This window comes from Scyliorhinus torazame, chromosome 25, assembly GCF_047496885.1.
Source record: "Scyliorhinus torazame isolate Kashiwa2021f chromosome 25, sScyTor2.1, whole genome shotgun sequence".
NCBI lineage: Eukaryota > Metazoa > Chordata > Chondrichthyes > Carcharhiniformes > Scyliorhinidae > Scyliorhinus > Scyliorhinus torazame.
This window is the reverse complement of record NC_092731.1, coordinates 9,794,286-10,082,643: the sequence shown is the minus strand read 5'-3', so window position 1 is coordinate 10,082,643 and position 288,358 is coordinate 9,794,286. Positions and strand designations below refer to the sequence as shown.

The following is a 288,358-nucleotide window of genomic DNA, read 5'->3' as shown; positions in this document are numbered from 1 at the left end:
CCATCCCCATTAGGGCCCTCATCCATGCAACAAGATCCATGGGCCTCGTAGATGATGAAATCTCAGGGAAGATGGTTTATTCTGAGGATGATTCAACACAGGTCTCATGCTTACAGTTCATCAACTTAGATACATCTGGAGGAACCAGTTAGTCAGATAGTCGGTTTTTCATTTGGAGAACGTCACTTTGCAAGTAAGCAAGGGCAGACACTGGTGGCAGGAACAGCAGTGGAGAGTCCGCTCCAAGTTTTGCTGACCAGGACAGAGAAACTGTACCCTGAGAGTTGTCTATGAAAAGAATAATCATTGAGGACCAGAAAAGGTGTGATTTACTGACCGACCTTCTGAGCACACTGACCATGATTGCAGACACATGGGAGAAATCTTGGGAGGGATTTACCAGCAGTTCACCCTGGTGGGATATTCTGGTCCCACGCCGGCGCACGGGTTTCCCGGCGATGAGGGGTACAGTCAACGGAAAATCACATTGACAACGGCGGAACCAGTAAATCCCGCTGGTGGACTTCCTCCACCTTCGAAAAACACACTCCTCTTTTTTAATTCTTTCATAGGACATAGGTGTCGCTGGGCTAGGCCAGCATTTTTTTGTTGTCCATCCCTAATTGCCCTTGAGAAGGCGGCGGTGAGCTACCTTCTTGAACTGTTGAAATTCATTGGTGGAGACGCACCTCGTTGCTGTTAGGGAAGGAATCTGCCTCAAGCACAAGTGGGATGATATTGTAGGACATTGTGACTATCTCAGATTCCAGCATCCGCAGTAATTTTCTTTTATCTGCAAGATGAGTGCAGCTTCAGGAACTTCGGCTCCAAGTTGACGAGTTGTAGTCCGAGCTTCCTGGAGGGGAACAGTAATCAGGATCACGAGAGAAAGTACTCGGAAAAGAAATGGGACTAAGGGCTGACAAGTCCCCTCAACCGGATAGCTTACATCCGAGCATCTTAAAAGGAGTGGTCACAGAGGTAGTGGTTGTAATCTACCAAAATGCCCTAGATTCTAAAAGGTCCCTGCAGATTGGAAAACTGCAAAGGTAACACCACGATTCAAGAAAGGAGCAAAATGGAAAGCAGGAAACTAGAGGCTAGTTAGACTAACATCTATTATTGAGAAAATGGTAGAATCTATTATTAGGGAGGTAGTAGTCGGACATTTAGAAAATCATGACACATTCAGGCAAAGTCACCATGGTTTTGTGAAAGGGCAATCGTGTTTGATAGATTTATTAGAGTTCTTTGAGTATACAACAAATGGCAGATAAAGGGGTTGTAGTTAACTGGATTTCCAAAAGGCATTTGATAAGATGCCACATAAATCGTTACTTCCCAAAATAAGAGCTCATGGTGTTTGTAGTGACATATTAGTGTGGATTAACTAATGGGAAACAGAATGCTGTAATAAATTCCATTCAGGTTGGTAAACCGTAACTAGTGAAGTACCACAGGGATCAGTGCTTGGGCCTCACCTAGTCACAATCTATATTAATAACTTGGATGAAGACACTGAACTTATTGTAGCCAAATTTGCTGATGATAAAAGGATAGGTAGGAAGACAATTTGTAGGAAGGTAACAAAAGGCTTGCAAAGGTGTATAAACAGGTTATTACGATCCCAGACCAGACCCTAACAGTGGCTAGGATACTAGACCAAAAACCCAATATTTTAGTTTATTTTGTAAGACTCTGCGGAGGCATTGGAGAAGACTCAAACGGCAGACCAGTGAACAGAATGAAGCAGCGTGCAAGACCCAACTTCGCAGACAAAGGCCAAGAAGACGGAGACTCAGAGGATTGGACCCGCAGCTCGATCCAGTTCATCGGCACGGGTAGTATAAAAGATCTCAGCGCATACTGTAGTTGGGGTAATTTAAGGGATAACTGTTTTATTGTGTTTGAAAATAAACTTCAAAAAAAACGTTGGTTGAATTGTGAACTTGTGTGTGTCCTTTGTTCATCTCACAAATAAGGGGACCTGGGTAAAACATTTGAATAATAAACTGGTCGAAGTGTCTGACAATTTACAGACAACAGTAACAAACGTGAACATGACGAGATAAAATTAAGGGGACACAAAAAGTTTGAACAAAGCAAATCAGGTTCCCATTTCACAACTATACAGATTTGTTATCAAATAATCTACTGTTCCAGTTATAATTCTAAACAATCACTGGATAAAATGTAAACAACCCATTGCCAAATGGCACCAAGAAACAGTTCAAAAATGTAATTATTATTGGTAAAACATAATCATTATTTTTTTGTTACTCTCGAGGGGCGTCATTCTCCGGCCCCCCAGAGGGTCGGAGAATGGCCGTTGGCCGCCGTGAATCCCGCCCCCGCCGGTTGCCGAAGTCTCCGAAGGGAGAAAAGTCGGCGGGGCGTTAATGTCGCCGCTGCCGCGGAGAATGTCACGGGTCTGCGCAAGGCAGCCGATTTTCGGCCTGCCGATATTCTCCCTTCTGGATGGGCCGAAGTCCCGTCGACGTGATGACCGTTCACGTCGACGTAAATTAAACCTCCTTTTCATCGGCGTGACCCTGTGCTCCAGGTTCACGCTGACCAGCGTGGAGGTGAGTGACGGCCTGGGGGGTTGGCTCTGGGCAGGCGATAGCGTGGCCGCAGTCTGAATGCGGTGAGGAGAGGTGTGTCTCGGGTTGTGTGTGCGTGTGTGCGGCGGGGGGGGTGGTGGTTAGAGTAGGCTGGGCTCCGGGGGACTGCCGGGAGGGGGGGGTCCGTGCCGGAGAGGGGGATGGGGGGGGTCCGTGCCGGCGTGGGGGATGGGGGGTCCGTGCCAGGGTGGAGGTTGGGGGGGGGTCCGTGCCGGGGTGGAGTCCGTGCCGGGGAGGGGGATGGGGGGGGTCCGTGCTGGGGAGGGGGATGGGGGGGTCCGTGCCGGGGTGGAGGTTGGGGGGGGGTCCGTGCCGGGGTGGAGGTTGGGGGGGGGTCCGTGCCGGGGTGGAGGTTGGGGGGGGGGGGTCCGTGCTGGGGAGGGGGATGGGGGGGTCCGTGCCGAGGTGGAGGTTGGGGTGGGGGTCCGTGCCGGGGAGGGGGATGGGGGGGGGTCCGTGCTGGGGAGGGGGGTCCGTGCTGGGGAGGGGGATGGGGGGGTCCGTGCCGGGGTGGAGGTTGGGGGTCCGTGCCGGGGTGGAGGTTGGGGGGGGGGGTCTGTGCCGGGGAGGGGGATGGGGGGGTCCGTGCTGGGGAGGGGGATGGGGGGTCCGTGCCGGGGTGGAGGTTGGTGGGGGGTCCGTGCCGGGGTGGAGGTTGGGGGGGTGGGGGTCCGTGCTGGGGTGGAGGTTGGGGGGGGGGTCCGTGCCGGGGAGGGGGATGGGGGGGGTCCGTGCCGGGGAGGGGGATCCGTGCCGGGGTGGAGGTTGGAGGGGGGGTTCCGTGCTGGGGAGGGGGATAGGGGTGTCCGTGCCGGGGTGGAGGTTGGGGGGGGCCGTGCCGGGGAGGGGGATGGGGGGGGGTCCGTGCTGGGGAAGGGGATGGGTCCGTGCTGGGGAGGGGGATGGGGGGGTCCGTGCCGGGGTGGAGGTTGGGGAGGGGGGGTCCGTGCCGGGGAGGGGGATGGGAGGGCAAGTGAGTTGGTCCACCTGGCCAGGTGCCAGCCTCCAACAGTTGGACCCATGCGGTCCATGCCACCTGGCTGGGGGGAGGAGGGGATATGGGCAATGATGATATGTCGTCGTTCCCCTCCCCCCACCAGGCCGTCATGTTTTCAGATCATCCAGCGATGTTGGCCGCCGTGGTGGCAGCCGCTCATGTCTATGTTGCCCTGGATGAGGAGGAGGAGGAGGAGGAGCGTGCCAGAGAGGCGGCGCAGGCTGCCGCAGAGGGGCAGGCGGCAGCCGCCCAGGCTGGAGGGACACCTGACCGAAAGGACGAGGAGGGGGAGGAGGACGTCGCGGCCCCACGGCAATGGAGGCACCCGAGGGCGCCCCGTGTGTACCGGCCCAGGCAGTCATGCCAGGACCTCACGGACCAGGAATGCAGGAGGAGACTCCGGATGAGCCGGGAAACCGTGGCACACATATGCCACCTGCTGGCACATCTGTCACCGCGTGGCACTGGCGGGGGACACCCTCTCCCCGTGTCCGTCAAGGTTACGGTGGCCCTGAACTTTTATGCAACGGGGTCATTCCAGGCACCGAGTGGGGACCTGTCCGGCATATCGCAGACATCGGTGCACCGGTGAATCCGGGCAGTGACAGATGCCCTATATGCCATGGCGCACCGCTACATCCGCTTCCCCGTGGACCAGGCCAGCCAAGATGCCCGGGCCGTGGGCTTCTCTGCCGTGGCCGGGTTCCCCATGGTCCAGGGCGCGATCGATGGGATGCACGTCGCCGTGCGGCCACCTGCAGATAACAGGGCCGTGTTCACTAATAGGAAGGGGACCTATTCGATGAACGTACAGGTGGTTTGCGACCACCGCATGATGATCCTGCACGTCTGCGCCCGTCACCCAGGCAGTGTACACGACTCATTCGTGTTGTCGCGGTCATCCATCCCCGGCATGTACGAGGGACGCCATCCCCGGCTGAGGGGCTGGTTGCTGGGCGACAGGGGCTACCCATTGCGATCGTGGCTGATGACGCCTATACGGAGGCCACGCAATGAGGCGGAGAACCGCTACAATGATGCCCATGTAGCGACAAGGGGAGTGATCGAGAGGTGCTTTGGCGTGCTGAAGATGCGGTTCAGGTGCCTGGACCTCTCTGGGGGCGCCCTCCAGTATCGGTCAGATAGGGTCGGCCGCATCATTGTGGTGTGCTGCGTCCTGCACAACATAGCCCAACAGAGGGGCGATGTGCCGCAGGCAGAGGAGGGCGGAGTGGAGGAGCAGCAGGAAGAGGCGCAGTCCTCCCCAGGTGAGGGGAATGGGGGTAATGGTCAGGGCAGACGGGGTAGACACAGGCGGGTGGCTGTCCACCGTTACCGGCTGGCCCAGCGGGCACGGGACAGACTGATAGACGCCCGCTTCACTGACTAGATGGGCGTGGGAATCGGGTAGTATGGCCACAGACCGCACACCATGGCAACAGCCGACCACCCACACCCCCCACCCATCCACCCACCCAGCACCCTCACCCCCCTCCCCAACCCCACCCACCCCACCCGCATGCACACCACCTCCCCCCCATTGCCGATCCACCTGCGGCACAACGGGCCGGGCTCACACAGTTGCGGGTGGACGCGTGTCTATCGCAGGCCATGGAGGATGATGACAACCCGCCCTGCGGTGAGCTCCTGGCTCTACATCGTTGGACTATGTCTGACCCATGGCCACAGTACCACCATCCACCCGGACCATCCCTGCATGGGGCTGTGACACTGCAGCGCACGGTCCCGTCCTCTGCCCGGGGGATGTTGATGGCGGCCCAGGGGGAAGGGGGCAGACTCACCTGGGGCTGAGGTAAGACCACCCCTCACACACACACTTGCGCTCAACGTACATGACACCCCGCACACTTTGGACAGAGCACAAAGGCAGCTTCTGTAGGTGTAACATTGACTTTAATAACCAAAGGAGTTCATGCACGTGCCCTAGCCCCTAAAACTCATCTGTGCCCTGCAACCGTGCCAACTTACTCAGTGTCTAATTGTTTGGCCTTACGGGCCCTTTGACTACGTCTACGTGGTTCCCCAGACGGTACAGCAGAACTGGAGGTGGACTCCTGTGATTCCTGCCCTCTGACACTGGATCCCTTTGGCGGTCGTTTCCTGGGGCGTCCTGGCCTAGATGGGCCAGGCTGCGGCCCGGGCGACTGGGATGGCGAGCTGCCAGCCTGTCCTGCCCGTTGCCCACCCGATGCACCTGGGACGGAAGGGGGGGAGTCCGAGGTGTCGCGGTGTACCGGGACCTCCCCTACAGAGGGAGCCGGGACGGACCACACCACCTCCTCCTCCCTCGGGGTGCCCGATGGCCCCCAGGCCTCTACATGGGTGGGGGATGCGAACGGACTGGCCATCCGACGCCCCCCGACATCTGGCGCTGCCAGTCCTGGAGGCCCGTGCTGGTATCGACAGGGGTCTGCAGGTTTGCAGCCATGGAGCCCAGGGGGTTGGCAAACCCTGTCTGTGACAGTGAGTCGCCGGCTCGCACATGGCCACTGGCGCCGATGCCCTCAGCGATGGCCTGCAGAGACTGGGCCATGGCCTGCTGAGACTGGGCCATGGCCTGCAGAGACTGGGCCATGGCCTGCTGAGACTGGGCCATGGCCTGCTGAGACTGGGCTATGGCGTTGAGCGCCTCTGCCATCTGGCGCTGGCTCATGGCCTCCTGTGAGAGGGCAGCCATTTCCTGGGCCACAGACGCCGCCTGCACGGAAAGCCCCAGGCCTCGCAAACCGTTCCCCATGTCTGACACCGTCGCACCCATTGCCTCCACCGCGGACGCCACCCGTGCGGTGCCGGCCTGGGTGGCACGCATGACCGGCACCACTCCCAGCTCCTGGACGCGGGTGGACTCCTCCACCTGTGACCGCAGCCGCCGCAAGCCGCCCGTCACCCTCTTCGCTCGTCTCCGGGTCGGTGGTTGCATCGGATCTATGTGTGGGTGTGGTAACTCCAGGAACCCGGGATCCATCTGGGCGGCAGATGTTCGCTTGGGCTGGGCTGCCCTCCGACCGCCCGGCCCCTCTGCTGCTCCTACCTCCACCTGCTGTACCGGGACAGCTATGTTGTGTGCACCAGTGAGTGTACCAGACGCCTCATCACTAAAGTGCCCAACCGTGGTGAGTGTTTCTGCGATGGTGGAGGGTGTTGGTGACAGCAGTGGCGTTGTGTCGTGCTCTTCGTCCCACTCTGAGTCAAAGGCACTGTAGGGTGGGGGTTCGTCTCCACCCATCCACTCTGAGTCACTGTCTGGTATTTCGTCTTCCTGGGTAGTGCTGTCCCGGGTAGTGGTGTCCCGGGTAGTGGTGTCCTGGGTAGTGGTGTCCTGGCTCGGATGTGACGGGGGCCTGTGGCTACCCCCCTCGTCGCTGGGTGGTCGCTCCCGCACGTGACGGGGGTGTCGTCTCCCTGTTGCTCCAGGTCTCTCCGTCTCCCGTGGTCTCCGAGGGGCATCCTGCGGGCGTCGCATGCTGGCGGGTGCGGGTCTCTCCGTCTCCCGTGGTCTCCGAGGGTCATCCTGCGGGCGTCGCATGCTGGAGGGTGCGGGTCTCTCCGTCTCCCGTGGTCTCCGAGGGGCATCCTGCGGGCGGTCTGCATCTGCGGGGATGGGTCCCTGGACGTTTGGTCCTGCGATACACAATGAAGCATGCATGGTTAGACATCAGGCAGTGATCAGGTGATACGGGGGAGGGGGATATAGGGGAGGGGGGATATGGGGACGGGCTGTCGGTGGCTCACTTGCTAGTACGTCCCCGACCTCTGCATCAGCAACCTCCCGGTCCTCAGGTCCGCCAGCCAGTTCCAGGGCCCTTTCCTGGTGTTCGGTCAGTGGCCTCTCATCAGCGGGGCCTCCTCCAGTCCTCACATGCTCCCTATTGTTGTGTGCGCGCTTCTCCTGTGGGGGGGGGTGGCAGGGGTAAAAGGCAACACTGTTAGGCAGGTATATGAATGCACGCCATCGGTTGCGCGTGCATTGCAGAGGTTAAGGTTAGGGCTGGATTCACTTGGGGATATGGGGGAGGGAGGGATATGGGGGAGGGGGGATATGGGGAGGGGGATATGGGGGAGGGGCGTTATGGGGGAGGGGGGATATGGGGGAGGGGGATATGGGGGAGGGGGGATATGGGGGAGGCTCACCCTGCCTGCTCTGACGAGGTCGTTCGCCTTCTTGTGGCACTGGGTGCCTGTCCGTGGTGTCAGGGCCACAGCGGTGACAGCCTCTGCCACTTCCCTCCACAGACGCCGGCTGTGGCGTGGGGCAACTCTGCGGCTGTGCCCGGGATACAGGGCCTCCCTCCTCTGCTCCACCGCGTCCAGGAGCGCCTCCACATCGCGTGACTCAAACCTCGGGGCTGAGCGGCGGCCAGCCATCCAGTCGGGTGTTGCGGTCGGGTGGGGGGGAGCAGCGCGGCCTTATGAGCCGTCACGCCGTGCGGCGCGTATGACGCTGCACGGCGTGAACCACTGCGCAAGCGCGGATCCCGTTACGTCGCTGCTAGCCCATTTCGGGCCGGAGACTATCGACCCATTTTTCCGACGTGACGCAAGTGGGATTTGCGCCGTTTTTTGCGCCGATCGGCGGACTTTCCGCCGATAACGGAGAATTTCGCCCCCTATTTCTGTTTCGATGATTAAATAGCTGAGGTATAGAGATTCCTAAATTGGTCATAATTGCCCAGTTCAATTGTATTTGCAATTTCGAGAGATCCTGATGCAAGAACTTTCTCGCCAACTATTTTCAGAGATTATCAGATTCAACAACTTTGCGAACTGTTGCCTGCAATCATGCCAAAGATGTGTCGTGGGGACGCTCATACACAGTGCTCTCGCCCAGGCAGTTGGCAACGGTTATTCTTCCTTTGAGGTCAACAATAGATACTGTTGTTGGTCGTTGCCTCACAGTTTTGTGGCAAAGTCTCTGTAACTCTATCTCTTCAACTCTCGTCCTGCAATGTGTCATCTTTTCTTCAGTCAACAGAAGTATTCAAAACCTTCTGCCCGACTACCTTTTTTCTTGCTTAGGCACGTTTGCTCGATTGCATAGTGTAATATTAAACCAAAGAAATTAAAGGTCCCAGATTTCATTTCTAATATGTGTTGATCCCAACAGTTGAATCGTCTGCACAGATCTAACTTGGAGAATAGACACTTTGGCAAAATAACAGAGGGCAATTAGCATTAATGAAACTAGGGCAGAATTTTACATTCTCCCACCAGAGGGCTTGCAGGAGGATGGACCCATAAAAGTCCTTGGGTGGCCTTCCCAGCAGGCTTCCACCCGCCCACCCCCTCCGCAATGTCACTGTAGAATGGGTGAGTCTTAGGCTGGCCCGTCCACCCCTTCCCCAATTGAGGTCCCTAAGTAGCGAATTAAAGACTACTTAAGGGGGATTTCCCACCCAGCCTCACTTTTCAGGCTGGTGGGAGGAGCTCAGGGGCAGGAAAGGGATCCTGCTCAGGCCTTGGGAAGGGAGAATTGTGGTTCTGCCAACAACAGCCTCCTTTCAACAAGAGACCCCTTCCCCACAAGATCTGGCCCATGTGGGTGCCCCCTCTCCTTGCACCGAACGCAACCCCCCTCCCCGGGTCTCTTTATTAATACCAGTTCAGTTCGCCAGCCCCTGGACCTCACCTTCCCTCCCGCACCCTGAGACCCCCAGACCTCCTGGGACTTACAAAGGGATTTTGCGCCTTTGTTCGCCATGAGTGCCAATGACAATACTGGCGCAAAATCCCACGAGAGCTGGAAAACGAGAAACTCACCAGCAAGATCTCATTTTCTGATTCTCTTCCCCCACCAGTGGCATAACAGGATTTCTACCAAGGAGGGACGGAAGTCTCAATTCAATTCCATTAGTGGGTTTTCCCACCATTTCATCCCGCACATTAGGAATCCTGTCAGATCGGTGAGGTTTACAACAGTTTTTTTTAGAAACGGGATCCAGGCGAAGGGGAGCCACTGAGGACACACAAGTACAGCCCCGAGGGGCAAGGGACATGGCCGAGCAATGCCCTGGCACTGGAAAATTTCGCCCTCTGTCTGGCGACTGCTTGCAGACCCAATCCTGTCCACTTTACCTTCTGGTGCTGCGTGGACTAGACAGCTGCAATCAGATCCCAAATCCATTCCTTCACTCCAGTACTGATTTCTCCTTGCTATCTTCACAAACATCAACTTATTCAGACGCTCCCAATATGAAGTTCCACCCACCTTTCGTCCTACCTTCACCAAGCACGCTGGGCGCGATTCTCCACTCCCACGCTGGTTGGGCGAATCGCCTGGGCCGCCAAAATCTCCGGGGACGCCGGTCCGACGCCCTCCCGCGATTAATGCAGAGAATGCGATCTTCCCCCGTCTGTACCCTGCAGCCATCTGAATCTTGATACCTGTTTATTCTCTATCCCCTCCATTCCATCAATTAGGCATTCAATCTTCTGGATTTCTCTCTTCAAACTACTATGCCTGCTCTCAGTAGTCTGATTTTCCAGAAGTTTTTGAAGGCAATCTCTTCAACTGTACCTTCCCTTTTAGTTCCTCATTCCTAACTCAATGACATCTGCTGAACACCCCTTCACCACCAATCACGCCCAGCACTCTGTTTGAAACAAACAGAAAGAACAAAAACTGCACATGTTGGACATCTGAAAGTGAAACAATGCTGGAAACTGACAGTGGGTCGATCAAAATCCATTGAGGAAAAAAAAGTTAACATTTCAGCTACTCATCAGAACAGTTCTATTTTTATCTTTCCACAGATGCTTATTGTCTTTTAACAATAATTTCTGGTGGTGCTGCTGTCAAATATTATTTCACTCTGTACATAGGGCAAATATTCCAAATCTTCTTGCACAGAAAGACATCAACTCAAATTGGAAAAAAGTAGATCCTCCTGTGTGGGAATTTTCATTCATAGAAATCAATAGACAAAAGACCCAATAATTTTATTCACACTTGGGATGTTCTTCTTCGGCAGTCCTTCAGGTTTGAGGATGCCTTGCTTTCACTCGTGGCTTGTAGATCGGAGTCACGAGGTGAAATATTGGCCTCATAATTCCTAATGTCCTGTCACCCATATTACCAGCCCTGAAGAAGAATCATATGGACTCGAAACGTTAACTCTGTTTCTCTCTCTACAGATTCTGCCAGACCTGCTGGGGTTTTCCAGAATATCCTGTTTTTATTATCTGTAGAGACAGCACGGAAGCCTGAATATTGACTGATCCTCTTGTAAAATTAGCCTGCAAGATTAACGTCCAAAATACTAAATTGAAGTGTAGGCTACCCAAACTGTTTGTAGTCATTAAGTTTGCCATTACTTCATGTCCTTACATCAAAAAAGAATGAAAACTTTTAAAACAAGAAAACTTGGCACAAAGTTTAATATTGCCACATATATCTATTACCATCTTAATCAGCTCTTATTGTGCTAAGAGCAATTAACATTTAATTGAAAAATGTAGGTGGTCTGCCCATCAGCAACAGCAGTAATTTTACTTGAATAAGTTAGTTGAGGAAATTGAATGGTACAGAGGTGAAAGGAAGTGCCAACCTTAGGTTTTGTGCTGAAATCTGTTGAACGTACAACCTTCAGACACAGAGGTGAGACTGCTGAACCACTGAGCCAAATCTGAGACGCCGAGCCGGATTTTCACCCCAGGATGCGGGCAAATTCAGAGGAGAGCGATTTGACAGTTTGCCAGCATCATCCTGCCCCGTGCCCTCTTTTCAGAGGCGGAAAAGGGGTTGGCAGGGCAACCCACCTGCAAGTCACAGGTACCCAATCATGCTGGGTAGACGACCAATTAAGGGTGATTGTTAGAAACTGACTGGAATGTTCCATCTAATCTGCAAGACCTCCTGAGGCGTTAGGGACTAGGCCGACTGCCTGAAAATGGTCACCCGGTGGTTGAACAGGGGTACGTGGCCCAAGAAACTGCCCACAATAGTGGCTCAGTTGCTGGACATTTTCTAATTTTAAAGTTGAAGACGTTGGAGAGCTGGTGCTGTGAGATAGAAGCACTCGCTCCATCTCTCTCTTACTTGAACTGCAGCCTGAATCACAGAATAATACAGTGCAGAAGAGGCCCTTTGGCCCATTGAGTCTGCACCGATGCATGAAAACCACCTGACCTGTCTACCTAATCCCATTTGCCAGCACTTGGCCCACAGCCTTGAATGTTAGGACGTGCCAAGTGCTCATCCAGGTACTTTTTAAAGGATGTGAGGCACCCATCCTCTCAGGCAGTGAATTCCACACTGTAATCACCCTCTGGTTAAAAAGGTTTTTCCACAAATCCCACTAAACCTCCTTCCCCTCACCTTGAACCTTTGTCCCCTTGTAACTGACCCTTCAACTAAGGGGAACAGCTGCTCCCTACCCACCCACTGATGCCCTTTCAGACCTGGAGGGCCTTCTATTGGCCCTCTAACTGAGAGCCCACTAGCTGATGGCAGGTAATCCTGCCTTCTGGCCACTAATTGGCCTGTTCAGAGAAAATCACTGCTGGGTGACTATTGCTGGCTGTTACCTCCATTTGACCCTGACATGTTGACCAAGCACCCAACATGTTGCTCAAATATCTCAAACTGCTTCAGACAAGATGAATAAATAATGTACATTTGCACTGCCTCAGAGCCTTTTTCTGGAGCATAATTCTTTAAAAGGAGACCCAGGACGAAAGGAGATATTATGAGGGGTGAGTTTGATCAAAGAGGTAGGTTCGAAGGACAGGGCTCCTTTGAAACGTAGTGACTTCTGTCATATAGATGAACATGGTAGCTCTTTTATTCACAGCAGGAGTCCACAAGCAGCAATGATATGAATGACCGGTTAATCTGGGGTACTGCTCGAGGGAGTAAAGTTGGCCAGAACATCCCTCATCTCATCGTTCCTTGAATTGTGCTCTGGAATCTTGAACATTCAGCCAAACCTCCTGGAAAAACTAATGGCAACCAGGCTTAACCTCTCATCTGAAGGATGACTCCTCCAACAATGCAGTTCTTCTCAGTAATACACTGAAGTGTAAGCTTAGTGGATGATCTCCAACTTAACTACATCATCAGAGTGATCAGGTTAAACAAATGAGGACAGCAGAGTGTAAGGTTTAATTTTCCAGAAGAAACACACAGACATTCCATAATCTTATCCCAAACTAACCAATTGAAATCTTCTCTTTTTGCCAGTTGTAACTAACTGGTTTGGCTAGTCTTTACTCTATTCCTCGTGGTTGTGAGAAACAGAAGATTGCTATTATTGTAATATTGCTTTGCACTTACATTTACAGGGGCCAGAAATCTGAAGTCATTGTGGCACGGTCCAGGGATTCTGTGGGGCCTTGTAAGGGGCAGAGCTTCCATCCACTCTAAAGGAGACCCGTAGTGTGCCGGCAGATTCCCAAGCCCAGGAGATCCCACATTCCTCGCCTACCACAGGCCTAGCAGAACCTTAGCAACTGAGACCAAAAGTGCTGGCTGACTGAATGACATGGGTGGGGCCATCCGGAGATCGAGGTATGGATTGTGGCCGAGATCTCTGTAGACGCCAAAGCAACTAAAAGCACAGCTAATTCTTCTAAAAACATATCAGACACCATGAGGTGCATCTGACAGAAAAGATGACTCATTCTCTAGGACCTCAACTTCCAAGAAGTGACTCAGTACTGCAAGGGATTCTTCGTCATCACTCTCTTGGAAGAGCAATTCAGGTCCAGCAGGTCTTCATGAGGATGGTCACCATCCACTGCAGTGTCTATTTGTATCTTCCACCTCTGGCCTTATTTCATGGGGATTCATAAATTCCTTGTCTGCCTTGGGTCTAGTTTTAGTGGATGGTGTCTCTGTGAAAGAAAGGAATTTACAGCCGAATGTATAAACTTCCTCAGCTTCTGAAAGATGACTTTCCACTGCTTCTCAATAAAAGTTGAAATCTGTTGCATGAAGAATAGTTATCAACTCAAATGATGAGCTTCATCTGATTTTTCTCAGATTCCTAGCAGTGCCAACAGTGCCACTCAAGGATTAACGCTAATTATGAAGAACATAGGGAGAATCAATGATCTGTTGCCCCTTGTAGCTAAGAGGAGCAATAATTCTACCTTTAATTGCAAGATCATTGCTGCCTGGACTTTGTAACTTGGTGTCTGATGGATAGACGGTCAAAGGCTGAGCTCAGTCGAGGTAACCTGCTAATATATTAACAGTTGCTCCAACATCACTATTAAAAAAAGTATCAAAGACTTGTACTGTAACTGACCAGTAGTCTGAATTAAGACTATCTATTTCCTCTAGGACATCTGTAGCATTGTCATTTCCTGGACATTCCATTTCTTGGAAGGAATGTCTTTCATAAATATTTGCTGCTCTGCGACTTCAAATGAAATTGCTGGATTTGCAGAAATGCTTGAAGTGTCCAGTATTGGTGTCGATACTGGGTTTTCGCACCACACCACAAGCATCTCAAAAATGGCCGCAGGGGAGGAGTTTCCCACCCTTTCAGTTTGTTTGGCAGCTTTCGTATGGATGTGCCGATGCCCGTGAGTCTACAGAATTGTGAGATGTCTGGACTGGAAGATCTCCTCTCTGACACTGAATCTGGAGGATCCATCTGTAGATGTTCCACACACCCTCTGGGTCTATGGTTGCTAGTGGCCTCTATTCCGAACTCCGGTGGCAGCCCCCCAGGCATTGTTCAGCTGAGTGCCGACATCTGCATGCTACGTGTTCCAGATGTGTTTCGCACCAATGTCTTTTCCCACTGACACGGAGAATCAGATGTAGGGGCCTGATTCTGGGCGGCATTCATTTGCATCCATTAGCGGGATGCAAATCAGTTTCATGCCGTCCTCCAGTGGGTTTCACAAATTTGCATGGCAGTCTCCGGCAGAGGTTACGGTGAAAAATTCTGCCAGCATGAAACCGATTTTTGTACTCCCACCAAATTCTCCCTCCTCCCACACCATAATAATAATCTTTATTATAGCGTCACAAGTAGGCTTACATTAACACTGCACTGAGGTTACTGTGAAAATCCCCTAGTTGCCACATTCCGGCGCCTGTTCGGGTACACAGAAGGAGAATTCAGAATATCCAATTCACCTAACAGCACGTCTTTCGGGACATCAGTGAACCCGCAGGCGGGGCCTTGGGCAAATTTTGCTAGCATCACGGGTTCAGCAACCTACTAACACTCACTCTTAAATGCACACTAATAGAAGTTATTTTGAGGGTAGCTGACAGTTGTAAAAACATGGGGCGGGATTCTCCCCTACCCGGCAGGGCGGGGGGGTCCTGGCGGGATGGGGTGGCGTGAACCACTCCGGCGTCGGGCCGCCCCAAAGGTGCGGATTTCTCCACACCTTTAGGGGCCAAGCCCTCACCTTTAGGAGCCCTCACCTACACGTCAGACGCGTAGTAAAAGAGTGCCCCACGGCACAGGCCCGCCCGCAGATCGGTGGGCCCCGATCGCGGGCCAGGCCACCCTGGGGGCACCCCCTGGGTCCAGATCGCCCCCCCAGGACCCCGCTCGTACCGCCTGGTCCCGCCGGTAAGGGAGGTGGTTTAATTCACGCCGGCAGGACCGGCATTACAGCAGCGGGACTTCGGCCCATCACGGGGGGGGGGGATCCGGTGCCGGAGAATTCGGCGGTGCGGAATTCACGACGCCCCCCCGGCGATTGCTTCAATAAATTCAGTGACAGGAACAGAAAATATGACTTGTAATATGTATTTTATATTTGATGGAATTCCACAGACGATATACATAAGCCAGGTGCAAATGATCAGGGTTAAAATGCCTGCTCCTGCCCCTCAGAGCTTGGACAGGTTGAGCACTACGACATCATACCACCCCTGGCCATAATCAAGTTGCATCTAAATAAATCTTTCTGAAGCAATAACTCATGCTGGAAATATGTTGACCCTTGGCCTCCAAACTATAGCTGCAGGGTCTTTTCATTCTCCCTTGTCTCATGGCAATTTGTCTGAGTCTAAATAGCAACACCTTTGTGATCAGACAGAGGAAAAAGTGCAACAAATATGACTTACGATGCCAACGTGACAAAAGTAAGTCTTTGGCCCATCAAGGCTTCTGTACTATTTTCAAACCCTGGTTGCTCTGCACGTACTTAATACCCATTCCTGCCTTTTTCATCTTGCTGGATATTCGTATTTCCCAAAGTGTCTATCTCTCTTAAACAGCTCAATTAATTCTATGTTTCATTTATTTGAAGATAGTGTCCTTGTTATAAACATTTGTACAGTAGGTTGCAATCTAAGACATCACCAGGAACTTCAATGATCTTCTCCCGCTCTGCCAATTATAATTCTTGTGGAATTTTGGTGGAAGCCCTGTACTTGGAAGGCTGTGAATCTTTTTCTCAGCTTAAGGTACCCCTTAATTACATTATTGCAAATGTAAAAGGAGGAAACTCAAGAGCATAGGCCCTCATAAAATGCACTCAGGATTCAGCAGATGCCTTGTGTGATTTTGGGACAAAAGCAAAAAGAAATTTAGAATGTGGGGCAGAAAACCAATGAAACATTGCCATATTTTTTTTAAAATCCAAATGAGGGGCAATTCAGCGTGGCCAATCCACCTACCCTGCACATCTTTGGGTTGTGTGTGGGGGGGGAGGGAAACTTACGCAGACATGTGGAGAATGTGCAAACTCCACGCGGATAGTGACCCGGGGTCGAGATCGAACCAGGGTCCTCGGCGCTGTGAGGCAGCAGTGCTAACCACTGTACCGCCGACATGGCCACATTTTACTATCCAAAACAAATAACTGGACTCAATTGTAAACTGAAATTATGTTAAACAGGCTGTGTAATTTCTAGGTCACTGCTTTTATCATAAGTCTGAGACTCCAGAGCAGATCTATTTTATTTTACCCAACACTTTAATGCAACGGAAATGATGCTTTCAGGGCCCATAGCATAATTAGAGAATGGAGTGTTCATGAAGAGTTATTCAGTAATAGAAGATTGGTTGTCTTCCTGAATGCAATATCTAATCAATAAATCAGAAAAACTAGCAAAATTAAGAAAGAAAGGAGGAACTTGTCTTTCTATAACATCTTTCAGGACCTTAGGATACATCTTACAGCAAATGTAGTGCCTGAAGTGCAATCACTGTTGTAATATAGGGAAACATAGCAGCCATTCTGTGCACTGTTGGAATCCACAAACAAAAATGAAATAATTGAACAGACAATAATTTTTATATGTTACTTGTGGGATACATATTTACCAAGGCGTTGGGAGAATTCTCCTCTCCTTTAACTAGTGGCACAGAATATTTTATCTTCACCTGAGAGACCAGGGGCGAAATTCTCCCGAAACGGTGCGATGTCTGCCGACTGGCGCCCAAAACGGCACCAATCAGACGGGCATCGCGCCGCCCCAAAGGTGCGGAATGCTCCGCATCTTTGGGGGCCGAGACCCAACATTGAGGGGCTAGGCCGGCGGCGGAGGAAATTCCGCCCCGCCAGCTGGCGGAAAAGGCCTTTGTTGCCCCGCCAGCTGGCGCGGAAATGACATCTCGGGGCGGTGCATGCGCGGGAGCGTCAGCGGCCGCTGAGTTTCCCACGCATGCACAGTGGAGGGAGTCTCTTCTGCCTCCGCCATGGTGGAGACCGTGGCGGAGGCGGAAGGGAAAGAGTGCCCCCACGGCACAGGCCCGCCCGCGGATCGGTGGGCCCCGATCGCGGGCAAGGCCACCGTGGGGGCACCCCCAGGATCCCGGAACCCGCCCGCGCCTCCTTGTCCCGCCGTTCAAAAGGCGGGACAGGCAATTTATCGGCGGGACTTCGGCCCATTCGGGCCGGAGAATCGAGCGGGGGGGGCCCGCCAACCTGCGCGGCCCGATTCCCGCCCCCGCCGAATATCCGGTGCCGGAGACTTCGGCAACCGGCGGGGGCGGGATTCACGGCAGCCCCCGGCGATTCTCCAACCCAGCGGGGGGTCGGAGAATGACGCCCCAGATGAGGCTATGGTTTAATGTCCCATCAAAAGAATGTGGAAATTATGGGTGCGATTTAACTAAATGGGAACAAATTCCTATAAAGAGCACCTTTGTCCATGTGTTTCCCAGCATTCACAGTGCTGAGAAACACAAAGCTATCGAACAGCACTCGGGTTAGATAGGGGGACTCAGCGAGGATCGCATGGCTGAGGCCGCACATAGCCACGTTTTCTGAACTGAGGAGCTCCGCTCGCCAGAACTAACTAACAGGAAGAAGAGGGTAGGCATAAATTGATGTTTTTCTTTGTAGGCAGGATGTGACAAGTGATGTGCAACAGGGATGAGTGCTGAAGCTTCAACTTTTTTCAATTTATATAAATGACTTGGATGAAGGAACTGATGGCATGGTTTTGTTTTGTTAAATTTAGAGTACCCACTTTATTGTTTCCAACTAAGTGGCCAATCCACCTACCCTGCACATCTTTGGGTTGTGGGGGTGAAACCCACGCAGACACGGGGAGAATGTGCAAACTCCACACGGACAGTGACCCAGAGCCGGGATCGAACCTGGGACCTCGGTGCCGTGAGGCAGCAGGGCTAACCCACTGCGCCACCATCCTGCCCCTAAATACATGGTTGAAGGTAGGTAGTAAGTAGTGGTGAAGAGGACGTAAGGAGGCTACAAAGGAATATACGTAGATTAAATGAGTGGGCAAAAATCTGGAGTATTATGTGGGAAAATGTGAAATTGTCCATTTTGGCAAAAGGAGTAAAAAGGAAGCATATTAAAAAAACTTAAAATTAAAGAATGTTAATGATTGAAAAAGAGCAGGGTAGTTCACCCAATATCAATATTGTTGTCTTAACAAATACCACATACAAAAACAGATTAACCTGTCATTCATTCATTTTTATTTGCGCAAAATGGTTGCAGTATTTACCTGAAAACAGGTCATTCAAAACCTAATTCATTTTATTGAACTGTTTTGGGCATCTCTAACAGATGTAGGAAGTCATAACATGAACAACTGACTTCTCTTTTTCTACCTTCATGGCTAATATTTGTAAATAAAAGGCACCTTTCACTCTTTAAAAATTAACTTACAGAAACTCAGAATTAGGTTTTGCTACTCGTGTTCTAGATTATTTATATTAATATTTATTCATTTTGTACAGAAATAGATAAAATAAGAGGTTTCTAGTTATAACCGAAGTGCCAGTAGAGAATGCATGCTGAAATGAGCCAAGGTAGAAATATTCCAAATTTCCCCTCTTTAGCTTCACAGATCCTAATCCAAATGTACCGTTTCCTGGCAGGATTAACAGGATTGAAGTGTAATTTTATAGAGCTGATGTTAATTTGTGCAGCCTGCTGCTTGGTATGAGTTGTGTGATTACATTTCCTGCTGTTGTATTCTCGCCAATTGTCCTGCTTCCAAATCTCCACCATCACGTTTCAGAAATGGCTCCCAAGAAGTGCACAACAGGGATTCTCGGATGACTATTTTGCTCCAGATATTTTTGGGACATGGCAATTGCTGGGTGAAAAGAGACTATTTTACATCTAGTTTGCCTAGTCACGTGCTACAGCGATAACTGTGTTGTTGATTCATCATGGTAATCAATCTCCACTAATAAGTCCACAACAGACCGAGCCACGAGGCTAGGAAAACACCAACAGTGGACACACAGGTTCAAAATCACCTTTACCCTCCCAAGCATGCTAAGTTATTTTTTATGAATGTTTTTTATTGGATTTTTGAACAGAGTATATTTTGCCGTTATGTACACAGATATATAAGTAGGCATCTGTTTGTGCCGGTGAGGCACTTTCGGAGGGCAATCCTCGACCCCCCGGTTCGTCCTTCCTTCCTCTAAGCATGCTAAGTTTAATACATTTCCTGTCAAAAAATTATTTGCATACTAATCGCAAAATAGTGGGCGGGATTCTCTGATCCTGAGGCTAAGTGTTGACGCTGTCGGAAACGCCGTTGCGTTTCCCGACGGCGTCAACACGGCCCCAGAATCAGCAATTCTGGCCCCTATAGGGGGCCAGCAGGGAGTGCTGGAGCAGTTCCTGATCCGACTGTGGAATGGGTGCCGGGGGATGCGTGCATGCGTGGTGGGTCGGATTTTAACGGACGCTCGGCCCATCCGGGCCGGAGAATCACGGGGGGGGGGCTGCGAAGAGCGGCCCCTGACCGGCACCGCGCCAACCTTGGCTGCCCCAATGGCGCCGATTCTCTGCTCTGCGGAGAATCGCGTCCCGGCGTCTTGGCGCGATTCGCGCAGCCCGCAGGCGATTCTCCGACCCGGCGCGTGGTTGGAGAATCCCGTCCATTATTTCCCAAAACACACTTGCATTGCCTGGATTTCACTCTATACCTTGTAAACGGAGCCATTCTATTGGAACTATTACTCCAAGAATGTTTTGAGATTGTTACATCCGCCTGAAGTACTGAAAAATGAAAGATTTACATAAAAATAGCAACAAAAAAAAGAATTCTTTGTGTGGCAACCATGACACTTAAAATGCTTTCCAGCCTATAAAAATTGGACACAGTCAATGTACCACTTATTTTGGAGTGTGCAAACAATTTAAGTGCACAGTCCTTTAAAATTCTTTCATCGCCAACCAGGCACCCAAAGTAATTTTATAATGTCGACTTGCATGTGGCCTGATTGGGAACTTTTGGGTTTATGTGTCACCATATAGCTTTAGAGGGACTATTGCTCATGGAAGAAAAAGGGAAGAAAGAGTATTGCCTCTGTTTCTGCTGTTGTTGAATAGTGTTTGAACTCCCCTGCCCTTCTTTAAATAATGTTACTGAATCTTTTACATCTACTACCAACCCATTAACTTTCACGAAAAATAAAACACTTTTGACAGTGCAGCACTCACTCAGTTCTGCACTGAAATCACAGCCCAGATTATACTCCAATCTAAGAGCAAATGATGGAAGTTATCATCAATGCTATTGAACGACACTTACACAGACATAACCTGTTCACTGACACTCAACTCCCCACCTAATTGCAGCCTTGGTCCAAAAACAGACAAATCTCCAGAGCTCCAAACTGAACATCGGGACTGCATTTGACCAAGTGTGGCATCAAGGAGCCCTGGTTAGAGTCATACCTAGAACCAAGGTAGATGGTTCAGGTTGTTGGAGGTCAATCATCTTAGTGCTGGGAGACGAGTGCAAGACTTCCTCAGGATAGTGTCCTAGGTCCAACCATCTTCAGCTGCTTCATCAATTACCTGTCCTTCATCATCAGGTCAGAGTGGAGATGTTTGTTGATGTTCAGCACCATCTGTGACTCCTCAGGTACTGAGGCAGTCCGTGTGTATATGCAGCAAGACCTGGACAACATTCAGGCTTGGACTGAAAAGGGTCATTCGCACCACATAAGTGCCAGGCAATGACCATCTCCAACAAGAAAGAATCTAGACATCTTTGAATGACATTCAATGGCATTACCATGGCTGAAACCCCCATTCTCAACATCCTGTGCATTACCATTGAGCAGAAACTGAACTGGACCAGCCATATTTGGGCAGGAAAGTGGAGCTGAGTCCACAAAAGATCAGCCATGATCTCATTAAATGGTGGAGCAGGCTCGTAGGGCCAGATGGCCTACTCCTGCTCTTAATTCTTATATAAATATTATGGTTCCAAGAGTAGGTTAAAGGCTGGGCATTAGTGGTGGGTAACTTACCTTCTGACTTCCCAAAGCTTGATCACCAACTACAAAGCAGAAACAGGAATGTGATGGAATACACTCCACTTGCTGGATCAGTACAGCTCCAACAACACTCAAGAAGCTCGACACCATCCAGGACAAAGCAGCCGCTTGATTGGCACCCCATCCATCACATTCAACATTCACTCCTTCCACCACCGACTCACAGTTGCAGCAGTGTGTACCATCTAAAACAGGGTTTTTCAAACTGCGAGTCGCAACCCACGGGTGGGTTGTGGGCAGGTGTCAGGAGGGTCGCGGAGTGATCAGTCATGGCGTTCCCAATAGAGGGAAGAAATGCCCAATGGCTGACCGGCTTTTAAGAATGCTGGCCGCGACTGGCTTTTAAGTTGAGAATGCTGGTCGCGACTGGCTTTTAAGTTGAGAATGCTGGTCACGACTGGGTTTTAAATACAAACGATGCAATCTTCCTGCCAGAAGCGGCAGCACAAAGCAGGTCACATACCCAGCATGTACGCTGACATCATGCACCCTATACATCCATACTTTTGGTGAGAAATCACGGAGGAGTGATTCCTCCATTTACTAGCTGCGAGTAATCAAGCAACAGGATTGTGAAGAACTGAAGATGGATTGTTTTGTTATAAGGAAGAGAGGGCCAGAGACACAAACAGGACAGGATCTCACAACTGAATGTGCTGGAGAGAGCTGCTCAGGAGAGTCCACGGCAGGACAAAGCAGTGCTGTTGTGAGCTGCATACAGAGCTCCATGGTCTCTGGGATCAGCCTACTAAGAAGAAACTGAAATTGGGAACAAAACAGGATAAAGATGGTTTCTTGAGGTATGGCTTTGTTAATTGTGCCAATGCAAATCAGGATGCGAAGCCCATGTGTGTTATATGCAGGGAAGTACTGGCGACGGAGAGTTGTATGCTAACTATGTCTTACAGACATCTTTTCAATACTAAACAAACCAAACCTCAAAATGCAAGAGAAGGATGATGTTTGCTTTCAGCAATGAAAATAAATAGATGCTTCCCCAAAGTGAAAGTTTGGCAAGTGCTAGTATAAAATCAAAACTACTACATGTTCCCCACACTGCTACAATACATCGAAGAAAAGGGTTAGTAAGTGCCAATCGACTGGCAAGCCTTATTCAGTCGCATCTAGCTATGTTAATCAAGAATTTTTGTTGTTATTTTCCAGAGAAGGTGTCAGATTTTGAAAGAGAAGAGGTGGGTAAAAAATCCTTCTGAGTATGAGACCCCAAAGTCAATTATTAACTTAAAGCTGACTCCAAATGAAGAAACTGAACTTCTCCACCTCACCTGTGACAGCACATGAAAAACACACAAGACCATGAGACTGTCAGCATTCTGCAGTAGCAAGTCCGAGGAGTATCCAGTATTGAGTAAAACAAGCATTTTGTTGTTATTGCCCTACACAATAACCTATATGTGCGAGGTTGGAATTTCCATCTTCACAAAGATGAAGACAACACAAAGGAACCGGCTGAACTCTGCACCTGGCATGCACATTGCCCTCTCCTCCTTTGAACCTGAGTGAGATTGTGAGGACCAAGCAGGCTCATTTGTCACATTAAAGGTAAGTGAAAATGGTGTGTTACGACGTTGGCTGTCATGGGTCGCTAAGGTCGGCCAGTTGGGAAAAGTGGGTCCTGGGAAAAAAAGTTTGAAAAACACAAGATACACTGCAGCAACTCATCAAGGCTCCTTTGTCAGCAACTTCCAAACTCATGACCTCTACCATCTAGAAGGACAGTATATGCATTGGAACACCACAACCTTCAACTTTCCCTCCAAGCCACACACCAGTCTTATTGTAACTATATCGCCGGTTCACTGTCACTGGGTCAATATCCTGAAAATCCCTTCCTTTTTGTAAACTTTTTTTTGAAGATTTCTAATTTATAACAAACTAACAACACAAAAGACAGATGTTACACAATACTATAGCCAACCATATAAATCAAGTCCGAAAGAAAAAAAACCTCTCCCCACCAATAAACTAAACCCCCCCCAACCAACAACTGACAGTGACTAATTCTTTAAAGGAAATGAATGGCTTCCATCTCAGGTAGAACCCCTCAACCGACTCCCTGACGGTGTACTTGACCTTCTCCAGAATTCTATGAGGTCACCCAATCAGACCAAGGCACTGGGCGGAGTAGAAGACCTCCACTCTGGCAGAACTCACTTCCGTGCTATTGACGAGACAAAGGCGAGGTCATCCACCTTCACCCCCATCTGCAACCAGAGTTCAACACCCCAAAATTGGCCATTAAAGGACAAGACCGGGAACTCAGTTCCTTTTTAAAAAAAATTATTTTATTACCAACATGTATCAAAAAAGGTTACAACACATAAACACCCCTGAAAAAATCCTTTGCAGCAATCATCTATAGAGTCTGTACAAATTCTTTCAACTTTTTCACCCCCCCCCCCCCCCCCACCCCCCGCGATGAACAGCTCCTCAAACACAGTCACAAACATCCCCCACCTTTTCTCAAACCCCTCTGCAGAGCCCCTTAACTCATATTTTATCTTCTCCAACCACAGGAAGTTGTACAGGACACCCAACCAAGCTGCCACCCCCGGTGGCAATGTCGACTGCCACTCCAGTAAAATTCGCCACTGTGCAATCAGAGAGGCGAAGGCCACGACATCGGCCTTCCTCCTCTCCATGAGCTCCGGTTTCTCTGAGACCCCAAATATCACCACCAAAGGGTCCAGGTCCACCTCCTCCTCCACTATCCTGGCTAAGACCGGAAACACTCCTGCCCACATCTCCCACACTCATCTGTTATCCCCTGAAAGAATCCACTCATTCTCACCCGAGTCATATGCACTCTGCACCACCTTAAACTGTTTCAGGCTCATCCTTGCACGCAAGGAGGTCCCGTTTACCCTACGCAGCGCCTCACTTCATACTCCCCAATTGATCTCCCTTCGGAACTCCATTCCTAATGCACTGTGGGTGATCCTAAATTGTATAGACTGCAGCGGTTCAAGAAGGAAGCTCACCACTACCATCGCAAGGGCAATTAAGGATGGGCAATAAATGTTGGTCTAACCAGCGATGCCCACGTCCCACAAATGAATTTTAAAAATCTGTGGTGTGAGGATGAAGCCCACAATCTTCTATCACAGAAATAAGAATGCCGACACATCATACAAAATTACACTTAGCATTTTTAAAATGCTGGATAGTCATTGTCGTTATGGAGACAAACACAATACATATCTTATTTCCTTTGTTATTCAATAAACATCAAAGAGGATGGAAAATATCTGGGACACATCATGATCCCATAAACAACAAAGAGATTAATGACTAGCTAATCTGATGATATTTATTGATAGGTTGGCCAAAGCAATAGGAGAAAAAGCTGCTGTGTAGTAATCTGCGTGCTTTGCTTAAAAACACAAGTTGATGGTAAAACCAGCTGTCTTTTGAATGCTTAAAACGCATTGAAGAAAAGATGCAATACAAGCTATTATTGGGCAAGCGATGCTCCCAGCTCAACTATGCTGCAATGTGATATGCCCATCAACCAGCTCTGACACCCTCACTTATTGGGAAGAAAGGTCAAATCACGGTTCCCTTTCTGGATTGGTATCCAGGGATTCCTGCAAGAAAGTGCATGTGTGTGGGCACTGAACCGGAGTGTAGGGATTGATGTGATGCCCTCTATTGTCGAATAGCTCATTCATTGCCTATTCTCACATGTGAAGCATAGCTGATAATGTTATATTTATTGTATCATTACAGTTAGTGTAAACAAGCGGAGGATATTGGTTAAGTATCTTGAATGCACAGGAAAATGGACTGTTCTGTGACCAATGGTTGCTTTGGGGGATGGTTGCCTCTGGGAATTATACTTTAGTTTGATTAGTTTAATTTATTGAGTTTTTGACCAGTTCAAAAGAGTAGAAAAAAGGGACTGCTGGAACAATGGGTTGATTGGCAGCTAGGAAGGAGGCAGCGATATGTAATGCTATATTCTGTAAATAAGCCAAATATCAAGTAAAGGATTTGTATCTCAATTCATTCTTCAGAATCTGGTAACTTGTTAGCAGGATAAGGAGGACAACTTGTAAGAGTAGTCTATCATTATGGCATAGATACCAACAGCTGGGAACTCTCCATATTGGTGATTGGGGTGGTGGTTTAAATTCAATTTAGAGCTCGGAATAGAAAGAGATTAATAATTCATGCAATTCTGCACACAATATATAGGACGAATGCCTTGAGTGTCTGTGAAAGCAGCCTTTGGATGTGGAATAAGGCCAACAGAAATGTACACTGAATCTGCAGCAACAGGCCTGGTTAGTTGTTAAGGCTGCAGGCTCCATCTTTGCATCCTCTTTCTCTGTATACAAGCAGAGATTGTAACAACCTACTGTTGCTAACTTTTGCCTTAGTTTAATTGCTCTGTTTTATCACCTTTGCTCTTGAGTCAGAACAAAGAACAAAGAAATGTACAGCACAGGAACAGGCCCTTCGGCCCTCCAAGCCCGTGACGACAATGCTGCCCGACTAAACTACAATCTTCTACACTTCCTGGGTCCGTATCCCTCTATTCCCATCCTATTCATGTATTTGTCAAGATGCCCCTTAAATGTCACTATCGTCCCTGCTTCCACCACCTCCTCCGGTAGCGAGTTCCAGGCACCCACTACCCTCTGTGTAAAAGACTTGCATCGTACATCTACTCTCAACCTTGACCCTCGCACCTTAAACCTATGTCCCCTAGTAATTGACCCCTCTACCCTGGGGAAAAGCCTCTGACTATCCACTCTGTCTATGCCCCTCATAATTTTGTAGACCTCTATCAGGTCACCCCTCACCCTCCGTCGTTCCAGTGAGAACAAACCAAGTTTATTCAACCGCTCCTCATAGCTAATGCCCTCCATACCAGGCAACATTCTGGTATCTCTTCTGCACCCTCTCTAAAGCCTCCACATCCTTCTGGTAGTGTGGCGACCATAATTGAACACTATACTCCAAGTGTGGCCTAACTAAGGTTCTATACAGCTGCAACATGACTTGCCAATTCTTATACTCAATGCCCCGGCCAATGAAGGCAAGCATGCCGTATGCCTTCTTGACTACCTTCTCCACCTGTGTTGCCCCTTTCAGTGACCTGTCGACCTGTACTCCTAGATCTCTCTGACTTTCAATACTCTTGAGGGTTCTACCATTCACCGTATATTCCCTACCTGCATTAGACCTTCCAAAATGCATTACCTCATATTTGTCCGGATTAAACTCCATCTGCCATCTCTCCGCCCAAGTCTCCAAACAATCTAAATCTTGCTGTATCCTCTGACAGTCCTCATCGCTATCCGCAATTCCACCAACCTTTGTGTCATCTGCAAACTTACTAATCAGACCAGTTACATTTTCCTCCAAATCATTTATATATACTACAAACAGCAAAGGTCCCAGCACTGATCCCTGCAGAACACCACTGGTCACAGCCCTCCAATTAGAAAGGCATCCTTCCATTGCTACTCTCTGCCTTCTATGACCTAGCCAGTTCTGTATCCACCTTGCCAGTTCACCCCTGATCCCGTGTGACTTCACCTTTTGTACTAGTCTACCATGAGGTACTTGTCAAAGGCCTTACTGAAGTTCATATAGACAACATCCACTGCCCTACCTGCATCAATCATCTTTGTGACCTCCTCGAAAAACTCTATCAAGTTAGTGAGACACGACCTCCCCTTCACAAAACCATGCTGTCTCTCACAAATACGTCCATTTGCTTCCAAATGGGAGTAGATCCTGTCTCGAAGAATTCTCTCCAGTAATTTCCCTACCACTGAAGTAAGGCTCACTGGCCTGTAGTTCCCTGGATTATCCTTGCTACCCTTCTTAAACAGAGGAACAACATTAGCTATTCTCCTGTCCTCCGGGACATCACCTGAAGCCAGTGAGGGTCCAAAGATTTCTGTCAAGGCCTCAGCAATTTACTCTCCAGCCTCCTTCAGTATTCTGGGGTAGATCCCATCAGGCCCTGGGGACTTATCTACCTTAATATTTTTTAAGACGCCCAACACCTCATCTTTTTAGATCTCAATGTGACTCAGGCTATCTACACACCCTTCTCCAGACTCAACATCTACCAATTCCTTCTCTTTGGTGAATACTGATGCAAAGTATTCATTTAGTACCTCGCCCATTTCCTCTGGCTCCACACATAGATTCCCTTGCCTATCCTTCAGTGGGCCAACCCTTTTCCTGGCTACCCTCTTGCTTTTTGTGTACGTGTACAAAGCCTTGGGATTTTCCTTAACCTTATTTGCCAATGACTTTTTGTGACCCCTTCTAGCCCTCTTGACTCCTTGCTTAAGTTCCTTCCTACTTTCCTTATATTCCACACAGGCTTCGTCTGTTCCCAGCCTTTTAGCCCTGCCAAATGCCTCCTTTTTCTTTTTGACGAGGCCTAAATATCTCTCGTTATCCAAGGTTCCCGAAAATTGACGTATTTATCCTTCTTCCTCACAGGAACATGCCGGTCCTGAATTCCTTTCAACTGACACTTGAAAGCCTCCCACATGTCAGATGTTGATTTGCCCTCAAACATCCGCCCCCAATCTAGGTTCTTCAGTTCCCGCCTAATATTGTTATAATTAGCCTTCCCCCAATTTAGCACATTCATCCTAGGACCACTCTTATCCTTGTCCACCACCACTTTAAAACTTACTGAATTGTGGTCACTGTTCCCAAAATGCTCCCCTACTGAAACTTCTACCACCTGGCCGGGCTCATTCCCCAATACCAGGTCCAATACCGCCCCTTCCCTAGTTGGACTGTCTACATATTGTTTTAAGAAGCCCTCCTGGATGCTCCTTACAAACTCTGCCCCGTCAAGCCCCTGGCACTAAGTGAGTCCCAGTCAATATTGGGGAAGTTGAAGTCTCCCATCACCACAACCCTGTTGTTATTACTCTTTTCCAAAATCTGTCTCCCTATCTGCTCCTCTATCTCCCGCTGGCTGTTGGGAGGCCTGTAGTAAACCCCCAACATTGTGACTGCACCCTTCTTATTCCGGATCTCTACCCATATAGCCTCACTGCCCTCTGAGGTGTCCTCCCGTAGTACAGCTGTGATATCCTCCCTAACCAGTAGCGCAACTCCGCCACCCCTTTTACATCCCCCTCTATCCCGCCTGAAACATCTAAATCCTGGAACGTTTAGCTGCCAATCCTGCCCTTCCCTCAACCAGGTCTCTGTAACGGCAACAACATCATAGTTCCAAGTACTAATCCAAGCTCTAAGTTCATCTGCCTTACCCGTAACATTTGCATTAAAACATATGCACTTCAGGCCACCAGACCCGCTGTGTTCAGCAACTTCTCCCTGTCTGCTCTGCCTCAGAGCCACACTGTCCCTATTCCCTAGTTCTCCCTCAATGCTCTCACCTTCTGACCTATTGCTCCCATGGCCACCCCCCTGCCATACTAGTTTAAACCCTCCCGTGTGACACTAGCAAACCTCGCGGCCAGGATATTTATGCCAGGTATCCTTCTGATACCGCCACGTGGTTCAAGTCCGAGTAATGATCAATAATCCAACACACCGCTGAGTAAGCTTTGAATCAAAGCACATTTATTATACACAGTAATCACTACTCATGTACAAATTATACATCTAAGCTACTTCTACAGCTAACAGGCCAATACTTAACTTGGAACTGGCCCACCAGGTCAGGGAAACGAATGGCCTTTCGTTCGGGTTCTGAGCCTGCGGGATTCGAAGTTGGTACAGATTGGTAGCTAGGAGCGCCTATCTCGTAGTGAGCGTTGAAGTAAGACTTACTAGATATCAGCGATGGCTGGACCGGTCACTGTCAAGGGTTGGTTCGCATTGCTGAGTGACACAGTCAAGCAGAGGGCGATTTGAACTTGGGCTTGATTCTTATAGTCCCCAGGGGCTTCCCGCCTTTCGGGGTGGACCCTGTACCTGGTTCCAAGTGATTGGACTTTGTCCCAATGCGGACGAGTTATCTCGGTGACAATAATTGGTGTCTAGCTGCGTGGGGACTAAATCGGGGTCGTCAGTGTGGTTCGGTTGTGGGGTTTATTTAGGAAAGTGATCATGAAGGGATCACTTGGATCGTAGTCGGAATCGCTGGGTGTGGGTCCTGTTGCATGGGGATAGTAGGGAGGCATGCTGTGGCTATCGTCCGAGTCACAGTCGTTGTCTCTGCTGCTGCAGTCTGTGGCCGTTCCGGGGCGGAGTGTATATTTTGGGGGTGGAGTCGAGGTCGAGTCCGTGGCTGGGCTGGACGTGGTGGGGGTTGGTAGAGTTACGTTGGCTGTGGGCGGGGTGTGGTCTGCTGCGTCGAACATGACGTGGTGTGCGTGGTTCAAATGTGTTCCATATGCCGTCAGCTGGTTTATATGAAACCACGCAGTCTTACCATTGGGGTACTTTATTTTATAAACGGAAGGGCTTACTTTATCCGCAATGGAATACGGACCCGAGTATTTTGGTGACAGGAATGTGCTGGGGTTATATACAGAGAGCATAACTTGCTGTCCTATACTGTACTCAGTCGCATGCACTGTCTTGTTGAAACAAGCCTTGCTCTGTTTCTTTCTGGTGCCCAATTTTACTGCGGCTGCTAGCTGAGCCATTTTAACATTTTCCACTAATTGTTGTACTGCTTTCTCGTGTGTGAGGGCCGTCACTTCGGGGCTGGTCAAGTCCAAACCTAACAAATATTCTGTGCCTTTCATGGGGCGTCCGGTCATGAGGGTGTGTGGGGTGTAACCTGTGGAAGTAGAAATTGTGTTACGCAAAAACATCAGCGCAAAAGGGAGGACTGAGTCCCAAGTGGTGTTGTTCTGCTGGACCATTTTTCTGAGGGTGGATTTTAGGGTCCGATTCATGTGCTCCACGATACCACTCGACTGTGGGTGGTATGCTATGTGGAATTTTTGGGTGATGCCAAATATCGTGAGGACGTTCTGCATGACACGTCCCGTAAAATGGGAGCCTTGGTCTGATTCAATGCTGCGGGGGAGTCCCCATCTTGTAGAGATGTGGTGAGTCAAAATCTTAGCTGTGGTTTTTGCAGTGTTTGTGCGGGCTGGGAATGCTTCCACCCATTTTGTAAATGTGTCAATTACCACAAGTACATATTTATAGCCATTCCTGCAAGGGGGCAATGGTCCTATAAAATCAATCTGGAGGTTAGTCCAGGGGCCATTAACGGGTCGGGTGTGGCTGAGTTGGGCCTTTTTGGCATATCTGTCTGGATTATTCTGGGCACAGATAAGACAATTTTCTATGTAATGGTTTACATCTTCCTTTAAATTCGGCCATTCCCTGATGTCCATGACAGTCATGGAACAAACAAATCAATTAATTCCTGTCCTGTTCAGGAACCACATAAAGGGTGTCTTTTAACACCATACCGTCATGTGTCGTCAGTGCATTTCTAAACCTCTCATAGGGTGCTGGATAGTTGCCTTTCACAATCTCCCTGAGATAGGTGTCCTGCTTCTAGGCCTCCACTGGATCCTCGATCTTTGTTTGTGAGACCTGAACTGCACTCACTGGTGCGCTTTCGGGGGGTGTCCAAAGGTATCCATGCCTGGAACCTGCTTTAGCCAGTGCGTCGGCTTTCACATTTCCGGGGGGGAGGAACGATGGTGACTGCGGACTTTGATTATCCCATAAGTCCTGTTCTGGGCTCTTTCTAAAATATGACGGAGCAATGGGGCTGAGGGGAGGGGTTTTCTGTCTGCAGAAACAAATCCTCTTGCTTTCCACAGGGGCAGAAATTCCGTGACGCTGTTGCAGACATAGAGACTGGCCGAGTATATGTCTGCTGGGCTGGGGAAGGAATCAGGGTGCTCAACTATATATGCGACGGCCGCGAGCTCTGCTGCCTGCGCGCCTAAGTGTCCGGGTAGTTTTAACGATATTTCCTCGAGGGCGCGTCCTCGACATAGATACCGCAACCTGTTATGCGTTTCCCATCCAAGACTGTGGACGATCCATCCACATAGGTCTTTATGGGCTCACACGTGTCGTGTGCTGGGGGCTCTGGGTTGAACTACCTATCTTTCTGGGGCGTGTTTTCACGATAAAGGGGCCTGTGTTGTGGTGTGGAGAGATAATCTCACATTCATGGGGGGTTCCGGGGTACTGTAAGTTGTCGGCTAAATAGGTGTGGGTCTTTGTCCTTTTCACAGTGATGTCCCGTCCCTGCAAGAGAAGGGTCCATCTAGCTGCTTGAATCTGACTAACTGTACCGTCCTTGAGTCATCCGTCGAGTAAAAGTTGGGTGGGGGTGTGTTCAGTGAGAATTGTGATGGGGTTCAGTCCGGTAATGTACGAAAAATACTGGACTGCCCAGAATACTGCGAGCAGGTGCCTCTCACAGGCTGAAAATCCCTGCTCCACAGCATCTAAAAGTCTGGAGGTGTAAGCTACGGGCCTTAACTGGTCGTGCCGTTCCTGGAGGAGCACGGCTGAAAGGGTGCGGTCTGTGGTCGCTACCTCTATGGCGTAAGGGGAAAGCGTGTCTGGAACTTGTAGTGCGGGGGCTGCTATGAGTGCCTGTTTTAAAGAGTCCACAGCATCCGTATGCTGCGGAAGCCATTCCCAGGGGGCTCCTTTCTTTAGGAGGTCTGAGAGGGGTGCTGCCTTGCTGGCGAAACCGTCAATGTGGTTTCGGCAGTAGCCAACCAGTCCTAAAAATGACCGGAGGGCTGAAACATTCAGGGGAAGGGGCAATTTAGCAATCGAGTCAATCCTTTTATGCTCGATCTCGCGTTTACCGTGTGTGATAATTGTTCCCAAATATATCACCTTTTCTTCCAAAATCTGGGCCTTTTTGGGGTTGACTTTACAACCGATTGAGTGCAAGAGTTCCAGGAGTTCGGACAGAAGCTCAATGTGCTCTTCCTTGGTGTCTGTCTGCAGTAGTAGGTCATCTACATACTGAACCAGACATTCGGGGCGAGAGAATTTGGCTAAACCATTTGCCAGCTGTCGGTGGAAAATGGAGGGGGAGTTGTGGAAGCCTTGTGGCAGGCATGTCCACGTGTACTGCTGTGCTTTCAAGGTGAAGGCAAATTTGTACTGGCACATCTTTGCCAATGGAATGGACCAGAATCCATTACTGACATCCAAAACCGTAAAGAATCGGGAATTGAGTCCCTGCTTGAGCATGGTCTCGGGACTTGTGGCTACTGTGGGGGCTGCTGCGGGAGTGATTTTGTTGAGTTCCCGGTAATCGATGGTCAGTCGCCATGATCCATCGGGCTTTCTCAGTGGCCAAATCGGGGCATTATTCGTGGAGACTACTGATCTAAGTACGCCCTGCTCTCATAAGCCTTCTATTACCTTGGAGATTTCTCCCTCTGCCTCTTGGGGAAATCCATATTGTTTTTGGGGTCTAGGGTCAAGTACTGTTACTTGTACGGAGCCAGTCATCCGTCCACAGCCGTGCTTGTGGGTCGTGAATGCTGCCCTGTTCTTTTGCAGAACTGCCCTAACCTGCTTGTCCGTACTAAGCGTGGTCGGGTTGAACAAAAATTCGCCTATGGCGCTAATTGTGTTCATGTACTCTCCTATGTTGAGCGTTGCAGGGGCTCTTGCGGATTTTGCCATCTTCCAGACACACTGGTTGACTGGATCGAATGAAAGGTGATGGGAATTCATGAAATCGATTCCCAGAATGTGTTCTGCTGTGTGGGGCAGGTCAACTAAAGCTACGGGGTGCTTGGTGGTGATGTTGCCGATTTGAATGGGTACAGGGGCTGTGATGTGTCCCTGCTGTGAGTGGCCTGTAAAGCCGCTGAGGGTGATAGTGGCTGTAGTGGGCCACGTGTCTTTTTGAAACAGGGTGGAGGAATTTATTGTGGTGCGTGACCCTCCTGGGTCCCAGAGAAATTCGATGGGCTATCCCCGAATTTGTGCTGTAACTACCAGTCGTCCGGACCTATCCCAAAGGATGTCGCAGACCCAACTGGGGGAGCCCGTATACCGTCAGTCCGTTCCGGTCAAGTCCGTCTGATCTGAACGGTCGCTCACGCTATGAATGGGCTCTGTCTTTTTCTTACTCAGAGTGCCCCTCTGCTGGGCTCTCTGTGGCTTTTTAGGGGCATTGCACTCTCTGGCGAAGTGTCCCAACTGTCCACAGTTGTAACACTCCTGTGACTTGGGTGGGGGGCTGTTCTTTCCCTCATTCACCCATGCGGGGTCGTGGTGTGTTGTTTTTACTGCCTGCATATCTGTGCCGGCCTGCTTGTCCTCAGTATTCTTAACTGAGGGTTTACTTTGAACAGATTGCTCCCAAGCACGGGACAATCTTTTCACTACCCACTTCTCGTTATGGGCCTCCTCTGAGGGATCATAACTCGCGCAGGCTTTCTGTCCTGTTTCTGTGGCATGGGAGATAAGGGTGCGGGTCCATTTGGCCATGTTGTCTGGGGACAAATGGGCACGTTCTAAGTCTCCAAAGACTGCTGCAAAGTGAATCCACAGGCGTCCAGCGAACGCTGTGGAGTGCTCGGATTTCTTTTGCCTACATTTGTTGAGGCCATCTACGGGGTCACCCCGGTTATACCTGATCGCATCCAGGATCGCGGTATGCATTTCTGCAAGGGTGCCTCCTCCTACATTCTGTGGGTCGGGAAGGGCTGCTGCTACTGACGGGTCTAAACTTAAAAGGGTGAGCTTTACATGCTCTCGCTCATCCAGGCCGTACATGGTCGCCTGATGTTTAACTGTGGCAAAGAAATGGTGGGGGTCTGAGGTGGGGAGGAACGGTGTGATCTTATCGTACGCGCCCCGTAATTGGGTCACTGTTAAGGGGGTGGAATATAGAAATTCTGCATCATCTGATGTGGCTGTGCGGTGGGTGGTTACTGGGTTCATTGGAGCCTGAACTATCTGCTGTGTGGGGGGTTGGGGCGCTTTTCTCTTTTGTGGCTTTCCCTGCGCACATGTTCCCTGAACATATCTCTGCGCTGTTTCATTCAACTCTTCCCAATCAGGGCCGTCTTCCTGATCTAATCTTTCTCTAAAGGTTTCCTGAAAACCTTTCTGAACAGAAAGCAGTGATTGCAGCTCTGCAATCTGCTTCCGGCACTTGCGTGTCCTGATAGGCCTTTTTGTATTGAGACTGGAAGCTGCTTACGTGCGCCAGACACGACTGGTGAGCCCTTTTGGCGTCATCCACCTCTACATCTTTTGCTGCCAATTTCCTTCCCAAGTCTAAATTCTCCTTTTCTACCTCGCTTACATCGACCTTACTCATCCGATGTATGCTGTCTACTTCTTTCCGGAGCGTCCTAACGACCTCCTTTGTGCCTCGCAATTGTGCCAAGCAGGACACGATTGCCATCGGCTTGCAAGCTTTCCCTAAGCTCTTTTTGTGGATCTTGCTCAGGTTCTCCCACCATGTATGTCCTATACTCCCGGGACCTGATTCCTCGTTATCACAGAAATCATTCCAAAGGGGCCATCCTTTCCCTTTGAGATATTTCCTGATCTCTTCCTCCCAAATGGGACATTGTCCCACTCAACTGCTGCTGGTCGCTGCGACCGCAAATTCCTCAGGGTTCATCAGGCGCTGCATTGCCTGCATTGCCATCTTTCCTATCTGAATGTTTCTTTTAAATTTGGAACAGGGGAGCTAAGGCGGTGCTGTAAATACGGGTACGGCTTCCGCTACATTCCGATATACAAACTTCCGACAGTTTTGACGCAACAAAAATCTATCAGTTTTACCTTATAGCCCTGTTAGTTACGCATGCATACACACACTTACGAATTATGACTATTGATCTGAACTGCTTGAACACTTGTGGTTTTCTGTTTCCAATTGGATCTCTAATTCAAATTCTGGGTTCTCCCGGAGTGGTTTTCCACTTCTAGATCGGGTCCCGTCAGGATGTCGCCAAATAATGTTGCTAACTTTTGCCTTAGTTTAATTGCTCTGTTTTATCACCTTTGCTCTTGAGTTGCCAGGTATCCTTCTGATACCGCCACGTGGTTCAAGTCCGAGTAATGATCAATAATCCAATACACCGCTTAGTAAGCTTTGAATCAAAGCACATTTATTATACACAGTAATCACTACTCATGTACAAATTCTACGTCTAAGCTACTTCTCCAGCTAACAGGCCCATACTTAACTTGGAACTGGCCCACCAGGTCAGGGAAACGAATGGCCTTTCGTTCAGGTTCTGACCCTGCGGGATTCGAAGTTGGTACAGATTGGTAGCGTGGAGCACCTATCTCATAGCGAGTGTTGAAGTAAGACTTACTAGATATCAGCGATGGCTGGACCGGTCACTGTCAAGGGTTAGTTCGCGTTGCTGAGTAACACGGTCAGAGAAGCAGAGGGCGATTTGAACTTGGGCTTGATTCTTATAGTCCCCAGGGGCTTCCCGCCTTTCGGGGTGGACCCTGTACCTGGTTCCAAGTGATTGGACTTCTCCAATGCTGGAGCGGTTCCCTGATCGATGGGCGGTCCTGAGGTGGTCATTCACCTCCCTTTGTGTAGGCTTCTGCTGGCGCCAAAGAGTCTGGTTTGGTTTTCTGTGTCTAAATGTTGCTCATTGTTCCCGGGGATCGCTCATTAATATGCAGATATCTGGTGTTTTGTTATGCTGATGGTTGCTGGTATCGATCTTGTCTGGCCTTTCCAGAGGTAAATACACACTCAACCTGCAGCTGCTCGTTTGTGTCCTGTTGGCTGACTTTCCCATCAGCCTTTGCCGTTCGCCATTTTAAATCGGGAGTTAGCCATTCTAAATCGGGAGTTAGCCATTTTAACTGGCTACACTACCATGGCAACAAGCACCGTTCCCCACCCACCCCAAGACAATTCAGGTTCCAGTAGGTTCTTGCAACTTAGCCTTCACTTACAGCTCATGCAAAGCATAATCCAATTGAATCTTGATACATTTCTTGGCAAATACCTGCTGTATCAGGATCCTCTGATGGGGAATTTAATGTTGCTGGTTTGAATACAACTAATTTGTACTTGCTCTAATTAAATCAATCTTTCAGCTCTGCTGGTGGTTGAAGATATCACTCGGTGTGGTCCAAAATCTTTCCAGGCAAGCCCAAATTTTGATCCTTGCTCTGTACTGGGTTATATGATCTCAAGCCTTATTACTTTGTAACAATCTTTGCTGGAAACTGCATGGGCATGGAAGTTGGGTGAGGAGAGCATTGGTCTCAGGGCTGTTTGTCCTCTTATGGCCAAATGTCCTACAGATATTTTACACATGAACACCCAACAAAGGGTTAAAGTTCTTGGGTGCAGCAAACCTCCAGCTGCATGGATTCAAGGAACCTGGGAGCGAATCTGAATTTTGCTTTCAGACAATCTAACCTGTATTTACCTGCTGATTTGGCTCTCCCTCGGTGCTCGTACGTATCCCGGGCAAGAAATACTGTTGCAGAGAACTGGGGGTCTAAATCTTAGAATACCTACAGTGCAGGAGGAGGCCATTCGGCCCATCGACTCTGCACCGACCCTCCGAAAGAGAACCCTCCCCAGGCCTGATCCCTGTAACCCCCACCTAACCTAAACTTTGGGCACGAAGGGTTAATTTAGCAGTTTACGTGAAAATGGGGGATCCTGGAGTCCAGGCATCTGCCTGGCTTTTGATGAGAATTGACTGAAAACATTTAATAAAGTCTGCAATTCAAGAGATGCAGAAGGAAGTGGGAAAAAAGACAAAAGAAACTCAGCCTTTTATGTCTGGTATATAATTTTAGAACTATCTGGACAGCCCACTCAGACTAGAATTAATGATGCCTTTGTGTGTTACAGCCAACATCAACACTTTGTCTAATATTTTGTCTGCAATCACGAAGAGCAGGATCAGAGATGGTGTTTAAAGAATAAAGCTCCACGGTTCATTCCTGAAGTATTTTGCTGACATTCAACTCCCATCAGTAACACCTCCGCAAATTGCCAGGGGATTACATGTTAAACTTCCATTCGCCTTCAGACAACAAATATAAAAACACAGAGCCTACACATCTGACTTCATCACAGCTCCACCACAAACTAATAATAATGAATAATTTCACCACTGATGTCTTGAATGAGTATGTATTAGCCAGACCGCACTAAATGTGAGATGAGGTGTAAATTGATTCTCAAATATTTCATTTATATTGGAAACAGGAAAGGCAACACGAACAAGGGATGGAGAAGGGGAGGGAGAATGAGTTGGGAAAAAATAAGTTTCTCAACTCAGAACCATTCTTGTAAATCTCTTCTGCACTTTCTGCAATGCCTTCACATCCTTGCGATAGTGTGGCGTGCAGAACTGTACACAATATTCCAGCTGAGGTCTAACTAGTGAATAAGTTGAAATAAACCTCCTTGCTCTTGTACTCTATGCCCGTTAATCAAGCTGTCCTACCAAAAGGGATCACCTTACACTTCTCCGCACTGAACATCATATGCCATCTCTCTGCCCACTCCACCAACATGTCTCTGTTCTTTTGACGTTCTATACTGTCCTCTCCATAGTTTACAATACTTCCCAAGTTTTTGTATCATCCACAAATGTTTTAATTGTTCCCTGCACACCAACATCTAGGTCATTAATATATATCAGGAAAAGCAAGGGTTCCAATACTGACCCCTGGGGAACACTACTACAAACCTTCCTGCAGTCCAAAAAATATCCATTGACCATTACTCACTGCTGCCTATGCAGCCAGTTTTGGGCTGCATTCTGTTCGGGAGACTCCACTGGAGCTGAATTGCTTCTGGTTTGTGCTGGTACTGAGTGTGGCACCCACAAGTGATTCACTCACCTTGACATGCAAATTTATGCATGGTGGGGAATGCAACGGATCCTGTTTCAATTCCCATTGTTGGACTGCCTGCTCAAAATGATTCAAATCATCCAGCTATGATTGACAACTCCTGACCACATCAGAAGCAGTTAAGTGCATTTTGCAGAGAAAAAGAGGAAGTGAAAGATCTTAACTTCTAGATGTTTATAAACATTGAGGGTAAGTTCAAAGCGGGGTACTTTAGATACATTCAAACATGAAGCGAAATGAAAAGAAACAATCTAGACACCCGGCTGTCTGGAAGCTATTACTCTGTCAATTACAGCCTACAAAAAGCTTTTTTTCTTTGAACGTACAGGCAGAATTAGAAATTACAGAACAAGATTTATTTTCATAGAATTATTTTTCAAATTTTAGAGTACCCATCAAATTTTAGAGTACCCAATCTTTTTCCAAATAAGGGGCAATTTAGCGTGGCCAATCCACCTACATTGCACATCTTTGGGTTGTGGGGGTGAAACCCATGCAGACGCGGGGAGAATGTGCAAACTCCACACAGACAGTGACCGGGACCAGGATCAAACCCGGGTCCTCAGTGCTGTGAACAGCAGTGCTAACCACCGAATCACTGTGTCGCCCCTTATTTTGGTAGAATTACAATACTCCTCCACTCTCCTAAGGGTCTCCTTCCCTGACCTGCATCTAGGATTTTTTTAATACACCTGGGGCTCTCGTTGTAAAGGGGAAACCCTGTCCCCTTTATGGGGAAGGCCTGCCAGTCTTAAAGGGGAAGTTCATATTCCAGGATGGTCATGGGAAATCATAGTCCTGATCATAGGACCTCCATTGGGGTTATAACACTCCTCCCGACTAAATCCAGGGCAAAGTCCATATCCGTGGGTTAAGTGCGCTGGGCCTTGTGACCATTTCACCTGTGGATGGTGTGCAGCTGCTGACCTCGCAATGTCAGGGAACATGTATCGGACCGGGGAGTGGCATTTACATGACGAACATCTGGGCGGTGGCGGCAATGCCGGCGTAGCCACGGTCGCAGAATGTCCATCTCGGTTACCGAGTCGGAGCTAGGTGTTTCGTCATCCGGCATCTCAGTGTCCTCAAAAGGTACTGCTGAATCTTCGCCAACCGGCGGAACAGGAGGCCTCAGTGCTAACAGGAGTGGCCGGGACAGCGGTGAAGACAAGACATCTGAATCAACGGCAGATACAGCAGGAGTATCCGGCACGTGGCTTTAGAGATGGTCCACATGGCAATTAGACTCACGGCCGTGCCCATATTTGGTAAGAAACCGGACTTGTTTTCGCCAACATGACGCCCGGGATTCAAGCGGCCCCTCCGCCGAAGTTCCGGACGTGTACTGCGTCTCCTGGTGAAAACTTGCGCATTGGCCTGTGGAAACCTGCCTCGATGTGGTCCTGAACGTGATGGACCTTTCCACCAATATCCTGAAGAATGGACTCAAATGAGTGCGGAGGCGGCAACTCATCAACATCTTGGCTGACGCAAAGCCTCTTGTGCCATGCGGGGTTATCTGGTAGCAGGATAAGAAGGGAAGAGATAGGATAGAAGCAGGGAGATTGTTTCTACTGGTGGGTGAAACTAGAAGCCATATCCTCAAAATGAGGGGGAGCAGATTTAGGACGAAGTTGAGGAGGAACTTCTGCACCCAAAGAATTGTGAAACTGCCTGGTGAAGCAGTTGAAGCTACCTCGTTAAATGTTTTTAAGGCAAAGGTAGATAGATTTTTAGGTAGATAGGTTTTTAAGGCAAAGGTAGAAGGGGCTGTTTAGCACAGGGCTAGGGGCTATTTAGCACAGGGCTAAATCGCTGGCTTTGCAAGCAGACCAAGGCAGGCCAGCAGCACGGTTCAATTCCCGTAACAGCCTCCCCGAACAGGCGTCGGAATGTGGCAACTAGGGGCTTTTCACAGTAACTTCATTGAAGCCTACTTGTGACAATAAGCGATTTACATTTTCATTTCATTTCATTTTTGAACAGTAAAAGAATAAAAGGTTATAGTGAGTGGGCGAGTAAGTGGGGCTGAGTCCACAAAAAGATCAGCCATGATCTTATTGAATGGCGGAGCAGTCGCGAGGGCAGTTGGCATACTCCTGCTCCTAGTTCTTACGTGGCACTGCATCAAATGCTTTTTGTAAGTCCATATACACATCAATAGCATTAACGTCATCAACCCTTTCTGTTACCTCAAAAATCTCCAGAAAATGTTAAACATGCTTTCCCCTTATAAATCCATGTTTACACTGGTTGTGGCTGGAGTAAATACATGGAGGAGAGGTAGCAAGTAGAATGAGGGGAAAAGTGGAAGGCTCCGGTCAGCAGATTTAAAGGTGTGATCCCAGGGTCTGACTTATATATATCTAACTTGAGACACTGCTATAAAATATACTCATAATAAGATTTTCTGGGAACTAAAAGCTATCTAACTCTGTGACATGAATGAAATTTAGAAAACAAAAATATATTGGGTGGAATGCAAAGCTAGCCAGATGCTGTCGTGAGAGGTGTTGCGGTTTTCTTTAGTGAAGGATTAACGGTTCTGACTAAATTACCTCCCTTATCCATGATCGCTGATAGGATAGTGATCCATTGTGGAAATTTATACTTGACTCATAGGGTGGGAATCCTCAGAGAATTGAGTGGAACACTGGAAGTAAAACTTGAGTCCAGTGGGAAACAAGCGTTACACCCAATCCTGCCACAATCCCGATATGTGGTTTAGGCCAAAACTTCCCCCACAATACTGAACTACAATCAGTTATTTTTAACTCAAGTTTAATAGTATGATACCGGTTTCTCCTCTCACATCTCATGAAGACACCGTATGGAGTGGGGAATGGATTAGTGGTTATTCTTTAAGTGACAGCCTGTGATCTTTCCAGCTGAGTCAAGCTTGCTCTCATCTAATGCATACCAGTACTTTTTTATTTAGTTATCTGGATGAGGAGCAAGAGCTTTGGCTGATTTTCACTCCCTCTGCATCCAGTGTGATTCAGATATGGTACGGAATGACAATTCTTAGTGGAATCTTAGCTGAGAAAGACAGAGACATAGAATTTACAATACAGAAGGAGGCCATTTGGCCCATCGAGTCTGCGCCGACCTTTGGGAAGAGCACCCCACACCTCCAGCATATCCCCGTAACACCACCTAACTTTTTTGGATACTAAGGGGCAATTTAGCGTGGCCAATCCAGCTAACCTGCACATCTTTGGACTGTGGGAGGAAACCAGAGCACCCGGAGGAAACCCACGCAGACACGGGGAGAACGTGCAGACTCCACACAGACAGTGACCCAAGCCGGGAATCGAATCTGGGACCCTGGAGCTGTGAACCAACAGTGTTAACCATGGTGCTACCGTGCCGCCCATCAGCTAACTCAGCTCATACTAAGTGAACTTGCGGGGCCATACTGGGCGGTCCATTTGCCTAAACTGGCTGCTGGGAGGCGATAAGTCAGCGAGAGTTTTAATTTACAGAGAGGCGTAATTTGCTAAACAACTATTTGAATGGCTAGATTTACTGGAAATCTCCCTATGTTACACAGAAATGGAAGGTCATTCAACCCCTCAAGACTTTTCCATTATTCAATTAAGCTGAATGTATCTCAACTCCATTCAACTGCATTGGTTCCGTATCTCATAATGGCAGCTCCACAGATTGAGGTTCGGACATTGCCTGTATCATAGAGGACAATAATGGCCAAATGAAGTTGTGAGGCGACTGTCTTGTTGATTTTTTATGTTGCTCCAATGAGGGATGGGAGATCCCTGGCACTGAGGGACCAGCTAGAATTAATACTCCGAAGCAGGGCACAGCAAGCCCCAATCATTGCCCTATCTCACACTTTCTGAGGCAGATATAATGGTGTGCTGCAGGCACGTACTGAAGCTCTTTCTTCATATGTTAAAGGGCTGCTGCATAAATTGGTACATTTTACTTCAGTTTTAATGTTGTTCCTAGTGAGGCAGTGCCCCCTACTGCACACTCGACTCGAGTATCAATCAACCTTTGTGTGTACGTACAAAACAAACCTGTACAAAAGGTAGGGGATAGAGGTTAGAGATGACCAAAGGGATTCAAAGGATTAAAATACTGTAACTGTGTAAGAAAAGTGAGCAACAACTTACTCTTTTTTTAGTTTCTTTCAGTGATGGTACAGCATCTCTCAAACACATCTCTTTCTCAGACCCTCCTCTACCCTTGATATTTCCTTATGCTTTCTAAATTCTGGTCCTCCTACCTGTTGCCCACAGGGTTTCCACTTCCTCCCCCACAGAAATCAAGTAGCCTCCCACGGGCTTCCCAGCAGCCACCGCGCCTCACAGGATCTTCCCAAGTATCACAAGGTGACGCAACTAGAATTCTGCCCACAATGGGCTGGACCAAGCTGCACTCACTTAAGTAGGCCTTAAACCTACTCACCCGAGATATACCGATCTGCCGGCACCCAACAGGATTCCTCAGCCGGGCGCTGTTCAGTCCTTGTCCATGTTGTGTTATGCTGCTTCAGATAACACAGGCTGCTACTTGATGCAGTGTTAACTAAAGGATGCTCCAGACTCTGAAATGAGTTCAACGTGTTTATTGAACTATTAACACAGTTCTCAAATGAGTTTGACTCTCATGATGCCACCTCGGAGTGTCCTGACTACCTATTGGTTGTGTCCTATTGGGAGTGTTCATTGGTTGCATGTTTGCATATTATGACATCTCCCCCCCCTTGTTTTTTTTAAGATGTATATAACGTGAATGTGTCTGTCTAATGTGACTGACTGAGGAATACAGAACAGAACAAAACAAATGCTCATAAGTCCTGACTCTGAGGCTTGCGTCTGATCCTCAGCGCCCGCCGGAGAGGTGGTGGAGGGGATGACGGTGTCTTGACACACGAGTGGGAGGCACGACTGGTGGCCTCGTGGTTCGAGGTGTCTGGAGGTGGCAATTCGACATGTGGAAATGGAGGGGAAAGTGGTTGTGGGCAAGCAACTTTTCACAATGCCCTTCGATTCCTTCGCACAATGGAGCCATCAGCCATACGTATGACATGGGATCTGGGCGCGGCCTGTCGAACAACGACAGCCAGAGCAGACCTCCCACCATCCGGTATTTTGATCCTGACCATGTCTGCCGGGGGTAGCACATCCAGATCGTTGGCATGTGCATCATAGCCCTGCTTCTGGCTGTCACGAAGCTGCTGCATCTTCTGCAGCACCGGGAGGTGATCAAGGTTGGGCAGGTGTATCACTGGAAGCGTCGTCTGCAGGTCCCTGTTCATCAGCAGTTGAGCTGGCGACCTGCCAGTGGATAAGTGATCGCCCGTTACGCAAGTAGTGCAAGGTGTCGCCCGTTACGCAAGTAGTGCAAGGTGTATTTCGGAAGCGGAGTCCGAGGCCTTGCGGATGAGCTGCTTAACGATGTGCACCCCTTTTTCGACTTTGCCATTGGACTGCGGATAGTGCGGACTGGAGGTGACATGCCTGAAATTGTAGCTCTTGGCAAACGTAGACCATTCTCGACTGTGGAAGCACGGGCCATTGTCGCTCATGAAGGTGTTCGTAGAGACATGAGAATGTCTCTTTACATGCTTTGATGACGGTCCATGAGGTGAGGTCTGGCAGCTTCAGCACCTCAGAATAGTTCAAAAAGTTATCGATGATTAAGATATAGTTGCAACCATTCGCGTGGAATAGGTCAATGCCAACCTTGGACCACGGAGAGGTCTCCAGGTCATGTGGTTGGAGCGTCTCCTTGCTCTGCGCTGGTTGGAATCTCTGACAGGTTTTGCAGTTCAGGACCATGTCTGTGATGTCCTGGTTGATGCCGGGCCAGTAGACACCTTGCCGGGCCCTGCGTCTGCACTTTTCTATGCCCAGGTGTCCCTCATGAATCTGCCGCAGCACCATGCTCTGGAGACGTAGCGGGATGACTATCCTGTCCAGCTTGAGCAGGTTGCTGTCGGATCAGCGTCAGGTCGTCCTTGACGTTGTAGAATTGAGGGCATTGCCCTTTCTGCCAGCCATTGCTGAGGTTGTGGATGACTCACTGCAACAGGGGGTCTTTGGCCGTCTCTTCTCGGATGAGAATGATCTTCTCATCTGTTTCCGGGAGAGTGCTCGCACACAGTTGTACCTGCAATTCAATGTGCTGGATGATCTCCATTGGTTCACTGGGTGAGTTGACAGAGCGGGACAATGTATCGGCGATGATGAGCTCCTTGCCAGGTGTGTACACCAAATTGAAATCATACCTCCAGAGTTCTTTTCTTTGCAAACGAGGCATCATGTCGTTCAGGTCCTTTTGGATGATGTGGACCAGAGGCCTATGATCCGTCTCAACAGTAAATGTTGGCAAGCCATTGACATAATCATGAAATTTGAGGATGCCGGTGAGAAGACCTAAATACTCCTTCTCAATCTACGCATCTCTGGTCTCAGTGGGTGTCAATGCCCGTGATGCGTATGCTACTGGTACCCAGGGTGACGTGTCGTCTCTTTGAAGCAACACCGCCCCAATGCCATCCTGACTCGCATCTGTGGATATCTTGGTCTCTCGGTCTGGGTCAAAGAATGCAAGGACGGATGCAGTGGTGAACATGGCTTTCAGCTCCAGCCACTCTGTTCGGTGCTCCGCCTTCCACTCAAAGGCGGTTGATTTTTTCATCAGGTTGCTTGGGGCCGCGTTGTGTGTGGCCAAATTCGGGATGAACTTGCCAAGGAAATTGACCATTGACCTCGGGGATTTTCATTACCTCGATGGCTTTAATTTTGTCTGTGTCCGGGCGCACACCATGTTGCGAAATCTGACCGCCCAGGAACTTCAGCGTGGATGTCCCAAAACAGCACTTGGACCTGTTTGAGGCCATGTTCATGTATGCGCGGAATACTTTTTTGAGTCGCGACACAGGTTCCTTTGGGGTTGTGGACCAGATTATGATACCGTCAACGTAGACACGAACCCCTTCTATTCCCTCCATCATCTGTTCCATGATGCAATGGAAAATCTCTGATGCCGAGATGATGCCAAATGGCATTCGGTTGTGGCAGAATCTGCCAAAAGGCGTGTTGAAGGTGCAGAGCCTTCTGCTGGTTTCTTCAAGTTGGATTTGCCAAAATCCTTGGGATGCGTCCAATTTTGTGAAGAAGTGCACGTATGCCATCTCACTCGTGATTTCTTTGCTCTTCAGGATGGGGTAATGTTCCCGCATAATGTTTTTGTTTAGATCCTTGGGGTCAATGCAGATGTGTTGGTCCCCCGAAGGCTTCTTTACGCACACCATCGAGCTGACCCAGTCGGTTGATTCAGTGACCTTGGAGATGATGTCTTTTTGTTGTAGACTCGTGAGCTCTGCCTTCAGGTGCTCTCTCAGTGGAGCAGGGGCACGTCGTGGTGCATCAGGCCGCAGTAGAATCTTGTACTCGTACGGCAGCGTGCCCATTGGTGCTCGTTTTAGCCTTAGTTTACTTATTCTAATTCTGTCACCTTTGCTCATGAGTCGCCAGGTATCTTTCTGATACCGCCACGTGGTTCAAGTCCAAGTAATGATTAATATTGCAACACACCGCTTAGTAAGAGTTAAATCAACGCTCATTTATTATATACATCAATTAATACTTATACAATAATTCTACTTCTTTTTTTAAAAAAATAATTTTTATTAAAGGTTTTCATAAAATATCAATAACAAAATGAGAAAGAAAAAAGAACCCAACAGGGTTAAGTACAAAAACACAATTTAAAAAAGCAACCCCCCAAACCCCTCCCCCCCTGTACATAAATAATAAATTAACATTAACACCCTGACTTAACACAACAGGTGTATACACCCCCTCAGACCCTCCAGTGTAAATAACATAAACAAAAATAAAGTAAACCCCCCCCCCCCCGAGCTGCTGCTGCCATTGACCAATGTCTATCATTCTGCCAGAAAGTCTAAGAACGGTTGCCACCGCCCAAAGAACCCTTGTACCGACCCTCTCAAGGCGAATTTCACCCTCTCCAATTTAATGAACCCTGCCATATCGCTGATCCAGGATTCCACGCTTGGGGGCCTCGCATCTTTCCACTGAAGGAGAATCCTTCGCCGGGCTACCAGGGATGCAAAGGCCAGAATTCCGGCCTCTTTCGCCTCCTGCACTCCCGGCTCCTCTGCCACCCCAAATATTGCGAGCCCCCAGCCCGGTCTGACCCTGGATCCTACCACCCTCGACACCGTCCTCGCTACGCCCTTCCAAAATTCCTCCAGCGCTGGGCATGCCCAGAACATATGGGTGTGATTTGCTGGGCTCCCTGAGCACCTAACACACCTGTCCTCACCCCCAAAGAACCGGCTCATCCTTGTCCCGGTCATGTGTGCCCTGTGCAGCACCTTGAACTGTATGAGGCTGAGCCTCGCGCACGAAGAGGAAGAATTCACCCTCCCTAGGGCATCTGCCCACGTCCCCTCTTCGATCTCCTCTCCCAACTCCTCCTCCCACTTACCTTTCAACTCCACCACCGAGGCCTCCTCCTCCTCCTGCATCACCTGGTAAGTTTCCGAGATCTTCCCCACTCCCACCCACCCCCCCCGAGAGCATCCTGTCCTGTACTGCGTGTGGCAGTAGCCGCGGGAATTCCACCACCTGCCGTCTGGCAAACGCCCTTACCTGTAAGTACCTGAAGGTGTTCCCCGGGGGGAGCCCGTACTTCTCCTCCAGCTCACCCAAGCTCGCGAACGTCCCGTCCACAAACAGGTCCCCCAACTTTATTATCCCTGCCCTGTGCCACCCCGAAAACTCTCCACCTGTTCTTCCTGGGGCGAACCGGTGGTTCTCCCGTAATCGGGTCCACGCCGAGGCCCCAACTTCCCCCCTATGCCGCCTCCACTGCCCCAAAATTTTGAGGGCCGCCACCACCACCGGGCCCGTGGTATATCTCCTTGGAGGGAGTGGCAGCGGCGCTGTTGTCAGCGCCCCCAGACTCGTACCCACACAGGACGCCGTCTCCAGCCTCTTCCATGTAGCCCCCTCCCCCTCCATCACCCACTTGCGCACCATCGTCGCATTGGCGGCCCAGTTGTACCCACAGAGATTGGGCGGCGCCAGCCCCCCCCTATCTCTACTCCGCTCCAGGAACACCCTTCTCACCCTCGGAGTCCCTCGCGCCCACACAAACCCCATTATACTCCTGTTAACCCGCCTGAAAAAAGCCTTCGGGATAAACACGGGGAGGCACTGGAACAGGAACAAAATCCTTGGGAGCACCGTCATTTTGATTGACTGCACCCTACCCGCCAAGGACAGCAGCAAAGCGTCCCACCCCTTGAACTCCTCCACAATAATTCTACTTCTAGACTACTACCTACCACTAAAGGCCCCAATACTTAACTTTGGAAATGGCCCACCAGGTCAGGGAAACAAATGGTCTTTCGAATTGGTTCTGAGCCTGCGGGATTCAAAAGCTGGTACAAGTCGATAGTCAGGAGCGCCTATCTGGTAGCGATCGCTGGAGTAAAACTTAGTTTCTTGTAGAAGGGTCTCGAAGGTTGCGAGCAGGAAAAGAAGGGTCTAGTTGAACTTGGTCCCTATTCTTATAGTCCCCAGGGGCTTCCCGCCTCTCGGGGCGGACCTTGTACCTGGTTCCAAGTGATTGGACTTGGTCCCAATCACTTGGTTCAATATGCTCCAATACTGGAGCGATTCCTTGATCGGGGGGTGGTCGTTTACCTTTCTTTGTGTCAGCCCCTGCTGGCGCCGAAAGGTCTGGGTCAGCTTTATGTTGCTAATTTGTAGCAATTGCTCCCGGGGATGGCTGATTAAAATGCAGGTGGCTGGGTTGTTGTGATGTTGATGGCTGCAGGTATCGGTCTGGGCTGACTTCCCCAGAGGCGAATACACTGTTTTACCTGCAGCTGTCCGTTTGGTCCTGTTGGCTGATTTTCCCATCAGCCTCTTCTGTTCGCCATTTTAAATCGGGGTTTGACCATTCTAATCGGGAATCAGCCATTTTACGTGGCTACACCATCCCGCTATATACATCTGGGTACTGGGTTAGGATGTCGTCGATGCTGGCCTGAAGGTCCGAATGGGACAGCGTCATGGTGTAGACCCTTTGAATGAGGTTCAGTTGCTTGCAGGCGTGCGCACCTAGCAGGGACGCCCTGCCTGGTTTAACAATCTCGAAGCGTAAGCTTGCTTGCGTGTGTCGGCTGGACACCTGCAGATGGCAGGACCCCAGTGCCTTGATTGCGTTTACATTGTAGTCCAGGAGTTTGCAGGCAGCTGGAAGGATTGTGGGGGGCTTCTTGATTCTCTTGGAAGTCCACCTTTGAAATCAGGTTAGCGGAGGCACCTGTGTCCAGTTTGAACTGGATGGGGCAGTGGTTGATCTTCATCACTGCATGCCATTCGTCTTCGGAATCCACGGCCAGGACTGATTGGACTCGCGATGTGTCCGGTGTGGCGTATTCGCACTTCGTAATAATGCCCACTTGGTAAGTGTTGTCCAGGTATTCATCATCTGGCTCCGTCGCACTGCCTGGATCAGAGTCATGCATTCGGTGTTGTACACTTCTGATGCGCTGCTGTAGGAATTGGGAGCGCTGGCTCCTGACTGGTGGTGCAGATCTGCACAGGGCTGCATAGTGGTTTGGTTTCCCACAGTTGAAACAGCGTTTGCCTCTTGCAGGGCAGTTTTAAAAAAAAAAATGGGCCGTGGCGCAGTTCGCACACGTCATGATACTCAGTGCGTCGTTGCGCATGCACGGTGCGGTTCTTGGACGTCTGCACCTGTGCAGCGCGGTTTTCGGCCGCTTTGTGTTCCCAATTGAATTGCGCATGTATCGGGCCCCAGGAAGAGCGCGCAAAATGGCCGCTTTCGTCATTGTGGAGGCGCTGCATCCGGGAGATGGCCTGAACACTCGTGGGAGGCGTTTTTCACTTTCTGCCGTTTTGGACTGTGAATAGCGATTTTTATAGTGCTCATGCACAGTAGTTTCAATCGCGACAGGCAGGGTCATGTGGTTGATTTTCAACAATTGCTCTCACAAAGTCTCAGAGTGGACTCCAAAGACGATTTGGTCTCTGATCATGGAGTCAGTGATATCACCGAAGTTGCAGCATTGCGCTAGCAGTCTAAGGTTAGTTAGATAGGAGTTGAAGGATTCGTCTTTACCTTGCATCCCCTGCTTGAAGATGTAGCGCTTGGAGATTTCGTTGGTGTCCACCTGGCAAAGGCTGTCGAATTTGTCCAGAATGATTTGGTACTTCGTTTTGTCCTGTCCTTCGGAAAAGTGAAAGGAGTTGAAGATCTCTTTCGCATGGTCACCAGCAGTGGTGAATTGAAGAGCTATCTTCCCAGCATTGGTCGTGCCATTGAGGTCGGATGCTTCCACGTATTGTTGAAATTTCTGCTTGGATGATCGCCAGTTGGCACTAAGATTACCGGTGGTCCGGAGCTGATGAGCCTGAATCTTGTCCATTGGGCCTGTATTCAGTAGCTGGTTGTCACGGATCTTGCTGAGTAGAACTAAATAGATTGAACAGTCACTCCTGGTATCATCTTGTGTTATGCTGCTTTGGATAACACAGGCTGCTACTTGATGCAGTCTTAACTGAAGGATGCTCCAGACTGTGAAATGAGTTCAACGTGTTTATTGAACTATTAACACAGTTCTCAAATGAGTTCAACTCTGCTAATCTAACTGCAGTAACTCAGTCTAACTATATCAGCTTGCTCTAAGCCAGGTGCTGGGGTGTGATGCTGCTGATCAACCCAATCTAACTCTCTAGATGTCTGTCTGTGGAAAGAGGCAGGGTGTGAGTGTCTCATCCCTTTTATAGTGTTTATGTCCTGCCCCCTTGTGGTAATGCCACCTCTGAGTGTCCTGACTCTCCATTGGTTGTGTCCTATTTTGAGTGTTCATTGGTTGCATGTTTGCATATCATGACAGTCCACACAAACGTGGACCAGGAGGAACGGCACCCAGGGGGTCTCCCAGGCTATCGGAGGCCCCGGGGTGGTCTCCTGGCCCACCCCTGGAATGTGGGCACCTTGGCACTTCCACCCTGGCACTGTCAAGTTGCCCAAGTGGCACTGCCAAGCTGACAGGAGCATTTCAAGGGTACCAATGTCAGGGTGCCCAGGGTGGCACTGCCATAAATCAGGGCCCGAGGGGAACCATGCCTCTGAAAGGTGGGTGGGGGGTATGAATGGTTGGGGGGGTTGCAGGGAAGGGCAGTAATGACTGGGGCCTTTGAGAGGTTGGGGGGTGACGGGTGGGGGTCCTGGAAAGAGGGGGGGGCCTGTAAGAAGGTGTGGGGGGCCTGAAAGGGGAGCCCCCAGCTGGGTGTCCTCACTGGGGGTGTTTGGGGTAATGTCCATGGGTGGGGGACCCACAAGCTCACTTAAAGATTAGGGCACCCTATCAAAATGGCAGCCCGATCTCGGGGTTCAGCTCCCAGTGATGAAACTAATTATGGTTTGGACAATTGCAGTGATTGCGGGCGCGATTTTCCCAGGCGATTCTCCGCGGTGTGGAGAATGCACCAGTTGCGGGCTGCTGTACGAGGCTGGGCCGCCGATTCTTCTGCTCGGATGGGCCGAGCAAAAAAAGCAGAGTCCCGCTATGGCGGACTGGAGAATCCCAGAGTCTTCTATTTGGTTAACTGCCAGGGACAGGAATGTGTGACCGTGACTGAGGCAGGAAAGGGACTCCAAAGACCAGGAGTAAAGAACACTGCGCGAAGGGTCGGTGGGCGGCTTGTGGGGGGGGTCTCCGATGCGGTCTGGCCTGCGATCGGGGCCCACCAATCGGCAGACGGGTGGGCCGACCTCTCCCCCCCCCCCCCGGCTTACTTTGTTGCGTGTCCAGCCCCAGAACCCCTGCGCCATGTTGTGTTGGGGCTGGCGCGTTCCGTAAAGCCACCGCGCCAGGTTGGCGCGTCACCACTGCGCATGCGCGGGTTGGCGCCGCCCCCAGCGCACGTCAGGAAGTGAGGCTGGAGCGGCATGAACCGCTCCAGCGCCGTGCTGGCCCCCTGTGGGGGACAGAATCGCTAGTGCTCGCGCCTGTTTCGCGCCTTTGTGAATTGTGACGGCATTCATGACGGCGCGGACTCTCTGTCCCACGATCGGAGAATCGCGCCCTGTGGATCCTTTACTCCTGGTCTTTGGAGTCCCTTTCCTGCCTCAGTCACGGTCACACATTCCTGTCCCTGGCAGTTAACCAAATAGAAGACTCTGGGATTCTCCAGTCCGCCAGCTGCGTTTTCCAGTGCAGCATGCCCCGCCAGCAGCTGGATTTTCCGCTCCCACAGCCTCCCAATGGGGTTCCCCACTATGGCGACCAACACCGTTGGAAATCAGTGGATGTGGGTGTGTTGCCGGCGGAGCAGAGGATTCTGCCAACGGAGAATTCTGCTGCCTATCTTAAGGCATGTGACCACCTTATATCTTCACCTTTCTTTCAGGTGAACTCTGCGCGAAGGGTCTATCATGTTCCATGTGGTAGCAATTTCCACATTCTTACCACTCTCTAGGTAAACAGGTTTCTGCTGAATGAATTTATTAATAACTAATTTATATTCATGATCCCTACTTCTGGCTTGCCCGGCAAGTGGAAGCATCTGCTCAGCTCTTCATGATTTTAAGATTTCTGCCAGGTGACTTTCCAACCTTTTTTTCTGGAGAAAAACAGTAAATAGTAAATCTTTATTAGTGTCACAAGTAGGCTTACATTAACACCACAATGAAGTTACTGTGAAAATCCCTTAGTCGCCACACTCCGGCGCCTGTTCGGGTACACGGAGGGAGAATTCAGAATGTCCAATTCACCTAACAGCACGTCTTTCGGGTCTCGTGGGAGGAAACCGGAGCACCCGGAGGAAACCCACGCAGACACGGGGAAAACGTGCAGACTCCGCACAGACAGTGACCCAAGCCGGGAATTGAACCCAGGAGCCTGGCACTGTGAAGCAACAATGCTAACATCCCGCTTGTTCAATTTGTCCTGAAATCAGAACTCCCGGTTATGTGTGCTGTTCATTTTTGCATCTGATCAAAAGGACCCCCAAAAAAGGGATCAAACTCTCAGATGAAAGTATAAAATTAACTTACTCCTGTGGCTGTGGAGTTAACTCATATTAGATTCCTGGGTGTAATTCCTCCTGTGGCTGTGGAGTTAACTCATATTAGATTCCTGGGTGTAATTCCTCCCTCTCCCTCAGCATGGCCAGGGGGCAGCAGCGGGGCTGAAACGCCAGGCGGGGCCGAGTTCGCTCTTGGCGCGGTCACGACCCCTAGGGGCGGGACCACAGGGCCTTGCCCGTCTCCCATTGGCTAGATCCGCTGAAGGGGAGGCTGCGGCTCATTGGACGGATCCTCTGTCAATCAACACGAGCCCGCCGTCGCGCGCACGCGCAGTTTGGCCGCCTGGCTCCCCAGGTGGGTTTCTTTCCTAAATCTCTACATTTTGAATCTCCGGCAAGGGGGAAGGCTTCTGAAAGTCGAACCGCCGTTGAGATTCCCGCCGCTCGCTGTCGGGAAGCGCTTTGAGGGTAAATTACGGATGTTAAACCGTCAGATCCGGGCTGAGGGGATTTATTTTTTTGTCTCGTTTTAAAAATCCGCCTTGTCCTAATTAAGTCTCTCTCCGCTGCAGTTGGATTTGGAAAGGCCGCTCTTCTGAAACCTCCCGGGGTCGGGTCCGGCGGGACGAGCCGGCCGGGGCGGGTTTCCTTGGCAGGCGCTCACTTGCCACGCCTTGCCGCCTGCGCGCTAGCGACCTCCTCCAATCAATGCTGTCCCTTCCTCCCGCTCTTTCCAGCCCCTCGCGCTCCGGCCGTTGGGCTTTGTAAGCTCACCCCCGCCCCCACCCGCTCACGTGCTGGCTCCTCCTCCAATCAGGGCTGCCCTTCCTCGTTCCCACTCCAGCCCCTCGAGCGCTCCGGCCGTTGGGCTTTGAACGCCCCGCCCCCTCCACCTGCTCACATGCTGATCTCTCCTCCAATCAGTGCTGCCCTTAATCGTTACCGCTCTTTCCAGCCCCTCGCGCTCGGGCGGTTGGATTCTGAACGTTCAGCCCGCCTCTACCTGAGCACCACGTGGTGGCTCCTCCTCCAATCAGGGCTCCCCTTTCTCGTTCGCGCTCTTTCCAGCCCCTTCGCGCAAACTCACCATTGGGGGAGGTGGGGATCATCAGGCCGGACTGTCTCTACCTCTTATGTCCCGGTGTCCCTGGCGAGGGAGCCCACGTGCGCTATCCATGGGCACCGTCGTGGCCTCCCGTGTCCGGTGGATTGCTTTATCGGCCCCTAAATCACCATCTTGATTTGACGTTTTGGCTAGGTTTTCGTTACTCTTACGTGTGTGGGAGCGGCCCCCCTTTTTAATTCCCCCCCCCGGAGTTTGTTTGTGTCGTACTATTGAGTTGATTGGGCCCTAAAATATACTCCCATCTCCCGAGGGACGCTGTGAGGTGCATTTCTGCGAACGCTGGCCTCGGATGATCCTGAAGAAATGTGCGGGAGTATCGTTTTGAGCACAGCAGCGATCAGTCATCATTGCCGCTACTTGGCAAATTTAATAATCTTTATTGTCACAAGTAGGTTTACATTAACACTGCAATGAAGTTACTGTGAAAATCTCCCAGTCACCACATTCTGGCGCCTGTTCAGGTACACTGAGGGAGAATTCAGAATGTCCAATTCACCTAACCAGCACGTTTTTCGGGACTTGTTGGAGGAAACCGGAGCACCTGGAGGAAACCCACGCAGACACAGGGAAAACGTGCAGACTCCGCACAGACAGTGACCCAAGCCAGGAATCGAACCCAGGTCCCTGGAGCCGTGAAGCAACAGTGCTAACCACTGTGCTACCATGCATCCCTACCGTGTTGCCCATGCTCCTCAAATGAACCTGCTTTAAAACGTGGATGTGAAGTAATTGTTAGAAAAAAGATTCACTGAAGACTTGGTATCGTGTGACATTTCCATTTCTAATCCTAATCAATAGCTAATGCTAGTTACCCCAAGACTAATTGTAACCCATAATCATCAACCCCAACTCTGCTAATTAATTATTTAAAATGCTGTATGCAAAATGTAACAACCGATTTGCATAAAGAGGAAGGCTCAAGGGCAGGTAGAAATAGAAAGAAGTTGAACCTTGACATCACAGCCTGCAGGTAAGGGATTGGCTGGTGACTGGTAAGTAGTTTTTCTTTTATTTCCCCTCAGGTGATTTGGTGCTGGGCGCAGAGGTTGATGAGTGAGTGCTTGCTGAGAAGGGGAGTGAATAACAGGTAAGCTCTTTTTCTTTTTTTATGAAAATCGCTTATTGTCACAAGTAGGCTTCAAATGAAGTTACTGTGAAAAGCCCCTAGTCGCCACATTCCGGCGCCTATTCGGGAAGGCTGGTACAGGAATTGAACAGTGCTGCCGGCCTGCCTTGGTCTGCTTTAAAAGCCAGCGATTTAGCCCAGTGTGCTAAACCAGCCCCTTCCAGAGGGGATGGCAGGGAAGCTGGTGCAATGTTCCTCCTGCAGAATGTTTGAGGTGAGGGATGCAGTCAGTGTCCCTGCTGATTTCATCTGTGGGAAGTGCACCCATCTCCAGCTCCTCAGAAACCGCGTTCGGGAACTGGAGCTGGATGAACTTCAGATCATTTGGGAGGCAGAGGTGGTCATAGATAGAAGCTTCAGGGATGTAGGTACTCCGAAGAATAAAGATAGATGGGTGATGGTGAGAGGGGCTGGGAGGAAGCAGTCAGTACAGGGATCCCCTGTGGTCGTTCCCCTTAGTAACAAGTATAATGCTTTGGATACTGTTTGGGGGGGGGGGGGACTTACCAGGGGTAAGCCATGGGGTACAGGTCTCTGGCACAGAGTCTGTCCCTGTTGCTCAGAAGGGAAGGGGGGAGAGGAGTACAGCATTAGTCATTGGAGACTCCATAGTCAGGGGGATAGATAGAAGATTCTGTGGGAACGAGAAAGACTCGCGGTTGGTGTGTTAACTCCCAGGTGCCAGGGTGCGTGATGTCTCGGATCGTGTTTTCGGGATCCTTAAGGGGGAGGGGGAGCAGCCCCAAGTCGTGGTCCACATAGGTACCAATGACATAGGTAGGGATAGGGATGTAAGGCAGGAATTCAGGGAGCTAGGGTGGAAACTTAGATCTAGGACAAACAGAGTTATTATCCCTGGGTTGCTACCCGTGCCACATGATAGCGAGACGAGGAAGAGGGAGAGAGAGGAGTTGAACACGTGGCTACAGGGATGGTGCAGGGGGGAGGGTTTCAGATGTCTGGATAATTGGGGCTCATTCTGGGGTCGGTGGAACCTCTACAAACGGGATGGTCTACACCTGGACCAGAGGGGTACCAATATCCTGGGGGGGAAATTTGCTAATGCTCTTCGGGAGGGGTTAAACTAGTTCAGCAGGGGCTTGGGACCCTGAATTGTAGCTCCAGTATACAGGAGGATAAGAGTAGTGAGGTCATGAGTACGGTTTCAAAGTTGCAGGAGTGTACCGGCAGGCAGGAAGGTGGTTTAAAGTGTGTCTTCTTCAATGCCAGGAGCATCCGGAATAAGGTGGGTGAACTTGCGGCATGAGTTGGTACCTGGGACTTCGATGTTGTGGCCATTTCGGAGACATGGATAGAGCAGGGACAGGAATGGTTGTTGCAGGTGCCGGGGTTTAGATATTTCAGTAAGCTCAGGGAAGGTGGTAAAAGAGGGGGAGGGGTGGCATTGTTAGTCAAGGACAGTATTACGGTGGCAAAAAGGACGTTTGATGAGGACTCGTCTACTGAGGTAGTTTGGGCTGAGGTTAGAAACAGGAAAGGAGAGGTCACCCTGTTAGGGGTTTTCTATAGGCCTCCGAAAAGTTCCAGAGATGTAGAGGAAAGGATTGCAAAGATGATTCTGGATAGGAGCGAAAGCAACAGGCTAATTGTTATGGGGGACTTTAACTTTCCAAATATTGACTGGAAACACGATAGTTCGAGTACTTTAGATGGGTCAGTTTTTGTCCAATGTGTGCAGGAGGGTTTCCTGACAGTATGTAGATAGGCCAACGAGAGGCGAGGCCATATTGGATTTGGTACTGGGTAATGAACCAGGACAGGTGTTAGATTTGGAGGTAGGTGAGCACTTTGCTGATAGTAACCATAATTTGATTATGTTTACTTTAGTGATGGAAAGGAATAGGTATATACCGCAGGGCAAGAGTTATATCTGGGGGAAAGGCAATTATGATGCGATGAGGCAAGACTTAGGATGCATCGGATGGAGAGGAAAACTGCAGAGGATGGGCACAATGGAAATGTGGAGCTTGTTCAAGGAACAGCTACTGCGTGTCCTTGATAAGTATGTACCTATCAGGCAGGGGTGAAGTGGTCGAGCAAGGGAACCGTGGTTTACTAAAGCAGTCGAAACACTTGTCAAGAGGAAGAAGGAGGCTTATGTAAAGATGAGACATGAAGGTTCAGTTAGGGCTCTCGAGAGTTACAAGTTAGCTAGGAAGGACCTAAAGAGAGAGCTAAGAAGAGCCAGGAGGGGACATGAGACGTCTTTGGCAGGTAGGATCAAGGATAACCCTAAGGCTTTCTATAGATATGTCAGAAATAAAAGAATGACTAGGGTAAGAGTAGGGCCAGTCAAAGACAGTAGTGGGAAGTTGTGCATGGAGTCCGAGGAGATAGGAGAGGTGCTAAATGAATATTTTTCATCAGTATTCACACAGGAAAAAGACAATGTTGTCAAGGAGAATACTGAGATTCAGGCTACGAGACTAGAAGGGCTTGAGGTTCATAAAGAGGAGGTGTTAGCAATTCTGGAAAGTGTGAAAATAGATAAGTCCCCTGGGCTGGATGGGATTTATCCTAGGATTCTCTGGGAAGCTAAGGAGGAGATTGCTGAGCCTTTGGCTTTGATCTTTAAGTCATCTTTGTCTACAGGAATAGTGCCAGAAGACTGGAGGATAGAAAATGTTGTCCCCTTGTTCAAAAAGGGGAGTAGAGACAACCCCGGTAACTATAGACCAGTGAGCCTTACTTCTGTTGTGGGCAAAATCTTGGAAAGGTTTATAAGAGATAGGATGTATAATCATCTGGAAAGGAATAATTTGATTAGAGATAGTCAACACGGTTTTGTGAAGGGTAGGTCGTGCCTCACAAACCTTATTGAGTTATTTGAGAAGGTGACCAAACAGGTGGATGAGGGTAAAGCAGTTGATGTGGTGTATATGGATTTCAGTAAAGCGTTTGATAAGGTTCCCCACGGCAGGCTACTGGAGAAAATACGGAGGCATGTGATTCAGGCTGATTTAGCAGTTTGGATCAGAAGTTGGCTAGCTGGAAGAAGACAAAGGGTGGTGGTTGATGGGAAATGTTCAGTCTGGAGTCCAGTTACTAGTGGTGTACCACAAGGATCTGTTTTGGGGCCACTGCTGTTTGTCATTTTTATAAATGACCTGGAGGAGCGCGTAGAAGGATGGGTGCGTAAATTTGCAGATGACACTAAAGTTGGTGGAGTTGTGGACAGTGCGGAAGGATGTTACAAGTTACAGGGGGACATAGATAAGCTGCAGCACTGGGCTGAGAGGTGGCAAATGGAGTTTAATGCAGAAAAGTGTGAGGTGATTCATTTTGGAAGGAATAACAGGAAGACAGAGTACTGGGCTAATGGTAAGATTCTTGGCAGTGTGGATGAGCAGAGAGATCTCGGTGTCCATGTACATCGATCCCTGAAAGTTGCCACCCAGGTTGAGAGGGTTGTTAAGAAGGCGTACGGTGTGTTAGCTTTTATTGGTAGAGGGATTGAGTTTCGGAGCCATGAGGTCATGTTGCAGCTGTACAAAACTGGTGCGGCCGCATTTGGAGTATTGCGTGCATTTCTGGTCGCCGCATTATAGGAAGGATGTGGAAGCATTGGAAAGGGTGCAGAGGAGATTTACCAGAATGTTGCCTGGTATGGAGGGAATATCTTATGAGGCAAGGCTGAGGGACTTGAGGCTGTTTTCGTTAGAGAGAAGAAGGTTAAGAGGTGACTTAATTGAGGCATACAAGATGATCAGAGGATTGGATAGGGTGGACAGTGAGAGCCTTTTTCCTCAGATGGTGATGTCTAGCACGAGGGGACATGGCTTTAAATTGAGGGGAGATAGATATAAGACAGATGTCAGAGGTAGGTTCTTTACTCAGAGAGTAGTAAGGGCGTGGAATGCCCTCCCTGCAACAGTAGTGGACTCGCCAACACTAAGGGCATTCAAATGGTCATTGGATAGACATATGGACGATAAGTGAATAGTGTAGATGGACTTTAGAGTGGTTTCACAGGTCGGCGCAACATTGAGGGCCGAAGGGCCTGTACTGCGCTGTTATGTTCTATGTGCAAACCGTAAATTAGATATTTCTGTTGGTGTTAATTTAAGGCAGGAATTTGGGGCCGGACAGCAGGAGAATTCAGCTTTATTTTCCCAAGTAATGTATTTTACAGCCACAGCAAGTGCAGGCAGACAGGGACTCATTCTGACATCTCATCTGAAAAACTTTGGATGATCCAGTTTCTTTCTTGAAAATTTTGCTTAAACATTTGTTTTTTATTAACTGGTGTAAAAATGTGCCTGTTTGACCATCTATTGGGGAAGCAGAGGGATTTTCAAAAATTTGGAAAGGGTAATGTCGAGAGCAGTCTGTGTCATTTTACTGCGCACGGATGACATAATGTGAGTCCACAAATAGTAATTGTATTTTGTTGGTAATAAAAATTCAAGTGGACATTCATCGGGGGACCTCACACTGGAACTGAATTCTCTGCTCAACTTAAGGGTCAGCAGTGGATTTTTCTCATTAGTTCAGATTGCTAAGACTAATTCATTGATTTTTCAGCACAGAAGTAGTAATTCTGCCTATTTTACCGGTGCCAATTAGTCTGATCCCATTAACCCCAGCCTTGTAAATGTTTGTTTTCAATTATTTATCCACTTGTTACTATCTATGGTGAATTCTGCTTCCACCATTTTTGATGAGACGTTCCATATCTTAACAGCAATCTGCTTAAAAATACTCCATTTGCTCCTTTGGTAGTCTTAATGTTATGCCCTCTGGTTACTAACTGATCAACCTTGGGCTGGATTCTCCATTCCTAAGACTAAGTGTTGACGCCGGGGCAGGATTTGTGGACTTCTGCGACAGCAAAACTTGCCCTGCACCCGGCCCAATTCAGCGACCGTTAAGGGGTCACGTGGAACACAATCGACTCCAATGAGAAACTGTGCCGGATTCGCAATTGACATTCAGGAGGCTGGCAAGCTGCAGCCGCATATACACACCACTCCCCACACACACCATCCCAGCCAGCAAGTTGTCAGCGAGGAGACTGGAGTGGCGGTGCCGGACCTATTGCCCCTCACCATGGCTGAGCAGAGGGCCCTGCACGTGGTCAGCGGCCCAGAGGAAATGGAGGTCGCTGGGGTGATGATTGGCCGAGGGTGAGGAATTGAGACTCTGCTGAGTTGCGGTTCCCATGCTTCGTGTGTCAACCCCCCCCCCCCACCACAATTCTCCTGGCCCATGGTCTAATCATGCGCCTTGCTGGTGAATGGGTGGGTCCATCTGGTGTCGCCCACCCCCAGCCAGTGTCAATGCCTGAGCTCCCCTGTGTGCCAACCAACGATGAGGAGAGCAGCACGGTCGGCAGCCCTCGACAAGAGACCCAAGACACCCTGGAGCTCAAGTTCGGGGATGACACAGATTTCCCGTCATAGCTGTCTCCAGCCATCCACAGAGACACTCTCCTCGGTTGGGCACTTTTGTGAAGAGGCTCCTCGGACACTCTCTAGTTCGCGCCACACAGCTGCTCCGGTACATCAGCTGGAGGTAAGAATACCTGAGAGGGCGGACGGTCGGAGGGCAGGCTGAACCCAGGAACTAGCTGCCGTCCAGATGGGTTTCGAGCTTCTGGATTGGACAGTCCCATCTATGATGGAGATGCAGTCACAGAGCCGTGCACGACATGAGAGGTTGTCGGCGAGCATCCAGTTCCGACAGGTGCAGTTGCTGGAATTCCAACTGCCTGCAGGACAGGAGGTGGTGGCGATCATGCGTGCCACTCAGGCCAATAGTGCATGAGCGGCGTCCGCAGTGGAAGCATTGGGGGCGAGTGTTTTGGTTATGGATCAGCATGTCCAAGGTCTGGGGAATTCTGTGCAGGTGCTGGCCGAGGCCCAGGACAGTGTTGCCGGCTCACAGGCAGCTATGTGCCAGAGCCACCTAGACATTGCGGCAGCACTCCTGAGCATGGCCCACAGCAGGCCATGGCTGAGAACGTCAGCGGCATTGGCCGAGCGCTGGCTAACGTGGCGCAGACACAGGTAGGTGGCCCAGTCCCAGAGGGCTATGGCGTAGTCACTGGCTGATGTGATAGAGGCCCAGAGATGCTGGCACAGTCAATGGGTGCTGGCACAGTCAATGTGGCGCAGTCCCAGATGGCGAAGGTCCACTCCCTGTGTTCCATGGGCGCGATGATGCAGATCTTGGCCGAGAAAAGAGTGGGCCTCCAGGACTGTCAGTGGCGGGTGAGCCTTCGGGGAATGCGCCTCTCCCACTCCCATAGAGTAGCCCGGGGGCCATTGGGCACCCCGAGAGAGGAGAAGGTGAAAGGGGCTGTGCTGGTGACTCCCGCAGGGGAGGTGCCGGAACACTGCAGCTCCTCGGATCCCCCCACGCCCTCTCCCTGGCGTATCACATGAGCAGCAGGCAGAACAGCGCGGCGCCACGCCTCCTGGAACATCCGAGCAGCAACTGGGCCCATCTAGACCCAGTCGCCCTAGAAGACGGCCGCCAGTGCGGACCCAGGTCCCAGGCAGGAATCACAGCAGGTCGCCTCCACTCCTGATGTACCATCTGCAGATCCACCTAGCGTTAGGGCCCGTTAGGTCTGAGTAGTTATACACCAGTTAAGTCAACATGGGTGCAGGGCACAGTTTAGTTATAGGGGTTAGGGCACATATCTCATAGATTATCATAGAATTTACAGTGCAGAAGGAGGCCATTCGGCCCATCGAGTCTGCACCGGCTCTTGGAAAGAGCACCCTATCCAAGGTCCACACCTCCACCCTATCCCCATAGCCCAGTAACCCCACTCAACACTAAGGGCAATTTTGGACACTGAGGGCAATTTAGCATGGCCAATCCACCTTACCTGCACATCTTCGGACTGTGGGAGGAAACCGGAGCACCCGGAGGAAACCCACGCACACACGGGGAGGATGTGCAGAGTCCGCACAGACAGTGACCCAAGCCTGAATCGAACCTGGAACCCTGGAGCTGTGAAGCAATTGTACTATCCACAATGCTACCGTGCTGCCCGTCTGTTAATATTTATGCAAATTATACACCTGTTAACGCTGTTACAATCTGCCTTGGTGCTCTGTCAGATGGGCATGAAGGAAGTCTGGGCTGGCCAGAGACTGGGAGCAGACGTTGTGAGTTGACTGGGCTGCCCACCCTCCTCCCCGACCGTCCCCGCCACCGTCACCGCAGGGATTCGATGGCTCCGTGTGATGGAATCGTAACCTCGAATGTAGGGATCACCCAGGTGGACGGTGGGCAAGACGTTATCGTGTGATGCGGAGCACCAGAGCTCATCGCAGAGCGGGTTGTCATCAACCTCTATCCCATGGACCAGACCCGGTTACTGCCAACTCAGGGCCTGCACCCTGTATGTATCACGGAGGTGGTCCGAGCCCTGGCCAGTCACCCCCCCCCCCCCCCCCCCCCCCCCCCCCCCCCCCCCACACACACACACACACACACACCACATCCCAATCATTGAACCTGGAGGTGATCAGAGCGCCCTGTGCGTGTTGCCCCTGGCACAACCTTCTGTCCTGCCCATCTTCCTCCTCCAGCACGTCACTCCTCTGCTACGCGTTGTGTGGAGGAGACAGCAGGCCGCCACAATGCGGGCGACCCTCTCAGGCACCTGAACGGCATCTTCAGGATGCTGAAGCACTGCTCGATTGCGCCCCTGGTTGCTGCATGGACGTCGTTGCAGCGGGTCTCTGCATCGGTCTGTTGGGTAGGTGTGATCAGATCTGTGGCCTCCGTGATGGTGCGGATGCACTTGTGCACCGAGCTCAGAGATCCCGGAAAGGTCCCCACTTGGCGCCTGGAAGGAGCCAGTGGCATAAAAGTTCAGGGTGACCGTCACCTTGACGGCCACTGGGAGCAAGCATCCTCCCCATTCCCCTGCGGTGCCAGGTGTGCCATGCTGTAACAGATGTTATACTGTCACCGTGCACAGCCGGACAGCTTCGACATGCCCGGTCCGGCATTTCCTCGGATGAAAGGCTCTGCCAGTGCACGTGAAACCTCATGCGGCGCCTCCTTTGCACCACCTCCTCCTTGGCCTGTTGGGCGTCTGACTCCGGGGGCGAAATTCTCCGGAAACGGCGCGATGTCCGCCGACTGGCGCCCAAAACGGCTCAAATCAGACGGGCATCGCGCCGCCCCAAAGGTGCAGAATGCTCATCTTTGGGGGCCGAGCCCCAACCTTGAGGGGCTAGGCCCGCGCCGGACGAATTTCCGCCCCGCCAGCTGGCGGAAAAGGTCTTTGGTGCCCCGCCAGCTGGCGCGGAAATGACATCTCCGGGCGGCGCATGTGCGGGAGCGTCAGCGGGAGTCTCCCTCCACTGTGCATGCGCGGAGGGAAAGAGTGCCCCCACGGCAGAGGCCCGCCCGCGGATCGGTGGGCCCCGATCGCGGGCCAGGCCACCGTGGGGGCACCCCCCCAGGGCCAGATCGCCACGTGCCCTCCCCCAGGACCCCGGAGCCCGCCCGCGCTGCCTTGTCCCGCCGGTAAGGTAGGTGGTTTAATTTACGCCGGCGGGACAGGCATTTTAGCGGCGGGACTTCGGGCCGGAGAATCGCGCGGGGGGGGGGGGGGGGCCCGCCAACCGGCGCGGCGCGGTTCCCGCCCCCGCCGAATACCCGGTGCCGGAGACTTCGGCAACCGGCGGGGGCGGGATTCACGCCAGCCCCCGGCGATTCTCCGACCCGGCGGGGGGTCGGAGAATTTCGCCCCTGATTCCCCGGGGCACACTCCGCTGCTGCAGCTTCCTCTTCGAGCACCGCCAGCTCCTATTGCAGGGCATCCACCAGGGCTGTCGTGACTCGGTGGTTCAACAGGCAGACATGTTAGCATGGTGCATATCTCAGTGCCCAACCAGGTCCAACGACCTACGCGGTGGCCCCAGTAGGTACTGCGGGCCCTGCCCCCTCCTGTCCGAGGAGCGTCGAATTCGCCATTGCCAGAGGCCCGCCCAGCGATCCTCCGCTCCCGACTGGCCGAGTTCCCGACGGCGTGGTTCTAACCGCTCGCGAGGTGTCCGTGGCCGCCCTGGTGGGGGGCGGGGGCATCGGACACCGGGAAGGGGGGTCTTGTAGGCGGCCGGGGAACTGAACGGGGCGGTCGGATCTTCGGGCGCATGGCTGATCGGGGGGGTCTACTCCGTGGTCCGAGTCCGCCATGGCGATCGACGAGGCCGCCGTCGTGCGCATGCGTGGACTCGAACCCGGAAATGCAGGGGCCTATCCACAGTATCCGCAGCCAAAGCTGGCAAATCATTCTGGGTCCCTCCTAGCCCCCTACAGGTGATTGAGTTGGCTGATCTTTTTTAAAGGAAACTCCAGAGTGAAACGCCAGCGTTTTTACGCCGGCGTGGGGACCTAGTCCCATTTTGGGAGAATCCAGCCCATGGAATCCTCTTGCCTGGAGTACGTGTAACAGAATTTAGGAGTATACATAATGAAGCAATAAATCCTCTAAAATGGATTTGAGACTTTTTGACCTATGGGATGTTGTAAATATGTTTAATTGGTTCCCAATTTCACCTTATGTTTCTTATATTTTGATAAAGATACAAAACACTGTTCATGACCGTGACAGTGTAGAAGAAGGGATGTCAACATCACTGGTTTGAACTTGTAATGGATACTCAAAGCTGTAGGCCTTGTGAGTTGCAGTGTCACTCTGTGCATCAGGTTAGTGCCTTGAATGGACAGGGGAGAAGGGCGCACTCACAGCCTTTACATCTGTTGGTCTCAGTAGATTTACTGCTTCCTTGTATTTAGCCTTGTGTTCATGGCCTGCCTGATGGCTGAATGACCAGGCTGTAATTTAGTCGTGTTCTTTTATATGTACCTGCAAAAATAACATGAGGGAACACTGGTAGAGGCAAGTTAACGCCACCCTCCATTTTACAACTGAAAGGGTCCTATTAAAATAGAAAAGTCATTCTGGGTGCGATCTTATTAAATGGGAACAAAATCCCATAGCGAATGCGTTTAGCCACATATTTTCAGCACTCGCAGCGCGAGAAACACAAGGTTATAAAACTCGACTTGCGAGGCTGAGGTTGCACAAAGCCTCGTTTTGGACACAGGTGCTCCGCTCGAAAGAACTCCTCAGCGTATGGCATCCTGGTCTCCGAGGGCCCTCGAAAGTGAGACTAGCTATCTTTAATATGCAGATTGCTAAGAAGGTGGGTTTTGCAGTGACCGGGAGCCGGGTCTCCCAGCGTCTATCGGCCACGTTGCCCCGGCAAGCTGCTTTTCGGGTGTAGCGTGGCCATTAAATCTCGCCCTCTGTATCTTTTTTTGGGAGGGGTAATGCCTGGCCGCCAATTAGAAATTAGCTGCCCTAAAAAGAATTGGATTGGATTTTGTTTATTGTCACGTGTACCGAGGTACCGTGAAAAGTATCTTTCTGTGAGCAGCTCAACAGATCATTAAGTACATGAAAATAAAATAAAAGAAAATACATAATAAAGCAGCACAAGGTACACAATGTAACTACATAAGCATCGGGTGAAGCATACAGGGGTGTAGTGTTAATGAGAATATAAAAGGAATATATTTCATAGTGAAAGTGTAATAATTTGAATTGCCGCAAAATCACTCATGGGAGCTTCATTAGTATTTGGATTGTGATTCAAAGACAGTGCTGACCAATGCGTTCTCAGAGCAACTGAAGATGAACAAGGGGCCGGTTTAGCTCAGTTGGCTGGACAGCTGGTTCGTGTTACAGAGTGAGGCCAACAGTGCGGGTTCAATTCCTGTACTGGCCGAAGTTATTCAAGAACACCCACCTTCTCAATCTTGCTCCTCGTTTGAGATGTGGTGATCCTCAGGTTAAATCACCACCCGTCAACTCCTTCCTTCCCCCCCCCCCCAAAAAAAAGGGAACAGCAGCCTGTGGTCATCTGGGACCTATGGCGACTTTACTTAAAAGAGGAGCAACAAATACGACCTTGTAATGCCACCCAAATCCTATGAACTTTAAAAAAATTATTAAACCACTATTATGTCAACAGTAGCCAAATTGAAATGCTGATCCACTGAGGTATATAGGAAAACTATTTAAATTCAAGCTTGTAATTATTTGCATTATTATCTGTTAAACCATTTCTACTGTATGCGCACATATTGATGTAGGAAATAAATATCTGCAAAATTATGTGGGAGGTTTGTGTATTACTGAATGCAGTCAAGCAAATGTTATAGTAACCTGTATGTCATGCTAATTATATTTACGTATTGTTTTGAATCCCTTTTAGGCTCCAGCTACTGTGTTTTACATCCCCAACTTTATCACTGCTTCAGAAGAAAATTATCTTCTACAGCAGGTATGTTACTGCATTTTGATTCATCACAGTAACAAAATTAATTGATTTGGAGGGTGAATGCAGAACAAAGAACAAAGAAAATTACAGCACAGGAACCGGCCCTTCGTCCCTCTCAGCCTGCGCTGATCCAGATCCTTTATCTAAACCTGTCGCCTATTTTCCAAGGATCTACTTCCCTCTGTTCCCTGCCCGTTCATATATCTGTCTAGATGCATCTTGAATGATGCTATCATGCCCGCCTCTATCACCTCTGCTGGCAAAGCGTTCCAGGCCCCCACCACCCTCTGCGTAAAAAACTTTCCACTCACATCTCCCTTAAACTTTCCCCCTCTCACCTTGAAATCGTGACCCCTTGTAATTGACACCCCCACTCTTGGAAAAAGTTTGTTGCTATCCACCCTGTCCATACCTCTCATAATTTTGTGGACCTCAATCAGGTCCCCCCTCAACCTCCTTTCCAACGAAAACAATCCTATTCTACTCAACATTTCTTCATTGCTAGCACCCTCCATACCAGGAAACATCCTGATGAACCTCCTCTGCACCCTCTCTAAAGCATCCACATCCTTCTGGTAATGTGGCGACCAGAACTGCACGCAGTATTCCAAATGTGGCCTAACCAAAGTCCTATACAACTGTAACATGACCTGCCGACTCTTGTACTCAATACCCCGTCCGATGAAGGCAAGTAAGCTGTATGCCTTCTTTTTTTTTGCTTTTTTAAAATATGTTTATTCAAATTTTTCCAACAAAATTTTTTAACAAACCAACCCCCCCCCATAACAAAAAGAAGAAAAAAACACAAACACCACAATCAAAAATAATAAACTACTTACACATTGGGTTTCTCCCGCATATATTAACCCCCCCATATGACATTCAAAAGTACCCTTGGGGAACACCCCCCCCGAAAGAGACCTCCCCCCTCCCTCCCCCTCCCGGGTTGCTGCTGATGCTGGCCTCCTCCTTAGCGCTCCGCGAGATAGTCTAGGAATGGTTGCCACCGCCTGAAGAACCCCTGCACAGACCCTCTCAAGGCAAACTTTATCCTCTCCAGCTTAATGAACCCTGCCATGTCATTTATCCAGGCTTCCACACTGGGGGGCTTCGCGTCTTTCCATAATAGCAAGATCCTCCGCCGGGCTACCAGGGACGCAAAGGCCAGAATACCGGCCTCTTTCGCCTCCTGCACTCCCGGTTCGTCCATTACCCCAAATAATGCCAACCCCCAACTCAGCTTGACCTGGACTTTCACCACCTTGGACATAGTCCTCGTGAAACCCCTCCAGAACCCATCCAGTGTCGGGCACGACCAGAACATGAGGACGTGATTCGCCGGGCTTCCAGAGCACCTCCCACACCTGTCCTCCATCCCAAAGAACCTACTCAACCTCGCCCCTGTCATATGCGCTCTGTGAGTAACCTTAAATTGTATTAGGCTGAGCCTGGCGCAAGAGGAAGAGGAGTTAACCCTACTCAGGGCATCAGCCCACAGACCCTCATCAATCTCCTCCCCAAGCTCCTCCTCCTACTTGCCCTTTAGCTCCTCTACCGAAACCTCCTCCTCTTGTTTCATCTCTTGATAGATCGCCGAAACCTTGCCCTCTCCGACCCATACACCCGAAATCACCCTGTCCTGAATCCTCTGTGCCGGGAGCAATGGGAATTCCCTCACCTGCCGCCTCACTAACGCCCTCACTTGCATATACCTGAACGCATTTCCCGGGGGTAACCCAAACTTCTCCTCCAGCGCCCCTAAGCTCGCAAACGTCCCATCTATAAACAGGTCCCCATTCTTCTGATCCCTGCCCGATGCCAGCTCCGAAACCCCCCATCCATCCTTCCTGGGACGAACCGATGGTTCTCCTGAATCGGGGACCAAACCGAGGCTCCCATCTCGCCCCTATGCCGTCTCCACTGCTCCCAGATCTTCAACGTTGCCGCCACCACCGGACTTGTGGTGTACCTTGTCGGTGAGAGCGGCAGCGGTGCCGTCACCAGCGCCCTCAGGCTCGTGCCCCTGCAGGACGCCATCTCCAACCTCTTCCACGCCGCCCCCTCTCCCTCTATTACCCACTTACGGATCATCGCCACGTTGGCTGCCCAATAGTAGCCGCACAGATTCGGAAGCGCCAGCCCTCCCTGTCCCTGCTACGCTCCAGAAACACCCTCTTTACCCTCGGGGTCTTATTTGCCCACACGAAACCCATGCTGCTCCTATCTACCCGATTAAAAAAAGGCCTTGGTAATCATAATGGGAAGGCAGTGGAACACAAAGAGAAACCTCGGGAGGACCATCATTTTAACCGACTGTATGAAAATGAAATGAAATGAAAATCGCTTATTGTCACAAGTAGGCTTCAATGAAGTTACTGTGAAAAGCCCCTAGTCGCCACATTCCGGCGCCTGTTCGAGGAGGCTGGTACGGGAATTGAACCGTGCTGCTGGCCTGCTTGGTCTGCTTTAAAAGCCAGATGGCAGCACATCCCATCTTTTGAAATCCTCCTCCATCTGCTCCACCAACCGCGTCAAATTGAACTTGTGCAGGGCCCCCCAGCTCCCAGCCACCTGGATCCCCAAGTACCGCAAGTTCCTTTCTGCTCTCTTCAATGGTAGGTTGTCTATCCCCCTTCCCTGGTTCCCGGGATGCACCACAAAGAGCTCATTTTTCCCTACGTTGTGCTTATAGCCCGAGAAGTCCCCAAACTCCCTTAGGATCCGCATGACCTCCACCATCCCCTTCACTGGATCTGCCACATACAGAAACAGGTCGTCCGCATACAGCGACACCCGATGTTCCTCTCCCCCTCGGACCAACCCCCTCCATTTCCTGGACTCCCTTAGTGCCATGGCCAAAGGCTCAATTGCCAATGCAAACAACAAGGGGGACAGGGGGCACCCCTGCCTCGTCCCTCGGTACAGCCGAAAGTTCTTCGACCTCCGCCGATTCGTAGCCACACTCGCCACCGGGGCTCTATATAGGAGCCTGACCCAACTGATAAACCCCACCCCGAACCTAAACCTCCGCAACACTTCCCAAAGATACTCCCACTCCACCCGGTCGAAGGCCTTCTCCGCGTTCATAGCTGCCACTACCTCCGCTTCTCCCTCCACCGATGGCATCATAATCACGTTGAGGAGCCTCCGCACATTAGTGTTTAGCTGCCTGCCCTTTACAAATCCCGTCTGGTCCTCATGAATCACCCCAGGGGCACAGTCCTCAATTCTCGTAGCCAGCACTTTTGCCAGCAACTTAGCATCCACATTGAGGAGCGAGATCGGTCTATACGACCCACATTGCAGTGGGTCCTTCTCCCGCTTCAGAATCAGCGAGATCAGCGCCCGGACATTGTCGGGGGCAGGGTCTCCCTCCCCCTTGCCTCATTGAAAGTCCTCACTAACAACGGGCCTAGTAGGTCCTCATATTTCCTATAAAACTTGACCGGGAACCCATCTGGCCCCGGGGCCTTCCCCGCCTGCATGTTCCCCAATCCTTTAACCAGCTCCTCCAACCCAATTGGCGCCCCTAAACCTGCCACCTCCTGCTCCTCCACTCTCAGGAACCTCAGTTGATCTAAAAATCGTCGCATCCCCTCTTCCCCTGCTGGGGGCTGAGATCTGTACAGCTCCTCATAGAAGTCCTTAAATACCTCATTTACTCTCACTGCACTCCGCACCGTATTCGCCCTGCTATCCTTAACTCCACCTATCTCCCTCGCTGCCACCCTCGTACGGAGCTGGTGTGCCAGCATCCGGCTCGCCTTCTCCCCATACTCGTACGTCGCCCCCTGTGCTTTCCTCCACTGTGCCTCTGCTTTCCCTGTGGTCAACAGGTCAAACTCCGTCTGGAGGCTTTGTCGCTCCCTAAGTAGTCCCTCCTCGGGGGCCTCTGCATATCTCCTGTCCACCCATAAGATCTCCCGCACCAACCTCTCCCTCTCCCTGCCCTCTCTCTTCTCCCTGTGGGCCCTAATGGAGATTAACTCTCCCCTGACCACCGCCTTCATCGCCTCCCAGACTACCCCCACCTGCACTCTCCGTTGTCATTGGCCTCCAAGTATCTCTCAATGCACCCCCGCACCCACCCGCACACCTCCTCATCCGCCAGTAATCCCACATCAAGACGCCACAGCGGGCGCTGGTCCCTCTCCTCTCCTAACTCCAGCTCCACCCAGTGCGAGGCGTGGTCTGAGATGGCTATGGCCGAATACTCCGTTCCTTCCACTTTCGGGATTAGCGCCCTACTCAAAACAAAAAAATCTATCCGGGAGTAGGCTCTATGTACATGGGAAAAGAATGAGAATTCCCTGGCCAGGGCCTAGCAAACCTCCATGGATCCACTCCCCCCATCTGGTCCATAAACCCCCTAAGCACCTTGGCCGCAGTCGGCCCCTTCCCCGTCTTGGATCTGGAGCGATCTAATGCTGGATCCAGCACCGTGTTGAAATCCCCCCCCCATTATCAAGCTTCCTGCCTCCAGGTCCGGAATCCGACACAGCATGCGCTTCATAATTCCGGCATCATCCCAGTTCGGGGCGTATACGTTTACCAGTACCACCCACACCCCCTGCAACCTACCGCTCACTATCACGTATCGACCTCCATTATCCTCTACAATATTCTTGGCCTCAAACGACACCCGCTTCCCCACCAGTATTGCAACCCCTCTGTTCTTTGCATCCAGCCCCGAATGGAATACCTGTCCTACCCATCCCTTTCTCAACCTGACCTGGTCTGCCACTTTCAAATGTGTCTCCTGAAGCATGACCACGTCTGCCTTCAGTCCCTTTAAGTGCGTGAACACTCGGGCCCTCTTAACCGGCCCATTCAGGCCACTGACATTCCAAGTTATCAGCCAGTTTGGGGGGTTTCTCACCCCCCACCCTCCCCCGCCGACTAGCCATCTCCTTTCCTAGGCCAGTCACGTGCCCGCGCCTCCCGCACCCTCCAGTCCCCGCCCCGACCACCTCCTATTTCCAGTTTCCCATTGGCCAATGCAGCAGCAACCCTATACCCCCCCCTCCCCCCCCGCTAGATCCATATCTAGCTCTGTTGCTCCCCCCATAACACTCCCGTACGTCAACTGAGTCCTGCTGACCCCGGCCTCTCCCACCTTCCCATCGACCCCCCCAGTGTGGGAATCCCTCCTCCCCCTCCTCCCTAACAGTCAGTGTGCGCTCCTCCGACCCCCACCGCCGTCCTTCCCTAGCGCGGGAAAAAAGCCTGAGCCGGCCCCGCCCCCTCTGGCGCAGCTCCTTTTGCGGCCTTATCTCAATTCCCCCATCTCCGGGCCTCCCCTCCCTCCGACACCGGCGCCCACACTCTCCCACAGTCTCCCCATCAAATCCCTTCACCCATCCCCATCCAGCACCCAACCAAAGGAACATTCCCTACACGCAGTTAAAACCATATACAGCAGACATCCCCCCCCAAAACCACAGACCCTCAATTTGAGTCCAACTTTTCAGTCTGTATAAAGCTACAAGCCTCCTCAGGCATTTCAAAATAGTGGTGCCGATCTTGGAATGTGACCCACAATCGCGCTGGCTGCAGCATACCGAACTTCACCCCCTTCCGATGGAGCACCACCTTGGCCCGATTAAAGCCAGCTCTCTTCTTGGCCACTTCTGCACTCCAGTCCTGGTAGATTCGGATCTCCGTGTTCTCCCACCTGCTGCTCCGCTCTTTCTTGGCCCATCTCAAGACACACTCTCTATCCATAAAGCGGTGAAACCTCACCACTACAGCCCTTGGTGGCTCGTTGGCCTTGGGTCTCCTTGCCAGGACCTGATGAGCCCCATCTAGCTCCAGGGGGCTCGGGAAGGCTCCCGCGCCCATCAGCGAATTGAGCATCTTGCTCACATATGCCCCGGTATCAGGCCCCTCAACTCCTTCAGGGAGACCCAGAATCCGAAGATTCTTCCTCCTCGACCTATTCTCCAGGTCCTCAAATCTTTCCGCCCACCTCTTATGCAGCGCCTCGTGCGCCTCCACCTTCAGCCGCCAGGCCCAAGATCTCATCCTCGTTCTCCGAGGCTTTCTGCCGCACCTCCCGGATCGCCGCCCCCTGTGCCCTCTGGGTCTCCACTATCTTGTCAATCGCCGCCTTCATTGGCCCCACATTTCTGTCTTCAGCTCCTCAAAGCAGCGTTTAAGAAACTCCTGCTGCTCCTGCGACCACTGCGCCCATGCTGCTTGGTCTCCACCCGCCGCCATCTTGCTTTTTCTCCCCCTCACTTTTCGCTGCTCCAAGATCCCTTTTTTCACCGCTCCACTCCTGGTCCAATCCATATACTGTCGGGGGGACCTTGCTGTCACCTTCCCACACTGGAAGTCGTCGAACAAGTGCCGTTGGGGCCCCTCTAGAGAGCCCTAAAGTCTGTTCCCGGCGGGAGCTGCCGAACGTGCGACCTATTCAGGCATGGCCGCAACCGGAAGTCCTTTATGCCTTCTTGACCACTCTATCGACCTGCGTTGCCACCTTCAGGGTACAATGGACCTGAACTTCCAGATCTCTCTGTACATCAATTTTCCCCAGGACTCTTCCATTGACCATATAGTCCGCTCTTGAATTAGATCTTCCACAATGCATCACCTCGCATTTGCTTGGATTGAACTCCATCTGCCATTTCTCTGCCCAACTCTCCAATCTATCTATATTTTGCTGTATTCTCTGACAGTCCTCCTCGCTATCTGCAACTCCACCAATCTTAGTATCATCTGCAAACTTCCTAATCAGACCACCTACACCTTCGGCCAGATCATTTATGTATATCACAAACAACAGTGGTCCGAGCACGGATCTCTGTGGAACACCACTAGTCACCTTTCTCCATTTTGAGACACTCCCTTCCACCACTACTCTCTGTCTCCTGTTGCCCAGCCAGTTCTTTATCCATCTAGCTAGTACACGCTGAACCCCATACGACTTTTTCCATCAACCTGCCATGGGAAACTTTATCAAATGCCTTACTGAAGTCCATGTATATGACATCTACAGCCCTTCCCTCATCAATTAACTTTGTCACTTCCTCAAAGAATTCTATTAGGTTTGTAAGACATGACCTTCCCTGCACAAAACCATGCTGCCTATCACTGATAAGTCTATTTTCTTCCAAATGTGAATAGAAAGAGACTTCTTTATCACAACATTGTTATTTGAAATTTTATTTTGCAATCATACTCAGGTTTGGATTCAAAGACCAAGGATTCCCACTGGCGCCTGGCATGTGTGGTTATTTGTCATGTGTAAGACCAGTGTTAGCCGGTTGCTTAACCGTTGAGGTCTGCTCTCACTGATCTCGTACATGTGCTTCCCAGTGGGTGTCCTGGGAAGTGTTCCTCAACCTAAGGGTACTCAGCCATTGTAATTTCCCCATTGCCACAGCTTTGAGATCAGCTAAATTTGCACTAGCCAATAATTTATGTTTACAACTTGAAACCAAAGGAATTGATGCGGAAAGGAAAACAGTCTGTTGATTTTGATTACCCTCAGCACTGGTCTTGCCTGATTGCTAGGGACTCGAGAGGTAAATTTCTCTTAAGCCATTCTGCTGTTTTTTGTTATTTTTAAACCGCTTAATTAAATAACTTAACAAAATTGCATCAATTATTGATTAATGGCTGTTTAGCACCGGGCTAAATCGCTGGCTTTGAAAGCAGACCAAGGCAGGCCAGCAGCATGGTTCGATTCCCGTATCAGCCTCCCCGAACAGGCGCCGGAATGTGGCGACTCGGGGCTTTTCACAGTAACTTCATTTGAAGCCTACTTGTGACAATGAGTGATTTTCATTTTTCATTTCATCAATTACATATTCAGGTTGATAAATAACCCCAAACCTCACTCCTGTTTTGTGGCAATGCCCGAGTAAGAATCAACCCAGAAATATCCTGAGAATTGTGAAGAAACCTGTCTCCCTAGGTAGGAAGGTAACATGGATTTTTTGAGACAGGTTTCAATGGATCTGGAGAAAAATAGGTGCACCATCTAGACTTTTTTGTATTGTGATTTTGTTAGTCTCAAATTATTTGGATGAATTGACAAGTTGAGAAAGTTGTGTTTTTCACTGTTTTCATGTGTGATGTTTCAGGTTTACAACTCGCCCAAACCCAAATGGACTCAGTTGTCAGGAAGGAGACTGCAGAACTGGGGTGAGTGGAGACCTGAGTAATGAAAGCCAATGTGCAGAAAACCCACCCTGATTTTATATGCAGAGGGGAGCATTATTGAGCGAGGTTGTGCTAAGGTAGAATTGGATGCATTATCCCCTGTTCAAACTAATAAGATGCACTATCTTTGCGTTAAAGCTTTTGATTGCTTACGCATGAATTAAAAAAAAAATTGTACTTTAAATTTTCTCTCCTGGATGTTGACTGGATGCCTGGGCCAGCAGCCTCTGATATCCCACCCAAGTTTCTTAATGGTGAGAGTTGACAGGGAGTTCTTTCAACATTCAGTTTCCCTTGTGTGGGCTCTCTAAGATTCAAAATCCCTATCTTACAAATTTCTATGCCTCAATTTGCGATCTAAGATCAGTGAAGAGGGCAGCACGGTGACACAGTGGTTAGCATGGCTGCCACACGGCTTTGAGGACCCAAATTCGATCCCGGCCCCGGGTCACTGTGTGGCGTTTGCACATTCTCCCCGTGTCTGCATGGGTCTCACCCCCACAATCCAAAGTTGTGCAGGGTAGATGGATTGGCCACACTAAATTGCCCCTTAATTGAAAAAAAATAATTGGGTACTCTAAATTTTAAAAAAAGATCAGTGAAGATGCAGCAGTGTTCTAGTATGCAACCTGTGGGTGGAATCAGTGACTTTGAAGGATGAGGGAAGAAAATACAATGTGAATTGAATTTGGAACAGTTATGCTTCTATTTAGTCGGTTTTCCTGATCTCCTGCAGGTGGTTTACCTCACTCAAAAGGAATGCTTGCTGAGAAACTGCCCGTCTGGCTGGACAACTATGCAAAGAAAATCTCATCCCTGGGACCTTTTGAAGGAAAAGTTGCTAATCACGTGTTGGTCAATGAGTACAACCCTGGTGAAGGAATAATGGTATTGGTGTGATTCAACAATAATTAACTTGTTGATTTTTGATAGCCATTAATCAATAATTGTTTCCGAAGTTTTCTGATTACCTTAAGTTTAATTATTACAACATTTCCAGTTATACAATTCAGGGATTACAATCAGCAGCGGTGGGGCTCCGGCGTCTATCCTTTTCAACTTTCAAACTCATGTGCCGGCTTTATCTCTATACTTTTATGCTCTCTCCATGTTTCTGTCTTGCTTTCTCTCCAGCTCTCTCATTCCATGCTTTCTCCTTCCGTTCATCATTTTGCTCTTTCATTTTCAATTTAATTTGTTTCTATTATGTCTGCTGGTTTATTTCCTCTTTTACATCCCTCCCTTTCTGACTTATGTTCTTCTTTAGTCTAACTGTGAATCTCCTTGGGAAATGTTACTTTAAAAGTGTTATACAAATACAGTTTTCTACTATTTTTCTCTTGTTCTCTTTTTCTTGCTTCATCTCTCTCTCCCTCACCCTACTCTTCATAGCACTGTACCTTCTGGGTAAAAATTTAAGATGTATCCTAAATGAAGGACGAAGTATTAAATGCACTTTTACACAAGATGCTGAATTGTCTGTTAACACCTTGAAACATTTTGCTACATTAAAGTTATGACATAAATGCAAATTACTTAATGGCAGACTGCTCGGCCCAGGACCGCAAGAAACTTCAGAGTCGTGGACACCGTCCAGTCCATCACACGAACCTGCCTCCCATCCATTGACTCCACCTACACCTCCCGCTGATTGAGGAAAGAGGGCAGCATAATCAAAGACCACTCCCGCCCGGCTTACTCACTCTTCCAACTTCTTCCATCGGGCAGGAAATACAGAAGTCTGAGAACACGCACAAACAGACTCAAAAACAGCTTCTTCCCTGCTGTTACTAGACTCCTAAATGACCCTCTTATGGACTGACCTCATTAACACCACCCTGTATGCTTCACCCGATGCCGGTGCTTATGTAGTTACATTGTATATGTAGTGTTGCCCTATTATGTATTTTCTTTTATTTCCTTTTCTTCCCATGTACTTAATGATCTGTTGAGCTGCTCGCAGAAAAATACTTTTCACTGTACCTCGGTCCACGTGACAATAAACAAATCCAATCCAATCCAGATGAAACACTAACTAGGATTGTTATCAAGCTGTTGAGTAAAATCAATCTCTTGTCTTTATAGCCTCACGAGGATGGGCCTCTGTACTTCCCAACCGTAACCACTATCACCCTTGGGTCTCAAGCTCTATTAGATTTCTATCATCCCATTGAGAGAGAGGCTGAAGAGGGAGAGGTTAGTAATCTAGCCTCACTTATACACTGGACATATTTTTTACATTACTACAAAAAAAGTTTTGTTCTTTCATATTCATTTCCCATTGATTCGACATTATGACAGGAGTGCTGCTGGAGTCAGTTGTGCAACATGATCCAGTTAATGGCATAGGAGTTAGTAAAGTTCCTGTAGAGAAATCGTTCCACTGGAAACCTCTGGTGGTAGAATTACTGATCGGTGGCCCTTGTATCATCTTGGCGCTAGACTGGGCAAAATTCCTTGCTGACCTCAACTTATGCTGTCTAGCACTGGGAAAGCCCTGACTGGAAAATGAAAACAAGACATGCATGAAAACTTCATGGGTAAAGTGAACCTACTATTCAGCTTGCACAGTCCAAATGTGACAACAAAGTGATTAATGCATATTACATCAAGGCAAGATATCAGCATGTTTGAATACATGCCACAGAGGTGTAACAAGGGTTGAATCACACAGTTCTTGGGATTGTGGAACATTTATTTAATAATAAAATTGGTAACAGAAATCTCACTCAGTCATCTTGTCAATACTGGTTCCAGACCTTCAACTGGAGCTGTGCAATCTATTTCTCATTTTGCTGCATTGTTTTCTCATCTTTCAAGTACTTTTCAGGAACATTTTATATGATATTTTAATCTCTGCCTCACTAGCCAGTTGTGGCATACGTTCCATGTCCTAATAACCTCAGCATGAAAAATGTTATTCTACTCCCCTTTATTGTTTACAATTGATTTTATAGCAGGAATTGATGGAGAGGGAGGGTGCTCCGGTATTGATGGAGAGGGAGGGTGCTCCGGTGGAGGATGTTAAGCATAAATGGGAGAAGGAACTGGGTGGGGAGATGCGGTGTGGGCGAAGGCCTTACGGAGGGTGAACCTGTCCTTGTGTGCAAAGTTAAGCCCAGGTTGAGGATAGGTGTGGGCAGTTCGGCGGGCGGGGGGGGGAGCACGAATCACGTCCACATGTTCTAGGTGTGTCTAAACCTGTGGGTGTTCTGGCAGGGGTTCTCTGGGTGTGAGGTTGGCCTTAGGTCCAAAGTTGTCAATATTTGGTATGTCGGAAGAGGGGGGGGCCTGATAGCCCGGAGATGGGGGAGGGGGAGCGGGCCCTGTTATAGCCCGAGAAAGATTTTGTTGGACTTGGGGCTGCCAGAAGCAGGGGTGTGGGTGAACGACCTTGCAGAATTCCTGAGGTTGGAGAAGGTCAAGTTCGCTCTGGCGTTGGTAAAGGGGTTCACTTGGAGTTGGAAACAGTTCATTAATTTCTTCAGGAGAATTGAGGGGTAAGCAAGGGGAGGGTGGGTTTGTGGGGTGGTAAGGGGAAGGCGGGAAGTTGTGGATGGGTGTCGGGGAGGCTGGAGGTCTGTGGTTGTTGGTTGGGTTGTTGTGTTCTTCAGATATTCTGTAGTATGTGTATATATGTTAAATGTTTGAATAAAAATATTTTTAAAAAATCATGCCTTTGGATAGGATACGGTGTTGCTGCTCAACATCCTGTCTCATATATGAATATAGACTACTTGGGTGAAAAACTGGATGGCTGCTGACACTAGTGGAGCCAGAAATATATCCAAGAGAAAGGTGGTGTGTTAGGAGTAGTGGGAAGGAAAAGATTGGAGAGAAACATTTTGGAAAATACATCATTTTTCTTCCAATTGGGTCTTGCGTAACTCTTTCCCCAACCTTTTCCAGGTTTATTTTCCTCAGACTGAAGAGAACCGCTACTTTCTGTCTCTTCTCCTGGAGCCACGTAGCCTCCTGGTGCTGCAGGATGACATGTACATGAAGTATCTGCACGGCATAAGGCCAGTGATGGAGGACATTGTCACAGAGAAGGTCGCTAATCTGAAATTGTGCAACACAAAACTTGGGGCTGTTTTAAGAAGAACTACAAGAATATCCCTGACTATTCGTTACGTGCCAAAGGTTTTAAAAACTACCATACTGCTGGGGAGGTAGAAATGAAATTCTTTCTTTTGGATAGGTTGTGCAAGCCTTGACTCCCTATTTGGCTCCCTGAAAATGTGAAACAATTTCTTGGCAGAAAGTTCCATCGATGTGCCTCTGGAATGATGCCTCTTTGAATGTTTGTTCCTTGTATACACCAATAAATTGAGTGCTGTCAGATTGATTAGTTGTAAAAAGAATCAATTTTAAGTGATATATTGTTTCGTTTATCCATGTCCAGATGTATACAACGGGGGTCACTGAATGGTGATGAGGAGCACAAACACCTGTCACACGTTCTCCGATCTCCATGTGCCCTATCCTGGGTGAAACCAGTACCAGTGCCCATATTGTTAATGTTAGCTTGCTCAGCACTGGCTGGGATTAAACCTGGAGCCTTTCTGGATTATGTTGCTAAATTCCATACCAAGCAAGCCTGTGTCTCAGGTGATCAGTCATTGTTAGAAATTGCTGAAACAAAGAAGTCGCATACAACTGTCCAAGTCTCCTGAGTTTTAAAATAATTTTAGTGAAAAACTATAACACACTGCCCGAACTAGTGCTGTGCCCTCTTCCTGATTTACATATTATGGCCTATTCAGTTACTGCATTATGTAATTCAACTATCAGTTGGAAAGAATGAATTCTCCTATGTTATTGATTCTTTCCAGAACAAATAATGGTGGGATTTACCCACCAACCCGCTGCATGTTTTTCAGCGGGATCTACCGGTCCTGCCGTTGTCAACGGATTTCCCGTTGACTGCACCCCTCATCGCCGGGAAACTTGCGCCTCGGCGTGGGACCGGAATATGCTGTCGGCGTGAACAGCCAGTAAATCCAGACCAATGTTTGGGCTGTGGTTATGAACATGAAGTGAATAAATTTGATTTATTTTAAAAATGAGTAAATGCATGTCAGTACTTTATTGAAGTTTTGTGTAAAGATGCACCATCTTTTTTTTCTTAATTCTCTTTAGTTTCAGGCAGTAGCACACTTTCAGCTAAAGTAGAGGAATCTCCCATTCCGTGGCTGCCTTTGGAGCTCTTGATGCCATTGCTGGGTGATGAAAAGTGAAAGTCTGACTCTAATTTTGAATACAGCATTAATTTGAAAAACAGTAAGTAAAGAGTATTCTCACCCCAGTGTTAATGCGGCACAGACACAGTATCAAATGTATAGACCCAAATTTGGGGAGATTTTAATTACAGCTTTCCAAAGATAATTCAGACGTTTCCCTATGCCTGAACATATAACTCACCGTGCTACAACTTTGGTATATATGGATTCCCTAATTGCATACTGAGAGACGGTCATATCTGCACTCTGGTGATTCAGGGAACGTTGGAAATTGCAGAAGGAAAGAAGTCATATACAACCATTTATCACCTAATGGAATGAAAATGTGGATTGATTTAACCAGTCACTCTATTAATATGTTCAGATCCGAACCTCCTCACTGCACAAGCTAAGTAGCTCCAAATATTAAGTACACTTCATTTTGTTTAAAATTACGATGCAGCAATCAGTTGGATTTGCCTCATTTTACATTCTGGCTGGTCCCAAAACTCCCTCCCTAACAGCGCTGTGGGTGTACCAATTAGTGCTGGGCAATGAATGCTGGCCTCTAGCCGGCGAATTCCAGATTCCTTGAATTAATTTCGAAAAAGAAAATTGGTCATTTTTTCAGATGCACCTATGAAATGTCTGGATGGAGATTCTTGGAGGTTTTTTTAAAATTGCCTAAAGGACTGTACCAACGAACATCAATATCAGAGAGTCTAGCTTGTGGAAAAGGTAAAAAGTAGGTGCTCAATTACTTGCTAATAACTGGGAGGGGAGAGAAGGGCAGATGTGGCAGTCATGGAATCAACTATTTTATCATTTGTGGGAAACATTCCCAAATCCCAGCGTTTAAGGGAAGTCCAAAACACAGTTCAGACATGGGCATCTTCTGATGTAAGGTCATGACCTTCCTCTGAGTGACGGAATGATTATCACAGTTATGTCTTAAAATAATACAGCAACAAGTCCAAAACACCGAATGAATTCCTAACACAACTTTATTTTATAGCTGTTTAAACAAATGTGATAACAATTCTATAGGATTAAAGAAAAATTATATAATATACACTTGAATCATTGCTTCTTTTCTGCTTTTATATCGATTAATTTAATTTGCTCATTGTGCATCAGATTGTTGGCAAGTGTGGTGATGCCAGCAAAGAGAATTTCTTAAACTACCTTCATAATGTAAGTATACAGCATAGGTTTATGAGCCATGATGTGGAGATGCCGCCGTTGGACTGGGGTGAGCACAGTAAGAAGTCTTACAACACCAGGTTAAAGTCCAACAGATTTGATTCACCTGTGGAAGGAGCTATGCTCCAAAAACTAGTGATTCGAAACAAACCTGTTGGACTTTAACCTGGTGTAGTAAGGTTTATTAGCAGGAGAGTTCTTCTCGTGTATGGGCAAGATTGGTCACTCAAGTGGGGATCATGAAACGTTACCTGATCTCTTATCTTATCACTGTTTGGGAAGCCTTTGAGAAAATTGGCCGACAAAACCAGTGACTACATTACAAATCTACTTTAATTGGCTGTGAAGAGCTTTAGGACATGAGTGGAGGGCAATATATAAATTCAAGTTCTTTCTACATTAAGAAAACTAGCTGTTGGGTGTACTTATTTGGGTTTTTAAAGTCCATGAACTGCATCAAAAAGTACAAGAAGGAAAGGAACTGCAGTTCTGAGGTCCTGGAAAAGAGTATGTGTATTAGACCATAAGACATAGGAGCAGAATTAGGCCATTCAGCCCATCAAATCAGCTCTGCCGTTCAATCATGGCTGATATGTTTCTCATCCCCATTCTCCTGCCTTCTCTCCATATCCTCTTATTAAAATCAAGAGCCTGAACTTCCGGTGGCGGCCATGGAGTGAGTGGTCGCACATTTGGCAGTTCCCGCTCAAGGAGGTTTTGTTTTGATCCTTTGCCCATTTGCTGGGCGGATGTTTTAGTGGAAGAAGGTGTAGAGGTGGTGGGGAAAGTTAAGCTCCACTGGTGGTGTTGGTGGATGGATCCACTGACCAGAAGTAGGTCGAGAAGAAAGGAGCTGTTGGAGCAAGAGATTCTTGAGAACCACAGGTGGAGGGTAAATGGTCCGCCCTACCAGCCCAACGGTCTACGGAGCAACCGGTGGACTTCTTAAATGAGAAGTTCAGCCGGTAGAGGAGGAAAGCCCAGGAGGACCTGGATAAGGTGATAGAACCGCTAAAAATGGGGATCAATCGGGTGGAGCAGAGGCTGGAGACCCAGGGCCAGGCGATTCAGAAAGTGGAGGAGGTGGTGAAGGGAGAACGAGGAGCAGTTTACTCGTAGGCGGCCGAGATTGGGATAATGTGGGAGACCCAGAAGCGGCTAAAGGAGAAGGTGGAGGATCTGGAGAACCGCTCCCAGAGACCAAACTTGAGAATTGTCAAGAGGCATCCGAGGGTGGGCCTGGAGGGTCACGTGACACGAGCCGCGGCTGGCCCAAGAAAGGATATAGTTGATTGGCAGGGGTGCCCTGACAAGGCTGGTCACATGGAACGTAAGGAGCTGAATGGACCAGTCAAACGGTTACGTGTGCTCGTGCATCCGAGGAGCTGGAAGGTGGACATGGCCTTTTTGCAAGAAATGCACTTGGTAAGTTTTGTAAGGGCCATGAAGAATACAGCACGAGTTTTAAGGATACAAAGTAATAACATTTATTTACTATAACATATATACATAACAGTAGCAGTAACTTCCCTTGCTACATACTCCTTCCTCCTGGTTCCTGAACTGGCCAGCTTATTTTTCCAGGAGTTAACTAGTGGTTTCTCCGTCCCCCTCATTGGGGAAGCTCATACTCCCACAGGATTGTGGGATAGTCATTAGTCCCCAGCCAATGGTAAGTAGGCAGGTTATAACATCCCTCCCCCCCCCAAAGTCCAAGGAATCCACCGAAGACCCTGGCGAAGGAGGGCGTCGGACTCGTTTGGCCGCAGGCCGGACACCATTTGCACGCGGCGCTGGATCAGGCGGCGTGTAACGAGACGGAGACCGGCGCTTCCGTGATGAACGGCGCAACGGTTGTACGTCCACGGCCCGTGGACCCGAGGATTCCCCCTCTGATGCAACCTGTGTCTCCATCTCGGAGTCAGAGTCTGCTGCCTCCGTCATGTCAGCGCCTCTATCTCCATTTGGTCCTGTAACGACCTGCGCAGGCTTCGAGTGAGGCACCAGTGGAAGATTGTGAGGACTACCTTCCCTTGTCTCTGGTCTCTGCGGTTGTTGAAATGAGCTCCGGGGGCGGGGAATCTTTTGAGGGGATGATCTTCTGGACCGAACGTGGTCTACATGTTTTCGCTGGAGACGACCCTGGGCTTGCAATTGGTAAGATATAGGGCCCATTTGGCGAAAGATTACACCAGGAACCCATTGGGCACCACCAGCAAAATTCCGAACGAACACTGGGTCACCGGGCGCAAACTGCCGAATCGGACGATGCCGAGAAAATCCCTGTCCCTGCCGTTCTTGTGTGCGGCGTACTTTTGCGCCAATGTCCGGGAAAACCATACTAAGGCGGGTGCGAAGTCTCCGGCCCATTAGGAGTTCTGCGGGAGCTACCCCAGTCACTGCATGGGGGGGTGGTCCTGTACGTAAACAAAAAGCGAGCCAGTCTCGTGTCCATTGATCCGGAAGACTGCTTCTTTAGGCCTCTTTTGAATGTCTGCACTGCGCGCTCTTGCCAACCAATTTGAAGCTGGGTGGTAAGGGGCAGTGCGGATATGGCGGACGCCGTTCATCTTTGTGAACCTAGCAAACTCCTCACTCATAAATGGAGTGCCGTTATCCGTGACCAGCACCTCGGGGAGGCCATGCTAACTAAACGATAAACGCATCTTTTCAATTGTTGCGCAGGTCGTTGTCCCCTGCATCTTATGCACCTCTAGCCATTTGGACTGGGCGTCAATTAGTAGAAGGGACATTGATCCTTGAAAAGGGCCTGCGAAATCTGCATGCAAGCGTGCCCAAGGCTGCCCTGGCCATTCCCAGTGATGTAGGGGCGCGGCCGGTGGAAGCTTTTGATGCTCCTGGCAAATGGAGCAGTTTTGGGCCACCTTCTCAATGTCGGTGTCAAGGCCTGGCCACCAGACATAACTACGGGCCAACATTTTCATTTTGGTCACGCCTGGATGCCCATTGTGCAAGTCTGATAGTATCAGCTCCTGGCCTTTTTCCGGGACAATCACACGCGTCCCCCACAAGAGGATGCCGTCTTCCACGCTGAATTCTGACAGCTTGGAGGAAAATGCCCGCAACTCGCCTGGGAGCTGTCTATGCTGCCCACCATACAGGACTATGTGCCGAACCTTTGACAGGACTGGCTCCGTCTGGGTCCATTCACGGATCTGTGATGCCGTGACAGGCAAGGTGTCCATAAAATTTAGGGTTGAAACCACCTCACCGGTCGTGGGGGTCGACATGGGGCCGGTCGATAAAGGCAATCGGCTCAGTGCGTCGGCATTTGCTATCTGCGAACCTGGTTTGTGCTCCAGAGAATACTCGTATGCAGCAAGCAACAAAGCCCAGCGCAGGATCCATGCAGAAGCAATGGGCGGTATTGGCTTATCCTCTCTGAAAAGTCCCAGCAGGGGCTTATGATCAGTCACGATAGTGAAATGGCGGCCGTACACGTACTGGTAGAAGCGTTTCACCGCAAAAACCACTGCCACGCCCTCCTTCTCGATCTGCGCGTACTTTTTCTCCGCTGCAGTCAATGTGCGGGAGGCAAAAGCTATCGGTCGTTCGGCCCCGTTCTCCATCTTGTGGGACAGGACGGCCCCAATACCATACGGGGATGCATCACATGTGACGAGCAAAGGCTTTCCAGGATCATAGTGGGTTAGTAACCCAGACGACGACAATTGTTGCTTTACTCGCCGGAAAGCGGTTTCTTGCAACTGACCCCAAATCCAGGTGTGATTTTTCTTTAGCAGAAGGTGCAAAGGGGCCAGCGTAGTTACCAGATTGGGGAGGAACTTCCCGTAATAGTTTACGAGACCGAGAAAAGAACGAAGATGCGAAGTGTCAGTCGGGGCGGGGGCATGTTGAATTGCACGCACCTTCTCTGCGACGGGGTGCAGACCTTCGCGGTCCACCCGATAACCTAGGTAGACTACTTCCTTTGCCTGAAATACGCACTTTGTGCGACGTAAACGGACCCCAGCCTTCCGAAAGGCGTCTAAGGACAGCCTCCAGATTGTCCAAATGTTCCTGCTCCGACGTCCCTATAATCAAAACGTCATCTAGGTAGACAGCCACACGTGGTAAACCTCTCAAAATGCCCTCCATAACACGTTGAAAAATTGCGCAGGCAGAGGATACTCCAAAGGGCAACCGTGTATATTCATACAGGCCCCGGTGTGTATTAATCGTTACATATGGTCGGGAGGCAGGGTCCAGCTCCAACTGCAGGTAGGCGTGACTCATATCTAATTTTGTGAACGAGAGTCCACCTGCAAGTTTTGCGTAGAGATCCTCTATGTGAGGCATTGGATATCAGTCGAGTCGGGAAACCGTATTCACTGTAAGTTTGTAGTCGCCACACAAGCGACTGTGGCATCTGGCTTCATTACAGGTATAATTGGTGCTGCCCAGTCAGCAAAACGGACGGGCCTGATAATACCCAAACTCTCCAAACGAGTGAGCTCCCCTTCTACCTTCTCGAGCAAGGCGTAAGGCACTGGACGCGCGGAAATAGCGCGGCGTGGCTCCTGGTTCAACTTGGATACGGGCTACGGCCCCTTTTATTTTCCCCAAACCAGGCTGGAATACATCTGGGTATCGTCCTAGCACCTCAGTCAACCCGTCAGAAACTGTTTGGAGGATGTGCTGCCATTGCAACCGCAAATGGCGCAACCAGTCCCGACCCAACAGGCTGGGCCCATGGCCGCGCACCACGATAAGTGGGAAACGCCCCTCCTGGCGTCCATAGACAACAGGGGTCATTGTAGTTCCTGCAATGTCCAGTGGTTCCCCAGTGTAGGTGGCCAACCTGGCCTGTGAGTCGGTTAATGTAAGGGTCTGTATACCCTGCTTGATGCAGTCGAATGTCCGCTGGGCGATCACGGAGACCGCTGCGCCAGTATCCAGCTCCATCTCAAGCGGGTGGCCATTGACCCGGACTGTCACCTTAATGGGGGCCACACCGGGAGCTGCCACACAATGCAGCTGCAGGCAGTCGTCCTCCGTCTCCACGTCCTCAGGAGCAGTCGCCGCAGGTTCATCCACATGGAATGTACGGCCTCTGGGCTGGTCCCAGTTACGGCCCCTGGGCTGGACCCAGTTTCGGTCGGAACGACGGCGGCCCCCAGGACCGCCGTCCGCGACGGGGTCGGCGCCTACAAGTCTGACACGGACATGGCTCCTCATCCATTGGCTCTGGAGAAGGCTCCCTTCAGGGAGGGATGTCCGACGGCCACTGGCGTCGGTCCGGACGTTGCCTCGCCCAAGGTACCGCAGGAGTGCGGGGGGACGTTTTCGGACGGAAGGGGTTGCGCCCCAAGGCATGCACTTCCATTCCCTGTAGCTCCTGTACTCCTCGCTCTGCGCTCTCTCGGGACAATACTATTTGAATGGCCTGTTGAAAAGTCAATGTTGGCTCCGCTAACAACTTTCTCTGGGTGGCCACATTGTTAATACCGCAAACCAAACGGTCGCGTAACATTTCTGGCAAGGTCTCACCATAGTCACAGTACTCCGCAATCCTGTGTAGCCTGGATAGAAAATCGGCAAGGGATTCTCCAGGGGTCCTCTCAGCGGTATTAAACCGGTAACGTTGGACTATCGTGGACGGGGTTGGGTTAAAATGTTGCCCCACTATATTCACAAGTTCATCAAACGTTTTGGTGTCCGGCGCAGCTGGGTACGTAAGGCTCCTAATCACCCCAAACGTATGCGGGCCGCAGGCGGTGAGCAATATGACCACCTGGCGCTCATTTTCGGTGATATTGTTTGCCCGGAAATAGTAACGCATCCGTTGTGTGTACTGGTTCCAGCTTTCCAGCGCAGCATCAAAAACATCCAAACGTCCGTACAGAGGCATGGTATAATAGAAAACAACTTCCAACCTGTATCCAACAAAAATCCAGGGAGGTGGCTTCAGCAGTGTAGACGGCTATTCACTTTAACCTTCGTCGCCAGTTTTGTAAGGGCCACGAAGAATCCAGCACGAGTTTTCAGGATACAAAGTAATAACATTTATTAACTATAACATATATACATAACAGTAGCAGTAACTTCCCTTGCTACATACTCCTTCCTCCTGGTTCCTGAACTGGCCAGCTTATTTATACTAGGAGTTAACTAGTGGTTTCTCCGCCCCCCCCCCTCATTGGGGAAGTTCATACTCCCACAGGATTGTGGGATAGTCATTAGTCCCCAGCCAATGGTAAGTCGGCAGGTTATAACAATAAGCTAGGTGATCAGTCTCGGCTAAGGAAAGGGTGGGTAGGGCATGTCTACCATTCAGGATTAGATATGTAGATGCGGGTGTGGAGGTACTGATAAGCAAGCGGGTAGCGTTTGAGGTGGGGAATATTGTGGCTGTTTCAGGAGGAAGGTTTGTGATGGTGAGTGGGAAGCTGGAGGGGATGCCAGTGGTCTTGGTGAATGTTGATGCCTCAAACTGGGTCGGTGTTGATTCTCCGGATGCTGAGGAAGATCCCGAACCTGGACACACACCAGTTGATTATGGGGTTGGGCTTTAATACGGCCATTGAACTGGGTTTGGACCGTTCGATTTAGCTGTTGGGGAGGGTGCCGGCGGTGGCAAAGTAGTTGAAGGGGTGCGTGGAGCGCTTGGAGGGGGGGGGGGCACACCCATAGTAGAGGTTTGGGAGGCTGAGGGCATAGGAATTTTCGTACTCCTCCCATGTGCACAGGGTGTACTCGCAGATTTTATTTTGTGGGAACTGGGGCCCCTGCTGGTAAGGGCATATAACTAGGCGAGGGATAAGGGGGAACTTCCCCTTTGGTTATCACAAGCTTCCATATCCCTAATATTGAAAAAGGATAATGACCCGGAGCAGTGTGGGTCCTATCGCCCGATATCATTGCTGAATGTGGATGCCAAATTACTGGCAAAGATCTTGGCCTCGCGGAGTGTGCCGGGGGTGATAGTGGAAGACCAGATGGGGTTTGTGAAGGGGAAGCATCTGTCAGTTATACGATTACTAAATGTGATAATGATGGCTCTGGAGAGACAGGATGTGGTGGTGGCGGTTGCTAGGGACGCTGAAAAAGTAGAATGGTAGTATTTATGGGAAGTGCTGGGACGGTTCGGGCAGGGGTTTATGGTCTGGGTCTGTTTGTTGTATAGGGCGCTGGTAGCGAGCATACAAACAAATTGGGTAAGTTCGAGGTACTTCGGGGTACACTGTGGGACAAGGCGGGGGTGCCCACTCTCCACTTTGCTTTTTGCCTTGGCAATAGAGCCATTGGCAATGGCAGATAGAGCCTCAAGGGTTTGGAGAGGGATAGTACAGAGGGAGGGTGTGGAGCACAGGGTCTTAGTATATGTAGACGATCTGGGAAATTATGAATATTCTCGTGGAGTTTGGCCGGTTCTCCGGATACAAGCTAAACATGGGGAAAAGTGAGGTCTTCCCAATCGAGGCCAGGGGGCAGGAGTTGAGGTGGGTCGAGCTGCCGTTTAAGGTGGTGGGGGCAAGTTTCAGATATTCGGGCATCCAAGTGGCGCGAGGATGGGAACAGCTGCATAAATTGAGGAGGTGCTGGGGAGGGAAATAGAGGCTGGGCTGTGGGAGGAGGATCTGAGGTGGGTGACTGCATTTTTGTTGTGTGCTAGGCTTAGCCTTATTCAGTTTGAGGTAGTGTATAAGGCACATATGACGGTGGCAAGGATGAGCAGGTTCTGTGAGCGGGTGGAGGATAGGTGTGGACGGTGCTTGGGGAGGCCCGCGAACCGGTTGTAGGGGGTGGAGAGAGATATAGGGGTTAAAATGGGGAGGGCAGGACAGGTGGAGGGGAACGGCAGGGAGGTTGTTATTTGTTATGAGGTTTGTTCTTTCTCTTGTGTTGGTTGCGTTTAATGTATAGACAAGTGCCTTAATAAAAACATTTTAAAAAACATAACCTATCTATCTCTGTCTTAAAAGACTCAGTGATTTGGCCTCCACAGCATTCTATGGCAGAGTTCCAAAGATTCATCACCCTCTGGCTGAAGACATTCCTCCTCATCTCAGTTTTAAAGGATCGTCCCTTCACTCTGAAATTGTGCCCTAGGGTTCTAGTTTTTCCTACTAGTAGAAACATCCTCTCCACGTCCACTCGATCTAGGCCTCACAGTATTCTGTAAGTTTCAATAAACAGCCCCCCCCCCCCCCCCCCCCCGATCCTTCTAAACACCATTGAGTACAGACCCAGAGTCCTCAACCGTTCCTCGTATGACAAGCTTATCATTCCACGGATCATTCTTGCGAACCTCCTCTGGACCCTTTCCAAGGCCAGCACATCCTTCCTTTGATATGGGGCCCAAAACTGCTCACAATCGAATCATCGAATCGAATCTCTATAGTGCGGAATGAGGCCATTCAGCCCATCAAGTGTGCACCAACCCTCTGAAAGAGCACCCTGTCCCCGTAACCCCAGCTAACCTTTTGGACATTAAGGAGCAATTTAGCAATGCCAATTCACCTAACCTACACATGTTTGGAGTTTGGGAAGAAAACGGAGCATCCAGCGGAAACCCACAAGAATGTGCAAACTCCACGTAGACACGGAGAGAATATGCAAACTCCACTCAGACGGTCTCCCAAGGGCAGGAACAAATCTGAGGCCCTGGAGTTGTGAGGTTTCCGTGCTAACCACTGCCACCATGCTGCCATCTTATTCAGCTATTCCCCCTCTCCTTCCCACCTGATCACCTTTGCTCCCCTATGTCCTCTCCAATAACCTGTATCCCCTTTCTTCTTGCCCCTACAGTCTCTTCCTTACATTCTCTCCTAATGAGTCAATTTGAACACAATCAAGATGCAGGAATGAAAACGTGTCTGTAAAGTAGGCTGCAGTTGACCATGTGGATGAGTGCTGCAACTCAATCAGGAAATTGGATCACACAAAATTAAGTCAACGTGCAGACAGCATAGACTTCTGCAACAATAGATTAGACATGATTCTGGATACTGAAGATTAGGCTGTGTTCAGAATTAGTAAATGTAAGATACAAGTGTCAACTTTAGATTAGGAGTAGCATTGTCACTTGAGTTAATAGGTTGGCTCGTCAAGCTGCATTCCAGAGATGAACACAATCAGCACAGTACTGAGTGGGTGCTGCACTGCTGTAAGTTCCATCTTTTGGATGAGACAAGCCTGACCTGCTCTCTTATGTTAATGTAATACTACTATTTAAAGAAGAGTGGTCCAATATCAATCCCTCAACCAACATCACAAAAAACATACAATTTTTTTCAATTCTAGGCCAATTCAGCACTGCCAACTAGCACGGAATTTCCATATTTCATAGGGAAAATCTGCTTGAATATGGCAGTACGATTTCTCTGGTTGAAATACGAAATCCGACTTCCGGTGGCGGCCATGAAGGAATAGGTCGCACATTTGGTGCCTCCCGCTCGGGTCGGACCTTGGAACCTTTTCCCTGATTTTTTTCTCTGATTTTAATTGGAAAATTGATAGTGGACGTGACTGAGGAGGGGTCCCACACCAGTGCATGGAGAGGCGGACTAGGAATACTCGCAAAGGAAGAAGTAGGCAAACAGAGAAGGCCTGAGTTGAAGCTGCAGCGGGAAAAAGCATAGCGGACGACTGGAGTCCTGGCTCGACGACTCTGTGGTCGACGGAACAGTTGATGAAGTTTATTCAAGAGGGCTTCGCCAAGCAGAAACAGGAATGCTTGGACCCGATTAGGGAATCGATTGCTCTGCTGGAACAGAGATTGGATGCTCAAGATCGGGCGATCCAGAAATGCATTGGAGAATGCATTGACCGAGCATGCAGAACATCAAACAGCAATAGATGTGGAGGCGGGGATGCTGAGAGACCAGCAGAAAAGGCTTCAGGATAAGGTGAAGGAGCTAGAGAGTAGGTCCCGCCGGCAGAAATAGAGGATCATTGGTTCCCGGAGGGGTCCGAAGGAGCGGATGCAGGGGCATATATAGCGGGTATGCTCGAGAAGCTAATGGGGGATGGGACGTTCACCTGACCCTTGGAGATGGACAGGGTGCACAGAGCACTAGCGAAGAAGCCGGGTGTAGGTGACCCCCTGAGGGCGATGGTGGTGAGATTGCACAGGTACCTGGATGTGGTCGTATGCATTAGGGGTCATGTGGGACTGTGAAGCCGTGATGTCATTGGCTGACAGATCCCGGGTCCTGGTTGGCTGTTGACCTCTAGCTCCGCCCTGAAGGCGGAGTATAAGAACCAGGAGTTCTCCCCCGCAGGCCAGTCTGTTACTGAACTGCGGGGAACAAGTCACGCTTAATAAAGCCTCATCGACTTCATCTCTATTCGTCTCTCGTGAGTCTTTGTGCGCTACACTGGACAAGGAGCGTATTTTATGGTGGGCCAGGCAGTCACGGAGCTGTAAGTGGGAGAACAGCATCCTGAGTGCGGACGTAGCCAGGAGAAGAGCCGGGTTCAACAAAGTAAAGTCAACTCCTTTCAAGAAGGTGAAGTTTGGACTGCTGTATCCGGCCCGTCTTTGGGTCACCTATGAGGAGCAACACTTCTATTTTGAGTCGCAGAGGAAGCGATGGACTTCGCCAGAAGGAAGGGGCTGGCAGGGGACTGAGGTGTTTGAACTTTGCTGCAGTGTTCACGTTAAAAATGTTTTTGTTTTTGGACCATATTTGTAATGCCTTATGTATTGATCCTGGAGCTGCCGTATATTTACGTAAGTTAAAGTTTGCATTTTTATTTCCCATAACAGCCTCCCCGAACAGGCGCCGGAATGTGGCGACTAGGGGCTTTTCACAGTAACTTCATTTGAAGCCTACTTGTGACAATAAGCGATTTTCATTTAATTTCATTTCATTTCATTTAATTTCATTGTGGGGACTTCTGGTTGCGGCTATGCGGAGCTAAGTCGCACATTCGGCAGCTCCCGCTTGGAACGGACTTTTGAGCTCTTTTCAGGGCCCCCAACGGCATTTTTTCGACATTTCCCGGTGTGGGAAGAAGTCTGCAACATTCCCCCGACAGTGTATGGCTTGGACCAGGAGCGGGGCGACTAAAAAAGTGGTGGTGAAGCCAAAGAAAGTGCGAGGGAAGAAGAGCAAGATGGCCGCGGATGGTGACCAGGCAGCGTGGGCGCAGGAGCAGCAGGAGGTTATCCAGTGCTGCTTCAGGGAGCTCAAAGCGGACCTGCTGGAGCCGATGAAGGCTTCTATTGATAAGCTGCTGGAGACCCAGACGGCCCAGGGGGTGGCGATCCGGGAGGTCCGACTAAAGATCTCAGATCACGAGGACGAGATCTTGGGCCTAGCGGTAAAGGTGGAGGCGCCCGAGGCTCTCCACAAGAAATGGCAGGAACAGTTCGAGGAGATAGAGAATCGATCGAGGCGGAAGAATCTGCGGATCCTGGGCCTCCCGGAGGGGCTGGAGGGGTCGGACGTGGGGGCCTATGTGGTCACCATGTTAAACTCGCTGATGGGAGTAGGGGGGGATGGGGCCCCGCGGGGGAGGGTGAGGCCCGAGTCGGGGGTGAGGGGACTGGGCCTGTAAAAAGAACTGCGACAAAGGAGGCAGGGCCGGACAGGTGGAAAGCGCGGCTTTTTCCTGTGCTGAAGGCTGGAGGGGGCAGGGCAGGGGCGGGGAAGCGCCGTTTTTTTCCCGCGCTTGGGATGGAAGGGGGAGGCGGAGAACCTGCTGGTGGGTAATGGAGGGGGAGGGGAAGTCCCACAATGGGAGGAGTCGAAGGAGAGGTGGGAGTGGCCGGGGTCAGCAGGAGTCAGCTGACTTGCGGGAGTGCAATGGGGGGAGCAATGCAGCTAGGAGGGGTCCTAGCTGGGGGGTGGGGGGGAACCGGGTTGCTGCTGGTATGGCCAAGGGGGAGCTGGAGCAAGTAGAGGGTGTTGGGACGGTGTAGCCATGTAAAATGGCTGACTCCCGATTAGAATGGCCAAACCCCCATTTAAAATGGCGAACGGAAGAGGCCGATGGGAAAATCAGCCAACAGGACTCAAACAGACAGCTGCAGTAAAACAGTGTATTCGCCTCTGGCGAAGCCAGACCAAACCGATACCTGCAGCCATCAACATCACAACACCCCAGCCATCTGCATATTAATCAGCCATCCCCGTGAACAATTGCTACAAATTAGCAACTCAAAGCCGACCCAGACCTTTCGGCGCCAGCAGGAGCTGACACAAAGAAAGGTAAACGACCACCCCTCGATCAAGGAATCGCTCCAGTATTGGAGAATATCGAACCAAGTGATTGGGACCAAGTCCAATCACTTGGAACCAGGTACAAGGTCCGCCCCGAGAGGCGGGAAGCCCCTGGGGACTATAAGAATAGGGGCCAAGTTCAACTCGACCCTTCTTTTCCGCTCCGCACCCTTCGAGACCCTTGCTGAAAGAAACCGCAAGTTTTACTCCAACGATCGCTACCAGATAGACACTCCTGACTATTGACCTGTACCAGCTTTTGAATCCCGCAGGCTCAGAACCCATTCGAAAGGCTATTCGTTTCCCTGACCTGGTGGGCCATTTCCAAAGTTTAAGTATTGGCCTGTTAGTGGTAGGTAGTAGTTTAGAAGTAGAATTATTGTATAAGTATTAATTGCTGTATATAATAAATGAGTGTTGATTGAACTCTTACTATGCGGTTGTTGGATTATTAATCATTACTCGGACTTGAACCACGTGGCGGTATCAGAAAGATACCTGGCGACTCAAGAGCAAAGGTGACAGAATTTGAGCAATTAAACTAAGGCTAAAACGAGCAACAACGGGGGTCTGCCGCCGTGGGGAACGGGACGGGCATGGGGCGCGTGGCTGGCCGAGGAGGGGTTATGGCTAGTCGGCGGGGGAGGGGGACAGGTAGCCCCCTGATACGGCTGATAACCTGGAACGTAAGGGGGCTGAACGGGCTGGTTAAGCGGGCCCGCGTGTTCGCACACCTGAAGGGGCTGAAGGCGGATGTGGTCATGCTCCAGGAGACACACCTGAAGGTGGCAGACCAGGTAAGATTGAGGAAGGGGTGGGTAGGCCAGGTGTTTCATTTAGGACTGGATGCCAAAAATCGGGGGTGGCGATCTTGGTGGGAAAGAGGGTGTCTTTCGAGGCATCGAGCATTGTGACAGACAATGGCGGCAGGTACGTAATGGTAAGTGGTAAGCTGCAAGGTGAAAAGGTGGTGCTGGTCAGCGTGTACACCCCGAACTGGGACGTTGCGGGTTTTATGCGGTGCATGTTGGGTCGGATCCCGGACTTGGAAGTGGGGGTCCTGATAATGGCGGGGGGGGGGACATTAACACGGTGTTGGATCCGGCACTGGATCGCTCCAGGTCTAGGACGGGTAGGAGGCCGGCGGCGGCTAAAGTGCTGAGGGGGTTTATGGACCAGATGGGAGGGGTGGACCCTTGGAGATTTGCAAGGCTGGGGGCTAGGGAATTTTCATTCTTCTCGCACGTTCATAAGGCCTATTCCCGGATCTACTTTTTTGTTATGAGCAGGGCGTGATTGCGAAAGTAGAGGATACTGAGTACTCAGCGATAGCCATTTCGGATCACGCCCCGCATTGGGTAGACCTAGAGCTGGGGGAGGATAGGGACCAGCACCCGTTGTGGCGCTTGGAGGTGGGGTTGTTAGCGGACGAGGAGGTGAGCAAGTGGGTCCGAACAAGCATGGAGGGATACCTGGAGGCCAACGATAACGGGGAGGTCCGAGTGGGGATGGTCTGGGAGGCGCTGAAGGAGGTGGTTAGGGGAGAGCTGTTCTCCATCAGGACCCACAAGGAGAGGAGAGAGCAGAGGAAGAGGCTGGTGGGGGAGTTGGTGAGGGTAGACAGGAGGTATGCGGAGGTGTAGGAGGAGGGACTGTTGAGGGAGAGGCAAAGCCCTGTTGACCACCAGGAAGGCGGAGGCGCAGTGGAGAAAGGCCCAGGGGGCGATTTATGACTATGGGGAAAAGGCAAGTCGGATGCTGGCGCACCAGCTTCGGAAGTGGGATGCAGCTAGGGAGATTGGGGGAATTAAGGATTGGGGGGGGGGGGGGAGAGAGTGGGGTTGCCATCAATGGGGTTTTCAGGGACTTTTATGAGGAAATGTATCAGTCCGAGCCCCCACTGGAGGGGGGAGGGATGGGCCGCTTCCTGGACCAATTGAGGTTTCCGAAGGTGGAGGAGGGACTGGTGGCGGGATTAGGGGCCCCGGTTGGGCTGGAGGAGCTGACCAAAGGGATAGGAAGCATGCAGGCGGGGAAGGCACCGGGGCCGGATGGTTTCCCGGTCTAATTTTACAAAAGATATTTGGGCCTGTTGCTGGTCAGGACCTCCAATGAGGCAACGGAGAAGGGGCTGTTGCCCCCGACGATGTCCTGGGCACTGATCTCCTTGATCCTGAAGCGGGACAAGGATCCCCTGCAGTGTGGGTCTGACAGGCTGATTTCATTGTTAAATGTAGATGCCACGGTGCTGGCGAAGGTCTTAGCCACGAGAATTCAGGTTTGTGTGCCGCAGGTCATCCACGAAGACCAGACGGGGTTCGTGAAGGGGAGGCAGTTGAACGCGAATGTGCGGAATCTCCTGAACGTTATTATGTTGCCGGCGAGGGAGGGGGAGGCAGAGATAGTGGCAGCGATGGACGCTGAGAAGGCCTTCGATAGGGTAGAGTGGGGGTACTTGCGGGAGGTGCTGAAGAGGTTTGGATTTGGGGAGGGGGTTCGTCAGGTGGGTTAGGCTGTTGTACGAGGTCCCGATGGCGAGTGGCCACGAACAAGAGTTCTGAGTACTGAGTACTTTCGGTTGCATCGAAGGACGAGGCAGGGGTGTCCCTTGTCCCCCTGCTCTTCGCGCTGGCGATTGAACCCCTGGGAATGGCACTGAGGGAGTCGAGGAACTGGAGGGGGCTGGTGCGGGGTGGGGAGGAGCATAGGGTGTCACTATGCGGACGACTTGCTGCTATATGTGGCGGACCCGGTGGGGGGAATGCCGGAGGTAATGAGGATCCTCATGGAGTTCGGGGATTTCTCAGGGTACAAGCTCAACATGGGGAAGAGCGAGTTTGTGGTTCACCCAGGGGACCAGGAGAGGGGGATTGGCGAGCTCCCACTGAAAAGGGCGGAGAGGAGCTTCAGGTATTTGGGGGTCCAGGTGGCCAAGAGCTGGGGGGGCCCTGCATAGACTTAATTTCACGAGGCTGGTGGAGCAAATGGAGGAGGAGTTTAAGAGGTGGGACAGGTTGCCGCTGTCCCTGGTGGGTAGGGTGCAGTCGGTCAAGATGACGGTACTCCCAAGGCTTTTGTTCCTGTTCCTGTGCCTCCCCATTCTTATCCCGAAGGCCTTCTTTAGGCGGGTCAACAGGAGCATAACGGGGTTTGTGTGGGCGTGAGGGACTCCCGAGGTTGAGAAGGGTGTTCCTGGAGCGGAGTAGGGATGGGGGGGGGGGGAGGGGGCTGGCGCTGCCCAACCTCTGTGGGTACTACTGGGCCACCAATGCGGCGATGGTGCGCAAGTGGGTGATGGAGGGGGAGGGGGCGTCATGGAAGAGGCTCGAGATGGTGTCTTGTGAGGGTACGAGTCTGGAGGTGCTGGCAACGGCGCCGCTGCCGCTCCCAATGAGGTATACCACGAGCCCGGTGGTGGCGGCTGCCCTCACAATTTGGGGGCAATGGAGGCGGCACAGGGGGGAAGCGGGGGCCTCGGTGTGGACCCGGATACGGGGGAGCCACCGGTTTGTTCCAGGGAGAATAGATGGAGGGTTTTCGAGGTGGCACAGGGCAGGGTTAAGAAGGTTGGGGGACATGTTTGTGGATGGGAAGTTCGCGAGCCTGGGTGAGCTAGAGGAGAAGTACGGGCTCCCCCCGGGAAACGCCTTTAGGTATCTACAGATAAGGGTGCTTGCCAGGCGGCAAGTTGTGGAATTCCCGCTGCTGCCACCACGCACGGTACAGGACAGGGTGCTCTCGGGGGCGTGGGTTGGAGAGGGGAAGATCTCGGCAACATACCAGGTGATGCAGGAGGAGGAGGAGGCCTCAGTGGTGGAGTTGAAAGGTAAGTGGGAGGAGGAGTTGGGGGAGGAGATCGAGGAGAGGATGTGGGCAGATGCCCTCGGGAGGGTGAACTCTTCCTCTTTGTGCACAAGGCTCAGCCTCATACAGTTTTAGGTGCTGCACAGGGCACACATGACCAGGACAAGGATGAGCCGGTTTTTTGGGGGTGAGGACAGGTGTGTTAGGTGCTCAGGGAGCCCAGCAAACCATCCATATGTTCTGGGCATGCACAGCGCTGGAGGAATTTTGGAAGGGCATAGCGAGAACGGCGTCGAGGGCGGTAGGATCCAGGGTCAAACCGGGCGGGGGGCTTGCAATATTTGGGGTTGCAGAGGAGCCAGGAGTGCAGGAGGCGAAAGAGGCCAGTATTCTGGCCTTTGCGTCCCTGGTAGCCCGGCGAAGGATTATAAATTGAACATGGGCAAAAGTGAGATGTTCGCGATCCAGGCAAGGGGGCAGGAGAGGCGACTGGGGGAGTTGCCGTTTAGAGTGATAGGAGGAAGCTTTTGGTACCTCGGCTTCCAGGTGACACGGGAATGGGAACGGCTACATAAGTTACATTTGACCTGACTGGTGGACCAAATGAAGGAAGACTTCCGAAGGTGGGATTTGTTCCCGCTGTCGCTCGCTGGGACGGTACAGACAGTGAAAATGCCGGTGCTCCCGAAATTACTGTTTGTTTTTCAGTGTCTCCCCATCTTTATTCCACGGGCCTTTTTTAAACGGGTAAACAAGGGGATGCTGGGGCGTAGCCGGTGGGGGGGGCTGGCATTGCCGAACTTTAGCAATTTCTATGGGCGGCAAATATAGCCGATTAGGAAGTGGGGGGGGGGAGCGAGTAGAGGCAGCATCATGTAAGGGCACGAGTTTGGAGGCATTGGTAACACCGCTTCTGCCATTCCGTCGGCACGGTACTCCACCAGCACCGTGGTGGTGGCGACCCTGAGAGTCTGGGGGCAATGGAGGAAGCATGTGGGAGCAATAATCATCAGTTTGCTCCGGGGAGGCTGGATGGAGGGTTTCGGAGATGGCAAAGATCAGGGATCGAGAGGATGGGAGATAATTTCATAGAGGGGAGCTCTCCCAGCCTGAAGGAGTTGGAGGAGAAATTGGAATTGACGGGAGGTAATGAGTTTAGGTATCTGCAGGCGCGGGACTTCCTACGCAGGCAGGTCTCAACCTTCCCACTCCTATCACCAAGGGGGATATAGGACAGGGTATTTTCCAGAGTATGGGTGGGAGAGGGGAGGGTTTCGGACATCTATAAAGAACTCATGGGGTCAGAGGAAATGCAGACCGAGGAGCTGAATGGGAAGAGGAGTTAGGAGGAGAGATAGAGGATGGTCTCTGGGCAGATGCGTTGAGTAGAGTCAACGCGTCCACAGATTATGCCAGGCTCAGCCTGATACAATTTAAGGTCGTTCACCGGGCACACATGACAGTGGCCCGGATGAGCAGGTTCTTTCGGATAGAAGACAGGTCGCAAGGTGTGCGGGAGGACCAGCAAACCATGTTCATATGTTCTGGGCATGCCCAGAGCTTGGGGGATTCTGGCAGGGGTTTGTGGATGTCATGTCCAAGGTGTGAAAAACAAGGGTGGCACCGAGTCCAGAGGTGCCGATTTTCGGAGTATCGGAAGATCCGGGAATCCAGGAGGAGAAAGAGGCAAACGTTCTGGCCTTTGCCTCTCTGGCAGCCTGATGACGGATACTATTGCTTCACAGCTCCAGGGTCCCAGGTTCGATTCCGGCTTGGGTCACTGTCTGTGCAGAGTCCGCACATCCTCCCCGTGTGTGCGTGGGTTTCCTCCGGGTGCTCCGGTTAGGTGGATTACAGGTTAGGTGGATTGTCCATGATAAATTGCCCTTAGTGTCCAAAATTGCCCTTAGTGTTGGGTGGGGTTACTGGGTTATGGGGATAGGGTGGAGGTGTTGACCTTGGGTAGGGTGCTCTTTCCAAGAGCCGGTGCAGACTCGATGGGCCGAATGGCCTCCTTTTGCACTGTACTATGATTAGTTTGGAGGGACTCAAAGCCCCCGAAGTCAGAGACCTGGCTTACTGCCATGGCTTGCTTTCTTTGTCTGTAGAAAATCAAGTTCGCCCTGACAGAGTCAATGTCAGGGTTCATCCGGAGGTGGCAGCCATTCGTTGACTTCTTTCATAGAAAATTAACTGTCAGCAGAGCTTAGATTAGTGTGTAGGAAAGGTGGGACCTGTGAGGGAGGAAGACGGCCTTGCACTATGTTTATATTTGTATGTACATTGTTTCTTCTGTTATTGTTATAAAATCACAAATACCTCAATAAAATGTTTTATATAAAAAGAAATACGAAATCCACTGCAGCCCACGGACAAATCCCATACACCGTACTTAAGTAAAGTAATTTAAGCGAGAGGGAGTTTGTGGGTGGAAGAGGAATTGATTGACAAGTGAATGCATTCCTCCCTGAACCTTAAAAATCATGTTGAGGATCAATTACACAACACGGCTGGGGATTGAAACTTGGTAATTTGGAGTAGTTTGGTAATTTGGTGCAGAGTGGGAGGAGGTGCTTCTCCCCATTCGTTTTGTTTTCTTTCTTCTTGCTACGTAACTGTTAAGGGGGGGGGGGTTGATTTTGATTAACAAGTGGGTGGTGTTTGAAGTGGGGAGTATAATGGTGGACTCTGGGGGGAGGTATGTTATGGCAAGTGTGAAATTGGAGGTGATGCCAGTGGTGCTGGTGAACATTTATGCTCCGAACTGGGATGATGTAGAGTTTGGGAGGTGGGAAGATCCCTGATCTGGACTTGCATAGGCTGATTATGGGGGGGGGGGTGGTTTGATATGGTTAAAGATCCAAGGCTGGATCAGTCGAGGTCAGGGAGGATGTCGAAGGAGCTAAGGGGGTTTATGGAACACATGAGGTTTGGGAGGCCGAGAGCGAAAGAATTTTCATTCTTCTCCCATGTGCACAATGTGTATTCCCGAATTGACTTCTTTATTTTAGATAAGACATTACTGACGGGAATGATGGATGTTGCGTACTCGGCGATAATGGTGTCGGATCACGTAAGGGGGGGGGGATTGCGCCCAAAATGGAGGTTAGATGTTAAATGGAGGGGCTGTTGGCGGAGGAAGAAGTGTGTGAGTGAGGGAGGCCATTCGGAGGTATGTGGAGATAAACGCGACGAGGGCGGTTTCGGCAACCACGGTATGGGAGACGTTGAAGGCAGTGGTGAGAGGGGAGTTCATCTCGATACGGGCACACGGAGAAGGCGGAGCGGTGGAGATGGAGTGGCTAGTGGAGGAGATCCTTCAGGTGGACAGGAGGCACTCGGAAGCCCCAGAGGCTGGGCTGCTGAAGGAGCGGCAAAAGCTGAAGTTGGAGTTTGGGTTGCTATGTACAGGGAAGACGGTGAGGCAGCTGAGACGGGCGGTGTACGAATATGGAGAGAAGGCAAGCAGGATGCTGGCGCACCAGTTGAAGCAGGAGGCGGCGAGGGAAATTGGGAAAGTGAAGGGCAAGAGGGGGAATACAGTCCTGGGTCTGGTGAGGATGAATGGGGTGTTTAGGCACTTTTACCGCAGATTATACGAGTCGGAATCTCCAATCGGAGTGGAGGGGATGAGGCAGTTTCTAGAGGGATTGGAGTTCCCAAGGGTGGAAGAAGAACTGGTGGAGGGCTTGGGGGTCCCAGTTGGGCTGGTGGAAGTGGTGGAGGGACTGGAGGCGATGCAGGTGGGCAAGGCCGTGTGCCCGGACGGGTACCCAGTGGCGTTCTATAAAAAGTTCTGGGGCATGCTGGGACCCTTTTTGGTAAGGGCGTTTAATGAGGCTAGGGAGCGAGGAGTGCTCCCCCCGAACAATGTCGCAGGCCACGATTTCTCTCATCCTGAAGCAGGAAAAGGACCCGGAACAGTGTGGGTCATACAGGCCAATCTCCCTGCTAAATGTAGATGCCAAGCTATTGACCAAGATACTGGCCTCGAGAATGGAGGATTGTGTGCCGGGGTGATCGGGGAAGACCAGACAGGGTTTGTGAAGGGGTGACATTTGGCAGCAAATATCAGAAGGCTGTTAATTGTGATAATGATGCCCTCCAAGAGACTAGAGGTGGAGGTGGTGGTCGCCATGGATGCAGAAAAGTACTTTTAGAGGGTGGAGTGGGAATACTTATGGAAGGTCCTGGGTTTGGGTAGGGTTTTGTGGACTGGGTCCGGTTGCTGCATCAGGCACTGGTGGCGAGTGTGCAGATGCACCAGGTGAGCTCGGACTAGGCTGTATCGGAGAATGAGACAGGGATGTACACTGTCCCCACTGCTTTTTGCCTTTGCCATAGAGCCACTGGCGATGGCGCCGAGAGCGTCGAAGGACTGGCTGAGGATAGTATGAGGGGGGGCGGAGTGGAGCACAGGGTCTCGCTGTACGTGGACGACCTGCTTCTGTACATTTTGGACCTGTTTTGGGGGGGAATTAGAGGGATTAAGGGGATCTTGGAGGAATTAGGCCGATTTTAGAGGTATAAATTGAATATGGGAAAAGTGAGGTCTTTCCAATCCAAGTGCGGGTGCAGGAGAAGAGGCTGGGAGAGATGCCGCTCAAGGCAGTGGAAGGGAGCTTTCTGTTTTGGGGCATCCAGATGGCGCGGAAGTGGGAGCCGCTGCACAAGCTGAATCTGACTCGGTTGATGGAGCAGATGTAGGGGGACTTTAGAAGTTGGGATGTGCTTCCATTGTCACTGACGGGGAGGGTGCAGGTGACGATTCTCCCGAGTTACTGTTTATATATCAGAGCCTTCCTATTTTTACCCCCCAGGCTGGCCCTACCAAACTTTATAAATTATTATTGGGCAGCAAACATACAATGGTCAGGAAGTGGGGAGGGGTCCGTTTGGGAGCGGGTGGAGACAGCCTCATGTAGGGGCACGAGTTTAGGAGCGCTGTTAACGGCGTCTCTGCCGTTCACGCCAGCTAGGTACTCCACAAGCCCGGTAGTAGTGGCTGCCCTGAAGGTATGGGGACAATGGCGGAAGCATATGGGGGTGGAGGGGGCGTCGATGTGGGCACCAATTTCTGGCAACCACTGGTTTGCGCCGGGGCGGGCGAGATGGGGGATTTCGGGGAGGCAGTGGACTGGCACGAGTGGTTTTGTGATTTGTTTATAGATGGGGGCGTTACGTGTTTGGAGGCATTTGAGGAGGAGTTAGAGCTACTCGGTGGGAACAAACTTGCAGGTGAGGGATTTTGCAGAGGCAGGTATCGACTTTTCCGCACCTGCCGCCCCAGGGGGTATAGGACAAGGTAGTATCGAAAACGGATGGGGGGGGTGGTGGGGGGCGGGGAGAAGGTATCGGTTATTCATAAAGAGCTCATGGATTGGGAGGGAGCCCCGTTAGGGGAAGTGAAGCGAAAGTGGGAGGAAGAACTGGGCAGGGAGTTGGAGGCTGGTTTATGGATGATGCCCTGAGGCGAGTCAACACGTCCTCATCATGTGCCAGTCTTAGCCTGATACAATTTAAGGTGGTCCACAGGGCACACATGACTGTGGCCTGGATCACCAGGTTCTTTGAAGGGTGGAGAATAGGTGTGGGAGGTGTGTGGGAGAGCCCGCAAATCATGTCCATATGTTTTAGGCATGTCCGAGGGTTAGGGGATTTTGGCAGTTATTTGCTGACATCATGTCGAAGGTACTGAAGGTAAGGGTGGTTCCGAGTCCAGATGTAGGGATTTTTGGTGTGTTGGAAGACTCGGGAGTCCAGGGGGCGAGGGAGACTGATGTTTTGGCCTTTGCCTCCCTGGAAGCCCGGAGCCGGATCTTATTGGCGTGAAGGGACTATGAGGGTATAGGTTAGTGACATGGCTGGGTTTCTCAGGCTTGGGAAGATCACTTTCGCCCTGAGAGGATCGATGCTTGGGTTTGCCCGGAGGTGGCAGCCGAAAAGGAAAGAGGGAAGCATGGGGGTTTGAATAAGGTGGGAAATGGTTAGTGGGAAACTGGGATTGGGGAATTGTGTATGTAAGCCATGTTGGCTGGGTTTGGTTGTGGGGGGGGGGGCAGGGAGGGATAAAAGAAAAGAGAGGCATAGGGGGTTGGATAAGGTGGGAAATGGTTAGTGGAAGCTGGGATTGGGGAATCATAGAATCATAAAATTTACAGTGCAGAAGCAGGCCATTCGGCCCATCGAGTCGGCACCAGCCCTTGGAAAGAGTACTCCCATCCAAGCCCATACCCCCACCCCATAACCCAGTAACCCCACCTAACCCTTTTTGGACACTAAGGGCAATTTAACATGACCAATCCACCTAACCTGCACATCTTTGGACTGTGGGAGGAAACCAGAGCACCTGGAGGAAACCCACACAGACGCAGGGAGAACATGCAGACTCCGCACAGACAGTGACCCAAGCTGGGAATCTAACCTGGGACTCTGGAGCTGTGAAGCCACGATGCCACCCACTGTGCTATCGTGCCGCCCATCGTGTATGTAAGCCATGTTGGCTGGGTTTGGTTGTTGGTTGGGTGTGTGTTCACTTTGTTGTTTTTTTCTCTTGAAAATTGTTAAAATTGATAAATGCCTTAATAAAAACATTTTAATAAAAAAGGAAAGTTGCCTAACAGGGAAGACAGTGGAACAGCAATGGCAAAAGTTTTTTGGGGTTATTCGGGAGGCACAACAGAAATTTATCCCAAGGAGGAGGAAACATGCTAACGGGAGAACGTGGCATCCATGGCTGAGGAGGGAAATCAAGGACAGCGTAAAAGAAAAAGAAAAAGCATACAGAGTGGCGACGATTAGTGGGATGCCAGAGGATTGGGAAGCCTTTAAAAGCGAGCAGAGGACAACTAAAAAAGGAAGAAGGGGAGTGGGGGGGAAGAAGTTGAAATATGAATGTAAGATAGCTAGTAATAAAAGGAAGAGTCTTTTTCAATATATAAAAGGTAAGAGAGAGGCAAAAATATACATTGGACCACTGTAAAATGAAGCTGGAGAAGTAATAACAGGAAACAAAATTGGCAGAGGAACTGAATAGTTATTTTGCATCAGTCTTCATGGTGGAAGACACCAGTGGGATACCAGAGTTTCAGGAGAATCAGGAGGTACAGGGCAGTGTAGTGGCTATCACCAAGGAGAAGGTTCTGGGGAAGCTGAAAGTTCTGAAGGTGGATAAATCACCTAAACCGGATGGACTGCACCCCTGGGTTCTGAAGGAGATTATGGAGGCATTGGTGGTGATGAAAGATATGTAGAGGGACAGTGATGTTTCTCTGTGTCTATTCGGAGCCCTGGATATGCGTTATCCCTTCTTGGTACCCAAATAACAGATTCAGGCTGTGCTTTTTGGCAAAGTTTCGTTGAACTTTATTTGTCAGCTATGTCTACTGGTAAACTTTGGTTACAATACAAACTTAGGTCAGATTGATTGTCTTTAACAAATACAGTAGTTGAGTTTAAAATACAATTACCGATCGTGGTAATTCTTCAAATCATGATACACAGTACAAAACTACTGATTGACTTACTGATGAATGGCTTAGATAGGGTGGATGTAGGGAAGTTGTTTCCATTAGCAGGGGAGACTAGGACCCGGGGGCACAGCCTTAGAATAAAAGGGAGTCACTTTAGAACAGAGATGAGGAGAAATTTCTTCAGCCAGAGAGTGGTGGGTCTGTGGAATTCATTGCCACAGAGGGCGGTGGAGGCCGGGACATTGAGTGTCTTTAAGACAGAAGTTGATCAATTCTTGATTTCTCGAGGAATTAAGGGCTATGGAGAGAGAGCGGGTAAATGGAGTTGAAATCAGCCATGATTGAATGGCGGAGTGGACTCGATGGGCCGAATGGCCTTACTTCTGCTCCTATGTCTTATGGTCTTATGATTGAAAGATGGCGATTTAGCAAAAGCGAGCAAAGAAAATAAGTTTCAGAAAGAAGTAGATTGATTCTGGAATGGATTTTTCCATCCTGACAAGTGATTTTTAAGGAGATTATTATCTTAAAGTCCCGCCTTCTTTTCATCTCTGATTGGTTTTAACTAATTTAAATTCACTCAATTCGACCAAAGTGTCTGTCAATTTTGAGAGAGATATATATTTAAATATATTGGTCTGATTTTCTCATACCATTGCCTGAGAAAAACGCATTTTCCGCTCGGACTTATCCCCATGGACTGGTTGTTACCTAGAAACAGAACTGGGACCTCAGCCCAGTTCTTTATAACGCAATAGGGTCTTTTAGCTGTTTGACCTCGCAGTCTCTAGGAGTTTCCAAAATGTGAAATTCGAGAGTCTTAGTTGATTAATTCCCAGCTATAGTTGCACTGAATTAATGCTTAATATGATTTTCAGTTAATGATTCTTAATGAGTTCTGAATTAAACCTTTTATCTATCTCATCTATAGCTAACTAGAAAAGCTGATTTCTATCAGACAGGTAGTATCGTGGAGGCTGCAGAAGGACCTGGACAGGCTCGGAGAGTGGGCAAAGAAGTGGCAGATGGAATGCAATGTGGAAAAGTGTGAGGTTATGCACTTTGGAAGGAGGAATGGAGGCATAGACTATTTTTTAAATGGGAAATCAGGACCACAAAGGGACTTGGGAGTCCTTGTTCAAGATTCTATTAAGGTTAACGTCCAGGTTCAGTCAGCAATTAAGAAGGCAAATGAAATGAATGAAAATCGCTTATTGTCACAAGTAGGCTTCAAATGAAGTTACTGTGAAAAGCTCCTAGTCGCCACATTCCGGCGCCGGTTCGGGGCAGCTGGTATGGGAATTGAACCCACGCTGCTGGCCTTGGTCTGCTTTACAAGGCAGCTATTTAGCCCACTGTCCTAAACCAGCCCCTAATGTGAGCATTTGTGTTGGGAGGGCTAGAATATAAGCTGTGATGTACGTCTGAGGCTGTATAAGGCTCTGGTCAGACCCCATTTGGAGTATTGTGTGCGGTTTTGGGCCCCGTCTGTAAGTAAGGATATGCTGGCCTTGGAAAGGGTTCAGAGGAGGTTCACAAGAATGATCCCTGGAATGAAGAGCTTGTCGTATGAGGGAAGATTGAGGACTCCGGGTCTGTACTCGTTGGAGTTTAGAAGGATGGGGGGGATTTTATTGAAACTTACAGGATACTGCGAGGCCTGGATAGAGTGGATGTGGAGAGGATGTTTCTACAAGTTGGAAAAACTAGAACCAGAGGGCACAATCCCAGACTAAAGGGACGATCCTTTAAAACAGCTGAGGAAGAATTTCTTCAGCCAGAGGGTGGTGAATCTGTGGAAGGCTGTGGAGGCCAAATCACTGAGTGTCTTTAAGACAGAAATAGATAGGTTCTTGATTAATAAGGAGATCAGGGGTTATGGGGAAAAGGCAGGAGAATGGGGTTGAGAAAAATATCAGCCAAGATTGAATGGCGGAGCAAACTCGATTGGCCGAATGGCCTAATTCTGCTTCTGACTCTTATGGCCTTATCATCGAAGACCTGTACAGCATTGAAAATTGTATGGTGTGATGTGATGCAATTTTCGGGAAGTAGCCTCTGGTTCCTCTCTGCTCTCTGGGAATCAGGAATCCATCCGTAATCATTTAAAAACACATAAATGAGTAATTTAAACCATGCTACATTGTTCCCTGTGCAGTATTGTAGAATTTTTCATTATTAGATTAACTGAACGTTTGAAAATTAATTTGAAAACTCTCACTCATGATGATGTACATCTATGTAACAGCGTTTGATTTGCATTTTCCATTCGTGTTTTAGATTTTTGAAATCAAGGCGTAAAGCTGTACTTCAGATTGGTGGGCATTTTTCTTTGAATTGAACATATTGATTTTACTGCCAAAATACTGATTTTTAGTATCTGGAATTCTGATTTCGATTGGAAAAAGCTGGCAACTCTCAATTGATGACCAAGTTGATTTTACCGCGAAATGGCATAGAACTCGTAATCATTTGGCACAACCGAGAAACCACTTATGACTGGTGAGATGTCAATATTCTTGCGGTCGATAACAGGGTTGAAGACAAAGCTCTGCAGCAGAGTAGTCAAGAAAAGAAAGAGTTCCATTCGAGCCAAGGATTCTCCCGGACAGATTCTTTTCCCTGAAAGGTTAATCAAGAAAAAAATTCTGAAATTTGTTGACAGTATTGTGTTAAAACTGGATGTGGTTGTTGCCTTACGGCCGGTGTTCGATCCCAGCCCTGGGTCACTGTCCGTGTGGAGTTTGCACGTGCTCATGTCTGCATCGGTCTCGCCCCCACAAACCCAAAGATGTGCAGGGTAAGTAGATTGGCCACGCTAAATTGTCCCTTAGTTGGGAAAAAAAGAATTGGGTACTCCAAGAAAAAACAAATATAACTGGCAAGTGGGTGTGTTCAAGGTGTTAAGTTTCAAAGTTTTGAAATTCTGACACTTCTGCCTGTCTTAGGTGGAGTTCCCTCTTGGCATCCCATCAATCTGCACGGGATTTGAATCTTAACCATGGGATGAATGGTAATTTCCTTACCCACATACTCAATATCCAACAAAATTCACTTGCTTATTGGTGATGGAATCCTGCAATGCTTGAGAATATTTATTGACATTTTTACTGTTTAACCCTAACCCTTTCTGCCCTCCACAAAAGTTCTTACACCCAACTAACCACAGGAATCATTGTGCCTTTGGGGATTTGATTATCTTGTTCCTGACTTAGAGTCATAGATGTTTACAGCATGGAAACAGGTCCTTTGGCCCAGCTTGTCCATGATGCCCAGTTTCTATCTCTAAGCTAGTCCCACTTGCCCGCATTTGGCCCATATCCCTCGATACCCACTCTGCCCATGTAACTGTCTTGACTGCTTTTTAAAGGACAAAATTGTACCCACCTCTATCACTGCCTCTGGCAGCCCATTCCAGATGCTCACCACCCTCTGTTAAATAATTTCCCCTCTGGTCTCTTTTGTATCTCTCTCCTCCCACCTTAAACCTATGTCCTCTAGATCTAGACTCCTCTACCTTTGGGAAAAGGTGTCGACTATCTAACTTATCTATGCTCCTCATAATTTTATAGACCTCGATAAGATCATCCCTAAGCTTCCTACGCTTCAGGGAAAAATGTCCCAGCCTATCGAGCCTCTCCTTACAACTCAGAGTCCTGGTAGCATTCTCGTAAATTTCTTCACTCTTTCTAGTTTAACAATATCCTTCCTATAATAGGGTGACCAGAACTGAACAAAGTATTCCATGTGGGGTCTTACCAATGTCTTTTACAACTTCAACAAGACGTCCCAACTCCTGTATCAATATTCTGACCAATAAAACCTAGCACGCTGAATGCCTTCTTCACCACCCTGTCCACCAGCATCTCCACCGTCAAGGAGCTATGAACTCCTAAATCTCTTTGTTCTTAACTCTCCCCAACTCCCTACCATTCATTGAGTAGGTCCTGCCCTGATTTGATCTACCAAAATGCATCACCTCACATTTATCCAAATTAAACTCCATCTGCCATTCATCGGCCCACTGGCCCAATTGGTCGAGATCCAGTTGCAATCTTATATAACCGTCTTCACTGTGCCACCAATCTTTGTGTCATCTGCAAACTTACTAACCATGCCTCCGACATTCTCATCCAAATCATATATATTTATATGCACACACACACACACACACACATAAATATATATATATTTTATATATATATATATATAAAACAGTGGACCCAGCACTGATCCCTGAGGCATGTTGCTGGTCACAGGCCTCCAGTTTGAAAAACAACCCTCCACAACCACCCGTTGGCTTCGGTCACCAAACCAATTTTGTATCCAATTGCCTACCTCATCCTGGATTCCGTGAGATTTAACCTTTTGCAACAACCTGCCATGCGGTATCTTGTCAAAGGCCTTGCTAAAGTCCATGTAGACAAGGTCGACCGCACTGCCCTCATCTACCTTCTTGGTTACCCCTTCAAAAAACTCAATCAAATTCATGAGACCTGCCTTTTCCCTTACAAAGCCATGCTGACTTTCCCTAATTAGCCTATGCCTGTCTAAATGCCTGTAGATCCTGTCCCTCAGAATACCTTCTAACAACTTACCCACTACACAAGTAAGGCTTACCGGTCTGTAGTTCCCAGGCTTATCCCTATCCCTACAGCCCTTCTTAAACAAGGGCACATTTGCTATCCCCAATTTACCTAACATTCATGCCTTTCTCAACAGTAAATACTGACGAGAAATATTAATTTAGGACCTCTCCCATCCCTTGTAGATCCGCACATGGATGCCCTTGTTTATCCTTAAGAGGCCCTACTCTCTCCCTCATCACTCTTTTGCCCTTTATATATCTGTAAAAGCTCTTTGGATTTTCCTTTGCTTTATCTGCCAAGAAAATCTCATGTCCCCTTTTTGCCCTCCTGATTTCTCTCTTAACTCTACTCCGACAAGCCCTATATTCTTCAAGGGATCCACTTGATCCCAGCTGACTATGCATATGCCTTCTTCCTTTTGACCATGGCCTCCATATCCCGAGTCATCCAGGGTTCCCTACTTCTACCCGCCTTACCCTTCACTAAGAGGAATGTGCTCACCCTGAGCCCAAGTTAACACCCTTTTGAAAGAGTCCCACTTACCAGCTGTCCCCTTGTCTGTAAACAGGCTCCCCCAATGAACTTATAGTACCTTATAGGGCCTATAGTACAGTTGATCTCACCTTCTTATTTTTCAGTTCTACCCATATAGACTCAGTGGGCGAACCCTTGGATATAGCCTCTCTCTGTACTGCCATGATGTTGTCCCTAATCAGAACTCCTCGGCCTCTCCTATCTCCTGGTCTATCTTTCCTATAGCATATGTACCCCGGACCATTGAGCTGCCAGTCCTGACCCTCCTTTAGCCATGTTTCAGTAATAGCTATAATATCCCAGTCCCATGTACCTATCCATGCCCTGAGTTCATCTGCCTTGCCCGTTAGGCCTCGTATTTTGAAATAAATGCAGTTCTATCTGTTTCTCTGCCTTCCACTTTTCTCCTTACTGGCTTTTGTTTCTATCCCCTCTTTACTACCCTTTGACTTCCTGCATTAGTTCCCACCTCCCTGCCATATTAATTTAAACCCTCCCAAACTGTGCTAGCAAACAACCCCCTTCGGACAATTGGTTCCAGTCCTGCGCAGGCGTAGACCGTCCGATTTGTAATGGTCCCACCTCTCCCAGACCCGGTTCCAATGCCCCAAAAATCTGAATCCCTCCCTCCTGCACCATCTCTCAAGCCAAGCATTCATCCTGTCTATCCTGTCATTCCAACTCTGACTAGCACGTGGCATTGGTAGCAATCCCGAGATGACTACCTCTAAGGTCCTATTTTTTAGTTTAGCTCCCAAATCCGTAAATTCAGCATGTAAGACCTGGGGCAAAATTCTCCGGTATCGTCGCGATGTCCGCTGACCGGCGCCAAAAACGGCACAAATCAGTCGGGCATCGCGCCGCCCCAAAGGTGCGTAATCCTCCGCATCTTGGGGGGCCGAGCCCCAACCTTGAGGGGCTAGGACTGCGCCAGACTAATTTCCGCCCCGCCAGCTGGCGGAAAAAGCCTTTGGTGCCCCGCCAGCTGGTGCGGAAATGGCATCTCCGGGCGGCGCATGCGCGGGAGTGTTAGCGGCCGCTCACGGCATCCCCATGCATGCGCTGTGGAGGGAGTCTCTTCCGCCTCCGCCATGGTGGAGACCGTGGCGAAGGCGGAAGGAAAAGAGTGCCCCCACGGCAGAGGCCTGCCCGCGGATCGGTGGGCCCCGATCGCGGGCCAGGCCACCGTGGGGGCACCCCCCGGGGCCAGATCGCCCCGCGCCCCCCCCAGGACCCCGGAGCCCGCCCGCGCCACCTTGTCCTGCTGGTAAGGTAGGTGGTTTAATCCACGCCGGCGGGACAGGCATCCTCGGAGCGGGACTTCGGCCCATCCGGGCCGGAGAATCGCCGGGAGGGGGCCCGCCAACCGGCGCGGCGCGATTCCCGCCCCTGCCGAATCTCCGGTGCCGGAGAATTCGGCAACCGGCGGGGGCGGGATTCACGCCAGCCCCTGGTGATTCTCCGACCCGGCGGGGGATCGGAGAATCCTGCCCCTCATCCCGTTTTTTTCCCTCTATCTCCAGTTATGCTCCCAACCAGGTGTTTAAGGTGGTGGATAGGGTACCAATCAACCCAGCAGCCTTGAGCAGGAATATGTAGAACTTTTGAGTGTAGCTTGAGCTGCACTCATTCAGGCAAGTGGATAATATTCTATCACTTTCCTGATTTGTGACTTGTAGATTGTTTAAAGGATTTGGGGAGTCAGGAAGTGTCTTACTCATTGCACAATACTTTTCCTCTGACCTGCTCTTGTAGCTGTAGTATTTATATGGCAGTTCAGTTCAGTTCCTGTTCAGTAGTAACCCCCAAATGGCGATGAATGCTATAAGGAGGTGGTTAGACTTTCTGTTGTCGGAGACGGCCATTGCCTGGTGCTTGTGTAGCCAAATGTTACTCGTCACTTATCAGCCCAAGCTTGACTGTTGTCTGGGCACAGACTGCCTCATTATCTGATGAGTTGCAATTGGAAGTGAACTCTGAACATTCAGTGAACATCCCCACATCAAGCCTTCAAATGCAAAGATGGTTACCCTGAGAAACACCCGCAGCAATGTCCTGGGGCAGAGATGATAAGCTTTCAACAACCTCAACTATCATCCTTTGTATAACTTCAGCTAGTGTAGAGATTCTTCCCATTGATTTCCATTGACTTCAATTTTAATAGGGCTACTTGAATTCATGGGCACAATCCAACGGTCAGGCTGCGCTGGAAAAGCAGCTGGCCACCGCGCAGCGTGGCCGATAAAAGCTGGGAGACCCTGCTTCCGGGATCTATCCAGCTCACGGAGCCCATGTAGGTACAACATGATCTCGCAAGATGTTGCGATGCAAACCCTGCCCATTGTGGGCAGGATCACCTTTTGGCAAATCTTCACATTATGGCGAGACAGCTAGTTGCACTCTAATGTGCAAATTCCCGAGGTAACTGAGGCTCTGGGATTCATTCCCTTCGCCTCAAAAGACCTTGGGCGAGCGCCGTTCATCGCTGGTATCTACAAACGGTGACCAGACGGAACGGCACTCATGGGGGGTCTCTCAAGGGATCGGAGGCCCCTAGCTGCATGCCCTTTGGGCAGGGTGATGCCCTGGTTCTGCTGGTTCCACCTGGGCAACCTGGCAGTGCCACCTGGGTAACCTGGCATTGACTCCTGGGTGTCAGCCTGGCACTGCCAAGGTGCAGCTGGCATGGGCACTGCCAGGTTGGTATTTTTGTGCACGCAATTGGGCCGGGGGTGCTTCCATAGTGTGTTCGGGATGGGAGAAGAGGCCGGGGATCGCTTCGGTGGTCTCCCTACACTGAGGAATTCCGGCGAGCAGATCTCACCACTGTGCAAAATTGGTTAAGTACAGCCTCAAAGAACAAAGAACAAAGAAAAGTACAGCACAGGAACAGGCCCTTCGGCCCTCCAAGCCTGCGCCGACCATGCTGCCCGTCTAAACTAAAATCTTCCACACTTCCAAGGTCCGTATCCCTCTATTTCCATCCTATTCATGTACTTGTCAAGATGCCCCTTAAATGTCACTATCGTCCCTGCTTCCACCACCACCTCCGGCAGCGAGTTCCAGGCACCAACTACCCTCGGTGTAAAAAACTTGCCTCGTACATCTCCTCTAAACCTTGCCCCTCGCACCTTAAACCTATGCCCCTTTGTATTTGGCCCCTCTATCCTCGGTCTCGCATTTCCCATTTAGGCCCCTGCTACAAAGCGAGTCACGTTGAATAGCCATGTGTTTCTCGGCACTGCGAGCACCGGGAAACATGCAGCTAAATGCATTTGCTATGGGACTTTGTCCCCTTTTGGCAGAATCGCGCCTCATAAATGGTCAAATGCTGCCTAGATGTCTTAGGTAGACACTGACCTCTGGAATTCAGCTCTTTCGTCCATGTTTGGACTAAGCCTGTGACAAGGTGTGGCTGAATGATCCCTGTGAGACCCAAACTGGTGTGTAAAGTGCCACTTGGTAGCACTGTCGACGACACCTGAAATTTTACAGGAGGAATTAATTCCCTAAAATCGTGGGATTGTAACCAAAATCCCTGCATCGTCTGGCTTGGTGTAATTGTGATTACTGTTTTGAAGTGTGGGATTAAAATGTAGTGTGGTAGATTAGAGGAACTGCATGAGAAAATGTAACAAAGAAAAGAGACCGTACCTGCAGAGAATGCCATGAAACTTTCGCTCTTTTTGAAGTGCCCATTCTCACAAAGGAAATGGTTTGGGTTAAATGCTTCTGGAGTCTCCCACTGGCTGGTGGCTTTCAAAACAGAGGAAAGCAGAGGAACCACACATGTGCCCTAAAAACAAAATTATGAGATCAGACAAGAAAAATACACATCAGAATTACACACTTGTGTGCATTACAACATACCAACATCATGATCATGTAACATCAATAAACAGTCAGAATAGTTCCCAGGGAGCAAACACTGAAAACACAGCAAATCAGACATCAAAAAACACAAGCTACCTTCTCCATCGCAGAACCTTTCTCAGAATGCAAAGCTTTACTGGTAAACAGCATTTAGAGAGGAACAGAATAGGGGACAGAAATTCACAACGGCAACACACTAGAAAAGAATTAAAAGTGTAGTCAACATTGTGGAGAATAGGAAATCAAATAATAGAAGAACAGCACTGAACCTAGAATAGTTAACAAAGAATAGTGGAATGGAAATCATAAAAATCTAGTCAAATAGAGTAGGCTGCAAGAGTAGGAGAAATACATTGTTGACAGCAATGTTGCAACTACCACAATAGCACAGTTTTATTGGTCCACATGGTGCTTTCACATCCATCACTCCTCCCCCATCATCAAAAACTCACACTTATTCTACATTGACAGTATAAACTAGAAGAGTAACTGAAAGCTGTGTCCTGATGTATAGTCAGTGCTAAGACCAGAGAGCTGGAAAAAAAACAGCACTGTTCCTCAGCTAACGTTATTGGAACTGTGTAGAAATTCCAAGCAGAAATCAGAGTGACGGTGGGGTAAAGGATTGAAGTGACAGTTCTTTGTTACAAGAGGACAGAATGAAGGTGTCTGAAACAGTGAGGACCAAATCTACACTCAATATTCCAATGCCGAGGAGACAATACAATATACAGGTTGGCAGAGGTACAGGTGAATTGCTGTGGTACCTGGAAGGGCTGATTGTGTTCCTGGACAGTGGCATGGGAGGACTTGGATGGGGACATGTTGCATCTCCATTGCCAGGTATTAGGAGTGATGAAAGAGTGAAATAGGATATCACAGAGAAATGTTTCTGTCACAATGATGAAAAAGGAGGTGAAGATGGGGCACACTTGCATCGGAGGTGGCAAAAATGTGGTCTGGTGAGGTGGAATGCAGAAATGGTATGTTTCTATCACTGTTTTGAGATTGGGTGAGGGTAGAAGCAGAAAAACAGGGTGGACTTGGCTGACGTTTTCATCCATGGTTGAGGAGAATGGAGAATATTTTAGAAGCTCATGTAAAAGCTGACAACGTGAGGGCAAATTGAATGGCGATGAAGAAATTGGCTGAACGGAATGAAATCCTTGCAAGGGTTCGAATGGAAGGAATATAATCCAGGTACTTGTGGGACTCGACTTGTCCTGGATGTCTGGAAAGTCAATTCAAAAGATAAAAGAGCCAATCCAGAAAATAAATAGATCACAATGATGTAATAGGGGAACATTTGAAGCAAAATTAACAAAGGTTTCCCACTATAAGCCTATACAAGAGAAGAATGAGTTTGTGGATGGTTAGGCTTGGTTGTTATACCAGTGGCCACCATCGACCATTGAAGTCCTTACATGAAGAATGCACACGTATGGAGTTCTCAGAGCTCCTCGAACCTATAGAAATTTGCACTGTCAGCGTGGAGATGAGAAAATTTGATTGGAATCCTGAAAACCACATTGAGTGAGTTAATGAATGGCAACTGGTGGAACAGACATGTTCACTCAGTTGTTAGTGCTCCTAGTTAGAAGGTGATGATTCATGTCCTATTCTAGAGTGAATTTGAAAGAACTGTGGGCGGCACAGTAGCATAGTGGTTAGCTCTGTTGCTTCACAGGTCCACGGTTCGATTCCCAGCTTGGATCACTGTGTGGAGTTTGCACCTTCTCCCCGTGTCTGCGTGGGTTTCTTCCAGGTGCTCCGGTTTCCTTCCAGAGTCCAAAGATGTGCAACTTAGGTGGATTGGCCTTGCTAAATTGCCCTTAAGTATCCAAATAGATTACTTAGGGTTACTGAGTTGTGGGGATAGCGTGGAGGTGTGGGCTTAGGTAGGGTGCTCTTTTCAAGGGCCGGAGCAGACACGATGGGCCGAATGGCCTCCTGCACTGTAAATTCTTTGATTGTATGAACTGACGCTCTTGTGTACAATTAACAATATAATTTTAGAGCAAGTCCAATATCTACTTCTTTGGATCAGGTTTTCAATAATGATCACATGCTCTATTGGGCGGCACGATGGCACAGAGATTAGCACTGCTGCCTCACAACGGCAGGGACCCGGGTTCAAAACTGGCCTTGTGTGACACTCTCTGTGGAGTTTGCACATTCTATCGTGTCTTCGGGGGTTTTCTCCGGGTGCTTCGGTTTCCTCCCACAATCGATAGATGTGCAGGTTAGGTGGATTGGCCATGCTAAATTGCCTCTTTGTGTCCAGGGATGTGTAGGTTAGGGTAAGAGGTTACAGGGATAGGACAGGGAAGTGGACTTGGGTGGATTGCTATTCCAGACAGTCAGTGCAGAGTCAGTGGGCCGAATGGCTTCCTTCTGCACGGTAGGGATTCTATATGAAAAAGTTCTGTCATTCAATTAAATCATGGCTAAATTATACATCAGCTCCATCTATCACCCTTTTTTAAAAATTTAATTAACTCAGCATCCACATCCTTTAGGGGAGTAAATTCCAAATTTCCATGATGCTAAGACTGTTATGTGCGAGGCGTTTTCAGAACCCCAACATGTATCATGGAGTTCAACCAATCTCTCCCTTTAATGGATTTGTTGCTTTTCCTAGCACACGGCTTTTTCCCTAGGTGTGGGATTACAATTATGGACACGTGGGTTTTTAAACACAAAACACTGTTTATTCCATGAACTCAACTTAACATCTTAAATAAACATTGGATCTCTTAACACCCCTTACTTCAAAGATAACTCAGAAAATATTGCAACAGTAAATAACTTCTTAAAATGTTCCTTCAAACTTCCAAGATACTTAACACCTTTAAACAGTATCACATCAAGTTAAAGGATTTATATATTTTCTGTAGAATGGCAGAGATATATTAGCTTGGTTGATTTCAGCTCCAGCAACTTGCTTTCTTCTTGCAGCTCTCTGGACACACACAGACACACACCCACTGCTTTTTAAACTGAAACTAAAAACCTGCAAAACCCCAACTGCAAAATGGCTGACCTAAGCTGAGCCCCACCCACTCTCTGTCATCACTGTTTTCTTAAAGGTACATTGCTTAAACATCCAGTTCTGAAAGGTACCCTCACATGACACCTCCCCCCAAGAAAAAAACCCCATCAACTTCAAGATGGTTTCATTTTTCACTTTTGCACTATCCACTAAGAAATGTACACAGTAAATATACTTTTTCGTTTTTAAAAAAAACCAACAAATGCAAACAGGTATAATAATATAGTCCATTTTTCTTTGTTCTTCTTCCTCCAACCGGAATCTTTCTCGATTGACAGTCTCTTGACAGGGGCTGTTTAGCACAGGGCTAAATCGCTGGCTTTGAAAGCAGTCCAAGGCATGCCAGCAGCACGGTTCAATTCCCGTAACAGCCTCCCCGAACAGGCGCCGGAATGTGGCGACTACTTGTGACAATAAGCGATTTTCATTTCATTTCATTCTTTGAACAAAGTCTCCGCACGATCCACCCATTCCTCTACTCCTCGGCATTTCTCTTCAGAATCAGATAATTTAGTTCAATCTGACCACAGAGTCCCTTGCAATTCTCTAATACAGGAACATTGGTGATCACAGCTTTCAGGCAGTCAAATGCCTGTTGAAAGTCTGCTGTCCATTGAATTTTTTAATGTTTCTTCAGCAATTCCATCAATGGAGTAATTACACCACAAAACCTTTGCACAACCGTTCGATCAAATCCACTCATGCTAAGAAATCGCATTATCTCCCTTCGTCTTGAGGGTATCGGAAACTCCGCAAGGAAAGTGATTCGGGCTTCTCCAAATTCACTTTCGGCTAGGTTCATCACCAAACCCGCCTCCTGAGGTCGATCGAAGAACTCCAGACCATGTTTTAAAGGTTCTTTCCATGTCTGGAAGTTGAAAATAAAAGCACATTGTCCCAATTTCTCAATGCAATCCTTCAAACGTGGGATAGGATAAGAGTCCATTCTTCTAACTGCATTCCCCTTTCTGTAATCCACACACAACCGTTGGGTACAGTCTGGTTTAGGTACCATCACTATGGGTGAGCTCCATTGGTTGCAACCCACTTCAATTATGCCATTCTTCAGCATACTCTCAATCTCTCTGTTAACCTGTGCCAATTTTAAAGGATTAAGTCTATATGGATGTTGTTTGATAGGAACAGCATTTCCCACATCTACATCATGTATAGCCATTTTAGTACTTCCCAATTTACCTCTACAAACTTGCCCACGTGATATCAATAACTCTTTCAGGTCAGTTAGTTTTTCCTCTGGAAGGTTACTTAACAATTCACCCCAATTTTTAAGAACATCCTCATTTTCCAATTTAATTTGAGGTATGTCAAATTCAGTCATCTGGATTTGGTTCGTCATTTTGAGTTAGAATCATTAAAACCCCCTTTTTCTCTCCTTCCCTTTCAAAGTACCTTTTAAGCATATTCACAGGACACACTCGGTGAGTCTTCCTTCTATCTGGTGGTTTACCACATAATTCACCTCACTTAATTTCCTTTCAATCTGATACGGTCCACAAAACCACTGGTAACAACACTCAAACTTTATACCCACTGGCAAAACTACGAACTTTGGATTTCTTGTCCGTTACCCGTTTCATCACATTTTATGCAACTTTCAAATGTTGTCTAGCCAATTCACCTGCTTTATTTAATCGTTCCCTAAAATTTGATACGTAATCCAATAGTGTAATTTTCGATTTCTCACCCAACAATTGTTCCTTTATCACCTTAAGTGGTCCTCTTACCTCATGACCAAAAATTAGTTCAAAAGGATTAAATTTGGTAGACTCATTAGGTGCATCCCTAATTGCAAACAATACGAATGGGATTCCTTTATCCCAATCCTCTGGATAATCTTGACAATACGCCCTCAACATTGTCTTTAATATTTGATGCCACCTTTCTAACGCTTCCTGCGATTCTGGATGGTATGCAGTTGATTTAAATTGTTTTATTCCTATGCTATCCAGAACTTCTTTGAATAACTTTGAAGTAAAACTCGTTCCTTGCTCCGATTGAATTTCTGTGGGTAGTCCATAACCAGTAACGAATTTAAGTAACTTCTCCACAATCCTTTTAGCTGTAATATTACGTACTGGAATGGCCTCTGGAAACCTAGTAGATACATCCTATAGTCACAAGATATTGATTCCCACTTTTTGCTTTAGGAAGCAGTCCTACACAATTGATTAGGACCCTTGTAAAAGGTTCCTCAAATGCTGGAATGGGTATTAAGGGCGCTGGTTTTATCACTGCTTGAGGTTTCCCTATCACTTAACATGTGTGACATGATTGACAAAATTTAGCTACATCTTTATGTAGTCCAGGCCAATAAAAATGTTTCTGGATTTTAGCTTGAGTTTTCCTTATTCCCAAATGACCTCCCACTGGTACCTCATGTGCAACTCGCAACACCTCCTTTCTATACCCTACCAGCAATACTACTTGATGAACTTCTGCCCACTTTTCATCCGCTTGCATATGTATAGGGCTCCATTTTCTCATCAAGACATCATTTTTATGGTAATAACACTCTGGTATTCTCCCAGATTCCTCTTCCGTATATGCTTTCTGATGTATCCGTTTTATTTCTACATCTTTCTGTTGTAACTCTGCCAATTTTCCTGAACTAAAAATATCGGCCTCATCCTCCACCTGTTCTTGTTCTTTTTCAACCATCTGATCAAAAATCGTTTCTGATAATTGCATTTCAACTTCATCTTTACTCTGATTTCTCCTCGTCTTAACCTGTGACTTTGCGACCTTGTTACTACACAATCCGGATAAATCCCAGGATATTCGTCCTTCAACACTTCAGTTGTCTGATTTTGCACTGGCTTATCAACCAAAGTAGGCATCACTTCCACCTGCGATCCAGCTGTATCATTACCCAAGATAAACTGTATTCCTGGACAAGATAGTTTATCGATTACTCCTACTACCACTTCACCACTCTTCACTGGACTTTCCAACCTTACCTTATATAATGGAACGCTACTCCTCTCACCCTGAATTCCACATATCACCACCTTTTCTGGCAACATTTTTCCCAAACTACATAATTCCTCATCTCTTACCATTAAAGATTGACTAGCCCCTGTAGCTCTTAAAATTGTGACTTCTTTACCTGCTCCTCCTGATACACATGAGTAAACTTTACCCACACAAGTCAATTCTTTAAATACATCTGACACCTTCTTAACAATTACTTCTTGAACAGGCTGTACAATCGTTTGCACCTCATTCGCTTCCCTTGGGCTTTCCTTTACTACTCTAACAAATCCCACTGTCTTATCCTGTTTTACCACATCAGCCTTCCCTGTGTTTTTCGTCAACCACAAACACTGTGACTTTACATAGCCTAGTTTATTACAGTGAAAACATCTGAAATTTTTCATTTCTTTTCCACCCTCCTGGATTTCTTTTATAATCTGAGGTACACTCTCTTTATTGCCTCCCATCAGATCACCTTTACCTTTACCACTTGAGTATTTCTCATGTCCCCAGTTTCTATCCCTCACCAGCTGAAACTGATGTCGGAAACGAATCTTTGATTTATGAACTAATTCATAATCATCTGCCATTTCCGCTGCTAATCTCGCAGTTTTAACCCTCTGTTCTTCCACATGAGTTCTCACTACATCAGGAATTGCATTTTTAAACTCCTCCAAAAGTATAATTTCTCGGAGAGCTTCATACGTTTGGTCTATTTTCAAAGCCCTTATCCACCTATCAAAATTACTCTGTTTGAGCCTTTCAAACTCCATGTATGTTTGACCAAGTTCTTTCCTTAAATTTCTAAACCTTTGTCAGTAAGCTTCAGGCACTAGCTCATCTGCACTTAAGCTGGATTTCTTCACCTCCTCATACGTTCCAGATACCTCCTCCTTCACTAGCTCTACCTACCAGCTTTTTTTGAATCAGTAACACCCACATGTCCTGTGGCCATTTCATTTGTTTAGCTACCTTCTCAAATTAAATGAAAAAGGCTTCCACTTCCTTCTCGTCAAACCTTGGCAATGCTTGGACATATTTAAATAGATTCCCACCAAGCCTTCGACTATGACGCCCTTTCTCACTATCCTCATCACTATCATCCAACTGTACATTTCCCTTTACATCTGCCAATTTTAACTGATTATCATGTTTCATGGCCATTTTCTGAAGTTCGAACTCCCTCTCTTTATCTTTTTCCCTGATCTGTATCTCCCTTTCTTTTTGTTCTGCTAGGGCTATTCTTTCTTTTTCTCCTTTCTTCTCTCCTTTTATTTTTCCGCTCTCTCTCTTTCTCTTTCTTTTTCCTCTCTCTCTTTCTCTTTCCTCTCTCTCACTCTCATATGCCAACCGCTTTAATTCTTTCTCATGTTCCATTTGTTTAATTTGCAACTGAATTTTTGCCATTTCCAATGTCGTCTTTTAAAATCTTTCCTACTTCAAGACTGTGAAAAAAACAACTTTACACCTTGGTTTCGATAAAACTAACTTCGTCTTTATTGACCAAAGTCTGCATGCAGATGGCTACAGGTTAGAGAGAGAGAGAGCTGTTAAGGTAAACCTGCTCATTCTTTCTCAAGCTTGCAAAGACATGGAGAAAACGTTCAATATTTATACAAAAGCTGTATCATTTTACAAAAACAGACCTTGTTCAAAAATGTCAATACAGTCATAACTTCTGATCAAACATGTTGTCATGGAAAGACCCTGACTCGGCTTATTTGCAGTATTTTGTCTTTAGAGGGTTTAAGACGTGGTCCTATTTTGTTTTTACCTCTGCCCTCATGATGCCTTGACGCAGATGGCCCTAGGTCATGAGGAGGTTGTGTTATTAGGACATTCCTAGATTGTGGCTTTGTTATCAAGTTTTAATAAGGTCAGGCACTATTTTCCCTCTTCTGGCCTTGTATGATACAATTATGTGGATTCTTAGCTTTGTCTAGTTTGTCAGGGTCTGATCTTGGCACTTAGCTGACACAGCTGTCTCACACTTGGTTACATTAAGTTGGCTATTTTTCCCATCATGCTATTGCTGAGTTTGTACACTTTCACACCAATGAGTCAAACTCTATCTCAGGCAAGTTTAAATGCTTAACTACCGCCATAATTACCTCATCTTTTCGCATTTTGTCAGGTAATGTTAACTGCAATGTTCTTGTCAAATCTAACGTCTGCTTTTCGTTTCTGTCCATAAAGTACTATGTGTGACATTCTCCACCCTCAAAAATTTCTGAGCCTCTGAAAGAGCCATTGTTCACAACACTCTCCCCACTTAAACTAAAATACCACACCGGAAAAGCAACAATCCTTCACTGACTTTAAGTTCACAAAAGCCAATCCAATAGACAGACTTTTATCCCCCTTGAGCCCCCAATTGTTATGGCGAGGCGTTTTCAGAACCCCAAAATGTATCATGGAGTTCAAGCAACCTCTCCCTTTAATGGATTTGTTGCTTTTCCTAGCACACGGCTTTTTCCCTCGGTGTGGGATTACAATTATGGACACATGGGTAAACACAAAACACTGTTTATTCCAAGAACTCAACTTAACATCTTAAATAAACATTGGATCTCTTAAAACCCCTTACTTCAAAGATAACTCAGAAAATATTGCAACAGTAAATAATTCCTTAAAATGTTCCTTCAAACTTCCAAGAGACTTAACACCTTTAAACAGTATCACATCAGGTTAAATTCTGTAGAATGTCAGAGATATTAGCTTGGTTGATTTCAGCTCCAGCAGCCTGCTTTCTTCTTGCAGCTCTCTGGACACACACAGACACACACCCACTGCTTTTTAAACTGAAACTAAAACCTGCAAAAACCCAACTGCAAAATGGCTGACCTGAGCTGAGCCCCACCCACTCTCTGACATCACTGTTTTCTTAAAGGTACATTGGTTAAACATCCAGTTCTTAAAGGTACCCTCACATGACAAGACCACAAAACATAGCAGCAGAAATAGGCCTGCGGCCCATTGAGTCTGCTCTGCCATACAATCATGGCTGATATGTTTCTCTTCCCCGTTCTCCTACCTTCTCCCCATAACCCCTGAGAGCTAAATCGCTGGCTTTGAAAGCAGACCATGGCAGGCCAGCAGCACGGTTCAATTCCCGTAACAGCCTCCCCGAACAGGCGCCGGAATGTGGCGACTAGGGGCTTTTCACAGTAACTTCATTTGAAGCCTACTTGTGACAATAAACAATTTTCATTTCATTTCATTTCACCCCCCTAATAAGCAAGATCCTATTTGCTAAAGAGTGCTCTCTGATTTCACTTGCATATGGTCTAGCTCTAATATTGGGCGTCATTCTCCGACCCCCCAGAGGGTCGGAGGATGGCCGTTGGCCGCCGTGAATCCCGCCCCCGCCCCGCCGAAGTCTCCGAAGGGAGAAAAGTCGGCGGGGCGTTAATGGCGCCGCTGCCGCGGAGAATGTCACGGGTCTGCGCAAGGCAGCCGATTTTCGGCCTGCCGATATTCTCTCTCCCGGATGGGCCGAAGTCCCGTCGACGTGATGCCTGTTCACGTCGACGTGAATCAAACCTCCTTTTCATCGGCGTGACCCGGTGCTCCAGGCTCACGCCGACCAGCGAGGAGGTGAGTGACGGCCTGGTGGGTTGGCTCTGGGCAGGAAATGGCGTGGCCGCAGACTGATTGCGTGAGGAGAGGTGTGTCTCGGCTTGTGTGTGTGTGTGTGTGTGCGGCGGGGGGGGGGGGGTGGTTAGAGTAGACTGGGCTCCGGGGGAGTGCCGGGAGGGGGTCCGTGCCGGGGTGGAGGTTGGGGGTTGGGGGGGTCCGTGCCGGGTTGGGGGGGGGTCCGTGCTGGGGTGGAGGTTGGGGGTTGGGGGGGGTCCGTGCTGGGGTGGAGGTTGGGGAGGGGGTCCGTGCTGGGGTGGAGGTTGGGGGTTGGGGGGGGTCCGTGCCGGGGTGGAGGTTGGGGGTTGGGGGGGGGGTCCGTGCTGGGGTGGAGATTGGGGGTTGGGGGGGGTCCGTGCTGGGGTGGAGGTTGGGGAGGGGGTCCATGCCGGGGTGGAGGTTGGTGGTTGGGGGGGGGGGGTCCGTGCCGGGGTGGAGGTTGGGGAGGGGGTCCGTGCCGGGGTGGAGGTTGGGGAGGGAGTCCGTGCTGGGGTGGAGGTTGGGGAGGGGGTCCGTGCTGGGGTGGAGGTTGGGGGTTGGGGGGGGTCCGTGCCGGGGTGGAGGTTGGGGGTTGGGGGGGGTCCGTGCTGGGGTGGAGGTTGGGGAGGGGGTCCGTGCTGGGGTGGAGGTTGGGGAGGGGGTCCGTGCTGGGGTGGAGGTTGGGGGTTGGGGGGGTCCGTGCCGGGGTGGAGGTTGGGGAGGGGGTCCGTGCTGGGGTGGAGGTTGGGGAGCGGGTCCGTGCCGAGGAGGGTGATGGGAGGGCAAATGAGTTGGTCCACCTGGCCAGGTGCCAGCCTCCCAACAGTTGGACCCATGCTGTCCATGCCACCTGGCTGGGGGGAGGAGGGGTTATGGGCAATGATGACATGTCGTCGTTGCCCTCCCCCCCCCACCAGGCTGTCATGTTTTCAGATCATCCAGCGATGTTGGCCGCCGTGGTGGCAGCCGCTCATGTCTATGTTGCCCTGGATGAGGAGGAGGAGGAGGAGCGTGCCAGAGAGGCGGCGCAGGCTGCCGCAGAGGGGCAGGCGGCAGCCGCCCAGGCTGGAGGGACACCTGACCGACAGGACGAGGAGGGGGAGGAGGACGTCGCGGCCCCACGGCAACGGAGGCACCCGAGGGCGCCCCGTGTATACCGGCCCCGGCAGTCATACCAGGACCTCACGGACCGGGAATGCAGGAGGAGACTCCGGATGAGCTGGGAAACCGTGGCACACATCTGCCACCTGCTGGCACACCTGTCACCGCGTGGCACTGGCGGGGGACACCCTCTCCCCGTGTCCGTCAAGGTTACGGTGGCCCTGAACTTTTATGCAACGGGGTCATTCCAGGCACCGAGTGGGGACCTGTCCGGCATATCGCAGACATCGGTGCACCGGTGCATCCGGGCAGTGACAGATGCCCTTTATGCCATGGCGCACCGCTACATCCGCTTCCCCGTGGACCGGGCCAGCCAAGATGCCCGGGCCGTGGGCTTCTCTGCCGTTGCCGGGTTCCCCATGGTCCAGGGCGCGATCGATGGGATGCACGTCGCCGTGCGGCCACCTGCAGATAACAGGGCCGTGTTCACTAATAGGAAGGGGACCTATTCGATGAACGTACAGGTGGTCTGCGACCACCGCATGATGATCCTGCACGTCTGCGCCCGTCACCCAGGCAGTGTACACGACTCATTCGTGTTGTCGCGGTCATCCATCCCCGGCATGTATGAGGGACGCCATCCCCGGCTGAGGGGCTGGTTGCTGGGCGACAGGGGCTACCCATTGCGATCGTGGCTGATGACGCCTATACGGAGGCCACGCAATGAGGCGGAGAACCGCTACAATGATGCCCATGTAGCGACAAGGGGAGTGATCGAGAGGTGCTTTGGCGTGCTGAAGATGCGTTTCAGGTGCCTGGACCTCTCTGGGGGCGCCCTCCAGTATCGGTCAGATAGAGTCGGCCGCATCATTGTGGTGTGCTGCGTCCTGCACAACATAGCCCAGCAGAGGGGCGATGTGCCGCAGGCAGAGGAGGGCGGAGTGGAGGAGCAGCAGGAAGAGGCCCAGTCCTCCCAGATGAGGGGGATGGGGGCAATGGTCAGGGCAGACGGGGTAGACACAGGCGGGTGGCTGTCCACCGTTACCGGCTGGCCCAGCGGGCACGGGACAGACTGATAGCCGCCCGCTTCACTGACTAGATGGGCGTGGGAATCGGGTAGTATGGCCACAGACCGCACACCATGGCAACAGCCGACCACCCACACCCCCCACCCATCCACCCACCCAGCACCCTCACCCCCCTCCCCAACCCCACCCGCATGCACACCGCCCCCCCCCCATTGCTGATCCACCGGCGGCACAACGGGCCGGGCTCACACAGTTGCGGGTGGGCGCGTGTCTATCGCAGGCCATGGAGGATGATGACAACCCGCCCTGCGATGAGCTCCTGGCTCTACATCGTTGGACTATGTCTGACCCATGGCCACAGTACCACCATCCACCCGGACCATCCCTGCATGCGGCTGTGACACTGCAGCGCATGGTCCCGTCCTCTGCCCGGGGGATGTTGATGGCGGCCCAGGGGGAAGGGGGCAGACTCACCTGGGGCTGAGGTAAGACCACCCCTCACACACACACTTGCGCTCAACGTACATGACACGCCCGCACACTTTGGACAGAGCACAAAGGCAGCTTCGGTAGGTGTAACATTGACTTTAATAACCAAAGGAGTTCATGCACGTGCCCTAGCCCCTAAAACTCATCTGTGCCCTGCACCCGTGCCAACTTACTCAGTGTCTAATTGTTTGGCCTTACGGGCCCTTTGACTACGTCTACGTGGTTCCCCAGACGGTACAGCAGAACTGGAGGTGGACTCCTGTGATTCCTGCCCTCTGACACTGGATCCCTTTGGCGGCCGTTTCCTGGGGCGTCCTGGCCTAGATGGGCCAGGCTGCGGCCCGGGCGACTGGGATGGCGAGCTGCCAGCCTGTCCTGCCCGTTGCCCACGCGTTGCACCTGGGACGGAAGGGGGGGAGTCCGAGGTGTCGCGGTGTACCGGGACCTCCCCTACAGAGGGAGCCGGGACGGACCACACCACCTCCTCCTCCCTCGGGGTGCCCGATGGCCCCCAGGCCTCTACATGGGTGGGGGATGCGAACGGACTGGCCATCCGACGCCCCCCCGACATCTGGCACTGCCAGTCCTGGAGGCCCGTGCTGGTATCGACAGGGGTCTGCAGGTTTGCAGCCATGGAGCCCAGGGTGTTGGCCAACCCTGTCTGTGACAGTGCGACGCCGGCTCGCACATGGCCACTGGCGCCGATGCCCTCAGCGATGGCCTGCTGAGACTGGGCCATGGCCTGCAGAGACTGGGCCATGGCCTGCTGAGACTGGGCCATGGCCTGCAGAGACTGGGCTATGGCGTTGAGCGCCTCTGCCATCTGGCGCTGGCACTGGCTCATGGCCTCCTGTGAGAGGGCAGCCATTTCCTGGGCCACAGACGCCGCCTGCACGGAAGGCTCCAGGCCTCGCAAACCATTCCCCATGTCTGACACCGTCGCAACCATTGCCTCCACCGCGGACGCCACCCGTGCGGTGTCAGCCTGGGTGGCACGCATGACCGGGACCACTCCCAGCTCCTGGACGCGGGTGGACTCCTCCACCTGCGACCGCCGCAAGCCGCCCGTCACCCTCTTCGCTCGTCTCCGGGTCGGTGGTTGCATCGGATCTATGTGTGGGTTTGGTAACTGCAGGAACCCGGGATCCATCTGGGCGGCAGATGTTCGCTTGGCCTGGGCTGCCCTCCAACCGCCCGGTCCCTCTGCTGCTCCTACCTCCACCTGCTGTACCGGGACGGCTGTGTTGTGCGCACCAGTGAGTGTACCAGACGCCTCATCACTAAAGTGCCCAACCGTGGTGAGTGTTTCTGCGATGGTGGAGGGTGTTGGTGACAGCAGTGGCGTTGTGTCCTGCTCTTCGTCCCACTCTGACTCCATGGCACTTTGGGGTGGGGGTTCGTCTCCACCCATCCACTCTGAGTCACTGTCCGGTATTTCGTCTTCCCGGGTAGGGGTGTCCTGGGTAGTGCTGTCCCGGGTCGGGGTGTCCTGGGTAGTGCTGTCCCGGGTAGGGGTGACCTGGGTAGTGGTGTCCCGGGTAGGGGTGTCCTGGGTAGTGGTGTCCTGGGTAGTGGTGTCCTGGGTAGTGGTGTCCTGGCTCGGATGTGACGGGGGCCTGTGGCTGCCCCCCTCATCGCTGGGTGGTCGCTCCCGCACGTGACGGGGGTGTCGTCTCCATGTTGCTCCAGGTCTCTCCGTCTCCCGTGGTGTGCGAGGGGCATCCTGCGGGCGTCGCATGGTGGAGGCTCCGGGTCTCTCCGTCTCCCGTGGTCTCCGAGGGGCATCCTGCGGGCGTCGCATGCTGGAGGGTCCGGGTCTCTCCGTCTCCCGTGGTGTGCGAGCGGCATCCTGCGGGCGTCGTATGCTGGAGGGTCTGGGTCTCTCCGTCTCCCGTGGTCTCCGAGGGGCATCCTGCGGGCGTCGCATGCTGGAGGGTCCGGGTCTCTCCGTCTCCCGTGGTGTGCGAGGGGCATCCTGCGGGCGTCGCATGCTGGAGGGTGCAGGTCTCTCCGTCTCCTGTGGTCTCCGAGGGGCATCCTGCGGGCGGTGTGCTTCTGCGGGGATGGGTGCCTGGACGTTTGGTCCTGCGATACACAATGAAGCATGCATGGTTAGACATCAGGCAGTGATCAGGTGATACGGGGGAGGGGGATATTGGGGAGGGGGGATATGGGGACGGGCTGTCGGTGGCTCACTTGCTGGTGGGCCCCCGACCTCTGCATCAGCAACCTCCCGGTCCTCAGGTCCGCCAGCCAGTTCCAGGGCCCTTTCCTCGTGTACGGTCAGTGGCCTCTCATCAGCGGGCCCTCCTCCAGTCCTCACATGCTGCCTATTGTTGTGTGCGCGCTTCTCCTGTGGTGGGGGGGGGGGGGGGGAGCTGGCAGGGGTAAAAGGCAACAGTGTTAGGCAGGTATATGAATGCACGCCATCGGTTGCGCGTGCATTGCAGAGGTTAAGGTTAGGGCTGGATTCACTTGGGGATATGGGGGAGGGGGGATATGGGGGAGGGGGGATATGGGGGAGGGGGGGATATGGGGGAGGGGGGATATGGGGGAGGGGGATATGGGGGATATGAGGGAGGGGGGGATATGGGGGAGGGGGGATATGGGGGAGGGGGGATATGGGGGAGGTTCACCCTGCCTGCTCTGACGAGGTCGTTCACCTTCTTGTGGCACTGGGTGCCTGTCCGTGGTGTCAGGTCCACAGCGGTGACGGCCTCTGCCACTTCCCTCCACAGACGCCGGTTGTGGCGTGGGGCAACTCTGCGGCCGTGCCCGGGATACAGGGCGTCCCTCCTCTGCTCCACCGCGTCCAGGAGCGCCTCCACATCGCGTGACTCGAACCTCGGGGCTGAGCGACGGCCAGCCATCCAGTCGGGTGTTGCGGTCAGGTGGGGGGGAGCTGCGCGGCCTTATGAGCCGTCACGCCGTGCAGCGCGTATGACGCTGCACGGCGTGAACCACTGCGCAAGCGCGGATCCCGTTACGTCGCTGCTAGCCCATTTTGGGCCAGAGACTATCGTCCCATTTTTATGACGTGACGCAAGTGGGATTTGCGCCGTTTTTTGCGCCGATCGGCGGACTTTCCGCCGATAACGGAGAATTTCGCCCATTAAGTCTGTTGCTCCCTAGTACTGGATATTGTTTCCATGTATCTGTGCTGTTGAATACCTTCTCAGAATGTCAATATCCTCCCTTAACAAAAATAACCATCAAGAAAACAACTAGTTATGTGTATCATTGTGAGTTTTGTGGGAGAATGGTGGCAAGGAATATCTACTACAATTTCCCGAATAACAATAGTGATAGCGTTTCAAAAGCAATTCCATAGTACAAAATGCTGTTTTGACATAATTTTAAAAAATATATATTTTTATTCTCCTTTTTCACATTTTCTCCTGCATTTACACCCATCAACAATAAATAATAATCAGCAACAGATATGTCAATCCCCATAATAACAACAAACCCATCCTCCCACCAACCCCCAAACATCAGCCCGCATGTTTACATAAACAAATGACAAAAAGGAATCAGGGATCACCCATAGTCGCCCTTAATATACACAGCCCCCCTCCCCCCCCAACCCTCCCCCCCCCCCCTCCCCCCCCAACTAATGTTCGATGTTATTCAGTTCTTGAAAGTGCATAATAAATAGTGCCCATGACTTGTAGAACCCCTCCGAGCTTCCCCTCAGTTCGAACGTAACCTTCTCAAGGGTCAAGTATTCCAACAAGTCCCCCCACCACGCCAGGGCACTGGGTGGCGAGGCTGCTCTCCATCCCAGCAGGATCTGCCTTCGGGCGATCAACGAGGCGAAGGCTATGATATCTGCCTCCACACCCGTTTCCAACCCTGGCTGGTCCGATACCTCGAATATGGCTTCCCAGGGACCCGGGTCCAGTTTCATACGCACCACTTTGGAAACTACCCTAAACACCTCCTTCCAGTACTCCCCTAGCTTTGGAATGGACCAAAACATATGAACGTGATTAGCATGGCCTCCCCCGCAACGCTCACACACATCCTCTACTTCAAAAAATCGGCTCATCCTCGCCCTCGTGAGGTGCGCTCTGTATACCACCTTCAGCTGTATCAGCCTCAACCTCGCACATGAGGTGGAGGCTTTCACTCTCCGGAGCACCTCATACCAGACCCCCTCCTCTATAACCTCTCCCAGCTTTTCCTCCCACTTTGCTTTGATCCCTTCCAATGGTGCCTTATCCTTCTGTTTTGACATCAAGCAAAACTTTTGATTCCAACCTTAGGAATCAGATATCCTCTGAATTCTACATCTCTTGTCACTGTGTGTGGAAGACTCATGGGAACAAGGTCGATGTATCGCTGAACTTCATGTATAACGGCATCTGTATATGGCATTTTTACTCGATCTTCAACAGTGGGTCTTCGACAGGATCCAACCACTTCATCAATCTCACTATGAATTTTTTCTGGAAGGACAAAGAAAGACAGTTTTAAATTGTTAAATATATTTCATTTACAAACATCAATGCCGTCTGTGACACTTCGCACATTGTGGCCTATAACACTACTTCACCTGACTGCCAGTGTATTTGATGGTCTTAGCCAATTACAAGATATTGGTTGAAGACTACTGGAGAGTTAGAGCTTATTTAATATATTTTCACTTAGAAACCCGGGGTGGAAATCAATGCCCACAATCCAAGATTAGGCACACAATGTTTGGCTCTTTAAAGGCTGAAGATTTTAGGATGATGAAAAAAAATTGAAGGAGGTAAGGAATTGTACAAGTTTTGGGATACTGGAAAAGTCATCATTTTTTAAACCAAGTGAATGAGTCTTGATTTTGACACAATGAAGATCCAGGATGAGCAAGATTGCAAAATGGAGGATATGCAAGTTGAAGGAACAAGGGGTGAAATTCTCCCCCAACGGCGCGATGTCCGCCGACTGGCGCCCAAAACGGCAACAATCAGACGGGCATCGCGCCGCCCCAAAGGTGCGGAATGCTCCGCATCTTTGGGGGCCGAGCCCCGACATTGAGGGGCTAGGTCGGCGCCGGAGGGATTTCCGCCCCGCCAGCTGGCGGAAACGGCCTTTGTTGCCCCGGCCGCTGACAGTTTCCCGCGCATGCGCAGTGGGGAGAGTCTCTTCCGCCTCCGCCATGGTGGAGACCGTTGCGGAGGTGGAAGGGAAAGAGTGCCCCCACGGCACAGGCCCGTCCGCGGATCGGTGGGCCCCGATCGCGGGCCAGGCCACCGTGGGGGCACCCCTCGGGTTCAGATCGCCCCGCGCCCCCCCCAGGACCCCGGAGCCCGCCCACGCTGCCTTGTCCCGCCGGTAAATAGGTACTCTAATTTACGCCGGCGGGACAGGCAATTTCTCGGCGGGACTTCGGCCCATCTAGAGAATTGAGCGGGGGGGCCCGCCAACCGGCGCGGCCCGATTCCCACCCCCGCCCAATCTCCGGTACCGGAGACTTCGGCAACCGGCGGGGGTGGGATTCACGGCGGCCAACGGCCATTCTCCAACCCGCTGGGGGGTCGGAGAATGGCGCCCAAGAAGAGAAAGTTCAGAGACACACCATAGAGGTATTGATAAATTTAGAAGACACAACTGATTGTGATAGTGAGCAGCGGTTGAAAGCTGGAGGCAAGGGAGGAATGACCTGCCAAGAGTTCAGCTTTTACTTGGAACCTGTCTAGGTGTGAGAATAGGAATTTAGGTGTCCTGGTACATGGATCACACAATGTTAGTATGCATGTGTAGCAAGTAATTCGGAAGGCAGATAGAATGTTATTTATTGCAAGGGGAATGGAATATAAAGGTGGGGAAATTTTGCTGCAGTTGTACAGTACATTGGTGAAACCACACTTAAGTTACTGTGTGCGGTTTTGGTCTCATTTAAGAAAGGATATAATTGCATTAGAAGCACTGCGAGAAGGTCCACTCGACTGATTCTTGGGGTGGAGGGGTTATCTACTGAGAAAAGATTGCAGATTGGTCCTGTATCCATTGCAGTTTAGAAGAATGAGATATGATTGTATTGAAACTTAAAAGATCCTGAGGGGACTTGACGGGTTGCTGTTGGAAGGATGTTTCTCCTAGTGTGAAGGGACACAGTTTAAAAATAAAGGGCGTGATTCTTCATTTCAGAGACTATGTGCTGACGCTGGTACTGAATCGGTGGACTTCTACTAAATTAGAGCCGTTCTGGGAGCAATTCATCAACCGTTTGTGGGCTGGCACTGGTACCTACGTACGTCAGAGTGGGGATTGCCACTCGAGAGGCTGAAAAGCTGCAGCCTCATGTTAGCACTCCGTTCCCCACACGGACACATCCCAGCCAGAGCATCCCCTTGTTAACAAACGCTGATCTCTAGACCCTACTAAATGCCCTAGAGGAGCGGTGGGAGACCCTGTACTCTGGTGATTCCTGCAAAAGAGACCTGCTAATTCAATGCCCTACAGGGGGCGAGCAGGGACCCAGAGTAATTCACGCAGCTTTAGCTGCGGATACTGGCCCCTGCACGTCTGGTTTTGAGTCTGCGCATGCGCACGAGTCGGACTGCAGAGGCAGATTTAAAACGTAGACCCCCCCCCGATTGACCGCGCCCCCGAAGATCTGACCACGTGGATATTAATCCCGGCAGCCTATAAGAGTCCCCCGCCCTGGTGTCCGATCCCCCCGCTCCCCCACCAGGGCTGCCATGGATTGAGTCTGCAGCCGCCACAAGAGCATCCTGACCGGCAGTAGCAGGTTAGTTCCACGTCGTTGGGAACTCGGCCGGTCGGGAGCTGAGGACCGCTGGGCGGGCCTCTGTTACTGGGCCCCCAGCCACGCGGCGTACTCCACGATTACGCTGATTCTCGGGTCCTGAAGAATCGCCGGGCCCGAAAATCAGCGTGAGATTGGATTCTCCGCCCCCGCGTTCAACGCAATTTCAGCACGGGTCTGCGGAGAATCCAGCTCTGTGAGTTTTCTGGAACCCCGCCCCCCAGGAGTGGGCGGCCCATAATCGCTGGGCAGTGAAAAGGTCGCCGGATCTGCGGCCCCTCACTGAGGCAAAACAGGAGCACTACCTGGTTGGTGGGCCTGGAGAGAGGACAGTCGCCAAGGTGGAGGTTGGCATCGGGCAAGCAAGTGAGACTCTGCTGAGCTGCAATTCCCCACGGCATGTATCTCCCCCACACCCGCACCCTCACCGCCCACCAGAAGAAGAAGAAAGAAAATTGCTTCTTGTCACGAGTAGGCTTCAATGAAGTTACTGTGAAAAGCCCCTAGTCGCCACATTCCGGCGCCTGTTCGGGGAGGCTGTTACGGGAATTGAACCGTGCTGCTGGCTTGCCTTGGTCTGCTTTCAAAGCCAGCGATTTATCCCTGTGCTAAACAGCCCCCTCCTCACCCCTCCTCCACCACCGTTTCCATACCATCCTCCTCCACCACCAACCCAATCTGCGACACAATCATGTGTCATGTCTTGTGTCTTGCAGGATGCCCTGGTGATGAGGCGGGTCCTTTTGGTTTCCCCTGACCCCAACTATAACCCCAACTCACAGTAGATAGCAGCAAGCGAAAGGACACAGACAGCGATGCCAGCTGTAGAACTGCAGCCCGAGACACTCTGGATTACCAGTCCGGGTATAACACTCTCTCCCCCCCACCACTCCTGTCCCATGCACATCTGATGGCCAGTGGGCAGAACAGGACAGCACCATGCCACCTGCAACACCCAATCAGCAGCCGGGCCCATCGAGGCTCGGTCGCTCCAGAAGACAGCCACCAAAGGCGACCCAGGTCACAAGGCGCGAATCACAGCAGGCCGCCTCCACTCCTGATGTTCCGCCTGGGGATCTACCTAGATACATCGTTAGTGCCCGTAAGGCCAGAAATGTGGTAACCAGTTAGGTCGGCATGGGTGCAGCACGCAGTATAGTGTTCGAGGCTAGGGCACAAATCTGTACACATACATTCACCATTTCACAATAAACACATGTTCACAATGTTTCAACCTGTCTCGGTGCTCTGTCAGACGCATGGGCAGGACATGGAGGGATGGGCTGGGCTGGCCAGAGGAGGTGCGGAGGGTGGGGTGGGTTTGGGCCAGGGAACCCAGTTCAGTCAGTGCTACCCGCTCTGGCGCTCCACCCTTTCCCTCTTCATCCCATAACCCCCTGTCTCCGCCACCCCAACGGTTCGGCGGGACCATATGATGGAATGGCCAGATCGCATGCCACCTGATCAGTGGAAATTGCTACTGTGGGCAGGAGCCAGACGTTGTCAAACAGTGCGGAGAACCATTGCTCATCGCAGAGTGGGTCATCATCACTCCCCATCCAATAAACCAGTCCGCTGGTACTGCCAACCCAGGGCCCACGCCCCAGTGAGGCAGGTTGAAATCTAGGAGGAGGTTGCAAGGGGATGGGGGTGGTGCAGCGGAGGTATTCATGGGAGGGGCTGGTCCACCATGTGCATCTCATGGGGGTGGGGATGTCTGTGCCGCTGGCCAGACGCCCTAGTTGGTGAACCATGCGTGTTGGCGTGGCCCACATGTTTAGCGGCCTCCTGTGCCTGCCGAGCTCCATGTCCTGCGCATCCGCATCTTCCTCGTCATATGAGGCCTGGAGTGCATCCTCCCGCTTGTCGCTCCTCAACTGTGTGATGTGGAGATCGCAGACTCTCCTAGCACTATACTAGGGGCTCCTCCAGTGAGTTCCAGGCACCTGAAGCTCATCTTTAGGATGCCGAAGCACATCTTGATCACGCCTCAAGTTTCTGCATGGGCGTTGTTGTGCGGCCTCCGGATTGGCGTCATCAGCCATGACTGCGGGGAAGCCAACCTTTCAGCCTCAAAGAGGTCAAGAACTGTTTGTGCCAGGATGAAGGCATCTTGCACACTGCCTGGGTATCGGGCGCTGATGTGCATCTCATGGTCGCACACCAGCTGCACGTTCATCGAGTGGAAACCCTTTCGGTTTGTGAAGATGGCCGGTGCTTGTAGGGCGACATGCATCCCGTCGATCACCCTCTGGACCCGGGGCATCTCGGCGATGGCGAGAACCCCGCTTACTGGGCATCCTGGTGGACTTGGTCCACATTGAATTTGATTATATTGTGCCGACCGGGCATATAGGGCCTCCAAGGTGGCGCGGATGCACCTGTGCACCAAGGTCTGTGAGATCCCAGACAGGTCCCTACTCAGCACCTGGAAGAACCCCATGGTGTAAAAGTTCAGGGTGACCATCACCTTGACGGCCACCGGGAGCGAGTGCCCTCCCCCATAGGTGCTGTGTGTGCCATGATCTGGCAGATGTGTTGCCTTGTCCCCCTGCTCAGCTGTAGTCTTCGACGGCATGCCAGGTCCGGACCGATTCTGCCGGCACACACGAGGCCTCGTGCAGTGCCTCCTTCCCATCTCCTCCTCGGACTGTTGGGCAACCGCCTCTCCATCCTCACCAACTGGCTCCTATTCCCCTCGAGCTCCAGCTTGTACAGCCTGAGTGCATCCCCAGGTCTGCGGCAATTAAGATGAAGGTCAAGATTCCCGATTGGATTCCGAAGTCCATTGTTTGCATGGGGTGGAAGACATGTTAGCATGGTGCGTCCCCTCGTGCCCAACCAGGCCCAACGGGCTACACGGTGCCCCCTGCCCCCGCATGTCTTCTGTCTCCCCCCGCCCTCCCTCCCCGCTGCCAGAAATACAGCTATACAGTTCACCACTTCTGCCTTTGTTGCCAGTTCTGACAGCTTTAGGTGGGATTCAACATATCAACATTTATATGAAGCACAACAATTAAAACTTCCCAAGACCTCATGTAAGCTCTTCCCTCCTGTCCCAGTTCTCATGCCGCTGTCCTGCCCCCAGGTTAAAATTAGATTCTAGATTCCGAAATGAGAATGTTCCATTCTCCCAACACTATAATCCCATGTGTTGGACTGTTGAAATGCATCCTCCAACCTCTTATAGTAATGTTGCTTACCCTGAATGTGTGGATACTTTGCCAGGATCCGGATAGCCGATTGCAGTGTCGTGCTGGTTGTTTCAGTTCCAGCCAAAAATAAGTTCATTATTGTCCACAACAAGTTCATGTGAATGAATTCCGAGTCATGCTTGTGTTCCTCCTGAAACAAATTAAATATACCTTTAAAATATTAAAGGCCTTATGTTGTGTGTCGTCACTTTCAGATTTCTTTTTAAGTACAGATTGTGCTATTAATCAATCCATATGTAACATTTTTTAGCTACTTATGTATTGGTGTCAACGGGACATTTACGACACTAGTTCCCAAAATGCTGGTCTTGTTTAGCTGGTGTTAATACCATAGAATTTACAGTGCAGAAGGAGGCCATTCGGCCCATCGAGTCTGCACCAGCTCTTGGAAAGAGCACCCTACCCAAGGTTAACACCTCCACCCTATCCCCATAACCCAGTAACCCCACCCAACACTAAGGACAATTTTGGACACTAAGGGCAATTTATCATGGCCAATCCACCTAACCTGCACATCTTTGGACTGTGGGAGGAAACCGGAGCACCCGGAGGAAACCCACGCACACACGGGGAGGATGTGCAGACTCCGCACAGACAGTGACCCAAGCCGGAATCGAACCTGGGACCCTGGAGCTGTGAAGCAATTGTGCTATCCACAATGCTACCGTGCTGCCCATTAAGCTTTGTGTAAACCTGTTGGACTCACCACATCAGTATCCAGCCAAACCCCTCCTTACCTTAAGGGAGGCGGTACGAAAATTGAAACTACGAATGAAAAAAGAAAACTGCTTCCAGTACCTCCTCCATCTTGATGAGGAAACTGTCAATATAATCCCTGGGAAAATCTTTCTGCAAACTTTCTTTATGACTTTGAATCATTTGTTTTATGAAATTCAGCAAATCGGCTGCATTTTGGAATTGCTTTTTGTGAGGCCCAGGCAGGAAATCCAGGATCGTCGGGAAACTATTGTACAGCTGCAAGGCAAAAAAAATGTTTATTAACACTTATATTTCTAGTCATAATGTGTCATTGGATGGGATTTACGGGCTGTTCACACCGGCGGTAAATTCCAGTCCCACGCCGCGCGGGAAATCCTGTTGACAAAGGAGGGCCCGGTAGATCGCAGTGTCAGGCCGCCTCCCTGCCAAAAAACACGTGGCAGAATGGTCTGTAAATCCCATCCATTATGTCGGTGTGGACTCAGTTATCCTAAACGCAACAATGCATGAAAAACTGTTTAATCTCCTGGTCTCTCGCCGAACCAGAGAGACCAAGAGAGTCTTTGATTCGATTCTTGGTCTTAGCTGAGCCAATAAGAGCTGGCACTAAGCTGGGAAAAAAGGATGGGCAGCACAGTGGTGCAGTGGTTAGCACTGCTGACTCTCGGTGCCGAAGTTCGGGTTCCATCCCGGCACCGGGTCACTGTCAGGGTGGAGTTTGCACATTCTCCCCGTGTCTGATTAGGTCTCAGCCCCACAACCAAAAAGGATGTGCCCGGTGGGTGGCCTGGCCATGCTAAATTGCCCCTTAATTGGAAAAAACGGAATTGATACTCTCAATTAATTTTTAAAAAGCTGGGGAAAAAGGCTGATGTTTCTAAATATTGACAGGGAAAGACCGGGTGGGAGTAAACAAGCTCTTTTTAAAAAAAAATATTTTTATTGAAAATTTTTGGCCAACCATCACAGTACATTGTGTATCCTTTACACAGTAATATAACAATATAAATAACAATGGCCAGTTTTATAAACAAGAAATAAATAATCTATAAACAAAACCAAAACTAAATGGCAACTGCCTTGTCCCAGATAAATATTCTCCAAAAATATGTTTTAACAGTCCAATATACAATTATCTATAACAACAACCTATACATATTATACTTATATATTAGCATCCCTGAGAATCCCTCTGGTTCCTCCCCCCCCCCCCCCCCCCCCCCCCCCCCTCCGCTGGCCTGCTGCTGCTGTCTTCTTCTTTTCCATTCCCTCTATCATTCTGTGAGGTATTCGACGAACGGTTGCCACCGCCGGGTGAACCCTTGAGCCAATCCCCTTAGGACGAACTTAATCCGTTCCAGCTTTATAAACCCTGCCATGTCATTTATCCAGGTCTCCACACCCGGGGGCTTGGCTTCCTTCCACATCAACAGTATCCTGCGCCGGGCTACTAGGGACGCAAAGGCCAAAACATTGGCCTCTCTCGCCTCCTGCACTCCCGGCTCTTCTGCAACCCCAAATATAGCCAACCCCCAGCTTGGTTCGACCTGGACCCCCACTACCTTCGAAAGCACCTTTGTCACCCCCACCCAAAACCCCTATAGTGCCGGACATGACCAGAACATGTGGGTGTGATTCGCTGGGCTTTTCGAGCATCTCGCACACCTATCCTCTACTCCAAAAAATTTGCTAAGCCGTGTTCCAGTCATATGCACCCTGTGTAACACCTTAAATTGTATCAGGCTTAGCCTGGCACACGAGGACGATGAGTTTACCCTACTTAGGGCATCAGCCCACAGCCCCTCCTCAATCTCCTCCCCCAGCTCTTCTTCCCATTTCCCTTTCAGCTCGTCTACCATAATCTCCCCCTCGTCTCTCATCTCCCTATATATGTCTGACACCTTACCGTCCCCCACCCATGTCTTTGAGATCACTCTGTCCTGCACCTCCTGCGTCGGGAGCTGCGGGAATTCCTTCACCTGTTGCCTCGTAAAAGCCCTCAGTTGCATATACCGGAATGCATTCCCTTGGGGCAACCCATATTTTTCGGTCAGCGCTCCCAGACTTGCAAACGTCCCATCTACAAACAGATCTCTCAATTGTGTTACTCCTGCTCTTTGCCATGTTCCAAATCCCCCATCCATTCTCCCCGGAGCAAACCTATGATTATTTCTTATCGGGGACTGCACCGAGGCTCCCGTCTTTCCCCTATGCCGTCTCCATTGCCCCCAAATTTTCAGAGTAGCCACCACCACCGGGCTTGTGGTGTATTTCTTCGGTGAGAACGGCAACGGCGCCGTCACCATGGCTTGTAGGCAAGTCCCCCTACAGGACGCCTTCTCCAATCTCTTCCATGCCGCTCCCTCCTCTTCTCCCATCCACTTACATACCATTGAGATGTTGGCGGCCCAGTAATACTCACTCAGGTTCGGTAGCGCCAGCCCCCCCCTATCCCTACTACGCTGCAAAAATCCCTTCCTCACTATCGGGGTCTTCCCGGCCCACACAAAACTCATGATACTCTTCTCAATCCTTTTGAAAAAAGCCTTCGTGATCACCACCGGGAGGCACTGAAACACAAAGAGGAATCTCGGGAGGACCACCATTTTAACCGCTTGTACCCTCCCTGCCAGTGACAGGGATACCATGTCCCATCTCTTGAAGTCCTCCTCCATCTGTTCCACGAACCGCGTTAAGTTTAACCTATGCAATGTACCCCAATTCTTGGCTATCTGGATCCCCAAGTAGCGAAAGTCCCTTGTTACCTTCCTCAGCGGTAAGTCCTCTATTTCTCTGCTCTGCTCCCCTGGATGTACCACAAACAGCTCACTTTTCCCCATGTTCAGCTTATATCCTGAAAATTCTCCAAACTCCCCAAGTATCCGCATTATCTCTGGCATCCCCTCCGCCGGGTCTGCCACATACACCAATAAATCGTCCGCGTAAAGAGATACCCGGTGTTCCTCTCCTCCCCTGAGTACTCCCCTCCACTTCCTGGAACCCCTCAATGCTATTGCCAGGGGCTCAATCGCCAGTGCAAACAATAATGGGGACAGAGGACATCCCTGCCTCGTCCCTCTCTGGAGCCGAAAATACGCAGACCCCCGTCCATTCGTGACCACGCTCGCCATCGGGGCCCTATTCAGCAGCTGTACCCATCTAATATACTCATCTCCAAAGCCAAATCTCCTCAACACCTCCCACAAATAATCCCACTCCACTCTATCAAATGCTTTCTCGGCATCCATCGCCACCACTATCTCCGCTTCCCCCTCTGGTGGGGGCATCATCATTACCCCTAGCAGCCTCCGTATATTAGTTTGGTCCTCATGGACTACCCCCGGGACACAATCCTCTATCCTCATTGCCATTACCTTGGCCAGAATTTTAGCGTCTACATTTAGGAGGGAAATAGGTCTATAGGACCCGCATTGCAGCAGGTCTTTTTCCTTCTTTAGGAGAAGCGATATCGTTGCCTCTGACATAGTCGGGGGCAGCTGTCCCCTTTCCTTCGCCTCATTAAAGGTTCTCATCAGTATCGGGGCAAGCAAGTCCACATATTTCCTATAAAATTCGACTGGAAATCCATCCGGTCCCGGAGCCTTCCCCGCCTGCATACTCCTAATTCCTTTCACTACTTCCTCTATCTCGATCTGTGCTCCCAGTCCCACCCTCTCCTGCTCCTCCACCTTAGGGAATTGCAGCCGGTCCAGGAAGCACATCATTCTCTCCTTCCCATCCGGGGGCTGAGCTTCGTATAATCTTTTATAGAATGCCTTGAACACTCCATTCACTCTATCCGCTCCCCGCTCTATCTCTCCTTCCTCATCCCTCACTCCCCCTATTTCCCTTGCTGCTCCCCTTTTCCTCAATTGATGGGCCAGCAACCTGCTCGCCTTCTCCCCATACTCATACTGTACACCCTGTGCCTTCCTCCACTGTGCTTCTGCAGTACCCGTTGTCAGCAAGTCAAATTCTACGTGTAACCTTTGCCTTTCCCTGTACAGTCCCTCCTCCAGTGCCTCCGCATATTGCCTGTCCACCCTCAGACGTTCTTGCAGCAACCGCTCCCATTCCCTACTCTCCTGCTTTCCTTTATGTGCCCTTATTGATATCAGCTCCCCTCTAACCACTGCCTTCAGCGCCTCCCAGACCACTCCCACCTGGACCTCCCCGTTATCATTGAGTGCCAAGTATTTTTCAATGCACCCCCTCACCCTTAGACACACCCCTTCATCTGCCATTAGTCCCATGCCCATTCTCCAGGGTGGACGCCCTTCTGTTTCCTCCCCTATCTCCAAGTCTACCCAATGAGGAGCGTGATCCGAAATGGCTATAGCCGTATACTCCGTCCCCCTCACCTTCGGGATCAACGCCCTACCCAAGACAAAAAAGTCTATTCGCGAATAAACTTTGTGGACATAGGAGAAAAACGAAAACTCCTTATTCCTAGGTCTACTAAATCTCCACGGGTCTACTCCTCCCATCTGCTCCATAAAATCTTTAAGCACCTTGGCTGCAGCCGGCCTCCTTCCAGTCCTGGATCTCGACCTGTCCAGCCCTGGCTCCAGCACCGTATTAAAATCTCCCCCCATTACCAACTTTCCCACCTCTAGGTCCGGGATGCGTCCTAGCATGCGCCTCATAAAATTGGCATCATCCCAGTTCGGGGCATATACGTTTACCAAGACCACCGCCTCCCCCTGTAATTTGCCACTCACCATCACGTATCTGCCCCCGCTATCCGCCACTATGGTCTTTGCCTCAAACATAACCCGCTTCCCCACTAGTATAGCCACCCCCCTGTTTTTCGCATCTAGCCCCGAATGAAACACCTGCCCCACCCATCCTTTGCGAAGTCTAACCTGGTCTATAAGTTTCAAGTGCGTCTCTTGTAACATAACCACGTCTGCCTTAAGTTTCTTAAGGTGTGCGAGTACTCGTGCCCTCTTTATCGGCCCGTTCAGCCCTCTCACATTCCACGTGATCAACCGGGTTGGGGGGCTTTTTACCCCCCCCTTGTCGATTAGCCATCCCCTTTTTCCAGCTCCTCACCCGGTTCCCACGCAGCTGTGTCCCCCCCAGGCGGTGCCCCCCCACCCACCCCACCCCATTCCGGCTCCCCCCTCTCCCCAGCAGCAGCAACCCAGTAACTCCCCCCTCCCACCCCCCCCGCTAGATCCCCCACTAGCGTAGTTACACCCCCCATGTTGCTCCCAGAAGTCAGCAAACTCTGGCCGACCTCGGCTTCCCCCCGTGACCTCGGCTCGCACCGTGCGACGCCCCCTCCTTCCTGCTTCCCTATTCCCGCCATGATTATCATAGCGCGGGAACAAAGCCCGCGCTTCCCTTTTGGCCCCGCCCCCCATGGCCAACGCCCCATCTCCTCTACCTCCCTTCCTCCCTCCACCACCACCTGTGGAAGAGAGAAAAGTTACCGCATCGCAGGATTAATAACATAAAACTCATCTTTCCCCCCCTTTTTCCCCCCTCTTTGCCCCCCATACTCGCCCCACCACTTTGTTTCAAACGTTCTTTTTTAATAACCCGCTTATTCCAGTTTTTCTTCCACAATAAACGTCCACGTCTCATCCGCCGTCTCAAAGTAGTGGTGCCTCCCTTGATATGTGACCCACAGTCTTGCCGGTTGCAGCATTCCAAATTTTATCTTCTTTTTGTGAAGCACCGCCTTGGCCCGATTAAAGTTCGCCCTCCTTCTCGCCACCTCCGCACTCCAGTCTTGATATACGCGGATCACCGCGTTCTCCCACTTACTGCTCCGAGTTTTCTTTGCCCATCTAAGGACCATCTCTCTGTCCTTAAAACGGAGGAATCTCACCACTATGGCTCTAGGAATTTCTCCTGCTCTCGGTCCTCGCGCCATAACTCGATAAGCTCCCTCCACCTCCAGCGGACCCGCCGGGGCCTCCGCTCCCATTAACGAGTGCAGCATCGTGCTCACATATGCCCCGACGCCTGCTCCTTCTGCACCTTCAGGAAGACCAAGAATCCTTAAATTATTCCTCATCGCCTTATTCTCCAGCACCTCCAGTCTTTCCACACATCGTTTATGGTGTGCCTCGTGCATCTCCGTCTTCACCACCAGGCCCTGTATATCGTCCTCGTTCTCGGCAGCCTTTGCCTTCACGACCCGAAGCTCCCGCTCCTGGGTCTTTTGCTCATCCTTTAGCCCTTCGATCGCCTGTAATATCGGGGCCAACAGCTCCTTCTTCATTTCCTTTTTAAGTTCTTCCACGCAACATTTCAAAAACTCTTGTTGTTCAGGGCCCCATGTTAAACTGCCACCTTCCGTCGCCATCTTGGTTCTTGCTTGCCTTCCTTGCCGCTGCTCCAAAGGATCCACTGCAATCTGGCCACTTCCCTCTCCTTTTTCCATCCGTTTCCAGGGGGGATTCCCTTCTGGTTTACCACACAGTGCTTCTAGCCGTTAAAATTGCCGTTGGGGCTCTTATTAAGAGCCCAAAAGTCCGTTCCACCGGGAGCTGCCGAAACGTGCGACTTAGCTGGTCATCGCCGCACCCGGAAGTGGAGTAAACAAGCTCTTAACTTGCAGAACAAACATAGGGTAGAGGACACACGTATGGCACCCAGTCAGAGACGTGGTTATGATACTGGACTAAAAATCCAGAAGACCTGGGGCTGGATTCTCCAATCCTGGGGCTATGTCCTCATGCCAGCGTGGGAACGGTTGCGATTTACGCCAGAAAAACTGTCGCAAAACGGCCATCAATTACCCCGTTTTGCTGGGAGCTAGCAGGGAGGCAGCGTAGAGCACCCGGCTCTAGCTGCCGATACGGCCTGGAGAATTGCAGGGTTCGTGGCCGCGCATGCGCATGGCGGCAATGCTTCATGGCAGAGGCCGCTCGCTGACCCGGCCTGCAAAATAGTCCCACCCTTCAGCCAGCTCGCACGCCACCACAGTGCGCTCAACCCCGAATATGTCGCCCCCTGCCCGTGGATCGGCCATCCCCCGATTGTGGCGGTGCTGGACTGAGTCCGCATCCGCCACGCCAGGTTTCCGACGGATGAGACCATACGTGTCCCTTGCTGTCGGGAACACGGCCGGTCGATGGCATAACATCGGGAGGCGGACCTCAGGCAATGACCTGAGGCCATCGATACGGCGTACTTTGGAGGGGGCGGAGCATTGCGAAAGCGGCGCCGTCCCGATTTCGTTGGGAATTTGAATTCTCCGTCCGTTTGCCGAATGCGATTTCGGCATCGGCGACCGGAGAATCCAGCCCATGATGTTTAGGGTGCGATTTAATGGAAAGAAACAGAGTCCCGTTTTGGGCGCGTATAGCGAATGTTTCTCGGCGCTTGCGGAGCTCAGAATGACCTCGCAGTTGAACGGGATTCTGACCCCGCGATTAAACCGGATATTGAACTGCAATTAGCAGGATTCTGCTTCTTTTCTGGGGAGGAATGCCCCGTCCAGGTCGCACTTTCCAGGTGGCGCTCAGATCTCGCGAACCCTTACTGTAGCCTCAGGACCCCGTCAACGCCTCAACTTATTCATTAAAGTGCCGTCTCCCTGCCGCACGCATTCCCATAAGGGAAGGGCACTGTTTACCCGATCCCCGGCATGAGCAAGATGGCCACCTGGCACTTTGGCACTACTAACATGGCACCCTGGCAGTGCCCTTGCCAGCCTGTTATTGCCACCTGGGCATTCTGGCACTCCCAGGGTGGCACCCAGGTGGTGCCAGTCTGACAGTGCTAAGGTGCCTGGGTGGCATTGGGGTGTTAGGGTACCACGCTGCCCAGAGCACGACCACCCGGGGCCTCCTAATCACCTGGGAGACCCATCCAAGTGCCGGTACACCTCATCCATGTTTGTGGAAACCAGTGCTAAATGGTGCCACGGGGAGATCTCCGAGGTGAGGCCATGGGATCCTGCGCATTAGTTAACTCGTGCATGGACATATTCAAGTGAGACTAACAGCTCACATGAATTTCAAATCTGGATCCTGCCCATTGAGGATGAGCTCCAGATCGCGATGCCTGGCGAGATCACGTTAGAGCTCGCGAGGCATAATGAGCTTTGTAAATCTCTTGAGAAACATCTCGTGAAACTCAACGGCCTTGTCGCGCCCCAAGTAATTTGTGACTAGGCCAGTGGATCGCGCCCCAAATCTCACTATAGCAGTTTCAGTGTTGATTCATTCCGGATACGAAAAACAGATGTTTGGATTGTTCTAAATACCTTACTGGCTTAAAATGTCCGTTCAGGAAGGAAGGATATTATCTACTCCAATGTGATTGACCACCCTCTGCAGAGGCCTGGAAAGTTACTCTGCTGTTTGAGCATGAACACCATCTTGCGAACCCCGCTGCAGCCTCAGATGCCTTCCTGAAAGTGAACCCTCGGAAGGTGACGGGCCCGGACGGGATCTCTGGTCGTGCACTCAGAGCCTGCGCGGACCAGCTGGCAGAGGTATTCGCGGGCATCTTTAACCTGTCCCTACTCCACTCCGAGGTCCCCACCTGCTTCAAGAAGACCACCGTCATACCGGTACCAAAGAAGAACCAGGCAACGTGCCTCAATGACTCTGTCCAGTGGCCCTGACTTTAGTCGTAATGAAGTGCTTCGAGAGGTTGATCATGAAGCGCATCACATCCATACTCCCAGAACGCCTTGGTCCACTGCAATTTGCATACCTCTGCAACTAGTCCACAGCAGACGCCATTTCCCTGGCCCTACACTCATCCCCAGAGCATCTCGAAAACAAGGACTTCTACATCAGACTCCTATTTATTGACTACAGCTCCGCCTTCAACACCATAATGCAAGCCAAGCTCCTATCAAAGCTGCAAAACCTATGACTTGGCTCCCCACTCTGCAACTGGATCCTCGATTTTCTGACCAACAGACCACAATCAGTAAGAATGAACAACAACACCTCTTCCACAGTAGTCCTCAACACCGGGGCCCCGCAAGGCTGCGTACTTAGCCCCCCTACTCTACTCCCTGTACACACACGACTGCGTGGCAAAACTTGGTTCCAACTCCATCTACAGGTTTTGCTGACGATAGTACCATAGTGGGCCGGATCTCGAATAACGACGAGTCAGAATACAGGCGGGAGATAGAGAACCTAGTGGAGTGGTGGAGCGACAACAATCTCTCCCTCAATGCCAGCAAAACTAAAGAGCTGGTCATTGACTTCAGGAAGCATAGTACTGTACACACCCCTGTCAGCATCAACGGAGCCGTGGTGGAGATGGTTAGCAGTTTCAAATTCCTAGGGGTGCACATCACCAAAAATCTGTCCTGGTCCACCCACGTCGACGCTACCACCAAGAAAGCACAACAGCACCTATACTTCCTCAGGAAACAAAGGAAATTCGGCATGTCCACATTAACCCTTACCAACTTTTACAGATGCACCATAAAAGCATCCTATCGGGCTGCATCACAGCCTGGTATGGCAACTGCTCGGCCCAGGACCGCAAGAAACTTGAGAGAGTCATGAACACCGCCCAGTCCATCACACGAACCTGCCTCCCATCCATTGACTCCATCTACACCTCCCGCTGCCTGGGGAAAGCGGGCAGCATTATCAAAGATCCCTCCCACCCGGCTTACTCACTCTTCCAACTTCTTCCATCGGGCAGGAGATACAGAAGTCTGAGAACACGCACGAACAGACTCAAAAACAGCTTCTTCCCCACTGTCACCAGACTCCTAAATGACCCTCTTATGGACTGACTTCATTAATACTACACCCTGTATGCTTCATCCGATGCCAGTGCTTATGTAGTTACATTGTATATGTTTCTTCCCATGTACTTAATGATCTGTTGAGCTGCTCGCAGAAAAATACTTTTCACTGTACCTCGGTACACGTGACAATAAACAAATCCAATCTAATCCAATGCCCCAACTTGCTCCCCGGACCCGGATATAAGCAAAAACTGAAGCGGGAGAATCCATCAAAGAAAGTCGTGCAATGTTGGTCTGAGGAATCGGATGACCTACAGGACTGCTTAGAGTCAGTGGACTGGTCAGTATTTACAAACTCTGTGACCAGCCTGAACGAGTATGCCACTACAGTTACTGACTTTCATTAGTATGTGTGTAGAAGACTGTGCCAAAGAAGCAAATCCGCATGTTTCCCAACTGGAAACCCTGGATGAAGAGGGATATTCACTGCTTGCTGAGGTGTTCAAGTCAGGCGATCCTGACCTATACAAGACAGCCAGATATGATACAAGGACATCCATCAAAGATGCCAAAAGACAGTACTGGACCAAACTTGAGTCCCAGCCTAGCCACACGGACCCCCGACGACTATGGCGAGCTCTGCAAGACATAATGGGCTACAAGATGAAGGCATGTAAAATCGCGGCTCCAATACACCTCTCCCTCGGGGCAGCACGGTAGCACAGTGGTTAGCACAGTTGCTTCACAGCGCCAGGGTCCCAAGTTCGATTCCTGCCTGGGGTCTGTGAGAAGTCTGCACTTTCTCCCCATGTCTGTGTGGGTTTCCTCCGGGTGCTCCGGTTTCCTCCCACAGTTCAAAGATGTGCGGATTATGTGGATTCGGCATGCTAAATTAACCTTAGTGTCCAAAAAGTTTACGTGGGGTTGCTGGATTAGGGAGATAGGGTGGAGGTGTGGGCTTGAGTTTGGTGCTCTTTCCAAGGGCTGGTGCAGACTCAATGGGCCGAATGGTCTCCTGCACTGTAAATTCTATGATGAGCTCAACGCATTCTATGCACGCTTTGAGCAAGAGGTCGACGAGAGCATGCCCTCCACCCCAGAAGCCTCGGATGAACTTGTATCTGAGACCACCATTGCAGATGTCAGAGCAGCCTTCTCGAAGGTCAACCCCTGGAAAGCCACTGGCCCGGACGAGCACTTAGGTCTTGCGTGGATCAGCTGGCGCGGGTATTCGTAGACATTTTCAACATCTCTTTACGACAATATGAGGTGCCTATCTGCTTCAAGATGACCATCATCCCTGTACCAAAGAAAAGCTGAGTAGCGTGCCTGAATGACTATCGTCCAGTGGCTCTGATATCTGAAGTGCTTTGAAAGGTTAGTCATGGCACAAATCAACTCCAGTCTCCCGGATTGCCTTGACCCACTGCAGTTCGCCTACCGTTGCAACAGGTCCACAGCAGATGCCATCTCCCTGGCCCTGCACTCAACCCTGGAATACCTAGGTAACAAAGACACCCAATGTCAGACTCCTATTTATTGACTATAGCTCAGCCTTCACACCATTCCTGTGAAACTCATCTCCAAACTCCGTGGCCTGGGCCTCGGCTCGTCCCTCTGCGACTGGATCCTGAACTTCCTAACCCACAGGCCACAACACCTCCTCCACAATCATTCTCAACACGCCGGTGCCCCACAAGGCTGTGTCCTCAGCCCCCTATTATACTCCCTGTACACCGATGACTGTGTGGCCAAATCCCCCTCCAACTCGATTTTCAAATTTGCTGATGACACCACAGTAGTGGGTCGGATCTGAAACAATGACGAGACAGAGTACAGGAATGAGATAGAGAATCTTGTGAACTGGTGCGACCACAATAATCTCTCGCTCAATGTCCATAAAACAAAGGAGATTGTTATCGACTTCAGGAAGCGTAGTGGAGAACATGCCCCTGTCTGCATCAATGGGAACGATGTAGAAAGGGTTGAGAGCTTCAAGTTTTTAGCTGTCCAGATCACCAACAAGCTGTCCTGGTCCCCCTTTGCTGACACTATAGTTAAGAAAGCCCACCAACGACTCTACTTTCTCAGAAGACTAAGGAAATTTGGCATATCAGCTACAACTCTCACCGACTTTTACCGATGCACCACAGAAAGCATTCTTTTTGGTTGTATAGCAGCTTGGTATGGATCCTGCTCTGCCCAAGACCGCAGGAAACTACAAAGGTTTGTGAATGTAGCCCAATCCATCACGTAAACCAGTCTCCCATCCATTGACTCTGTCTACAATTCCCGCTGTCTCGGAAAGGCAGCCAGCATAATTAAGGATCCCACACATCCCAGACATACTCCCTTCCACCTTCTTCCGTCAGGAAAAAGATACAAAAGTTTGACGTCACATACCAATTGACTCAAGTACAGCTTCTTCCCTGCTGCCATCAGACTTTAAATTGGACCTACCTCATTTAAGTTGATCTTTTCTCTACACCTTGCAGTAACTGTAACATTATATTCTGCAGTCTCTCCTTCCTTCCCTATGTACGGTATGCATTGTCTGTATAGCATGCAGGAAACAATACTTTTCACTGTATACTAATACTTGTGACAATAATAAATCAAATCAAATCAAAATATAATTGGTTAACAAATGTAAACCCTGTCAGCAGTGCAGGAATCTGGAGGGAAACAATTTCAGAACTTGAACAAGGTTCACAATTGTAGAACACCCCCATTTCCCCAGCTATATAATGGTAACCATGTAAGACAGATTCCTGGGGATGTAACTAATTAGCAGTCAATGATACTGGATCGATCCGTATTAGGGGCTATACAAACATTAGGTAGAATTGCTTGATACTTTTTTCAGGGATAACAGGACAGATTAACAAATGATATATCCGGAATATTGCATGTACGCTGAGTAGAATGGGAATGATGGGATCAGTGCAGAAGGAGGCTATTTGGCCCATTGGGTCTGCACCGACCCTCTGACAGGGCACTCCACCCAAGCCCACTTTCCCGTCCTTTTCCCAATTACCCTTTAACTTAACTTGCACATCCCTGAACACTTAAGGGGCAATTTTAGCGTGGCCAACTCACCTAACCTACACATCTTTGGTCTGTGGGCAGAAACCGGAGCACGCAGAGGAAACCCACGCAGGCAAGGGAAGAACGTGCAAACTCCATACAGTTACCCGAGGCTGAAATTGAACCCGGGTCCCTGGTGCTGTGAGGCAGCAGTGCTAACCACTGTGCCGCCGTGCCGCCCCAGGTGGTGCTCTTGTTCTGAATATTTTATCTTCTGATGAAATTGGAAGTTATTTATGTGTATTTATTGTTAAGGAAGAATTATGAGGCAGCACAGTGTGCGACTGTGTGGAGTTTGCACATTCTCCCTGTGTCTGCGTGGGTTACCTCCTGGTGTTCCTGTTTCCTCCCACAGTACAAAGATGTACAGGTTAGGTGGATCGGCCATGGTCAATTGCCTCTTAGTGACTAAAGGTTAGATGGGGTTACAGAGGTTAGGGGAAGTGAAGTGGGCCCGGGTGGGGTGCTCTTTGGGAGGGTTGGTGCAGACTCGATGGGCTGAATGGCCTCCTTCTGCACTGTAGGGATTCTTATTTGACATTACGATCCTCATAAAGTAACCCTAATACATTTGGCAGCAGTCTGATTCTTCCTCTTTATATCTTCTACCATGTGTATACACATTTTTCAAATGTGATCAACCTGAACAAAACTAAGTGAAGCCTGACAAGTGTAGATAGCCTCTGTAGAGAGGTAATAGAAATAGTTGGAAACTGTTACTCAACAGGTTAGGCAACACCAGTAGAGAGAAAAAAAATTTCAGGTCGAAAGGTCGTCGGTCTGCCTGGGCTACTGAATACTTCCAGCATTTTCTGTTTGTATTTCATGTTTCTCGGTATAAAAGCTCAGGAGGACTGAGAAGGTAAATTAAACAACATTTAATTCGTAAACATAAAGTAAAAGGCCGCAACATGGCTCCAAGCTCACACGTCTCAATCGGGACGACTGGCAGTGCCAACCCCATTCCGGGTTGGATTATAAAGGGTGAATTTACGAACCCCGCTGGGCGGACCTCAGCTCACTAGCGGGGGAGCTGATATTCCACGAATCTCACGGAGAGATCAGTTGATGTGTCCCCGTGGGTTTTGTGAGAGGTATTATACGAGTATTCACAGTATTATTCCTTTATAGACATATTTTCTGCAGTGACTAAAAGCAAATTACTGTGGATGCTGGAATCTGAAACGATCTTCTGCTCCACCAATGGCGTTTTACATTGTTCACCGGTGAACCCGCCTCGGGGAGGCCGCCATTAGCAGGAAGGGCTGGAAAACAGCTCAATATCTTTCTTTTTTTAGTTCATTGCCTGAACTAGAAATAGAAAATGAATAGTCAGCCATTACTCTCAGATCCCTTTCTAAATCTTCATTTTCAAATTCAGATCATTATTTATCCATTTAAATTCAAGTTGTTGTTTATTTTCAAGTTAAATAATCAATTTAAATCCTTCTACAAATCTCTAGCTGCTCCTCTCTCTGCCACTCCGATTATTTGAGCATCTCCTGCAAATGTGACAGTTTAAGTTAGTTTCAGTCACATTATGATTTTAAAAGAAAGGGAAATACCTGTATCCAGGGACTATTTAAATTTTGGATATTTTCTGCAATCATCTCCATCAATGTGAGAAACATTTTATCTTCATAATCAAACCGTTCTCCGAAGACGATGGAACAGATGATATTAGATGCAGCGCATCTCAGCAGACGGTTTGGGTTAAGTGGGGTATCTGATATAATTGAAAGAGAAGGTCAGTTAGAAAAGTGTACAGTGTTACACAAATAATAGAGGAAGACATTAATATTTTGTAGTCATTCATATTCAGAAGTATGTAAGTAAACAGTGGCCAAAAAATTGGTTTTATTCCAGTTTCAGGGCCAAAATAGTTGACTGCAGTGTTCACGCTGGACGTATGAAACATGTTTGAAATTGGGCCTCGGAGCTCATCACCATGTTTCTGGTGAGCTAGAGTTGAGCATCCAGAGGCAAACCTTTTTTGTCCCCACTTTGTGCCCGGAAAACAGGCACAATGAGGCCCAATTTCCTCCCAGTGTCAATTGGCTTTTGGATTAGGGGAGCCGCATGATCTAAATTTAAATCTGTCTTCTTTCAGTGTCCATCTCCCTGCACTCCCAGTCAGGGAGGGTATCACTGGATTCAAATTAGGGTCAAGTAATTGATTTTACTTCTGTTATAACCTGCCTACTTACCATTGGCTGGGGACTAATGACTATCCCACAATCCTGTGGGAGTATGAGCTTCCCCAATGAGGGGGGGGCGGAGAAACCACCAGTAAAATCCTAGTATAAATAAAGCTGGCCAGTTCAGGAATCAGCAGGAAGGAGTATGTAGCAAAGGAAGTTACTGCTACTGTTATGTATATATGTTATAGTAAATAAATGTTATTACTTTGTATCCTTAAAACTCGTGCTGGATTCTTCGTGGCCCTCACAAAACTGGCGACGAAGGTTAAAGTGAATAGCTGTCTACACTGCTTAAGCCACCTCCCTGGATTTTTGTTGGATACAGGTTGGAAGTTGTTTTCTATTATACCATGCCTCTGTACGGACGTTTGGATGTTTTTGATGCTGCGCTGGAAAGCTGGAACCAGTACACACAACGGATGCGTTACTATTTCCGGGCAAACAATATCACCGAAATGGGTGCTTCAAATGGGTTGGCAGAGCGCGCAGTGCAGACATTCAAAAGAGGCCTAAAGAAGCAATCTTCCGGATCAATGGACACGAGACTGGCTCGCTTTTTGTTTACGTACAGGACCACCCCCCATGCAGTGACGGGTAGCTCCCGCAGAACTCCTAATGGGCCGGAGACTTCGCACCCGCCTTAGTATGGTTTTCACGGACATTGGCGCAAAAGTACGCCGATTCGGCAGTTTGCGCCCGGTGACCCAGTGTTCGTTCGGAATTTTGCTGGTGGTGCAATGGGTTCCTGGTGTAATCTTTCGCCAAACGGGCCGAACGTTTGACAGAACTGGCTCCGTCTGGGTCCACTCACGGATCTGTGATGCCGTGACAGGCAAGGTGTCCATAAAATTTAGGGTTGCAACCACCTCACCGGTCGTGGGGGTCGTCATGGGGCCAGTCGATAAAGGCAATCGGCTCAGTGCGTCGGCATTTGCTATCTGCGTACCTGGCTTGTGCTTCAGAGAATACTCGTATGCAGCAAGCAACAAAGCCCAGCGCTGGATCCGTGCAGAAGCAATGGGCGGTATTGGCTTATCCTTTCTGAAAAGTCCCAGCAGAGGATTATGATCAGTCACGATAGTGAAATGGCGGCCATACACGTACTGGTGGAAGCGTTTCACCGCAAAAACCACTGCCAGGCCCTCCTTCTCGATCTGCGCGTACTTTTTCTCCGCTGCAGTCAATGTGCGGGAGGCAAAAGCTATCGGCCGTTCGGCCCCGTTCTCCATCTTGTGGGACAGGATGGCCCCAGTACCATACGGGGATGCATCACATGTGACGAGCAAAGGCTTTCCAGGATCATAGTGGGTTAGTAACCCAGACGACGACAATTGTTGTTTTACCCGCCGGAAAGCGGTTTCTTGCGGCTAACCCCAAACCCAGGTGTGATTTTTCTTTAGCAGAAGGTGCAAAGGGGCCAGCGTAGTTGCCAGATTGGGGAGGAACTTCCCATAATAGTTTACGAGACCGAGAAAAGAACGAAGATGCGAAGTGTCAGTCGGGGCGGGGGCCTGTTGAATTGCACGCACCTTCTCTGCGACGGGGTGCAAACCTTCGCGGTCCACCCGATAACCTAGGTAGACTACTTCCTTTGCCTGAACTACGCACTTTGTGCGACGTAAACGGACTCCAGCCTCCGAAATGCGTCTAAGGACAGCCTCCAGATTCTCCAAATGTTCCTGCTCCGACGTCCCTGTCATCAAAACGTCATCTAGGTAGACAGCCACACGTGGTAAACCTCTCAAAATGCCCTCCATAACACGTTGAAAAATTGCGCAGGCAGAGGATACTCCAAAGGGCAACCGTGTATATTCATACAGGCCCCGGTGTGTATTCATTGTTACATATGGTCGGGAGGCAGGGTCCAGCTCCAGCTGCAGGTAGGCGTGACTCATATCTAATTTTGTGAACGCGAGTCCACCTGCAAGTTTCGCGTAGAGATCCTCTATGCGAGGCATTGGATATCGGTCGAGTCGGGAAACGATATTCACTGTAAGTTTATAGTTGCCACACAAGCGAACTGTGGCATCTGGCTTCATTACAGGTACAATTGGTGCTGCCCTGTCAGCAAAACGGACGGGCCTGATAATACCCAAAGTCTCCAAACGAGTGAGCTCCCCTTCAACCTTCTCGAGCAAGGCGTAAGGCACTGGGCGTGCCCGGAAATAGCGCGGCATGGTTCCTGGTTCGACTTGGATACGGGCTACGGCCCCTTTTATTTTCCCCAAACCAGGCTGGAATACATCTGGGTATCGTCCTAGCACCTCAGTCAACCCTTCAGAAACTGTTTGGAGGTTATGCTGCCATTGCAAACGCAAATAGCGCAACCAGTCCCGACCCAACAGGATGGGCCCATGGCCGCGCACCACGATAAGTGGGAAACGCCCCTCCTGGCGTCCATAGACAACAGGGGTCATGTAGTTCCTGCAATGACCAGTGGTTCCCCCGTGTAGGTGGCCAACCTGGCCTGTGAGTCAGTTAACGTAAGGGTCTTTGTACCCTGCTTGATGCGGTCGAATGTCCTCTGGGCGATCACGGAGACCGCTGCGCCAGTATCCAACTCCATCTCAAGCGGGTGGCCATTGACCCGTACTGTCACCTTAATAGGGGCCACACGGGGAGCTGCCACACAATGCAGCTGCAGGCAGTCGTCCTCCGTCTCCACGTCCTCAGGAGTAGTCGCTGCAGGTTCATCCACATGGAAGGTACGGCCTCTGGGCTGGTTCCAGTAACGGCCCCTGGGCTGGTCCCAGTTTCGGTCGGAACGACGGCGCCTCTGGCGCTCCCAGGACCGCCGTCAGCGACGGGGTCGGCGCCTACAAGTCTGACACGGACATGGCTCCTCATCCATTGGCTCTGGAGAAGGCTCCCTTCGGGGAGGAATGTCCGACGGCCACTGGCGTCGGTCCGGACGTTGCCTCGCCCAAGGTACCGCAGGAGTGCGGGGGGACGTTTTCGGACAGAAGGGGTTGCGCCCCAAGGCATGCACTTCCATTCCCTGTAGCTCCTGTACTCCTCGCTCTGCGCTCTCTCGGGACAATACTATTTGAATGGCCTGTTGAAAAGTCAATGTTGGCTCCGCTAACAACTTTCTCTGGGTGGCCGCATTGTTAATACCGCAAACCAAAAGGTCGCGTAACATTTCTGACAAGGTCTCACCATAGTCACAGTACTCCGCAATCCTGCGTAGCCTGGATAGAAAATCGGCAAGGGATTCTCCAGGGGTCCTCTCAGCGGTATTAAATCGGTAACGCTGGACTATCGTGGACGGGGTTGGGTTAAAATGTTGCCCCACTATATTCACAAAAAACGTTTTGGTGTCCGGCGCAGCTGGGTACGTAAGGCTCCTAATCACCCCAAACGTATGCGGGCCGCAGGCGGTGAGCAATATGACCACCTGGCGCTCGTTTTCGGTGATATTGTTCGCCCGGAAATAGTAACGCATCCGTTGTGTGTACTGGTTCCAGCTTTCCAGCGCAGCATCAAAAACATCCAAACGTCCGTACAGAGGCATGGTATAATAGAAAACAACTTCCAACCTGTATCCAACAAAAATCCAGGGAGGTGGCTTCAGCAGTGTAGACAGCTATTCACTTTAACCTTCGTCGCCAGTTTTGTGAGGGCCACGAAAAATCCAGCACGAGTTTTAAGCATACAAAGTAATAACATTTATTTACAATAACATATATATATATATATAGCAGCAACTTCCCTTGCTGCACACTCCTTCCTGCTGTTTCCAAAGTGGCCAGCTTTATTTATACTTGGAGTTTACTAATGGTTTCTCCGCCCCCCTTATTGGGGAAGCTCATACTCCCTCACGATTGTGGGATTGTCATTAGTCCCCAGCCAATGGTAAGTAGGCAGGTTATAACAGCTATCCAATTTGCCCCACTCTTCCACCTTTTCCCCAGGGCTGTGAAATGTTTTGCTGTTCAAATATATTGTACATCTAATTGTCTTTTGAAGGTTACAATTGAGTCTGCAACCAACATGCTGGTAGGCAATGCACTCAAATCATAACTTTGTTACGTTAAAAAAAAGTTATCTCTCCTAATTCCTTTGCAGATGTCTTAAATCTGTGTCCTCTGGTTATCGATCCACCTCCCACCAGAAAGGGATGCTACTCACTTGTACTCCCAAAACTCCTCTGAATTTTGAACATCTTTTTTAAATCCCCCCTTAACCATATGTTTTCTAAGAAGAACAACCTCAAGTTGCTGCACATACTGAAGCGCTTCATCCATGGGATCAATGTAAAATGAATTCATTTTATTTTCTTCCTTTCTCCTGAAGTCCACGACTCCTGCCGGGTTGAGCGTGAGCGGCTCTCCGGTTCTTCTTTTTAAAAAAATGTATTTTATTGCAAACATGTATCAAAACATGTTACAGCAAATAAACACCCCGGGAAATATACTTCCCAGCAATCAACTATACAGTCTGTACAGATTCTCACCCCCAGCCCCCCCGGCAACAGACAGCTCCTCAAACACGGTCACAAACATTCCCCACCTTTTCTCAAACCCCCCTGCAGAACCCTATAACTCATACTTTATCGTCTCCAACCGCAGAAAGTCGGAAAGCTGCTACCCCCCGGTGGCGATGCCGAGCGCTACTCCAGTAAAATCCGCTGCCGTGCAATCAGAGAGGCGAAGGCCAAGACAGCGGCCTTCCTCCTCTCCATGAGCTCCGGCTTCTCTGAAAACACAAATATTGCCACCAAAGGGTCCGGGTCCACCTCCTCCACTATCCTGGCTAAAACTGCAAATACTCCCGCCAATTTTTTGCAAACCCAAAACATATGCACGTGATTCACTGGCCCCGCCTATAAGTCTCATTTATCTGCCACCCTCTGAAAGAACCCACTCATTCTCGCCCGAGTCATATGCACCCTGTGCACCACCTTCAACTGTATCAGGCTGATCCTTGCACAAGAGGAGGTCCCGTTTACCCTATGCAGTGCCTCACTCCATACTTCCCAATTGATCTACCCTCCCAACCCCGCTTCCCATTTCTCCTTGATCTTCATCACCCCCTTGCCTCCCTGCTCCCCCAGTCACTTGTATATATCCCCAATTCTTCCCTCCCCTTCCACATCCAGAAGCAGCAGTCGCTCTATCAGGGTGTATCCCGGCAACCTAGGGAACCCCCATCCATGTTAGACGTTTTAGTTGCTGTGAAATGAAAAGTCTAAAGTTCTTGTTCCTTTTCACCAAACACCATTTATTTCACTTCCACAGCCTCTGCACAAAACTCTTAACAATACACCACCTGACAGAGGCCACCTGAAGCCCCTTTACATATCAGTGTCAATTAATGGATACTTAACATAAATGAGACAACTAATTGCAATGTTTCTTAACCCATTACTTAACAATCCAGACCCTTCGTGCAAAATCCCTATATATAATAATATATTGCCACAAGTATGCTTACATTTACACTGCAATGAAGTTATTGTGAAAAGTCCTTAGATTTTCTGGATTATCTCTGCTGCCCTTCTTAAACAATGGGACAACTGGTTTAAAGGTTGGTTTAGCACACTGGGCTAAATCGCTGGCTTTTAAAGCAGACCAAGGCAGGCCAGCAGCACGGTTCAATTCCCGCACCAGCCTCCCCGAACAGGCGCCGGAATGTGGCGACTAGGGGCTTTTCACAGTAACTTCATTTGAAGCCTACTTGTGACAATAAGCTATTTTCATTTCAATATCGGCTACTCTCCAGTCCTCTGGAACGTCTCCTGTAGCCAATGTGGATACAAAGATTACTGTCAAGGCCCCAGCAACTTCCTCCCTTGCCTCCCTCAGTATTCTGGGGTAGATTTCATCAGGCCCTGGGGACTTATCTACTTTAATGCTTTTTAAGAAGCCCAACACCTCTTTATTAATATCAACATGACTCAGAATATCTACACACTCTACCCTATACTCCTCATCCACCAAATCCTTCTCTTTGGTGAATACTGAGGCAAATTATTAATTTATTATCTCCCATTTCCTCTGATTCCATACATAGATTCCCTCTAATATTCTTGAATGGACCAACCCTTTCTCTGGCTACCCTTTTGCTCTTCACGTATGTCTAAAACGCCTTAGGATTTTCCTTAATCATGTTTGCCAACGAGCTTTCATGACCCCTTTTAACCTTCCGAACTCCTACCTTAAGTTCCTTCCTGCTTGCTTTATATTCTTCAAGGGCTTCATCTATCATAAGCTTTTTAGATCTTATGAATGCTTCCTTCGTTAATTTCCACTTCTGGAGCCCCGTCCATTCCCTCGCTACCTGAATCTCCAAATACCTAAACCTATCCTTCGCTCCCTTAAACAGCATCCCCCCTAAATTAGCCCGCTGTCCCAGCTCATTCACCAGGAAAACCTCGCTTTTCCCTACATTCAGTTTGTACCCCGAGAATCCTCCAAACCTCCCAGCAGGTCCATAATTTTTCCCATACTCTCCAACAGATCCGAAACATACAGCAAGAGGTCATCGGCATAGAGCGACACCCGATGCTCCCTCTGTCTCCTCATAATCCCCCGCCACTCCGCCAACCCCCTAAGAGCCATTGACAACGCCTCTATAGCCAGCGCAAACATATAGTGTTGCCCCACTATATTCACTGTCATCTAGGTAGACAGCCACACGTGGTAAACCTCTCAAAATGCCCTCCATAACACGTTGAAAAATTGCGCAGGCAGAGGATACTCCAAAGGGCAACCGTGTATATTCATACAGGCCCCGGTGTGTATTCATTGTTACATATGGTCGGGAGGCAGGGTCCAGCTCCAGCTGCAGGTAGGCGTGACTCATATCTAATTTTGTGAACGCGAGTCCACCTGCAAGTTTCGCGTAGAGATCCTCTATGCGAGGCATTGGATATCGGTCGAGTCGGGAAACGATATTCACTGTAAGTTTATAGTTGCCACACAAGCGAACTGTGGCATCTGGCTTCATTACAGGTACAATTGGTGCTGCCCTGTCAGCAAAACGGACGGGCCTGATAATACCCAAAGTCTCCAAACGAGTGAGCTCCCCTTCAACCTTCTCGAGCAAGGCGTAAGGCACTGGGCGTGCCCGGAAATAGCGCGGCATGGTTCCTGGTTCGACTTGGATACGGGCTACGGCCCCTTTTATTTTCCCCAAACCAGGCTGGAATACATCTGGGTATCGTCCTAGCACCTCAGTCAACCCTTCAGAAACTGTTTGGAGGTTATGCTGCCATTGCAAACGCAAATAGCGCAACCAGTCCCGACCCAACAGGATGGGCCCATGGCCGCGCACCACGATAAGTGGGAAACGCCCCTCCTGGCGTCCATAGACAACAGGGGTCATGTAGTTCCTGCAATGACCAGTGGTTCCCCCGTGTAGGTGGCCAACCTGGCCTGTGAGTCAGTTAACGTAAGGGTCTTTGTACCCTGCTTGATGCGGTCGAATGTCCTCTGGGCGATCACGGAGACCGCTGCGCCAGTATCCAACTCCATCTCAAGCGGGTGGCCATTGACCCGTACTGTCACCTTAATAGGGGCCACACGGGGAGCTGCCACACAATGCAGCTGCAGGCAGTCGTCCTCCGTCTCCACGTCCTCAGGAGTAGTCGCTGCAGGTTCATCCACATGGAAGGTACGGCCTCTGGGCTGGTTCCAGTAACGGCCCCTGGGCTGGTCCCAGTTTCGGTCGGAACGACGGCGCCTCTGGCGCTCCCAGGACCGCCGTCAGCGACGGGGTCGGCGCCTACAAGTCTGACACGGACATGGCTCCTCATCCATTGGCTCTGGAGAAGGCTCCCTTCGGGGAGGAATGTCCGACGGCCACTGGCGTCGGTCCGGACGTTGCCTCGCCCAAGGTACCGCAGGAGTGCGGGGGGACGTTTTCGGACAGAAGGGGTTGCGCCCCAAGGCATGCACTTCCATTCCCTGTAGCTCCTGTACTCCTCGCTCTGCGCTCTCTCGGGACAATACTATTTGAATGGCCTGTTGAAAAGTCAATGTTGGCTCCGCTAACAACTTTCTCTGGGTGGCCGCATTGTTAATACCGCAAACCAAAAGGTCGCGTAACATTTCTGACAAGGTCTCACCATAGTCACAGTACTCCGCAATCCTGCGTAGCCTGGATAGAAAATCGGCAAGGGATTCTCCAGGGGTCCTCTCAGCGGTATTAAATCGGTAACGCTGGACTATCGTGGACGGGGTTGGGTTAAAATGTTGCCCCACTATATTCACAAGTTCATCAAACGTTTTGGTGTCCGGCGCAGCTGGGTACGTAAGGCTCCTAATCACCCCAAACGTATGCGGGCCGCAGGCGGTGAGCAATATGACCACCTGGCGCTCGTTTTCGGTGATATTGTTCGCCCGGAAATAGTAACGCATCCGTTGTGTGTACTGGTTCCAGCTTTCCAGCGCAGCATCAAAAACATCCAAACGTCCGTACAGAGGCATGGTATAATAGAAAACAACTTCCAACCTGTATCCAACAAAAATCCAGGGAGGTGGCTTCAGCAGTGTAGACAGCTATTCACTTTAACCTTCGTCGCCAGTTTTGTGAGGGCCACGAAAAATCCAGCACGAGTTTTAAGCATACAAAGTAATAACATTTATTTACAATAACATATATATATATATATAGCAGCAACTTCCCTTGCTGCACACTCCTTCCTGCTGTTTCCAAAGTGGCCAGCTTTATTTATACTTGGAGTTTACTAATGGTTTCTCCGCCCCCCTTATTGGGGAAGCTCATACTCCCTCACGATTGTGGGATTGTCATTAGTCCCCAGCCAATGGTAAGTAGGCAGGTTATAACAGCTATCCAATTTGCCCCACTCTTCCACCTTTTCCCCAGGGCTGTGAAATGTTTTGCTGTTCAAATATATTGTACATCTAATTGTCTTTTGAAGGTTACAATTGAGTCTGCAACCAACATGCTGGTAGGCAATGCACTCAAATCATAACTTTGTTACGTTAAAAAAAAGTTATCTCTCCTAATTCCTTTGCAGATGTCTTAAATCTGTGTCCTCTGGTTATCGATCCACCTCCCACCAGAAAGGGATGCTACTCACTTGTACTCCCAAAACTCCTCTGAATTTTGAACATCTTTTTTAAATCCCCCCTTAACCATATGTTTTCTAAGAAGAACAACCTCAAGTTGCTGCACATACTGAAGCGCTTCATCCATGGGATCAATGTAAAATGAATTCATTTTATTTTCTTCCTTTCTCCTGAAGTCCACGACTCCTGCCGGGTTGAGCGTGAGCGGCTCTCCGGTTCTTCTTTTTAAAAAAATGTATTTTATTGCAAACATGTATCAAAACATGTTACAGCAAATAAACACCCCGGGAAATATACTTCCCAGCAATCAACTATACAGTCTGTACAGATTCTCACCCCCAGCCCCCCCGGCAACAGACAGCTCCTCAAACACGGTCACAAACATTCCCCACCTTTTCTCAAACCCCCCTGCAGAACCCTATAACTCATACTTTATCGTCTCCAACCGCAGAAAGTCGGAAAGCTGCTACCCCCCGGTGGCGATGCCGAGCGCTACTCCAGTAAAATCCGCTGCCGTGCAATCAGAGAGGCGAAGGCCAAGACAGCGGCCTTCCTCCTCTCCATGAGCTCCGGCTTCTCTGAAAACACAAATATTGCCACCAAAGGGTCCGGGTCCACCTCCTCCACTATCCTGGCTAAAACTGCAAATACTCCCGCCAATTTTTTGCAAACCCAAAACATATGCACGTGATTCACTGGCCCCGCCTATAAGTCTCATTTATCTGCCACCCTCTGAAAGAACCCACTCATTCTCGCCCGAGTCATATGCACCCTGTGCACCACCTTCAACTGTATCAGGCTGATCCTTGCACAAGAGGAGGTCCCGTTTACCCTATGCAGTGCCTCACTCCATACTTCCCAATTGATCTACCCTCCCAACCCCGCTTCCCATTTCTCCTTGATCTTCATCACCCCCTTGCCTCCCTGCTCCCCCAGTCACTTGTATATATCCCCAATTCTTCCCTCCCCTTCCACATCCAGAAGCAGCAGTCGCTCTATCAGGGTGTATCCCGGCAACCTAGGGAACCCCCATCCATGTTAGACGTTTTAGTTGCTGTGAAATGAAAAGTCTAAAGTTCTTGTTCCTTTTCACCAAACACCATTTATTTCACTTCCACAGCCTCTGCACAAAACTCTTAACAATACACCACCTGACAGAGGCCACCTGAAGCCCCTTTACATATCAGTGTCAATTAATGGATACTTAACATAAATGAGACAACTAATTGCAATGTTTCTTAACCCATTACTTAACAATCCAGACCCTTCGTGCAAAATCCCTATATATAATAATATATTGCCACAAGTATGCTTACATTTACACTGCAATGAAGTTATTGTGAAAAGTCCTTAGATTTTCTGGATTATCTCTGCTGCCCTTCTTAAACAATGGGACAACTGGTTTAAAGGTTGGTTTAGCACACTGGGCTAAATCGCTGGCTTTTAAAGCAGACCAAGGCAGGCCAGCAGCACGGTTCAATTCCCGCACCAGCCTCCCCGAACAGGCGCCGGAATGTGGCGACTAGGGGCTTTTCACAGTAACTTCATTTGAAGCCTACTTGTGACAATAAGCTATTTTCATTTCAATATCGGCTACTCTCCAGTCCTCTGGAACGTCTCCTGTAGCCAATGTGGATACAAAGATTACTGTCAAGGCCCCAGCAACTTCCTCCCTTGCCTCCCTCAGTATTCTGGGGTAGATTTCATCAGGCCCTGGGGACTTATCTACTTTAATGCTTTTTAAGAAGCCCAACACCTCTTTATTAATATCAACATGACTCAGAATATCTACACACTCTACCCTATACTCCTCATCCACCAAATCCTTCTCTTTGGTGAATACTGAGGCAAATTATTAATTTATTATCTCCCATTTCCTCTGATTCCATACATAGATTCCCTCTAATATTCTTGAATGGACCAACCCTTTCTCTGGCTACCCTTTTGCTCTTCACGTATGTCTAAAACGCCTTAGGATTTTCCTTAATCATGTTTGCCAACGAGCTTTCATGACCCCTTTTAACCTTCCGAACTCCTACCTTAAGTTCCTTCCTGCTTGCTTTATATTCTTCAAGGGCTTCATCTATCATAAGCTTTTTAGATCTTATGAATGCTTCCTTCGTTAATTTCCACTTCTGGAGCCCCGTCCATTCCCTCGCTACCTGAATCTCCAAATACCTAAACCTATCCTTCGCTCCCTTAAACAGCATCCCCCCTAAATTAGCCCGCTGTCCCAGCTCATTCACCAGGAAAACCTCGCTTTTCCCTACATTCAGTTTGTACCCCGAGAATCCTCCAAACCTCCCAGCAGGTCCATAATTTTTCCCATACTCTCCAACAGATCCGAAACATACAGCAAGAGGTCATCGGCATAGAGCGACACCCGATGCTCCCTCTGTCTCCTCATAATCCCCCGCCACTCCGCCAACCCCCTAAGAGCCATTGACAACGCCTCTATAGCCAGCGCAAACAGCAATAGTGACAGCGGGCACCCTTGCCTCGTACCTCTGTAAGTCAAAGCTTCGTGAGCTCATATAATTCGCCTTCATCCTCGCCCTTGGTGTCACATACAGCAACCGCACCTATGCCACAAACCTCGGTCCAAACCCAAACCTTCACAAAACCTCAAACAAGTACCGTCACTCCACCCGATCAAATGCCTTCTCCGTGTTCATGGACACCACCACCTCCGGTACCAGAGCCCCCGACGGATTAATCACCACATTAAACAGCCATCTTACATTTCTTGCGAGCTGCCTGCCCTTCACGAAGCCTGTTTAATCTTCTGCAACCACTTCCGGGACACAATCTTCCATCCTCCCTGCCAACAACTTAGCCAATACTTTCACATCTGTGTTCAATAGTGATATGGGCCTATACAACCCACATTCCACCCCGTCCTTCCCCTTTTTTGAGATTAGTGTGATTACTGCCTGTGTCATCGTGTTCGGCAACTCCCTCTTTCTCCAGTGCTTCATTAAACGTCCCCAACCGATGTGGTGCCAGGTCCATCGCAGATTCCTTATAAAATTCCGCCAGGTACCCATCCGGCCCAGGGGCCTCCCCGACTTCATACCCATGATACTATCCAGCGCCTCCCTTAGCCCCAGGGGCTCCTCCAACGGCTGCCTCTTTGCTTCCTCCACCTGGGGAATTTGAGCTTGTCCAGAAACCGCCCCATGTCCCCCTCTTCTCCCCCGGGGCAGCCTCAAAAAGTCCCTGGTAGTACTCCCTAAACGCCTCATTTGTTTTCCCTGGCTCCGAAACCACATGCCCGGCCCCAGTCCTTATTTCAATATTTCCCTGGACGCAACCTGCCTCCGCAGCTGGTGCGCCAGCACATGGCTCACCTTCTCCCCGTACTCATATTGTCCCCCTCTTGCACTACGGAGTTGCTCTACCGCCCTCCCCGTTGTCAGCCTGTCAAACTGCCCCTGCAACTTTTTCCTTCTCACCACTCCCTCCACGGTGGGCACCCTTGAATATTCCCTGTCCACCTTCACTATCTCGCTCACTAGATAGTCAACTTTCTCCCTCCTTTCACTATCCGCACACCTTAAACAAAATAATTTCCCCCCCGACCACTGCCGTCAGTGCTTCCCAAAAAACTGCCGCTGACAACGTCCCATTCTGATTAAACTCCACATACTCCTTAAACACCGCCCGCACCTTATCACAAAAACCTCCATCCACCAACAACCCCAAGTCAAACTTCCACCCCAGCCTCTGCTCTCGTCCCGATCTAAACCGAATCTCCAGCCAGTGGGGTGCATGGTACGAGATAACTATCCCCGCATACTCTGCTCCCTCCACCCCAACCAAAATCACCTTATGGACGTGCGCTCTCCTGTTCTTCATTAATGTAGACAGATTATTCAGTGATGGAATGCATCACTGCCTTCACTTGACAACCATCAGTGAGGAGACACTGGACATTGACCTGGGTGGAAACCCAGGGTGGATTTTTCTTTCTTTAAACCTCAAGTTAACTGCCACAGACCCAAGTGCTGACCAGACTCTTGAGGGACAAACAGACATCAAATGGCATTTTCCCACTTCTTTATCCAATTGCATGTATCAAAAAGTAAAGGATGTCTTAAATTTTGATTTTTTTTTTTGTATCATTTTTTGATCAATTTTCCATCAAGGGCAAGGTTAATTGTGGACCTTGACCTCTTCCCTATCCCTTGTACCCCTTACATGCCACACCCTATCACTCGGTTTCACTCCTATGTTTTACTTGGAACTTGAAAAAGATACCAACTCCACTTGGATTTGAAAAATAAATTCCTCCAGTATTCTATTCAGAAACCTTTTTTATTTCGGATAGCTGTAACTAGAAACTGGGCTTCCTCCAGGATCCGCTCTTCAATACTCTTTTTCCCCATTCCAAAATTCCTCAGGGTGCTGAGAGTGAATCTGCGAAGCTGTTTCCATCTCTCTCCATTGCTGAAGGCAATTCCTGAATCAGAGACATTTAACACAAATGTAAATAACTTGGGGATGGAATTTTCCATTTGCTACAGACAAAATACACGGAACATTTTTCAATATTTTTTCTCTCTTTGTCACAGCCTCCAAGTACCTCACCCAAGTGGTCATTTTTCTAGTTGTGAGATGGGGCTTTGCAGTTAGCTTCAGAATCCCTGAATTAGGGAGAGGAATACAGCTTCCAGGAACTCCTGGTGCAAAGTGTCCAAAATGTAGGTTATGAGTATGGTTCCAAAATAAGTGGTTGTGTTTTATTGCCGTAGGCCTTGCTGTCTCACTGTTGTCACCTGCATGCGAAGAGCAAACTTGGGCAAGGTGGTGGAAGGCTGTGTGCATAAGGGAACTGTACGCACAAGGGTATGACTCATTCCACAGATGACTGGAGAAACTGAAGCCACATGTAGGCCATGAAAAGAAAATGCTAAACTGTCAAGACTTCCCTCACTGTCCATGCAGTTCTTGCTCTTTTTCCTATCCAATCCCAATGTTCTCAAAACCTAAACAAATCAAGGTCTGTAACTAAATTATCCCACTTCTGAAACCACTAAGATTTGATAAGGGGTGACAAGATTATTCAAAAGTGTTATAACCTGCCTGCTTACCATTGGCTGGGGACAAATGACAATCCCCCAATCCTGTGGGAGTATGAGCTTCCCCAATGAGGGGGACGGAGAAATCATGAGCAGACTCCCTGTATAAATGAAGCTGGCCAGTTTGGAACCAGCAGGAAGCAGTGAGCAGCAAGCGAGGACCCCAGGAGAATCCCTTGCCGACTTCTATCCAGGCTATGCAGGATTGCGGAGTACTTTGACTATGGTGAGACCTTGTCAGAAAGGTTACGCAACCTTTTGGTTTGCGGTATTACCAATGCGGCCACCAAGAGAAAGTTGTTAGCTGAGCCAACATTGACTTTTCAACAGGCCATTCAAATAGTATTGTCCCGAGAGAGCGCAGAACGAGGAGTGCAGGAGCTACAAGGAATGGAGGTGCATGCCTTGAGGCGCAACCCCTTCCGTCCGAAAACGTTTCCCTGCACTCCTGCGGTACCTTGGGCGAGGCGACGTCCGGATCGACGCCAGTGGCCGTCGGACATTCCTCCCCGAAGGGAGCCTTCTTCAGAACCAATGGATGAGGAGCCATGCCCGTCTCAGACTTGTAGGCGCCGACCCCGTCGCGGACGCCGGTCCTGGGGGCGCCAGAGGCGCCGTCGTTCTGACTGAAACTGGGACCAGCCCAGGGGCCATACCTTCCATGTGGATGAACCTGTGGCGACTACTCCTGAGGACGTGGAGACGGAGGACGACTGCCTGCAGCTGCATTGTGTGGCAGCTCCCCGTGTGGCCCCCATTAAGGTGACAGTTCGGGTCAATGGTCACCCGCTTGAGATGGAGTTAGACACTGGCGCAGCGGTCTCCGTGATTGCCCAGAGGACATTTGACCGCATCAAGCAGGGTATACAGACCCTTACATTAACCGACACACAGGCCAGGTTGGCCACCTACACGGGGGAACCATTGGACATTGCAGGAACTATGACGACCCCTGTTTATGGACGCCAGGAGGGGCGTTTCCCACTTATCGTGGTGCGCGGCCATGGGCCCAGCCTGTTGGGTCGGGACTGGTTGCGCCATTTGCGTTTGCAGTGGCAGCACATCCTCCAAACAGTTTCTGGAGGGTTGACTGAGGTGCTAAGGTGATACCCAGATGTATTCCAGCCGGGTTTGGGGAAAATAAAAGGGGCCGTAACCCGTATCCAAATCGAACCAGGAGCCACGCCGCGCTTTTTCTGGGCGCGCCCGGTGCCTTACGCCTTGCTCGAGAAGGTAGAAGGGGAGCTCACTCCTTTGGAGACTTTGGGTATTATCAGGCCCGTCCGTTTCGCTGACTGGGCAGCACCAATTGTACCTGGAATGAAGCCAGATGCCACAGTTCGCTTGTGCGGCGACTATAAACTTACAGTGAATACGGCTTCCCGACTCGACCGATATCCAATGCCTCGCATAGAGGATCTCTACGCGAAGCTTTCAGGCGGACTCTCGTTCACGAAATTAGATATGAGTCGCGCCTACCTACAGTTGGAGCTGGACCCTGCCTCCCCACCATATGTAACGATTCATACACACTGGGGCCTATATGAATATACACGTTTGCCCTTTGGCGTATCCTCTGCCTATGCTATTTTTCAACGCGTTATGGAGGGCATTTTAAGAGGTTTACCGCGTGTCGCTATCTACTTAGATGACGTTTTGATCACGGGGATGTCGGAGCAGGAACATTTGGAAAATCTGGAGGCTGTCCTTAGATGCTTTTCGGAGGCTGGAGTCCGTTTACGTCGCACAAAGTGCGTCTTTCAGGCGAAGGAAGTAGTCTACCTGGGTTATCGGGTGGACAGCGAATGTTTGCACCCAGTCGCAGAGAAGGTGCGCGCGATTCAACAGGCCCCCACCCCGACTGACACTTTCGCATCTTCGTTCTTTTCTCGGCCTCGTAAACTATTCCGGGAAGTTCCTCCCCAATCTGGCAACTACGCTGGCCCCGTTGCACCTTCTGCTAAAGAAAAATCACACCTGGTTTGGGGTCAGCCGCAAGAAACCGCTTTCCGGTGGGTAAAACAACAATTGTCGTTGTCTGGGTTACTAACCCACTATGACCCTGGAAAGCCTTTGCTCGTCACATGTGGGCAGTACGGTAGCATTGTGGATAGCACAATTGCTTCACAGCTCCAGGGTCCCAGGTTCGATTCCGGCTTGGGTCACTGTCTGTGCGGAGTCTGCACATCCTCCCCGTGTGTGCGTGGGTTTCCTCCGGGTGCTCCGGTTTCCTCCCACAGTCCAAAGATGTGCAGGTTAGGTGGATTGTGCATGATAAATTGCACTTAGTGTCCAAAATTTCCCTTAGTGTTGGGTGGGGTTACTAGGTTATGGGGATAGGGTGGAGGTGTTGACCTTGGGTGGGGTGCTCTTTCCAAGAGCCGGTGCAGACTCGATGGGCCGAATGGCCTCCTGCACTATAAATTCTATGAAATGTGATACATCCCCGTATGGTATTGGGGCCGTCCTGTCCCACAAGATGGAGAATTGGGCCGAGCGGCTGACAGCTTTCGCCTCCTGCACATTGACTGCAGCGGAAAAACAGTACGCGCAGATCGAGAAGGAGGGCCTGGCAGTGGTCTTTGTGGTGAAACGTTTCCACCAGTACGTGTATGGCCGCCACTTCACTATCGTGACCATAAGCCTCTGCTGGGACTTTTCAGAGAGGATAAGCCAATACCGCCCATTGCTTCCGCACGGATCCAGCGCTGGGCTTTGTTGCTCGCTGCATACGAGTATTCTCTGGAGCACAAACCAGGAACGCAGATAGCGAACACTGAGCCAATTGCCTTTATCAACCGGCCCCATGTCGACCCCCACGACCGGTGAGGTGGTTGCAACCGAAAATTTCATGGACACCTTGCCTGTCACGGCATCACAGATCCGTGAGTGGACCCAGACGGAGCCAGTCCTGTCAAAGGTTCGGCACATAGTCCTGTACGGTGGGCAGCATAGACAGCTTCCAGGCGAGTTGCGGGCATTTTCCTCCAAGCTGTCAGATTTCAGTGTGGAAGACAGCATCCTCTTGTGGGAGACGCGTGTAATTGTCCCGGAAAAAGGCCAGGAGCTGATACTAATAGGCTTGCACAATGGGCATCCAGGTGTGACCAAAATGAAAATGTTGGCCCGGAGTTATGTCTGGTGGCTAGGCCTCGACACCGACATTGAGAAGGTGGCCCAAAACTGCTCCATTTGCCAGGGGCATCAGAAGCTTCCGCCGTCGCGCCCCTACATCACTGGGAATGGCCAGGGTGGCCTTGGGCGCGCTTGCATGCGGATTTCGCTGACCCTTTTCAAGGATCCATGTTCCTTTTATTAATCAATGCGCAGTCTAAATGGCTAGAGGTGCATAAGATGCTGGGCAGAACGTCCTGCGCAACAATTGAGAAAATGCGTTTGTCTTTTAGTACTCATGGCCTCCCCGAGGTGCTGGTCACGGATAACGGCACTCCATTCACAAGTGAGGAGTTTGAGAGGTTCATGAAGATGAACGGCATACGCCATATCCGCACTGCGCCTTACCACCTGGCTTCAAATGGGTTGGCGGAGTGCGCAGTGCAGACATTGAAACGAGGCCTAAAGAAGCAGTCTTCAATGGACATGAGACTGACTCGCTTTTTGTTTACGTATAGGACCACCCCCCCATGCGGTGACTGGAGTAGCTCCCGCAGGACTCCTAATGGGCCGGATACTTCGCACCCGCCTTAGTATGGTTTTCCAGGACAAAGGCGCAAAAGTACGCCGCACACAAGAACGGCAGGGACATGGTTTTTCTCGGCATCGGCCGATTCAGCAGTTTGCGCCCGTTGACCCAGTGTTCGTTCGGAATTTTGCTGGTGGTGCCCAGTGGGTCCCTGGCGTAATCTTTCGCCAAACGGGCCCTATATCTTACCAGGTACAAGCCCAGGGTCGTCTCCAGCGCAAACATGTAGACCACGTTCGGTCCAGAAGACTAACCCTTCCAAAGATTCCCCGCCCCCGGAGCTCATTTCTACAGCCGCAGAGACCAGAGACAATGGAAAGTAGCCCTCACAATCTTCCTCTGGTGCCTCACTCAAAGCCTGCTCAGGTCGTTACAGAACCGCGTGGAAATAGAGACGTCGAGATGACGGAGGCAGCAGACTCTGAGATGGAGACACAGGACGCATCAGAGGGGGAATCCTCGGGCCCACGGGCCGTGGAGGCACAACCGTTATGCCGTTCATCACGGAAGCGCCGGTCTCCGTCTCGTTACACGCCGCCCGATCCAGCGCCTCGTGCAAATGGTGTCCGGCCTGTGGCAAAACAAGTCCGACGCCCTCCTTCGCCAGGGTCTTCGGTGGATTCCTTGTACTTTGGGGGGGAGGGATGTTATCCCCTGCCTCTTACCATTGGCTGGGGACTAATGACAATCCCACAATCCTGTGAGAGTATGAGCTTCTCCAATGAAAGGGGCGGAGAAATCAATAGCAGACTCTCTGTATAAATAAAGCTGGCCAGTTTGGAACCAGCAGGAAGGAGTGAGCAGCAAGCAAAGCTGCTGCTGCTGCTGTTGTGTATATATATGTTATTGTAAATAAATGTTATTTCTTTGTATCCTTAAAACTCGTGCTGGATTCTTCGTGGCCCTCACAAAAAAAAGGTTGAGGAGTTTCAAGCATGTGTCGCGGTACAGGACCAAACCCCAATTTATTATCGGAAACCGGACCAGACCCCCAACAATTTTTCAATTTGTAAAGCTGAGGAATGGGTACTCACCAAAGAAGAAATAAAGAACAAAGAAATGTACAGCACAGGAACAGGCCCTTCGGCCCTCCAAGCCCGTGCCGACCATACTGCCCGACTAAACTACAATCTTCTACACTTCCTGGGTCCGTATCCTTCTATTCCCATCCTATTCATATATTTGTCAAGATGCCCCTTAAATGTCCCTATCGTCCCTGCTTCCACTACCTCCTCCGGTAGCGAGTTCCAGGCACCCACTACCCTCTGCGTAAAAAACTTGCCTCGTACATCTACTCTAAACCTTGCCCCTCTCACCTTAAACCTATGCCCCCTAGTAATTGACCCCTCTACCCTGGGGAAAAGCCTCTGACTATCCACTCTGTCTATGCCCCTCATAATTTTGTATACCTCTATCAGGTCGCCCCTCAACCTCCTTCGTTCCAGTGAGAACAAACCGAGTTTATTCAATCGCTCCTCATAGCTTATGCCCTCCATACCAGGCAACATTCTGGTAAATCTCTTCTGCACCCTCTCTAAAGCCTCCACATCCTTCTGGTAGTGTGGCGACCAGAATTCAACACTATACTCCAAGTGTGGCCTAACTAAGGTTCTGTACAGCTGCAACATGACTTGCCAATTCTTATACTCAATGCCCCGGCCAATGAAGGCAAGCAGAGGAGTAAGTCCACTGACAAATTAGTTTTTTTTAATATTAAAAAAACGTTATTATTAATACCTGATTAAACAAATTGACCTCACAGAAAATAGCTTTACAATTAACAGTTTAAAAAATCGTAAAATAAAAGGATACACTTTAACTAGTAACTTATACATCCTCTATCTCCAGTTAAGCAAAGCCCATTATAGGTCAAACGGCGTTGGTAAATAAAGTTAGCAAACACAGGGATACTTGCTGTACTCGTGTAGAGCTTACTTGGAAAGACTGCTTGGAGAGGGACATCTTTCCAGAACAGCCTGCAGATGCTTCTGGTTTTTTCAGACTTCTGCTCAACCTGACAGCATTTGGCAAAACTGCTGCGCAACTTGAAAATTCCCAGCAGACGGCCAAACCTATTTCAAACTGCAAAACTCCAGATAGACCTGACTCTTCCCATTAATTACATCATCTCTGTTCAACTCTGATCCCATGACCTGCTTACCTTTGTTTAAGCACAATAAGTGTTGACACCAGGATTTAATTGGGAGTGTTCCCCGGTCTCATTGGGAGCGCCAGTCCGGAGTCATTCAGGTCATGCTAATGGGCCAGCATTCTGCCCACGTGAAACTAGTGCAATTCCAATTGATGCCGGTACGGATTCGCTGGGGCTCGAATTGGCACTGGAGAGCTTGACAAGCTGGAGCTGCATATAAGCTCTCCGCTCCCCACTCACTCTCGTTCCAGCCAGGAAGATGGCACCGAGGAGAACGAATGCGGAGCTGGAGACACTGCTGGATGCTGTGGAGGTGTGGCGAGACACCCTATTCATTCCTGGAGGTCTAGGCCGAGGTGGCACAAGCGGTGAGCGCTGTGGACCCCATCGTGAAATAAAGCCTGTAATACCGGAAGAAGCTGGACAACCTCCTGAGGGCGGCGCTGGCTGAGCTGGGCCAGGCACAGAGGGACTTGGCACAGTCTCTGTGCTCCATGGCCGAGTGCATCGAGACCCTGGTAGAAATGACAGTGGGCCTCCAGGACTGGTAGCGGCAGGTGATGGTGGAGCTGTCGGAGCTCACTCTAGCCTCCGTCCCAAGGTGTAGCCTGGGCCATTGGGCACCCCAAAGAAGATGGAGGTAGTGGTGCCCCTACAGGGGAGGTGCTGGACACCGCAGCGCATCCAAATCACCCCCATCTGACACTAGTGCATTTCATGGGCAGAACAGGTTGGCACTTCGCCACCTGTGACACCTGAATGTTGGCCGGGCCCATCCAGGTCCTCCAGAGGACGGCCACCAAAGGCCACAGGGCGAGATATGCCGCAGACCGCCTCCACATCTGATGTGCTGCCTGGGGACCCACCTAGAAGGAGCATTAGAGACGTAAGATAAGAAGGTTAGACACCAGTTAAGTTGGCACAGGATAAAGTTAGGGGCTAGGGCACAATACTTGTATATAACACTATTAAACACCTGTTCACCAACATTCCGAAGTGTCTCGGTCCTCCATCAGAAGGGTGTGAGGCATGGGCTGGGCTGGATGCAGAGGGTGTGCCGGGTGGGGGCATGAGGCATATCTGTGATGTGGGTGTTGGAGGAAGGCAAAGTGCAGGGCCCCAGGCGTCTATGGGGGGGGAAAGATGAGCGGCGTGTGGGGAGTTAGGACAGGAAGGCTGAGGTGCTGGTGGTCAGGCCTTCTAGTCAGTGAACCTGGATGTGATGAGGTTGTCCCATGCGCGGTGGCCCTGGTGCACATCTTGTGGACCCCATACCCTGTCCACCCTCCTCGCTGGTTGAGGCCTGGCGTCCTCGTCTCCCTCCTCCACAAAGCCCACCCTCTGCAGGGTGATGTTGTGCAGGACACAACAGGCCAGTCGACCGTTGCTGTTTGTAGGATATCTAAATGATTTGGAGGAAAATGTAACTGGTCTGATTAGTAAGTTTGCAGACGACACAAAGGTTGGTGGAATTGCGGATAGCGATGAGGACTGTCAGAGGATACAGCAGGATTTAGATTGTTTGGAGACTTGGGCGGAGAGATGGCAGATGGAGTTTAATCTGGACAAATGTGAGGTAATGCATTTTGGAAGGTCTAATGCAGGTAGGGAATATACAGTGAATGGTAGAACCCTCAAGAGTATTGAAAGTCAGAGAGATCTAGGTGTACAGGTCCACAGGTCACTGAAAGGGGCAACACAGGTGGAGAAGGTAGTCAAGAAGGCATACGGCATGCTTGCCTTCATTGGCCGGGGCATTGAGTATAAGAATTGACAAGTCATGTTGCAGCTGTATAGAACCTGAGTTCGGCCACACTTGGAGTATAGTGTTCAATTCTGGTCGCCACACTACCAGAAGGATGTGGAGGCTTTAGAGAGGGTGCAGAAGAGATTTACCAGAATGTTGCCTGGTATGGAGGGCATTAGCTATGAGAAGCGGTTGATTAAACTCGGTTTGTTCTCACTGGAACGACGGAGGTTGAGGGGCGACCTGATAGAGGTCTACAAAATTATGAGGGGCATAGACAGAGTGGATAGTCAGAGGCTTTTCCCCAGGGTAGATGGGTCAATTACTAGTGGGCATAGGTTGAAGGTGCGAGGGGCAAGGTTTAGAGTAGATGTACGAGGCAAGTTTTTTACACAGAGGGTAGTGAGTGCCTGGAACTCGCTACCGGAAGAGGTGGTGGAAGCAGGGACGATAATCACGTTTAAGGGGCATCTTGACAAATACATGAATAGGATGGGAATAGAGGGATACGGACCCAGGAAGTGTAGAAGATTGTAGTTTAGTCGGGCAGCATGGTCGGCACGGGCTTGGAGGGCCGAAGGGCCTGTTCCTGTGCTGTACTTTTCTTTGTTCTTTGTTCTTTGTTCTAGTACGATGTGAGACACCCTCCTAGGGGTACATTGGAGGGCTACATAGAGCGGACCAGGCATCGGACCTGCATCTTTATGACGCAGATGCACCGCTAATGACGCACCTGGTTGCTGCATGGGCAACGTTATAGAGGTTCTCTTCATTGGTCTGTGGCCTCTGGACAGGCATCATTATCCATGACCGCAGCAGCTAGCCGTTGTCATCCAAGAGCCAACCCCTCACCAGAGGGGGTGCCTCAAAGGTGTCGGGCACAGTCGAGTGCACCAAGACATATGCGTTGTGCACGCTGCCTGGATGTCGGGTGCATGATGTGCAGCTAGTGGTCACAAGTAACTGCACATTCATGGATTGAAAGCCCTTCTGATTGATGAAGGGCACCCTCTCATGCGCCAGTGCCCGTAGAGGGACATGTGTCCCATATATAACCGCCAGTGATGGTGCCGAATTCTACTGCCCGTGCATCCTGGTGGCCTCAGTCAACATAGTCCGCTGCCTGGGTATATAAGGCATCCGTGACGGCGTGCATGCACCCGTGTACAGGTATCTGTGAGATCCCAATCAGGTCGCTGCCTGGCACCTGGAAGATTCCCGTGGCAGAAATGTTCAGGGGGACTGTCACCTTGTTGACCACGAGGAGCGGGTGCCCTCCAGACCCCGCGGTTCCAGGTGCGTAATCACCTTACACAGATGTCGCACGGGCTCCCTGATTAGCCATAGTCTCCGGTGGCACGCTCGGTCTGGCAGGTCCTCAAAGAACAGGTGTGGATGGTATACACGTGCCCTTACGCGACATCTCTTTCGCTCCTCCCACTGTCTCACTGCTGGCTCCTGCTCCTCTGGGGCAGGCTCCTGTTGAGCAGGGTCCTCCCCGAGCTGCATCTGCAGCCGCAGTGTGTCCACAAGGCAACCATTCCTGCCTGTATTCCAAAGTTCATTCTCTGCAGGGGGAAAAGGGCATAGATGTTAGCATGGCGATTATTCCTGTGCCCCTCCAGGTCCAAAAGGCTACATGGTGGCCCTGGGTTCCACCCTCGGCATGTCCACCTCTGCTGCCCCCCCCCCCCCCCCCCCAACCTAACCACACCCCCAGCCGTTCCACCTGACACTTTGCCGTCCACACTGCACATTGGCCCCATTGGTGGCTGGCACCCGTGTGCCTCTAACTACACGACCCACCCCTGTCGGTAGGTATACCGCAGGTTGTCACAACCCAGGTTAGGGATATGCTCTGCAGCCCCTGTCCTGCTCCCTCCAGTGGGTTCTACTGTGGGTGTCCTCCTTGGGTGATATCCCACCAGCAGGGTGGCACCGGGTTGTGGGGTGACTGTGCGTCACTGACCGGCTCCATGCTTGGTGGAGTCAAGGCCCAAGTATGGGGCTTTGTGAGGGGGATGGGTATCTGTTGGAATGGTAGCTGCGGTGTGCTGTCAGTCCTGGGTATGGCACACAGGCTTTAGCCACCAGTCTGGGGATAGGATGAATGGGAGCAAGGCCATGGCGGGCAGGCAGGTCTTAGAGACAACCGGTGGTCCTGAGGGATGGATTAGCTGATAGTGTCACTGGTGAGGCCTCTGCCTTGAGAGGAACAGTGTGGCAGGGAAGGTGCCAAAGGCCATGGTGCATGCGATCCCTGTTCAGGACATGCTCTGCTCACTCTGCAATAGGGCTGCGCTTCTGAGGAGTGCAAACACCTGGTGGGCCACTGGTTCCACTTGGCCACATCCATCCCATTGATGGGTCAGCTGGGGTCTGAGATTTTCCGGAGGGGTGCCCTGAGTGGGCATCCAAACAACTTATACAGTGCACAGTGGACAGTCAGCGGAGTGCGAAGCTAGGGCCATGTAACCTGTACACAATGGCTACCTTGGAGATGCAGCAATGGCGGTCTGTGCCCAGCTACCCCGATCTGGATTTCCAGAAAGCCTTTGACAAGATGCCACACAAAAGGTTGTTGCATAAAGATAAAGATGCATGGCATTAAGGGGAAAGTAGTAGCATGGATAAAGGATTGGTTAATTAATAGAAAGCAAAGAGTGGGGATTAATGGGTGTTTCTCTGGTTGGCAATCAGTAGCTAGTGGTGTCCCTCAGGGATCAGTGTTGGGCCCACAACTGTTCACAATTTACATAGATGATTTGGAGTTGGGGACCAAGGGCAACGTGTCCAAGTTTGCAGACGATACTAAGATAAGTGGTAAAGCAAAAAGTGCAGAGGATACTGGAAGTCTGCAGAGGGATTTGGATAGGCTAAGTGAATGGGCTAGGGTCTGGCAGATGGAATACAATGTTGACAAATGTGAGGTTATCCATTTTGGTAGGAATAACAGCAAAAGGGATTATTATTTAAATGATGAAATATTAAAACATGCTGCTGTGCAGAGAGACCTGGGTGTGCTAGTGCATGAGTCGCAAAAAGTTGGTTTTCAGGCGCAACAGGTGATTAAGAAGGCAAATGGAATTTTGTCCTTCATTGCTAGAGGGATGGAGTTTAAGACTAGGGAGGTTCTGCTGCAATTGTATAAGGTGTTAGTGAGGCCACACCTGGAGTATTGTGTTCAGTTTTGGTCTCCTTACTTGAGAAAGGACGTACTGGCACTGGAGGGTGTGCAGAGGAGATTCACTAGGTTAATCCCAGAGCTGAAGGGGTTGGAATACTGGAGCTGGAGAGGTTGAGTAGACTGGGACTGTACTCGTTGGAATTTAGAAGGATGAGGGGGGATCTTATAGAAACATATAAGATTATGAAGGGAATAGATAGGATAGATGCGGGCAGGTTGTTTCCACTGGCGGGTGAAAGCAGAACTAGGGGGCATAGCCTCAAAATAAGGGGAAGTAGATTTAGGACTGAGTTTAGGAGGAACTTCTTCACCTAAAGGTTTGTGAATCTGTGGAATTCCTTGCCCAGTGAAGCAGTTGAGGCTCCTTCATTACATGTTTTTAAGATCAAGATAGATAGTTTTTTGAAGAATAAAGGGATTAAGGGTTATGGTGTTCGGGCCGGAAAGTGGAGCTGAGTCCACAAAAGATCAGCCATGATCTCATTGAATGGTGGAGCAGGCTCGAGGGGCCAGATGGCCTACTCCTGCTCCTAGTTCTTATGTTCTTATGATCCCCACATCCATGTCCCGACTTCGAGTCGTTTCCTGCTACTCCCCCTTGGCCCTGGCGAACTACCCCCAGCCAGCGGCACAACAGTCAGGAAACTTGTGATTTTCAAAACTTTCCTTCCCTCCTCTCCCTCAGCAGCCATGGCAGTCAGTATTCGTTTTCAAATGCCTGTAGTGAATCGTGCTCACTTCTGCCTCGTGGGGGCAAAGCTTCGCGGAGCCGCAGAGCATATTATACCGGACCCAGTAATGATATGTCGGAGCATGATGGTGGGTTCAGCACCTGCTGGCAACCTTGATTTTCGGCGGAAATCCGATTCTCCACTCGATCACGATTCGCGTTCCAGCGTCATGGGGTGGAGAATCCTCCCCAATGTCTCAAATTATCGACTCTCTAGGGAATCTCCAACAATCGTAATAATATTAATTTTTATTAGTGTCACAGGTAGGCTTACACTGACACTGTAATGAAGCTACCGTGAAAATCCCCTAGTCGCCACACTCCGGCGCCTGTTCGGGTACACTGAGGGAGAATTCAGAATGTCTAATTCACCTAACAGGCACGCCTTTCGGGACCGTGGGAGGAAACCGGAGTACTCGGAGGAAACCCACGCAGCCAGAGTGAACATGCAGACTCCGCGCAGACAGTGACCCAAACCGGGAATCGAACCTGTGACCCTTGGGCTGTGAAGCAACAGTGCTGCTAACCACTGTGCTACCATACAAAGTTCCATTAAGCATTTCTTTGTGAACAAGTACATGGTGGGAATGAATGGTTATCTCTGAGGGAGTGGTGGGATTTCTGGACTAGTAATCCAGCGACCGAGAGTACTCTGGGGTCCCAGGTTCAAAACCTGCCACTGCAGATTGTGAAATTTGAATTCAATAAAAGCCTGGAATTAAAAGTCTAACGATGACCATGAAACTATTGTTGTAAAAACCCATCTGGTTCACTAATACCCTTTAGGGAAGGAAATCTTACATCCTTACCTGGTCTGGCCTACACGTGACTCCAGACCCACAGCAATGTGGTTGACTCTTAACTGCCCCTCAAGGGCAATTAGGGATGGGCAATAAATGCTGGCAATGCCCACGTCGCATGAACAAGTTAAAAAAAAATCTTACTTTTACAACATTGTAATTGCATCTTGCAGACTCACTGCCTGCCTGTATGTTAAATACTCAAATAAAAGGTTCAAAGAATATTACTGCAACATATACCCTAATCCAGGCTTTTAATAACATTACTGCAACAGTTTTTTACAATACAATCTATATAAACATCTCCTACATTCCTCACACAGTTAATTATAGGTTTAAAATAGTTTATCAAGATTAACAATTTAAATACAACACATAATCAGAATGTATGGGGTAGACGTTCAACCTGTGACAGGTGAGAAGGTTTACTGGTCTCAGATCAGACAAATGGCATGGCCTGGTCTCTGCTGCCAGACACAATCAATTCTTAAGGCTGCCAAGAGGTTTCAGCCTTGTCCTTTTGTTTGTATCGTCTCTTTCTTGACTACCCATTTATATACCTTAGGCTGGATTCTCCAATTCTGGGGCTATGACCCATGCCGGCGTGGGAACGGTGGTGTTTTATGCCAGAGAAAATGGCGCAAAACGACCACCGATTCCCCGGTTTGCTGGGGGCTAGCATGCCGGCAGCATAGAGTATCCGGCTCTAATTGCCGATATGCCCCAGAAAATTGCCGGGTCCGTGGCCGCGCCGCTACATGGCGGAGGCCGCTCGCGGACCCGCCCTGCTAAATAGTGCCCCTCTTTGGCCAGCTCTCACGCTTCGGACCACCGCCCACAGTGCCCCCAGCCCCAATAAAGTCCCCTCCTGCCCGCGGATTGGCCCTCCCCCGACTGGCGGCGCTGGACTGTGTCCACAGCCACCACGCCGAGTTCCCGATGGATGAGACCATGAGAGACCCATGCCGTCGGGAACTCAGCCAATCGGGGGCGGAGCATTGGGGTCTCAGGCAATGTGTTGAGGCTGTGAATAGACCGCTTTGGAGGGGGCGGAGCATCGTGAAAGTGGCGCCGCCCCCGATTTGGTTGGAAACTTTGATTCTCCGTCTGGTCGTCGAAATCGATTTCGGTGTTGGCTACCTGATCAGGCGGCAGAATGTGGCGACTAAGGGCTTTTCACAGTAACTTCGTACTTGTGACTGTAAAAGATTATTATTATTATTCATGTCTTCCCATTCAATTATCCAACGGATAGATAGATTCACAAGGCTGACGACATCTGATTTTCCATCCTCCCCATGCCCCTGATATTACCTTATTGCTTATCTCTTGTAAGACCATCTCATTTATTTAATGTTGCATGTGGCTTCATCTGATCAAAATCAGGAATATCCATAAGTGGCCTGTATCTGCAGAAGCTATGTAACCTCGGTAGAACCCTTTAGGTGACCAATAAGCATTTGACTGTTGTGTTTTACAAGAACTGGAGAGTTCCTTGAACTTGGGTCAAAAAGAGAGCAAACCTTATTTGTAAGAAACCACGACCTCAGATTTCCTTCTTTAACTATTGTTTCTCACAATTTTATAACCTATTTTATAAAAATGATAATTTATATATTGTTCAAAACTGATGAAATATGAAGACTCCCCTTCTTAGTCATTTCTGTCCGTGCCAGGGTGGTACGGTAGTACAGTGATTAACACTGTTGCTTCACAGTTCCAGGGTCACTGTTTGTGCGGAGTCTGCACGTTCTCCCCGTGTGTGCGTGGGTTTCCTCCGGGTGCTCTGGTTTCCTCCCACAGTCCAAAGATGTGCAGGTTAGGTGGATTGGCAATACTAGATTGCCCTTAGTGTCCAAAAAGGTTCGGAGGAGTTACTGTGTTACCGGGATGGGATGGAGGGTGGGCTTAGGTGGGGTAGTCTTTCTAAGGGTTGGTGCAGACTCGATGGGCCGAATGGCCACCTTCTGCACTGTAACTTCTATGTTCTAATTCATTACACAATGCTAGATGGTAATTTGAAGGGGGCTGGAATGTTTTGCATTGCACATGCTGCAAAGCAAAACATTCCCACGTATTTATCGTATTTCCCTGTTTGTTGTGTCCTGCCCTTGTTTCTCATGTTTATCTAGTCTGACTGAGCCAGGTTGCAGTGCAGTGAATGGGTTCCCTGATACCGTATCCAAGTGGCAAACCTTCACATGAACCAGGGCAATGAGTGCTGTTGGATTACTGAGTAATGGCAGCTATCACAGTCGCCCTTCATTAAAGGGCTTGTTGACCTGGAGGACTGGAGTACAGGTGGGATATTAAAATGTACGAGCATGTTGGGAAGCCTGCTTCGACCTACTGAGTTCTGCTTTTATCTTGAATGAATATTTTGCATGCATTCCTTTGGTATGTGTTACCATTAACACAATTACCATAAGGTAATAAGTTACCATTAGGGGTAGCTTATTAGCTTGGATAGAAGACTGGCTGACGGACAGGAAACGGAGAGTCAGGATAAATGAGTTTTCTGGATGGCAAGATGTAACTAGTGGGGTGCCACAGGGTTCGGTCCATGGACCCCAGGTATTTACCATCTATATTAACGACTTGGAATGAGGGATAGAAAGATCTATCACCAAATGTGCAGATGACATAAATATAGGTGGGACAGTAAGTTGCAATGAGTAAATAATAGATATAGATATGCTAGGAGAGTGGGCGAAAATGTGGCAGACGGAGTTCAACGTGGATAAGTGTGAGGTCATGCATTTTGGTTGAAAAAATGGAAAGGCAACTTATTATCTAAATGGGGAGAGACTTTGGGGTCCTCCGATGCAGAGGGATCTGGGTCTCCTCGTGCATGAATCACAGAAAATGAGCATGCAGGTGCAGCAGATAATAAGGAAAGCAAATGGAATGTTGGCATTTATAGCAAAGGGAATTGAATATAAAGGAAAGGAAGTATTGTTACAACTATACAAGGCATTGGTAAGACCACACTTGGAGTACTGTGCACAGTTTTGGTCCCCATATTTGAGGAAAGACGTAGTGGCATTGGAGGCAGTTCAGAGGAGGTTCACTAGATTGATTTCAGAGATGAGGGGTTTGTCGTATGAGAAGAGGTTGAACATTTTAGGTCTCTACTCTCCAGTGTTTAGAAGAATGAGGGGCGATCTAATTGAGGTGTACAAATTGCTAAAAGGTATGGATAATGTAGACGAGGAGCTGATGCTTTCTTTTGTGTGGCATTCTAAAACCTCTTAGAATAAGAGGTAGCAAATTTAAAACAGATTTGAGTTAAAACGACTTCACCCAAAAGGATGCTAATCTGAAGAAATCGCTACCCCAGAGTGCGGTGGATGCTGGGACAGTAAGTAAATTTAAGGAGGAGTTAGACAGATTTCTAATTGGTAAAGGGCTGAAGGGTTATGGAGAACGGACAGGACGGTGGAGTTGAGGCAAGGATGGGATCAGCCATGATCACATTGAGGGTGTTAGGCTCGGGAGGCTAAATTGCCGACTCCCGCTCCTAGGTCATGTGTCCTAGGGAGGAGATGCTCTGGCTGATTTTGCAATCCAGCTCTTGGTCTGTAAATTTGTCGGTAGCAGATAGAATGCTGAATTTGGTGCATTTGAGTGCTATAGTGAGAGTTTGGTGACTGAGGGAGTATAAGGGTTCATTTTTATCTAAAGTCTAGTCTTTCTTTTATTTAGTTAATTAACTTAAAAGTTGCTGTTTGGTTTAAAAGAAGGTGAATTTTCAATCAGCTTTAAACAAAGGTTCTACTTGTAGGTACTTGCAGCTGGAGCTTGTTAATTAGTTAATTGGATTAGGCCATTTTTCAGAGGCAGTTTTCAGTTTTCACAGTGTAAAAGTGATCCACCTACAGTGCAAACTTTGTTTGCACTGAGTGCTGAATTTGGTGCATTTGCGTGCTATAGTGAGAGTTTGGTGACTGAGGGAGTGCTGAATTTGGTGCATTTGAGTGCTATAGTGAGAGTTTGGTGACTGAGGGAGTGCTGAATTTGGTGCATTTGAGTGCTATAGTGAGAGTTTGGTGACTGAGGGAGTTAGGTGAGGAGGAAGGTGCTTTTTTCATTTCATTTCCTACATTTCCTCAAAGAGCGAGAAGGGAGCCAGTTTTCAGAGAGTGCAGCTGACTGGGAGCAGAGTCGGAGGGCGGAGGTCCAGTTGTTCCACAGGGCAGCTATATTCTGTAAGGTAAGAGGGGATGGAGGCTAGGCCAGTTGCATGCTCCTCCTGTAGGATGTGAGTGGTGAGTGATACCACCGGTGTCCCCGCTGACTATACCTGCGGGAAGTGCACCCAACTCCAGCTCCTCAGAGACCGTGTTAGGGAACTGGAGCTGGAGCTGGATGAACTTCGGATCATCCGGGAGGCAGAGAGGGTTATAGAGAAGCGTTACAGGGAGGTAACCACACCCAAGGTACAGGACAAGAGTAGCTGGGTTACAACCAGGGGAAAGAAAACAAACATAGAACATAGAACATTACAGCGCAGTACAGGCCCTTCGGCCCTCGATGTTGCGCCGACCTGTGAAACCACTCTAAAGCCCATCTACACTATTCCTTTATCGTCCATATGTCTATCCAATGACCATTTGAATGCCCTTAGTGTTGGCGAGTCCACTACTGTTGCAGGCAAGGCAGTCCACGCCCTTACTACTCTCTGAGTAAATAACCTACCTCTGACATCTGTCTTATATCTATCTCCCGTCAATTTAAAGCTATGTCCCCTCATGCTAGACATCACCATCCGACAGGCAGACAGTGCAGGGATCCCTCGTGGTCGTTCCCCTTCAAAACAAGTATACCGTTTTAGATGGTGTTGGGGGGGATGACCTACCGGGGGAAGGCCCTAGTGGCCAGGTCTCTGGCACTGAGTCTGGCTCTGGGGCTCAGAAGGGAAGGGGGGAGAATAGAAAAGCAATAGTAATAGGAGATTCAATGGTTAGGGGAATAGATAGGAGATTCTGCGGTCGCGAGCGAGACTCCCGGAAGGTATGTTGCCTCCCGGGTGCCAGGGCCAGGGATGTATCGGATCGTGTCTTCAGGATCCTTAAGGGGGAGGGGGAGCAGCCAGAAGTCGTGGTGCACATTGGTACCAACGACGTAGGTAGGAAAAGGGGTGTGAAGGTAATAAACGAGTTTCGGGAGTTAGGCTGGAAGTTAAAAGCCAGGACAGACAGAGCTGTCATCTCTGGTTTGTTGCTGGTGCCACGTGATAGCGAGGCTAGGAATAGGGAGAGAGTGCAGTTGAACACGTGGCTGCAGGAATGGTGTAGGAGGAAGGGCTTCAGGTATTTGGATAATTGGAGCGCATTCTGGGGAAGGTGGGACCTGTACAAGCAGGACGGGTTGCATCTGAACCAGAGGGGCACCAATATCCTGGGAGGGAGGTTTTCTAGTACTCTTCGAGAGAGTTTAAACTAATTTGGCAGGGGAATGGGAACCGGATTTGTAGACCAGCAACTAAGGTAGCCGATATTCAGGATGCCAAAGCGTGTAGTGAGGCAGTGGGGAAGGGAACACTGACAAAGGAGAGTACTTGCAGGCACGGAGATAGGTTGAAGTGTCTGGCTCTGGGGCTCAGAAGGGAGAAGCATCAGGAATAAGGTGGGTGAACTTAAGGCATGGATCGGTACTTGGGACTACGATGTGGTGGCCATCACGGAAACTTGGATAGAAGAGGGGCAGAAATGGTTGTTCAAGAAGATTAGGGAGGGTGGTAAAAGAGGGGGGGGGTGGCATTGTTAATTAGAGATAGTATAACAGCTGTAGAAAGGCAGTTCGAGGAGTATCTGCCTACTGGGGTAATATGGGTTGAAGTCAGAAATAGGAAAGGAGCAGTCACCTTGTTGGGAGTTGTCTATAGGCCACCCAATAGTAGTAGAGATGTGGAGGAACAGATTGGGAAACAGATTTTGGAAAGGTGCAGAAGTCACAGGGTAGTAGTCATGGGTGACTTCAACTTCCCAAACATCGAGTGGAAACTCTTTAGATCAAATAGTTTGGATGGGGTAGTGTTTGTGCAGTGTGTCCAGGAAGCTTTTATGACACAGTATGTAGATTGTCCGACCAGAGGGGAGGCCATATTGGATTTGGTACTTGGTCATGAACCAGGGCAAGTGATAGATTTGTTCGTGGGGGAGCATTTTGGAGATAGTGACCACAATTCTGTGACTCACTTTAGTAATGGAGAGGGATAGGTGCGTGCAACAGGGCAAGGTTTACAATTGGGGGAAGGGTAAATACGATGTTGCCAGACAAGAATTGAAGTGCATAAGTTGGGAACATAGGCTGTCAGGGAAGGACACAAGTGAAATGTGGAACTTGTTCAAGGAACAGGTACTACGTGTCCTCGATATGTATGTTCCTGTCAGGCAGGGAAGAGATGGTCGAGTGAGGGAACCATGGTTGACAAGAGAGGTTGAATGTCTTGTTAAGAGGAAGAAGGAGACTGATGTAAGGCTGAGGAAACAAGGTTCAGACAGGGCGCTGGAGGGATACAAGATAGCTAGGAGGGGCTGGTTTAGCACACTGGGCTAAATCGTTGGCTTTTAAAGCAGACCAAGGCAGACCAGCAGCACGGTTCAATTCCCGTACCAGCCTCCCCGAACAGGTGCCGGAATGTGGCGACTACGGGCTTTTCACAGTAACTTCATTTGAAGCCTACTTGTGACAATAAGCGATTTTCATTTCATTCCTTTCATTTTTCAACTGAAGAAAGGGATTAGGAGAGCTAAGAGAGGGCATGAACAATCCTTGGCGGGTAGGATCAAGGAAAACCCCAAGGCCTTTTACACATATGTGAGAAATATTAGAATGACTAGAGCGAGGGTAGGATCGATCAAGAACAGTAGTGGCAGATTGTGTATTGAGTCTGAAGAGATAGGAGAGGTCTTGAACAAGTACTTTTCTTCAGTATTTACAAATGAGAGGGGCCATATTGTTGGAGAGGAGAGTGTGAATCAGACTGGTAAGCTCGAGGAAATACTTGTTAGGAAGGAAGATGTGTTGGGCATTTTGAAAAACTTGAGGATAGACAAGTCCCCCGGGCCTGACAGGATATATCCAAGGATTCTATGGGAAGCAAGAGATGAAATTGCAGAGCCGTTGGCAATGATCTTTTCGTCCTCACTGTCAACAGGAGTGGTACCAGGGGATTGGAGAGTGGCGAATGTCGTGCCTCTGTTCAAAAAAGGGAATAGGGATAACCCTGGGAATTACAGGCCAGTTACTCTTACTTCGGCGGGAGGCAAAGTAATGGAAAGGGTACTGAGGGATAGGATTTCTGAGCATCTGGAAAGACACTGCTTGATTAGGGATAGTCAGCACGGATTTGTGAGGGGTAGGTCTTGCCTTACAAGTCTAATTGAATTCTTTGAGGAGGTGACCAAGCATGTGGATGAAGGTAAAGCAGTGGATGTAGTGTACATGGATTTTAGTAAGGCATTTGATAAGGTTCCCCATGGTAGACTTCTGCAGAAAGTAATTAGGCATGGGATAGTGGGAAATTTGGCCAGTTGGATAACGAACTGGCTAACCGATAGAAGTCAGAGAGTGGTGGTGGATGGCAAATATTCAGCTCGGATCCCAGTTACCAGTGGCGTACCGCAGGGATCAGTTCTGGGTCCTCTGCTGTTTGTGATTTTCATTAATGACTTGGATGAGGGAGTTGAAGGGGGGGGTCAGTAAATTTGCAGACGATACGAAGATTAGTGGAGTTGTGGATAGTGAGGAGGGCTGTTGTCGGCTGCAAAGAGACATAGATAGGATGCACAGCTGGGCTGAGAAGTGGCAGATGGAGTTTAACCCTGAAAAGTGTGAGGTTGTCCATTTTGGAAGGACAAATATGAATGTGGAATACAGGGTTAACGGTTGGGTTCTTGGCAATGTGGAGGAGCAGAGAGATCTTGGGGTCCATGTTCATACATCTTTGAAAGTTGCCACTCAAGTGGATAGAGCTGTGAAGCAGGCCTATTGTGTGCTTGCGTTCATTAACAGAGGGATTGAATTTAAGAGCCGTGAGGTGATGATGCAGCTGTACAAAACCTTGGTAAGGCCACATTTGGAGTACTGTGTACAGTTCTGGTCGCCTCATTTTAGGAAGGATGTGGAAGCTTTGGAAACGGTGCAAAGGAGATTTACCAGGATGTTGCCTGGAATGGAGAGTAGGTCTTACAAGGAAAGGTTGAGGGTGCTAGGCCTTTTCTCATTAGAACGGAGAAGGATGAGGGGTGATTTGATAGAGGTTTATAAAATGATCAGGGGAATAGATAGAGTAGACAGTCAGAGGCTTTTTCCCCGGGTGGAACAAACCATTACAAGGGGACATAAATTTAAGGTGAATGGTGGAAGATATCGGGGGGATGTCAGAGGTAGGTTCTTTACCCAGAGAGTAGTGGGGGCATGGAATGCACTGCCTGTGGAAGTAGTTGAGTCGGAAACATTTAGGACCTTCAAGCAGCTATTGGATAGGTACATGGATCACGGTAGAATGATACAGTGTAGATTAATTTGTTCTTAAGGGCAGCACGGTCGCATTGTGGATAGCACAATTGCTTCACAGTTCCAGGGTCCCAGGTTCAATTACGGCTTGGGTCTGTGCGGAGTCTGCACATCCTCCCCGTGTGTGCGTGGGTTTCCTCTGGGTGCTCCGGTTTCCTCCCACAGTCCAAAGATGTGCAGGTTAGGTGGATTGGCCATGATAAATTGCCCTTAGTGTCCAAAATTGCCCTTAGTGTTGGGTGGGGTTACTGGGTTATGGGGATGGGGTGGAGGTGTTGATCTTGGGTGGGGTGCTCTTTCCAAGAGCCGGTGTGGACTCGATAGGCCGAATGGCCTCCTTCTGCACTGTAAATTCTCTGATTATCTATGATTAATCTAGGACAAAGGTTCGGCACAACATCGTGGGCCGAAGGGCCTGTTCTGTGCTGTATTTTTCTATATTCTATAATCTTTATTGTCACAAGTAGGCTTACATTAACACTGCAATGAAGTTACTGTGAAAAGCTCCTGTTCGCCACATTCGCAGCTGTTCGGGTACACAGAGGGAGAATTCAGAATGTCCGAATTTCTTAATAGCACGTCTTCCGGGACTTGTTGGAGGAAACCGGAGCACCCGGAGGAAACCCGCGCAGACACGGGGAGAACGTGCAGACGCCGCTCAGACAGTGACCCAAGCCGGAATTGAACCTGGGACCCTGGCGCTGTGAAGCCATAGTGCTAACCACTGTGCTACCGTGATGAGGAACATATCAGCCCTGATAGAATGGCGAAGCAGACCCGATGGATCGAATGGCCTAATTCTCCTCCTGTATCTTATAAACTTATGATCATGCTCATCGCTCAAATGGATCAATAGATCCACACACTTTCAAATTTAACATTACCATCCACAGCTTTCCAAGTTCTGCTGAAACGTGCTAGTGAAAGCAAGGCAAAGACACAATGGCAATTGAGGGGATGGATTGAAACTAATTGGAAAATTACAATATATATTACATACTTACAGCAGTTTCTCAACTAATAGTGGGAAAAGGTTCATTTAAAGTAATTTTACAGAGAATTTATTGTTCTCCACTTGAGAATTACATCAGGATGAGTAGCAGCTGGGCTTCCATTGGTTGGACCTCGGATGAGGAACAAACCAACAGCAGCCTGCTGTTGAAGGACATGAGCTGGACATTAGAGCGGGGATCAGCAACTGCAGCCTGCCTTTCAGAGATCTGCAGCTGGACAGTGGAGGGGGCGTAGTTCCCATGAGTCATTACCCATGACATGGTGAACAGGAACAGAGTTCCCTTGATATGGCGGTACTTCAGGAGGCTCAGCTTATTATGTCGGGCAGTGGCAAACATCTGAACTTCCTCGGGCAAGTGGACATTTGCCACTCTCCAATCCCCTGGTACCACCCCTGTTGACAGTGAGGACGAAAAGATCATTGCCAACGGCTCTGCAATTTCATCTCTTGCTTCCCATAGAATCCTTGGATATATCCCGTCAGGCCCGGGGGACTTGTCTATCCTCAGGTTTTTCAGAATGCCCAACACATCTTCCTTCCTAACAAGTATTTCTTCGAGCTTACCAGTCTGTTTCACACAATAGTCTGGGTACACACACGGGGAGGATGTGCAGGCTCCGCACAGACAGTGACCCAAGCCGGAATCGAACCTGGGACCCTGGAGCTGTGAAGCAATTGTGCTATCCACAATGCTACCGTGCTGCCCGATACAATGCATGATCAATGACCACTAAAGCGAGGTTGTAGTCCAACTGCGCTGCCCGATACAATGCACGATCAATGACCACTAAAGCGAGGTTGTAGTCCAACTGAATGCTTTAATAAGCTAGATGTTTCCCCCAGCAGCTCATGTACAGAATGAAGGCTGCTGGGGCGGCACAGGCTCTTATACCCCGCCTAGCCGGGCGGAGCTACCATACCGTTTGACCAATGGGAAACATACAATATCTACCAATGGTGTTCCAGCATTACCAGGTACCGTAATATCTCTACAGAGACTATCACATTCACCCCCTGTTAAAAAAGAGTCCGGTGGAGGTGGTGGCCTGACATTACAGCATGGTAACGTGGTAGAAATTATAGTTATGGAGGTACCGTAATACCTCCGTACAGCGTTTTGTAACTATTTACTATTCCATTTACTATTTACAATTTATGATTCATAATTAAGTATACACTTTAAAATGAAGCAATCAGTCGATCCGGGGCCCTGGTCGTCCTCTGTGATCGTCGAAGCTTCGGTGGTGACTCCGGTGGAGATTCGGGCGTCTGTGACTCCGGGAGCGTGGCCTCGACCCCTGTGGCAGCTTCGACACCCCTAGACGGCGCTGGTGGGGAAAATGGTTGACCTGGGAAGGGAGCGTCTGCGCGATGCGTCGGTGGGTGGGGGGACCTAGATGGGGCCGGCGGAAGGGCCGACCCTCCTGTAAGGTGCACAGGTGGGAGGGAGGATGGTACTGGTGGCTGGGGTGTGGGTGGGGCTCCGGCAGGCACCAGGTCTCGTAGGAAGACCGTATCTTGTCGGCCGTCGGGGTACACCACATAGACGTACTGGGGGTTAGCATGGAGAAGATGGACCCTCTCGATCAAAGGGCCCGACTTGTGCACCCGCACGTGTTTTCGGAGCAGGCTGGGTCCGGCAGCTGCCAGCTAGGTCGGGAGCGAGGTCCCAGAGGAGGACTTCCTGGGGAAAACGAGGAGATGTTCGTGAGGTGTTCGGTTGGTTGTGGTACACAGCAGTGACCGGATGGAGTGGAGGGCATCCGGGAGGACTTCTTGCCAGCGGGAGATTGGGAGATTCCTGGACCCTGGGGCCAGTAGGACGGTCTTCCAGACCGTTCCGTTCTCCCTCTCTATCTGTCCGTTACCCCGGGGGTTGTAAGTGATCGTCCTGCTCGAGTTGATGCCCTTGCTGAGCAGGAATTGATGCAGTTCATCGCTCATAAAGGAGGACCCCCTATCACTATGTATGTAAGCGGGGAACCCGAACAGCGCAAAGATGCGATGGAGGGCCTTGATGACGGTGGTTGCGGTCATGTCGGGGCAGGGGATGGCGAATGGGAACCGGGAGTACTCATCAATTACATTCAGGAAGTACGTGTTGCGGTCGGTGGAGGGAAGGGGGCCTTTGAAGTCCATGCTGAGGCGTTCAAAGGGACGGGAAGCCTTTATCAGGTGCGCTTTCTCTGGCCGGTAGAAGTGCGGTTTGCACTCCACGCAGATTTGGCAGTCCCTTGTGGCTGTCCTGACCTCCTTGATGGAGTAGGGCAGGTTGCGGGTCTTGATAAAATGGAAAAAGCGAGTGACCCACGGGTGGCAGAGGTCCTCATGGAGGGCTCGGAGGCGGTCCACTTGTGCGTGGCCCATGTGCCGTGGGACAGGGCATCAGGAGGCTCGTTTTGCTTCCCGGGACGATACAAGATCTTGTAGTTGTAGGTGGAGAGTTCGATCCTCCACCGCAAGATCTTATCGTTTTTTATCTTGCCCCGCTGTGCATTCTCGAACAGGAAAGCAACCGACCATTGGTCAGTGAGGAGAGTGAATCTCCTGCCGGCCAGGTAATGCCTCCAAGTCGCACAGCTTCTACTATGGCCAGGGCCCCCTTTTCGACTGATGAGTGGCGGATTTCGGAAGTATGGAGGGTACGTGAGAAGAAGGCCACGGGTCTGCCCGCTTGGTTGAGGGTGGCCGCCAGAGCTACGTCAGACACGTCGCTCTCGACCTGGAAGGGGAGGGACTCATCAATGGCGTGCATCGTGGCCTTTGCAATGTCTGCTTTGATGTGGCTGAAGGCCGGCGGGTCTCTATCGACAGGCGAAAAGCTGTGGATTGGATCAGGGGACGGGCCTTTCCCGCATAGTTGGGGACCCACTGGGCATAGTAAGAGAAAAACCCTACGGAGCGCTTCAGGGCCTTGGAGCAGTGAGGGAGGGGGAACTCCATTAGGGGGTCGTTCAGGGTCGGGGCCTATTTCGCACTGCGTAGCCGAGGATGGCTAGGCGGTCGGTGCTAAACACGCATTTATCCTTGTTGTATGTAAGGTTAAGGATCTTTGCGGTCTGGAGGAATTTTCGGAGGTTGGTGTCGTGGTCCTGCTGGTCGTGGCCGCAGATGGTGACATTATCGAGATACGGGAATGTTGCCCGTAAACTGTACCGGTCAACCATTCGGTCCATCTCGCGCTGGAAGACCGAGACCCCGTTGGTGACACCAAAGGGAACCCTTAAGAAGTGGTAGAGCCGCCCATTTGCCTCGAAGACAGTGTATTTGCAGTCACTAGTGCGGATGGGGAGCTGGTGGTAGGCGGAATTAAAATCCACCGTGGAGAAGACCTTGTAATACGCGATCCTGTTTACCAGGTCGGATATGTGGGGGAGAGGGTACGCGTCCAGCTGCGTAAACCTGTTGATGGCCTAACTGTAGTCGATGACCATCCTATGCTTCTCCCCGGTCTTTACCACCACTACTTGAGCTCTCCGGGGACTGTTGCTAGCTTCAATGACTCCTTCCCTCAGTAGCCTTTGGACCTCTGACCTAACAAAGATCCGATCCTGGGTACTGTACCGTCTGCTCCTGGTGGCGACGGGTTTGCAATCTGGGGTGAGGTTCGCAAACAAGGAGGGCGGATCGACCTTGAGGGTCGCGAGGCCGCAGACAGTGAGGGGGGGGTATAGGGCCGCCGAATTTGAAAGTTAGACTTTGGAGATTACACCGGAAGTTTAAACCTAGGAGTGTGGCCACGCAGAGGTGGGGAAGGACGTAGAGCCGGTAATTTTTAAACTCCCTTCCCTGGACTGTGAGGTTTGCTACACAAAACCCCTTTATCTCTACTGAGTGGGAACCGGAGGCCAGGGACATTTTTTGATAAACGGGGTGGACAAGGAGAGAACAGCGCCTTACTGTGTCGGGGTATATGAAGCTCTCCATGCTCCCAGAGTCGATTAAGCAGGACGTCTCGTGCCCGTTGATTTGTACAATTGTTGTAGCAGTTGAGAGTGTTCGAGGCCGGGACTGATCCAGGGTCACCGAGGCTAATCTCAGCAGTTGGGTGTTCTCTTCGGGTGGTGTGTGGTCAGCCGAGCTGGGGTCCTGGGAGTCCATCCAAGATGGCGGCTCCCATTGGTCGCACATGGCTGGGGGAGCACAAAATGGCGGCGCCCATCCATCGAATGTGGCGTCCACGGGACAAGATGGCGGTGCCCGGGGGCCGCCCGTGGCCCTGGAGTAGGAAGGTGGCAGCGCCCGCAGGCCGCACGGGAACTGTGGAGAGGTTTGTGGTGGCGGTCTGCATTCGCCGCCGGAGACCACGGCGACCGCACGGGCCTGGCATACCACCACGAAGTGGCCCTTTTTACCGCATCGGAGGGGTTCCACGCAGCCCAGGGGGCTGCTGTGCGGTCGGGAACGTAAGCGCGGGCGTTTCTGGAGACCACATCCAGGGAGCCTGCAAGGGCCCGTGCCTCCTTGAGGCCTGGAATGTCTTTTTCCAGCAATCGCTGGCAGATTTGGGAGGACAGCATACCTGCGACGACAACGTCCCGGATCAACAGTTCTGTGTGGTCGCTCGCCGAAACTTGCGGGCAGCTGCAGTTTCTCCCCAACACCAGGAGTGCACGGTAGAATTCTTCCAGCGATTCCCCAGGGATTTGTGGCCTCGTTGCTAGCAGATGTCGGGCGTAGACCTGGTTTACATGTCCTTTTAGCAGCTCTATTGCTGCATCGCTTCCTCGATGAGGGTGTAAATTTCCGGGCTCACCTTCGAGTGCAGGACTTGCATTTTCTGTTCTCCTGTGGGTGTGTTTTTGGCCGTTCCGAGATATCCTTTAAAACACGCCAGCCAGTGCTTGAAGATTGCCGCTGAGTTCGCCGTGTGGGGGCTGAGTTGCAGACACTCCGGCTTGATTCGGAGCTACATCCTTTTAAATCTAGCTTATTAAATTGATGCACGATCAATGACCACTAAAGCGAGGTTATAGTCCAACTAAGCTAGATGTTTCCCCCAGCAGCTCAGGTACAGAATGAAGGCTGCTGGGGCAGCGCGGCCTCTTATACCCCACCTAGCAGGGTGGAGCTACCATACAGTTTGACCAATGGGAAATATACAATATCTACCAATGGTGTTCCAGCATTACCAGGTACTGTAATACCTCTACAGAGACTACCACAATAACATAGGCTGACACTTTATTGCCGTTCTGAGCATCTCTTTTGCATGTGTCATTTTACTCAGGCCGTTTCTTATTCATGTTGATGTAAAGATCCATGACAATGATCAGCAAAGTACAGGGTAGCCCTCAGTGTTCCACCCAACTTTTATTCCTCAAAGATCACAAAAAACATATACCTGTTCTTTTACCAGATAACTGTTGGTCGAATCATCTTGCTTGTAGATAAGTAATTGTATTTTGCTGCATAAGAACAGTAACCACAATTCAGAAGGACTTTAATTAATCGGTTATGAAGAACTTTGTGATGCCTTGAGGATAGAAAAAGTGTATTACAAATTCTGCTTCTATGTTTTTTTATGATTTGCTAAAAGCAGTGGGTTGGGTGACTGATATGTTCCTCGACTTTCCAAATTAGGAACCGGGAGCCAAAGAATTAGGATGATCACTGGAAGACTGAATAAGTGATTATAAGTTATTATTTTTCACTGGTGGTTAGTAGAACATGGAACGCTTTACTACAAATGTCTATTGCAATAGGGGAAAAGGCGGGAACATTGGATTGGATGAAATAACTAGTTGAAGATCCGGCACGAGCATAAAGTCAGTGGACCAAATGGGCTCATTCTAAATTTTCAGTTATTAGGGTAGTAAAAGCAGCAATAATAATTCAAGTAGAGAATATGAAGTTTGCTCACCGTAGTCATTTGCCAATTTTCTGAAGACAGGCAAGACATACCTGCCGCTGAAGTCATGCCCTCGCTCGATCAACGCTTCTGCCACCGCCTCTTGGCCACACAGCACCACTGCAGGACAACTGCCCAACCAAATGGTGAACACGGGGCCGTATTGTTCGCCCAGCTGAAGAGAAATAATAAATAAATAACAACTATTAATTGTATTTCATCGACTTCTAGAAAAGAATCTCTTTCCATCCTGTTCCCAGCACTAAACTTGACTTGTCATCTTGTGTTCCACCTTAGATACAAGGTGTAGTGCTAGAGGACTGGAGAATTGCAAATGTTACCCTTTTTCAGAAATGGGGACAGAATAAGCTTAGCAACAGATCAGTCAGTTTAAACTCAGTGGTGGGGAAGAAATTAAAGTTCAGGACATAATTAACATAATTTGGGCAAAAGCAGATCAATGAATGAAAGGCAGCATGAATTTGTTAATGACAAATTGTGTTCAACAATTCCTGTTTCTTGATGAGGTAACAGAATGTGGATGAGGGTAATGCAGTTGGTGTGCTGCAGATGGACTTCCAAAAAGCATTTGATAAAGTGCCATGCAACAAGCTTCCGAGCAAAAGTGGAGCTTGAAATTGGCTGAGCGACATGAAAGAAAGAATAGCGATGAGCAGTTGTCAATCAATCTGAAGGAAGGTTTAAAGTGGAGATCCCCAGGGGTTGGTGTTTGTGCCTCTGCGCTTCCTGATATACATAAATGACCTAGACCTTTGTGCACAGTACACAACTTCTAAATGTGCAGACAAACGAAACTTGGAAGTATTAGGAACTGTGAGATGGATAATGTAGAAGTTCAAAAATAACAGACAAGTTGGTGCAAAAGGCAAGCAAGTGGCAAAAGAAATTTAATGCGGAGAAGTCTGAAGTGATCCTTTTGGCAAGGGAGAATGTGGAGAGATAATATAAAATCAAAGGTACAATTCGAAAGGAGGTGGAGCAAATGGACCTGCATATATTTGTGTATAAACCAGTGAAGTTGGCAGGAATCCATACAATCCCTATAGTGTAGACGGAGACCATTCAGCCCATTAAATCTACACCAATCCTGCGAACGAACACTACCCAGGCCCATTCCCCCACCCTATTCCTGGAACCCCAGAAATCTGCACAGATTTGTGAGTGTGGGAGGAAACCTGAGGACACGGAGGAAACCCACGCATCACGGGTAGAACAGTACAAACTCCAGACAGAGAGTGATCCAAGGCCGGAATTAAACCTTGGTCCCTGGCGCTGCGAAGGAACAGTACTAACCACTGTGCCACCCAGGTTGAGAACATGGTTAAGAAAGCATGCGGCATCTTGAGCTTTATTAACAATGGCACAGAGTGCAAAAACATGGAAGCTATGGTAACCTGTATAAAACGTTGATTTAGCCTCAACTGGAGTATTGTGTACAGTTCTGGGCCCCACACTTTAGGAAGGAGGTGAAAGCGTTAGGTGCAGAAAAGATATACGAGAATGGTTCAAGGAGTGAGGAATTTCAGTTATGTGGATAGATTGGAGAAGCTGGGGCTATGTGCAGAGAAGCAACACATGCACATGGACAGAATGATCTCTTTCAAGTAACAAAGGGGAGAGCAAAAATGCATCTCACCCCGACAGATTATTTTCTAGTATTTAACTTTCCTGAAAGTGCTCAATTGTGGCAGGGTGCAGTTCCATTGGTATCTCATTCAAAAGACCATTCTTCATGTCTGAGTCTAGTCAACAGTCTAATTTTGGGGAACCTCACCATTAAACCCATTCCTAGTGGCACACAACAGCTACGGAAATGTTTTTTTACAATCAAAGCCACTGATGGTAATATAAGGGAAGACAGTAATATAATGGAAGATAGGAAGAGATTTTTTTCAATGTATAAAATGTAAGAGAGAGGCAAAAATAGACATTAGACCACTAGAAAATGTGACTGGAGAAGTAATAATAGGAAACAAAGAAATGGCAGACAAACTGAATACTTACTTTGCATCAATCTTCACGGTGGAAGACACCAGTGGGATGCCAGAGCTCCAGGAGAACCAGGGGGCAGAGGTGAGTGCAGTGACCCATTACTAAGGAGAAGGTTCTGGGGAAACTGAAAGGTCTGAAGGTGGATAAGTCACCTGGACCGGATGGACTACACCCCAGGATCCTAAAAGAAATAGCTGAGGAAATTGTGGAGGCATTTGTGATCTTTCAGGAATCACTGGAGGCAGGAAGGGTCCCAGAGGACTGGAAGGTGGTGAATGTAACACCACTGTTTAAGAAGGGAGGGAGGCAGAAGACGGGAAAGTATAGGCTGGTTAGCCTGACTTCGGTCATTGATAAGTCTGTTATTAAAGATGCGACCGTGAAGCACTTGAAAGTGCATGTTAAAAGAGGACTGAGTCAGCACGGCTTTGTCAAAGGGAGGTTGTGTCTGACAAATCTGTTAAGAGTTCTTTGAGGAGGTAACAAGCAAGTTAGACAAAGGAGAACCAGTGGACATGATTTATTCAGATTTCCAGAATCATAGAATTTACAGTGCGGAAAGAGGCTATTCGGCCCATCGAGTCTGCACCGGCTCTTGAAAAGAGCACCCTATCCAAGCAAACACCTCCACCGTATCCCTATAACCCAGTAACCCCACCCAACACTAAGGGCAATTTTGGACACTAAGGGCAATTTATCATGGCCCATCCATCTAACCTGCGTCTTTGGACTGTGGGAGGAAACCCACGCAGACACAGGGAGAACTGTGCAGACTGTGCACAGACAGTGGCCCAGCAGGGAATCGAACCTGGGACCCTGGTGCTGTGAGGCCACAGTGCTATCTACTTGTGCTACCGTGCTGCCCTTTGACAAGTGTCAAGACGTGTAAATAAGTTAAGAGGTGTTCAGGGTAGGATCCTGGCATGGATAGAGGATTGGCTGACTGGCAGAAGGCAAAGAGTGCGGATAAAGGGGTCTTTTTCAGAATGGCAGCCGGTGACTAGTGGTGTGCCTCAGGGATCTGTGCTGGAACCACAACTTTATACAATATACAGTAATGATCTTGATGAAGGCACTGTTGCTAAGTTTGCAGATGATACAAAGATCTGTAGAGGGACAGGTAGTATTGAGGAAGCAAGGGGGCTGCAGAAGGATTTGGACAGGTTAGGAGAGTGGGCAATGAAGTGGCAAATGAAATACAATATGGAAAAGTGTGAGGTTATGCATTTTGGAAGGCGAAATCTAGGCATAGACTATTTTCTAAATGGGGAAATGCTCCAGCAAGGAGAAGCACAAAGGGACTTGGGAGTCCTTGTTCACGATTCTCTTAAGGTTAATGTGCAGGTTCAGTCGGCAGTTAAGAAGGCAAATGCAATGTTAGCATTCATGTCGAGAATACAAGACCAGGGATGTACTTCTGAGGCTGTATAAGGCTCTGGTCAGACTCTTTTTGGAGTAGTCTGAGCAGTTTTGGGCCCCATATCTAAGGAAGGATGCGCTGGCCTTGGAAAGGGTCCAGAGGAGGTTCACAAGAATGATCCCTGGAATGAAGAACTTGTCGTATGAGGAACGGTTGAGGACTCTGAGTCTGTACTCGTTGGAATTTAGAAAGATGAGAGGATGTTTCCACTTGTAGGAAAAACTAGAACCAGAGGACACCATCTCAGATTAAAGGGACGATCCTTTAAAACAGAGATGAGGAATTTCTTCAGCCAGAGGGTGGGGAATCTGTGGAACTCTTTGCCGCAGAAGGCTGTGGAGGCCAATTCACTGAGTGTCTTTAAGACAGAGATAGATAGGTTCTTGATTAATAAGGGAATCAGGGGTTATGGGGAGAAGGCAGGAGAATGGGGATGAGAAAATATCAGCCATGATTGAATGGCAGAGCAGACTTGATGGGCCAAGTGACCTAATTATGCTCCTATGTCTTATGGTCTTATGATCAATAACACAGTTTGCATTTATATTGCCCTTAAAATAGTAAAACATCACAATGAATTTAACAGAAAATTAGATCGACAAACACCAGAACTGAGTAACGCATTAAAACTGATGCCCGAAGTTTAGTTGGAAAGTTTGGTATGGAGGATAATCTTAAAGAAGAGAAAGATGACGAAATTCAAGAAGTCTAATTACTAAGACCAGCGACTAGGAAGATCCCATTCTTGGCCTTGCGCCCACTGGGAATGAGATTGGGACTGACCACACTCATTTTACATGAATGCTTACAGCTAACAGACAGACTTTCTTTTCACCAGGCCAGGATATGAAACTATGGGTGAAAGGTTATTTACAAAAGCTTGGTCTAGATATTTTTCCCTGGTGGAAATAATGATATTGTTGCTTTATCTTTGTGGTCCTATATCCGTGACATTTTGGGAAATAAATGCGTTTGCAGCGTTCATACAGAAACAGAAAGGTCCAAAGTTGCAACTTTGGTCAGCCAGTTTCAGTTAGGATAGTGTTGGGACACTAGCAATACCCTCAATATTGAGGGTAACCTCAACACCAACCTTTATTTCTGAGCAGTTGAAAAAATAGCTTATTTGGATGTTGGTTGGATAATATTGACAGTGAGTCTTGCTTTAGTGGATCATTGACACGGTAGCACAGTGGTTTGCATCGTTGCTTCACAGCACCAGGCTTGGGTCACTGACGAGTCTGCACGTTCTCCCCATGTCTGTGTGGGTTCCATCCGGGTGCTCTGGTTTCCTCCCACAAGTCCCGAAAGACGTGCTTATTAGGTGAATTGGACATTCTGATTTCTCCCCCAGTGTACCCGAACAGGCGCTGTAGTGTGGCGACTAGGGGATTTTCACAGGAACTTCATTGCAGTGTTAATGTAAGCCATTTTGTGACACTAATAAAGATTATTATCATTATTACACTCACTAATCCTACTAAACAGTTTTAGAATAGTTTCTTGGATGTGATCCTCAGAGGCACTCCGGCCCCTGTGAGTTTGTGTTCAGGATGAGTAAAATCGTTTAGAGGAAGGGAGCAAAGTTGAAATGAAAAACAGACATTTGCAGTATTCAGCAGCTTACCTTGATGAGAGACTTCTGAGGTGCCCTTCTATCCACTTGAAATAAGTTGCCAAGTATTGGGAGGGCAGAAGGACCTGGGGGGAATCTACCTTTCCACGGCTGTTTGGGTTTAAGAAACCATTTAATGAACAGAACACTTAACAAAACAAAAAGTAGAGTTGTCCCTGGACCATTTAAACCCATGGCGGCGGCTAAGGAATACAGAAACATTTCAGCGATCTGGTCCCCAATACTCGGAGTGCTGTCTCACTGGGGAAACAGTTGCTGGCTATCGACGGCTGTCTTCAACGGCACTGCTGCACCTCCTGTGTTGACGGCACACAGTCTAAAATTAGCGAGGCTCCAATCCAGACGCTGAGCCAGGTTATGGTGTTTGCACGCCTGTTTCGTTTCAGAGGATGTATGTACCAACCTAGAAAACTAGCCAAAAATTACACAGACTCCAAAATGTATACGGTTTTATTGCTGTTGCACAGGAACTTTGGTCTGCCAGTTTCAGTTAGGATAGTTTTAGGGACACTAGTAATACCCTCAATATCGCTAGTACAAGTCCACCAACCTTTATTTCTGAGCAGTATAAGTAACCTGAGCTGGAAAATATAGCTTGTTTGGATATTGGTTGGAAAATATTTGGTTTGGCAGTGAGTCTTGCTTTAGTGGGTCATCGACACTCAGTAATTTTACTAAACAGTTTTATAAGAGCTTCTTGGATGAATCCTCAGAGGCACTCTGCCCCGTGTGAATTTCATGGAATTTACAGTGCAGAAGAAGGCCATTCAGCCCATCGAGTCTACATCAGACCCTGAAAGAGCACCCTACTTAAGCCCACATAACCACCCTAATCACGTAACCCAGCAACCCCAACTAACGTTTTGGACACTACGGGGCAATTTAGCGTGACCAATCCCCTAACCCGCACATTTGGATTGTGGGCGGAAACCGGAGCACCCGGAGGAAACCCGCGCAGACACGGGGAGAACGTGCAAACGTCACAGACAGTGACTCAAGCCAGGTATATAACCTGGGTCCCTGACGCTGTGAAGCAACAGTTCTAACCACTGTGCTACCATGCTCCCAAATGAGTCAAAACGATTAAAGGAAAGGAACAAAGTTGGAATGGAAATCGGGCATTGCAGTATTCAGCACCTTACCTTCATGAGAGACTTGTTAGGTGCTCTTCTATCCACTTGGAATAGGTTGCCAAGAATTGGGAGGGCAGAAGGCACTGGGGGGAGCCTTCCTTTCCACGGCTGTTTGTGTTTAAGAAACCATTTAATGAACAGAACACTTAGCAAAACAAAAAGTAGAGTTGTGCCTGGACCATTTAAACCCATGGCGGCGGCTAAGGAATACAGAAACATTTCAGCGATCTGGTCCCCAATACTCGGAGTGCTGTCTCACTGGGGAAACAGTTGCTGGCTATCGACGGCTGTCTTCAACGGCACTGCTGCACCTCCTGTGTTGACGGCACACAGTCTAAAATTAGCGAGGCTCCAATCCAGACGCTGAGCCAGGTTATGGTGTTTGCACGCCTGTTTCGTTTCAGAGGATGTATGTACCAACCTAGAAAACTAGCCAAAAATTACACAGACTCCAAAATGTATACGGTTTTATTGCTGTTGCATAGGAACTTTGGTCTGCCAGTTTCAGTTAGGATAGTTTTAAGGACACTAGTAATACCCTCAATATCGCTAGTACAAGTCCACCAACCTTTATTTCTGAGCAGTATAAGTAACCTGAGCTGGAAAATATAGCTTGTTTGGATATTGGTTGGAAAATATTTGGTTTGGCAGTGAGTCTTGCTTTAGTGGGTCATCGACACTCAGTAATTTTACTAAACAGTTTTATAAGAGCTTCTTGGATGAATCCTCAGAGGCACTCTGCCCCGTGTGAATTTCATGGAATTTACAGTGCAGAAGAAGGCCATTCAGCCCATCGAGTCTACACCAGACCCTGAAAGAGCACCCTACTTAAGCCCACATAACCACCCTAATCACGTAACCCAGCAACCCCAACTAACGTTTTGGACACTACGGGGCAATTTAGCGTGACCAATCCCCTAACCCGCACATTTGGATTGTGGGCGGAAACCGGAGCACCCGGAGGAAACCCACGCAGACACGGGGAGAACGTGCAAACTTCACAGACAGTGACTCAAGCCAGGTATATAACCTGGGTCCCTGACGCTGTGAAGCAACAGTTCTAACCACTGTGCTACCATGCTCCCAAATGAGTCAAAACGTTTAAAGGAAAGGAACAAAGTTGGAATGAAAATCGGGCATTGCAGTATTCAGCACCTTACCTTCATGAGAGACTTGTTAGGTGCTCTTCTATCCACTTGGAATAGGTTGCCAAGAATTGGGAGGGCAGAAGGCCCTGGGGGGAGCCTTCCTTTCCACGGCTGTTTGTGTTTAAGAAACCATTTAATGAACAGAACACTTAGCAAAACAAAAAGTAGAGTTGTGCCTGGACCATTTAAACCCATGGCGGCGGCTAAGGAATACAGAAACATTTCAGCGATCTGGTCCCCAATACTCGGAGTGCTGTCTCACTGGGGAAACAGTTGCTGGCTATCGACGGCTGTCTTCAATAGCCGTGCTGCACCTGCTATGTTGACGGCACACACAGTCAAATATTAGGGAGGCTCTGAGAAGGCGCTGAGTCAGGTTGTGGTGATTGTATGCCTGTTTCGTTTCAGAGGATGTATGTGCCAACCTTGAAAACTAGCCAGAAATTACACAGGCTCCAAAAGGTACACGGGCTGCAGAGGAATTAGTTTAAAGTAACTGAATATGAAAGTTATGCTCCTACTACATGAGAGAACAGGATTCTGACCTGAGCTTTGGACCTTTATTCCATGGTTGTTTTTTTCCTACTAATGTAGCAGATCAGTAACCTAGTGGATGACCTTTGAAAGCAGAAACACAGACAGTGTGGACTGTCCTTGTGTTGATGAAACCCACACGATAATGTTATAATGTTTGTGGCATTTCAAAAGATAACAAAATTTGTTTTCAGGAAATATCTAGAAAGTTGTAATTGTTGTGTTGCTAACTTTTGCCTTAGTTTAATTGCTCTGTTTTATCACCTTTGCTCTTGAGTCGGCAGTTATCCTTATGATACCGCCACGTGGTTCAAGTCCGAGTAATGATCAATAATGCAATACACCGCTTAGTAAGATTTAAATCAAAGCACATTTATTATACACAGCGATCACTACACATGTATAAATTCTACGTCTAAGCTACTTCTACGACTAACAGGCCAATACACAACTTGGAACTGGCCCACCTTGTCAGGGAAACGAATGGCCATTCGTTCGGGTTCTGAGCCTGCGGGATTTGAAGTTGGTACAGATTGGTAACTAGGAGCGCCTATCTCATAGCGAGCATTGAAGTAAGACTTACTAGATATCAGCGATGGCTAGACCGGTCACTGTCAAGGGTTGGTTCGGGTTGCTGAGTGACCCGGTCAAGCAGGGAAGCAGAGGGGCGATTTGAACTTGGGCTTGATTCTTATAGTCCCCAGGGGCTTCCCGCCTTTCAGGGTGGACCCTGTACCTGGTTCTAAGTGATTGGACTTTATCCCAATCACTTGGTTCGATTTTCTCCAATGCTGGAGCGGTTCCCTGATGGATGGGCGGTCCTGAGGTGGTCGTTCACCTCCCATTGTGTTGGCTTCTGTTGGCACCAAAGAGTCTGGTTGGCTTTATGTTTCTAAATGTTGCTCATTGTTCCCGGGGATTGCTCATTAATATGCAGATGGCTGGTGTTTTGTTATGCTGATGGTTGCCGGTATCGATCTTGTCTGGCCTTTCCAGAGGTAAATACACACTCAACCTGCAGCTGCTCATTTGTGTCCTGTTGGCTGACTTTCCCATCAGCCATTGCTGTTCGCCATTTTAAATCGGGAGTTAGCCATTTTAAATCGGGAGTTAGCCATTTTAACTGGCTACATTCTCTCCTTGTGATCCTAACACGAAGCGTGAAGGATCACATAACTATGTTGCTTTTCATTCCCTGACCTGGGGGGGACACTTCCTTCATGGCCTCTGCACTGACCATAGCTATGCAAAAAAACTTTAACTAACAATTCTAAGGGTGCTATGTCAAACAGGGGCATGCATTACAAAACAATAAACTGGGAACCTCTAACTATTCTTAATACACTACACTCACTTAAACATTTCATTATCCTAACTTCCTCAATCATACAACAAAATCATAGCATTTTATACATCAGTCTTCCTGGCTTGGCAGTCAAGCTCAGGATCGTACAATTTACTCATGAACAGTTCTTTACATTTCTTTATTTACAATAAACGCAAATTAATGCACTTTATTATAGATCGCGGGGGTCGGGGGTCTGGTCGTATCCGAACATAGGGGATCTGATCCTATATACCGGGGTTCGAGCGCGGTAGGCCCTCCTTCTCCATTTCCGTAGATGCATAGTCTGCACAATGCAGCAGAGTATCGCTAATGCTAGTAAAGTTTCTATTACATAGGACAGGGAGTACCAGGTTATAAACCTGGCACACCAGGATGATGTGGTGTCGCTGGTGTCTGGGTACTGCGGGGAAGTGAAACATTAACGGCTGGGGGGCTTGAAGTCATGGAGTTCGCGTTCACGCGCAACCAAATGTCCATAATCATGAGGGTGATCCATATGAAGGAAGTCCTCATGGTTCTTCTCTTTCCTTTTCTTTCTTCTCCGGTTCTGGAGTTCTGTGGAAACAAGCATAGTGTCTGTAACTATCTTTGTTTAATATCTCGTACGATAGTGTGTCTGTCCTGTAGTGTCAATTACTCCCTTTATAATTGGCCACTATGTGTGACTCCCTCATTTTTTTTCAAAAATCGAATTTTAGGACAAGACACACTTCCCAATAATGAACCAGTGCGAGCTGTCTCGCAGACTGTGCAATTTACCATCCAAATGTTTCAGGGTGTAAATAGCATGTGGTTGGCAACCTAAGGGTGACCTAAAACAAAACAAAACTTTTTGAAATGAAAGTGCCAAATTGAGGTGCGTATGGGCCGCGACGGGTAAGAGTTGGATGGAGTCCCTGGGTAGGACGGCTACCAATGCCGTATCTCTCCTACCCGAGCGTAGTTGACCAGAGGGGGGTTCCCAGGCAGGGCGGGTCCCAAGCCGTTTCTCCACTGCCTGAGCAACCGACAAGAACGGGCAAAAAATGTAGTCATCGTGGTGGGGCTGCCGTAGTGGTTCTATCCTTCGAACCAGAAGGGCAGTTACGAATGGGGGTCTGGTTCCTTAACCAGTCTCTGCAGACAAGCTCTCAGAGGTTTCTGCTGAACTAGTGTCTGGCAACAGTGAGTCTCTGTAGGGAAGTCCTCAGAGGTTTCAGCCGAATAGGCGTGGGGCAGTGAGAAAAAATTCTCCTGTCGGACATACAACATTTAACAAACGTACAAACAACATAAACATTCTGCAGGTTCCATCAGAAAGGACACCACTTCTCCCAAGCGGTTCCTTTTAAAACATCATCTGGACACCTCAGTTCTCGGCTGCGAACAGGGTTGCAAAGGGGTTCTCGGTTTTGGAGGCAGACCCAAGGTCGTCCTCTTCTCCCGGGTGCCACATTCCTGAGTGTATCAGGGCTGAAAGGGCTGCATGGCGTGAGGTGGGGTTGCTCTCGCCGTTGCGGACGAGTCGGAACGAGTTATCTCGGTGCCAATAATTGGTGTTTAGTTGTGTGGGGACAAAATCGGGGTCGTCAGTGTGGTTCGGTGGTCGGTGGTGGGGTTTGTTCAGGAAAGTGATCATGAAGGGATCACTTGGATCGTAGTCGGAGTCGCTGGGTGTGGGTCCTGTTGCATGGGGATAGTAGGGAGGCGTGCTGTGGCTTTCGTCCGAGTCACAGTCGCTGTCTCTGCTGCTGCAGTCTGTGGGCGTTCCGGGGCAGAGTGTGTATTTTGGGGGTGGAGTCGAGGTCGAGTCCGTGGCTGGGCTGGACGTGGTGGGGGTAGGTAGGGTTACGTTGGCTGTGGGCGGGGTGTGGTGTGCTGCGTTAAGCATGACGTGGTGTGCGTGGTTCGACTGTGTTCCATATGCCTTCAGCTGGTTTATATGAAACCACGCAGTCTTACCATTGGGGTACTTTATTTTATAAATGGAAGGGCTTACTTTATCCGCAATGGAATACGGATCCAAGTATTTTGATGACAGGAATGTGCTGGGGTTATATACAGAGAGCATCACTTGCTGTCCTATACTGTACTCAGTCGCATGCACTGTCTTATCGAAACAAGCCTTGCTCTGTTTCTTTCTGGTGCCCAATTTTACTGCGGCTGCTAGCTGAGCCGTTTTAACATTTTCCACTAATTGTTCTACTGCTTTCTCGTGTGTGAGGGCCGTCACTTCGGGGCTGGTCAAGTCCAAACCTAACAAATATTCTGTGCCTTTCATAGGGCGTCCGGTGATGAGGGTGTGTGGGGTGTAACCTGTGGAAGTAGAAATTGTGTTACGTATAAACATCAGCGCAAATGGGAGGACTGAGTCCCAAGTGGTGTTGTTCTGCTGGACCATTTTTCTGAGGGTGGATTTTAGGGTCCTCGACTGTGGGTGGTATGCTATGTGGAATTTTTGGGTGATACCAAATATCGTGAGGACGTTCTGTATGACACGTCCCGTAAAATGGGAGCCTTGGTCGGATTCAATGCTGCGGGGGAGTCCCATCTTGTACAGATGTGGTGGGTCAAAATCTTGGCTGTGGTTTTTGCCGTGTTTGTGCGGGCTGGGAATGCTTCCACCCATTTTGTAAATGTGCCAATTACCACAAGTACATATTTATAGCCATTCCTGCAAGGGGGCAATGGTCCTATAAAATCAATCTGGAGGTTAGTCCAGGGGCCATTAATGGGTCGGGTGTGGCTGAGTTGAGCCTTTTTGGCATATCTGTCCGGATTATTCTGGGCACAGATGAGACAATTCTCTATGTAATGGTTTACATCTTCCTTTAAATTCGGCCACCAACAAAGCTGATTGAGATGGGCTGTAGTGGGATCGATTCCCTGATGTCCATGACCGTCATGGAACAAACAAATCAGTTGATTCCTGTCCTGTTCAGGAACCACTTTTAACACCACACCGTCATGTGTGGTCAGTGCATTTCTAAATCTCTCATAGGGAGCTGGATATTTTCCTTTTACAATCTCCCTGAGATTGCTGTCCTGCTTCTGGGCCTCTACTAGATCCTCGATCTTTGTCTGTGAGACCTGAACTGCACTCACTGGTGCGCTTTCGGGGGGTGTCCAAAGGTAGCCATGCCTGGAACCTGCTTTAGCCAGTGCGTCGGCTTTCACAATTCCAGGGGGGGAGGAACGATGGTGACTGCGGCCTTTGAATATCCCAAAAGTCCTGTTCTGTGCTCTCTCTAAAATGTGACGGAGCAATGGGGCTGAGGGGAGGGGTTTTCCTCTTGCTTTCCACAGGGGCAGGAATTCCGTGAGGCTGTTGCAGACATAGAGGCTACCCGAGTATATGTCTGCTGGGCTGGGGAAGGAATCTGGGTGTTCCACTATGTACGCGATGGCCACGAGCTCTGCTGCCTGCGCGCCTAAGTGGCCTGGAAGTTTTAACGATATTTCCTCAAGGGCGCGTCCCTGCGCATCCTCGACATAGATACCGCAACCTGTTATGCGTTTCCCATCCAAGACTGTGGAAGATCCATCCACATCGATCTTTATGGGCTCACACGTGTCCGTGTGCTGGAGGCTCTGGGTTGAACTACCTATCTTTCTGGGCGGCGTCTTAGCAATAAAGGGGCCTGTGTTGTGGTGTGGAGAGATAATTTTGCATTCATGGGGGGTTCCGGGGTACTGTAAGTTGTCGTATAAATAGGTGTGCGTCTTTGTCCTTTTAACAGTGATGTCCCGTCCCTGCAAGAGAAGGGTCCATCTAGCTGCTCTAGTCTGGCTTACTGTACCGTCCTTGAGTCGTCCGTCCAGTAAAGGTTGGGTGGGTGTGTGTTCGGTGAGAATTGTGATGGGGTTCAGTCCGGTAATATATGAAAAATACTTCACTGCCCAAAATACTGCGAGTAGGTGCCTCTCACAGGCTGAAAATCCCTGCTCCACAGCATCTAAAATTCTGGAGGTGTAAGCTACGGGCCTTAACTGTTCGTGCCGTTCCTGGAGGAGCACGGCCGAAAGGGTGCAGTCGATGGTCGCTACCTCTATGGCGTAAGGGGAAAGCGGGTCTGGAACTTGTAGTGCGGGGGCTGCTATGAGTGCCTGTTTTAAAGCGTCCACAGCATCCGTATGCTGCGGAAGCCATTCCCAGGGGGCTCCTTTCTTTAGGAGGTCTGAGAGGGGTGCTGCCTTGCTGGCGAAACCGTCAATGTGGTTTCGGCATTAGCCAACCAGTCCTAACAACGACCGAAGGGCTGAAACGTTCTGGGGAAGGGGCATCGAGTCAATCCTTTTATGCTCGATCTCACGTTTACCATGTGTGATAATTGTTCCCAAATATATCACCTTATCTTCCAAAATCTGGGCCTTTTTGGGGTTGACTTTACAACTGATTGAGTGTAATAGTTCCAGGAGTTCGGACAGAAGCTCAATGTGCTCTGCCTTGGTGTCTGTCTGCAGTAGTAGGTCGTCTACGTACTGTACCAGACATTCGGGGCGAGAAAATTTGGCTAAACCATTTGCCAGCTGTCGGTGGAAAATGGAGGGGGAGTTGTGGAATCCTTGTGGCAGGCATGTTCACGTGTACTGCTGTGCTTTAAAGGTGAAGGCAAATTTGTACTGGCACGCCTTTGCCAATGGAATGGACCAGAATCCATTACTGACGTCCAAAACCGTAAAGAATCGGGAATTGAGTCCCTGTCTGAGCATGGTCTCGGGACTTGTTGCTACTGTGGGGGCTGCTGCGGGGGTGACTTTGTTGAGTTCCCGGTAATCGATGGTCAGTCGCCATGATCCATCGGGCTTTCTCACTGGCCAAATCGGGGCATTATTAGTGGAGGCTACTGATCTAAGTACGCCCTGCTCTAATAAGCTTTCTATTACCTTGGAGATTTCCCCCTCTGCCTCTTGGGGAAATCCGTACTGTTTTTGGGGTCTAGGGTCAGGTCCTGTTATTTGTACGGAGCCAGTCATCTGTCCATAGTCGTGCTTGTGGGTCGCGAATGCTGCCCTGTTCTTTTGCAGAACTGTCCTAACCTGCTTGTCCGTATTAAGCGTGGTCGGGTTGAACCAAAATTCGCCTACGCCGCTAATTTTGTCTATGTACTCTCCTATGTTGAGCGTTGCGGGGGCTCTTGCCGATTTTGCCATCTTCCAGAAACACTGGTTGACTGAATCGAATGAAAGATTATGGGAATTCATGAAATCGATTCCCAGAATGTGTTCTGCTGTGTGGGGCAGGTCAACTAAAACTACGGGGTGCTTGGTGGTGATGGTACCGACTTGAATGGGTACAGGGGCTGTGATGTGTCCCTGTTGTGAGTGGCCTGTAAAGCCGCTGAGGGTGATAGTGGCTGTAGTGGGCCACGTGTCTTTTTGAAACAGGGTGGAGGAATTTATTGTGGTGCGGGACCCTCCTGTGTCCCAGAGAAATTCGATGGGCTGTCCCCGAATTTTCGCTGCAACTACCGGTCGTCCGGACCTATCCCAAAGGGTGTCTCAGACCCAACTGGGGGAGCCCGTACACCGTCAGTCCTTTCCGGTCAAGTCCGTCTGATTTGCACGGGCGCTAACACGATGAATGGGCTCTGTCTTTTTCTTACTCAGAGTGCCCGTCTGCTGGGCTCTCTGTGGCTTTTTAGGGGCATTGCACTCTCTTGCAAAGTGTCCCAACTGTCCGCAATTGTAACACTCCTGTGACTTGGGTGGGGGGCTGTTCTTTCCCTCATTCACCCATGCGGCATTCTGGTGTGTTGTCTTTACTGCCTGCATATCTGCGCCGGCCTGCGTTTCCTCGGTATTCTTAACTGCGAGTTTACTTTGAACAGATTGCTCCCAAGCGCGGGACAATCTTTTCACTACCCACTTCTCGTTATGGGCCTCCTCTGAGGGATCATAACTCGCCCAAGCTTTCTGTCCTGTTTCTGTGGCATGGGAGATAAGGGTGCGGGTCCATTTGGACATGTTGGCTGAGGACAAATGGGCACGGTCTAAGTCTCCGAAGACTGCTGCAAAGTGAATCCACAGGCGTCCAGCAAACGCTGTGGGGTGCTCGGTTTCTTTTGCCTACATTTGTTGAGGCCATCTACGGGTCACCCCGGTTATACCCGATCGCATCCAGGATCGCGGTATGCATTTCTGCAAGGGTGCCTCCTCCTACATTCTGTGGGTCGGGAAGGGCTGCTGCTACTGACGGGTCTAAACTTAAAACTGTGAGCTTTACCTGCTCTCTCTCATCCAGGCCGTACATGGTTGCCTGATGTTTTACTGTGGCAAAGAAATGTTGGGGGTCTGAGGTGGGGAGGAGCGGTGTGATCTTATCGCACGCACCCCGTAATTGGGTCACTGTTAAGGGGGTGGAATATAGAAATTCCGCATCGTCCGATGTGGCTGTGCGGTGGGTGGTTACTGGGTTCATTGGAGCGTGAACTATCTGCTGTGTGGGGGGTTGGGGCGCTTTTCTCTTTTGTGGCTTTCCCTGCGCACATGTTGCCTGAACATATCTCTGCGCTGTTTCATTCAGTTCTTCCCAATCAGGGCCGTCTTCCTGATCTAATCTTTCTCCAAACGTTTCCTGAAAACCTTTTTGAACAGAAAGCAGTGATTGCAGCTCTGCAATCTGCTTCCGGCACTTTGTGTGGTCTAATGTGCTTTGTCTTTGTTCTGTGGTGGCAGCATGGAGTGCTCTTAATGCTGCCTTGAGGTCACTACACTGTTTTTGTAATGCCTCTACCTGTTTTTCCGTTTCTTCTCGTACCAGGACTGCATTTTGCGTGTCCTGATAGGCCTTTTCGTATTGAGACTGGAAGCTGCTTAGGTGCGCCAGACAAGACTGGTGAGCCCTTTTGGCGTCATCCACCTCTCCATCTTTTGCTGCCAATTTCCTTCTCAAGTCTAAATTCTCCTTTTCTACCTCGCTTACATCGACCTTACTCATCCGATGTATGCCTTCAACTTCTTTCCGGAGCGTCCTAACGACCTCCTCTGTGCCTCGCCATTGTGCCAAGCAGGACACGATTGCCATCGGCTTGCGAGCTTTCCCTAAGCTCTTTTTGTGGATCTCGCTCAGGTTCTCCCACCAAGTATGTCCTATACTCCCGGGACCTGATTCCTCGTTGTCACAGAATTCATTCCAAAGGGGCCATCCTTTCCCTTTGAGATATTTCCTGATCTCTTCCTCCCAAATGGGACATTGTCCCACTCTACTGCTGCTGGTCGCTGCGATCGCAAATTCCTCGGGGTTCTTTAGGCGCTGCATTGCCTGCATTGCCATCTTTCCTATCCGAATGCTTCTTTTAAATTTGGAACAGGGAAGCTAAGGCGGTGCTGTAACTACGGGTACGGCTTTCACTACTTTCCGATATACAAACTTCCGACAGTTTTGACGCAACAAAAATCTATCAGTTTTACCTTATCGCCCTGTTAGTTACGCATGCATACACACACTTCCGACTTATGAGTATTGATCAGAACTGCTTGAACACTTGTGGTTTTCTGTTTCCAATTGGATCTCTAATTCAAATTCTGGGTTCTCCCGGAGTGGTTTTCCACTTCTAGATCGGGTCCCGTCAGGATATCGCCAAATAATGTTGCTAACTTTTTGCCTTAGTTTAATTGCTCTGTTTTATCACCTTTGCTCTTGAGTCGCCACGTATCCTTATGATACCGCCACGTGGTTCAAGTCCGAGTAATGATCAATAATCCAATACACCTCTTAGTAAGATTTAAATCAAAGCACATTTATTATACACAGCAATCACTACTCATGTATAAATTCTACGTCTAAGCTACTTCTACGACTAACAGGCCAATACTTAACTTGGAACTGGCCCACCAGGTCAGGGAAACGAATGGCCTTTCGTTCGGGTTCTGAGCCTGCGGGATTTGAAGTTGGTACAGATTGGTAGCTAGGAGCACCTTTCTCATAGCGAGCGTTGAAGTAAGACCTACTAGATATCAGTGATGGCTGGACTGGTCACTGTCAAGGGTTGGTTCGCGTTGCTGAGTGACCCGGTCAAGCAGAGAAGCAGAGGGCGATTTGAACTTGGGCTTGATTCTTATAGTCCCCAGGGGCTTCCCGCCTTTCGGGGCGGACCCTGTACCTGGTTCTAAGTGATTGGACTTTGTCCCAATCACTTGGTTCGATTTTCTCCAATGCTGGAGCGGTTCCCTGATGGATGGGCGGTCCTGAGGTGGTCGTTCACCTCCCATTGTGTAGGCTTCTGCTGGCTCCAAAGAGTCTGGTTTGGCTTTATGTTTCTAAATGTTGCTCATTGTTCCCGGGGATTGCTCATTAATATGCAGATGGCTGGTGTTTTGTTATGCTGATGGTTGCTAGTATCGATCTTGTCTGGCCTTTCCAGAGGTAAATACACACTCAACCTGCAGCTGCTCGTTTGTGTCCCGTTGGCTGACTTTCCCATCAGCCTTTGCCGTTCGCCATTTTAAATCGGGAGTCAGCCATTTTAAATCGGGAGTTAGCCATTTTAACTGGCTACAGCTGTCACACTCCTCAGTTCTTGATCATGAGTACTTTAAATTGGCTGGAATTCTCTGACCGTTGGGATTCTCTTTCACCGCTGGCAGTGCACCCCTGCCCTCGAGTTTCCCAGCAGCGTGGGGTGGCTTCCACAGGAAATCCCACAGACAACCGGCGTGAAGAGAGATTTCCGCCACCAGCAAATGGTGCACTGCCAAGAAACATGCGGCTGGGGGGACAGGAAAATCCCGCCCATTCCTTGTTCTAAACCTGGTGTTGCCCGTTCTGTGTATGAAGGCTTCTGCTCACTCTGCAGTAGGGCTGCACTTCTGATTAGTGCACTGAGGAGTGCCAACACCTGGGCCACAGGTTGCCCGCCAATCCCATTGATGGGTCAGCTGGGGTCTGAGGGTTTCCCAATTGGTGCCCTGGGTGGGCACCCAAATGACCGGTGGCGCTCTGAACATCTACAGGGCACAGTAGATAGTCAGCGCAGTGCGTAGCCAGGGGCCTGTAACCTGTGCACAATGGCCACCTTGCTGATGGCGGTATGTGCCCGGCCACCCCGATCCCAGAGAACTCACTGCATCCATGTCCCGTCTCCGAGTCAATCCCCATTACTCATCCCAGCACTGCCCAGACGCCCCCCTAGCCAGCCAGTGGCACAACTGTCAGTACTCTATTGTGATTTTGGTATCTTTCTTCCCTCCTCTCTCTGTCTCAACAGCCATGACACTCAGTATCCGCTCACTTCCGCCTGACAAAGCTTCAAAGAACAAAGAAATGTACAGCACAGGAACAGGCCCTTCGGCCCTCCAAGCCCGTGCCGACCATACTGCCCGACTAAACTACAATCTTCTACACTTCCTGGGTCCGTATCCTTCTATTCCCATCCTATTCATATATTTGTCAAGATGCCCCTTAAATGTCCCTATCGTCCCTGCTTCCACTACCTCCTCCGGTAGTGAGTTCCAGGCACCCACTACCCTCTGCGTAAAAAACTTGCCTCGTACATCTACTCTAAACCTTGCCCCTCTCACCTTAAACCTATGCCCCCTAGTAATTGACCCCTCTACCCTGGGGAAAAGCCTCTGACTATCCACTCTGTCTATGCCCCTCATAATTTTGTATACCTCTATCAGATCGCCCCTCAACCTCCTTCGTTCCAGTGAGAACAAACCGAGTTTATTCAATCGCTCCTCATAGCTTATGCCCTCCATACCAGGCAACATTCTGGTAAATCTCTTCTGCACCCTCTCTAAAGCCTCCACATCCTTCTGGTAGTGTGGCGACCAGAATTGAACACTATACTCCAAGTGTGGCCTAACTAAGGTTCTATACAGCTGCAACATGACTTGCCAATTCTTATACTCAATGCCCCGGCCAATGAAGGCAAGCATGCCGTATGCCTTCTTGACTACCTTCTCCACCTGTGTTGTCCCTTTCAATGACCTGTGGACCTGTACTCCTAGATCTCTTTGACTTTCAATACTCTTGAGGGTTCTACCATTCACTGTATATTCCCTACCTGCATTAGCCCTTCCAAAATGCATTACCTCACATTTGTCCGGATTAAACTCCATCTGCCATCTCTCTGCCCAAGTCTCCAGACAATCTAAATCCTGCTGTATCCTCAGACAGTCCTCATCGCTATCCGCAATTCCACCAACCTTTGTGTCGTCTGCAAACTTACTAATCAGACCAGTTACATTTTCCTCCAAATCATTTATATATACTACAAAGAGCAAAGGTCCCAGCACTGATCCCTGTGGAACACCACTGGTCACAGCCCTCCAATTAGAAAAGCATCCCTCCATTGCTACCCTCTGCCTTCTATGGCCTAGCCAGTTCTGTATCCACCTTGCCAGTTCACCCCTGATCCCGTGTGACTTCACCTTTCGGCTTCGCGGATCCGGAGAGCATACTTGGCCGAACCTAGTACTAATATGCTAATGCATGCAAATACCGGCTTTGCTTGCCAGCGTGGGACATGTTGTCGCCACCAATGGGGTCCTCTGGTGCATGGCGGTAGGTTCAGCACCCGTTGATAACCTTGATTTTCAGCAGACGTCCGATTCTCCGCTCGATCGTGATCCGCATTTCCGCTGTCACGGGGCGGCGAATCCATCCCAATGTCTCAAATTTTCTATTCCCTGGGGAATCTCCAGCAATCATAATAATAACCTTTATCAGTGTCACAAGTAGGCTTACATTGACACTGCAATTAAGTTACTGTGAAAATCCCCTGGTCGCCACATTCCGGCACCTGTCCGGGTACACTGAGGGAGAATTCAGAATGTCCAATTCACCTAACAGCACGTCTTTCGGGACTTGTGGGAGGAAACCGGAGCACCCGGAGGAAATCCACGCAGACACGGGGGGGAACATGCAGACTCCTCACAGACAGTGACCCAAGCCAGGAATCGAACCTGGGTCCCTTGCGCTGTGAAGCAACAGTGATAACCACTGTGCTACCATACAAATGCTACCATGCCCATGAAACCATTGTCGATTGTTGTAAAAACCCATCTGGTTCACTAATGCCCTTTCGGGAAGGAAATCTGCCGTCCTTACCTGGTCTGGCCTATATGTGATTCCAGATCCACAGCAATATGGTTGACTCTTAACTGCCCCCTCAAGGGCAATTTGGGATGTGCAATAAATGCTGGCACAGCCTGCGAGGCCCACATCCCATGAAAGTATAACAAAAATCTAACTTGCACCTTTTGCAGACAGACTGCCTGCCTGTACGTTAAATCAGGATTTCAAAAAATATTACTGCAACATATGAAAATGAAATGAATGAATGAAATGAAATATTGTCACAAGTAGGCTTCAAATGAAGTTACTGTGAAAAGCCCCTAGTCGCCACATTCTGGCACCTGTTCGGGGAGGCTGTTATGGGAATTGAACCGTGCTGCTGGCCTGCCTTGGTCTGCTTTCAAAGCCAGCGATTTAGCCCGGTGCTAATGTAGGCTTTTAATAACATTACTGCAACAGATTTTTACAATATAATCTGTCCAAATATGTCCGACATTCCGGGGCAGCATGGTGGTGCAGTGATTAGCACTGCTGCCTCACGGCGCCAAGGACCGGGTTCGATTCTGGGTCATTGTTTGTGTAGACTTTGCACATTCTCCCCGTGTTTGAGTGGGTTTCGTCCCCACAACCCAAAGATGTGCAGGGTAGGTGGATTGGCCACACTAAATTGCCCCTTGGAAAAAAATTGAAATAAAAAAAAACATTTCCTACATTCCTCACACAGTTGAATTGTAAGTTTAAATAAAACACGGCGCGATTCTCCCCAAAAATTTCCAAGTGCTGTAGTGAGCGGGAATTGCCGTGAGTTTCCTGGTGCTTGGCCCGGCGAGTGCGGCGACACTATTCAATGCTAATTGGTCCAGTTAATGAGGCCTTATGGTCTTATCGCCCCGAATGCTGGCTCGCCAGCTGATTCACCAGGATCACGCTTGTCAGCCCTCCCCGCTTACAACATTGAGCAACACTTAAACTGCACTTGCTCAGCCAACCCCAGCCAGCTCACAACAATGGTGCCGAGGAGACCAGCCCCAAGATTCGGGGTGCTGACCTGGGGAAACTCCTGGACTCGGTGGAGGCCAGGAGGGATGTCCTGTTCCCCCGAGGGTCCCGGAGGGTGAGCCACAAAGCAGCCAGTCAGCTCGGGATGAGGTTGCGGCAGCAGTCAGCTTGGGCAGTGTGACCAGGAGGACTGGCCTCCAGAGTCGGAAGAAGGTCAACGAATTACACCGGGCAGCACAAGTGAGTAGACAACAACGCCCCAAGGAATCATCAGCCCAGGTGACCACCAACCCTCCATCCATCCCCCTCCCTCTTCAACATTCCCTCCCCCTCAGCCCTCCCATAACATCCGCCCCCACAACTGAACCACGCGTGTAGCTAACAATGCCCTCTCTGTGTCCCCTCAGGAAAAGCTCTCCCATAATCTGCAGGAGAGGGCCCAGACTGGCGGTGGGGTGTCGGACATAAGGATCCTCACCTCCTTTGAGGAGCGGGCCCTGGAGGTGACTAGTGTGGCTGAGGACAGGGCAGTCACCCATGAAGAGGCTGGCTGATAGCGAGAGGTCAGGGACCACCAGGCTTCACCACTGACCACATGTCCTTTCTTCCACAAGTCCTCAAGCCAGCGGCAACGGCCCATCACGGGCGGCTCCTTGCCTGACTCCGAGGAGAACACATCAGAGGAGAGCTCCAAAGATGCAAATGTTATAGTCACAGCACCGCTTTCATCCCCACCCTCCACCAGCGCAGACACACATACCTCGGTGGGAAATGTTAGCGGTCAGGCTTCTGGGGCACAATCTGGTGAGCACTGCCCTGCTGTTGTTGTACACCTGGTGGAGGCAGAAACCTCCAGAGGAGACAGCAGTTCGAGGTCTGCTGGACCCTTAGACCCAGCTGGGTCCCAGCATGATGCTGAGCCTCTGGAACAGGGTTACCCTGGGCTGATGGGGATGATAGGGAACAACCTGGACATTCAGAGGGAGATGTCAGCGTCCCGCCAGCAGATCCATAGCTGATTGAAGGAGTCCCAGAGGCTACGGGCGCAGGAGATGCAGCCAGCATTGAGTGGCACTGAGGCCAACACTGCTAGGGTGGTGAATGTAGTGGAGAGCCTGGTGCACGCTTCAACACCATGAGTGCAGGTGTCCAAGCAGGTATCAGCACAATCAGTGATGGCCATGGCTGAGGGTCTCGGCAGTATGTCTGTCTCGCTGGGGGATGTCACCCAGTACCAGCCTGACTTTGATGAGGTTCAGCAGGACACTCCTGCTTTCAGATGGGCATGGCTGAGGCACTGCAGAACATGGCCCGGTCACTGGAGGATGTGTCCCAGTCACTGAGGACCATCGCTGAAGGCGTTGACACGATGGTGCAGACAATGCTTAATCACCAGGGCCGGCAGAGCCAGATGATGCAGGGGCCACCGCGGCTCAAACCAGCTGATCCTCCGTCCCAAGGTGAACCCCAGGACCCAATGGGCACCGACTGGGAGGAGGGGGCACTGAGTGCCACCCAGGTCCATCCCATGGGGCCGCGACGGTGGCTATCAAGACTTCCTTAGTTCCACCTCGCTGATGAGGCTGCGTCTCGGGGTGAGCACTATCAGGACTGGGGCATTGTACAGCACACTAAAGAACTTTTTGCACAAGCATTATGGTGCCTCTGCCACTTTCTTCAATGCAGGCTGACCCCGGATCCTTTGCCTGTCTCTCCCCAAACCCCCCTTGCCGTGGCACCCACCCTCCGGCCGTGGCCATGCCCCGGGAGCTGTGTCCCATCCCCTGGGTGTTCGGATGTTGGCTGCTGCGTGTGTGGTGTTGACTCCCACACAGTGTCCAGCCATCAAGGTGTGATCGGAATGCTAGGCAATGACTTCCACATGCTACATTCCCGTCTACCCACGGGAATCCACTTGGCATGTGTCAAGTGCTCACTTAAATACAATTGCCAATTCCCTGTTAGCGATAGCCTTCAGCCATGCAGCCAGTGGCCTCAGCAGTCGGTGGGTATTATGGGTGATTGATATGGCAGGGCAGGGACAGGGACTGTCCCCGGAATGGGGGTTCAGGTGTTGGCATGGTGGTGCTGCGAGCATTTGCACCCCCAGTACCTCTAGCTTTACGTTTGTCAAAAGGAGTACTAATCGGCACCAGCGTGAGCACTTGCTGGAGAGGCCGGTGAATAACAGGAGGCCATTGGATCAAGGGTGGCTCTCATTAATTGTATGGAAATGGGGCTTAAGTGGAGATAATTGATTTCTCACCACGCTGCGACGAGATTCTGATTTCGCTTACGGGTGCAGGCCGGTTGCATCGCAAACTGTTTGGCGGCTGGCGCACTTCCCGATTTTGGACTCCCCCACTATTCACCGACCTCGTTGCGCTTGAGCGTGAGTGTAATGAGGCCAGAAGATCACGCCCTATATCAGAATGTATGGAGTAGATATTCAACCTGTTGCTCTTTTTAACTGGATACTAATATGACAGTTATTAATGATGATATTGCTTTTTAGAGTCGCCAGGTATCAAATGATACCACCACAAGGTTTTACCGGATATCAATCAAAGACCAAACAACCAGTTAGTTAGTTCAAGTTCAATGATAGTTTATTTACACACAAGAATTACTTTGACATGCAACATAAAACACTACAAGTTAAATTACACCTAACACTACAACAACCTGTACTTAACTTCAGGCAACCGGTTTTATGCAGAGGAACAAGGCCTTTGTTCGGATCTTGCGTGGCTGGGTCTGGAGAAGTGACTTTGTTTCTGCTGGGCTCATCCGTCTGGTAGCAATCATTGGTCTTGAACTTGTCTTCTGGTCGTGATGCTACACTTGGTTTTAGGCGTAGGTCGGGGCCAAGAGAGACCGAGCGCCGGGGCCAAGAGAGACTGAACACATGGCAGTGTGTCTCTTTATCCTTCTGGGGTTTCACGCTCTTTTGGGCGGTCCTTAGCTTTGGACCCAATAATTCGGCAGGCTTCGATTACTGCCTTCGATTTTGGCCAATAAAGGGCGGGTGCCTTGATGGCGGGGCGTGTCCTGAGCGGTCATTGACCTTGGCTTTTTGGGCTCCCTGAGCAAAGGGAGTGGTGCCGATGAATCTGTTTCTGTAATTGTTACCTGAGTACAGGTCTTTTGTTCTGGGGAAATGCGCCATTAAAATGCAAAGTAGCTTGGCGTTTCAATAGCGTCTGGTTATCTGAGTTGCCAGTATACATAAGCCCTGAGCATCTGAGTTCTGGGTTGACCATATTTCCCATGGTCCTTTGCAGGTGGCCCTATTTCTCGGGATCCTTTGTAAGTGGCCATCTCAGATGGCTACATCCTGTCCTTTTTGATCCTGAACGCGAAGCGTGGTGGATCACACTGTTGATCCTCATCCGTCCTTGGTGTGCCGGTTACCCTTGGTCAAGGACAGGTTCTACACTACTCTGTCCTATGTTTTTGGAGCATTTACCTAATTTTATCAACATATCATAAATTCATAAACTCTAGGGGGCCACTATAAAACATGTAATCATTACACATTTAACTTATTTCCACAAGGGAACCTCTAATTATCATTACCTAAGTGTAGCGCACAAAGACTCCATGAGACGAAAAGAGTGAAGTCGATGAGGCTTTATTAAGCGTGTCTGTTCCCCAGCAGCCCGATAGTAAACTGGCCTGCGGGGGAAGGCACCGGCTTCTTATACTTCGCCTTCAGGGCGGAGTATGAGGTCAACGGCCAACCAGGACCCGGGATCTGTCAGCCAATGACATTAGGGCTTCCAGTCCCACATGACCCCCAATACATACTACCACATTCACCCCTTGTCAAAAATGAACCCGGCGGGGTGATGCTTCGTATGGTGGTAAGGGTTTACAGGGCTGGTCCTGGGAGGATAGAACAGATACATGGTAGTACAGTATTGGACAGTATCGTCCTGTTACAACTATTTACAGAGGGTATAGGAAAAACAAAATGTTCATTGAACAGTCCATCTTTGTTTTACATCGACGCCATGAGTCGGTCGGGCGGTCTGGTCGTCCGTGTCGATCGCCTCGGCCCCGGCGGTGGTGGTGGTGCTGGTACCAGCGTTGTCGCCTCCGGGAGCCGCACGGTTTCAGCTGTCGGTGCAAAGGGGAGGGGGACTGATCCTCCTGGGAAGGGGGCGGTCGCGGGGTGCGGCGGCGGCAGGAAGGGGGGCGGTTGGGTTGATGGTGTCGGGGGGGGGTGCGTGGTGCCGGCGGGCGCCAGATCCCGCAGGGAGACCGTGTCCTGTCGGCCGTCGGGGTACTCCACGTAGGCGTACTGGGGGTTTGCATGGAGGAGGTGAACCCTTTCGACCAACGGGTCCGCCTTATGTGCCCGCACATGCTTTCGGAGCAGGATGGGTCCTGGGGCCGCCAGCCAGGTTGGCAGCGACGTTCCAGAGGAGGACCTCCTAGGGAAGACAAGGAGACGCTCGTGCGGCGTTTGATTAGTGCTTGTACATAATAACGACCGGATGGAATGGAGAGCGTCCGGGAGGACCTCCTGCCACCGTGAAACTGGGAGATCCCTGGACCGTAGGGCCAGTAGGACGGCCTTCCAGACCGTGCCGTTCTCCCTTTCTACTTGCCCGTTCCCCCGGGGGTTGTAGCTGGTCGTCCTGCTTGAGGCTATGCCCTTGCTGAGCAGGAACTGGCGCAGCTCGTCACTCATGAAAGAGGACCCCCTGTCGCTGTGGACGTATGCAGGGTAACCGAACAGCGTGAAGATGCTGTTCAGGGCTTTAATGACTGTGGCCGCGGTCATGTCGGAGCAGGGAATGGCAAAAGGGAAGCAGGAGTATTCGTCCACTACATTAAGGAAATATGCGTTGCGGTCGGTGGAGGGGAGGGGCCCTTTGAAATCGAGACTGAGGCGTTCAAAGGGGCGGGAAGCCTTAATCAGGTGCGCTCCATCTGGCCTGAAAAAATGCGGCTTGCATTCCGCGCAGATGTGGCAGTCCCTTGTGACTGTACGGACCTCTTCTAAAGAGTATGGGAGATTGCGGGACTTGATGAAGTGGTAAAACCGAGTGACCCCCGGGTGGCAGAGGTCCTCGTGGAGGGTTTGGAGGCGGTTAATTTGTGCGTTGGCACATGTGCCGCGGGATAGGGCATCGGACGGCTCGTTCAGCTTTCCGGGCCGGTACAAGATCTCATAGTTAAAGGTGGAGAGCTCGATTCTCCACCTTAAGATCTTGTCATTTTTAATCTTGCCCCGCTGTGCATTATCGAACATGAAGGCTACCGACCGTTGGTCAGTGAGGAGAGTGAATCTCCTGCCGGCCAGGTAATGCCTCCAATGTCGCACAGCTTCCACTATGGCTTGGGCTTCCTTTTCCACTGAGGAGTGGCGGATTTCTGAGGCGTGGAGGGTTCGGGAGAAAAAGGCCACGGGTCTGCCCGCTTGGTTAAGGGTAGCCGCTAGAGCTACGTCGGAGGCGTCGCTCTCGACCTGGAAGGGGAGGGACTCGTCGATGGCGCGCATCGTGGCCTTTGCGATGTCCGCTTTGATGCGGCTGAAGGCCTGGCAAGCCTCTGTCGACAGAGGGAAGGTCGTGGTCTGTATTAGGGGGCGGGCCTTGTCTGCGTACTGGGGGACCCACTGGGCGTAGTACGAAAAGAACCCCAGGCAGCGTTTCAGGGCTTTTGGGCAGTGCGGGAGGGGAAATTCCATGAGTGCGCGCATACGTTCGGGGCCGGGGCCTATTATCCCATTGCGCACTATGTAGCCCAGAATGGCTAGCCGATCGGTGCTAAAAACGCACTTGTCCTCGTTGTACGTGAGGTTCAAGGCTTTGGCGGTCTGGAGGAATTTTTGGAGGTTGGCGTCGTGGTCCTGCTGATCGTGGCCGCAGATGGTTACATTGTCGAGGTACGGGAACGTGGCCCGTAACCCATGTTGATCAACCATTCAGTCCATCTCCCGTTGGAAGACCGAGACCCCGTTTGTGACGCCAAAAGGGACCCGTAGAAAATGGTATAATCGCCCGTCTGCCTCGAAGGCTGTGTACTTGCGGTCACTTGGGCGGATGGGGAGCTGATGGTAGGCGGACTTGAGGTCCACGGTGGAGAAGACTTTATACTGGGCAATCCGATTGACCATGTCGGATATGCGGGGGAGAGGGTACGCGTCTAGTTGTGTGTACCTGTTGATGGTCTGGCTATAGTCAATGACCATCCTTTGTTTCTCCCCTGTCTTCACTACTACCACCTGCGCTCTCCAGGGACTATTGCTGGCCTGGATTATGCCCTCCTTTAGTAGCCGCTGGACTTCGGACCGAATGAAGGTCCGGTCCTGGGCGCTGTACCGTCTGCTCCTAGTGGCGACGGGTTTGCAATCCGGGGTGAGGTTCGCAAACAAGGACGGGGGTTGCACCTTGAGGGTAGCGAGGCCGCAGATAGTGAGTGGGGGTATGGGGCCGCCGAATTTAAACGTAAGGCTCTGTAGGTTACATTGGAAGTCTAAGCCCAGCAAGGTGGGGGCACAGAGTTGGGGAAGGACGTTGAGTTTGTAGTTTTTGAATTCCCTCCCCTGTACCGTTAGGGTGACTATGCAGAATCCCTGGATCTGTACGGAGTGGGATCCTGCAGCTAGGCAAATCTTTTGTGCGCTGGGGTAGGTAGTTAAGGAACAGCGTCTTACCGTGTCGGGGTGTATAAAACTTTCCGTGCTCCCGGAGTCGACTAGGCATGGCATCTCGTGGCCGTTAATTAGGACCGTTGTCGTCGTCGTCTGGAGAGTCCGGGGCCGAGCCTGATCGAGCGTAACCGAAGCGAGCCGTGGTTGTAGTAGTGGGGTGTGGTCCGTTGTTGCCGTCCAAGATGGCGTCGGGGATGGACAAAATGGCTGCCCCCATACATCGTACGTGGCTGAGAGGTCACAAGGTGGCGTCGGGGGTGGACAAAATGGCCGCCCCCATGCGTCGTACAGGTCGGGGGCGGTCCAAGATGGCGGCGCCCCTCCTCCCCTCGTGGTGGTCGGGACCCAAAATGGCGGCGTCTGCGGGTCGCACATGGTGTGCTGGGGGGTCTGGGGAGCGCTAGGACCGCGCGGAGTTCCTTCACTGCGAGCGCCAGGGCCGCGGGCGCTAGGACCGCGCGGAGCTCCCTCGCCGGGGACAGCGGTGGTCGGGGCCCAGGTAAGTTGCGCCGGCGGGTCAGGCGTGGGGCGCGGGACGGGGGTGAGGGCCCAGGTCGGCGGCGCCGGCGGGTCAGTCGTGGGGCCGCGAGCGCAAGGAGCGCGAGGAGCTCCCTCACCGGGGACAGCGGCGGTCGGGGCCCAAGTAAGTTGCGCCGGCGGGTCAGGTGTGGGGCGCGGGACGGGGGTGAGGGCCCAGGTCGGCGGCGCCGGCGGGACAGGCGTGGGGTGTGGGGTGAGGGCCCAGGTCGGCGGCGCCGGCGGGACAGGCGTGGGGCGCGGGACGGGGGTGAGGGCCCAGGTCGGCGGGTCAGGCATGGGGCGCGGGATGGGGTTGAGGGCCCATGTCGGCGGCGCCGGCAGGACAGGCGTGGGGCGGCGAGCGCTAGGACCGCGCGGAGCTCCCTCACCGGGGACAACGGTGGTCGGGGCCCAAGTCGGCGGAGCCGGCGGGTCAGGCGTGGGGCGCGGGAGGGGGGTGAGGGTGGCTTTCGGGATGCGAAAGACCCATTCCTCTTCGTGGAGAGTGTTGGCCGGCACCCAAATCGGGAGCGCCAGCGGCGGGTCGTACATGGACTGCGGGGAGGGGGGTTGGGGAGCGTAGGCGGCGTGCAGGGCTCCCAGTTCTCCTGGGGCCGCGGTCGTCGGGACCCAGAGCGGCTGCGCCTGCCGGTCGCACATGGCGTGCTGGGGGGGGTTGGGAGGCATAGACTGCCTGTAGGGCTCCCTGTGGCCCCGGGACGGCGGCGACCTCGCGGGATCGGCACACCACCGCATAGTGGCCCTTTTTCCCGCAGCTTTTGCAGATGGCTGCGCGGGCCGGACAGCGTTGTCGGGGGTGGTTCGCCTGGCCGCAGAAATAACAGCGGGCGCCCCCGGTGCGACTCGGCGTTTGGGCCGCGCAAGCCTGTGGGGTGTCCGGGGGGGGGGGGGGTTTGCCGCGACGGGTACATACGGGGCCCAATGGCCTGCCACGCGGTCGGGGCCGTAGGCGCGGGTAGCGCGGCGTAGAACTCGTCCATCGATTCTTCGGGAGCTTGCCGTCTCGTCGCGAGCTGGTAGCGAGCGTAGATTTGGTTAACTGGGCGGACATAGAGACTTTTCAGTGCTGCGAACGCCGTCTGGAAATCGTCAGTGTCTTCAATGAGGGTGAAAATCTCCGTGCTCACCCTCGAGTGCAGGACCTGCAGTTTTTGTTCGTCTGAGACCCGGCCAGTGGTCGGTCTGAGGTAGGCCTCGAAGCAAGTCTGCCAGTGTTTGAAGGCTGCTGCCGCATTCGCTGCGTGGGGGCTGATCCTCAGGCATTCTGGAATGATCCTGAGCTCCATAGTCCTTTTTAGGCACGCTTAATAAATTGTAGCGCACAAAGACTCCATGAGACGAAAAGAGTGAAGTCGATGAGGCTTTATTAAGCGTGTCTGTTCCCCAGCAGCCCGATAGTAAACTGGCCTGCGGGGGAAGGCACCGGCTTCTTATACTTCGCCTTCAGGGCGGAGTATGAGGTCAACGGCCAACCAGGACCCGGGATCTGTCAGCCAATGACATTAGGGCTTCCAGTCCCACATGACCCCCAATACATACTACCACACTAAGCTACTCTCATGCTGCTGGCAAATATCAAAAAGGAACTGATGTACAAAATTTTAAGAAATAAACAGCAGCATCACATCTCTACTTAATCTATTACAGTCATAGAAGAAGTACAATCTTTTTATTTTGTCAGTGAGAAAGGTTTGTGGGGTTTGTTGGATTCCAAGGAAAGGGGCTCGGAGTGTGTATATCGGGGAGAGGGAGGCTCTCCTTCGCCATTTGCGGAGTCTAAGTGTCTGAATGACACTGCAGAGTAGTGTTATTACCAAAAGGGCTTCTACTGTATTCTGTCTTTGTTCCGTTGTGGAATGATGGAGCGCTTGTAAAGCTGCCTTTAAATCTGCGCTTTGTTTCTTTAGCTGTTCTACCTGCTGTTCCGTCTCTTCTCGGACCAAAATTGTGTGCTGTGTATCTTGGTAGGCCTTATTGTATGGGTCTGAAAGTTGCTAAGGTGAACTATACAAGATTGGTGTGCCCGTTTGACATCAGCCATCTCTTTATCTTTAGCTGCCAACTGTTCACGGAGTTGCTCACTAATTTTCTCACATTCACTAACGTTTCGTCCATTCTTCTCCTCTTTCTCAACTAACTGTCTGCGGAGCGTCCTCACAGCCTCCTCTGTGCCTCGCAATTGTGCCAATTGTGCAACAGAACACAATTGCCAGCGGCTTACGAACTTTCACTGCATTCTTTTTATGTACCTCGGTTAGGTTGTCCCACCAGGCTTGTCCTATGCTTCCTGGACCTGACTTCATTTGAACAAAACTCGAACCAAAGGGGCCATCCTTTCCCCTTCAAATACTTTCTCAATTCCTTTTCCCATATTGGGCACTGCTCTGTTCTACTGGTCGCTGCAACCACAGGTTCCTGCGGGGTTGGTTTAGCACAGGGCTAAATCGCTGGTTTTGAAAGCAGACCAAGGCAGGCCAGCAGCACGGTTCAATTCCCGTACCAACCTTCCCAAACAGGCACCGGAATATGGCGACAGGGGGCTTTTCACAGTAACTTCATTTGAAGCCTACTTGCGATTTTCATTTCATTTCATTTTTATTTCATTAGGCGTTTCATTGCCTTTGCGGCCATTGCTTCTATTATGTCTTTTCCTACCGTTAATTTGGGACAGTATATACAACATAGGCTGACACTTTATTGCTGTTCCGAGGATCTCTTTTGCATGTGTCGTTTTACTCAGGCTGTTTCTTATTCCGGTAGATGTAAATTTCCATGACAATGATCAGCAAAGTACAGGGTGGCCCTCAGTGTTCCACCCAACTTTTATTCCTCAAAGAACACAAAAAACATATACCTGGTCCTTTATCAGATAATTGTTTGGCGATCCTTCTTGCTTGAAGATAAGTAATTGTATTTTGCTACAGAGGGCGCAGTGGAAACTCACGCAGATATGGAGAGAACCGTACAGACTCCAGACAGTCATCCAAGTCCAGAATTGAACCCGAGTCCCTGGCTGTGCGTGCGAACTGTGGTAATCACCGTGCCACCCAGGTTGAGAACATGGTTAATAAAGCATGCGGAAGGGCAGCACGGTGGCGCAGTGGGTTAGTCGTGCTGTCTCATGGCGCCGAGGTTCCAGGTTCAATCCCGGCTCTGGGTCACTGTCCGTGTGGAGTTTGCACATTCTCCCCGTGTCTGGGTGGGTTTTACCCCCACAACCCAAAGATGTGCAGGATAGGTGGATTGGCCACACTAAATTGCCCCTTAATTGGAAAAAATGAATTGGGTACTCTAAATTTATATTTAAAAAAAGCCCCCAACCTTTATTTCTGAGCAGTATAAGTAACCCGAGTTGAAAAAATAGCTTGTTTGGATATTGGTTGGATAATATTGGCAGTGATTCTTGCTTAGTGGGTCACTGACACTCAGTAATCTTACTAAACATTCTCCGACCCCCCCGCTGGGTCGAAGAATCGCCGGGGGGGCGGCGTGAAACCCGCCCCCGTCGGCCGCCGAATTCTCTGGCGCCAGAGATTCAGCGGGGGCGGGAATCGCACCGCGCCGGTCGGCGGGCCACCCCCGGCGATTCTCCAGCCCGCGATGGACCGAAGTCCCGCTGCTATCATGCCAGTCCCACCGGCGGGAATTAAACCACCTCTCTTACCGGCGGAACTGGCGGTGCGGGTGGGCTCCGGGGTCCTGGGGGGGACGCGGGGCGATCTGGCCCCGGGGGGTGCCCCCACGGTGGCCTGGCCCGCGACCGGGGCCAACCGATCTACGGGCGGGCGTGTGCTGTGGGGCACTCTTTTCCCTCCGCCTCGGCCATAGCCTCCGCGAAGTGACCCCCCCCGCGCATGCGCGGGGATGACGTCAGCAGTGGCTGACACCGCACCCGCGCATGCGCGGACTTCCGCGGGCCGGCGAAATCCCTTCGGCTCCGGCTGGCGTGGCGCCAACCACTCTGGCTCAGCCCTAACCCCTCAAGGTGAGGGCTTGGCCCCCAAAGGTGCGGATTTGGGGCGGCCCGACGCCGGAGTGGTTCCCGCCACTCCATCCCGCCGGGACCCCCCGCCCCGCCGGGTAGGGGAGGATCCCGGCCCTTGAATAGCTTCTTGGATGAGATCCTCAGAGGCACTCCGCCCCCTGTGAATTTGAGTTTAAGATGAGTCAAAACATTTCGAGGAAGGGAGCAAGGTTGGAATGAAAAATGGGCATTTGCAGTAGTCAGCAGCTTACCTTGATGAGCGACTTCTGAGGTGCTCTTCTATTCACTTGGAATAAGTTGCCAAGAATTGGGAGGGCAGAAGGACCTGGGGAGGGCCTGCCTTTCCGCGGCTGTTTGTGTTTAAGAAACCACTTAATGAACAGAATACTTAGCAAAACATAAGTAGAGTTGTCCCTGGACCATTTAAACCCATGGCGGCGGCTAAGGAATACAGAAACATTTCAGCGATCTGGTCCCCAATACTCGGAGTGCTGTCTCACTGGGGAAACAGTTGCTGGCTATCGGCGGCTGTCTTCAACGGCACTGCTGCACCTCCTGTGTTGACGGCACACAGTCTAATATTAGCGAGGCTCCGATCCAGACGCTGAGCCAGGTTATGGTGTTTGCACGCCTGTTTCGTTTCAGAGGATGAATGTACCAACCTAGAAAACTAGCCAAAAATTACACAGACTCCAAAATGTATACGGGCTGCAAATATCTGACAACCCAGAAGAACCTTACTCATTATCTTGTAATCATGTGATCATATACCCTGAGGAATTGGAACACTCCCTCTCCATAGATCAGAGGAATTTGTTTAAAGTAATTGAATATGAAAATATGTTCTTACCAAATGAGAGAACTGAGGCGTCATTCTCCGCCCCTCCCGCCGGGTCGGAGAATGGCCGTTGGCCGCCGTGAATCCCGCCCCCGCCGAAGTCTCCGGTACCGGAGATTGGGCGGGGGCGGGAATCGGGCCGCGCCGGTTGGCGGGACCCCCCCCCCGCTCAATTCTCCGGCCTGGATGGGCCGAAGTCCCGCCCAGAAATTGCCTGTCCCGCCGGCGTAAATTAAACCTGGTATTTACCGGCGGGACCAGGCGGCGCGGGCAGGCTCCGGGGTCCTGGGGGGGCGCAGGGCGATCTGACCCCGGGGGGTGCCCCCATGGTGGCCTGGCCCCTGATCGAGGCCAACCGATCCGCGGGCAGGCCTGTGCCGTGGGGGCACTCTTTCCCTTCCGCCTCCGCCACGGCCTCCACCATGGCGGAGGAGGAAGAGACTCTCCCCACTGCGCATGCGCGGGAAACTCGGCGGCCGCTGACGCTCCTGCGCATGCACCGCATTTCCGCGCCAGCTGGCGGGGCAACAAACGTCATTTCCGCCAGCTGGAGGGGCGGAAATCCCTCCGGCGCCGGCCTAGCCCCTCAATGTTGGGGCTCGGCCCCCAAAGATGCAGAGTATTCCGCACCCTTGGGCCGGCGCGATGCCCGTCTGATTGGCGCCGGTTTGGGCGCCAGTCGGCGGACATCGCGCCGTTGGGGAAGAATTTCGCCCCTGGATTCTTACCTAAGCTTTGTAGCTTTGTTCCATGGTTGTTTTTTTTACGATTGAAGCAGCAGATGAGTGACCCAGCGGGTGAGCTTTGAAAGCAAAACCACAGACAGTGTGGACTCTGTCCTTGTGTTAATGAACCCCACATTAAATTGTTATAATGTTTGTGGCATTTCAAAAGATAACAAAACTAATTTTCAGGAAATATCTAGAAAGTTGTAATTACTGTCACTCTCCTCAGTTCTTGATCACTAGTACTTTAATTTGTTGTGCTTTCTAAACCACAGTGTGTATTGAACACGTATACGGTAGACAAATGTCCGCAAGTTGCTTCATACAATAATATTTTATTACACACAAGTTAATATTAGGCAAACACAAACTTACAAGTTGAACTCTAAACTAATACGCTAGAAAGACCTTGGGTGGGATTCTTCCCTACCCGGCGGGGCGGGCCGTACCGGCGGCGAGGAGTGGCGTGAACCACTCCAGCGTCGGGCTGCCCGGAAGGTGCGGAATCCTCCGCACCTTCAGGGTCTAGGTTGGCGCCGCGCCAGCCGGCGGCGAAGGGCCTCCGCCGGCCGGCACGAGTTGGCGCATGCGCGGGAGCGCCAGCGTGTGCTGGCGTCATCCCAGCACATGCGCAGAGGGGTTCTCCGCGCCGGCCATGGCGGACTGTTACAAGAGCTGGCGCGGAGGGAAAGAATGCCCCCACAGCACAGGCCCGCCCGCGGATCAGTGGGCCCCGATCGCGGGCCAGGCCACTGTGGGGGCCCTACCTGGGGCCAGATCCCCCCCCCCCCCCTCGCCCCCCCCCCCCCCCCCGAGGATTCCACAGGCCACCCGCAGAGCCAGGTCCTGCAGGTAAGGACTTTGTTTGATTTACGCCAGCAGGACCCGCCGGAAATGGGTGGCCACTCGGCCCTTCACGGGATGGAGAATTGCCGGGGGGGCCACTGCCAACGGCCCCTGACGGGCGCGGCGCGATTCCCGCCCCCGCCAAGAATCCAGCATCGGGGCGGGATTCACGCCACCCCCCTGCCGATTCTCCGGCCAAGCGGGGGGTCGGAGAATCCTGCCCCTTAACCTCCAGGTGACTGGCAAGTACAGAGCAGATACGGCCTTACCTGAATCCTGTAGTCTGGCAGTGCTGGATGTCTGTTGCTGGCCGTCTGTGTCTCTATGTCCTCGACTCTGGTCCCTCTGTGGATGGTCCTCCTCTTGGCTGGTGAACGGTTCACCATTGTTGGCTGTCGAAAGCTGCAGTCGAGAGAGTGAGTGGAGGGCTGCGCAGCACCTTTTATCCTTTGGGAACTTTAACCGCTTTTGGGCATAAAGTGAATGTCGAATGGATTGATCAGGGCTCGATCACTACTGAAAACATTTATAATTCTGAATTCACCAAATGATCAAGAGATAGTCTTTTGATGGCAGAAAGAACAGCAGTACACCTGCTTGGTCTGTCTTCAGCTGCAACGCTGAAAACAAAACTAAAACACACCCTGCAGCCTGCTTAAGAACAAAAGTAAAAAGCTGACAGACTGCCCAGCTCCCCCCACTCTCTAACGTCACTGCAGTAGTAAATACCCATTTCTTAAAGGTACTCCCGCATGATACTTGCATGCATAGGAGTTTTGAAGAGTAAGTGCCAACTTGGTTGAAGTCTGTAAGATCCTCAGGTTTATTGACAGAATTGGTTTTGACGCCAAAATCACGCCAGCTTCATACCAAATCGCAGTTCTCCATTGCCTCAACAGCGGCGTCAATGCATTCCAGAATGCATGTACAGTAAATGTTGTTGGCATATGATTAGCGGACTGCTGACGGAGAGAGACGGGGTACAGAAAGTGTCGCCATAGTTTGCTGACAGTTGTGCCACTGGCCGGGGGGGCCTTCTGCCAGGGCCGGGGGGAGTAGTTGGGGGGGGTGGGTAGCCTGGAGGTGGGTTGTGGGGTCGTGGTGGACGGACACAGAGCACCATTTCCAGGGCTGCAACGCAGCCATGCAGCTGCGCACACCTTTGACTGCCCACTGTGAACTTAGGGCCGTGGGTCCTATGGTGTCCTGGCAGGCCACCCTGATCGGTGCCCTCTGGTCTCAGCCAAACTATCAGCGGGATGGGTGCTCTCCAGCTCAACCAGTGCCATCTTGTTGGCTGGGTTGAGTGTGTGGGAGTGCAATGCGTATATGCGGTTGCAGCTTGTCAACCTCCTGAGTGCCAATTGCGAATCCTGCACCGTTTCTCATTGGAATCGATTGCGGTCCATGTGGCGCAGGTGCTAATCCCTCAATAGTCCATCGGGTCTGCTCCTCCATTCAATCTTGGCTGATATGTTTCCCACCCCCATTCTCCTACCTTACATTGGAATTAGGAGCAGAAGTTGGCAATTCAGCCCTTCAAGCCTGCTCCATCATTCAATTTGATCAAATCTACCGCCTCTCAACCTATATCCATGACCTCTTGTTCTACATTGCCCGAGCGGGAACATCTAGGGCGGGATTCTCCGCAATCGGCGCGATGTCCGCCGACCGGCACCAAAAACTACACGAATCAGTCCGGCAATGCGCTGCCCCAAAGGTGCGGAATTCTCCGCATCTTGAGGGGCCGAGCCCTCACCTTGAGGGGCTAGGCCCGCGCCGGACTGATTTCTGCCCCGCCGGCTGGCGGGAAAGGCCTTTGGTGCCCGCCAGCTGGCGCGGAAATGACTTTGCCGTGCGGCGCATGCGTGGGAGCGTCAGCGGCCGCTCACGGCATCCCCGCACATGCGCAGTGGAGGGGTCTCTTCCGCCTCCGCCATAGTGGAGACCATGGCGAAGGCGGAAGGAAAAGAGTGCCCCCACGGCACAGGCCCGCCCGCGGATCGGTGGGCCCCGATCGCGGGCCAGGCCACCGTGGGGGCACCCCCCGGGGCCAGATCGCCCCGCGCCCCCCCAGGACCCCGGAGCCCGCCCGCGCCACCTTGTCCCGCCAGTAAGAGAGGTGGTTTGATTCTCGCCGGCGGGACAGGCATTCCAGCAGCAGGACTTCGGCCCATCTCGGGCCGGAGAATCGCCGGGGGGGGGGGGCGCCAACCGGCGCGGCACGATTCCAACCCCCGCCGAATATTCGGTGCCTGAGAATTCGGCAACCGGCCGGGGCAGGATTCACGCCAGCCCCTGGCGATTCTCCGACCTGGCAGTGGGTTGGAGAATCCCGCCCCTGGTCTCCATTTACTTTATCAATCCCTTTTAGTATTTTATATACCTCAATGAGATCCCTTCTCACCCTTCTAAACTCGAGGGAATATAAGCCCAAACTATTTGATCTCTCATACGTCAACCCCTTCATTCCCAGAATCAATCTGGTGAACCTCCTTTGAACTGCTTCCAATGCCACCACATTCTTACTCATTTAAGTAGGCCAAAACTGGCTTGAATACTCAAGATGTGGTCTCACCAACATCCTGTACAATTGTAACAATACTTCCCTACTTTTATACTCCAGTCCTTTTGCAATAAACACTAACATTCCATTTGCCTTCCTTATTACATTTGATACTTGCATAAAGAATTCTGCGATTCATGAACAAAGACACCCATATCCACCTGCCCAGAAACATTTTGAATCTGCTTTACCTTTACAGGGGCTGGTTAGCACACGGCTAAAGAACTGGCTTTTAAAGCAGACCAAGGCAGGCCAGCAGCACGGTTCAATCCCCGAACAGGTGCCGGAATGTGGCGATTAAGGGCTTTTCACAGTAACTGCATTGAAGCGTACTTGTGACAATAAGTGATTTTCATTTTCGTTTAGATAATAATTTGCCTAACTATTTTTTCGGTCAAAATGTATAACCTCACACATGAAATTCCTATCTGCCAAAATTGTGGTGCAATCTCCTAGGCTATCTATATCGTCTGAAATATATGTATCTCCTCTTCACTGCCTGCTTTCCCACCTGTTTTAGTATCATCCGCAAATTTTGCTATGTTACACTCTGTCCCTGCTTGCAGATCATTTATATAGATTGTAAACAGTTGAGATCAATAGACTAAACCCTGCAGCAGCCCACTAGACACAGTTTGCCAGCCAAAGAAGGACCCGTTTAACCTGACTCTCTGCGTTCTGTCAGTCAGCCAAGCCACAATCCAATCTAGTACTCCACCGCTAATCCCCTGCGATCTCACCGTCTGGATCAATCTTTTATGTGGCATCTTGTCAAATGCCTTCTGAGAGTCTAGATATACCACATGTACAGGTTCCCATTATCCACCTTGCTCGGTACATTCTCAAAGAACTCAAGCAGGTTTGCCAAGCATGACTTATCCTTCATAAGACCATGGTGACAATAGTGGATTGTGTTTTGTCTTTCCAAATGTTCAGTCATCTCCTCCTTAATGATAGATTACAGCAACCTTCCCACCACAGAGGTCAAGCTACCGGTCTATAGTTTCCTACTTTTTGCCTCTCCCTTTTTGAATAAGGGCATCACATTAGCGTGTTTCCAATCCACTGGGACCGTTCCAGAATCCGGGGAATTTTGAAATATCATAAGCATTGCATCCACTATCTCTGCTGCCACGTCCTGATGCAGGCCATCAGGTCCCGGAGACTTATCTGCCTTTAGTCCCATTAGTTTATACAATACTGTCTCCCTAATGATGGTTATTGCAGTAAGTTCCTCTGCATTAACTGCAGTTCTTAGAAATTTTTTATTATCCTGTACTGTGAAGACAGAGACAAAATATTGGTTCAGTGCCTCTGCCATCTCTGTGTTCCACATTATTACCTCACCAGTTTTGACCTCTAAAGGGCAAACATTTACTTTAGCTATTCAGTTCCTCTTTATATACTTATAACTTTTGTAGTTTAGCTTAGCTTTTTTGAGGAGCGGCATGGTGACACAATGGTTAGCACTGTTGCCTCACGGTACCAAGGACCCAGGTTCGATCCCGGCTCCGGGTCACTGTCCGTGTGGAGTTTGCACATTCTCCCTGTGTCTGCGTGGGTCTCACCCCCACAATCCAAAGGGTAGGTGGATTGGCCATCCTAAATTGTCCCTTAAAAAAAAAATGAATAGGGTACTCTAAAGTTTTTGTTTGTAAATCTTGGATTTTTTCATTCGATTTTTAGTAGATTTTTGCTGACCCCTAAAGTTTTCCCAATTCACCCAGCTTACCACTAGCTTTTGCACATACTATGGTATGCCCTTTATGCCAATCCACTGGGACCGTTCCAGAATCCGGGGAATTGCCTTTAGTCTTTGCCTTTATGTCCTCCTTAACTTCCTTGCTTAGCCATGGAACGTGTTTCTCCCTTTTACAATTCCTCTTACTTTACAAGACCAGGTATGTACTTCTGAAGCTGCGTAAGGCTCTGGTCAGACCCCATTTGGAGTATTGTGAGCAGTTTTGGGCATCTCAGGAAAGATGTGCTGGCCTTGGAAAGGTTCCAGAGGAGGTTCACAAGAATGATCCCTGGAATGAAGAGCTTGTCGTATGAAGAACGGTTGAGGACTCTGGGTCTGTACTCGTTGGAGTTCAGAAGGATGAGGGGGGATCTTATTGAAACTTACAGGATACTGCGAGGCCTGGATAGAGTGGACGTGGAGAGGATGTTTCCACTTGTAGGAAAATCTAGAACCAGAGGATACAGTCTCAGACAAAAGGGACGATCCTTTTAACTGAGATGAGGAGGAATTTCTTCAGCCAGAGGGTGGGGAATCTGTGGAACTCTTTGCCGCAGAAGTCTTTAAGACAGAAATAGATAAGTTCTTGATTAGTAAGGGGACCAGGGTTATGGGGAGGTGGCAGGAGAATGGGGATGAGAAAAATATCAGCCATGATTGAATGGCGGAGCAGACACGATGGGCTGAGTGGCCTAATTCTGCTCCTGGATCTTATGGTCTCTTCCTCTCGGGAATATACTTTAATTAAAAGGTGTTCAATATCTCCCTGAACATCTGCCATTGTTCCTGAACTATCTTATCCGTAATTATTTGTGCCCAGTCTCCTTGGGGCAACTCTTTCCTCAGGCCTGTATAATTACCTTTGCAAAACGCTAAAACTCTAGTATGGCACTCTGTCCATTATCACTCAATATGAATTTGAAATTCTAGCATGCTGTGATCACTCCTTCCAAGAAGATCCTTAATGACAAGACTATTAATCAACCTTTCTTCATTACATAATACTAAATCCAAAATAACCTGCTCTCTGGCTGGCTCCACAACATATTGCTCTAAGAAACAATGCCTCTATGAAATCTCCCTCGAGGCTACCTGTGCCAATTTGATTAATCCGGTCAATATTATATGTTAAAATCACCCATGATTACAATTGTGAACTTCTCACAAGCCCTCATTATTTCTTGGTTTATACTATGCCCTACTTTGGAAGTATTGCTTGGAGGCCTGTAAATTACTTCTGCCAAGGAGTTTTTTCCCCTTGTTTTTCATTTCCACCCATATCGATTCAACACCTTGTCCCTTAGGATCAATATAATTTCTTAAATGATAACCAGCGGGGGCTGGTTTAGCACAGTGGGCTAAACAGCTGCCTTGTAATGCAGAACAATGCCAGCAGCACGGGTTCAATTCCCCTCTGGCCTCCCTGAACAGGCGCCGGAATGTGGCGACTCGGGGTTTTCACAGTGACTTCATTGAAGCCTATTTGTGACAATAAGCTATTATTATTATTAATACAGGCTTGATGTCATCTTTAACCAATCAAGCAACTCCACCCCCTGTTCTATCCTGTCTCTCCTTTTGGAATATTGAATACCCTTGGACATTTGATTCCTAATCCCGGTCCTCCCTCAACCATGTTTCAGTGATTCCCACCAAATCATGCCTATTTGTCTCTATTTGTGCCTTATTCTGAATACTGTGTGGATTTAGGTACAGGGGCCAGGATTCTCCGAACTTGTGCTGGCTCGGAGAATCGGCGTTGACGCCGCGGCGGCCCGTGGCGCCGGTCCGATGCCGGGACGTGATACTCCCAACCGGCCCAAACCGTGCGAATGCGGCGTGCGCCAGGCAGCCCGGCGAATCGGCAGAGGTGGTCCGACGTGCGATTCTCCGGGCCCCCAGCAATACTGCGGCCGGATGGGCCGAAGTCCCTCCGGTGTGACCTCCGGCCGGAGATGGTAGGGGTTCGGCGTCAGGGGACCCCAGGACAGCGGAGGCCCCCCAGGGTAGAGGGGTGGCCCAGGGTCAGTTGAGGGGTGGCCCAGTGTCGCGGCGTGGTGGGCCAGACAGCCGCGGCGGCCGGGCATGGTTCGCCATGATAGGGCGGACGCCATGACGGTGGCCACGCAGATGGGCACCCACCCCAGTCGCTGGCTCAGCCCAGGCATCCCGGCCGCCCGGGGCTCCTTCCACCCAGCTGGCGGCACTCACCGGCGGGTAGATCCAGGACCGCACCCATGGCAGCCATTGGTCAAGGCAGTGTCCTCAAACGGTGGCCCTGGCAGGAGGGACGGGCGACAGATGTCAGGGCACCGTGGGCGTGGGTGGGGGGCATGCATGGCTGGAGCGCGGGATGTGAGCTGGGCCGACCATGTAGCCCATGGCATGTGGTTGTGGAGGGGGGTTATGCGCAATGATGAAACCTTGTCTACCTCCACCCCATGCAGATCATAATGTTTGGGCATCTTCCAGCTTTGTTGGCCGCCGTGGCGGGGTCGCTGCCCTGCATAAAGCCGTGTGGGTGCTGGAGCAGGAGCGTGACAGGGAGGCGGTGGAGGCTGCAGCAGAGGACTGTGGTGCAGTGGGGCAGCTGGCAGCTGCTTAGGCTGGAGTGCTGCCAGCCCGACAGGCGCAGGGGGAGGAGGAGGACCATGGTGAGGGGGAGTCATGGGATGAGAATACCGAGGAGGAGGAGGAGAAGAGAGTGGAGGAAGAGGCGGTGCCACGGAGGTCCCGATGAGGTCTCGTGTGTACCGGACGCCGCATGTCCTTCCAGAACCTCCCGGATAGGGCGTGCAGGAGGAGACTCCGGATGAGCTGGGAAACTGTCGTCCATATCTGCCATCTGATGGCATACCTGGCTCCGCGTTGAACTGGGGGTGGACATTCTCTCCCGGTGGCCGTCAAGATGACAGGCGCCCTGAACATCTACGCGACGGGGTCATTCCAGTCGCCGAGTGAGGACCTGTCCGGCGTCTCGCAAGTGTCGATGCACCGGTGCATCCGTGCAATGACTGACGCCTTGTCTTACATCGCGCATTGGTACATCAAGTTCCCCGTGGACGCGCGCGCCATCAGGATGCCCGGACAGCGGGCTTTGAAGCTGTCGCCAGGGTACCCATGGTCCAGGGTACAATCGATGGGGTGCACGTCGCCATACGGCCACCATCGGATAACAGGACGATGTTCATGAATAGGAAGGGGTCCTACTCCATGAACGTGCAGGTGGTCTGTGACCACAAGATGATGATCCTGCACGTCTGCGCCTGGTACCCAGGCTGCTGTACAAAAATCTCCCGCTCATCTCTGCTCCTGATATTTCGATTTCGCCTTCTCCCAGTTTCATTTAACTCCCTGTTTTTCACCCAACCCTAAAGCACTCTCGTCCAGCCAAGTAGCACTCACAGTGCCTTTCCCCCATAACCCCTGATCCCCTTATTAATCAAGAACATATCTATCTCTGTCTTAAAGACACTGAGTGATTTGGCCTCCACAGCCTTCTGCGGCAAAGAGTTCCACAGATTCACCAGCCTCTGGTTGAAGGAATTTCTCCTCACCTCAGTTTTGAAGGAGCATCCCTTCAGTCTATGGTTGTGCTCTCGGGTTCCAGTTTTTCCTACAAGTGGAAACATAAATTTAGAGTACCCAATTCATTTTTTCCAATTAAGGGACAATTTAGCATGGCCAATCCACCTAATCTGCACATCTTTGGGTTGTGGGGGTGAAACCCACGTGAACACAGTGAGAATGTGCAAACTCAAATAGGATAGTGACCCAGAGACGGGATCGAACCTGGGATCTCGGCGCTGTGAGGCAGCAATTCTAACCACTGCGCCACCATGCTGCCCAGTAACCTGTAAGTTTCAGTAAGATCCCCTCTCATCCTTCTAAACTCCAATGAGTACAGACCCGGGGCAAAATTCTCCGTTATCGGCGCAAAGTCCGCCGATCGGCGCAAAAAACTGCGCAAATCCGACTTGTGTCTCGCCGGAAAAATGGGTCAAAAGTCTCCGGGCCGAAATGGGCTAGCAGCGACGTGACGGGATCCGCGCTTGCGCACGTGGTTCACGCCATGCAGCGTCATACACGCCGCACGGCGTGACGGCTCATAAGGCCGCGCTGCTCCCCCCCCACCCGACCGGAACACCCGACCGGAACACCCGACTGGATGGCTGGCCGCCGCTCAGCCCCGAGGTTCCAGTCACGGGATGTGGAGGCGCTCCTGGACGCAGTGGAGCAGTGGAAGGACGCCCTGTATCCCGGCACGGCCGCAGAGTTGCCCCACGCCACAGCCGGCGTCTGTGGAGGGAGGTGGCAGAGGCCGTCACCGCTGTGGCCCTGACACCACGGACAGGCACCCAGTGCCACAAGAAGGTGAACGACCTCGTCAGAGTAGGCAGGGTGAGCCTCCCCCATATCCCCCCTCCCCCATATCCCCCCTCCCCCATATCCCCCTTCCCCCATATCCCCCCTCCCCCATATCCCCCCTCCCCCATATCCCCCCTCCCCCATAGCCCCCCTCCCCATATCCCCCCTCCCCCATATCCCCCCTCCCTCATATCCCCCTCCCCCATATCCCCCCTCCCCCATATCCCTCCTCCCCATATCCCCCCTCCCTATATCCCCCCTCCCCCATATCCCCCCTCCCCATATCCCCCTCCCCCATATTCCCCCTCCCCCATATCCCCCTCCCCCATATCCCCCCTCCCCCATAACCCCCTCTCCCATATCCCCCCTCCCCCATATCCCCCCTCCCCCATATCCCCCCCATATCCCCCTCCCCCATATCCCCCCTCCCCCATATCCCCCCTCCCCCATATCCCCCCCATATCCCCCCTCCCCCATATCCCCAAGTGAATCCAGCCCTAACCTTAACCTCTGCAATGCACGCGCAACCGATGGCGTGCATTCATATACCTGCCTAACACTGTTGCCTTTTACCCCTGCCACCACCCCCACCCACCCACCCCCGCTACAGGAGAAGCGCGCACACAACAATAGGGTGCATGTGAGGACTGGAGGAGGCCCCGCTGATGAGAGGCCACTGACCGAACACGAGGAAAGGGCCCTGGAACTGGCTGGCGGACCTGACGACCGGGAGTTGCTGATGCAGAGGTCGGGGGCGGACTAGCAAGTGAGCCACCGACTGCCCGTCCCCATATCCCCCCCTCCCCCATATCACCTGATCACTGCCTGCGTGTCTAATCATGCATGCTTCATTGTGTATCGCAGGAGCAAACGCCCAGGCACCCATCCCCGCAGATGCAGACCGCCTGCAGGATGCCCCTCGAAGGCCACGGGAGACGGAGAGACCCGGACCCTCCGGCATGCGACGCCCGCAGGATGCCCCTCGCACACCACGGGAGACGGAGAGACCTGGAGCAACAGGGAGACGACACCCCCGTCACGTGCGGGAGCGACCACCCAGCGATGAGGGGGGCAGCCACAGGCCCCCGTCACATCCGAGCCAGGACACCACTACCCAGGACACCACTACCCGGGACAGCACTACCCAGGAAGACGAAATACCAGAGTGGATGGGTGGAGACGAACCCCCACCCCAAAGTGCCATGGACTCAGAGTGGGACGAAGAGCACGACACAACGCCACTGCTGTCACCAACACCCTCCACCATCGCAGAAACACTCACCTCCGTTGGGCACTTTAGTGATGAGGCGTCTGCTACACTCACTGGTGCGCACAACACAGCCGTCCCGGTACAGCAGGTGGAGGTAGGAGCAGCAGAGGGGCCGGGCGGTCGGAGGGCAGCCCAGCCCAAGCGAACATCTGCCGCCCAGATGGATCCCGGGTTCCTGGAGTTTCCACACCCACACTTAGATCCGATGCAACCACCGACCCGGAGACGAGCGAAGAGGGTGACGGCCGGCTTGCGGCGGCTGCAGTCGCAGGTGGAGGAGTTCACCCGCGTCCAGAAGCTGGAAGTGGTGCCGGTCATGCGTGCCACCCAGGCCAACACCGCATGGGTGGCGTCCGCGGTGGAGGCAATGGGTGCGACGGTGTCAGACATGGGGAACGGTGTGCGAGGCCTGGGGCTTTCCGTGCAGGCGGCGTCTGTGGCCCAGGACATGGCTGCCCGCTCACAGGAGGCCATGAGCCAGCGCCAGATGGCAGAGGCGCTCAACGCCATAGCCCAGTCCCTGCAGGCCATGGCCCAGTCTCAGCAGGCCATGGCCCAGTCTCAGCAGGCCATGGCCCAGTATCAGCAGGCCATCGCTGAGGGCATCGGCGCCATTGCCCATGTGCGAGCCGGCGTCGCACTGTCACAGGCAGGGTTGACCAACCCCCTGGGCTCCATGGCTGCAAACCTGCAGACCCCTGTCGATACCAGCACGGGCCTCCAGGACTGGCAACGCCAGATGCCAGGGTGGCGTCGGATGGCCAGTCCGTTCGCATCCCCCACCCATGTAGAGGCCTTGGGGCCATCGGGCACCCCGAGGGAGGAGGAGGTGGTGTGGTCCGTCCCGGGTCCCCCTGTAGGGGAGGTCTGGGAACACCGCGACACCTCGGACACCCCCCTTCCGTCCCAGGTGCATCGGGTGGGCAACGGGCAGGACAGGCTGGCAGCTCGCCATCCCAGTCGCCCGGGCCGCAGCCTGGCCCATCTAGGCCAGGACGCCCCAGGAAACGGCCGCCAAAGGGATCCAGTGTCAGAGGGCAGGAATCACAGGAGTCCACCTCCAGTTCTGCTGTACCGTCTGGGGAACCACGTAGACGGAGTCAAAGGGCCCGTAAGGCCAAACAATTAGACACTGAGTAAGTTGGCACGGGTGCAGGGCACAGATGAGTTTTAGGGGCTAGGGCACGTGCATGAACTCGTTTGGTGATTAAAGTCAATGTTACACCTACAGAAGCTGCCTTTGTGCTCTGTCCAAAGCGTGCGGTGGTGTCATGTACGTTGAGCGCAAGTGTGTGTGTGAGGGGTGGTCTTACCTCAGCCCCAGGTGAGTCTGCCCCCTTCCCCCTGGGCCGCCATCAACATCCCCCCGGGCAGAGGACGGGACCGTGCGCTGCAGTGTCACAGCCGCATGCAGGGATGGTCCGGGTGGATGGTGGTACTGTGGCCATGGGTCAGACATAGTCCAACGATGTGGAGCCAGGAGCTCACCGCAGGGCGGGTTGTCATCATCCTCCATGGCCTGCAATAGACACGCGTCCACCCGCAACTGTGTGAGCCCGGCCGTTGTGCCGCAGGTGGATCGGCAATGGGGGGGCGGGGTGTGTGCATGCGGGTGGGGTGGGTGGGTTTGGGGAGGGGGGTGAGGGTGCTGGGTGGGTGGATGGGTGGGGTGTGCGGGTGGCCGGCTGTTGCCATGGGGTGCGGTCTGTGGTCAGACTACCCGATTCCCACGCCCATCTAGTCAGTGAAGCGGGCGGCTATCAGCCTGTCCCGTGCCCGCTGGGCCATCCGGTAACGGTGTTTATCCACCCGCCTGTGTCTAGCCCGTCTGCCCTGACCATTGCTCCCACCCCCCTCATCTAGGGAGGACTGCGCCTCTTCCTGCTGCTCCTCCACTCCGCCCTCCTCTGCCTGCGACACATCGCCCCTCTGTTGGGCTATGTTGTGCAGGACGCAGCACACCACAATGATGCGGCCGACCCTATCTGACCGATACTGGAGGGCGCCCCCAGACAGGTCCAGGCACCTGAAACGCGTCTTCAGCACACAAAAGCACCTCTCGATCACTCCCCTTGTCGCTACATGGGCATCATTGTAGCGGGTCTCCGCCTCATTGCGTGGCCTCCGTACAGGCGTCATCAGCCACGATCGCAATGGGTAGCCCCTGTCGCCCAGCAACCAGCCCCTCAGCCGGGGATGGCGTCCCTCGTACATGCCGGGGATGGATGACCGCGACAACACGTATGAGTCGTGTACGCTGCCTGGGTAATGGGCGCAGACTTGCAGGATCATCATGCGGTGGTCGCAGACCACCTGTACGTTCATCGAATAGGTCCCCTTCCTATTGGTGAACACGGCCATGTTATCTGCAGGTGGCCGCACGGCGACGTGCATCCCATCGATCGCGCCCTGGACCATGGGGAACCCGGCCATGGCAGAGAAGCCCACGGCCCGGGCATCTTGGCTGGCCCGGTCCACAGGGAAGCGGATGTAGCGGTGCGCCATGGCATATAGGGCATCTGTCACTGCCCGGATGCACCGATGTCTGCGATATGCCGGACAGGTCCCACTGGGTGCCTGGAATGACCCCGTTGCATAAAAGTTCAGGGCCACCGTAACCTTGACGGACACGGGGAGAGGGTGTCCCCTGCCAGTGCCACGCGGTGACAGGTGTGCCAGCAGGTGGCAGATGTGTGCCACGGTTTCCCGCCTCATCCGGAGTCTCCTCCTGCATTCCTGGTCCGTGAGGTCCTGGTATGACTGCCGGGGCCTTACACATGGGGCGCCCTCGGGTGCCTCCGTTGCCGTGGGGCCGCGACGTCCTCCTCCCCCTCCTCGTCCTGTCGGTCAGGTGTCCCTCCAGCCTGGGCGGCTGCCGCCTGCCCCTCTGCGGCAGCCAGAGCCGCCTCTCCGGCACGCTCCTCCTCCTCATCCAGGGCAACATGGACATTAGCGGCTGCCGCCACGGCGGCCAACATCGCTGGATGATCGGAAAACATGACGGCCTGGTTGGAGGGGGGGGGGAACGACATGTCATCATTGCCCATATCCCCTCCTTCCCCCCAGCTAGGTGGCATGGACCGCATGGGTCCAACTGTTGGAGGCTGGCACCTGACCAGGTGGACCAACTCACTTGCCCTCGCACCCCCCCTCCCCGGCACGGACCCCCCATCCCCCTCCCCGGCATGGACCCCATCCCCTTCCCCGGCACAGATCCCCCTCCCCGGCATGGACTCCCCCTCCCCGGCACGGACCCCAACCTCCTCCCCGGCACAGACCCCCCCCCCCCCCCCCCATCCTCCTCCCCGGCACGGACAACCCCCCCCCCCCATCCTCCTCCCCGGCACGGACCCCCCCCCATCCCCCTCCCCGGTACGGACCCCATCCTCCTCCCCGGCACGGACCCCCCCCACATCCTCCTCCCCGGCACGGACCCCCCCTTCCTCCTCCCCGGCAGGGACCCCCCCCATCCTCCTCCCCGGTACGGATCCCCCCATCCTCCTCCTCGGCACGGACCCCATCTCCCTCCACGGCACTGACCCCAACCTCCTCCCCGGCACGGACCCCCCCCCATCCTCCTACCCGGCACGGACCCCCCCCATCCTCCTCCCCGGCACGGACCCATCCCCCTCCCCAGCACGGACCCCAACCTCCTCCCCGGCACGGACCCCCCCCCCCCATCCTCCTCCCCGGCACAGACCCCCCCATCCTCCTCCCCGGCACAGACCCCCCCCCATCCCCCTCCCCGGCACGGACCCCCCATCCCCCTCCCCGGCACGGACCCCCCCCCATCCCCCTCCCCGGCACGGACCCCCCCCATCCTCCTCCCCGGCACGGACCCCCCCCCCATCCTCCTCCCCGGCACGGACCCCCCCATCCTCCTCCCCGGCACGGACCCCAACCCTCTCCCCGGCACGGACCCCCCATCCCCCACCCCGGCACGGACCCCCCTCCCCATCCTCCTCCCCGGCACGGACCCCAACCTCCTCCCCGGCACGGACCCCCCCCCATCCTCCTCCCCGGCACGGACCCCCCTCCCGGCACTCCCCCGGAGCCCAGCCCACTCTAACCACCCCCCCCTCCCCCCCCGCCGCACACACATACACACAACCCGAGACACACCTCTCCCCACACATTCAGACTGCGGCCACGCCATCGCCTGCCCAGCGGCCAACCCCCCAGGCCGTCACTCACCTCCACGCTGGTCGGCGTGAACCTGGAGTACAGGTTCACGCCGATGAAAAGGAGGTTTGATTTCCGTCGACGTGAACGGTCATCACGTCGACGGGACTTTCGGCCCATCCGGAACGGAGAATATCGGCAGGCCGAAAATCGGCTGCCTTGCGCAGACCCGTGCCATTCTCCAACGTCAGCGGCGCCATTAACGCCCCGCCGACTTTTCTCCCTTTGGAGACTTCGGCAACCGGCGGGGGCGGGATTCACGACGGCCAACGGCCATTCTCCGACCCGCTGGGGGGTCGGAGAATCTCGCCCCCAGTCTTCAACCGCTCCTCATATGACAAGCTCTTCATTCCAGGGATCATTCTTGTGAACCTCCTGGACCCTTTTCAAGGCCAGCACATCCTTAGAAACGGCACCCAAAACTGCTCACAATAAAATCATAGAATAGAATCCCTACAGTGCAGAAAGGTACCATTCAGCCTATCAAGCATGCACCAAACCTCTGAAAGAGCACCCAGTCCCTGTGATCTCACCTAGCCTTTTGGACACTATAAGGGGCAATTTAGCACCTAACCTACACATGTTTGGAGTTTGGGAGGAATCCCACGAGGAGAATGTGCAAACTCCATGCAGGCAGGGAGAGAATATGCATATGCCACACAGTCACCCAAGGTCGGATCGAACCCGAGTTACTGGCGCTGTGAGGGAGCAGTATTAACCACTGTACCACCATGCTGCCAAAATTTTATTCAGCTAACTCCCTCTCCATCCCATCTGATCATCTTTACTTCCCTACGTCCTCTCCTATAACCGCCTGTATCCTCTTGCCCCTACTGTCTCTTCGCTACATTCCCTCTCCTAATGAGTCAATTTGATTACAATCAAGATGCCGGAATGAAGACGTGTCTGTAAAGTAGGCTGCAGTAAGCTGCAGTTGACCATGTTGATGAGTGCTGCAACTCAATCAAGAAATTGGATCATACAAAATTAAATCAACAAGTGCAGACAGCAGAGACTTCTGCAACTATAGATTAGACAGGATTCTGGATACTGAATACTATGTTCAGAATTAGTAATTGTAAGACACAAGTGTCAACTTTATATCAGTATAGCATTGTCACCTGAGTTAATAGGCTGGCTATTCAAGCTGCATTCCAGAGATGAACATAGTTAGCACAACACTGATTGGATGCTGCACTTCTGTAAGTTCCATCTTTTGGATGAGAGAAGCCTGACCTGTTCTCGTATGTTAATATAATACTACGATTTAAAGAATAATGGACCAATATCAATCCCTCAACCAACATCACATAAAACAAATTCTATTTTTTTTCAATTCTAGATCAATTGATGATCAAGTTGATTTTACCGAGAATTGACATAGAACTCGTAATCATTTGGCACAGCCGAGAAACCACTTATGGCTGGTGAGGTGTCAATTTCCTTGTGGTCGATAACAGGCTTGAAGACAAAGCTCTGCAGCAGAGTAGTCAAGAAAAGAAAGAGTTCCATGCGAGCCAAGGATTCTCCCGGGCAGATTCTTTTCCCTGAAAGGGTAAGAAAAATTCTGATATTTGTTTGTTGTATTGTTTGCTTTATTGTGGCGTGGGTATGTTCAAGCTGTTAAGTTCAAAGTTTTGAAATTCTGACACTGCTGCCTGTCTTAGGGTACGGTGGAGTTCCCTCTTGGCATCCCATCAATCTGGATTTGAATCTTAACCATGAGGTGAATGTTCATTTTCTAACCCACATACTCAATATCCAACAAAATTCACTTGCTTATTGGTGATGGAATCGTGCAATGCTTGAGAATATTGTTATGGGCGAGGGGTGTTTCAGTACCCCAAAATGTATCATGGAGTTCAACCAACCTCACTCTTTAATGCATTTGTTACTTTTCCGAGCACGCGGCTTTTTCCCTAGGTGTGGGATTACAATTATGGACACGTGGGTTTTTAACCACAAAGCACTGTTTATTCCATGAACTCAACTTAACATCTTAAATAAACATTGGATCTCTTAACACCCCTTACTTCAAAGATAACTCAGAAAATATTGCAACAGTAAATACTTCCTTAAAATGTTCCTTCAAACTTCCAAGAGACTTAACACCTTTAAACAGTATCACATCAGGTTAAAGGATAGAACATAGAACATTACAGCGCAGTACAGGCCCTTCGGCCCTCGATGTTGCGCCGACCTGTGAAACCACTCTAAAGCCCATCGACATATTCCCTTATTGTCCATATGTCTATCCAATGACCATTTGAATGTCCTTAGTGTTGGCGAGTCCACTACTGTTGCAGGCAGGTCATTCCACGCCCTTACTACTCTCTGAGTAAAGAACCTACCTCTGACATCTGTCTTATATCTATCTCCCCTCAATTTAAAGGTATGTCCCCTCGTGCTAGACATCACCATCCGAGGAAAAAGGCTCTCACTGTCCACCCTATCCAATCCTCTGATCATCTTGTATGCCTCAATTAAGTCACCTCTTAACCTTCTTCTCTCTAACGAAAACAGCCTCAAGTCCCTCAGCCTTTCCTCATAAGATCTTCCCTCCATACCAGGCAACATTCTGATAAATCTTCTCTGCACCCTTTCCAATGCTTCCACATCCTTCCTATAATGCGGCGACCAGAATTGCACGCAATACTCCAAATGCGGCCGCACCAGAGTTTTGTACAGCTGCAACATGACCTCATGGCTCCGAAACTCAATCCCTCTACCAGTAAAAGCTAACACACCGTTCCCCTTCTTAACAACCCTCTAAACCTGGGGGGGCAACTTTCAGGGATCTATGTACATGGACACCGATATCTCTCTGCTCATCTACACTGCCAAGAATCTCACCATTAGCCCAGTACTCTGTCTTCCTGTTATTCTTTCCAAAATGAATCACCTCACACTTTTCTGCATTAAACTCCATTTACCACCACTCAGCCCAGCGCTGCAGCTTATCTATGTCCCTCCGTAACTTGTAACATCCTTCCGCACTGTCCACAACTCCACCGACTTTAGTGTCATCTGCAAATTTACTCACCCATCCTTCTACGCCCTCCTCCAGGTCATTTATAAAAATGACAAACAGCAGTGGCCCCAAAACAGATCCTTGTGGTACACCAATAGTAACTGGACTCCAGTCTGAACATTTCCCATCAACCACCACCCTTTGTCTTCTTCCAGCTAGCCAATTTCTTATCCAAACTGTTAAATCACCTTGAATCCCGTGGCTCCGTATTTTCTGCAGTAGCCTACCATGGGGAACCTTATCAAACGCTTTACTGAAATCCATATACACCACATCAACTGCTTTACCCTCATCCACCTGCTTGGTCACCTTCTCAAAGAACTCTATAAGGTTTGTGAGGCACGACCTACCCTTCACAAAACCGTGTTGACTATCTCTAATCAAATTATTCCTTTCCAGATGATTATATATCCTATCTCTTATAAACCGTTCCAAGATTTTTCCCACAACCGAAGTAAGGCTCACTGGTCTATAGTTACTGGGGTTATCTTTACTACCCTTCTTGAACAAGGGGACAACATTTGCTATCCTCCAGTCTTCTGGCACTATTCCTGTAGACAAAAATGACTTAAAGATCAAGGCCAAAGGCTCAGCAATCTCCTCCCTAGCTTCCCAGAGAATCCTAGGATAAATCCCATCCGGCCCAGGTGACTTATCTATTTTCACACTTTCCAGAATTGCGAACACTTCCTCCTTATGAACCTCAAGCCCTTCTAGTCTAGTAGCCTGAATTTCAGTATTCTCCTCGACAACATTGTCTTTTTCCTGTGTGAATACTGACGAAAAATATTCATTTAGCATCTCTCCTAAAACCTCGGACTCCAAGCACAACTTCCCACTACTGTCCTTGACTGGCCCTACTCTTAGCCTAGTCATTCTTTTGTTCCTGACATATCTATAGAAAGCTTTAGGGTTATCCTTGATCCTACCTGCCAAAGACTTCTCATGTCCCCTCCTGGCTCTACTTAGCTCCCTCTTTCGGTCCTTCCTAGCTAACTTGTAACTCTCGAGCGCCCTAACTGAACCTTCATGTCTCATCTTTACATAAGTCTCCTTCTTCCTCTTGACAAGTGTTTCGACTGCTTTAGTAAACCACGGTTCCCTCACTCAACCACTTCCTCCCTGCCTGACAGGTACACACTTATCAAGGACACGCAGTAGCTGTTCCTTGAACAAGCTCCACATTTCCATTGTGCCCATCCCCGACAGTTTTCCTCTCCATCTGATGTATCCTAAGTCTTGCCTCATCGCATCGTAATTGCCTTTCCCCCAGCTATAACTCTTGCCCTGTGGTATATACCTATCCCTTTCCATCACTAAAATAAACGTAATCGAATTGTGGTCACTATCACCAAAGTGCTCACCTACCTCCAAATCTAACACCTGTCCTGGTTCATTACCCAGTACCAAATCCAATATGGCCTCGCCTCTCGTGTCAGGAAACCCTCCTGCACACATTGGACAAAAACAGACCCATCTAATGTACTCGAACTATAGCGTTTCCAGTCAATATTTGGAAAGTTAAAGTCCCCCATAACAACTACCCTGTTGCTTTCACTCCTATCCAGAATCATCTTTGCAATAAATCTCTACATCTCTGGAACTTTTAGGAGGCCTATAGAAAACCCCTAACAGGGTGACCTCTCCTTTCCTGTTTCTAACGTCAGCCCATACTACCTCAGTAGACGAGTCCTCATCAAATGTCCTTTCTGCCACCGTAATACTGTCCTTGACTAACAATGCCACCCCTCCCCCTCTTTTACCACCTTCCCTGAGCTTACTGAAATATCTAAATCCCGGCACCTGCAACAACCATTCCTGTCCCTGCTCTATCCATGTCTCCGAAATGGCCACAACATCGAAGTCCCAGGTACCAACCCATGCCGCAAGTTCACCCACCTTATTCCGGATGCTCCTGGCATTGAAGAAGACACACTTTAAACCACCTTCCTTCCTGTCGGTACACTCCTGCAACTTTGAAACCCTACCTCACTACTCTCAACCTCCTGTATACTGGAGCTACAATTCAGGTTCCCAAGCCCCTGCTGAACTAGTTTAAACCCTCCCGAAGAGCATTAGCAAATTTCCCCCCCAGAATATTGGTACCCCTCTGGCCCAGGTGCACACCATCCCGTTTGTAGAGGTCCCACCGACCCCAGAATGAGCCCCAATTATCCAAAAATCTGAAAGCCTCCCTCCTGCACCATCCCTGTAGCCACGTGTTCAACTCCTCTCTCTCCCTGTTCCTCGTCTCGCTATCACATGGCACGGGTAACAACCCAGAGATAATAACTCTGTTTGTCGTAGATCTAAGTTTCCACCCTAGCTCCCTGAATTCCTGCCTTACATCCCCACCCCTTTTCCTCCTATGTCGTTGGTACCTATGTGGACCACGACTTGGGGCTGCTACCCCTCCCCCTTAAGTATCCCGAAAACACGATCCGAGACATCGCGCACCCTGGCACCTGGGAAGCAACACACCAACCATGAGTCTCTCGTTCCCACAGAATCTCCTATCTATCCCCCTAACTATGGAGTATCGAATGACTAATTCTCTACTCCTCTCCCCCCTTCCCTTCTGAGCAACAGGGACAGACTCTGTGCCAGAGACCTGTATCCCATGGCTTAACCCTGGTAAGTCCCCCCCCCCCCCCCCCAACAGTATCCAAAGCGGTATACTTGTTACTAAGGGGAACTGCCACAGGGGATCCCTGTACTGACTGCTTCCTCCCAGCCCCTCTCACCGTCACCCATCTATCTTTATTCTTCGGAGTAACTACATCCCTGAAGCTTCTATCTATGACCAACTCTGCCTCCCGAATGATCGAAAGTTCATCCAACTCCAGCTCCAGTTCCCTAACGCGGTTTCTGAGGAGCTGGAGATGGGTGCACTTCCCACAGATGAAATCAGCAGGGACACTGACGGCGTCCCTTACCTCAAACATTATATTTTTTTTTTTTTCTATAGAATGGCAGAGATATATTAGCTTGGTTGATTTCAGCTCCAGCACCTTGCTTTTCTTCATGCAGCTCTCTGGAAACCCACAGACACACCCAAACTGCTTTCTCAAACCTGGCTTTCTACTTTTTAATCAGCTCACAGCAAAACAGCCAGGCCCTTTTAAACTGCTCTCAGCAAAACCAGCCAGGTTCTTTTTTTAGCTGCTTTCAGCAAAACCAGCCAGGCTCTTTTCAAAACACAGACTACAAAATGGCTGAGCTGAACTGAGCTCCACCCACTCTCTGACATCACTGTTTTCTTAAAGGTACATTGCTTACACATCCATCTCTTAATGGCACTCTTGCATGACACCTCCCCCCAAGAAAAAAAAATAAACCATCAACTTCAAGATGGTTTCATTTTTCACTTTTGCACCAACCATTAAGAAATGTACACAGCAAATATACCTTTTCGTTTTTAAAAAAAAACAACACATGCAAACAGGTATAATAATATAGTCAATTTTTCTTTGTTCTTCTTCCTCCAACCGAAATCCTTCTCGATTGACAGTCTCTTTGAACAAAGTCTCTGCACGATCCATCCATTCCTCTACTCATTGGCATTTCTCTTCAGAATCAGGTAATTTAGTTCAATCTGACCACAGAGTCCCTTGCAATTCTCCAATACAGGAGCATTGGTGATCACAGCTTTCAGGCAGTCTGTTGAAAGTCCGCTGTCCATTGAAATTTTTTAGGTTTCTTTAGCATGTCCATTTGTGGAGTAATCACACCACAAAACCTTTGCACAACTGTTCGATCAAACCCACTCACGCTAAGAAATCGCATTATTTCCCTTTGTCTTGAGGGTATCGGAATCTCCTCAAGGAAAGTGATTCGGGCTTCTCCAAATTCACTTTCGGCTAGGTTCATCACCAAACCCGCCTCCTGAAGTCGATCGAAGAACTCCATATGATGCTTTAAATGTTCTTTCCATGTCTGGAAGTTTTAAATAAAAGCAGATTGTCCCACTTTCTCCATGCAATCCTTCAATGGTGGGACAGGATAAGAGTCCGTTCTTGTAACTGCATTCAACTTTCGATAGTCCACACACAACCGTTGGGTACCGTCTGGTTTAGGTACCATCACGACGAGTGAGCTCCATTGGCTGCAACCCACTTCAATTATGCCATTCTTCAGCATACTCTCAATCTCTCTGTTAACCTGTGCCAATTTTAAAGGATTAAGTCTATATGGATGTTGTTTGATAGGAACAGCATTTCCCACATATACATCATGTATAGCCATTTTAGTACTTCCCAATTTATCTCTACAAACTGGCTCATGTGATATCAATAACTTTCAGGTCAGTTCGTTTTTCCAATTTAATTTGAGGTATGTCAAATTCACAGTCATCTGGATTTGGTTTGTCACTCTGAGTTAGAATCATTAAAACCTCCTTTTTCTCTCCTTCCCTTTCAAAGTGCCTTTTAAGCATATTCACATGACGCACTCGGTAAGTCTTCCTTCTATCTGGTGTTTTTACCACATAACTCACCTCACTTAATTTTCTTTCAATCTGATACGGTCCACAAAACCTAGCTTTTAAAGGCTCCCCTACCACTGGTAACAACACTCAAACTTTATCCCCACTGGCAAAACTACAAACTTTGGATTTTGTGTCCGCTACCCGTTTCATCACATTTTGTGCAACTTTCAAATATTGTCCAGCCAATTCACCTGCTCTATTTAATCGTTCCCTAAAATTTGACACGTAATCCAACAGTGTAATTTCCAATTTCTCGCCCACCAATTTTTCCTTAATCAATTTAAGTGGTCCTCTTACCTCATGACCAAAAATTAGTTCAAAAGGACTAAATTTGGTAGACTCATTAGGTGCATCCCTAATTGCAAACAATACGAATGGGATTTCTTTATCCCAATCCTCTGGCTAATCTTGACAATACGCTCTCAACATTGTCATTAATGTCTGATGCCACCTTTCTAACGTTCCCTGCGATTCTGGATGGTACGCAGTTGATTTAAATTGTTTTATTCCGAAGCTATCCATAACTTGTTTGAATAACTTTGAAGTAAAATTTGTTCCTTGATCCGATTGAATTTCTGTGGGTAGTCCATATCTAGTAAAGAATTTAAGTAACTCCTCCACAATCCTTTTAGCTGTAATATTACGTACTGGAATGGCCTCTGGAAACCTAGTAGACACATCCATTACAGTGAAAAGATATTGATTCAACTTTTTGTTTTAGGAAGCGGTTCTCCACAATAGATTAGGACCCTCGTAAAAGGTTCCTCAAATGCTGGAATGGGTATTAAGGGCGCTGGTTTTATCACTGCTTGAGGTTTCCCTATCACTTGACATGTGTGCCATGATTGACAAAATTTAACTACATCTTTATGTAGTCCAGGCCAATAAAAATGTTTCTGGATTTTAGCTTGAGTTTTCCTCATCCCAAATGACCTCCCACTGGTACCTCATGTGCAACTCGCAACACCTCCTTTCTATACCCTACCGGCAATACTACTTGATGAACTTCTGCCCACTTTTCATCCGCCTGCATATGTACAGGTCTCCATTTTTTTATCAGTTTTAAGGTAATAATACTCTGGTATACTCTCAGATTCCTCTTCCGTATATGCTTTCTGATATATCCGTTTTATTTCTACATCTTTCTGTTGTAACTCTGCCAATTTTCCTGAACTAAAAATATTCAAGCTGCATTCCAGAGATGAACATAGTTAGCACAACACTGATTGGATGCTGCACTTCTGTAAGTTCCATCTTTTGGATGAGAGAAGCCTGACCTGCTCTCGTATGTTAATATAATACTACGATTTAAAGAATAATGGACCAATATCAATCCCTCAACCAACATCACATAAAACAAATTCTATTTTTTTTCAATTCTAGATCAATTGATGATCAAGTTGATTTTACCGAGAATTGACATAGAACTCGTAATCATTTGGCACAGCCGAGAAACCACTTATGGCTGGTGAGGTGTCAATTTCCTTGTGATCGATAACAGGCTTGAAGACAAAGCTCTGCAGCAGAGTAGTAAAAATATCCGCCTCATCCTCAATCTGTTTTTGTCCTTTTTCAACCCTCTGATCAAAAATCGTTTCTGATAATTGCACTTCAACTTCAACTTCATCTTCACTCTTTGATTTCTCCTCTTGCCTTAACCTGTGACTTTGCGGCCTTGTTACTACACAATCCGGAAAAATCCCAGGATATTCGTCCTTCAACCCTTCAGTTGACTGATTTTCCACTGGCTTATCAACCACAGTAGGCATCACACCCACCTGCGATCTAGCTATATCATTACCCAAGATAAACTGTATTCCTGGACAAGATAGTTTATCTATTACTCCTACTCCAATTCACCACTCTTCAATGGACTTTCCAACCTTACCTTATATAATGGAACGCTACTCCTCTCACTTAAAATGGATTTCTTCACCTCCTCATACGTTCCAGATACCTCCTCCGGTAGTGATGCAAACACTTCACTAGCTCTACCTACCAGCTTTGTTTGAATCAGTAACACCCACATATCCTGTGGCCATTTCATTTGTTTAGCTACCTTCTCAAATTAAATGAAAAAGGGTTCCACTTCCTTCTCGTCAAACCTTGGCAATGCTTGAACATATTTAAATAGATTCCCACCAAGCCTTCGACTATGACGCTCTTTCTCACTATCCTCATCACTATCATCCAACTGTACGTTTCCCTTTACGTCTGCCAATTTTAACTGATTGTCATGGTTCATGGCCATTTTCATTGGCCATGGTCATTGGATAGACATATGGACGATAAGGGAAAAGTGTAGATGGGCTTTAGAGTGGTTTCACAGGTCGGCGCAACATTGAGGGCCGAAGGGCTGTAATGTTCTGTGTTCTATTCTGAAGTTCAAACTCCCTCTCTTTATCTTTTTCCCTGATCTGTATCTCCCTTTCTTTTTCTTTTTGTTCTGCTAGGGCTATTCTTTCTTTTCTCCTTTCTTCTCTCTCCTTTTCTTTTTCCTCTCTCACTCTTTCTCTTTTTTTCCCTCTCTCTCACTCTCGTATTCCAGCCGGTTTAATTCTTTCTGATGTTCCATTTGTTTAATTTGCAACTGAATTTTTGCCATTTCCAATGAGTCAATCTCTATCTCAGGCAACTTTAAATGCTTAACGACCGCCATAATTACCTAATCTTTTCGCATTTTATTAGGTAATGCTAACTGCAATGTTCGTGCCAAATCTAACAGTCTGCTTTTCGCTTCTGTCCGTAAAGTACTACGTGTGACATTCTCCACCCCCAAAAACTTCTGAGTCTCTGAAAGAGCCATTGTTCACAACACTCTCCCCATTTAAACTAAAATACCACACCGGAAAAGCAACAATCCTTCACTGTCTTCAAGTTCACAAAAGCCAATCCAATAGATAGACTTTTATCCCGGACGAGCCCCCAATTGTTATGGGCGAGGGGTGTTTCAGAACCCCAAAATGTATCATGGAGTTCAACCAACCTCACGCAGGGGCTGTTTAGCACAGGTCCAAATCCCTACCTTTTAAAGCAGATCAAGGCAGGCCAGCAGCACGGTTCAATTCCCGTAACAGCCTCCCCGAACAGGCGCCGGAATATGGCGACTCGGGGCTTTTCACAGTAACTTCATTTGAAGCCTACATGTGACAATATGTGATTTTCATTTCATTTCATAATGGATTTGTTGCTTTTCCGAGCACGTGGCTTTTTCCCTAGGTGTGGGATTACAATTATGGACACGTGGGTTTTTAAACACAAAACACTGTTTATTCCTTGAACTTAACTTAACATCTTAAATAAACATTGGATCTCTTAACACCCCTTACTTCAAAGATAACTCATAAAATTATGCAAGAGTGAATACTTCCTTAAAATGTCCCTTAAAACTTCCAAGAGACTTTACATCTTTATACAGTATCACATCAGGTTAAAGGATATATGTATTTTCTGTAGAATGGCAGAGATATATTAGCTTGGTTGATTTCAGCTCCAGCACCTTGCTTTTCTTCATGCAGCTCTCTGGAAACCCACAGACACACCCAAACTGCTTTCTCAAACCTGGCTTTCTACTTTTTAATCAGCTCACAGCAAAACAGCCAGGCACTTTTAAACTGCTCTCAGCAAAACCAAGCCAGGTTCTTTTTTTAGCTGCTCTCAGCAAAACCAGCCAGGTTCTTTTCAAAACTGAAACTAAAAACCTGCAAAGCACAGACTACAAAATGGCTGAACTGAACTGAGCTCCACCCACTCTCTGACATCACTGTTTTCTTAAAGGTACATTGCTTACACATCCATCTCTTAAAGGCACTCTTGCATGACAATATTTATTGATATTTTTACTGTTTAACCCTAACCCTTTCTGCCCTCCACAAAAATTCTCAATACCCAACTAACCACAGGAATCATTGTGCCCTTTAAGGATTTGATTATCTTGCTCCAGACATATCTCCAGTCATGTGGCGGATGGGGTGCAAATCAACCAGGCAGCCTTGTCCAGGATTACTTGAGTGTTGCTTGAGCTGCACTCATTCAGGCAAATGGATAATATTCTATCACTTTCCTGATTTGTGCCTTGTAGATGGTTCAAAGTCTTTGGGGAGCCAGGAAGTGTTTTACTCATTGCAGAATATATGGCCTCTGACCTGCTCTTGTAGCCGCAGTATTTATATGGCAGTCAGTTCAATTCCTGGTCGGTGGTAACCCCCAAATGACGATGAATGATATGGGGAGGTGGTTAGACTTCCTGTTGTCAGAGATGGTCATTGCCTGGTGCTTGTGTTGCCAAATGTTATTTGCCACTTATCAGCCTAATCCTGAATGTTGTCTGGGTCTTGCTGCATGTAGGCACAGACTGCCTCATTATCGGATAAGTTGCAATTGGAAGTGAATTCTGAACAATCAGTGAACAGCCCCACATCAAGCCTTCAAATGGGAAGATGGTTACCCTGAGAAACACCCGCAGCAATGTTCTGGGGCTGAGATGATAAGCTTTCAACAACGTCAACTATCATCCTTTGTATAACTTCAGCTAGTGTAGAGTTTCTTCCCATTGATTTCCATTGACTTCAATTTTAATAGGGCAGCTTGAATCCACACATGGTCAAATGCTGCCTCGATGTCTTAGGTAGACATTCTGACCAATGGAATTCAGCTCTTTCGTCCGTGTTTGGACCAGGCCTGTAACAAGGTGCGGAGCTGAATGCTCCCTGTGAGACCCAGACTGGTGTGTAAAGTGCCACTTGGTAGCTTTGACGATGACACCTGAAATTTTACAGGAGGAAATTATTCCCTAAAATGGGGACAGCACGGTAGCACAAGTGGCTAGCACTGTGGCTTCACAGCACCAGAGTCCCAGGTTTGATTCCCCGCTGGGTAACTGTGCGGAGTCTGCACGTTCTCCCCGTATCTGCGTGGGTTTTCTCCGGGTGCTCCAGTTTCCTCCCACAGGCCAAAGACGTGCAAGTTAGGTGGATTGGATGCTAAAATTGCCCTTAGTGTCCAAAAAAGGTTAGGAGGGGTTATTGGGTTACGGGGATAGGGTGGAAGTGAGGGCTTAAGTGGGTCGGTGCAGACTCGATGGGCCGAATGTCTGCACCGACCCATCGAGTCTGCTCCGCCATTCAACCATGGCTGATATTTTTCTCATCCCCATTCTCCTGCGTTCTCCCCATAACCCTGATCCCCTTATTAATCAAGAACTTATCTATCTCTGTCTTAAAGACACTCAGTGATTTGGCCTCCACAGCCTTCTGCGGCAAAGAGTTCCACAGATTCATCACACTCTGGCTGAAGAAATTCTTTCTCACCTCAGTTATAAAGGATCATCCCTTTTGTCTGAGATTGTGTCCGCTGGTTCTAATTTTTCCTATAAGTGGAAACATCCTCTCCACGTCCACTCTATCCAGGCCTTGCATTATCCTGTAAGTTTCAATAAGATCCCCCTCATCCTTCTGAACTCCAACGAGTACAAACCCAGAGTCCGCACCCGTTCCTCATACGACAAGCTCTTCATTCCAGGGATCATTCTTGTGAACCTCCTCTGGACCCTTTCCAAGGCCAGCACATCCTTCCTTAGATACAGGGCCCAAAACTGCTCAGAATAGTCCAAATGGGGTATGACTAGAGCCTTTTACAGCCTCAGAAGTACATCCCTGGTCTTGTATTCTCAACATGAATGCTAACATTGCATTTGCCTTCCTAACTTCCAACTGAACCTGCGCATTAACGTTAAGAGAATTGTGAACAAGGACTCCCATGCTCCTTTGTGCTTCTGATTTCCTAAACATTTCCCATTTAGAAAATAGTCTATGGCTCCATTCATCCTTCCAAAGTGCATAACCTCACACTTTTCCACGTTGTATTTCATCTGCCACTTCATTGCCCACTCTCCTAGCCTGTCCAAATCCTCCTGCAGCCTCCTGGCTTCCTCAATACTACCTGTCCCTCTACAGATCTTTGTATCATCTGCAAAAGTAGCAACAGTGCCTTCAGTTCCTTCTTCCAGATCATTAATGTATATTGTGAAAAATTGTAGTCCCAGCACAGACCCCTGAGGCACACCACTAGTCACCGGCTGCCATCCTGAAAAAGACCCCTTTATCCCCAATCTCTGCTTTCTGCCACTCAGCCAATCCTCTATCCATGCCAGGATCTTTCCTTTAACACCATGGACTCTCAACGTATTTAACAGTCTCCAATGCGGCACCTTGTCAAAGGCCTTCTGAAGTCTAAATAAATCACGTCTACTGGTTCTCCTTTGTCTAACTTCCTTGTCACCTCTTCAAAGAACTCTAACAGATTTGTCAGACATAACCTCCCTTTGACAAAGCTATGCTGACTCAGTCCTATTTTATCATAGAATATTATAGAATTTACAGTGCAGAAGGAGGCCATTCGGCCCATCGAGTCTGCACCGGCTCTTGGAAAGAGCACCGTACCCAAGGTCAACACCTCCACCCTATCCCCATAACCCAGTAACCCCACCCAACACTAAGGGCAATTTTGGACACTAAGGGCAATGTATCAAGGCCAATCCACCTAACCTGCACATCTTTGGACTGTGGGAGGAAACCGGAGGACCCGGAGGAAACCCACGCACACACAGGGAGAACGTGCAGACTCCGCACAGACAGCGACCCAAGCCGGAATCGAACCTGGGACCCTGGAGCTGTGAAGCAATTGTGCTATCCACAATGCTACCGTGCTGCCCATGCACTTTATCGTGCACTTCCAAGTACTCTGTGATCTCATCTTTAATGATGGACTCTAAAATCTTACCATTGACCTAAGTAAGGCTAACCAGTCTATAATTTCCCATCTTCTGCCTCCCTCCCTTCTTAAACCGCAGTGTTACATTAGCCACTTTCCAGTCCTCTGGGACCCTTCCTGCCTCCAGTGATTCCTGAAAGATTACCACCAATGCCTCCACAATCTCCTCAGCTACCTCTTTTAGAACCCTGGGGTGTACTCCATCTGGTCCAGGTGATTTATCCACCTTCAGACCTTTCAGTTTCCCTAGAGCCTTCTCCTTATTGATGGTCACTGCACTCACCTCTGCCCACTAATTCCGCTGGAGCTCTGGCATCCCACTGTTGTCTTCTGCCGTGAAAACTGATGCAAAGTAACTAATAAAGAATAATGGAATGGAAATCATAAAAACTAGACAAATAGAATAGGCAGCAAGAGTCTAGGAGAAATATGTTGTTGACACCAATGGTGCAATTACCACAATAGCACAGTTTTATTAATGTACATGGTGCTTTCACACTCATGACCAATGCACTCTCCTCTCCCATCGTCAAAAGCTCTCACACTTATTCTACATTGACGGTATAAACTAGAAGAGTAACTGCAAGCTGTGTCCTGATGTCAGTGCTAAGACCAGAGAGCTGTAAAAAAGGCACTGTTCCGCAGCTTACGTTGAGCTTTATTGCAACTGTGTACAGATTCCAAGCAGAAATCAGAGTGACATTGGGGTAAAGAATTGAAGTGACAGTTCTTTGTTACAAGAGGACAGAATGAAGGTGTCTGGCACAGTGACTACCAAATATACATTCAATATTCCAATGCCGAGAAGACAATACAATTACAGGTTGGAAGAGGTACATGTGAATTGCTGTGGTACCTGGAAGGGCTGATTGTCTTCCTGGACAGTGGCATGGGAGGACTTGGATGGGGACATGTTGCATTTCCATTGCCAGATGATGAGTGATGAAAGAGTGAAACAGGATATCACAGTGAAAAGGTCCCTTTACAATGATGAAAGGGGAGGTGAAGACTTGCATTGGAGTTGGTAAAAATGTGGAGTCTGGTGAGGTGGAATGCAGAAATAGTGAGTTTCTGTCACTATTTTGAGATTGGGGATGGTAGAAGCAGAGAAACAGGATGGACTTAGTTGAGGTTTTTCACCCATGGTTGAGGAGAATGGGGAACATTTTAAAAGCTCATGTAAAAGGTGACAACATGAGGGCAAATTGAATGGCGATGAAGAAATTGGCTGAATGGAATGAAATCCTTAAAGCGATCGAGTGGAGAGGACCTGTGGGACTGTGGATATGTCCTGGATGTCAATGCAAAGCCAATCCCAAAGATATAAGAGCCAATCCAGAAAAGGATCAGAAATAGATGACAATGATGTAATAGGTGAATAATTGAAGCAAAATTAACAAAGATTTCCCACGATATGCTTATGCAATAGAAGAATGAGATTGTGGATGGTTAGGCTTGGTTGTGATGTCAGTGAAACAGCCTGCCACCATTGACCATTGAAGTCCTTACATGAAGAATACACACATGTGAGGTCTCGGAGCTCGTCAAACCTCTAGAAATTTACACCGTCAGCGTGGAGATGAGAACATTTGATTTGAATCCTGAAAACCACATTGAGTGAATCTGGTTAATGAATGATGTGGAGATGCCGGCGTTGGACTGGGGTGAGCACAGTACGAAGTGTTGTAAGACTTCGTACTGTGGTTAATGAATGGCAGCTGGTGGAACAGACATGCAAGCTTCATTCAGTTAGTAATGTTAGAAGGTGATGATTCAAGTCCTATTCCAGAGTGAATTTGAGAGGACAAACGCACATGTGTACGATTAGCAATGAAAATTTTCAGCAAAGTACATTATCTACTTATTTGGATCAGGTTTTCAATAATGATCACATGCACTATTCAAACCTTCTGACATTCAATTAAATCGTGGCTAATCCAATCCAATCCGATTGATACATCAACTCCATTTACCCTCTTTCTTGAAAATTCAATTGATTCAGCATCCACATCTTTTAGGGAGTGAATTCCAGATTTCCATGATCCTGTGTGCTAAAGATTGCTCCCTGATTTCATTTGCATATGGTCTAGCTCTAATATTAAGGCTATTGCTCCTTAGTACTGGATTTCCCTAACAGAGGACATAGTGGGCTGGATTCTCCGAATTGAAGACTAAGACTAAGCCACCATGCTCCCACGAAGTACACAATGAGACACACAACTACTTCCTGTCCGCAGCCGCCATGCCAGGTTCACGAAAATAGAAAGGACAAGTGTTCCACGCCGTAGGTAACCCGGCCCATTGGTGTTGCAGCATCGTGAGAGGGCCACAGGTGACGCCCTGAGGTTGTTCCGACGGCGTACGCCGTACTCTGCGAGTATGCTGTTTTCAAGGGGGCAGAGCATTGCAAAAGCGGTGCCGGCCCCGATTTTGGCAAAAACGGGGATTCTCCAGGCAATCACCGATCGCGATTTCGGCGACCAGAGAATCCCGCCCAGTTTCTCCAATTAAGGTTGGCGTGGGAACTGTGGCGTTTTAGGCCCAAAGAAATGGCACAACAGCTGTACCAATCCTCCGTCTGGTGGGGGGCTTGCAGGCACGCAGTGTAAAACCCTCGGCTTTACCTGCAGATATGGTCGAGAATTGCCGTGGCTTCACATGTGCTCGGCGGCGGCCTGCAGCGTCCACGCCGCGCAACATGGTACCGGCCGCATGTGGATCCGGTCTGCCAAAAACTGCCACCTGTAATCAGCCTGGCCACTCCCGGAACACCCCTCTCCAGTGCCCCCGCCAAAGCCCCCCTGCCTGAGGAACGGCTCTTCCCCCCCCCCACCCCCCTCCCCCCCAACCAACTGTGGCGGCACTGGACTCAGTCCGCAGCTGCCATGCCAGGTTCACGAAAGTAGAAAGGACAAGTGTTCCACGCCGTAGGTAACCCGGCCCATTGGTGTTGCAGCATTGTGAGAGGGCCACAGGTGACGCCCTGAGGTCGTTCTGACGGCGTACGCCGTACTCTGCGAATATGCTGTTTTCAAGGGGGCGGAGCATTGTAAAAGCGGTGCCGGCCCCGATTTTACCAAAAACGGGGATTCTCCGGGCAATCACCGAACGCAATTTCAGCGAATCGCGATCGGTGATTGCCTGGAGAATCCCCGTTTTTGCCAAAATCGGGGCCGGCACCGCTTTTGCAATGCTCTGCCCCCTTGAAAACAGAGAATCCCGCCCTGTTTCCATGTATCCGTGCTGTTGAATACCTTCTCATAATGTAAAATTTCCTCCTGGTATTCCAGTCAATATTGCCCCTTAACAAAAATAACCATCAAGAAAAGAAGTAGTTGTGTGTCTCATTGTGTACTTCGTGTGAGCATGGTGGCAAGGAATATCTACTACAAGTTCCGGAAAACAATAGGTGTAGCATTCAAAAGCAATTCCATAATACAAAATGTTGTTTTGACATCATGAGGAACTTAATAAATAATGGTCTTGATTCCAACCTTAGGAATCAGATATCCTCTGAATTCTACATCTCTTGTCACTGTATGTGGAAGACTCATGGGAGCAAGGTCGATGTATTGCTGAACTTCATGTATAACGGCATCTGTATATGGCATTTTTACTCGATCTTCAACAGTGGGTCTTCGACAGGATCCAACCACTTCATCAATCTCTCGATGAATTTTTTCTGGTAGGACAAAGAAAGACAGTTTAAAATTGTTAATATATTTCATTTACAAACATCATCAATGTCGTCTGTGACACTTCGCACATTGTGCCTATACCATTACTTCACCTGACTGCCAATGTATTTGATGGTCTTAGCCAATTACAAGATATTGGTTCAAGACTACTGGAGAGTTAGAGCTTATTTAATATATTTTCACTTAGAAACCCGGGGTGGAAATCAATGCCCACAATCCAAGATTAGGCACACAAAGTTTGGCTCTTTAAACCAAGTACGTGAGTCTTGATTTTGACACAATGAAGATCCAGGGAAAAACAAGATTGCCGAATGGAGGATATGCAAGTTGAAGGAACAAGAAGAGGAAGTTCAGAGCCACAGTCACCATAGAGGTATTGATAAATTTAGAAGACGCAGCTGATTGTGATAGTGAGCAGTGGTTGAAAGTTGGAGGCGAGGGAGGAATGACCTGCCAAGTGATCAGCTTTTTCTTGGAACCTGTCTAGGTGTGAGAAGAGGAATTTAGGCATCCTGCTACATGAATCACACAACGTTAGTATGCAGGTGCAGCAAGTAATTGGGAAGGCAGATAGAATGTTGTTATTTATTGCTCGGGTTAGCTGTACAATGCATTGGTGAAACCACACTTAAGTACTGTGTATGGTTTTGGTCTCATTTAAGAAAGGATATGATTGCATTGGAAACACTGCGAGCAGGTTCACTCGACTGATTCTTGGGGTGGAGGGGTTATCTACTGAGAAAAAATTGTAAAGGTTGGGCCTTTATCCATTGCAGTTTAGAAGAATGAGATGTGGTTGTGTTGAAACATAAAAGATCCTGAGAGGACTTGACGGGGTTGGTGCTGGAAGGATGTTTCCTCTAATGTGAGGGGACACAGTTTAAAAATAAGGGACGGGATTTACTGTTTTAGAGGCTATGTTCTGATGCCAGCGTGCGAACGGTGGCGTTTTACAACGGTAAAATTGGTCCTGCGACCGGTGAGGGTCTAGCAGCCGCACCGTGTAAAACTCCCAGTTCACATGATATAAACGGCTGGAGAATTGGCGGGTCTGTGGCCGCGAATGCTCATGGCTACGACCTGCAGCGGTCGCACCGTAAAACACAGCGCCGGCCATGTGCAGACCCGAGCTATCAAAATGTGCTCCCCTGGCCAGCCCCCACCAGTCCCTCCGGCCCTCGTGAAAGCCCCACCGGCCAGAGCACGGCTCCCGGCCAACTGGCGGCGCTGGATACAGTCCGCAGCTGCCACGCCGGGTTACCGACCGCTGAGACCACACATGCCCCGCGCGGCAGGGAACTCGGCCCATCAGGGGAGGGCCTTCAGGTGACGCGCCAACGCCGTTGCAATGGTGTGCGACGCTATGACACCATTTTTGAGGGGGCGGAGGATAGAAAACCAGCGCCGCCCCCAATTTCGATGTCGGAACTAATTATGATATCGGCATCGGGGAACAGTGAATCCCGCCCTATCTAGTGACCCTAGGACAGAATCGGTGGATTTCTACCACAGCAATAGTAGTGCCACTCCTGGAGCAAATCATCAACCGTTCATGTGATGGCACTGGCACCACGTGGAACATGATCCTTAAGAAACTATGTCGGAGTTAACACTCAATAGGCTGATAAGCTGCAGACGCATATTAGCACTCCATTCCCCATACGCACACCTACCCCCCCCCCCCCCCCCCCCCCCCACATCACCACCACTCCCATACCATCTCCATCCACCACTACCCCAACCTGCGGCACAATCATGCGCCATGTCTTGTGTCTTACAGGATCCTCTGGCGATGAGGCAAGACCTTCTGGTTTCCCCTGACCCAACTACAATCCGAACCCCAAATATATAGCAACAAGGAAGAGGACACAGACAGCGATGTGAGCCTTCGAACTGCAGCCCGAGACACTCTGGATTACCAGTCCGGGTATGACACTGACTTACTGACACAACTGTCTCCTAAACTCCACCATCTCAGAGATACTCATCCAGGTTGAGCATGTTATTGAAGAGGCCGCTGGGACGCTATCTAGTGCGCACTACACTCGTGCTGTGGTACATCAGGTGGAGGTAGGAACATCCGAGGAGGCGGACTGTCAGATTAGCGGATGTCCAGACGGGTTTTGGTCTTCTGGAAAGGGCGGTCCCAGCGACAGTTAAGATGCAGTCACAGAGCCTGGGACTGCATGTGAAGTTGTCAGCAACCACCCAGCACTTGCAGATGCAGTTGGAGAAGTCTAACTGCCTGCAGGGGTAGGAGGTTGTGTCGACAATGCGTGTCACCCAGGCCATACCACATGGGTGCCTTCCACGGTGGAGGCCTTGGGGCCGAAGGAATCCGCATTGAGACCATGGTCGAGACGCGAGCGAGCCTCCAGGATTAGCGGCGGCGGGTGAGCCCCGGGTTAGCTACGCTCCCACCCCCGTCCCATGGAATCAGCCGGGGACCATTGGGCAATGGGCAGATGGTGGGGTGGGCTTGGGTCAGGGACCCCTTTTCAGCCAGCGCTCACCGCTCTTGTGCTCCACCCTTTCCCTCTCCACCCCATACCCCCCTTCCTCCGCCATCCCACGCGTTCGGTGGGAACATGTGATGGAATGGCCAGCTTGCATGCAGTATCACCCAGGTGAACGGTGGAAAGTGCTCCCGTGGGCAGGAGTCAGATGTTGTCAAATGGTGTGGAGTATCAGAGCTCATCGCAGAGCGGGTCATCATCACCCCTCATCCCATGGGCCAGACTCTCTGTTACTGCCAACCCAGGACCCGCACCCCATAGTGAGGCAAGTAGGAATCTCAGAGGCGGTTGCAAGGGGGTGGGGGTGGTACAGGGGAGGTGGCATGGGAGGGGGTGGATGGACCGGGGTACTGGGCCGTGGGCCAGGCCCCCGAGGCGGTCAACCTGGGGGTGATTAGACCATTCCATGTGTGTCAGCCCTGGCGCTTACGTTTAGGGGTCTCCTGTGTCTGCCTCAGCCTCATGTCCTGCCCATCCGTGCCTCCTCCGCAGCCTCCTCGTCAGACGAGGCCTGGAGTTCATCTTCCTCCTTCAGCATTTTGCCCCTCGGCTGTGCGATGTTGTGGAGGTCTCAGACTCTCCTAGCACTATACTGGAGGGCCCCTTCGCAGCGATCCAGGTACCTGTATCTCCTCTTTAGGATGCTGAAGCACGTCTTGATCATGCTCCTGTCGCTGCATGGGTGTCCTTGTGGCAGGTCCCCGCATCGGTCTGCGGCTTCCGGATTGGCGTCATCAGCCACGACTGCAGTGTATAACCCCTGACTCCCAGGAGCCAATCCCTCAGCCTCAAAGATGTCAGGAACCGTCAAGTGTGTCAGGATGAAGGCATCGTGCACACTGCCTGGGTATCGAGCGCTGATGTGCACGATGTGCATCTCATGGTTGCACAACAGATGCCCATTCATCAAGTGGAAACCCTTTTGGCTTGTGAAGATGGCCAGTGCTCGTAGCGCGACATGAATCCCGTCGATCACCCCCTGTGCCCGATGCACCTTGGCGATGGCGGCGAACCCCGCTACCCGGGCATCCTGGTGGGCTCGGCTCGGTACACATTGAATTTGATTATACTGTGCCAATCGGGTATATAGGGCCTCTGTGACAGCGCGGATGCACCTGTGCACCGAGGTCTGTGAGATCCCAGATAGGTCCCTACTTGGCACTTAAAAGGACCCCATGGAGTAAAGCTTCAGGGCAACCATCACCTTGACGGCCACCGGGAGTGAGTGTCCTCCCCCATACCCCGTGGTGCTTGGTGCGCCATGATCTGGCAGATACGTTGCATTGTTCCCTTGCTCAATCGGAGTCTTCGAAGGCATGCCTTGTCCGACAGATCCTCGAATGACAGACGGTGCTGGTACACAGGAGGCCTCATGCAGTGCCTCCTTCCCATCTCTACTTGGCTAGTTGGGCTGTCAGCTCTCCATCCTCACCTGCTGGCTCCTGTTCTTGGTGACCTCCCCGAGCAGCTCCAGCTCGTACAGCCTGAGTGCATCCCCCCAGGGCTGCAACGACTAAGATGAAGGTCACCATTCCTGGTTGGATTCTGAAGTCTATTTTCTGTATGGGGTGGAAGACATGTTAACATGCTGCGTACCCATGTGCCCAACCAGGTCAAATGGGCTACACAGTGCCCCCCATCTGCACTTCAGACCCTGCTCCCGCATGGCCCCCATATCCCCCCACCCACCCCAGCTGCTGTCGAGGCACTGGAGCATGGCATTCTGGCGAGCGACTGGCACTGGCCACGATTTTGGCCTCATGCGTGATTCTCCACCCTTTTGCGATTCCGGCTTCGCTGGACGGAGAATCCCACACAAGTTGTCACCCATTTAAGTCATGAAGTGAAAGTTTTCAATGAGGTTGGGTCATTTGTGGAATTCCCTTCCCCAGGGAGCAGTGGAGGCAGGGTCTCCAATATTTCTGAGGCTGAAATGGACAGATTCTTGGCTGACAAGAGTATATGGGGCAGATTTGAAAGTAATGGCTACAATCAGATCAGCCATGATATCATATGGTGGAACAGACGCGAGGGGCTGAATGACTTGCTGCTGCACTTAATTTGTACGGTTTTACATATGTGTGTAATGCAGGGACCTTTTTCTCAGATCCCCAGTGGTGTTCACCTGCTACTAGAAATACAGCTCACTACTGCTGCCTTTGTTGGCAGCTCTGTCAGCTTTCGGTGGGATTCAACATATCAACATCTAAATGAAGCCCCAAAATTAAAAATTCCCAAGGCCTCATCACTCTTCACTCCTGTCCCAGGTCTCATGCCGCTGTCCAACCCCAGGTTAAAATTTGATTCTGGATTCCGAAATGAGAATGTTCCATTCTCCCAACACTATAATCCCATGTTTTGGACTGTTGAAATGCACCCTTCTACCTCTTATCGTAATGTTGCTTACACTGAACTTGTGGATACTTTGCCAGGATCTGGATAGCCCATTGCAGTGTCGTGCTGGTTGTTTCAGTTCCAGCAAAAAATAAGTCCATTATTGTCCACAACAAGTTCATGAGAATGAATTCCAAGTCATGCTTGTGTTGCTCCTGAAACAAATTTAATCTACTTTTAAAATATTAACGGCCTTATGCTGTGTGTCGTCACTTTCAGATTTATTTTCAAATACAGGTTGTGCTATTAATCAATTCATATGTTACATTTTTTAGCTGCTTATGTATTGGTGTCAACGGGACATTTACAACACTAGTTCACAAAATACTGGTCTTGTTAAGCTGGTGTTAAGCTTTGTGTAAACCTGTTGGACTCACCACATCAGTATCCAGCCAAACCCCTCCTTACCTGAGGGGAGCAGGTACGAAAATTGAAACTGTACGAATGTGAAAAGAAAACTGCTTCCAGTACCTCCTCCATCTTGATGAGGAAACAGTCGATAAAATCCCTGGGAACATCTTTTTGCAAACTTTCTTTTGTGAGGGCCACGCAGAATCCAGCACGAGTTTCAAGGATACAAAGAAATAACATTTATTTACAATAACATATATATATACACAACAGCAGCAACCCCGCTTGCTGCACACTCCTTCCTGCTGATTCCAAACTGGCCAGCTTTATTTAAACAGGGAGTCTGCTAATGATTTCTCCGCCCCGCCTCATTGGGGAAGCTCATACTCCCACAGGATTGTGGGATTGTCTTTAGTCCCCAGCCAATGGTAAGCAGGCAGGTTATAACATCCCTCCCCCCCAAGTCCAAGGAATCCATCGAAGACCCTGGCGAAGGAGGACGTCGGACTCGTTTTGCCGCAGGCCGGACACCATTTGTACGAGGCGCTGGATCGGGCGGCGTGTAACGAGACGGAGACCGGCGCTTCTGCGATGAACGGCGTAACGGTTGTACATCCACGGCCCGAGGATTCCCCCTCTGATGCGTCCTGTGTCTCCATCTCAGAGTCAGAGTCTGCTGCCTCTGTCATCTCGGCGTCTCTATCTCCGCGCGGTTCTGTAACGACTGCGCAGGCTTTGAGTGAGGCACCAGAGGAAGATTGTGAGGACTACTTTCCATTGTCTCTGGTCTCTGCGGCTGTAGAAATGAGCTCCGGGGGCGAGGAATCTTTGGAACGGATAGTCTTCTGGACCGAACGTGGTCTACATGTTTGCGCTGGAGACGACCCTGGGCTTGCACCTGGTAAGATATAGGGCCCGTTTAGCGGAAAATTATCCCAGGGACCCACTGGGCACCACCAGCAAAATTCTGAACGAACACTGTGTCACCGGGCGCAACTGCCAAATCGGCCGATGCCGAGATAAACCCTGTCCCTGCCGTTCTTGTGTGCGGCGTACTTTTGTGCCAATGTCCGGGAAAACCATACTAAGGCGGGTGTGAAGTCTCCGGCCCATTAGGAGTTCTGCGGGAGCTACCCCAGTCACCGCATGGGGGATGGTCCTATACGAAAACAAAAAGCGAGCCAGTCTCGGGTCCATTGACCCGGAAGACTGCTTCTTTAGGCCTTGTTTCAATGTCTGCACTGCGCGCTCCGCCAACCCATTTGAAGCCGGGTGGTAAGGGGCAGTGCGGATATGGCGTATGCCGTTCATCTTCATGAACCTCGCAAACTCCTCACTGGTGAATGGAGTGCCGTTATCCGTGACCAGCACCTCGGGGAGGCCATGTGTACTAAAAGACAAACGCATCTTCTCAATTGTTGCGCAGGACGTTCTGCTGAGCATCTTATGCACCTCTAGCCATTTAGACTGGGCGTCGATTAATAAAAGGAACATGGATCCTTGAAAAGGGCCGGCAAAATCCGCATGCAAGCGCGCCCAAGGCCGTCCTGGCCATTCCCAGTGATGTAGGGGCGCGGCCGGCGGAAGCTTCTGATGCTCCTGACAAATGGAGCAGTTTTGGGCCACCTTCTCAATGTCGGTGTCGAGGCCTGGCCACCAAACATAACTCCGGGCCAACATTTTCATTTTGGTCACACCTGGATGCCCACTGTGCAAGTATCTTAGTATCAGCTCCTGTCCTTTTTCCGGGACAATCACACGCGTCCCCCACAAGAGGATGCCGTCTTCCACGCTGAATTCTGACAGCTTGGAGGAAAATGCCCGCAACTCGCCTGGGAGCTGTCTATGCTGCCCACCATACAGGACTATGTGCCGAACGTTTGACAGAACTGGCTCCGTCTGGGTCCACTCACGGATCTGTGATGCCGTTACAGGCAAGGTGTCCATAAAATTTAGGGTTGCAACCACCTCACCGGTCGTGGGGGTCGACATGGGGCCGGTCGATAAAGGCAATCGGCTCAGTGCGTCGGCATTTGCTATCTGCGTACCTGGTTTGTGCTTCAGAGAATACTCGTATGCAGCAAACAACAAAGCCCAGCGCTGGATCCGTGCGGAAGCAATGGGCGGTATTGGCTTATCCTTTCTGAAAAGTCCCAGCAGAGGCTTATGATCAGTCACGATAGTGAAGTGGCGGCCATACACGTACTGGTGGAAACGTTTCACCGCAAAGACCAGCGTGGAACACGGCCTTCCTTCTCGATCTGTGCGTACATTTTCCGCTGCAGTCAATGTACGGGAGGCGAAAGCTATCGGCCGCTCGGCCCCGTTCCCCATCTTGTGGGATAGGACGGCCCCAATACCATACGGGGATGCATCACATGTGACGAGCAAAGGCTTTCCAGGATCATAATGGGTTAGTAACCCAGACGATGACAATTGTTGTTTTACTCGCCGGAAAGCGGTTTCTTGCGCCTGACCCCAAACCCAGGTGTGATTTTTCTTTAGCAGAAGATGCAACGGGGCCAGCGTAGTTGCGAGATTGGGGGGGAACTTCCCGTAATAGTTTACAAGGCCAAGAAAAGAACGAAGATGCGAAGTGTCAGTTGGGGCGGGGGCCTGTTGAATCGCTCGCACCTTCTCTGCGACGGGGTGCAAACCTTCGCGGTCCACCCGATAACCCAGGTAGACTACTTCCTTCGCCTGAAAGACGCTCTTTGTGCGACGTAAACGGACTCCAGCCTCCAAAAAGCGTCGAAGGACAGCCTCCAGATTTTCCAAATGTTCTTGCTCCGATGTTCCTGTGATCAAACCATCATCTAAGTAGACAGCGTCACGCGGTAAACCTCTCAAAATGCCCTCCATAACGTGTTGAAAAATAGCGCAGGCAGAGGATACTCCAAAGGCAAACGTGTATATTCACACAGGCCCCAGTGTGTATTAATCGTTACATATGGTCGGGAGGCAGGGTCCAGCTCCAAATGTAGGTAGGCGTGACTCATATCTAATTTTGTGAATGAGAGTCCACCTGCAAGCTTTGCGTAGAGATCCTCTATGCGAGGCATTGGATATTGTTTGAGTCGGGAAGCCGTATTCACTGTAAGCTTATAGTCGCCGCACAAGCGAACTGTGGCATCTGGCTTCATTACAGGTACAATTGGTGCTGCCCAGTCAGCGAAACGGACGGGCCTGATAATACCCAAAGTTTCCAAACGAGTGAGCTCCCCTTCTACCTTCTCGAGCAAGGCGTAAGGCACCGGGCACGCTCGGAAATAGCGCAGCGTGGCTCCTGGTTCGACTTGGATACGGGCTACGGCCCCTTTTATTTTCCCCAAACCCGGCTGGAATACATCTGGGTATCATCCTAGCACCTCAGTTAACCCCCCAGAAACTGTTTGGAGGATGTGCTGCCACTGCAAACGCAAATGGCGCAACCAGTCCCGACCCAACAGGCTGGGCCCATGGCCGCGTACCACGATGAGTGGGAAACGCCCCTCCTGGCGTCCATAAACAACAGGGGTCATCGTAGTTCCTGCAATGCCCAATGGTTCCCCCGTGTAGGTGGCCAACCTGGCCTGTGTGTCGGTTAATGTAAGGGTCTGTATACCCTGCTTGATGCGGTCGAATGTCCTCTGGGCGATCACGGAGACCGCTGCGCCAGTGTCCAACTCCATCTCAAGCGGGTGACCATTGACCCGTACTGTCACCTTAATGGGGGCCACACAGGGAGCTGCCACACAATGCAGCTGCAGGCAGTCGTCCTCCGTCTCCACGTCCTCAGGAGTAGTCGCCACAGGTTCATCCACATGGAAGTTACGACCCCTGGGCTGGTCCCAGTTTCGGTCGGAACGATGGTGCCTCTGGCGCTCCCAGGACCGGCGTCCGCGACGGGGTCGGCGCCTACAAGTCTGACACGGACATGGCTCCTCATCCATTGGTTCTGGAGAAGGCTCCCTTCGGGGAGGAATTTCCGACGGCCACTGGCGTCGATCCGGATGTCGTCTCGCCCAAGGTACCGCAGGAGTGCGGGGGAACTTTTTCGGACGGAAGGGGTTGCACCCCCAAGGCATACACTTCCATTCCCTGTATCTCTTGCACTCCTCGTTCTGCGCACTCTCGGGACAATACTATTTGAATGGCCTGTTGAAAAGTCAATGTTGGCTGAGCTAACAACTTTCTCTGGGTGGCCGCATTGTTAATACCGCAAACCAAACGGTCGCGTAACATTTCTGACAAGGTCTCACCATAGTCACAGTACTCCGCAATCCTGCGTAGCCTGGATAGAAAGTCGGGAAGGGATTCTCCTGGGGTCCTCTCAGCGGTATTAAACCGGTAATGTTGGACTATCTAGGGGCTGGTTTAGCACAAGGCTAAATCGCTGGCTTTTAAAGCAGACCAAGGCAGGCCTGCAGCATGGTTCAATTCCCGTACCAGCCTCCCCGAACAGGCGCCAGAATGTGGCGACTCGGGGCTTTTCACAGTAACTTCATTTGAAGCCTACATGTGACAATAAGCAATTTTCATTTCATTTTGTGGGCGGGGTTGGGTTAAAATGCTGCCCCACGAAATTCACAAGTTCATCAAACGTTTTGGTGTCTGGCGCAGCTGGGTACGTAAGGCTCCTAATCACCCCAAACGTATGTGGGCCGCAGGCAGTGAGCAATATGACTACCTGGCGCTCGTTTTCGGTGATATTGTTTGCCCGGAAATAGTAACGCATCCGTTGTGCATACTGGTTCCAGCTTTCCAGCGCAGCATCAAAAACATCCAAACGTCCGTACAGAGGCATGGTGTAATAGAAAACAACTTCCAACCTGTATCCAACAAAAATCCAGGGCAGTGGCTTCAGCAGTGTAGACAGCTATTCACTTTAACCCTCGTCGCCAGTTTTATGAGTAATCAAGCACGAGTTTCAAGGATACAAAGAAGTAACATTTATTTACAGTAACATATATCTATACACAACAGCAGCAACCTCACTTGCTGCTTATTCCTTCCTGCTGGTTCTAAACTGGACAGCTTTATTTATACAGGGAGTCTGCTAATGATTTCTCCGCCCCCCCCCCCCCCTCATGGGGGAAGCTCATACTCCCACAAGATTGTGGGATTGTCATTAGTCCCCAGCCAATGGTAAGCAGGCAGGTTATAACACTTTCTTTATGACTTTGAATCATTTGTTTCATAAAATTCAGCAAATCTGCTGAATCTCGGAAGAGCTTTTTGTGAGGCCCAGGCAGGAAATCCATGATCGTCGGGAAGTTATTGCACAGCTGCAAGGCAAATAAAATGTTTGTTAACACTTAGATTTCTGGTCATATGATGTCATAGGACGAGATTTACCGGCTTTTCACACCGTCAGGGAATTCCGGACCCGCACCGGCGCACGGGAATCCTGTTGACAACGCTTGGACCGGTAGATACCGCTGGCAGGCCGCCTCCCCACCAAAAAACACGTGGTGGGGTGGACCGTAAATCCCACCCATTTGGTTGATGTGGACTCAGTTATCCCAAACAGAAAAATGCATGAAAAACTGTTTAATCTCCTGGTCTCATGCTGAACCAGGGAGCCCAAGAGAGTCTTTGATTCGATTCTTGGTCTTAGCTGAGTCAATAAGAGCTGGCACTAAGCTGGGAAAAAAGGATAGGCAGCACGGTGACACAGTGGTTAGCACTGCTGCTTAACGGCACCAGGGACCCGGGTTCGATCCCGGCCCCGAGTCACTGTCTGTGTGGAGTTTCCACAATCTCGCCGTATCTGCATAGGTCTCACCCCCCACAACCCAAAAAGGTGTGCAGGATAGGTGGATTGGCCTTAATTCCTCCTTACTTGGAAGAAACAGAATTGGGTACTCTAAATTTATTTGAAACGCTGGGAAAAAAGGCTCATGTTTCTAAATAATGACAGGAAAGAAACGGGTGGGAGAAAACAAGCTTTTAACTTGCAGAACTAACATCGGGTAGAGGTCACAAGTATGGCACCCAGTCAGAGAGTGGTTATGATATTGGACTAAAAATCCAGATGACAATGGTCGTGATTCTCCATATCCCTATGCTGGATGGGGGAAGGCGACGGTTTGAAGCCTGGTCACGATGCTCTGCCCCCTCCAAATCGGCGTCATCGGGACGCACGCCGCGCACAGTCGCATTGCGGGTAGTACGTCAACAGCCGGCCCACCCGTGATGCCCTGCCTGCGACGGGCCGAGTTCCCAGCGGTCGGGAGCCTGGCGTGCCGGCGCGTGGACAGTGTCCAGCGCCACCACATGCGGCGGAGATCCATGCCGCTGGCCGGGCGGTGGGGGCCAGCCAGGAGGTGGACTGTGGGGTTGGGATGGGCGTGTACGCAGTCCAGCACGGCAGGCGCCATCTTTTCCGGCATGACTGGTGCATGTGTGGGAGTGTCGGCATGCGCGGCTGCAGCTTGTCAGCCCTGCACATGTGCAGCACGGGATCCTGCGACTCTCCGACTGTTTTCCACTCGTTCCGTGGGTGTTTCACGCAGCTCCAATGCTCGCCCGTCACCGGTAGCGGAATCGATGAGGGATTCGCGCCGATTATCCTGTCGTGAAGCACTACGGATCATCCGTTGGCGTTGGCACTTAGCCTCAGGAACGGAGAATCCAGTCCATGATGCCTCGGGCGTGATTCAGTGGAAAGGAAACAGAGTCTGCCCCGGGTGATGTTCTTGTTCTGAATATTTACCCTCTGAAGATATTGGAAGTTATTTATGTGTATTTATGGTTATGGAAATTATATGAGACAGCACAGTGGTAAGTACTGCTGCCTCACAGCGCCAGGGTCCCGAGTTCAAATCCGGCCTTGGGTGACCACTTGTGTGGAGTTTGCACATTCTCCCTGTGTCTGCATGGTTTTTCTCCGGGTGTTCCGGTTTCCTCCCACAGTCCAACAATGTGCAGGTTATGTGGATCAACCATGATCAATTGCCTCTTAGTGACTAATGGTTAGGCGGGGTTACAGAGATCGGGGGAAGTGAAGTGGGCCTGGGTGGGGTGCTGTTTGGGAAGGTTGGTGCAGACTCAATGGGCCGAATGACCTCCTTATGCACTGTAGGGATTCTTATTTGACAGTGTGATCTTCATAAAGTAACCCTAATACCCTTGGCAGCAGTCTGATTCTTCCTCTTTATAACTTTATATCTTCTACCTTGTATATACGCATTTTTGAAATGTGATCAACCTGAACAAAGATAAGTGAAGCCTGACAAGTGTAGCTAACCTCTGTAGCTAGGTAATAGAAATAGTTGAAAACTGTTACTTAACAGGTTAGGCAACATCTGTCGAGAGAAACAACATTTCAGGTCTAAAGGTCGTCAGTCTGCCTGGACTACTGAATACTTCCAGCATTTTCTGTTTGTATTTCATGTTTCTTGGTAGAAAAGCTCAGGAGGACTGAGAAGGTAAATTAAATATTTAATTTGTAAACCTAAAGTAAAAGGGCGCAACGTGGCTTCCAGTTCTCAGGTCTCCATTGGGACGACTGGCAGTGCCGACCCCATTCCGGGTTGGATTTTAAAGGGTGAATTCACGAGCCCCGTTGGGCGGACCTCAGCTCACTAGCGGGAAGCTGATATTCCACGAGTCTCACGGACAGATCAGTCGATGTGTCCCCATGGGTCTTGTGAGGGGTATTATACGAGCATTCACAGTATTTTGCCTTTATAGACATTTGTTCTGTAGTGACATTGGGCGGGCCGGATTTCCCACCCTCGCAGCATGTTTTCCAGCGGCGGCTCGCCAGTGGCCGCAGGCGGGATCTTCTGGTCCACCAATGGGGTTTTGCATTGTTCACCGGTGAACCCGCCACGGGGAGGCCGCCATTGGCAGGAAGGACTGGAAAACTGAGCACTATATCTTTCTTTTTTAGTTATTGCCTAAACCAGAAATAGAAAATGAATAGTCGACCATTACTCTCAGATCCCTTTCTAAACCTTCATTTCCAAACACAGATCATTTATCCATTAAAATTCAAGTCGTCATTTATTTCCAAATTAAATAATCAATTGAAATCCTTCTACAAATCTCCAGCTGCTCCTCTCTCTGCCACTCCCATTATTTGAGCATCTTCTGCAAATGTGACAGTTTAAGTTAGTTTCAGTCACATTATGATTTTAAAAGAAAGGGAAATACCTGTATCCAGGGGCCACTTAAAACTCGTATATTTTCAGAAATCATCTCCATCAATGTGAGAAACATTTTATCTGCATAATCAAACCGGTCTCCAAAGTCGATGGAACAGATTATATTAAATGCTGCGCATCTCAGCAGACGGCTTGGGCTAAGTGGGGTATCTGATATAATTGAAAGAGAAGGTCACTTAGAAAAGTCTACAGTGTTACACAAATAACAGAGGAAGATATTAATATTTCATAGATGTTAATATTCAAAAATATGTAAGTAAACTGGCCAAAAAATTGGTTTTATTCCTGTTTCAGGCCAAAATAGATCATTGCTCAGTGTTCACGCTGGACATCTGAGACTTGTTTGAAATTGGGCCTTGGAGCTCATCACCATGTTTCTGGTGAGCTACAGTTGAGTATTCAGAGGCAAACCTTTTTTGTCCCCACTTTGTGCCTGGAAAACAGACACAATGAGGCCTAATTTCCTCCCAGTATCAATTGGCTTTTGGATTAGGGGAGCCGCCTGATCTGAATTTAAATCTGTCCTCTTTCAGTGACCATTTACCTGCATTCCCAGTCGGGGAGGATATCACTCGATTCAAATTAGGGTCAAGTAACTGATTTTACTTCATAATCTTCCAATGTGCTGAAGCGCACTGTAGAGATCCCACCAACACCCACCTGAGACCAACCAAGATCGGGGGATTAAACCTGAAGCATTTCTAGTATTTGCACCTCAGTCACTCATTGCTATGAATAGTTGAGCTATCTTAACTTTCATTTACACCTTGGGAATGTTGGCTGACATTTGATGCCACTATCCCTTTGCTAACAGCAAGATAAATACCGAAACATACAGAACGGTTTTTCACAAACCAGCGTGTGCAAACAGAAGCCTGTAGAAATAAAAACCTCCTTAATAATTGTTGAGAATAAAATCATACAGCACATTCAGCCCATCCTGTGTGTTCACCAAAGAGAAGGAATTAGAACATAGAACATACAGTGCAGAAGGAGGCCATTCGGCCCATCGAGTCTGCACCAACCCACTTAAGTCCTCACTTCCACCCTATCCCCATAACCCAATAACCCCTCCTAACCTTTTTGGTCACTAAGGGCAATTTATCATGGCCAATCCACCTAACCTGCACGTCTTTGGACTGTGGGAGGAAACCGGAGCACCCGGAGGAAACCCACGCAGAGAACGTGCAGACTCCGCACAGACAGTGACCCAGCAGGGAATCGAACCTGGGACCCTGGCGCTGTGAAGCCACAGTGCTATCCACTTATGCTACCGTGCTGCCCGGTGTGCTACCGTGCTTGGTGGATGTTGAGTCTGGAAAAGGGTGTGTAGATAGCCTGGGTCACATTGAGATTCAGAAAGACGAGGTGTTGGGCATCTTGAAAAATATTAAGGTGGATAAGTCACCAGGACCTGATGGGATCTGCCCCAGAGTACTGGAGGAGGCAAGAGAGGAAATTGCTGAGGCCTTGACAGAAATCTTTGGATCTTCACTGTCTTCAGGTGATGTCCTGGAGGACTGGAGATGTTGTTCCTTTGTTTCAGAAGGGTAGCAAGGATAATCTAGGGAACTACAGGCCGGTGAGCCTTACGTCAGTGGTTGAGAAATTACTGGAGAGAATTCTTTGAGACAGGATCTACTATCATTTGGAAGCAAGTGGTCGTATTAGCGAGAGGCAGCACGATTTTGTGACGGGGAGGTTGTGTCTCACTAACTTGATAGAGTTTTTCAAGGAGGTCACAAAGATGATTGATGCAGGTAGGGCAGTGGATGTTGTCTATATGGACTGCAGTAAGGCCTTTGACAAGGTCCCTCCTGGCAGACTTGTACAAAAGTTGAAGTCAAACGGGATCAGAGGTGAGCTGGCAAGATGGATACTGAACTGGCTAGATCACAGATGGCAGACAGTGGCAATGGAAGGGTGCTTTTCTGATTGGAGGGCTGGTGACTAGTGGTGTTCCGCAGGGATCAGTGCTGGGACCTCTGCTGTTCGTCGTATATATAAATGATTTGGAGGAAAATGTAACTGGTCTGATTAGTAAGTTTGCGGCCGACACAAAGGTTGGTGGAATTGCGGTTAGCGATGAGAACTGTCAGAGGATACAGCAGGATTTAGATTGTTTGGAGATTTGGGCGACGAGGTGGCAGATGGTGTTTAATGCGGACAAATGTGAGGTAATGCATTTTGGAAGGTCTAATGCAGGTAGGGAGTATACAGTGAATGGTAGAACCCTCAAGAATATTGACCGTCAGAGAGATCTAGGTGTACAGGTCCACAGGTCACTGAAAGGGGCAACACAGGTGGAGAAGGTAGTCAAGAAGGCATACGGCATGCTTGCCTGCATTGGCCGAGGCATTGAGTATAAAAATTGGTAAGTCATGTTGCAGCTGTATAGAACCTTAGTTAGGCCACACTTGGAGTATAGTGTTCAATTCTGGTCACCACACTACTAGTAGGATGTGGAGGCTTTAGAGAGGGAGCAGAAGAGATTTACCAGGATGTTGCCTGGTATGGAGGGCGTTAGCTATGAGGAGAGGTTGAATAAACTTGGTTTGTTCTCACTGGAACGAAGGAGGTTGAGGAGTGACCTGATAGAGATCTACAAAATTATGAGGGGCATAGACAGAGTGGATAGTCAGAGACTTTTTCCCAGGGTAGAGGGGTCAATTACTAGGGGGCATAGGTTTAAGGTGCGAGGGGCAAGGTTTAGAGGAGATAGACGAGGTAAATTTTTTACACAGAGGATAGTGGGTGCCTGGAACTCGCTGCCGGAGGAGGTGGTGGAAGCAGGGACGATAGTGACGTTTAAGGGGCATCTTGACAAATACATGAATAGGATGGGAATAGAGGGATACGGACCCAGGAAGTGTAGACGATTTTAGTTTAGACGGGCAGCATGGTCGGCACATGTTTGGAGGGCTGTACTTTTCTTTGTTCTTTGTTCTAATTCCTTTGCAGATGTCTTAAATCTATGTCCTCTGATTATCGATCCATCTCCCATCAGAAAAGGATGCTACTCACTTGCACTCCCAAGACTCCTCTGAATTATGAACATCTTTTTAAAATCCCCCCTAACCTTATGTTCTCTAAGAAGAACAACCTCAAGTTGCTGCACATACTGAAGCGCCTCATCCATGGGATCAATGTAATATTAATTCATTTTATGTTCTTTCTCCTGAAGTGCACGACACCTGCCGGGTTGAGCTCCAGCAGCTCTCCGGTTCTTCATTAATGTAGACAGGTTGTTCAGTGGTGGAAGGCATCACTGCAACCAGGACAGAAACCTGCCTTCACTTGACATCCATCTGTGAGGAGACACTGGACATTGACTAGGGGTGGAAACCCAGGGTGGAAGTTTCTTTCTTTAAACCTCAAGTTAATTGCCACAGATCCAAGTGCTGACCAGACTCTTGAGGGATAAACAGACATCAAATGTCCTTTTCCCACTTCTTCATCCAACTGCTGTATCAAAAAGTGAAGGCTGTCACTCGGTTTCATTCCTATCTTTGATTTGGAACTTGAAAAAAAAATAGCAAATCTACTAGGATTTGAAAATGACATTCCTCCAGTATTCTATTCAGAAACCTTTTTTATTTCGAATAGCTGTAACTAGAAACTGGGCTTCCTCCAAGATCCGCTCTTCAATACTCTTTTTCCCCATTCCAAAATTCCTCAGGGTGTTGAGAGTGAATCTGCGAAGCTGTTTCCATCTCTCTCCATTGCTGAAGACAATTCCTGAATCAGAGACATTTAACACAAATGTAAATAACTTGGGGGTGGAATTTCCTATTCGCTGCGGACAAATGTATGTAATATTTTTCAATACATTTTTCTCCCCTTTGCCACAGCCTCCAAATAGCTCACCCAAGCGGTCATTTTTCTAGGTGCGTGTTGGGCTTTGCAGTTGGCCTCAGAATCCCTGAGTTAGGGAGAGGAATACAGCTTCCAGGAACTCCTGGTGCAAAGTGTCCATAATGTAGGCTATGATTATGGTTCCAAAATAAGTGGTTGAGTTTTATTGCGCTCAGCCTTGCTGTCTCACTGTTGCCACCTGCATCCAAAGAACAAACTTGGACAAGGTGCTGGAAGGCTACGTGCACCAGGGAACCGTACACACAAGGGTATGATTCATTCCACAGATGATTGGAGAAACTGACAACTACATGCAGATCATGTATAAACTGCCAAAACGTCAAGACTCCACTTACTGTGACTTTGCGACCTTGTTACTACACAATCCGGAAAAATCCCAGGATATTCGTCCTTCAACACTTCAGTTGTCTGATTTTCCACTGGCTTATCAACCACTGTAGGCATCACTCACACCTGCGATCCAGCTATATCATTACCCAAGATAAACTGTATTCCTGGACAAGATAGTTTATCTGTTACTCCTACTACCACTTCACCATTCATCACTGGCCTTTCCAACCTTACCTGATATAATGGAACGCGACTCCTCTCACCCTGAATTCCACATATCACCACCTTTTCTGGCAACATTCTTCCCAAACTACGTAATTCCTCATTTCTTACCATTAAAGATTGACTAGCCCCTGTATCTCTTAAAATTGTTATTTCTTTACCTGCTCCACATGAGTAAACTTTACCCACACAAGTAAATTCATTAAGGACATCTGGCACCTTCTTAACAATTACTTCTTGAACAGGTTGTACAATCGTTTGCTCCTTATTCGCTTCCCTTGGGCTTTCCTTTACCCCTCTAACAAACCCCACTGTCTTATCCTGTTTTACCACATCAGCCTTCCCAGTGCTTTTTTCAACCACCAACACTGTGACTTTACATGGCTTAGTTTATTACAGTGAAAACATCTGAAACTTTTCATTTCTTTTCCACCCTCCTGGATTTCTTTTTTTTAATCTGAGGTACACTATCTTTATTGTCTCCCATCAGATCACCTTTACCTTTGCCACTTGAGTATTTCTCATATCCCCAGTTTCTATCCCTCACCGGCTGAAACTGATGTCGGAAACCAATCTTTGATTTATGAACTAATTCATAATCATCTGCTATTTCCGCTGCTAATCTCGCAGTTTTAACCCTCTGTTCTTCCACATGAGTTCTCACTACATCAGGAATTGAATTTTTAAACTCCCCCAAAAGTATAATTTCTCTGAGAGCTTCATACGTTTGGTCTATTTTCAAAGCCCTTATCCACCTATCAAAATTACTCTGTTTGGAGACTTCCGGGTGCGGCGATGACCAGCTGAGTCGCACGTTTCGGCAGCTCCCTGTGAAACGGACTTTTGGGCTCTTGATAGGAGCCCCAACGGCAATTTTGACGGCTAAAAACACTGTGCGGTAAACCAGAAGGGAATCCCCCCTGGATACGGATGGAAAAAGGAGGAGAGAGTGGCCAGATTGCAGTGGATCCTTTAGAACAGCGGCAAGGAAGGCAAGCAAAAACCAAGATGGCGTCGGAAGGTGGCAGTTTAACATGGGGCCCTGAACAACAAGAGTTCTTGAAATGCTGTGTGGAAGAGATAAAAAAGGAAATGAAGAAAGAGCTGTTGGCCCCGATACTACAGGCGATCGAAGGGCTAAAGGAGGAACAAAAGACCCAGGAGCGGGAGCTTCGGGTCGTGAAGGCAAAGGCAGCCGAGAATGAGGACGATATACAGGGCCTGGTGGTGAAGACGGAGACGCAGGAGGCACATCAGAAACGATGTGTGGAAAGGTTGGAGGCACTGGAAAACAACGCAAGGAGGAACAACCTGAGGATTCTTGGTCTTCCTGAAGGTGTGGAGGGAGCGGACGTCGGGGCATATGTGAGCACGATGCTGCACTCGTTAATGGGAGCGGAGGCCCCGGCGGGTCCGTTGGAGGTGGAGGGAGCATACCGAGTGATGGCGCGAGGACCGAGAGCAGGAGAAATTCCCAGAGCCATAGTGGTGAGATTCCTCCGTTTTAAGGATAGAGAAATGGTCCTTAGATGGGCGAAGAAAACTCGGAGCAGTAAATGGGAGAACGCGGTGATCCGCGTTTATCAAGACTGGAGTGCGGAGGTGGCGAGAAGGAGGGCGAGCTTTAATCGGGCCAAGGCGGTGCTTCATAAAAAGATAACATTTGGAATGCTGCAACCGGCAAGACTGTGGGTCACATATCGAGGGAGGCACCACTACTTTGAGACGGCGGATGAAGCGTGGACTTTTATTGTGGAAGAAAAACTGGAATGAGCGGGTTATTAAAAAGAACGTTCGAACAAAGTGGTGGGGCGAATGTGAAGGGCAAAGAGGGGTTTTATGTACTAATCCTGCGATGTGGTAACTTTTCTCTCTCCCACAGGTGGTGATGGGGGAGGAGGGGAGGTGGAGGAGATGGGGCGTTGGCCATTGGGGGCGGGGCCAAGGGAGAAGCGCGGGCTTGGTTCCCGCGCTATGATAATCATGGCGGGAATAGAGAAGCAGGAAGGAGGGGGCGTCGCACGGTGCGAGCCGAGGTCACGGGGGGAAGCCGAGGTCAGCCAGAGTTTGCTGACTTCTGGGAGCAACATGGGGGGAGTAATTACGCTAGCGGGGGATCTAGCGGGGGGGGTGGGAGGGGGGAATTACTGGGTTGCTGCTGCTGGGGAGAGGGGGGAGCTGGTATGGGAGAGGATGGGCGGGGGGGCACCGCCTGGGGGAGATACAGCTGCGTGGGAGCTGGGTGAGGAGCTGGAAAAAGGTGATGGCTAATCGACAAGGGGGGGGGGGGGGGGGGGTAGGAAGCCCCCCAACTCGGCTGATCACGTGGAACGTGAGAGGGCTGAACGGGCCGATAAAGAGGGCACGGGTACTCGCACACCTTAAGAAACTTAAGGCAGATGTGGTTACGTTGCAGGAAACGCACCTGAAACTGATAGACCAGGTTAGGCTACGCAAAGGATGGGTGGGGCAGGTGTTCCATTCGGGGCTAGATGCGAAAAACAGGGGGGTGGCTATATTAGTGGGGAAGCGGGTAATGTTCGAGGCAAAGACTATAGTGGCGGATAACGGGGGCAGATACGTGATGGTGAGTGGCAAACTACAGGGGGAGACGGTGGTTTTGGTAAACGTATATGCCCCGAACTGGGATGATGCCAATTTTATGAGGCGGATGCTAGGACGCATTCCGGACCTAGAGATGGGAAAGCTGATAATGGGGGGAGATTTTAATACGGTGTTGGAACCAGGGCTGGATAGGTCGAAGTCCAGGACTGGAAGGAGGCCGGCAGCAGCCAAGGTACTTAAAGATTTTATGGAGCAGATGGGAGGTGTAGACCCGTGGAGATTTAGCAGACCTAGGAGTAAGGAGTTCTCGTTTTTCTCCTATGTCCATAACGTCTACTCGCGAATAGACTTTTTTGTGCTGGGTAGGGCATTGATCCCGAAGGTGAGGGGAACGGAGTATACGGCTATAGCCATTTCGGATCACGCTCCACACTGGGTGGACTTGGAGATAGGGGAGGAAACAGGAGGGCGCCCACCCTGGAGAATGGACATGGGACTAATGGCAGATGAGGGGGTGTGTCTAAGGGTGAGGGGGTGCATTGAAAAGTACTTGGAACTCAATGATAATGGGGAGGTCCAGGTGGGAGTGGTCTGGGAGGCGTTGAAGGCGGTGGTTAGAGGGGAGCTGATATCAATAAGGGCACATAAAGGGAAGCAGGAGAGTAAGGAACGGGAGCGGTTGCTGCAAGAACTTTTGAGGGTGGACAGACAATATGCGGAAGCACCGGAGGAGGGACTGTACAGGGAAAGGCAAAGGCTACATGTAGAATTTGACTTGCTGACTACAGGCACTGCAGAGGCACAATGGAGGAAGGCACAGGGTGTACAGTACGAATATGGGGAGAAGGCGAGCAGGTTGCTGGCACCCCAATTGAGGAAAAGGGGAGCAGCGAGGGAAATAGGGGGAGTGAGGGATGAGGAAGGAGAGATGGAGCGGGGAGCGGAGAGAGTGAATGGAGTGTTCAAGACATTTTATAAAAAATTATATGAAGCTCAACCCCCGGATGGGAGGGAGAGAATGATGGGCTTCTTGGATCGGCTGGAATTTCCCAAGGTGGAAGAGCAGGAAAGGGTGGGACTGGGAGCACAGATCGAGGTAGAAGAAGTGGTGAAAGGAATTAGGAGCATGCAGGCGGGAAAGGCCCCGGGACCGGATGGATTCCCAGTCGAATTCTATAGAAAATATGTGGACTTGCTCGCCCCGGTACTGACGAGGACCTTTAATGAGGCAAAGGAAAGGGGACAACTGCCCCCGACTATGTCTGAAGCAACGATATCGCTTCTCTTAAAGAAGGAAAAGGACCCGCTACAATGCGGGTCCTATAGACCTATTTCCCTCCTAAATGTAGATGCCAAGGTCCTGGCCAAGGTAATGGCAATGAGAATAGAGGAATGTGTCCCGGGGGTGGTCCACGAGGACCAAACTGGGTTTGTGAAGGGGAGACAGCTGAACACGAATATACGGAGGTTGTTAGGGGTAATGATGATGGCCCCACCAGAGGGAGAAACGGAGATAGTAGTGGCGATGGATGCCGAGAAAGCATTTGATAGAGTGGAGTGGGATTATTTGTGGGAGGTGTTGAGGAGATTTGGTTTTGGAGAGGGGTATGTTAGATGGGTGCAGCTGTTGTATAGGGCCCCAGTGGCGAGCGTGGTCACGAATGGACGGGGATCTGCATATTTTCGGCTCCATAGAGGGACAAGGCAGGGATGCCCTCTGTCCCCATTATTGTTTGCACTGGCGATTGAGCCCCTGGCGATAGCGTTGAGGGGTTCCAAGAAGTGGAGGGGAGTACTTAGGGGAGGAGAAGAGCACCGGGTATCTTTGTATGCGGACGATTTGCTACTATACGTGGCGGACCCGGCGGAGGGGATGCCAGAAATAATGCGGATACTTGGGGAGTTTGGGGATTTTTCAGGGTATAAATTGAACATGGGGAAAAGTGAGTTGTTTGTGGTGCATCCAGGGGAGCAGAGTAGAGAAATAGAGGACCTACCGTTGAGGAAGGTAACAAGGGACTTTCGTTACCTGGGATCCAGATAGCTAAGAATTGGGGCACATTGCATAGGTTAAATTTAACGCGGTTGGTGGAACAGATGGAGGAGGATTTCAAGAGATGGGATATGGTATCCCTGTCAATGGCAGGGAGGGTGCAGGCGGTTAAGATGGTGGTCCTCCCGAGATTCCTCTTTGTGTTTCAGTGCCTCCCGGTGGAGATCACGAAGGTTTTTTTCAAAAGGATTGAAAAGAGCATCATGGGTTTTGTGTGGGCCGGGAAGACCCCGAGAGTGAGGAAGGGATTCTTACAGCGTAGCAGGGATAGGGGGGGGCTGGCACTACCGAGCCTAAGTGAGTATTATTGGGCCGCTAATATTTCAATGGTGAGTAAGTGGATGGGAGAGGAGGAGGGAGCGGCGTGGAAGAGATTAGAGAGGGCGTCCTGTAGGGGGACTAGCCTACAGGCTATGGTGACAGCCCCATTGCCGTTCTCACCGAGGAACTACACCACAAGCCCGGTGGTGGTGGCTACACTGAAGATTTGGGGACAGTGGAGACGGCATAGGGGAAAGACTGGAGCCTTGGGGAGGTCCCCGATAAGAAACAACCATAGGTTTGCCCCGGGGGGAATGGATGGGGGATATGGAATGTGGCAAAGAGCAGGAATAACGCAACTGAAAGATCTGTTTGTGGATGGGAAGTTCGCGAGTCTGGGAGCGCTGACCGAGAAATATGGGTTGCCCCAAGGGAATGCATTCAGGTATATGCAACTGAGGGCTTTTGCGAGGCAACAGGTGAGGGAATTCCCGCAGCTCCCGACACAAGAGGTGCAGGACAGAGTGATCTCAAAGACATGGGTGGGGGATGGTAAGGTGTCAGATATATATAGGGAAATGAGGGACGAAGGGGAGACTATGGTAGATGAACTAAAAGGGAAATGGGAAGAAGAGCTGGGGGAGGAGATCGAGGAGGGGCTGTGGGCAGATGCCCTAAGCAGGGTAAACTCGTCGTCCTCGTGTGCCAGGCTAAGCCTGATTCAGTTTAAGGTATTACACAGGGCACATATGACTGGAGCACGGCTCAGTAAATTTTTTGGGGTGGAGGATAGGTGTGCGAGGTGCTCGAGAAGCCCAGCGAATCATACCCATATGTTTTGGTCATGCCCGGCACTACAGGGGTTTTGAATGGGGGTGACAAAGGTGCTTTCAAAAGTAGTAGGAGTCCGGGTCGAACCAAGCTGGGGGTTGGCTATATTTGGGGTTGCACAAGAGCCGGGAGTGCAGGAGGCGAGAGAGGCCGATGTTTTGGCCTTTGCGTCCCTAGTAGCCCGGCGCAGGATATTGCTAATGTGGAAAGAAGCCAAGCCCCCGGGGGTGGAGACCTGGATAAATGACATGGCGGGGTTTATAAAGCTAGAGCGGATTAAGTTCGTCCTAAGGGGGTCGGCTCAAGGGTTCACCAGGCGGTGGCAACCGTTCGTCGAATACATCGCAGAAAGATAGACGGAATGGGAAAAAGAAGGCAGCAGCAGCAGCCCAGGATCGGGGGGGGGGGGGGGGGGGGGGAGGAGGAACCAGAAGGACTCTCAGGGTTGTTAATATATACTGTATAGTATGTATAGGTCGTTGCTACAGATAATTATATATTGGACTGTTAAATTATATTTTTGGAGAGTGTTACTTGTGACAAGGCAGTTGCCAATTAGGGCTAGTTTTCATTTTTGTTATTTATTATTTATTCATTTTTTGTTTATAAAATAGGTCATTGTTATTTGTGTTGTTATAATATTGTGTAAAGGATGCACAATGTACTGTGTTGGTTGACCAAAAATTTTCAATAAAATATTTAATAAAAAAAAAAAAATTACTCTGTTTGAGCCTTTCAAACTCTTTGTATGTTTGACCAAATTCATTCCTTAAATTTCTAAACCTTTGTCTGTAAGCTTCAGGCACTAGCTCATATGCACTTAAGATGGATTTCTTCACCTCCTCATACGTTCCAGATACCTCCTCCGGTAGTGATGCAAACACTTCACTAGCTCTACCTACCAGCTTTTTTTGAATCAGTAACACCCACATGTCCTGTGGCCATTTCATTTGTTTAGCTACCTTCTCAAATTAAATGAAAAAGGCTTCCACTTCCTTCTCGTTAAACCTTGGCAATGCTTGGACATATTTAAATAGATTCCCACCAAGCCTTCAACGATGACGCCCTTTCTCACTATCCTCATCACTATCATCCAACTGTACGTTTCCCTTTACGTCTGCCAATTTTAACTGATTGTCATAGTTCATGGCGATTTTCTAAAGTTCAAACTCCCTCTCTATCTTTTTGTTCTGCTCGGGCTATTCTTTCTTTTCTCCTTTCTTCTCTCTCCTTTTCTTTTTCCTCTCTCTCTCTTTCTCTTTTTTTCCCCTCTCTCTCTCTTTCTCTTTCCTCTCTCTCACTCTCGTATTCCAGCCGCTTTAATTCTTTCTGATGTTCCATGTGTTTAATTTGTAACTGAATTTTTGCCATTTCCAATGAGTCAAACGCTAACTCAGGCAACTTTAAATGCTTAACCACCGCCATAATTACCTCACCTTTTCGCATTTTATCAGGTAAGGTTAACTGCAATGTTCTTGTCAAATCTAACGTCTGCTTTTCGTTTCTGTCCATAAAGTACTATGTGTGACATTCTCCACCCTCAAAAATTTCTGAGCCTCTGAAAGAGCCATTGTTCACAACACTCTCCCCACTTAAACCAAAATACCACACCGGAAAAGCAACAATCCTTCACTGTCTTTAAGTTCGCAAAAGCTAATCCAATCGATAGACTTTTATCCCGAACGAGCTCCCATTGTTATGGGTGAGGCTTTTCAGAACCCCAAAATGTATCATAGAGTTCAACCAAACTCTCCCTTTAATGGATTTGGTGCTTTTCCTAGCACACGGCTTTTTCCCTTGGTGTGGGATTACAATTATGGACACGTGGGTAAACACAAAACACTGTTTATTCCAAGAACTCAACTTAACATCTTAAATAAACATTGGATTTCTTAAAACCCCTTACTTCAAAGATAACTCAGAAAATATTACAACAGTAAATAATTCCTTAAAATGTTCCTTCAAACTTCCAAGAGACTTAACACCCTTAAACAGTATCACATCAGGTTAAAGGATATCTATATATTTTCTGTAGAATGGCAGAGACTGTCGCAGACTGGCCTTCTACTTTTAAACTGCTCTCAGCAAAACCAGCCAGGCACTTTTTAGCGGCTCTCAGCAAAACCAAACTGCAAAACTTGCAGCTCTCTGGAAACACACAGACACTGCTTTTAAACTGAAACTAAAAACCTGCAAAACACAGACTGCAAAATGGCTGAACTGAGCTGAGCTCCACTCACTCTATGACATCACTGTTTTCTTAAAGGTACATTGCTTACACATCCATTTCTTAAAGGCACTCTTGCATGACACTAACCAGTTGTCATGGAATGGTATGCTAACGCATGCAAACACCGGTTCTGCAATCCGGTGCAGGGCATGTTGTCATCACCAGTGGGGCCCCGGAGCATGGCCAGCACCAACCCTGATTTGTGCAGACGCCCGATGCTCAGCTCGATCGCGATCCACGTTTCCGGCGTCACGGGGCGGAGAATCCACCCAATATCTCAAAATTATCTACTCTCTGGGGAATCTCCAACAATTATAACATGTTCCATTAAGAATCTCATTGTAAACAAGTACATGGTTGGAATGAATGATCATCTCACTTTTAGAAGATCATAATTGTATCTTTTGCAGACGCACCGCCTGCCTGTATTTTCAATCAGAATTTAAAAAATTTTTGCTGCAACAGATTTATATACTCTCACAACCACAAGCCATGGAGGGCAGTCAGTGGGATGTGTAGCAAGATGGCTGCCTAGCAGGCCTCGGCCATGGCTGTCTGTGCCTGGGTGCCCTGGTCCTGTGAGGATTCACCCCATCCCACAGTCGTGCCTCTGCATGTCCTACCGCCTGTCTCTTCCCTCAACAGCCATGATGCCTGTTTCCCGACTTTTGAAACCACAAGTGAAACTCACTGTTGGTAGTTCTTCCCGGCACAGATGGAGCATCGCGGAGGCTCCTGGAATATTGGCTTAGGCCCTCTAATGATATGCTGACAGCATTTACTTTATGTGTGGAGTACTTGACGCTACTGTCGAGGCACCGGAGCATGGCATTCTGGCGGGTGCTTGACACTGGCCACGAGTTTGGCCTCATGCGCGATTCTCCATTCAGTTGCGTTTCGTGATTCCGGCATTGTTGAACGGAGAATCCTGCTCAAGATGTCACCCATTTAAGACCAAGATGAGGAGAAAGTTTTCTATGAGGGTGGATAGCCTGTGGAATTCCCTTCCCCAGAGAGCAGTGGAGGTACGGTCTCCAATATTTCTGAGACTGAAATCGGGCAAAAATCGGGATAAATCGGGCAGCACGGTAGCATTGTGGATAGCACAATTGCTTCACAGCTCCAGGGTCCCAGGTTCGATTCCAGCTTGGGTCACTGTCTGCGCGGAGTCTGCACGTTCTCCCCGTGTCTGCGTGGGTTTCCTCTGGGTGTTCCGGTTTCCTCCCACAGTCGAAAGATGTGCAGATTAGGTGGATTGGCCATGATAAATTGCCCTTGGTGTCCAAAAATTGCCTTAGTGTTGGGTGGGGTTACTGGGTTAGCGTGGAGGTGTTGACCTTGAGTAGGGTGCTCTTTCCAAGAGCTGGTGCAGACACGATGGGCCGAATGGCCTCCTTCAGCACTGTAAATTCTATGAAATGGTCAGATTCTTGACTGACAAGGGTATACAGGGCAGACCAGACAGTAATGGTTACAATCAGATCAGCCATGATATCATATGGTGAAACAGACTTGAGGGGCGGAATGACTTGCTCCTGCTCCTAATTTGTACGGTCGTACATATGTGTGCATTGCAGGGACCATTCTCTTAGATCCCCAGTGGTGTTCACCTGCTGCCAGAAATACACTCACTACTGCTGCCTTTGTTGGCAAATCTGTCAGCTTTTGGTGGGATTCAACATATCAACATTTAAATGAAACCCAAAAATTAATACTTCCCAAGGTCTCATGTTGTAGTAAGCTCTTCACTCCTGTCCCAGTTCTCATGCCGCTGTCCAGCCCCAGGTTAAAATTAGATTCTAGATTCCGAAATGAGAATGTTGCATTCTCCCAACATTATAATCCCATGTGTTGGACTGTTGAAATACATCCTTCAACCTCTTATAGTAATGTTGCTTACCATGAACTTGTGGATACTTTGCCACGATCTGGACAGCCCATTGCACTGTCGTGTGTTGTTGAAAACTCACCGCTATTCTTAGAAGTCTCCCTAGACCAAAAAAGGCCGACATTCTAAATGGTGAACAGGGATTCTCACTCCCTGACTGCTATGCAGGCTTCGGTGGGTGCTATTCAGGTCAAACAATGTTTTCAAGTTATTCCCCGGTATAACCCATACCTTCACAGAAGATTTCATCTACCTACCACTTAGTAGCATCGATCCTGGATCCTGCATTGCTAAGTAAGTAAAGTAGACTTTGGAATAACCACTGTTTCAGGTTAAAACATTTAAGTTATTTTATTATTATATTTTTTATTTTAAAAGCTGCAACCACTGACTTTACAGAAAGGTAAAAGGATCTTGCTTCTGGATCCTTCTGGTTGGTTGAAAGGACCTTCAGGCCCACCTTGACAATCAATCTTCTTTAAAGTCTGGTCTTCTTTGATGTATTCGCTGGTTGCTATGTCCTATCATTCCCATGTACCGAGCTGTGAGAGCTGGCTCTGCTGGCTGTCTCTGAGCTGACTCTGTCTCCTCTTTAAATTCTAGTCTTCCTTAGATGTATTAGTTGTTTTAGCTCGGCTGCTATGTCTTATCTTTCCCATGACCGAGCTGACTGTAAACTGACTCTGCTTGCTTCTCTTGTTCCTTCTCTGCTTCTCTCTCTCTCTCCCGAACTTCCTAATCTCCTGTCCCCTTTTATCATAGAATGTACAGTGCAGAAGGAGGCCATAGATTATCATAGAATTTACAGTGCAGAAGGAGGCCATTAGGCCCATCGAGTCTGCACCGGCTCTTGGAAAGAGCACCCTACAAGGTCCACACCTCCACCCTATCCCCATAACCCAGTAACCCCACCCAACACTAAGGGAAACTTTGGACACTAAGGGCAATTTATCATGGCCAATCCACCTAACCTGCACATCTTTGGACTGTGGGAAGAAACCGGAGTGCCCGGAGGAAACCCACGCACACACGGGGAGGATGTGCGGACTCCGCACAGACAGTGACCCAAGCCGGATTCG

General features: G+C 50.1%; 3 protein-coding genes and 1 pseudogene across 11 annotated transcripts; 1 reads left to right on the top strand and 3 right to left on the bottom strand.

Moving 5' to 3' along the window:
- The first annotated feature begins 52,533 nt into the window (after window positions 1-52,533).
- alkbh6 (alkB homolog 6) lies at window positions 52,534-78,342 on the top strand. 4 transcript variants are annotated; one of them, XM_072489980.1, is made up of 8 exons: window positions 52,534-52,583; window positions 54,377-54,441; window positions 64,059-64,182; window positions 65,757-65,825; window positions 73,916-73,976; window positions 74,731-74,882; window positions 76,080-76,190; window positions 77,904-78,342. In XM_072489980.1, the coding sequence occupies exons 3-8, from the start codon at window positions 64,129-64,131 to the stop codon at window positions 78,168-78,170; spliced, it is 714 nt and encodes a 237-aa protein (XP_072346081.1). In that variant the 5' UTR covers window positions 52,534-52,583; window positions 54,377-54,441; window positions 64,059-64,128; the 3' UTR covers window positions 78,171-78,342. The 4 variants fall into 4 exon arrangements, with proteins under 4 accessions (XP_072346081.1, XP_072346084.1, XP_072346080.1 ...); XM_072489979.1 differs by having other exon boundaries at window positions 52,535-52,696; XM_072489983.1 differs by lacking the exon at window positions 76,080-76,190 and having other exon boundaries at window positions 52,534-52,696.
- A 769-nt stretch (window positions 78,343-79,111) lies between these two features.
- Window positions 79,112-200,519, bottom strand: LOC140402298 (cytochrome P450 2C3-like). Of its 6 annotated transcripts, none has more exons than XM_072489970.1 (10): window positions 198,874-200,004; window positions 197,723-197,821; window positions 192,675-192,837; window positions 164,186-164,335; window positions 150,200-150,360; window positions 135,938-136,114; window positions 135,128-135,269; window positions 129,428-129,615; window positions 112,667-112,808; window positions 79,112-79,216 (listed from the first exon to the last, which is right to left on the bottom strand). In XM_072489970.1, the coding sequence occupies exons 1-10, from the start codon at window positions 199,081-199,083 to the stop codon at window positions 79,161-79,163; spliced, it is 1,488 nt and encodes a 495-aa protein (XP_072346071.1). In that variant the 5' UTR covers window positions 199,084-200,004; the 3' UTR covers window positions 79,112-79,160. The 6 variants fall into 6 exon arrangements, with proteins under 6 accessions (XP_072346071.1, XP_072346068.1, XP_072346070.1 ...); XM_072489967.1 differs by lacking the exon at window positions 79,112-79,216 and adding an exon at window positions 103,759-106,511 and having other exon boundaries at window positions 198,874-199,999; XM_072489969.1 differs by lacking the exons at window positions 79,112-79,216; window positions 197,723-197,821; window positions 198,874-200,004 and adding exons at window positions 103,759-106,511; window positions 200,025-200,519.
- On the bottom strand, window positions 115,575-251,203 carry LOC140402300 (uncharacterized). The gene is made up of 2 exons (XM_072489978.1): window positions 251,098-251,203; window positions 115,575-119,818 (listed from the first exon to the last, which is right to left on the bottom strand). The coding sequence occupies exon 2, from the start codon at window positions 119,702-119,704 to the stop codon at window positions 118,529-118,531; it is 1,176 nt and encodes a 391-aa protein (XP_072346079.1). The 5' UTR covers window positions 119,705-119,818; window positions 251,098-251,203; the 3' UTR covers window positions 115,575-118,528.
- LOC140402233 (cytochrome P450 2C19-like) lies at window positions 242,972-276,902 on the bottom strand (annotated as a pseudogene).
- Window positions 276,903-288,358: the final 11,456 nt, after the last annotated feature.

What these genes read in the sequence shown, in the direction of transcription:
- alkbh6 (XM_072489980.1), top strand. Translation starts at nt 64,129, where the DNA reads ATGGATACTCAAAGCTGTAGGCCTTGTGAGTTGCAGTGTCACTCTGTG. An exon ending in AGTGTCACTCTGTGCATCAG is followed by an intron (nt 64,183 to 65,756) that starts GTTAGTGCCTTG and finishes AATCCCTTTTAG; the next exon opens with GCTCCAGCTACTGTGTTTTA. An exon ending in GAGAGGCTGAAGAGGGAGAG is followed by an intron (nt 76,191 to 77,903) that starts GTTAGTAATCTA and finishes AACCTTTTCCAG; the next exon opens with GTTTATTTTCCTCAGACTGA.
- LOC140402300 (XM_072489978.1), bottom strand. Translation starts at nt 119,704, where the DNA reads ATGGAGTTTGAAAGGCTCAAACAGAGTAATTTTGATAGGTGGATAAGG.
- LOC140402298 (XM_072489967.1), bottom strand. Translation starts at nt 199,083, where the DNA reads ATGTTTCTGTATTCCTTAGCCGCCGCCATGGGTTTAAATGGTCCAGGC. An exon ending in CTCAGAAGTCTCTCATCAAG is followed by an intron (nt 192,838 to 197,722) that starts GTAAGCTGCTGA and finishes ATTTCTCTTCAG; the next exon opens with CTGGGCGAACAATACGGCCC. An exon ending in TAAATAGTCCCTGGATACAG is followed by an intron (nt 136,115 to 150,199) that starts GTATTTCCCTTT and finishes TTTGCCTTGCAG; the next exon opens with CTGTACAATAGTTTCCCGAC.